The 288,358-nt window shown below is 41.7% G+C and overlaps 3 protein-coding genes, 3 long non-coding RNA genes, 1 other non-coding gene and 3 pseudogenes across 23 annotated transcripts; 5 read left to right on the top strand and 5 right to left on the bottom strand.

Moving 5' to 3' along the window:
- Positions 1–42,952: 42,952 nt before the first annotated feature.
- LOC128928825 (uncharacterized) lies at positions 42,953–65,812 on the bottom strand. 5 transcript variants are annotated; one of them, XR_013521259.1, is made up of 6 exons: positions 65,719–65,812; positions 63,618–63,718; positions 59,825–59,877; positions 49,427–49,517; positions 48,168–48,271; positions 42,953–43,818 (listed from the first exon to the last, which is right to left on the bottom strand). It is a non-coding gene; the product is annotated as an uncharacterized LOC128928825 (long non-coding RNA). The 5 variants fall into 5 exon arrangements; XR_013521258.1 differs by lacking the exon at positions 49,427–49,517; XR_008474443.2 differs by lacking the exon at positions 63,618–63,718.
- Positions 65,813–65,857: 45 nt separating this feature from the next.
- LOC100393335 (bifunctional glutamate/proline--tRNA ligase-like) lies at positions 65,858–90,008 on the top strand (annotated as a pseudogene). Its single transcript, XR_013521256.1, has 9 exons — positions 65,858–66,243; positions 74,424–74,525; positions 75,034–75,202; positions 75,670–75,867; positions 76,536–76,709; positions 82,057–82,217; positions 83,371–83,449; positions 89,482–89,546; positions 89,649–90,008. The product of XR_013521256.1 is annotated as a bifunctional glutamate/proline--tRNA ligase-like (transcript).
- Positions 90,009–113,884: 23,876 nt separating this feature from the next.
- On the bottom strand, positions 113,885–127,405 carry LOC100389691 (protein FAM177B). Its single transcript, XM_054251791.2, has 5 exons — positions 126,638–127,405; positions 122,723–122,920; positions 122,360–122,426; positions 119,326–119,423; positions 113,885–118,973 (listed from the first exon to the last, which is right to left on the bottom strand). The coding sequence occupies exons 2-5, from the start codon at positions 122,903–122,905 to the stop codon at positions 118,836–118,838; spliced, it is 486 nt and encodes a 161-aa protein (XP_054107766.1). The 5' UTR covers positions 122,906–122,920; positions 126,638–127,405; the 3' UTR covers positions 113,885–118,835.
- Positions 127,406–129,450: 2,045 nt separating this feature from the next.
- Positions 129,451–138,443, bottom strand: LOC100392963 (BRO1 domain-containing protein BROX-like; annotated as a pseudogene). Its single transcript, XR_013521251.1, has 8 exons — positions 138,303–138,443; positions 137,700–137,805; positions 137,175–137,264; positions 135,584–135,669; positions 134,703–134,784; positions 134,243–134,393; positions 132,949–133,108; positions 129,451–131,982 (listed from the first exon to the last, which is right to left on the bottom strand). The product of XR_013521251.1 is annotated as a BRO1 domain-containing protein BROX-like (transcript).
- Positions 138,444–142,885: 4,442 nt separating this feature from the next.
- LOC118145461 (U2 spliceosomal RNA) lies at positions 142,886–143,076 on the top strand. Its single transcript, XR_004730563.1, has one exon. It is a non-coding gene; the product is annotated as a U2 spliceosomal RNA (small nuclear RNA).
- Positions 143,077–159,849: 16,773 nt separating this feature from the next.
- On the bottom strand, positions 159,850–161,648 carry LOC108593509 (uncharacterized). Its single transcript, XR_008474441.2, has 2 exons — positions 160,545–161,648; positions 159,850–160,310 (listed from the first exon to the last, which is right to left on the bottom strand). It is a non-coding gene; the product is annotated as an uncharacterized LOC108593509 (long non-coding RNA).
- A 278-nt stretch (positions 161,649–161,926) lies between these two features.
- MAX (MYC associated transcriptional regulator X) lies at positions 161,927–190,700 on the top strand. 10 transcript variants are annotated; one of them, XR_004729949.3, is made up of 6 exons: positions 161,951–162,168; positions 162,898–162,924; positions 170,574–170,681; positions 187,784–187,907; positions 188,391–188,475; positions 189,162–190,700. XR_004729949.3 is itself a non-coding variant. In XM_078335120.1 (5 exons), the coding sequence occupies exons 3-5, from the start codon at positions 187,887–187,889 to the stop codon at positions 189,347–189,349; spliced, it is 294 nt and encodes a 97-aa protein (XP_078191246.1). In that variant the 5' UTR covers positions 161,927–161,959; positions 170,574–170,681; positions 187,784–187,886; the 3' UTR covers positions 189,350–190,700. The 10 variants fall into 10 exon arrangements, 5 of the variants coding, with proteins under 5 accessions (XP_078191246.1, XP_035116634.1, XP_054096004.1 ...); XR_013521252.1 differs by having other exon boundaries at positions 188,391–188,491; XR_013521254.1 differs by having other exon boundaries at positions 162,118–162,365; positions 188,391–188,491.
- A 12,444-nt stretch (positions 190,701–203,144) lies between these two features.
- On the bottom strand, positions 203,145–280,488 carry FNTB (farnesyltransferase, CAAX box, subunit beta). Its single transcript, XM_035260732.2, has 12 exons — positions 280,260–280,488; positions 261,794–261,858; positions 250,695–250,767; positions 247,121–247,212; positions 236,674–236,820; positions 236,500–236,583; positions 230,678–230,764; positions 223,026–223,155; positions 219,576–219,708; positions 211,634–211,745; positions 210,293–210,407; positions 203,145–204,597 (listed from the first exon to the last, which is right to left on the bottom strand). Exons 1-12 carry the CDS (start codon positions 280,401–280,403, stop codon positions 204,466–204,468), a joined length of 1,314 nt encoding a protein of 437 aa, XP_035116623.1. The 5' UTR covers positions 280,404–280,488; the 3' UTR covers positions 203,145–204,465.
- On the top strand, positions 230,990–233,990 carry LOC144577425 (uncharacterized). Its single transcript, XR_013521255.1, has 3 exons — positions 230,990–231,118; positions 231,226–231,280; positions 233,871–233,990. It is a non-coding gene; the product is annotated as an uncharacterized LOC144577425 (long non-coding RNA).
- On the top strand, positions 270,638–271,486 carry LOC100388727 (large ribosomal subunit protein uL11m pseudogene; annotated as a pseudogene). The gene has a single exon (XR_008474435.2). The product of XR_008474435.2 is annotated as a large ribosomal subunit protein uL11m pseudogene (transcript).
- Positions 280,489–288,358: the final 7,870 nt, after the last annotated feature.

Raw genomic sequence — 288,358 nt, 5'->3', positions numbered from 1 at the left:
TAATAAGATAGACTGGTTGTTTCCTCTTCCTCCTCCTCCTCCTCCTCCATTTCCTCCTTTTTCCTTAGGCAGCAAATCACAATTTTTTTAGCTTGAAATTTATTCTTTCAACATGATGAGTTTGACTGATACTTTTTCTTTTTTTGTTCTTCTTTTCCTTCTCCTCCTCCTCCTCCACCTTTTCCTCCACCACCTCCTCCTCCTCCTCCTCCTCCACCTCCGCCCCATCCTCCTCTGTCACTGGGCAGCTATTCAAAATTTTTAAGATTGTATTTTATGCTTCAACATAATAAGATTAACTGGTTGTTTCCGCTTTTTGCTCCTCCTTCTCCTCCTCCTCCTCCTTCTCCTCCTCCTTCTTCTCCTCCAATGAGCAGCAATTCAAATATTGTTTTGCTTGTTTTATCCTTTCAATATAATAAGATAGAATGGTCGTTTCCTCCTCCTCCTTTCCTCCTCTTCCTCCTTTTCCTTCTCCTGCTCCAATGCGCAATTCAAAATTAGTTTAGCTTGGATTTTATATTTTCACCATAAGATAGACTGGTTGTTTTTTCCTCCTCCTCCTCCTCCTCCTCCTCCTCCTCCTCCTCCTCCTCCACGTCCTCCTTCTATGTCTCCTCCTCCTCCTTCTTCTTCTCACTCAATGTGCTGCAATTCATGATTAGTTTTTCTTGGATTTTATGCTTTCAACATTATAAGATAGACTGGTTGTTTCCTCCTCCTCCTCCTCCTCCTCCTCCTCCTCCAATATGCAGCAATTCAAAATTTGTTTTACTTGGATGTTATCCTTTCAACATAATAAGATAGACTGGTTGTTTCCTCCTCCTCCTCATCCTCCTCCTTCTCCTTCTCCTTCTCCTCCTCCAATGAGCAGCAATTCAAAATTTGTTTTCCTTGGATTTTATCCTTTCAACATAATAAGATAGACTGGTTGTTTCCTCCTCCTCCTCTTCCTCCTCCTCCTCCTCCTTCTCCTCCTCCAATGTGCAGCAATTCAAAATTAGTTTTCCTTGGATTTCATTTTTTCAACATAATAAGATAGACTGGTTGCTTCCTCCTTCTCCTCCTCCTCCTCCTTCTGTTCCTTCAATGAGCAGCAATTCAAACTTTGTTTTGCTTGTTTTATCCTTTCAACATAATAAGATAGGTTACTTGTTTCCTCCTCCTCCTTCTCCTCCTCCTCCTTCTTCTCCTCCTTCAATGCACAATTCAAAATTAGTTTAGCTTGGATTTTATTTTTTCAACATAATAAGATAGACTGGTTGTTTCCTCTTCCTCCTCCTCCTCCTCCTCCATTTCCTCCTTTTTCCTTAGGCAGCAAATCACAATTTTTTTAGCTTGAAATTTATTCTTTCAACATGATGAGTTTGACTGATACTTTTTCTTTTTTTGTTCTTCTTTTCCTTCTCCTCCTCCTCCTCCACCTTTTCCTCCACCACCACCTCCTCCTCCTCCTCCTCCACCTCCGCCCCATCCTCCTCTGTCACTGGGCAGCTATTCAAAATTTTTAAGGTTGTATTTTATGCTTCAACATGATAAGATTAACTGGTTGTTTCCGCGTTTTGCTCCTCCTTCTCCTCCTCCTCCTCCTCCTCCTCCTCCTCCTCCTCCTTCTCCTCCTCCTTCTCCTCCAATGAGCAGCAATTCAAATTTTGTTTTGCTTGTTTCATCCTTTCAATATAATAAGATAGAATGGTCGTTTCCTCCTCCTCCTTTCCTCCTCTTCCTCCTTTTCCTTCTCCTGCTCCAATGCGCAATTCAAAATTAGTTTAGCTTGGATTTTATATTTTCACCATAATAAGATAGACTGGTTGTTTTTTCCTCCTCCTCCTCCTCCTCCTCCTCCACGTCCTCCTTCTATGTCTCCTCCTCCTCCTTCTTCTCCTCACTCAATGTGCTGCAATTCATGATTAGTTTTCCTTGGATTTTATGCTTTCAACATTATAAGATAGACTGGTTGTTTCCTCCACCTCCTCCTCCTCCTCCTCCTCCTCCAATGTGCAGCAATTCAAAATTTGTTTTGCTTGGATGTTATCCTTTCAACATAATAAGATAGACTGGTTGTTTCCTCCTCCTCCTCATCCTCCTCCTTCTCCTTCTCCTTCTCCTCCTCCAATGAGCAGCAATTCAAAATTTGTTTTCCTTGGATTTTATCCTTTCAACATAATAAGATAGACTGGTTGTTTCCTCCTCCTCCTCCTCTTCCTCCTCCTCCTCCTCCTCCTCCTCCTTCTCCTCCTCCAATGTGCAGCAATTCAAAATTAGTTTTCCTTGGATTTCATTTTTTCAACATAATAAGATAGACTGGTTGTTTCCTCCTTCTCCTCCTCCTCTTCGTCCTCCTCCTCCTCCTTCTCTGCCTTCAATGAGCAGCAATTCAAACTTTGTTTTGCTTGTTTTATCCTTTCAACATAATAAGATAGGTTACTTGTTTCCTCCTCCTCCTTCTCCTCCTCCTCCTCCTCCTCCTTCTCCTCCTCCTTCAATGCACAATTCAAAATTAGTTTAGCTTGGATTTTATTTTTTCAACATAAGATAGACTGGTTGTTTCATCCTTTTCCTCCTCCTCCTCCTCCTCTTCCTCGTCCTCCTCCTTCTCCTCCTCCAATGTGCAGCAATTCATAATTAGTTTTGTTTGGATTTTATTTTTTCAACATAATAAGATAGACTGGTTGTTTCCTCCTTCTCCTCCTCCTCCTCCTCCTCCTTCTCCTCCTCCTCCTCCTCCTTCTCCTCCTCCTCCTCCTCCTTCTTCTCCTCCAATGTGCAGCAATTCAAATTTGTTTTGCTTGGATTTTATCCTTTCAACATAATAAGATAGACTGGTTTTTTTCTCCTCCTCCTCCTCCTCCCTCTCGTCTTCCACTGTGCAGCAATTCATAATTAGTTTTGCTTGGATTTTATTCTTTCAACATAATAAGATAGACTGGTTGTTTCCTCCTCCCCCTCCTCCTCCTTCTCCTCCTCCTCCTTCTCCTCCTCCTCCTCCCCCTCCTCCTTCTCCTAATTCTCCTCAAATGCGCAGCAATTCAAAATTTGTTTTGCTTGGATTTTATCCTTTCAACATAGTAAGATAGACTGGTTGTTTCCTCCTCCTCCTCCTACATTTCCTCCTTTGTTTTTAGGCATCAAATAAGAATTATTTTAGCTTGAAATTTATTCTTTCAACATGATAAGATTGATTGATACTTTTATCTTTTCCTCCTTTTTTTTCTGATTTTTCTCCTCCTTTTCCTCCTCCTCCTTCTCCTCCTCCTTCTCTGCCTTCTCCTCCTCTTCATTTATCGTCCAGCAATTCAGTTTTACTCGCTTGGGTTTTATTGCTTTTACATAATACAATTTACTAATTTATTTTTAATCTTTCTTCTCTACCACCTCCTTTTTCTCCTCCTGCTCCTCCTCCTCCTCCGGGAAGCAATTCACAATTGTTCTAGCCTGGATATTATTCTTTCAACATAGTAAGTTTGATGGATTCTTTCTTTTTCCTCTTTCTCCTTTTCCTCTTCCTCCTCCTCTTTTTTTTTTTTTTTTTTTTTTTTTTTTTTTTTTTTCCTATTTTTCTGCTTCTCCTTCTCGTCCGGGCAGTAATTCACAATTTCTCTAACTTGAATTTTATTCTGAAGTATTTACACCAGGGCATAAGTAACTTACCTTGTGACTTAACTGAAGTATTTCAAATTGTTTAGAATTTACTGGGTGTAACTTACTTACCTTGTGACTTAACTGAATTATTTACAGTTGTTAAGTATTTACTGGGCTTAGCTTACTTATTTTGTGACTTAAGTATTTACAATTGTGAAGTATTTACAACTAGGCGTAACTTACTTACCTTGTGACTTACTTAAGTATTTACAATTGTTAAGTATTTACAACTGGGTGTAACTTACCTTGTGACTGACGTATTCCATTATATTTATCTAATGTAAGGAAACTTGTGATTTTTTCGCAAAACTTTCTGTTCTTCTTTATCTCATGAAAATAACTTTTGTGTTTTACGTAAGCAACTCTACTTGTAATATGTAAAAGCAGACCCTGAGTGCAATAAGGTTGTTGGTGAAGCATAGCTTCTGAACGCTGCATATGTTTTCTGTCTGTCATCTTTTATCTTCTGCACACACCCTATCCAGGTTGGGACCCTCTTGTTGGCCAAGAGCCCCCAGCTGACGTGCTACACCTCTCAAAGATTTACTGAATGTTTCCTCCTTTTCCTCCTCTTTCTAGCAATGCAAAATTTTTGTAGTCTGGATTTTATTCTTTAAACATAATAGCATTGACTGACTCTTTCCTCCTCCTCCTCCTCCTCCTCCTCCTGCTCCTTCTTCTTCTACTCCAAAGTAAAGCAATTCAAAATTTGTTTTGCTTGGATTTTATCCTTTCAACATAAGATAGACTGGTTGTTTCCTCCTCCTCCACCTCCTCCAATGTGCAGCAATTTATAATTAGTATTGCTTGGATTTTATTCTTTCAACATAATAAGATAGACTGGTTATTCCTCCTCCTGCTCCTTCTCCTCCTCCTCCTCCTCCTCCTCCTTCTCCTCCTCCTCCTCCTTCTCCTCCTGCAATGCGCAGCAATTCAAAATTTGTTTTTCTTGGATTTTATCCATTCAACATAATAAGACAGACTGGTTGTTTCCTCCTCCTCCTCCTCCTCCTCCTCCTCCATTTTCTCCTTTTTTTTAGGCATCAAATCACAATTTTTTTTACCTTGAAATTTATTCTTTCAACATGATAAGATTGACTGATAGTTTTATCTTTTTCCTCCTCCTTTTTATTTTCCTCCTCCTCCTCCTCCTCCTCCTGCTCCTTCTCTGCCTTCTCCTCCTCTTCATTTATCATTCAGCAATTCAGTTTTTCTAGCTTGGATTTTATTCTTTTAACATAATACGATTTACTGATTTATCCTTAATCTTCCTTCTCTACCACATTTTCCTTCTCCTCCTCCTCCTCTTCCTTCTCCTCCTCCAATGAGCAGCAATTCAAACATTGTTTTCCTTGTTTTATCCTTTCAGTATAAGATAGAATGGTCATTTCCTCCTCATCCTCTTCCTCCTCCTCCTCCTCCTTCTCCTCCTCCAATGCGCAATTCAAAATTAGTTTAGCTAGGATTTTATTTTTTCAACATAAGATAGACTGGTTGTTTTTTCCTCCTCCTCCTCCTTCTCCTCCTCCACTGCGCAGCAATTCAAAATTAGTTTTGCTTGCATTTTATTCTTTAAACATAATAAAATAGACTGGTTGTCTTCTCCTCCTCCTCATCCTGCTGCTCCTCCTCCTTCTCCTCCTCCAATGCGCAGCAATTCAAAATTAGTTTTGCTTGGATTTTATTCTTTAAACATAATAAGAAAGACTGGTTGTTTCCTCCTCCTCCTCCTCCTCCTCCTCCTCCTCCTCCTCCTCCTCCTCCTCCTTCTCCTCCTCCAATGCGCAGCAATTCAAAATTAGTTTTGCTTGGATTTTATTGTTTAAACATAAGATAGACTGGTTGTTTCCTCCTCCTCCCCCTCCTCCTCCTCTTCTTCCTCCTTCTCCTCCTCCAATGCGCAGCAATTCAAAATTTCTTTAACTTGGATTTTTTTCTTTCAACATAATAAGATAGAATGGTTGTTTCCTCCTCCTCTTCCTCCTCCTCCACCTCCTTCTCCTCCAATGCGCAATTCAAAATTTCTTTAACTTGGATTTTATTCTTTCAACATAATAAGATGGACTGGTTGTTTCCTCCTCCTCCTCCTCCTCCTCCTCCTCCTCCTCCTCCTTCAATGAGCAGCAATTCAAACTTTGTTTTGCTTGTTTTATCCTTTCAACATAATAAGTTAGGCTGTTTCTTTCCTCCTCCTCCACCTCCTCCTCCTTCTCCTCCTCCAATGCGCAATTCAAAATTAGTTTAGCTTGGATTTTATTTTTTCAACATAATAAGATAGACTGGTGGTTTCCTCCTCCTCCTCCGCCTCCTCCTCCTCCTTCTCCTCCTCCAATGTGCAGCAATTCAAAATTTGTTTTGCTTTGAGTTTATCCTTTCAACATAGTAAAATAGACTGGTTGTTTCCTCCTCCTCCTCCTCATTCTCCTCGTTCTCCTCCTTCAATGTGCAGCAATTCATAATTAGTTTTGCTTGGATTTTATTTTTTCAAAATAATAAGATAGACTTGTTGTTTCCTCCTCCTCCTCCTCCTCCTCCTCCTCCTCCTCCTCCTCCTTCTCCTCCTCCTCCTCCTCCTCCTTCTCCTCCAATGTGCAGCAATTCGAAATTTGTTTTGCTTGTATTTTATCCTTTCAACATAGTAAGATAGACTGGTTTTTTTCCCCTCCTCCTCCTCCTCCTCCTTCTCGTCCTCCAATGTGCAGCAATTCATTAGTTTTGCTTGGATTTTATTCTTTCAACTTAATTATACTGGTTGCTTCCTCCTCCTCCTCCTCCACCTCCTCCTCCTCCTCCTCCTCCTCCTCCTCCTTCTCTTCAAATTCGCAGCAATTCAAAATTTGTTTGGCTTGGATTTTATCTTTTCAACATAATAAGATAGACTGGTTGTTTCCTTCTCCTCCTCCTCCTCCTCCCCCTCCTCCTCCTCCTCCTCCTTCTCCTCCTTCAATGAGCAGCAATTCAAACTTTGTTTTGCTTGTTTTATCCTTTCAACATAATAAGATAGGCTGTTTGTTTTCGCCTCCTCCACCTCCTCCTCCTTCTCCTTCTCCTCCTCCAATGGGCAATTCAAAATTAGTTTAGCTTGGATTTTATTTTTTCAACATAATAAGATAGACTGGTGGTTTCCTCCTCCTCCTCCGCCTCCTCCTCCTCCTTCTCCTCCTCCAATGTGCAGCAATTCAAAATTTGTTTTGCTTTGAGTTTACCCTTTCAACATAATAAGATAGACTGGTTGTTTCCTCCTCCTCCTCCTCCTCATTCTCCTCGTTCTCCTCCTCCAATGTGCAGCAATTCATAATTAGTTTTGCTTGGATTTTATTTTTTCAACATAATAAGATAGACTGGTTGTTTCCTCCTCCTCCTCCTCCTCCTCCTCCTCCTCCTCCTCCAATGTGCAGCAATTCGAAATTTGTTTTGCTTGGATTTTATCCTTTCAACATAGTAAGATAGACTGTTTTTTTCCCCTCCTCCTCCTCCTCCTCCTCCTCCTCCTTCTCGTCCTCCAATGTGCAGCAATTCATAATTAGTTTTGCTTGGATTTTATTTTTTCAACATAATAAGATAGACTGGTTGTTTCCTCCTCCTCCTCCTCCTCCTCCTCCATTTCTTCCTTTTTTCTAGGCATCAAATAACAATTTTTTTAGCTTGAAATTTATTTTCAACATGATAAGGTTGATAGTTTTATCTTTTTTCTCCTTTTTTTGATTTTCCTCCTCCTCCTCCTCCTCCTCCTCCTCCTCCTCCTCCTCTGCCTTCTTCTCCTCTTCATTTATCGTCCAGCAATTCAGTTTTACCCGCTTGGGTTTTATTCTTTTTACATAATACTATTTACTGATTTATTTTTAATCTTTCTTCTCTACCACCTCCTTTTTCTCCTCCTGCTCCTCCTCCTCCGGGAAGCAGTTCACAATTGTTCTAGCCTGGATATTATTCTTTCAACATAGTAAGTTTGACGGATTCTTTCTTTTTCCTCTTTCTCCTTTTCCTCTTCCTACTCCTTTTTTTCTTTTCTTCCTATTTTTTCTCCTTCTCCTTCTCGTCCAGGCAGTAATTCACAATTTCTCTAGCTTGGATTTTATTCTGAAGTATTTACACCAGGGCATAAGTAACTTAGTTTGTGACTTAACTGAAGTATTTCAAATTGTTTAGAATTTACTGGGTGTAACTTACCTTGTGACTTAAGTATTTACAATCGTTAAGTATTTACTGGGATTAGCTTACTTATTTTGTGACTTAAGTATTTACAATTGTGAAGCATTTACAACTGGGCGTAACTTACTTACCTTGTGACTTACTTATTTACAATGGTTAAGTATTTACAACTGGGTGTAACTTACCTTGTGACTGACGTTTTCCATTATATTTATCTATTGTAAGGAGACTTGTGATTTTTTCGCAATTCAAACTTTCTGTTCTTTTTCTCATGAAAATAACTTTTGTGTTTTATGTAAGCAACTCTACTTGTCATATGTAAAAGCAGACCCTGAGTGCAATAAGGTTGTTGGTGAAGCATAGCTTCTGAACCCTGCAGACGTTTTCTGTCATCTTTTATGTTCCGCACACCCCCTATCCAGCTTGGGACCCTCTTGCTGGCCAAGAGCCCCCAGCTGACGTGCTACTCCTCTCAAAGATTTACTGAATGTTTCCTCCTTTTCCTCCTCTTTCTAGCAATGCAAAATTTTTGTAGTCTGGATTTTATTCTTTAAACATAATAGCACTGACTGACTCCTCCTCCTCCTCCTCCTCCTCCTCCTCCGCCTTCTCCTCCTCCAAAGCGAAGCAATTCAAAATTACTTTTGCTTGGATTTTATCCTTTCAACATAATAAGATAGACTGGTTGTTTCCTCCTCCTCCGCTTCCTCCTCCTCCTCCTTTTTCTCCTCCATTTCCTCCTTTTTCTTTAGGCAGCAAATCACAATTTTTTTAGCTTGAAATTTATTCTTTCAACATGATGAGTTTGACTGATACTTTTCTCTTTCTTTTTTTTGTTCTTCTTCTTTTCCTCCTCCTCCTCCTCCTCCACCTTTTCCTCCACCTCCTCCTTCTCCTCCTCCTCCTCCACCTCCGTCCCATCCTCCTGTTACTGGGCAGCTATTCAAAATTTTAAGGTTGTATTTTATGCTTCAACATAATAAGATTAACTGGTTGTTTCCTCGTTTTGCTCCTCCTTCTCCTCCTCCTCCTCCTCCTCCTTCTCCTCCTCCAATGAGCAGCAATTCAAACATTGTTTTGCTTGTTTTATCCTTTCAATATAAGATAGAATGGTCGTTTCCTCCTCCTCCTCTTCCTCCTCCTCCTCCTCCTTCTCCTCCTCCAATGCACAATTCAAAATTAGTTTAGCTTGGATTTTATTTTTTCAACATAAGATAGACTGGTTGTTTTTTTCTCCTCCTCCTCCTCCACTGCGCAGAAATTCAAAATTAGTTTTGCTTGCATTTTATTCTTTAGACGTAATAGACTGGTTGTTTCCTCCTCCTCCTCCTCCTCCTCCTTGTCCTTCTCCAATGCGCAGCAATTCAAAATTAGTTTTGCTTGGATTTTATTCTTTAAACATAATAGGAAAGACTGGTTGCTTCCTCCTCCTCCTCCTCCTCCTCCTCCTCCTCCTCCTCCTTCTCCTCCTCCAATGCACAGCAATTCAAAATTTGTTTAGCTTGGATTTTATTGTTTAAACATAAGATAGACTGGTTGTTTCCTCCTCCTCCCCCTCCTCCTCCTCCTCTTCCTCCTTCTCCTCCAATGTGCAGCAATTCAAAATTTATTTAACTTGGATTTTTTTCTTTCAACATAATAAGATAGAATGGTTGTTTCCTCCTCCTCCTCCTCCTCTTCCTTCTCCTCCACCTCCTTCTCCTCCAATGCGCAATTCAAAATTTCTTTAACTTGGATTTTTTTCTTTCAACATAATAAGATAGACTGGTTGTTTCCTCCTCCTCCTCCTCCTCCTCCTCCTCCTCCTCCTCCTCCTTGTCCTTTAATGAGCAGCAATTCAAACTTTGTTTTGCTTGTTTTATCCTTTCAACATAATGATAGGCTGTTTGTTTCCTCCTCCTCCACCTCCTCCTCCTTCTCCTCCTCCAATGCGCAATTCAAAATTAGTTTAGCTTGGATTTTATTTTTTCAACATAATAAGATAGACTGGTGGTTTCCTCCTCCTCCACCTCCTCCTCCTCCTCCTTCTCCTCCTCCAATGTGCAGCAATTCAAAATTTGTTTTGCTTTGATTTTATCCTTTCAACATAATAAGATAGACTGGTTGTTTCCTCCTCCTCCTCCTCCTCCTCCTCCTCCTCCTCCTCCTCCTCCTTGTCCTTTAATGAGCAGCAATTCAAACTTTGTTTTGCTTGTTTTATCCTTTCAACATAATGATAGGCTGTTTGTTTCCTCCTCCTCCACCTCCTCCTCCTTCTCCTCCTCCAATGCGCAATTCAAAATTAGTTTAGCTTGGATTTTATTTTTTCAACATAATAAGATAGACTGGTGGTTTCCTCCTCCTCCTCCACCTCCTCCTCCTCCTCCTTCTCCTCCTCCAATGTGCAGCAATTCAAAATTTGTTTTGCTTTGATTTTATCCTTTCAACATAATAAGATAGACTGGTTGTTTCCTCCTCCTTCTCCTCATTCTCCTCGTTCTCCTCCTCCAATGTGCAGCAATTCATAATTAGTTTTGCTTGGATTTTATTTTTTCAACATAATAAGATAGACTGGTTGTTTCCTCCTCCTCCTCCTCCTCCTTCTCCTCCTCCTCCTCCTCCTCCTTCTCCTCCTCCAATGTGCAGCAATTCGAAATTTGTTTTGCTTGGATTTTATCCTTTCAACATAGTAAGATAGACTGGTTTTTTCCCCTCCTTTTCCTCCTCCTCCTTCTTGTCCTCCAATGTGCAGCAATTCAGAATTAGTTTTGCTTGGATTTTATGCTTTCAACATAATTATACTGGTTGTTTCCTCCTCCTCCTCCTCCTCCTCCTCCTCCTCCTCCTCCTCCTCCTCCTCCTCCTTCTCCTCCTCAAATGCGCAGCAATTCAAAATTTGTTTTGCTTTGATTTTATCCTTTCAACATAATAAGATAGACTGGTTGTTTCCTCTTCTCCTCCTCCTCCTCCTCCTCCATTTCTTCCTTTTTTTAGGCATCTAATAACAATCTTTTTAGCTTGAAATTTGTTTTCAACATGATAAGATTGATAGTTTTATCTATTTCCTCCTTTTATTCTGATTTTCCTCCTCCTCCTCCTCCTCCTCCTCCTTCTCCTCCTCCTCCTCCTCCGCCTTCTTCTCCTCTTCATTTATCGTCCAGGAATTAAGTTTTACTCGCTTGGATTTTATTCTTTTTACATAATACGATTTACTGATTTATTTTTAATCTTTCTTCTCTACCACCTCCTTTTTCTCCTCCTGCTCCTCCTCCTCCGGGAAGCAGTTAACAATTGTTCTAGCCTGGATATTATTCTTTCAACATAGTTTGACGGATTCTTTCTTTTTCCTCTTTCTCCTTTTCCTCTTCCTTTTTTTTTTTTTCTTCCTATTTTTTCTCCTTCTCCTTCTTGTCCGGGCAGTAATCCACAATTTCTCTAGATTGGATTTTATTCTGAAGTATTTACACCAGGGCATAAGTAACTTACCTTGTGACTTAACTGAAGTATTTCAAATTGTTTAGAATTTACTGGGTGTCACTTACTTACCTTGTGACTTAAGTATTTACAATCGTTTAGTATTTACTGGGATTAGCTTACTTATTTTGTGACTTAAGTATTTACAATTGTGAAGTATTTATAACTGGGCGTAACTTACTTACCTTGTGACTTACTTATTTACAATGGTTAAGTATTTACAACTGGGTGTAACTTACCTTGTGACTGACGTTTTCCATTATATTTATCTCATGTAAGGAGACTTGTGATTTTTTCGCAATTCAAACTTTCTGTTCTTTTTCTCATGAAAATAGCTTTTGTGTTTTATGTAAACAACTCTACTTGTAATATGTAGAAGCAGACCCTGAGTGCAATAAGGTTGTTGGTGAAGCATAGCTTCTGAACCCTGCAGACGTTTTCTGTCTGTCATCTTTTATGTTCCGCACACCCGCTATCCAGCTTGGGACCCTCTTGCTGGCCAAGAGCCCCCAGCTGACGTGCTACTCCTCTCAAAGATTTACTGAATGTTTCCTCCTTTTCCTCCTCTTTCTAGCAATGCAAAATTTTTGTAGTCTGGATTTTATTCTTTAAACATAATAGCATTGACTGACTCCTCCTCCTCCTCCTCCTCCTCCTCCTCCTCCTCCTCCTCCTCCTCCTCCTTCTCCTTCTCCAAAGTGAAGCAATTCAAAATTTCTTTTGCTTGGATTTTATCCTTTCAACATAATAAGATAGACTGGTTGTTTCCTCCTCCTCCTCCTCCTCCTCCTCCTCCTCCTCCTCCTCCTTCTCCTCCATTTCCTCCTTTTTCTTTAGGCAGCAAATCACAATTTTTTTAGCTTGAAATTTATTCTTTCAACATGATAAGTTTGACTGATACTTTTCTCTTTCTTTTTTTTGTTCTTCTTCCTTTCCTCCTCCTCCTCCTCCTCCACCTTTTCCTCCACCTCCTCCTTCTCCTCCTCCACCTCCGCCCCATCCTCCTCTGTTACTGGGCAGCTATTCAAAATTTTAAGGTTGTATTTTATGCTTCAACATAATAAGATTAACTGGTTGTTTCCTCGTTTTGCTCCTGCTTTTCCTCCTCCTCCTCCTTCTCCTCCTCCAATGAGCAGCAATTCAAACATTGTTTTGCTTGTTTTATCCTTTCAATATAAGATAATATGGTCGTTTCCTCCTCCTCCTCTACCTCCTCCTCCTCCTTCTCCTCCTCCAATGCGCAATTCAAAATTAGTTTAGCTCGGATTTTATTTTTTCACCATAAGATAGACTGGTTGTTTTTTCCTCCTCCTACTCCTTCTCCTCCTCCACTGCGCAGCAATTCAAAATTAATTTTGCTTGCATTTTATTCTTTAAACATAATAAAATAGACTGGTTGTCTCCTCCTCCTCCTCCTGCTCCTCCTCCTCCTTCTCCTCCTCCAATGTGCAGCAATTCAAAATTAGTTTTGCTTGGATTTTATTCTTTAAACATAATAAGAAAGACTGGTTGTTTCCTCCTCCTCCTCCTCCTCCTCCTCCTCCTCCTCCTCCTCCTCCTCCTTCTCCTCCTCCAATGTGCAGCAATTCAAAATTAGTTTTGTTTGGATTTGATTGTTTAAACATAAGATAGACTGGTCTTTTCCTCTGCCTTTTCCTCCTCCTGCTCCTTCTCCTCCTTCAAAGAGCAGCAATTCAAACTTTGTTTTGCTTGTTTTATCCTTTCAACATAATAAGATAGACTGGTGGTTTCCTCCTCCTCTTCGGCCTCCTCCTCCTCCTCCTTCTCCTCCTCCAATGTGCAGCAATTCAAAATTTATTTTGCTTTGAGTTTATCCTTTAAACATAATAAGATAGACTGGTTGTTTCCTCCTCCTCCTCCTCATTCTCCTCGTTCTCCTCCTCCAATGTGCAGCAATTCATAATTAGTTTTGCTTGAATTTTATTTTTTCAACATAATAAGAGACTGGTTGTTTCCTCCTCCTCCTCCTCCTCCTCCTCCTCCTTCTCCTCCTCCTCCTCCTCCTTTTTCTCCTCCTCCTCCTCCTCCTTCTCCTCCTCCAATGTGCAGCAATTCGAAATTTGTTTTCTTGGATTTTATCCTTTCAACATAATAAGATAGACTGGTTTATTTCCCCTCCTCCTCCTCCTCCTTCTCGTCCTCCAATGTGCAGCAGTTCATAATTAGTTTTGCTTGGATTTTATTCTTTCAACATAATTATACTGGTTGTTTCCTCCTCCTCCTCCTCCTCCTCCTTCCCCTCCTCAAATTCGCAGCAATTCAAAATTTGTTTTGCTTGGATTTTATCCTTTCAACATAGTAAGATAGACTGGTTGTTTCCTCTTCTCCTCCTCCTCCTCCTCCATTTCTTCCTATTTTTTAGGCATCAAATAACAATTTTTTTAGCTTGAAATTTATTTTCAACATGATAAGATTGAAAGTTTTATTTTTTCCTCCTTTTTCTCTGATTTTCCTCCTCCTCCTCCTCCTCCTCCTCCTCCTGCTCCTCCTCCTCTGCCTTCTTCTCCTCTTCATTTATCGTCCAGCAATTCAGTTTTACTCGCTTGGATTTCATTCTTTTTACATAATACGATTTACTGATTTATTTTTAATCTTTCTTCTCTACCACCTCCTTTTTCTCCTCCTGCTCCTCCTCCTCCGGGAAGCAGTTCACAATTGTTCTAGCCTGGATATTATTCTTTCAACATAGTAAGTTTGACGGATTCTTTCTTTTTCCTCTTTCTCCTTTTCCTCTTCCTTTCTTTTTTTTTTTTTTCTTCCTATTTCTTCTCCTTCTCCTTCTCGTCCAGGCAGTAATTCACAATTTCTCTAGCTTGGATTTTATTCTGAAGTATTTACACCAGGGCATAAGTAACTTACCTTGTGACTTAACTGAAGTATTTGAAATTGTTTAGAATTTACTGCGTGTAACTTACTTACCTTGTGACTTAAGTATTTACAATCGTTAAGTATTTACTGGGCTTAGCTTACTTACCTTGTGACTTAAGTATTTACAATTGTGAAGTATTTACAACTGGGCGTAACTCACTTACCTTGTGACCTACTAAGTATTTACAATTGTTAAGTATTTACAACTGGGTGTAACTTACCGTGTGTCTGACGTATTCCATTATATATATTTGATGTAAGGAGACTTGTGATTTTTTCGCAACACTTTCTGTTCTTCTTTATCTCATGAAAATAACTTTTGTGTTTTATGTAAGCAACTCTACTTGTCATATGTAAAAGCAGACCCTGAGTGCAATAAGGTTGTTGGTGAAGCATAACTTCTGAACCCTGCAGACGTTTTCTGTCTGTCATCTTTTATGTTCCACACACCCCCTATCCAGCTTGGGACCCTCTTGCTGGCCAAGAGCCCCCAGCTGACGTGCTACTCCTCTCAAAGATTTACTGAATGTTTCCTCCTTTTCCTCCTCGTTCTAGCAATGCAAAATTTTTGTAGTCTGGATTTTATTCATTAAACATAATAGCAACGACTGACTCCTCCTCCTCCTCCTCCTCCTCCTCCTCCTCCTCCTCCTCCAAAGCGAAGCAATTCAAAATTTCTTTTGCTTGGATTTTATCCTTTCAACATAATAAGATAGACTGGGTGTTTCCTCCTCCTCCTCCTCCTCCTCCTCCTCCTCCTCCTCCTCCTCCTTCTCCTCCATTTCCTCCTTTTCTTTAGGCAGCAAATCACAATTTTGTTAGCTTGAAATTTATTCTTTCAACATGATAAGTTTGACTGTTACTTTTTCTTTTTTTTGTTCTTCTTCCTTTCCTCCTCCTCCTCCACCTTTTCCTCCACCTCCTCCTTCTCCTCCTCCTCCACCTCCGCCCCATCCTCCTCTGTTACTGGGCAGCTATTCAAAATTTTAATGTTGTATTTTATGCTTCAACATAATAAGATTAACTGGTTGTTTCCTCGTTTTGCTCCTCCTTCTCCTCCTCCTCCTCCTTCTCCTCCTCCAATGAGCAGCAATTCAAACATTGTTTTGCTTGTTTTATTGTTTCAGTATAAGATAGAATGGTCGTTTCCTCCTCCTCCTCTTTCTCCTCCTCCTCCTCCTCCTCCAATATGCAATTCAAAATTAGTTTAGCTTGGATTTTATTTTTTCAACATAAGATAGACTGGTTGTTTATTCCTCCTCCTCCTCCTTCTCCTTCTCCATTGCACAGCAATTCAAAATTAGTTTTGCTTGCATTTTATTCTTCAAACATAATAAAATAGACTGGTTGTCTCCTCCTCCTCCTCCTCCTCCTCCTGCTGCTCCTCCTCCTTCTCCTCCTCCAATACGAAGCAATTCAAAATTAGTTTTGCTTGGATTTTATTGTTTAAACATACTAAGATAGACTGGTTGTTTCCTCCTCCTCCTCTTCTTCCTCCTCCTCTACCTCCTTCTCCTCCTCCAATGCGCAATCAAAATTTCTTTAACATGGATTTTTTTCTTTCAACATAATAAGATAGACTGGTTGTTTCCTCCTCCTCCTCCTCCTCCTCCTCCTCTTCCTCCTCCTCCTCCTCCACCTCCTTCTCCTTCTCTAATGCGCAATTCAAAATTTCTTTAACTTGGATTTCTTTCTTTCAACATAATAAGATAGACTGGTTGTTTCCTCCTCCTCCTCTTCCTCCTCCTCCTCCTCTTCCTCCTTCTCCTCCTTCAATGAGCAGGAATTCAAACTTTGTTTTGCTTGTTTTATCCTTTCAACATAATGAGATAAGCTGTTTTTTTCCCTCCTCCTCCTCCTCCTCCTTCTCGTCCTCCAATGTGCAGCAATTCATAATTAGTTTTGCTTGGATTTTATTCTTTAAACATAATTATACTGGTTGTTTCCTCCTCCTCCTGCTCCTTCTCCTCCTCATATTTGCAGCAATTCAAAATTTGTTTTGCTTGGATTTTATCCTTTCAACATAATAAGATAGACTGGTTGTTTCCTCTTCCTCCTCCTCCTCCTCCTCCATTTCTTCCTTTTTTTTAGGCATCAAATAACAACTTTTTTAGCTTAAAATTGATTTTCAACATAAGATTGATAGTTTTATCTTTTTCCGCCTTTTTTTCTGATTTTCCTCCTCCTCCTCCTCCTCCTCTTCCTCCTCCTCCTCCTCCTTCTCCTCCTCCTCTGCCTTCTTCTCCTCTTCATTTATCGTCCAGCAATTCAGTTTTACTCGCTTGGATTTTATTCTTTTTACATAATACGATTTACTGATTTATTTTTAATCTTTCTTCTCTACCACCTCCTTTTTCTCCTCCTGCTCCTCCTCCTCCGGGAAGCAGTTCACAATTGTTCTAGCCTGGATATTATTCTTTCAAGATAGTAAGTTTGACGGATTCTTTCTTTTTCCTCTTTCTCCTCTTCCTCTTCCTCCTCCTTTTTTTCTTTTTCTTCCTATTTTTTCTCCTTCTCCTTCTCGTCCAGGCAGTAATTCACAATTTCTCTAGCTTGGATTTTATTCTGAAGTATTTACACCAGGGCATAAGTAACTTACCTTGTGACTTAACTGAAGTATTTGAAATTGTTTAGAATTTACTGGGTGTAACTTACTTGCCTTGTGACTTAAGTATTTACAATCGTTAAGTATTTACTGGGCTTAGCTTACTTACCTTGTGACTTAAGTATTTACAATTGTGAAGTATTTACAACTGGGCGTAACTCACTTACCTTGTGACTTACTAAGTATTTACAATTGTTAAGTATTTACAACTGGGTGTAACTTACCTTGTGTCTGACGTATTCCATTATATATATTTGATGTAAGGAGACTTGTGATTTTTTTCGCAACACTTTCTGTTCTTCTTTATCTCATGAAAATAACTTTTGTGTTTTATGTAAGCAACTCTACTTGTAATATGTAGAAGCAGACCCTGAGTGCAATAAGGTTGTTGGTGAAGCATAACTTCTGAACCCTGCAGACGTTTTCTGTCTGTCATCTTTTATGTTCGGCACACCCGCTATCCAGCTTGGGACCCTCTTGCTGGCCAAGAGCCCCCAGCTGACGTGCTACTCCTCTCAAAGATTTACTGAATGTTTCCTCCTTTTCCTCCTCTTTCTAGCAATGCAAAATTTTTGTAGTCTGGATTTATTCTTTAAACATAATAGCATTGACTGACTCCTCCTCCTCCTCCTTCTCCTCCAAAGCAAAGCAATTCAAAATTTTTTTTGCTTGGATTTTATCCTTTCAACATAATAAGATAGACTTGTTGTTTCCTCCTCCTCCTCCTCCTCCTCCTCCTCCTCCTCCTCCTCCTCCTCCTCCTCCTCCTCCAAAGCAAAGCAATTCAAAATTTCTTTTTCTTGGATTTTATCCTTTCAACATAATAAGATAGACTGGTTGTTTCCTCCTCCTCCTCCTCCTCCTGCTTCTCCTCCCCCTTCTCCTCCATTTCCTCCTTTTTCTTTAGGCAGCAAATCACAATTTTTTTAGCTTGAAATTTATTCTTTCAACATAAGTTTGACTGATACTTTTCTCTTTTTTTTTGTTCTTCTTTTCCTCCTCCTCCTCCTCCTCCTCCTCCTCCACCTTTTTCTCCACCTCCTCCTTCTCCTCCTCCTCCTCCACCTCCGTCCCATCCTCCTCTGTTACTGGGCAGCGATTCAAAATTTTTAAGGTTGTATTTTATGCTTCAACATAATAAGATTAACTGGTTGTTTCCTCGTTTTGCTCCTCCTTCTCCTCCTCCTCCTCCTCCTCCTCCTATGAGCAGCAATTCAAACATTGTTTAGCTTGTTTTATCCTTTCAATATAAAATAGAATGGTCGTTTCCTCCTCCTCCTCTTCCTCCTCCTCCTCCTTCTCCTCCTCCAATGCGCAATTTAAAATTAGTTTAGCTTGGATTTTATTTTTTCAACATAAGATAGACTGGTTGTTTTTTCCTCCTCCTCCTCCTTCTCCTTCTCCACTGCACAGCAATTCAAAATTAGTTTTGCTTGCATTTTATTCTTTAAACATAATAAAATAGACTGTCTCCTCCTCCTCCTCCTCCTCCTCCTCCTCCTCCTGCTGCTGCTCCTCCTCCTTCTCGTACTCCAATGTGCAGCAATTCAAAATTAGTTTTGCTTGGATTTTATTCTTTAAACATAAGACTGGTTGTTTCCTCCTCCTCCTCCTCCTCCTCCTCCTCCTCCTCCTCCTCCTCCTCAATCTCCTCCTCCAATGCACAGCAATTCAAAATTTGTTTAGCTTGGATTTGATTGCTTAAACATAAAATAGACTGGTTGTTTCCTCCTCTTCCCCCTCCTCCTACTCCTGTTCCTCCTTCTCCTCCTCCAATGCGCAGCAATTCAAAATTTCTTTAACTTGGATATTTTTCTTTCAACATAATAAGATAGAATGGTTGTTTCCTCCTCCTCCTCCTCCTCCTCTTCCTCCTCCTCCACCTCCTTCTCCTCCTCCAATGCGCAATTCAAAATTTCTTTAACTTGGATTTTCTTTCAACATAATAAGATAGACTGGTTGTTTCCTCCTCCTCCTCCTCCTCCTCCTCCTTTAATGAGCAGCAATTCAAACTTTGTTTTGCTTGTTTTATCCTTTCAACATAATGATAGGCTGTTTGTTTCCTCCTCCTCCACCTCCTCTATTTTCTCCTCCTCCAATGCACAATTCAAAATTAGTTCAGCTTTGATTTTATTTTTTCAACATAATAAGATAGACTGGTGGTTTCCTCCTCCTCCTCCGCCTCCTCCTCCTCCTCCTTCTCCTCCTCCAATGTGCAGCAATTCAAAATTTGTTTTGCTTGGTTTTATCCTTTCAACATAATAAGATAAACTGGTTGTTTCCTCCTCCTTCTCCTCATTCTCCACGTTCTACTCCTCCAATGTGCAGCAATACATAATTGGTTTTGCTTGGATTTGATTTTTTCAACATAATAAGATAGACTGGTTGTTTCCTCTTCCTCCTCCTCCTCCTCCTCCTCCTCCTCCTCCTTCTCCTCCTCCAATGTGCAGCAATTCGAAATTTGTTTTGCTTGGATTTTATCCTTTCAACATAGTAAGATAGACTGGTTTTTTTCCCCTCCTCCTCCTCCTCCTCCTCTCGTCCTCCAATGTGCAGCAATTCATAATTAGTTTTGCTTGGATTTTATTCTTTCAACATAATTATACTGGTTGTTTCCTCCTCCTCCTCCTCCTCCTCCTCCTCCTCCTCCTCCTCCTCCTCCTCAAATTCGCAGCAATTCAGTATTTGTTTTGCTAGGATTTTATCCTTTCAACATAATAAGATAGACTGGTTGTTTCCTCTTCTCCTCCTCCTCCTCCTCCTCCTCCTCCTCCATTTCTTCCTTTTTTTAGGCATCTAATAACAATATTTTTAGCTTGAAATTTATTTTCAACATGATAAGACTGATAGTTTTATCTTTTTCCTCCTTTTTTTCTGATTTTCCTCCTCCTCCTCCTCCTCCTCCTCCTCCTTCTCCTCTTCATTTATCGTCCAGCAATTCAGTTTTACTCGCTTAGATTTTATTCTTTTTACATAATACGATTTACTGATTTATTTTTAATCTTTCTTCTCTACCACCTCCTTTTTCTCCTCCTGCTCCTCGTCCTCCGGGTAGCAGTTCACAATTGTTCTAGCCTGGATATTATTCTTTCAACATAGTAAGTTTAACGGATTCTTTCTTTTTCCTCTTTCTCCTTTTCCTCTTCCTCCTCTTTTTTTACTTCCTATTTTTTCTCCTTCTCCTTCTCGTCCAGGCAGTAATTCACAATTGCTCTAGCTTGGATTTTATTCTGAAGTATTTACACCAGGGCATAAGTAACTTACCTTGTGACTTAACTGAAGTATTTCAAATTGTTTAGAATTTACTGCGTGTAACTTACTTACCTTGTGACTTAAGTATGTACAATCGTTAAGTATTTACTGGGCTTAGCTTACTTGTTTTGTGACTTCAGTATTTACAATTGTGAAGTATTTACAACTGGGCATAACTTACTTACCTTGTGACTTACTTATTTACAATGGTTAAGTATTTACAACTGGGTGTAACTTACCTTGTGACTGACGTTTTCCATTATATTTATCTCATGTCAGGAGACTTGTGATTTTTTCGCAATTCAAACTTTCTGTTCTTCATCTCATGAAAATAACTTTTGTGTTTTATGTAAACAACTCTACTTGTCATATGTAGAAGCAGACCCTGAGTGCAATAAGGTTGTTGGTGAAGCATAACTTCTGAACCCTGCAGACGTTTTCTGTCTGTCATCTTTTATGTTCCGCACACCCCCTATCCAGCTTGGGACCCTCTTGCTGGCCAAGAGCCCCCAGCTGACGTGCTACTCCTCTCAAAGATTTACTGAATGTTTCCTCCTTTTCCTCCTCTTTCTAGCAATGCAAAATTTTTGTAGTCTGGATTTTATTCTTTAAACATAATAGCATCGACTGACTCCTCCTCCTCCTCCTCCTCCTCCTCCTCCTCCTCCTCCTCCTCCTCCAAAGCGAAGCAATTCAAAATTTCTTTTGCTTGGATCTTATCCTTTCAACATAATAAGATAGACTGGTTGTTTCCTCCTCCTCCTCCTCCTCCTCCTCCTCCTCCTCCTCCTCCATTTCCTCCTTCTTCTTTAGGCAGCAAATCACAATTTTTTTAGCTTGAAATTTATGTTTTCAACATGATAAGTTTGACTGATACTTTTTCTTTTTTTTGTTCTTCTTTTCCTCCTCCTCCTCCTCCTCCTCCACCTTTTCCTCCACCTCGTCCCCATTCTCTTGTTACTGGGCAGCTATTCAAAATTTTAAGGTTGTATTTTATGCTTCAACATAATAAGATTAACTGGTTGTTTCCTCGTTTTGCTCCTCCTTCTCCTCCTCCTCCTCCTCCTCCTCCAATGAGCAGCAATTCAAACATTGTTTTGCTTGTTTTATCCTTTCAATATAATAAGATAGAATGGTCGTTTCCTCCTCCTCCTCCTTCTCCTCCTCCAATGCGCAATTCAAAATTAGTTTAGCTTGGATTTTATTTTTTCAACATAAGATAGACTGGTTGTTTTTTCCTCCTCCTCCTCCTTCTCCTTCACCACTGCGCAGCAATTCAAAATTAGTTTTGCTTGCATTTTATTCTTTAAACATAATAAAAGACTGGTTGTCTCCTCCTCCTCCTCCTCCTCCTCCTGCTGCTCCTCCTCCTTCTCCTCCTCCAATGTGCAGGAATTCAAAATTAGTTTTGCTTGGATTTTATTGTTTAAACATACTAAGATAGACTGGTTGTTTCCTCCTCCTCCTCCTCTTCCTCCTCCTCCACCTCCTTGTCCTCCTCCAATGCACAATTCAAAATTTCTTTAACTTGGGTTTTTTTCTTTCAACATAAGATAGACTGGTTGTTTCCTCCTCCTCCACCTCCTCCTCCACCTCCTTCTCCTCTAATGTGCAATTCAAAATTTCTTTAACTTGGATTTTTTTCTTTCAACATAATAAGATTGACTGGTTGTTTCCTCCTCCTCCTCTTCCTACTCCTCCTCCTCCTCCTCCTTCTCCTTCAATGAGCAGCAATTCAAACTTTGTTTTGCTTGTTTTATCCTTTCAACATAATAAGATAGGCTGTTTTTTTCCCCTGCTCCTCCTCCTTCTCGTCCTCCAATGTGCAGCAGTTCATAATTAGTTTTGCTTGGATTTTATTCTTTCAACATAATTATACTGGTTGTTTCCTCCTCCTCCTCCTCCTCCTCCACCTCCTCCTTCTCCTCCTCAAATTTGCAGCAATTCAAAATTTGTTTTGCTTGGATTTTATCCTTTCAACATAATAAGATAGACTGGTTGTTTCCTCTTCCTCCTCCTCCTCCTCCTCCATTTCTTCCTTTTTTTTAGGCATCAAATGACAATTTTTTAAGCTTGAAATTTATTTTCAACATGATAAGATTGATAGTTTTATCTTTTTCCTCCTTTTTTTCTGATTTTCCTCCCCCTCCTCCTCCTCCTCCTCCTCCTCCTTCTCTGCCTTCTTCTCCTCTTCATTTATCGTCCAGCAATCCAGTTTTACTCGCTTGGATTTTATTCTTTTTACATAATACGATTTACTGATTTATTTTTAATCTTTCTTCTCTACCACCTCCTTTTTTCTCCTCCTGCTCCTCCTCCTCCATGAAGCAGTTCACAATTGTTCTAGCCTGGATATTATTCTTTCAACATAGTAAGTTTAACGGATTCTTTCTTTTTCCTCTTTTTCCTTTTCCTCTTCCTCCTCTTTTTTTCTTCCTATTTTTCTCCTTCTCCTTCTCGTCCAGGCAGTAATTCACAATTTCTCTAGCTTGGATTTTATTCTAAAGTATTTACACCAGGGCATAAGTAAATTACCTTGTGACTTAACTGAAGCATTTCAAATTGTTTAGAATTTACTGGGTGTAACTTACTTGCCTTGTGACTTAAGTATTTACAATCGTTAAGTATTTACTGGGCTTAGCTTACTTACCTTGTGACTTAAGTATTTACAATTGTGAAGTATTTACAACTGGGCGTAACTCACTTACCTTGTGACTTACTAAGTATTTACAATTGTTAAGTATTTACAACTGGGTGTAACTTACCTTGTGTCTGACGTATTCCATTATATATATTTGATGTAAGGAGACTTGTGATTTTTTCGCAAAACTTTCTGTTCTTCTTTATCTCATGAAAATAACTTTTGTGTTTTATGTAAGCAACTCTACTTGTCATATGTAAAAGCAGACCCTGAGTGCAATAAGGTTGTTGGTGAAGCATAACTTCTGAACCCTGCAGACGTTTTCTGTCTGTCATCTTTTATGTTCCGCACACCCCCTATCCAGCTTGGGACCCTCTTGCTGGCCAAGAGCCCCCAGCTGACGTGCTACTCCTCTCAAAGATTTACTGAATGTTTCCTCCTTTTCCTCCTCGTTCTAGCAATGCAAAATTTTTGTAGTCTGGATTTTATTCATTAAACATAATAGCATTGACTGACTCCTCCTCCTCCTCCTCCTCCTCCTTCTCCTCCAAAGCGAAGCAATTCAAAATTTCTTTTGCTTGGATTTTATCCTTTCAACATAATAAGATAGACTGGTTGTTTCCTCCTCCTCCTCCTCCTCCTCCTCCTCCTTCTCCTCCATATCCTCCTTTTTCTTTAGGCAGCAAATCACAATTTTTTTAGCTTGAAATTTATTCTTTCAACATAAGTTTGACTGATACTTTTCTCTTTTTTTTGTTCTTCTTTTCCTCCTCCTCCTCCTCCTCCTCCTCCTCCTCCTCCTCCACCTTTTCCTCCACCTCCTCCGTCTCCTCCTCCTCCTCCACCTCCATCCCATCCTCCTGTTACTGGGCAGCTATTCAAAATTTTTAAGGTTGTATTTTATGCTTCAACATAATAAGATTAACTGGTTGTTTCCTCGTTTTGCTCCTCCTTCTCCTCCTCCTCCTTCTCCTTCTCCTATGAGCAGCAATTCAAACATTGTTTTGCTTGTTTTATCCTTTCAATATAAAATAGAATGGTCGTTTCCTTCTCCTCTTCTTCCTCGTCCTCCTCCTTCTCCTCCTCCAATGCGCAATTTAAAATTAGTTTAGCTTGAATTTTATTTTTTCAACATAAGATAGACTGATTGTTTTTTCCTCCTCCTCCTCCTTCTCCTTCTCCACTGCACAGCAATTCAAAATTAGTTTTGCTTGCATTTTATTCTTTAAACATAATAAAATAGACTGGTTGTCTCCTCCTCCTCCTCCTCCTCCTCCTCCTGCTGCTCCTCCTCCTTCTCCTCCTCCAATGCGCAGCAATTCAAAATTAGTTTTGCTTGGATTTTATTCTTTAACATAATAAGAAAGACTGGTTGTTTCCTCCTCCTCCTCCTCCTCCTCCTCCTCCTCCTCCTCCTCCTCCTCCTTCTCCTCCTCCAATGCACAGCAACTCAAAATTTGTTTAGCTTTGATTTGATTGTTTAAACATAAAATAGACTGGTTGTTTCCTCCTCCTCCCCCTCCTCCTCCTCCTCTTCCTCCTTCTCCTCCTCCAATGCGCAGCAATTCAAAATTTCTTTAACTTGGATTTTTTTCTTTCAACATAAGATAGAATGGTTGTTTCCTCCTCCTCCTCCTCCTCCTCTTCCTCCTCCTCCACCTCCTTCTCCTCCTCCAATGCGCAGTTCAAAATTTCTTTAACTTGGATTTTCTTTCAACATAATAAGATAGACTGGTTGTTTCCTCCTCCTCCTCCTCCTCCTCCTTCTCCTCCTCCTTTAATGAGCAGCAATTCAAACTTTGTTTTGCTTGTTTTATCCTTTCAACATAATGATACGCTGTTTGTTTCCTCCTCCTCCACCTCCTCCTCCTTCTCCTCCAATGCACAATTCAAAATTAGTTTAGCTTTGATTTTATTTTTTCAACATAATAAGATAGACTTGTTGTTTCCTCCTCCTCCTCCTCATTCTCCCTGTTCTCCTCCTCCAATGTGCAGCAATTCATAATTAGTTTTGCTTGGATTTTATTTTTTCAACATAATAAGATAGACTGGTTGTTTTCTACTCCTCCTCCTCCTCCTCCTTCTCCTCCTCCTCCTCCTCCTCGAATGTGCAGCAATTCGAAATTTGTTTTGCTTGGATTTTATCCTTTCAACATAGTAAAATAGACTGGTTTTTTCCCCCTCCTCCTCCTCCTCCTCCTTCTCGTCCTCCAATGTGCAGCAATTCATAATTAGTTTTGCTTCAATTTTATTCTTTCGACATAATTATACTGGTTGTTTCCTCCTCCTCCTCCTCCTCCTCCTCCTCCTCGTCCTCCTCCTCCTCCTCCTTCTCCTCCTCAAATTCGCAGCAATTCAAAATTTGTTTTGCTTGGATTTTATCCTTTCAACATAATAAGATAGACTGGTTGTTTCCTCTTCTCCCCCTCCTCCTCCTCCTCCATTTCTTCCTTTTTTTTAGGCATCTAATAACAATTTTTTTAGCTTGAATTTTATTTTCAACATAAGATTGTTAGTTTTACCTTTTTCCTCCTTTTTTTCTGATTTTCCTCCTCCTCCTCCTCCTTCTCCTCCTCCAATTTGCAGCAATTCGAAATTTGTTTTGCTTGGATTTTATCCTTTCAACATAGTAAGATAGACTGGTTTTTTCCCCCTCCTCCTCCTCCTCCTCCTCCTTCTCTTCCTCCAATGTGCAGCAATTCAGAATTAGTTTTGCTTGGATTTTATTCTTTCAACATAATTATACTTGTTGTTTCCTCCTCCTCCTCCTCCTCCTCCTCAAATTCGCAGCAATTCAATATTTGTTTTGCTAGGATTTTATCCTTTCAACATAATAAGATAGACTGTTTGTTTCCTCTTCTCCTCCTCCTCCTCCTCCTCCATTTCTTCCTTTTTTTAGGCATCTAATAACAATATTTTTTGCTTGAAATTTGTTTTCAACATGATAAAATTGATAGTTTTATCTTTTTCCGCCTTTTTTTCTGATTTTCCTCCTCCTCCTCCTCCTCCTCCTCCTCCTCCTCCTCCTCCTCCTCTTCATTTATCGTCCAGCAATCCAGTTTTACTCGCTTGGATTTTATTCTTTTTACATAATACGATTTACTGATTTATTTTTAATCTTTCTTCTCTACCACCTCCTTTTTCTCCTCCTGCTCCTCCTCCTCCGTGAAGCAGTTCACAATTGTTCTAGCCTGGATATTATTCTTTCAACATAGTAAGTTTAACGGATTCTTTCTTTTTCCTCTTTCTCCTTTTCCTCTTCCTCCTCTTTTTTTCTTCCTATTTTTTCTCATTCTCCTTCTCGTCCAGGCAGTAATTCACAATTTCTCTAGCTTGGATTTTATTCTAAAGTATTTACACCAGGGCATAAGTAACTTACCTTGTGACTTAACTGAAGTATTTCAAATTGTTTAGAATTTACTGGGTGTAACTTACTTGCCTTTTGACTTAAGTATTTACAATCGTTAAGTACTTACTGGGCTTAGCTTACTTACCTTGTGACTTAAGTATTTACAATTGTGAAGTATTTACAACTGGGCGTAACTCACTTACCTTGTGACTTACTAAGTATTTACAATTGTTAAGTATTTACAACTGGGTGTAACTTACCTTGTGTCTGACGTATTCCATTATATATATTTGATGTAAGGAGACTTGTGATTTTTTCGCAAAACTTTCTGTTCTTCTTTATCTCATGAAAATAACTTTTGTGTTTTATGTAAGCAACTCTACTTGTCATATGTAAAAGCAGACCCTGAGTGCAATAAGGTTGTTGGTGAAGCATAACTTCTGAACCCTGCAGACGTTTTCTGTCTGTCATCTTTTACGTTCCGCAAACCCCCTATCCAGCTTGCGACCCTCTTGCTGGCCAAGAGCCCCCAGCTGACGTGCTACTCCTCTCAAAGATTTACTGAATGTTTCCTCCTTTTCCTCCTCGTTCTAGCAATGCAAAATTTTTGTAGTCTGGATTTTATTCTTTAAACATAATAGCATTGACTGACTCCTCCTCCTCCTCCTCCTCCTCCTCCTCCTCCTCCTCCTCCTTCTCCTCCTCCAAAGCGAAGCAATTCAAAATTATTTTTGCTTGGATTTTATCCTTTCAACATAATAAGATAGACTGGTTGTTTCCTCCTCCTCCTCCTCCTCCTCCTCCTCCTCCTCCTCCTCCTCCTCCTCCTCCTCCTCCTTCTCCACCTCCAAAGCGAAGCAATTCAAAATTTCTTTTGCTTGGATTTTATCCTGTCAACATAATAAGATAGACTGGTTGTTTCCTCCTCCTCCTCCTCCTCCTCCTCCTCCTCCTGCTCCTCCTCCTCCTTCTCCTCCATTTCCTCCTTTTCCTTTAGGCAGCAAATCACAATTTTTTTAGCTTGAAATTTATTTTTTTAACATGATAAGTTTGACTGATACTTTTTCTTTTTTTTGTTCTTCTTTTCCTCCTCCTCCTCCTCCTCCACCTTTTCCTCCACCTCCTCCCCATTCTCCTGTTACTGGGCAGCTATTCAAAATTCTAAGGTTGTATTTTATGCTTCAACATAATAAGATTAACTGGTTGTTTCCTCGTGTTGCTCCTCCGTCTTCTCCTCCTCCTCCTCCTCCTTCTCCTCCTCCAATGAGCAGCAATTCAAACATTGTTTTGCTTGTTTTATCCTTTCAATATAATAAGATAGAATGGTCGTTTCCTCCTCCTCCTCTTCCTCCTCCTCCTCCTCCTTCTCCTCCTCCTTCTCCTCCTCCAATGCGCAATTCAAAATTAGTTTAGCTTGGATTTTATTTTTTCAACATAAGATAGACTGGTTGTTTTTTCCTCCTCCTCCTCCTTCTCCTTCACCACTGCGCAGCAATTCAAAATTAGTTTTGCTTGCATTTTATTCTTTAAACATAATAAAATAGACTGGTTGTTTCCTCCTCCTCCTCCTCTTCCTCCTCCTCCACCTCCTTCTCCTCCTCCAATGCGCAATTCAAAATTTCTTTAACTTGGATTTTTTTCTTTCAACATAAGATAGACTGGTTGTTTCCTCCTCCTCCTCCTCCTCCTCCTCCTCCTCCACCTCCTTCTCCTCCTCTAATGCGCAATTCAAAATTTCTTTAACTTGGATTTTTTGCTTTCAACATAATAAGATAGACTGGTTGTTTCCTCCTCCTCCTCCTCCTTCTCCTCCTTCAATGAGCAGCAATTCAAACTTTGTTTTACTTGTTTTATCCTTTCTACATAATAAGATAGGCTGTTTTTTTCCCCTCCTCCTCCTCCTCCTCTTTCTCGTCCTCCAATGTGCAGCAATTCATAATTAGTTTTGCTTGGATTTTATTCTTTCAACATAATTATACTGGTTGTTTCCTCCTCCTCCTCCTCCTCCTCCTCCTTCTCCTCCTCAAATTCGCAGCAATTCCAAATTTGTTTTGCTTGGATTTTATCCTTTCAACATAATAAGATAGACTGGTTGTTTCCTCTTCCTCCTCCTCCTCCTCCATTTCTTCCTTTTTTTTAGGCATCTAATAACAATTTTTTTAGCTTGAAATTTATTTTCAACATAAGATTGATAGTTTTATCTTTTTCCTCCTTTTTTTCTGATTTTCCTCCTTCTCCTCCTCCTCCTCCTCCTCCTCCTCCTCCTCCTCCTCCTCCTCTGCCTTCTTCACGTCTTCATTTATCGTCCAGCAATTCAGTTTTACTCGCTTGGATTTTATTCTTTTTATATAATACGATTTACTGATTTATTTTTAATCTTTCTTCTCTACCACCTCCTTTTTCTCCTCCTGCTCCTCCTCCTCCGGGAAGCAGTTCACAATTGTTCTAGCCTGGATATTTTTCTTTCAACATAGTAAGTTTGATGGATTCTTTCTTTTTCCTCTTTCTCCTCTTCCTCTTCCTCCTCCTTTTTTTCTTTTTCTTCCTATTTTTTCTCCTTCTCCTTCTCGTCCAGGCAGTAATTCACAATTTCTCTAGCTTGGATTTTATTCTGAAGTATTTACACCAGGGCATAAGTAACTTACCTTGTGACTTAACTGAAGTATTTGAAATTGTTTAGAATTTACTGGGTGTAACTTACTTGCCTTGTGACTTAAGTATTTACAATCGTTAAGTATTTACTGGGCTTAGCTTACTTACCTTGTGACTTAAGTATTTACAATTGTGAAGTATTTACAACTGGGCGTAACTCACTTACCTTGTGACTTACTAAGTATTTACAATTGTTAAGTATTTACAACTGGGTGTAACTTACCTTGTGTCTGACGTATTCCATTATATATATTTGATGTAAGGAGACTTGTGATTTTTTCGCAAAACTTTCTGTTCTTCTTTATCTCATGAAAATAACTTTTGTGTTTTATGTAAGCAACTCTACTTGTCATATGTAAAAGCAGACCCTGAGTGCAATAAGGTTGTTGGTGAAGCATAACTTCTGAACCCTGCAGACGTTTTCTGTCTGTCATCTTTTATGTTCCGCACACCCCCTATCCAGCTTGGGACCCTCTTGCTGGCCAAGAGCCCCCAGCTGACGTGCTACTCCTCTCAAAGATTTACTGAATGTTTCCTCCTTTTCCTCCTCTTTCTAGCAATGCAAAATTTTTGTAGTCTGGATTTTATTCTTTAAACATAATAGCACTGACTGACTCCTCCTCCTCCTCCTCCTCCTCCTCCTCCTCCTCCTCCTTCTCCTCCTCCAAAGCGAAGCAATTCAAAATTTCTTTTGCTTGGATTTTATCCTTTCAACATAATAAGATAGACTGGTTGTTTCCTCCTCCTCCTCCTCCTCCTCCTCCTCCTCCTCCTCCTCCTCCTCCATTTCCTCCTTTTTCTTTAGGCAGCAAATCACAATTTTGTTAGCTTGGAATTTATTCTTTCAACATGATAAGTTTGACTGATACTTTTCTTTCTTTTTTTTTGTTTTTTTCCTCCTCCTCCTCCTCCTCCTCCTCCACCTTTTCCTCCACCTCCTCCTTCTCCTCCTCCTCCACCTTTGCCCCATCCTCCTCTGTTACTGGGCAGCTATTCAAAATTTTAAGGTTGCATTTTATGCTTCAACATAATAAGATTAACTGGTTGTTTCCTCGTTTTGCTCCTCCTTCTCCTCCTCCTCCTCCTCCTCCTTCTCCTCCTCCAATGAGCAGCAATTAAAACATTGTTTTGCTTGTTTTATCCTTTCAATATAAGATAGAATGGTCGTTTCCTCCTCCTCCTCTTCCTCCTCCTCCTCCTTCTCCTCCTCCAATGCACAATTCAAAATTAGTTTAGCTCAGATTTTATTTTTTCAACATAAGATAGACTGGTTGTTTTTCCTCCTCCTACTCCTTCTCCTCCTCCACTGCGCAGCAATTCAAAATTAGTTTTGCTTGCATTTTATTCTTTAAACATAATAAAATAGACTGCTTGTCTCCTCCTCCTCCTCCTCCCCTCCTCCTGCTGCTCCTCCTCCTTCTCCTCCTCCAATGCACAGCAATTCAAAATTAGTTTTGCTTGGATTTTATTCTTTAAACATAATAAGACTGGTTGTTTCCTCCTCCTCCTCCTCCTCCTCCTCCTCCTCCTCCTCCTCCTCCTCCATCTCCTCCTCCAATGCACAGCAATTCAAAATTTGTTTAGCTTGGATTTGATTGTTTAAACATAAGATAGACTGGTTGTTTCCTCCTCCTCCCCCTCCTCCTCCTCCTCTTCCTCCTTCTCCTCCTCCAATGCGCAGCAATTCAAAATTTCTTTAACTTGGATTTTTTGCTTTCAACATAATAAGATAGAATGGTTGTTTCCTCCTCCTCCTCCTCCTTCTCCTCCTCCAATGTGCAGCAATTCAAAATTTGTTTTGCTTTGATTTTATCCTTTCAACATAATAAGATAGACTGGTTGTTTCCTCCTCCTCCTCCTCATTCTCCTCGTTCTCCTCCTCCAATGTGCAGCAATTCATAATTAGTTTTCCTTGGATTTTATTTTTTCAACATAATAAGATAGACTGGTTGTTTCCTCCTCCTCCTCCTCCTCCTTCTCCTCGTCCAATGTGCAGCAATTCGAAATTTGTTTTGCTTGGATTTTATCCTTTCAACATAGTAAGATAGACTGGTTTTTTTCCCCTCCTCCTCCTCCTCCTCCTTCTCGTCCTCCAATGTACAGCAATTCATAATTAGTTTTGCTTGGATTTTATTCTTTCAACATAATTATACTGGTTGTTTCCTCCTCCTCCTCCTCCTCCTCCTCCTCCTCCTCCTCCTCCTCCTCCTTCTCCTCCTCAAATTCGCAGCAATTCAAAATTTGTTTTGCTTGGATTTTATCCTTTTAACATAATAAGATAGACTGGTTGTTTCCTCTTCTCCTCCTCCTCCTCCATTTCTTCCTTTTTTTTAGGCATCTAATAACAATTTTTTTAGCTTGAATTTTATTTTCAACATAAGATTGTTAGTTTTACCTTTTTCCTCCTTTTTTTCTGATTTTCCTCCTCCTCCTCCTCCTCCTTCTCCTCCTCCAATTTGCAGCAATTCGAAATTTGTTTTGCTTGGATTTTATCCTTTCAACATAGTAAGATAGACTGGTTTTTTTCCCCCTCCTCCTCCTCCTCCTCCTTCTCTTCCTCCAATGTGCAGCAATTCAGAATTAGTTTTGCTTGGATTTTATTCTTTCAACATAATTATACTTGTTGTTTCCTCCTCCTCCTCCTCCTCCTCCTCAAATTCGCAGCAATTCAATATTTGTTTTGCTAGGATTTTATCCTTTCAACATAATAAGATAGACTGTTTGTTTCCTCTTCTCCTCCTCCTCCTCCTCCTCCATTTCTTCCTTTTTTTAGGCATCTAATAACAATATTTTTTGCTTGAAATTTGTTTTCAACATGATAAAATTGATAGTTTTATCTTTTTCCGCCTTTTTTTCTGATTTTCCTCCTCCTCCTCCTCCTCCTCCTCCTCCTCCTCCTCTTCATTTATCGTCCAGCAATCCAGTTTTACTCGCTTGGATTTTATTCTTTTTACATAATACGATTTACTGATTTATTTTTAATCTTTCTTCTCTACCACCTCCTTTTTCTCCTCCTGCTCCTCCTCCTCCGTGAAGCAGTTCACAATTGTTCTAGCCTGGATATTATTCTTTCAACATAGTAAGTTTAACGGATTCTTTCTTTTTCCTCTTTCTCCTTTTCCTCTTCCTCCTCTTTTTTTCTTCCTATTTTTTCTCATTCTCCTTCTCGTCCAGGCAGTAATTCACAATTTCTCTAGCTTGGATTTTATTCTAAAGTATTTACACCAGGGCATAAGTAACTTACCTTGTGACTTAACTGAAGTATTTCAAATTGTTTAGAATTTACTGGGTGTAACTTACTTGCCTTTTGACTTAAGTATTTACAATCGTTAAGTACTTACTGGGCTTAGCTTACTTACCTTGTGACTTAAGTATTTACAATTGTGAAGTATTTACAACTGGGCGTAACTCACTTACCTTGTGACTTACTAAGTATTTACAATTGTTAAGTATTTACAACTGGGTGTAACTTACCTTGTGTCTGACGTATTCCATTATATATATTTGATGTAAGGAGACTTGTGATTTTTTCGCAAAACTTTCTGTTCTTCTTTATCTCATGAAAATAACTTTTGTGTTTTATGTAAGCAACTCTACTTGTCATATGTAAAAGCAGACCCTGAGTGCAATAAGGTTGTTGGTGAAGCATAACTTCTGAACCCTGCAGACGTTTTCTGTCTGTCATCTTTTACGTTCCGCAAACCCCCTATCCAGCTTGCGACCCTCTTGCTGGCCAAGAGCCCCCAGCTGACGTGCTACTCCTCTCAAAGATTTACTGAATGTTTCCTCCTTTTCCTCCTCGTTCTAGCAATGCAAAATTTTTGTAGTCTGGATTTTATTCTTTAAACATAATAGCATTGACTGACTCCTCCTCCTCCTCCTCCTCCTCCTCCTCCTCCTCCTCCTCCTCCTCCTCCTTCTCCTCCTCCAAAGCGAAGCAATTCAAAATTATTTTTGCTTGGATTTTATCCTTTCAACATAATAAGATAGACTGGTTGTTTCCTCCTCCTCCTCCTCCTCCTCCTCCTCCTCCTCCTCCTCCTCCTCCTTCTCCACCTCCAAAGCGAAGCAATTCAAAATTTCTTTTGCTTGGATTTTATCCTGTCAACATAATAAGATAGACTGGTTGTTTCCTCCTCCTCCTCCTCCTCCTCCTCCTCCTCCTGCTCCTCCTCCTCCTTCTCCTCCATTTCCTCCTTTTCCTTTAGGCAGCAAATCACAATTTTTTTAGCTTGAAATTTATTTTTTTAACATGATAAGTTTGACTGATACTTTTTCTTTTTTTTGTTCTTCTTTTCCTCCTCCTCCTCCTCCTCCACCTTTTCCTCCACCTCCTCCCCATTCTCCTGTTACTGGGCAGCTATTCAAAATTCTAAGGTTGTATTTTATGCTTCAACATAATAAGATTAACTGGTTGTTTCCTCGTGTTGCTCCTCCGTCTTCTCCTCCTCCTCCTCCTCCTTCTCCTCCTCCAATGAGCAGCAATTCAAACATTGTTTTGCTTGTTTTATCCTTTCAATATAATAAGATAGAATGGTCGTTTCCTCCTCCTCCTCTTCCTCCTCCTCCTCCTCCTTCTCCTCCTCCTTCTCCTCCTCCAATGCGCAATTCAAAATTAGTTTAGCTTGGATTTTATTTTTTCAACATAAGATAGACTGGTTGTTTTTTCCTCCTCCTCCTCCTTCTCCTTCACCACTGCGCAGCAATTCAAAATTAGTTTTGCTTGCATTTTATTCTTTAAACATAATAAAATAGACTGGTTGTTTCCTCCTCCTCCTCCTCTTCCTCCTCCTCCACCTCCTTCTCCTCCTCCAATGCGCAATTCAAAATTTCTTTAACTTGGATTTTTTTCTTTCAACATAAGATAGACTGGTTGTTTCCTCCTCCTCCTCCTCCTCCTCCTCCTCCTCCACCTCCTTCTCCTCCTCTAATGCGCAATTCAAAATTTCTTTAACTTGGATTTTTTGCTTTCAACATAATAAGATAGACTGGTTGTTTCCTCCTCCTCCTCCTCCTTCTCCTCCTTCAATGAGCAGCAATTCAAACTTTGTTTTACTTGTTTTATCCTTTCTACATAATAAGATAGGCTGTTTTTTTCCCCTCCTCCTCCTCCTCCTCTTTCTCGTCCTCCAATGTGCAGCAATTCATAATTAGTTTTGCTTGGATTTTATTCTTTCAACATAATTATACTGGTTGTTTCCTCCTCCTCCTCCTCCTCCTCCTCCTTCTCCTCCTCAAATTCGCAGCAATTCCAAATTTGTTTTGCTTGGATTTTATCCTTTCAACATAATAAGATAGACTGGTTGTTTCCTCTTCCTCCTCCTCCTCCTCCATTTCTTCCTTTTTTTTAGGCATCTAATAACAATTTTTTTAGCTTGAAATTTATTTTCAACATAAGATTGATAGTTTTATCGTTTTCCTCCTTTTTTTCTGATTTTCCTCCTCCTCCTCCTCCTCCTCCTCCTCCTCCTCCTCCTCTGCCTTCTTCACGTCTTCATTTATCGTCCAGCAATTCAGTTTTACTCGCTTGGATTTTATTCTTTTTATATAATACGATTTACTGATTTATTTTTAATCTTTCTTCTCTACCACCTCCTTTTTCTCCTCCTGCTCCTCCTCCTCCGGGAAGCAGTTCACAATTGTTCTAGCCTGGATATTTTTCTTTCAACATAGTAAGTTTGATGGATTCTTTCTTTTTCCTCTTTCTCCTCTTCCTCTTCCTCCTCCTTTTTTTCTTTTTCTTCCTATTTTTTCTCCTTCTCCTTCTCGTCCAGGCAGTAATTCACAATTTCTCTAGCTTGGATTTTATTCTGAAGTATTTACACCAGGGCATAAGTAACTTACCTTGTGACTTAACTGAAGTATTTGAAATTGTTTAGAATTTACTGGGTGTAACTTACTTGCCTTGTGACTTAAGTATTTACAATCGTTAAGTATTTACTGGGCTTAGCTTACTTACCTTGTGACTTAAGTATTTACAATTGTGAAGTATTTACAACTGGGCGTAACTCACTTACCTTGTGACTTACTAAGTATTTACAATTGTTAAGTATTTACAACTGGGTGTAACTTACCTTGTGTCTGACGTATTCCATTATATATATTTGATGTAAGGAGACTTGTGATTTTTTCGCAAAACTTTCTGTTCTTCTTTATCTCATGAAAATAACTTTTGTGTTTTATGTAAGCAACTCTACTTGTCATATGTAAAAGCAGACCCTGAGTGCAATAAGGTTGTTGGTGAAGCATAACTTCTGAACCCTGCAGACGTTTTCTGTCTGTCATCTTTTATGTTCCGCACACCCCCTATCCAGCTTGGGACCCTCTTGCTGGCCAAGAGCCCCCAGCTGACGTGCTACTCCTCTCAAAGATTTACTGAATGTTTCCTCCTTTTCCTCCTCTTTCTAGCAATGCAAAATTTTTGTAGTCTGGATTTTATTCTTTAAACATAATAGCAACGACTGACTCCTCCTCCTCCTCCTCCTCCTCCTCCTCCTCCTCCTCCTCCTCCTCCTCCTTCTCCTCCTCCAAAGCGAAGCAATTCAAAATTTCTTTTGCTTGGATTTTATCCTTTCAACATAATAAGATAGACTGGTTGTTTCCTCCTCCTCCTCCTCCTCCTCCTCCTCCTCCTCCTCCATTTCCTCCTTTTTCTTTAGGCAGCAAATCACAATTTTGTTAGCTTGAAATTTATTCTTTCAACATGATAAGTTTGACTGATACTTTTCTTTCTTTTTTTTTGTTTTTTTCCTCCTCCTCCTCCTCCTCCTCCTCCACCTTTTCCTCCACCTCCTCCTTCTCCTCCTCCTCCACCTTCGCCCCATCCTCCTCTGTTACTGGGCAGCTATTCAAAATTTTAAGGTTGCATTTTATGCTTCAACATAATAAGATTAACTGGTTGTTTCCTCGTTTTGCTCCTCCTTCTCCTCCTCCTCCTCCTCCTCCTTCTCCTCCTCCAATGAGCAGCAATTAAAACATTGTTTTGCTTGTTTTATCCTTTCAATATAAGATAGAATGGTCGTTTCCTCCTCCTCCTCTTCCTCCTCCTCCTCCTTCTCCTCCTCCAATGCACAATTCAAAATTAGTTTAGCTCAGATTTTATTTTTTCAACATAAGATAGACTGGTTGTTTTTCCTCCTCCTACTCCTTCTCCTCCTCCACTGCGCAGCAATTCAAAATTAGTTTTGCTTGCATTTTATTCTTTAAACATAATAAAATAGACTGCTTGTCTCCTCCTCCTCCTCCTCCTCCTCCTGCTGCTCCTCCTCCTTCTCCTCCTCCAATGCGCAGCAATTCAAAATTAGTTTTGCTTGGATTTTATTCTTTAAACATAATAAGACTGGTTGTTTCCTCCTCCTCCTCCTCCTCCTCCTCCTCCTCCTCCTCCTCCTCCTCCATCTCCTCCTCCAATGCACAGCAATTCAAAATTTGTTTAGCTTGGATTTGATTGTTTAAACATAAGATAGACTGGTTGTTTCCTCCTCCTCCCCCTCCTTTTCCTCCTCTTCCTCCTTCTCCTCCTCCAATGCGCAGCAATTCAAAATTTCTTTAACTTGGATTTTTTGCTTTCAACATAATAAGATAGAATGGTTGTTTCCTCCTCCTCCTCCTCCTTCTCCTCCTCCAATGTGCAGCAATTCAAAATTTGTTTTGCTTTGATTTTATCCTTTCAACATAATAAGATAGACTGGTTGTTTCCTCCTCCTCCTCCTCATTCTCCTCGTTCTCCTCCTCCAATGTGCAGCAATTCATAATTAGTTTTCCGTGGATTTTATTTTTTCAACATAATAAGATAGACTGGTTGTTTCCTCCTCCTCCTCCTTCTCCTCGTCCAATGTGCAGCAATTCGAAATTTGTTTTGCTTGGATTTTATCCTTTCAACATAGTAAGATAGACTGGTTTTTTTCCCCTCCTCCTCCTCCTCCTCCTTCTCGTCCTCCAATGTACAGCAATTCATAATTAGTTTTGCTTGGATTTTATTCTTTCAACATAATTATACTGGTTGTTTCCTCCTCCTCCTCCTCCTCCTCCTCCTCCTCCTCCTTCTCCTCCTTCTCCTCCTCAAATTCGCAGCAATTCAAAATTTGTTTTGCTTGGATTTTATCCTTTTAACATAATAAGATAGACTGGTTGTTTCCTCTCTCCTCCTCCTCCTCCATTTCTTCCTTTTTTTTAGGCATCTAATAACAATTTTTTTTAGCTTGAATTTTATTTTCAACATGATAAGATTTATAGTTTTATCATTTTCCTCCTTTTTTCTGATTTTCCTCCTCCTCCTCCTTCTCCTCCTCCAATGTGCAGCAATTCAAAATTAGTTTGGCTTGCATTTTATTCTTTAAACATAATAAAATAGACTGGTTTTGTCCTCCTCCTCCTCCTCCTCCTCCTCCTGCTGCTCCTCCTCCTCCTCCTACTTCTCCTCCTCCTCCTCCTCCTCCTCCTCCTTCTCCTCCTCCTCCTCGTCCTCCAATGTGCAGCAATTCATATTAGTTTTGCTTGGATTTTATTCTTTTAACTTAATTATACTGGTTGCTTCCTCCTCCTCCTCCTCCTCCTCCTCCTCCTCCTCCACCTCCTCCTCCTCTTCAAATTCGCAGCAATTCAAAATTTGTTTTGCTTGGATTTTATCTTTTCAACATAATAAGATAGACTGGTTGTTTCCTTCTCCTCCTCCTCCTCCTCCTCCTCCTTCTCCTCCTTCAATGAGCAGCAATTCAAACTTGGTTTTGCTTGTTTTATCCTTTCAACATAATAAGATAGGCCGTTTGTTTCCTCCTCCTCCACCTCCTCCTTCTTCTCCTTCTCCTCCTCCAATGCGCAATTCAAATTTAGTTTAGCTTGGATTTTATTTTTTCAACATAATAAGATAGACTGGTGGTTTCCTCCTCCTCCTCTGCCTCCTCCTCCTCCTCCTTCTCCTCCTCCAATGTGCAGCAATTCAAAATTTGTTTTGCTTTGAGTTTATCCTTTCAACATAATAAGATAGACTGGTTGTTTCCTCCTCCTTCTCCTCATTCTCCTCGTTCTCCTCCTCCAATGTGCAGCAATTCATAATTAGTTTTGCTTGGATTTTATTTTTTCAACATAATAAGATAGACTGGTTGTTTCCTCCTCCTCCTCCTCCTCCTCCTTCTCCTCCTCCTTCTCCTCCTCCTCCTTCTCCTCCTCCTCCTCCTCCTCCTTCTCCTCCTCCTCCTCCTCCTCCTCCAATGTGCAGCAATTCGAAATTTTTTTGCTTTTATTTTATCCTTTCAACAGAGTAAGATAGACTGGTTTTTTTCCCCTCCTCCTCCTCCTCCTCCTTCTCGTCCTCCAATGTGCAGCAATTCATAATTAGTTTTGCTTGGATTTTATTCTTTCAACTTAATTATATTGGTTGCTTCCTCCTCCTCCTCCTCCTCCTCCTCCTCCTCCTCCTCCTCTTCTTCAAATTCGCAGCAATTCAAAATTTGTTTTGCTTGGATTTTATCTTTTCAACATAATAAGATAGACTGGTTGTTTCCTTCTCCTCCTCCTCCTCCTCCTCCTCCTCCTTCTCCTCCTTCAATGAGCAGCAATTCAAACTTTGTTTTGCTTGTTTTATCCTTTCAACATAATAAGATAGGCCGTTTGTTTCCTCCTCCTCCACCTCCTCCTTCTCCTTCTCCTCCTCCAATGCGCAATTCAAATTTAGTTTAGCTTGGATTTTATTTTTTCAACATAATAAGATAGACTGGTGGTTTCCTCCTCCTCCTCTGCCTCCTCCTCTGCCTCCTCCTCCTCCTCCTTCTCCTCCTCCAATGTGCAGCAATTCAAAATTTGTTTTGCTTTGAGTTTATCCTTTCAACATAATAAGATATACTGGTTGTTTCCTCCTCCTTCTCATTCTCCTCGTTCTCCTCCTCCAATGTGCAGCAATTCATAATTAGTTTAGCTTGGATTTTATTTTTTCAACATAAGATAGACTGGTTGTTTCCTCCTCCTCCTCCTCCTCCTCCTCCTCCTCCTCCTCCTCCTCCTCCTTCTCCTCCTCCAATGTGCAGCAATTCGAAATTTATTTTGCTTGGATTTTATCCTTTCAACATAGTAAGATAGACTGGTTTTTTTCCCCTCCTCCTCCTCCTCCTTCTCGTCCTCCAATGTGCAGCAATTCATAATTAGTTTTGCTTGGATTTTATTCTTTCAACATAATTATACTGGTTGTTTCCTCCTCCTCCTCCTCCTCCTTCTCCTCCTCAAATTCGCAGCAATTCCAAATTTGTTTTGCTTGGATTTTATCCTTTCAACATAATAAGATAGACTGGTTGTTTCCTCTTCCTCCTCCTCCTCCTCCTCCATTTCTTCCTTTTCTTTAGGCATCAAATAACAATATTTTTAGCTTGAAATTTATTTTCAACATGATAAGATTGATAGTTTTATCTTTTTCCTCCTTTTTTTCTGATTTTCCTCCTCCTCCTCCTCCTCCTCCTCCTCCTCTGCCTTCTTCTCGTCTTCATTTATCGTCCAGCAATTCAGTTTTACTCGCTTGGATTTTATTCTTTTTATATAATACGATTTACTGATTTATTTTTAATCTTTCTTCTCTACCACCTCCTTTTTCTCCTCCTGCTCCTCCTCCTCCGGGAAGCAGTTCACAATTGTTCTAGCCTGGATATTATTCTTTCAACATAGTAAGTTTGACGGATTCTTTCTTTTTCCTCTTTCTCCTTTTCCTCTTCCTCCTCCTTTTTTTCTTTTTCTTCCTATTTTTTCTCCTTCTCCTTCTCGTCCAGGCAGTAATTCACAATTTCTCTAGCTTGGAATTTATTCTGAAGTATTTACACCAGGGCATAAGTAACTTACCTTGTGACTTAACTGAAGTATTTCAAATTGTTTAGAATTTACTGCGTGTAACTTACTTACCTTGTGACTTAAGTATTTACAATCGTTAAGTATTTACTGGGCTTAGCTTACTTACCTTGTGACTTAAGTATTTACAATTGTGAAGTATTTACAACTGGGCGTAACTCACTTACCTTGTGACTTACTAAGTATTTACAATTGTTAAGTATTTACAACTGGGTGTAACTTACCTTGTGTCTGACGTATTCCATTATATATATTTGATGTAAGGAGACTTGTGATTTTTTCGCAAAACTTTCTGTTCTTCTTTATCTCATGAAAATAACTTTTGTGTTTTATGTAAGCAACTCTACTTGTCATATGTAAAAGCAGACCCTGAGTGCAATAAGGTTGTTGGTGAAGCATAACTTCTGAACCCTGCAGACGTTTTCTGTCTGTCATCTTTTATGTTCTGCAAACCCCCTATCCAGCTTGGGACCCTCTTGCTGGCCAAGAGCCCCCAGCTGACGTGCTACTCCTCTCAAAGATTTACTGAATGTTTCCTCCTTTTCCTCCTCTTTCTAGCAATGCAAAATTTTTGTAGTCTGGATTTTATTCTTTAAACATAATAGCAACGACTGACTCCTCCTCCTCCTCCTCCTCCTCCTCCTTCTCCTCCTCCAAAGCGAAGCAATTCAAAATTTCTTTTGCTTGGATTTTATCCTGTCAACATAATAAGATAGACTGGTTGTTTTCTCCTCCTCCTCCTCCTCCTCCTCCTCCTCCTTCTCCTCCATATCCTCCTTTTTCTTTAGGCAGCAAATCACAATTTTTTTAGCTTGAAATTTATTCTTTCAACATGATAAGTTTGACTGATACTTTTCTCTTTCTTTTTTTTGTTCTTTTCCTCCTCCTCCTCCTCCTCCACCTTTTCCTCCACTTCCTCCTTCTCCTCCTCCTCCACCTCCGCCCCATCCTCCTCTGTTACTGGGCAGCTATTCAAAATTTTTAAGGTTGTATTTTATGCTTCAACATAATAAGATTAACTGTTTCTTCGTTTTGCTCCTCCTTCTCCTCCTCCTCCTCCTTCTTCTCCTCCTCCAATGAGCAGCAATTCAAACATTGTTTTGCTTGTTTTATCCTTTCAATATAAGATAGAATGGTCGTTTCCTCCTCCTCCTCCTCCTCCTTCTCCTCCTCCTCCTCCTCCTCCTCCTCCTCCTTCTCCTCCTCCAATGCGCAATTCAAAATTAGTTTAGCTTGGATTTTATTTTTTCAACATAAGATAGACTGGTTGTTTTTTCCTCCTCCTCCTTCTCCTCCTCCACTGCGCAGCAATTTAAAATTAGTTTTGCTTGCATTTTATTCTTAAAACATAATAAAATAGACTGGTTGTCTCCTCCTCCTCCTTCTCCTCCTCCAATGCGCAGCAATTCAAAATTAGTTTTGCTTGGATTTTATGCTTTAAACATAATAAGAAAGACTGGTTGTTTCCTCCTCCTCCTCCTCCTCCTCCTCCTCCTTCTCCTCCTCCAATGCACAGCAATTCAAAATTAGTTTTGCTTGGATTTTATTGTTTAAACATAATAAGATAGACTGGTTGTTTCCTCCTCCTCCTCCTCCTCCTCCTCCTCCTCCTTTTCCTCCTCCTCCTCTTTCAATGCACAGCAATTCACAATTTGTCTAGCTTGGAATTTATTCTTTCAACATAATAAGATTGACTGATTGTTTTCTTTGTTTCCTCCTCCTTTATCTCACAGCAGTTCACAATTTTTTTATCTTGGATTTATGCTTTAATCAAAATAAGATTCACTTATTTATTTTTTCTTTTCCTCGTTTTTCTCCTCCTCCTCCTCATCCATCCAAGAATTCACAATATTTCAACATGGATATAATTATTTCAACATGATAAGATTGATTGTTTCCTTTTCCTCCTCTTCCTTCTCCTCCTCATCCTCTTCCTCCTCCTTCTCCTCCTTCTCCTCCTTTTTCTTTTCCTTCCCCGAGCAGCAATTCACAATTTTTCTAGTTTGGATTTTATGCTTTCAACATAATAAGATTGAGTGATTGTTTCCTCCTCCTCCTTTTTTTCCTCCTCTTCCTCCTCCTCCTCCTCCTCCTCCTCCTCCTCCAATGTGCAGCAATTTACAATTTGTCTAGCTTGGATTTTTTCTTTAAACATAATAAGATTGAATGATTGTTTCCTTTTCCTCTTCCTCCTTCTTTTCCTCCTCTTCCTTCTCCTCCTCCTCCTTTTCATCCCCCTTTACTGGGTAGCAATTCACAATTTTCATAGGTTGTATTATATGCTTCAACATAAGATTGACTGGTTGTTTCCTCTTCCTCCTCCTCCTCCTCCTTCATGCAGCAATTCACAATTTTATTAGCTTGGAATTTATTCTTCCAGCATAAGATTGACTGATAGTTTTTTCTTTCTCCTTTTCCTTCTTCTTTTTTTCCTCCTCCTTTTTCTTCTCCTCCTCCTCCTCCTCCTTCTCCTGCTCCTCCTCCTCCTCCTCTGCCTTCTCCTCCTCCTCCTCTATCGTCCAGCAATTCACAGTTTTTCTAGCTTGGATTTTATTCTTTTCACATAATAAGATTTACTGATTCTTTCTTAATCTTCCTTCTCCACCACCACCACCTCCTCCTCCTGCTCCTCCTCCTCCTCCAGGCAGCAATTCACAATTTTTCTAGCTTGGATATTATTCTTTCAACATAATAAGTTTGACGGATTCTTTCTTCCTCCTCCTTCTCCTTTTCCTCTTTTTTCTTCTCTTTTTTTTTTTTATTTTTTTAATTTTATTTTTTTTTGCTTCCTTCTACTACTCCTCCTCCTTCTCCTCCGGGCAGCAATTCACAATTTTTCTAGCTTGGATTTCATTCTGAAGTATTTACACCTGGGCATAATTAACTTACCTTGTGACTTAAATGAAGTATTTACAATTGTTTAATATTTACTGTGTGTAACTTACTTACCTTGTGACTTAAGTATTTACAATTGTTAAGTATTTACTGGGCTTAGCTTACTTACCTTGTGACTTAAGTATTTAAAATTGTTAGGTATTTACAACTGGGTGTAACTTACCTTGTGACTGACGTTTTCCATTATATTTATCTGATGTAAGGAGACGTGATTTTTTTTGCAAAACTTTCTGTTCTTCTTTATCTCATGGAAATAACTTTTGTGTTTTATGTAAGCAACTCTACTTGTAACATCTACAAGCAGACCCTTAGTGCAATAAGGTTGTTGGTGAAGCATAGCTTCTGAACCCTGCAGACGTTTTCTGTCTGTCACCTTTTATCTTCCGCACACCCCCTATCCAGGTTGGGACCCTCTTGCTGGCCAAGAGCCCCCAGCAGACGTGCTACTCTTCTCAAAGATTTACTGACTGTTTCCTCCTTTTCCTCCTCTTTCTAGCAATGCAAAATTTTTGTAATCTGGATTTTATTCTTTAAACATAATAGCATTGACTGTTTCCTCCTCCTCCTCCTCCTCCTCCTCCTCCTCCTCCTCCTCCTCCTTTTCCTCCTCCTCCTTCTCCAATGCGCAGCAATTCACAATTTGTTTTGCTTGGATTTTATCTTTTCAACATAAGATAGACTGGTTGTTTCCTCCTCCTCTTCCTCCTTTTCCTCCTCCACCTCCTCCTTTTCCTCCGGGCAGCAAATCACAATTTTTTAGCTTGGAATTTATTCTTTCAACATGATAAGATTTACTGATAGTTTTCTCTTTCTTCTTCTTGTTCTTCTTTTTTTTCTTTTCCTCCTCCTCCTCCTCCTCCTCCTCCTCCTCCTCTTTCAATGCACAGCAATTCACAATTTGTCTAGCTTGGAATTTATTCTTTCAACATAATAAGATTGACTGATTGTTTTCTTCGTTTCCTCCTTTTTTATCTCACAGCAGTTCATAATTTTTTATCTTTGATTTATGCTTTAATCAAAATAAGATTCACTTCTTGTTTTCTCTTTTTTCTTTTCCTCGTTTTTCTCCTCTTTTTCCTCATTCATCCAACAATTCACAATATTTCAACTTGGATATAATTATTTCAACATGATAAGATTGACTGATTGTTTCCTTTTCCTCCTCTTCCTCCTCCTTCTTCTCCTTCTCCTCTTCCTTCTCCTCCTTCCCCAAGCAGCAATTCACAATTTTTCTAGTTTGGATTTTATGCTTTCAACATAATAAGATTGAGTGATTGTGTCCTCCTCCTCCTCCTCCTCCTCCTCCTCCTATAATGTGCAGTAATTTACAATTTGTCTAGCTTGGATTTATTCTTTAAACATAATAAGATTGAATGATTGTTTCCTCCTCCTCTTCCTCCTTCTCCTTTTTCTCTTTTTCCTCCTCCTCCTCCTCCTTTTCAATTTTCAATGAAGCTGAAGCTGAGGTACAGAAGGCCCATGATTATAATATGTATACATATTTTTTAAGTTCACAATAACAAATCATAGTTTATATATAAAAGGAAAGAGAAAATGCAGAAACATAAAGCAAGTTGAGAGAAGTTAGAGTTGAACCATTATGATAATGAGAGTATTTTATTGCTGAATTAAAATACAAAAGTAGCTCAAGTAAGAAAACAAAATCTATTCATTTTTCTTTAGAGAAAACCTAAAACAAAATAATAGAGTCACGCATTGCTTAATGACAGAGATTCAGTCTGAGAAATCCGTCATTAGGCAATTTCATCATCATGCAAACATCATAGAGTGTCCTTACACCAGCCTAGATAGTATGGCCTACTACACACCTAGGCTGCATAGTATGGCCCCTGACTCTGAGGCTACAAACCTGTACAGCATGGTGCTGTACTGAATACTACATGTAACTAGTACAATGGTAACGATTTGTGTATCTAAATAGAAAATGTACAGTAAAAGTACAGTGTTATAATCTTATGGGACCACCATCACAAATGTCCTTCATCATGGATCAAAACATCATTGTGTGGTATGTGACTGTATATATATATATATGGTGAAAAACTCAATAAATTCCCTGAAGTAATAATTGTACCAAATATATTTTCTGACTATAACACAATAAACCTAGAAATAAATTTATGTTTAAATTACAAGAAAAAGCCAAGCCACTGGAGATTGAAAAATGAATTTCAAAGAGAATATAAAATATGCAATTAGAATATGAGAACATTATATATAAAAATATATTAAATGTAGACAATATTACACATGGAAACAAATTGTAGCCTAAACATTTTAATTAGTAAAAAGCAGTAAAGAGAGTACTGAATGCAAGAACTGTAAGAAACTCCATATTAACTGGTCATAGTACTAAAATAACACAATGTTTACAATAGCAAAAAATTTAGAGCAACTGTATCTTTAACAATAAAAAATATTTTAACAGATGGCCAAGTGCAGTGGCTCATGCCTATAATCCCAGCACTTTGTGAGTCTGAGGAGGGTGGATCACGAGGTCAAGAGATCAAGACCATCCTGGTCAACGTGGTGAAACCCCGTCTCTACTAAATAATACAAAAATTAGCTGGGCATGGTGGTGCCCGCCTGTAGTCCCAGCTACTTGGGAGGCTGAGGCAGGAGAATTGCTTGAACCAGAAGAGTGGAGGTTGCAGTGAGTCAAGGTTGCGCCACTGCACTCCAGCCTGGGTGACAGAATGAGACTCTGTCTCAAAAAATTAAAAAAAAAAAAAGAAAAAAGCTAATAGTGTTTGTTTCTGAGTCATTAAATTATAGATTTTTTTTTGTTGTTTAATTTCTTTTACATTATCCATATTTTCAGTTTTTCTACAAGGGACATGTATTATTTGTGAAACAAAGAAATCAAGGGTCTATTAAAGATGAAAGCAAAATAATTAGGAAACAAAAAATAAGTTAAAAGAAAAAATCTGAGAGCTATTTCTCTAAAAAATATAGATAAGCCTAACAATTTTGAGAACAAAAGAGAAATATTTAAACAAGTAAATATGCAAATTAAATAATGAGAAATGGACTAAAACAACTAAAATACATATTTTAATTAAAATATTGTAAATATCATCAGATCTATTTAAATGTCAATAAACTAATAATTATCTGGAAATAAAGAAAATAGACTCTAATAAATTTATGAAAACCTGAATTAAGGTTTGGAAATGTTAACGATTTACCTTTTCCCAAAGGCTCTGGGTCCAGGTAGTTTTATAAAGTATTTATTTTAAACTTCCAAAGAATAGTAACCCCCATGTCAGAAAATCTACTTAATTCATTCAATAAATATAGCAAAAACCTGACACTAGGATATGACAATTGCAATATAAGAAAGAAACTTACAGTAGTCCCTGTAATTTACAGAGCATATGTTCCAAGGCTCTTTGTGGCTGCCTGAAACTGCAGATAATAGTGAGCCCTACAGACACTACATTTCCTCCCATACATACATACCTATGATAAAGTTTGATTTATAAATTAGGCACAGTAAGAGATTAACCACAATAACAAAAACTAAAATAGAACATGTATAACAATATACTGTAATAAAGATCATACAGATGGGTGTTCTTGCTCACTCTTTCTCTTGTTCTCTCTCAAAATATATTATTATACTGTACTATGAATAACTGAAACTGCAGAAGACAAAACCATGGATAAGAGGGACCCCTGTACAACCAATCACATTTACAGAAGAGGATGTAAGTATCCTATATAAAATACGAACATAATTTAGTGAAAAATCAAAAGAACAACAATGACCTGGTTAGATGTATTCCTAAAATAAATGTTAGTTTAATATTAGTACACCTATTAATAAAATATAGCTCTATGCATATTAATATATAAAAAAGGAAAAGCATCATATATAATTATTTCAATGGATGATACAAAAGCATTTGCTAAACTCAACTTCCATTCCTGGTTTAAAAAACTTTAAGAGAGCTAGAAATAATAGAATGGCTCTGTAATATACTAAAGAATACCACTCTAAAACAAGTTGTCAGCACTGATACACCAGACTCTCTAGTGACTAGAGAGATTCCTATTAAAATCAGGAAGAAAATAAGAATTACTAGAAATACCTGTCAAATAAAAGATTCAGACCTTTCCAAAACCACATCTTCACCTGTTTGCCTCCTTGACTTTCTCCTATTCAGGGCTCAGACAAGAGTGAAGCAAGCGAGGCCCCTAAAGGACAGAACTGAAGGATATACTCACTCTTGGGGTTATGAAAGTTTAAGGTCGACAGTTGTGAGACCCTGACAGTGAGCACCTCCTTCCCTTAAAAAAATCTCTCTTATCTCACCCTAGTTCCAGCCCTGCACATAATCCTTCTCTTTTGCAAACTATACTAGCTCTTTCTCCTTACAAACTAAAGTCAGCCATTTGTAAACAGCCAGCCAGTCTTTAGAATTGTAGATGTTTCAAGAAGAAATTAAACAGCAGTCCCCTGTGGTTCATGTGTTTCTGAATTTTCCAACTTCTCTCATCAACTAAATCCTATTGAAGCCTTCCCACCTCAACTGCTCGCTTTCCAAAGAAATGAACTTAATGAATTCTCTATAGGTAATCCTCAAAGACCAGACCCCTTTATACTCACAACATATGTGTGAAAGTTAGTAGTTGGGAAGTCAGTTTTAATATATGTCTTACAATATATATTATTTTAGGATCTTAGATAAAACCTTTATTTTAATAATTTACTGTCAGTTAATTGTTCTCTTTAGTTCAAAGACTTTAAAGAGTAAAATAAGTGGCTGGGTTCAGTGGCTCATGCCTATAACCCCAGCACTTTGAGAGGCTGAGGTGGGCAGATCACCTGAGGTTAAGCATTAGAAACCAGCCTAGCCCACACGGCGAAACCCATCTCTACTAAAAATATATAAATTAGCCAGGCATAGTGGCAGATGGCTGTAATTCCAGCTACTCAGGAGGCTGAGGCCAAAGAGTTGCTTGAACCCCAGAAGCGGGAGTTGCAGTGAGCTAAGATTGTGCCACTACACTCCAGCTTGCTTGGGAGACAGGAGACTCCATCTCAAAAAAAAAAAAAAAAAAAGTAAAATAAGGTAATATATGATATATGTACAAAATGTTTTAAGAGTGAGACTATTCTCTAAATGCTAACTATTATTAATTAATATTTCTTTTTTATCAAAATGTGCTAAATGCATATGGTCATTTACATGTTATTAGAGTGGGGCCTATCAGAGGAGGAAAAAACTATTTACAAAGTAACATGAAAACATATAGAACTTGAAAAGGCTGTCTGAATAGTATTATAATGCCTTTACTTTGCATAATTCTACAGCTCCCATATCCTAAATCTATGTCCTATCTTCCTATGTGTTTAAACAGATTAAAACTGACAGTGAACAGAGGCTTTTAATGTGTTTCATGATATTTTTTCTTCTCGGAGAGGCAAGTTCTTGCTAGGGAACATATTTCTCAAATGCATCTGAAGCTTATCATATTTAATGTTGCATTTTTAGAATCGTTTTGCACATAAATTCATCTCATTATCAAATAATTTTTCTGAAACAATTTTGTATAGGACCAAGATACTACACACATAAATAAACTGCAGTGAAGAATACAAAATTTTAAAACTATAATAATAATACACTAAGGTAGATAGAATCATAAATATATATATTCAATAAATGCCTGCTTAAATATCACTGACATTTAGAAAGTATTTCTAAGTATGGCGTTGATCAACATACATTGACTCACCTTTCCAAAGTTTTCCCTAGTCAACGGATGATTGTACTACTTACCTAATTGCATCATTGGTCTCTGACACGACTCTCAGATACTCTTTGAAATAATAATAATTAAAGACGTATTTCCGAACCCTGTAGCCCCGCCATCGTCTCTGAATCTATTAAAGTAAATAAAAAGATAAAATATGTCATTAAATATTTTTATTAAAAAATGTAATAGCACTTAAAAATTAAGGTAATTATGGCTGATAACTACTATCAAATAAAGTCTTAGGCTTTTCCATTAATATAACAGTATATTAGTTATAAATATAGGTTCTGCTCATAAATTTATTATGAAATATAAAATAAACATAATTTTAGGTTATTATAATTTATTTTAAATTATTTATAATTATTTCACAGAATACTAAACGATTGAAAGATTTGTTAAAATTTGCTTTACAAATTCCTACCATTTCCACTTCCTGGGCAAACCAATTTTTTCTTTCTTTTCATAACCAACTGACTTTAAGATTGTATTTGGTCTCATTGAAAAACACTTTTAGTTTTTGTATTTGGTCTCATTAATGGGCTTCTTAAATTCAGTGGTATCAAAATATTTAAAGAAATTCTTGTATCTCAATTGTGACATTTTAATCCCTCCTTGACAATAACAACAATAGATAACATTTATTGAGTTCATATATGCCAGGCACTAATCTGAGGGTTTTTGCTTATATGTTTGTATTTAATCTTTAGAATACTCCTAACCTTATTTACAGATGTGAAAACAGTTAAAAAAGAGAGGTTACAGTTTTTCTATAAATATACAGCTATTAGGATGAATCCAGGAATTAAATTAGGGCTTCAGAGAGCCTATTCTCATAACCATTGCAATACAGAATTGGGAAAAAAGAGAACTGTGACTTTCAAAAAAGAACATTTTCATTGAAATAATCTGCTTCTTATATCTTTTACTTCAATGCTGACATTCAAATAGTTTTATTTTTAGTAGAACATACAATCAAAGTAGGGTTTTTGTATTGTTGGATGAGTGGAATGTTAGAGGTCTGAGAGACCATACCTATGTCAGATTCTAGATATGTTATACAACCGCAGTAACAATGAGAATCAGTCACTCTTCTTCAATCCTATCTTTGCTAATATAAACATTTTTGCTATATTTTCTAATACCACTATATGAAAATTCAAACAAAATAATATGATATTAATTTGACAGGAAAAAAATACCAGAAGTTATTTAAGTACAGAAAAAGGAAATAACACATATCGAAAAATATTAACGAAATCTTGTGTAAAGATTTACCAACCTTTCCTAAAACTTTTCAAAAGATTAAATATCTATATGAATGATTCTTCCTCCTCCTCATCCTCTTCTGCCTCTTCCTCTGCCTCCTCCTCCTGGCAGCAGAAAAATTCACATTTTTTTCTCTCTTGGATTTTTTTCGTAAAACATAATAAGATTCACTGATTGTTTCCTCCACCTCCTCCGGGCAGCAATTAGAAATTTTTCTAGATTGGATTTTATTCTTTAAACATAATAAAATTGACTGTTTCCTCCCCCTCCTCTTCCTCACAGCAATTCACAATTTCTCTAGCTTGCCTTTTATTTTTAAAACATAATAAGATTGACTGATTGTTTTCTCCTCCTCCTCCACCTACTCTTCCTCCTTCTGTCAGCAATTAGAAATTTTTGTAGCTTGGATTTTATTCTTTAAACATAGTAAGATTGATTTTTCCTCCTCCTCCTCCTCCTCCTCCATCCTCATCCTCGCAGAAATTCACATTTTTTAACTTGGATTTTATTCTCTTTTTTTTTGAGACGGAGTTTCGCTCTTATTACCCAGGCTAGAGTGCAATGGCGCAATCTCGGCTCATCGCAACCTCCGCCTCCTGGGTTCAGGCAATTCTCCTGCCTCAGCCTCCTGAGTAGCTGGGACTACAGGCACGTGCCACCGTGCCCAGCTAATTTTTTGTATTTTTAGTAGAGACGGGGTTTCACCATGTTGACCAGGATGGTCTCGATCTGTTGACCTTGTAATCCACCCGCCTCGGCCTCCCAAAGTGCTGGGATTACAGGCGTGAGCCACCGCTCCCGGCCAGATTTTATTCTTTAAACATAATAAGATTGACTGATTGTTTCTTCATCCTCCTCATCCTCATCCTCCTCCTCCTCATCCACCACGCCTCCTCCTTGCAGCAATTCACTATTTTTCTTCCTTAGATTTTATTTTTTCAACATAATAAGATTGACTGATTGTTTCCTCCTCTTTCAACTCCTCCTCCTCCTCCACCTCTTCCTCCTCGCAGGAATTCACAATTTTTCTAGCTTGGATTTTTATTCTTTAAACATAATAAGATTGATCATTTTGTCCTCCTCCTCCTCCTCCCCCTCCTCCTCCTCCTCCTCCTCCTCCTCCTCCTCCTCCTCCTCCTCCACCTCTTCCTCCTCGCAGGAATTCACAATTTTTCTAGCTTGGATTTTATTCTTTAAACATAATAAGATTGATCATTTTGTCCTCCTCCTCCTCCTCCTCCTCCTCCTCCTCCTCCTCCTCCTCGCAATGCACAATTTTTCTAGCTTGGATTTTATCCTTGAAACATAATAAAATTGACTGATTGTTTCCTCCTCCTCCTCCACCTCCTCCTCAACCTCGTCCTCCTCCTCTTCCTCCTCCTCATAGCAATTCCCAATTTCTCTAGTTTGGATTTTATTCTTTAAACATAATAAGATTGACTGATTGTTTCTCCTCCTCCTCCTCCTCCTCCTCCTCCTCCTCCTCTCCCTCCTCATAGTAATTCACAATTTTTCTAGTTTGGATTTTGTTCTTTAAACATAATAACATTGACTGATTTTACCTCCTCCCCCCCCTTCTTCCTCCCCGTCCCCCTCCCCCTCCTCCTCCTCCTCATCCTCTTCCTGGCAGCAACAATTCTCAATTTTTCTAACTTCATTTTATTCTTTCTTTCTTTTTTGTTTTTTTTTGAGACGGAGTCTTAAAGGAAATACATCATCAGCGATAGAAGTGAATCAAGTTACATAGGAAAGTATTACGATATCAGATAGTATTAAGGGAGTATTTTTATCTATCACATTAAAATATCATTTAATTATAAATAAAGTAAGATTAGGAGTGCCAGAAAACCCAAAAGCTGCATGTTGGCATAATGAGAGGAAGGAAGAATGATCAGGGTTTATGATTTGGTAATATCAGAGAAGTGAATATTCCCATTTCTGAGAAAGAGATGTTAAAGGAAAGAAACTGAAATTGTCTGAAAGATTTGTGTTCAAAGAAGAAGAGCTTCCTGTAATTATATTAAAAAAAAAAATCCAACAACCTGGGCTCTTTCTTCCCCAAACCCAGCAATTACTGGAAACAGCACCAACCATATCTAGAGAGACTACAACTGGTATGCTTTCAGAAGACATCCGGATGTCCTGACTCCCTACACATCTCTCCAAAGGCAGGCTAAAATTCCTCTCCAAGATAATTCCTTTTATTCAAAATTGGACATTAAAGAATGTAGTAAGTAAGCGATGGTTAAGGTAACAAATTAAAACTCATCCACACTGAAGTATAATTAATCAATCTTTAAGTGGCTTTCCCAGAGATGAGTGGTAAAAAGAGCTGGAGGAAACAGCATTTGAGTGGGTGAAGAAGCTGCCACCAGTGAAATGAAGGATCTAAAATTTATTGTGCTCCATGAATGTGCCGGGTATTATGCTAACTGCTTTTATTCTCACAATATCCTTGTGAATAGGGCATGATCTCCATGTTAAAAATGAAGAAACTGAGGTTAATTTGCTAAGGGTCACATAAGCAGTAAAACAGTAAATGGAAAGTCAGGATACAAACCCGGGTTTCTCTTACTCCAAAGCCCACACACTCTTTCTACTAAAACATCTTATATGTATACTGTAGAAAAAGAGAAAGTAGTTTCAAAGATCGTATTTTCTTATAGAGAGTCTAGTTTAGCCAATAGCTAACTGATATTGTCAAATACAATATATATGAGATTCTACTATATTTCCTATTACAGAAATGAATGACATCTTAAATTTTGCCTATTCTGTTAGTATTCCAGTACTAGTACATACACTTTAAATTTTTTAAAATGTACTTTCAAGAGGCAAGATAATTTTTGATAACATTTATTCTTAATTTCAACGTGAATGGGTTACTACTTAAAAAAAAAAGAAAAGAAAAATCACTTGTATTCATGTCCTTCAAAGTAATTAGCAACTTTCAAAAGTGATTGGTATAAAACAATTATTGTCATTGATCAGCTCCCAAGCTCCCAAACAGCACGTTGCAGGAAAAAGGAAGAGAGAGAAGAGAGAGAGAGAGAGAGAGAGAGAGAGAGAGAGAGAGAGAGAGAGAAAGAGGAAGAGCGAGAGTGTGTGTGTGCATGTGCGTGTTTTCTATTGAACACCTATTTGGAGACTGGGACTGAATTTTCTGAGTCTGAAATAAAAGATGCAGAGCTATCATCTCTTAAAAAAAAAAATGCCACTAAAAGAGAGAGAAAATGTTTCCTCTCTTAACATGAAAAATGAAGGTATGGGGCCGAGAGTAGTGGCTCATACCTGTAATTCCCGATCTTTGGGCAGTGTAGGCAGGCAGATCACAAGGTCAGGAGTTCGAGACCAGCCTGGCCAATATAGTGAAATCCATCTCTACTAAAAATACAAAAAATTAGCCAGGCATAGTGGTAGCTGCTTGTAATCCCAGCTACTTGGGAGGCTGAGGCTAGAGAATCACTTGAACCTGGGAGGTGGAGGTTGCAGTATGTTGAGACTACACCACTGCCCTCCAGCCTGGGCATGAAACAAGACTCCATGTCTCAACAACAACAAAAAAAAAAAAAAAAAAAAAGAAAGGAAAAATGAAGGCATGGAAAACAATTTCTTGTTAATAGTTCACTCAGTATTAACACTCTAAGTGTATATGAGAGCACAGACGTAGAACTCAGTTATTCACAATTATACTTTTATTAGAATGCTCAACATTCTAGAAAAGACTGTACATTGAGCACAGAAATAAAGGTTTACTAAATCTTTAAAGATTGGAATGTAAAAAGTAGTACTATAACCCAAGTTTTCATTATCGGTATCACTGCATTGTCATGCCACAACCACGTATTTATACATAATCTTATATGAAAATATAGTTTCACACATAAAGGACATACATGTAAACATCTTAACTAGATATTTTTAGCAAAGGATTCTGGATAATTATTTAATGTGCAGTTTCCTCTCTTTAATATTCTGTTTCCCCATTCTCACTGGCTTTCTCTACAAATCTATTTAATCGTTTCATAATGATATTGGTTCTAGAAGTTGAAGGATAAAGGACAAAATAAACTGCTACATGGAGATGAAACATTAAAATATCTGTTCCATCATCAGATAAAAGCTTGATGTTGTCTAGGTGGCCCCTTCTTTTCTTTCCTGGGCTGACATTTTGGGATACCCTGTTTTGTATAAATAAAACTGTGTTATTCATTCTGTATTCCCAGAATCATAAAAAAATGTCTAGGATATAAAAGACCTTCTATATCCTTTCTGAATTAATTTACCTATCTATCTCTAGCTATGTAATCTTGGTGTCATTATTCTAAACACAAATGGTTACTTCATAGTATTGTTAATATGAAAATAGTATTGTAAGTCCTTTAAGGGATGAATCTTTATATATCTGACACATATTTAATCATTTTTAAGTAAAGCTACCATATAATCTTTTCTTTCTTTTTTTTTTTTTTTGGTATTTTAGACACAAGTGGGAAACAAAAGAATATGGTTACTTGATATATCGTTAGATTAATTTTTGTAAATTAAAATGTTTATTATATATGGAGAAAGCTCTAAGGGAAATAAGCCAATAAAGTGATGTTATTTTGCAAATTTGTTGTTTTAAGTGACTTTTGTTCTACTGTTCCTCTTGTTACTATTACTTCTTTTCCCTAAATGTGAGCATTTCTATCTGAACAAAATTGTCTGGGTTGCTATAATCAAGTTAAATAATTTAAAATAATACAGAGTCCATTGAAATTCTCCAAATTCTAGTGGAATTTCACCAAGTAAGTCTACGTGATTGATCAGTAACAGGTACAAGGATTCCAGGGTAAAAGAAATTTTACTTGAAACAATTAATTACATCTGTAGTTCTTGAACACTCTGTAAGCTTTTGATTATTACCATTTTTTCATTCCTCACAGATCTTTGAAACTAAGATAAAAACATATGATGGAATTCATTTTAAAAGAGAGAGTGTTAAGATGCTGCACACCAGCATTTCTTGAAATTTGCATTCATGTGATACTGCTCCAGTTGTTGTAGGGCAGACTAGCAAATGAAGACTCAAGATGTATGAGATGACACAATGGAGGCTTTTCAAAGGCATTTCAAGGAACAAATATTTCCCATAGACTTAACCTTTGTTATGTTCCAGGGTCTGTGCAGATTATATATCCCCATTGTGTTTAGTTTGTTGAAGACTAGTATACTCTAAACATTAATTTAGAAACAGCACTTGACTATATCAGCCTAGTAACAATTTTGTGGTTGTTCCTAATGTTTTAAAAATGTTAGAGTCCTCTTTTCTTTTTCATTGATGCTTTGGGCCCAAAACTGGCATGGGAGAGGTATAAATGAAGCTAAATACAGACTTTTAAATTTCAAAATCTGTGTGATCTGCACCCAGGACTTCAAACAGAAAAGAAATGACCAATTCTCTATGTTGTCATTTGTTACATCCTACACAAAAATCCATTTACAATTGGAGCAGGAAAGAAGGGTGTTTCATCTAGGCTTATGAAAGATGACAATTCCTGCTGTTAACAATAGGAATGGGGGAGGCCACAGCCTGAATATTCTTTTAGATGGTGAGGATTTTTTTTAAAGAGTCATTTAATTCTGCCTACAAGGGGAAGCATGTGACACTGCATTGGAATGCCTCAACTTACTCCTTAACTAATTGTCACTTAGAATTCCTGCATAAAATGTACAACCAATAAGGATACTCATGAATTATCAGGCCACAAGGTCAGTTTTCCTACACCTCAGAGAATTGGTTATTATGATCACAGAGAAAAGTTAAAATATTTAAAATACTTAGAATGGTACCTGGAAAGTAGTAACTGCAATACAATTGTTACTCATTATTATTATTTACCAGTGGTTCTGACCTACCAAGATTTGGGAATAGATGACATGGCAATCTTTTTCTTGCCTAGCTTCAGAGATCCATTTTGTTTTTCAAAAATTAGCTGCCACATTAATTTACTTACAATTGAACTCTTCATAAGATACCACAAGATGATAAACATTTCATATCAAAAACTGATATCAAAAGTATGAATGGCACCACAGACAATATGAAATGGGCATAAAACAAAGTTGAAATAAACAAATTTGTCTTTTGAATCTACTAACATTAGCATAAACTTCATTAAAGAAACAATTATGTTTTGGGAGAATTGTACGGCATTCAGTTGAAAACAGTGTTATATCCCATGTAGGAAAAATTAAGTCTAATTTTTCCCGCACACTCTAACACATTGTAATCTCACTCTTGGAACATTACTAATCTACTCCCCATCCTTCTTCTCTACAAAGTTCAACGTAGCCAAATAATTGCAGCAGGAGTCAGACAAATACCTCAGCAGATAGGGGCGGGTCCCTGGTGAAACTCCACCTTCAAGCTGAAAACAGACGGAAGGCTGAAAGACCAGACTGCTGGTTCCAGATAAAACCTGTGACCCACGGAGAGAACTTCTGTTCTTGTTTGCCCAGTTTTTCCCAATTGGTTCTTTCTCAATTATGTTTTTTTTTTGTTTGTTTTTTTTGAGACGGAGTTTCGCTCTTGTTACCCAGGCTGGAGTGCAATGGCGCGATCTCGGCTCACCGCAACCTCCGCCTCCTGGGTTCAGGCAATTCTCCTGCCTCAGCCTCCTGAGTAGCGGGGATTACAGGCACGCGCCACCATGCCCAGCTAATCTTTTGTATTTTTAGTAGAGACGGGGTTTCACCATGTTGACCAGGATGGTCTCGATATCTCGACCTCGTGATCCACCCGCCTCGGCCTCCCAAAATGCTGGGATTACAGGCTTGAGCCACCGCGCCCGGCCTCTCAATTATGTTTTTTAAACAGTTGACGACTGCCTTTTCCAATATTACCTACAGCCCGCCCTTCCCCTATCCTGTGCCTATAAAAAGCCCAGAGTCAGCCACACTGGGGGAGACGACCTAATTTCAGGTGAGGGAGACCACCTTCAGGCAGCTGCTCCACATAACAGGTAGCAGTGGTGGGGCCAAGCCAGCCCCGGCGCCACAGGCCAGAGCAGGGCAACGGGCTGACCCAGCTGTTCACGTGCCACCATCCATCCAGCCGCAGATAGTGGGAATAAAATCGAATTTGCATGTTGTAATACCCCTTCTGGGGCTCCGGGGTTGTGGGCACTCCTGTCTAGCACCACTGTGTTCCCCTCGGGGCAAAATAGCTAGTCCATCTGCAAGCCTTGCATGGAGCCTGCCCCTGTGCCGGTGTTGGGAATGGCTGGCCAGACCCTGCACTCACTTTCTCACACACCCGCTCTCCCCAGGGACTGAGTATGCAATCGCTGCAGCCAGAGGCTGGAGTACAAGCCAGGCACAGCCAGGCAGGCTGAGTAGACAAGTAGACAAGGCACCTCCTGCTATATAACCTCTGCAAAGGTGACAAGAAAAATTCTGCACCACAAATCAAAGGAGCATTGACCTAGTAGAGGGTACAGATAAAATAAGAAGTCCTTAGAAAGAGGGAGAACCAAGGAAACAGAATCCACTGAAGTCTGGCTAGAGCCCAGTCTAACTTAAGTGCAGAATTTGGTGAGTTCCCTTTTTAAATCCTTGCTTTCTCGCTGGCAGTCAGTTTGATTACAGTACACTCAGGTATCCCTCACCTATATCTCTTTATTCTTAAGGAATAAGTTTCAGAATCTGGAGTCAGTCTATTGGAAAAATAGAGACTTCAGTAACAAGTTTGAGGCTGAATGTATATAGTCTTGGTCTTGGGTTATTTCCCTTTACAAATGTAAGAATTGAGTATAAGATATACATCATTTTGTATGAGAGATTTCTTCCTGGATGGGGTCAGCCAATCAGCAAAAGCCATAAGCAAGAGAAAACACTAAATATTGAAAAACATGAATCAAGGTAATGGGAAAAAGGGAAAAGAAATAGACCTTTGGATGGATAAAATAACTCCACTAAACTCTACTCATTTGCTACCTGGGGATATTTTTAAATGGGTTTTCCTCATATAAGTAATTCTTACCCTATCTTTATAATATTGTCAGGAATCAGATGCTCTTAGCTCAGCATCTGGTGGGCTAAGGTGACACCCAAGTGCTCACTACATGGAAAATGGAGGGTCAATTTTACACAAGGCTGTCAGACTATATACAATCGTACATCTAGATGGTAGAGGGAGAGAAATGGCTTGAGCAACTGAATCAGCTCATGGAGTTTGCATAAGAGACTAAAAGCTGTTCAAAGTAAGAGAACTGAAAATAAAAGTTGGGAGCCAAATTTAAATGGGATCCACAATGGAGTAGACAAGATGCTGGAGGAAAAGCAGAACTCTCATCTGGAGTAAAGTCAAATTGAAGACTAAAAAGGAAATAAAGTGTCACAGAGAAAGAGGAGGAATAGGGCCCCAGGAGCTAAGATAAAAATTTACTGAGCAATTTATTGCTATATTAATTGACTGTCACCGGCCTAGCAACAAATCAGCAAGAGGGGTTTTGTAAAGGCATACTGTGGGTTCTGACAGCAGCTTATATCATAGCAAACCTCCTTCAAATCGGTATGTGTTACGATACTTCACCAAAACCCTACATCTCATGAAGTCTTCCATTTACATGTGAACTGCACCAACTACATTGTACCTTACCAAGTCCAGTTTATCTACATCACATAGCACAGTCAGATAATCAAAAAAGCCTTAAAGATCCCCCAGCAAAGGCTTAAATAATTTCCAACAAAGGCACTTTGAAACTTAGAAAAAATGTATTCAAAGCAAAGGATGTTTTTCACTCCTTGTTTAGAAAAAACTGGGCCAGCATTCATTGATTTATTCAAGGATATTTATTTAACCACCTGCCACAAGCCAAGCATTGAAGATACAAAGATGAAGAAGACAGTATCTGGGCCTCAAGAGACTCACAGTGTGTAGGGAGGCGGGGGTGGGGTGGGGTGGAGACAGGCATGTAAATTAGTAAGGATAATAAAACATTACAGGTTCTATAACAGAAGTATGTTGATGATAAAATAGGAACATAAAAAAGGAGAGTGGTGAATTCTACAGGGGTTGGGGACTCATAAAGTCTTTAAAGAAAAGGTGACCCTTTAAAAAATAAATGCAGCAAATCAGGACATTAATATCTATTACACAAAAGAAAATCACATACATAGAATTTGTTCTTCATTACAAAAGAGTGATATCTATTTAGGGATGGACAGGCTATACGTTTGTAAAACTCCTGTCATTTCAGAAGTGCTCCACTAGCCTCTTTGACAATTGAATACATTTTGGTTGTCATGGTAACAATCAATACCCAAATATACAACTTATAATAGGCTTTGTTCACAAGGAAAATTAGGACAAAAGTTTTGTTCTTATATATTGTACATGAAGATCTTAGTCATAATTTGGGTACATATATATCTGCCCGGATATTATTGGCCATACAGATACCCTTAGAGATTTTTTTTCTGAACACTCACCATTCATGTTTATATCTCTTCTAGGGTCGTTATTTTGAAGTAAGTTACCAGGTAGCTTATGAACTAATAAAGCAGAATTGCATTTATTAGAAATAAAACTTCGGCTACTGGTATCCAGGTTAGCCTCTTTCCAAAGCAAAATACATAGTCAATACAATGTTAATTTACCCACTATGGTTTACCCCAGCACTTTCAGAAAGAATTTTACTAACTTGACTCACTCAAAATAAAATCCATCATTTGAAGAAGAACTAACAGATTAATGAAAGAGAATATAAAACAACATAGATTTTAAGGACACTAATAAAATTCACTTAAGAAATTTCTCCATTTATAATAGCTTAGCAATTACATTATTATCCTATTGTCTGAAACAAAGGAAATCATATTTTTGTTGTGTCCATTCTCAAGATGAATGCAGAAACCAAGTTCAAGCTCCATAATTGTTAAATTCAGTTTTCTATTAGGAAAATAACACATTAAAGATGAACACAGAAATGATAGAAATAAAACTTCTAAGCTGGAAACTGACTTCATTACTGTTAAATCATATTAATAATTTCTAATTGATTTGTATTGGGCAGGCATCTTATATTCCAGAACCACGTTCATCTATTTATCACAATGTATTCTATATGACATATGGAAACTAATACATTACTTCATTAATATTTAAGTCTTTCTCTAGTTATGGCTCAGAGATATTTAACATTCTAAAACATAAGCATTTATAATTACATGTTTTACATTTTACTCTAATTTTTAATACTGCCAAGATTATTTAGCATAACTAACTTTTTAACTACATACTCTTTCTCTCTTTACCATTAGCATATCAATCAAATTTGCATTATTCTGCTTTGCTCATTTTATTAAAAGCAAATTCAGGGCACAATTGACTTTTCATTTGTTTAACAAGTGAAGAAATATTTACCCTGACAGCCCTTGTTCATTGTAGAGATTCATCATCATAGTATAATGTGCTACCTGTGAATCAAGAAGAAAAGATGGCATACATTTCAGTTACACAAAGACAGTGCAGCCTATTTTTACATATAAAAGATAAGAATCTTTATACATAATACATAATAAGAGTTCTAGCCTTAGAAAAATGAAATCAAACGTTGTATTGAAGAGATAGGCTTCCTAATACATAATGCAAGCTTAACCAGAAAAATCTATGGTAGTCAAACTAGGAGCTAATGGAGATATATGATCATAAAATGCTGTCCGCTGAGTTTGATAAACAATGGTGCTCTACTGAGAATAGAATAACAAAGCAGAAATATTCACAACTGCTGGTGACATGTAGTATTGTATGATTTATTCACTGGGGTTCTTTTAGCCAAAACTCACAGAAACATAAAAGAAATTCATATTTCAAGATGTCTGGGTTTAATGAAAAATTCGAAGAAATGCTGTCTTCAGTCGAAATTGTTCAAGAATATGGATGCAGTGATGGAGCAAAATTGTGCCTTCCAACCATCTATGCAAAATGTTATGTACTTAGCTGCCTCCTGAGTAATCCCTGGGAATTTTGTTTCATTTAACATTCATTTTAACACCATAAAATCATAAATACAATGATATCATGTTACAGCAAATCCCTTGATATAGTGAAGACTTCCTGAAGTGTTGGTTTCTCTCTAGTAAAGACACTTTTATCTATTAATATACAAATTTCTGTTTCAGTAAATCAGTTGACAATGTAGCTTATTTTAATGAAAATATTACTTTAAATAAAGCTTCCCCATCTGCTCTTAATTAAAAATATAAAATTAATATAATTCATGACAGTACAATAAACAATAAAAGCAATGAGATACATATAAGATATTTTTAACTTTATTTTTATTCAATCAAAATTTATTCACTATAACTTGAGCCCAGGTAATAGGTATTATGTTTCAGTCAAAAATCAGAATAAAGTGCCTTAACTCTTTATACAGGGGCTTTCTGCCCCATGACAAACAGAAATTCATATAAAAAGGTTTCACTGTAATTAGTGTTGTTTGAATTGCCTGGTCTGATCCAAAGCAAACTGTCTGTGGAGAACAGCAGGGCTGGATTATTTATCAACAGTCTGAGCAATTTACAAATGGTTGGGCCGGGCGCGGTGGCTCACGCCTGTAATCCCAGCACTTTGGGAGGCCTAGGTGGGTGGATCACGAGGTCAACAGATCGAGACTATCCTGGTCAACATGGTGAAACCCCGTCTCTACTAAAAATACAAAAAAAAAATTAGCTGGGCATGGTGGCGCGTGCCTGTAATCCCAGCTACTCAGGAGGCTGAGGCAGGAGAATTGCCTGAACCCAGGAGGCGGAGGCTGCGTGAGCCAAGATCGCACCATTGCACTCCAGCCTGGGTAACAAGAGTGAAACTCCATCTCAAAAAAAAAAAAAAGAAACGGTTGGCCGGGCACGGTGGCTCACGCCTGTAATCCCAGCACTTTGGGAGGCCGAGACGGGTGGATCACGAGGTCAACAGATCGAGACCATCCTGGTCAACATGGTGAAACCCCATCTCTCCTAAAGATACAAAAAATTGGCTGGGCATGGTGGTGTGTGCCTGTAATCCCAGCTGCTTAGGAGGCTGAGGCAGGAGAATTGCCTGAACCCAGGAGGCAGAGGTTGCCGTGAGCTGAGATCACGCCATTGCATTCCAGCCTGGGTAACGGGAGCGAAACTCCGTCTCAAAAAAAAAAAAAAAGAAAGAAAGAAACAGTTGGTTGCAATATGTTATTTACAAATGAACACAACGGTGTTTCTTCATTTTAAATTCTTTTTCTTCATGATGGTAAGCAAGGCATAATTGGTGTTTGAGGTGATTTAAAATATTTACTTTAATATTGCACTTCTTGAAGTCATATTGAAGCAGACATTGCTATTAAGCATTTCTATAAAGAAGAAATACATTGAATATTATATATTTCCAAAAGTTTGGATTCCAAAAAAGATGTTTCTTGCCTTTATTATATCACTGTTTAGTTACCAGTAGAGTGTATGTGTGAGCTTCTGAGCCACAGACCCAAGTTCAATTCTTGACTTTGCTTTTAACAGCTGTGTGGCCTTGAACCACCTACTGAAAGTCTCTCAGTCTTCATTTCCATGCTTATGAAACAGGTCATTATATATTTCATTGAGTTGTTGTGAAGAGTTAAATGATATACAGTATCTAAGGTGCTCAGGACATAGTTGATAGTCATTATGAAAGGGATTATCAGCAGTGCTCACGTTACACATTTTGTAGTTAAAAGTATGTAATTTAACTATAAGTAAAATTCCAAAAAGTATAAAGGGCTCAATTTTATTATGAACTAACAGGAAAAAGAGATTCAGATTTTGAGCCTAAGAATTCTGAATCCTGTCGTTAAGAGGTAAGAAAGCACTTTGATTCTCACACATTATTCTTACGTGAACCACTAATTGACACCACGTTTATTCTCAACTGTCTAGCCCAGATGCTTTAGAAAGAACTGAAAGAAGCATATGCAACTAAAATAGTCATATTCATAGAGACAGAAACTAGAAAGTGGTTACAGGGGCTGGAGGGAAGGGAGAGTTATCGTTTAACATGTACAGAGTTTCAATTTGAGAAGATGAAAAAGTTCTGGAGATTAACAGTGGTGTGGTTACATAACAGCCTGAATATACTTAATGCCACTGAATAATACAAGTAAAAATGATAGAAGTGGTAAATTTTATGCTATGCATATTTTACCACAAGTTTTTAAAAAACTACGTATGTAATAAACCCGCACATTCTGCACATGTACCCCAGAACTTAAAGTATAATTAAAAACACACACACAAGAGAATATATAAATAGCTACATTACCTGATAATGAATGGAAGGCACTATGGTAAGATTACTACACAATGCAATAAAGTCTGCTGGAAATAATTAAGAGTGGAAGACCACTCTACACAGGAGTGGGAGGAAGGAAAGATTCCTTATTGTTGTATATTTGTACTGCATGTAACAAATGACAGATATTTTAGTAAGGCCCAGCGCTGTGACTCATGCCTGTAATCCCAGCACTTTTGGAGAACAAGGTGGGCGATCACCTGAGGTCGGGAATTTAAGACTAGACTGGCCAACATGGTGAAACTCCATTTCTGCTAAAAATATAAAAATTAGCTAAGTGTCGTGGCAGGCGCCTGTAATCTCAGCTACTCAGGAGGCTGAGGCAGAAGAAGTCCTTGAACCCGGGAGGCAGAGGTTGCAGTGAACTGAGATCATGCCACTGCACTCCAGCCTGGGCGACAGAGTGAGACTCTGTCTCAAAAGAAAAAAAAAGAGGCTTGAATAAAGTGTGTTCTGGCAGCATATTATTGTACTCCATGTGGGAAGGAGAATAGCTTAAAGTCCTTTCCTCCAGAGAGCATTCCCTGACTTCCCAGACTACAATTAGGCCTTTCCATGTTACAGTCTCATAGCTCTTCATAATATTTACCACAATCATATTTAAAAATTATTTAATGATGGTCTCTTCCACTAAACTTGAAAACGTCGAAGGCAATAATCTTGTCTATTTTGTCCCATACTGTATTCCCCATGGCCTCAGGAGAGATCACTGGTGTCACTCCTAACACTCAATCTTTGTCTTACCAAAGGTGCTAGCTGAGGGAGAAACATGCCTGTTGGCATATTCCATCCCAGTGAAAAGTGCCACTCACAGGCTTCCCTCACTAGATCTACTCCCAACATTGAAATCTTTCCCTACTTTAGGATGACAAATTGCTGAGGAATCCATGAGTGCCCTATCCTCTTCATAAGTTAAATCCTGGGTGATGATAGGAAAAAGACTGGCAAACATGAAAGGAGCTGTTGAGAGACATAGAAGAAAATAAATATATTTTACTAATTAAAACTTTATGTGTCAGGCACAGTACCCAACATTTTACATACCAGTAAATTAACTCATACATAATCCTTTCAATACCTCTATGAAGAAGAGAATTATTATCCCTATTTGAGAAAAAAAGATACCGCTGTGGAGAAAGTATTGTAATATACCCAAGGTCACATCTATAGTAAGTGTCGTAGCTGACATTTAATCCTTGGTAGTCCTGCTCCAGAGGTTGGGTTTTTTGCTTTTTGTTTTTTGTTTTTTGAGACGGAGTTTCGCTCTTGTTACCCAGGCTGGAGTGCAGTGGCGCGATCTCGGCTCACCGCAACCTCCGCCTCCTGGGTTCAGGCAATTCTCCTGCCTCAGCCTCCAGAGTAGCCCGGCCAGAGGTTGGGTTTTTAACCATCCCTGCTTCTAAAGGAGAAGAGAAATGAAGAGAGGAGAAGAAAGGGAAAGTAAAATGGAAGAAAAGGAAAATACAAAAAAAATTTTATGTAGGGGCCGGGCGCGGTGACTCACGCCTGTAATCCCAGCACTTTGGGAGGCCGAGGCGGGTGGATCACTAGGTCAAGAGATCAAGACTATCCTGGTCAACATGGTGAAACCCCGTCTCTACTAAAAATACAAAAAATTAGTTGGGCATGGTGGCATGTGCCTGTAGTCCCAGCTATTCGGGAGGCTGAGGCAGGAGTATTGCCTGAACCCAGGAGGCGGAGGTTGCGATGAGCCGAGATGGCGCCATTGCACTCCAGCCTGGGTAACAAGAGCGAAACTCCGTCTCAAAAAAAAAAAAAAAAAAAAAAAAAAAAAGAACCTCTTCTTATGCAAGAAGTTTGGGTGTAGGCAGAAGAAGAAAGCTGCTAGTGGTTTTCTTACCCATCGTCTATTAATATGTTGGTACTAATTATCTTTTCAGAATGGTTTACTTTTATTTTATTTAATTTATTTTTGAGACAGGATCTTGATTTGTCACCCAGGCTGGAGTGCAGTAGTGCAATCTCGGCTCACTGCAACCTCTGCCACACAGGTTGAAGCGATTCGCCTGCCTTAGCCTCCCCAGTAGCTGGGATTACAGGCATGTGCCACCAAGCTCCGTTAATTTTTATATTTTTAGTAGAAACGGGATTTCACCATGTTGGCCACGTAGGTCTCGAATTCCTGGCCTCAGGTGATTCGCCCGCCTCAGCCTCCCTGAGTGCTGGGATTACAGGCATGAGCCACCACTCCAGGATACTTTCATTTTAAAAAGGCAAATGACTGTAATCCCAGCACTTTGGGAGGCCTAGGCGGGTGGATCACGAGGTCAACAGTTCGAGACCATCCTGGTCAACATGGTGAAACCCCGTCTCTACGGAAAATACAAAAAATTAGCTGGACATGGTGGCGCGTGCCTGTAATCCCAGCTACTCAGGAGGCTGAGGCAGGAGAATTGCCTGAACCCAGGAGGCGGAGGTTGCGGTGAGCCGAGATCGCGCCATTGCACTCCAGCCTGGGTAACAAGAGCGAAACTTCGTCTCAAAAAAAAAAAAAAAAAAAGGCAAATGAGTCAAAGAACAATTGAGTTCAGTGACGTTTGTGAAATCCTGGAGGCTCAAATCCCTAGGTAGATGGGGAGCACTCGGAACTCAGTGGGCTAGTGAGCCAGGGTGAACCCGTCAGGGTATTGAATCTTGAACCCGAAGAACGTAGGTTTCATCAAATCAGAGTGGTGATATCGAAGAAAAAAAACACTTTACAATTTTATCTATGCTGAGAGTTTCTCTAAATCCTCTCACACTGAGTATCTATGGCCCCTATCTATTTAGAATTTTGTTGTGTGGTAATACAAACAAACGATTATGTTTCCAGCCCATTAAGGGGAGAATTGGGTGTTACTTAATGAATTAGGGAAATCGTTAATTGGAAACTCCCGCTGAGGAACAACTGATAGCAAGTTATGCCAGCCCTTTACGCGATCCTTCTCTTTCTGACTTACCTGTTCCTAAAGTAGTACTCATTTCCTACAGTCAACGACCTAGCTTGCAGCCGGGCTAAAGTGGCCATGGTCTCTTGGCCTTCGCTTTACAACTGGTGTGCCTACCGGTGTCCATGGTAACTGGGCTAAACCATAGCTCACTCCCGGGGTTCGATTGTTTGTTCACTCCTCTTTTCTCTGACGCTATTTCGACTTTAAGAGTACTAAAAAGACAATTAAGAAATTTCTTTGCAGCACAAAAAGTTTATTTGTCTCTGTCTCTACTGCGAGTATGAAGAGGGAATTACAGGAAGGGAAAGCAGTAAGCGAGGAGAACTAATGGTTGCTCCGGGCATCGGGTTTCGGCCTCAGTCGGCTTCCGGAAGCTCATCTCAAAATGCTGAACTGTATTTTGCAAGTCGCCGGTGCTGTAGTAGTTGGAGTGTGTTCACGGGCCTGAGCCTCGAGGCCAGGCTCTTGGGTGTCTTTAATGTTCGGGGCCGCCGGGCGCCAACCGATCGGAGCTCCAGCAGCCGGGAACAGCTGGTGAGTCTGGTGGCCCTGGGGAGGGGGAAGTCAGGGAAGGGTATGATGGCCTGAGGCCGCTCCGCTGGACCTGGAATGGAAGCGGGAGGGAGCTGTGATGGATGGTCTGAAGACATCTAGGCCTTGCTCTCACTCATTCCTGAGATGCAGTGCATCTGCAATTGAATACAAGTCAGTGGAGCTTGGCTTCCTTTCCACTTTTAACTGGGAAGGTTTATTTAATCTTTTTAAATTTACATATGTATATTTTTAAGGTGGAAATAGGTCAGATTCACAGCATTATTATTATTTTTATTATTTTTTTTTTTAAGACGAAGTCTCCCTCTGTCTGGAGTGCAGTGGCATGATCTCTGCTCACTGCAACCTCTGCCTCCTTGGTACAAGCGATTCTCTTGCCTCAGCCTCCCGAGTTGCTGGGATTACAAGCTCACAGCACCACGCCTGGCTAATTTTTGTTGAGATGGGATTTCATTAGTATCACATTTACATATCTGATTTGGAAACACAAAGTTTTAAGTAAATGATGTTGTTGAAAGCATCTGTTAATATATTCAGCAAAAGGCACTTTTCTTTCTGAAATACAACAGGCTTTTCTAATGATGGTTTAAAAAAAATGATACATTCTTTCTACATCATCTGATATACATCCTTTGCCCCATTTTTTGTTTCATCCTTTGTGTCACCATCTATGGAAGGTGGGGAAGTGAGGACAGTACTAATATATTTAAACTCAAGATGGTTTAGATTTATGATGTGATATACCAACTTAAATTTATGCATCAAAAAAGATTTATTTAAGGAGATAAATTTAAACTATAGTAAACTCTTGTGCTTGTCTGTTGAAGTCTCACTTTTTATATAATTATGATACATTCCTAAGTGAAACAGATTATTTGATTTTTATCCTAAAAATGTGTGTACATAACAATAAAGTTATTGTAGCAAAAAAATATATTTTATACTTGGAGTAAATCTTCAAAATCTTTCGTGTATTTTATACTTTGAATACATCTTAATTTAACAGCTGCATATATCTAGTGGCTGCCATATTGGATGGCCCAGCTAAAGGCTCTGACCACATAGACAATCACTGAGCTTAAGGGTAGTTTTATTTCTTTTACTTTCTCATTTCATTTGGTAAGATCACAATAGCCTGTAGTTATATAATATACAAAAGTAGGACATTTTATCAGCAGCAGATAGGTGGTGCCCTGGTTGCAGGCTTTGATAGATTCTCAATGAAAATCTGTTTGTCTAGTATTTATAAATATTTTTCAGTAAATTTTGTAAAGATTGCCTTATACGGAACATAAAGAGTAAATATCTGGGTGGTCAGAATTTAGTATTTGGCATTCACCTACAGGTGTGTTGGTCAACCCCAAGGTAATGTCTGAACATTTAAACTCTTAATGATTTTTATGTGCTAAGTGCATAGATTTACTGCTACAGTGGAAACATTTTTAAATTAAAATATATCTTTCATTCTGAATGTATTGATTTACACATCTCTGTGTCAATATTAAGTCAAGGGAAATTTCCGATAAGTTATAAAGATCTGGCAGGGCAAGTTAAATTTATTAGATTTGTTATAGGGTTTTTTTTTCTTGTCGTGTTTGGACATCTCTGCTTTTTTTTTCTTGATTAGAATTTTATTTTAAAAATACGACTAAAAATTTAATAGCACATTCCCATTGCCTCTTACTTTTTTGTGTGATTGCTCCCTTTAATGACTTGCCATTGCAAACCTTCACTTTCCGTACAGATGCCTGGCATTCTTTGCCACTGTTTTTTTAAAACAATGTATTTTTAAGTATTCTTACACTATTGTAAGATATATCATTGTTTGGATTTTATTTATGTTGAAAAACTAAGCTGTATTTCTTTGTATCCTTTGTGTGTGTGTGTTTAGGTGTGTTACACCTTTTAAAAAATCATACTGCAAAGTAAGATTACCGTAACTCACTGGAAATATTTAACAAGGGTTGAAAAGATTTAGGAATAATCCACCACAGTATCAAAGTGTACATCTAAATGAAGGATTTACATTTGATGTTATAAGTGAAAACGTTGCATATTTTCACTACCTCAAAATATCAGTTTTCAAGTCTTTGGGATGTGGGAGAGTATTGGTCATTCTATGTCCACACACTAAAAAGGTAAATACTGGTAGTCTTGATTCATCAAGTGATGCTACTCCAAGTTTATTGATGTACTCATTGGATTATGTTTTTACATAGGTATTTTAGACTAGCACCAATATGTCTGTCCTGATATGCCATTAATTCAAAGTTGACTTTAAAAGACAAAAGAGGTAGTAAGTATGCTTAATATCAAAATAAGTGGATTGTGTGAAAAGAGGGAAGTGAGAGTGCTATTCAATTAGTAAAACATAGTTTGTAAATGGGTAAAAACTTTGATATAAGAAGAGAAGGCAGAAAGTGGTACCAGAAACTTTAATCAGGTCTTAGTGAACTCATCAAGAGGTAGGCCAAGCGCAGAGGCTCATGACTGTAATCTCAGCTCTTTAGGACACCGAAGTGGGAGAATCACTTTAATCCAGGAGTTCAAGACCTGCCTGGACAACATAGTGAGACCTCTGTCTTCAAAAAGTTTAAAAAAAATTAGCTGGGCATGGTGGCATGTGCCTGTATTCCCAACTACTTAGGGAGGCTGAGGTGGGAGGATCCCTTGGGTCCAGGAGCTCTTTGAGGCTGTAGTCAGCTATGATCATGCCACTGCCCTTAAATCTGGACAATAGAGCGAGACCCTGTCTTAAAAAAAAAGTGACAGAAAGATTTCTATTCAAAACACAACAAAACTACTTTTTGTGTCTTGGTGATATTAACTTGCAGTTTAAACTGGTAAATCTCCTCCTGCCCTTAAGTCAAATCTGCCTAGTGCTTTGTGATTGCGCCCGCCCACTGCCCCCCCCAGATGAAGTAGAGTTTGCAGTAAAAATTAAAACCAGGCCGGGATAGTAGCTCCCACCTGTAATCCCAGCACTTTGGGAGGCCAAGGTGGGCAGATAACCTGAGGTCTGGAGTTCCAGACCAGCCTGGCCAACATGAAGAAACCCCATCTCTACTAAAAATATAAAATTAGCTAGGCATGGTTGCACATGCCTATAATTCCAGCTACTCAGGAGGCTGAGGCAGGAGAATCCCTTGAACCCAGGAGGCAGAGGTTATGGTGAGCCAAGATCATGCCATTGCACTCTGGCCTAGGAGACAAGAGCAAAACTCCATCTCTAAATTAATAAATAAATAAAGCAAAGCCAGATTTTATATAATACTTTAGACTTTGCTATTGATAACCAATACTTTTATGGGTTTCTTGACTTTGACCTGTTAGTACTTAAGGAATTCCATTCACCATATAATAAAAGTGAATTTTGTCTGTAGACAAAATAGCTGCCTGATTTCAATGAATGTGTAGACATAACATTTTATAATAGCTAAAGCTAATACTAATTAAATACTAAGTAAAGTTTTTACACAAGCATGCTCATTTAAACTCACACTACCATATAACATGGATACTCTCAGTTTTACAGATTGGGAAATCAAGACATAGCTTAAATAATTTCCTCAAGGTCACAAAGCTATAGCAAGTGGCAGAGGCCAGAATTGAAACTGGGTTTCCATAGAGTCAAAGATCATGTTCTTAAGTGTTAGAGTATACTGCCACCTCTCCCAGTAAAAGTGTCTGGTTTTATAATCAGTTGAGTTGTATTATTATCCTTACTTTTAAAGAAAAGATAACGTTTTTGAAATTTGATTGGGGAATTTTCTGCCTTAAAGTAGGATAAGGAATTTTGTTAAAGCCTTTTATTATCTTTCCAGTGGTCCTGTACTTATAGACAGATGCAGGTTTCTACTAAATCTTTGTTTAGCTATTCAATCTATGCCGGTATGAAATAGCACTCTTATGTGAAAATATTTGTGCACTATCCAATTAGCAAATATATTATAAATTGTATTTTTTCAGGCATGATATTAGCCATTAATCTGCTTTGCACATTCCTGTTTTAGAGTTTTTAAGAACTAGGCAGCAAAAGCAAAACAATGCTAAAAAGCCAAAATATGACCACCAGTGCTTGCGATATATTCAGTCATCTGCTTAATCCTTATCCCCTTCGCATTGTTAATACCCATCTAATTCCACTTTAACAACGGTAATTGGCTGATGGAGTAGAAGATATAGATTTGTTTTCTTGATGACTCCTTGACTTTTTTTTCCTCTGGGAATACTAATAGAATTCCAAATCCGTACTGGTGCGATCATGTCATGAGTAGGTCAACAGTCATGTCAAGGTCCTATTGGAAACCTCATAGCCAACATCTTAATTTAGACTTAGCTATCTTTTTCACTTGTATGTGCAATTGTAAGCAATTTTTTCAAGTCTCAGCTCTCCATTATAACAGAATTCATTTAGTTCAAAGGGTGATAGTTCTGCATGTGAATTATGTGGCTGAGGCTGGCTACAATGGAGTAAATAGAAGGTATAAAAATGTGGGGACCCATTTCCATAGTAATATACATGTGTTTCCTTTTTGAAGTTACATAGGTTCAACAAAAATAGGAAAACTCTTATGCATTTTCTTTTTGATATCACTATTACTTTTATGATGTTATAAACTTTGTGGTAATGAAACATGAATGGTTTCATAGTGTTAAGTTCTAGGAAAGTATACTTTCACTTTAAATAGGGTCTTAATCCCTGTGCTATTACCAGATAGCGTGTCATCACTGATTCAATTTAATTCATTACATGTGACCAGAAAAATATGTATTTATAATAGGAAAAATATATTCTTGAATTATAAAACTACTTTCATTTTTGGGGATGGGAGGTATATAATCAGGCAAAAGCATTCCAGATATTGAAGTATGGATATATAAGTGTTTGTGTACATGTGTGTGTATATATTCATCTATGTATTAATATATGCCTTTTGTTTATTTTCTTTTTCTCTGTTCATAACCTTGATTAGTATATTTCTACCAACTTGTACTATTTTTTGTATATAAAAGGACCCACTGCACTCACTGTGTTTTGGATAGTAATAGATAATAACTTGAAGCTATTAGGTTTGGATTTTTAAAAATTTAGAATTTTGGAAAAAAAAAACCAAAACACAAAAATTAAGTAGGAACAATGGGCTAAAAAATAGAAGCTATTAGCTTTTAGCTCTTACAGAAATGAACTTTTATAGGAACCTAAAGTGAAAGCAATCTGATTTTCCTTACATTTTATAATTTCTGCTAATATTCTTCTATTAAATTAAATCTAGAGCAGGTCTTCACACTGATATTTGTTTGTTTATTTGTTATCCCCGAAGTGCAGAGACTGTATACATCCAGAAGCGAGGCTTTATTATCATACTAATAGGTTTCTGGTACTGCCATATATTTGTTTGGAAGGCCAAAGCAATCAAATTGGAAGCACATAAAGAATCAGTAACAGTTTTCTCATGTCATAATGCATTGATTTTTTTACATCAGTTGTATTTTAAATCTGAGCCACTTGGAATTTTGACCAATAAATTCAAACTTTTATATTAAGTAAGCTTACCTGGTTTTGTCTTTTATCAATGCCATTTGAAACAAAATTGACCTAAACCTAGATTTCCTAAACCTTGGTTTCCTTTTTATGGTAATGGTTGAATGTGCTAATCTTTAGAAAATTTTTAACATCATTCTTATGACTGTTTCATGTTCTTATGTGATAACTAACAGTTTTCACCTTTTTCTAGGGCCAAGGAAAAACAGAATAAAATAATACTTTGTACTGGAAAAAATGGTAGATCCTGGGTCAGCTTTGAGTTCTAATCCCAGCTTTGCAGATATCTAGCATTGTGACTTTAGGCAAGACATTTGAGCATTTTGTCTTTATTCCTCATTGATATGACTGAAGCAACCTTAGGCTTTTTATTTTATTTTATTTTATTTTTTTGAGGCGGAGTTTTGCTCTTGTTACCCAGGCTGGAGTGCAATGGCGCAATCTCGGCTCACCACAACCTCCGCCTCCTGGGTTCAGGCAATTCTCCTGTCTCAGCTTCCTGAGTAGCTGGGATTACAGGCACGCACCACCAGGCCCAACTAAGTTTTTTGTATTTTTAGTAGAGACGGGGTTTCACCATGTTGACCAGGATGGTCTCGATCTCTTGAGCTCGTAATCCACCCGCCTCTGCCTCCCAAAGTGCTGGGATTACAGGCGTGAGCCACCGCGCCCGGCCTATTTTATTTTATTTTTAACCTATAATGACATTAAGTGGAAAGGTCGCCATAGGCCTCAATCATGTGTCAGTCCAAGAAAAAACATGTAAGTACCACATTTCCAACCCTGTGTATGGATTAATCAGAAATTAAAGATGAAGGCCGGGCGCTGTGGCTCAAGCCTGTAATCCCAGCACTTTGGGAGGCCGAGGCGGGTGTATCACGAGGTCAAGAGATCGAGACCATCCTGGTCAACATAGTGAAACCCCGTCTCTACTAAAAATACAGAAAGTTAGCTGGGCATGGTGGCGCATGCCTGTAATCCCAGCTACTCAGGAGGCTGAGGCAGGAGAATTGCCTGAACCCAGGAGGCGGAGGTTGTGGTGAGCCGAGATCGTGCCATTGCACTCCAGCCTGGGTAACAAGAGCGAAACTCCGTCTCAAAAAAAAAAAAAAAGAAATTAAAGATGAAAAATAATCTTTCATATTTCAGGTACCAAGCATATGAGATTGAATTTTTTGTTTCCCTTATCTCTGAATTTGATCTTAACTTTTGCCTTTTTTTTTTTTTCTAAACCAGAGTTTCGCTCTTGTTACCCAGGCTGGAGTGCAATGGCGCGATCTTGGCTCACTGCAACCTCTGCCTCCTGGGTTCAAGCAATTCTCCTGTCTCAGCCTCCCGAGTAGCTGGAAATACAGGTGTGCGCCACCATGCCCAGCTAATTTTTTCTATTTTTAGTAGAGACGGGGTTTCACCATGTTGACCAGGATGGTCTCAATCTGTTGACCTCGTGATCCACCTGCCTCGGCCTCCCAAAGTGCTGGGATTACAGGCTTGAGCCACTGCGCCCGGCCTAGCAAGAGCTTTCATACTCTGAATAGATGCATCAGATAGATGTAAATTAATTCTGCTTCTCATAACTTCTGGATTCAGCAAATTGTTTAACTTCTGTAAACTCAGCTTCCAGATCTTTAAAACTGAGATTATGATACCTACTTATGGTTTGAATATGAGAATTGAACAGGTTAATGAATGCAAAGAACTTAACATAGAATATGACCTTTATTAGTGTTTTTAAAAACAGAATGTAAAAACTGTCAAAGTACATCGTGTTATGTGAAGAATGTAAAATCTTATGTGAAGAACGTAAAATATGATTGTTTAGATTGCTATCCTTGAGTAATACACTTTATGAAATAGATAACAATACTATTATAAGCATTGGAAATATGTTTATACAAACATACATTTTACTTTTTTAATTTATTTTTTACATTTTAATTCCTATTAATTATCTTGCTGGTTTAGCTCTTACCAGCCTTAAAGGAGAAATAAAGCTGTAAATGACTGTCTCTATTTTCCCATGTCTTTCAGTAATGTATCCTGCATATGCAAAATGGGTGCAGTCACACAGAGACCTGCCCATCAGGCTCAATCAGTGGTGCAATGTGGTGGTAGGTGTACACTCCCTCTTATATTCTTTAATGATTATTCACCTTCCTTTTTAAAGCATATTTTGTTTTTATTTTCAACGGATTAGGAGTATGGAAGTATTTTTGAAGTATTTAAGATCAATCATGATTTTTGATTACCATATAAAATGGTAATAAAAATTGGAAAGTGGCTGGGTATGGTGGATTACACTTATAATCCCAGCACTTTGGGAGGTCAAGTAGACAGATCATTTGAGCCCAGGATTTTGAGACCAGCCTGGGCAACATGGCAAAAACAACATCTCTACTAAAAATTTAAAAATTAGACAGGTGTGGTGGCATGCACCTGTAGTCCAGCTACATGGGAGGCTAAGGTAGGAGGATCATTTGACCCTGGAAGGCACAGGGTTTCAGTGAGCCATGATTGCACCACCACACTCCAGCCTGGGTGACAGAGCAAGACGCTGTCTCCAAAAAAAACTGGAAAGCTCTCTGTAATGACCAAATTGTTTTCTTGCCTCTTCCAGCGTTGGGAGTTCAAGCACCCTCAGCCTTTCCTACGTACTCGTGAATTTCTTTGGCAGGAGGGGCACAGTGCTTTTGCTACCATTGAAGAAGCAGCAGAAGAGGTATAAAGTTATTTTCCGTATTAACTATGTTCCATTTCTTTGTTCGGGATCTGCTATTTTGTTATTTAAAAATGTATGTAACACCTGTTAAAAGCCAAATCAAATTAATTCAAAGCAGTTACGTGGATTTAGGTAACTGCTTATTGGAATGTTATTAATAAGGAATATATGCTCTTTTAAATTTTCAGGTGAAAATACTTCTGGGCTTTAATTTGTAGAAAATTATTTTTCAAGAAATTTTCATTTTGATCCTATATATCTTTTGTAACATTTATTTTTTTATATTCTAAACATATACATTTTTTAAAGTTATTTGACTTCTTTTTACATTGCTTCGTTGAATATCTTTCTTAATAAATTCACACTGGCTGCTTTAACCTTTTCATAAAAAGAGGTTTTTATTGTTTGAATTGCTTTTCCCACACAATTAGTCTTAAGTAGTGCAGTTTTATAGATTTTAGTGAATAAATATACCCCAAATTTGAACACATTTACATTTAAAATGCAGATACTTGACTTATATGCTCAAGTATATGAAGAACTCCTGGCAATACCTGTTGTAAAAGGAAGAAAGAAAGACGGAAAAAGGAAGAAAGACGGAAAAGGAAAAATTTGCAGGAGGAGACTATACAACTACAGTAGAAGCATTTATATCTGCTAGTGGAAGAGCTATCCAGGTATCAGACTGCCACACAGGATTCATAGGGCACTATGAGCACAGTCCATGGACAGATCCAGTAATTTATTCTGTCATCAAAGAAGTAGACTCTTAAAATATAAGTATTTCATGTACTTTCGTATAATAATTTAAAGCAAATCTATCCCATTCCTCTGTCTCCTTGGTCCATTAACTCACGGTACGTATCCTGAATTACTAAAATATGAATTACTTTTTAACCGTTGTAAGTAAAATTACTGCTATAAAAGGGGCAGTCCAGAGCAAGACACTTGTAAATAGTATTTTTTGACTAATCTGAATCTCTTGTTATAGTAATTATGCTTATATTTAAAAACCTCATTTAATGTAAGAAAGGGGAGAAAAAGAAGTCTAGTGCCATTTTAAAGCATGTGATCTTATAGTAATCATGTTCAAGGGCATAATGCGTTACTAAAATTCAAGCTTATATTTCTCTCTATATATTAGGGAGGAGCATCACATCATTTAGGGCAGAATTTTTCCAAAATGTTTGAAATCATGTTTGAAGATCCAAAGACGCCAGGAGAGAAGCAATTTGCATATCAAAACTCCTGGGGCCTGACGACTTGAACTATTGGTGTTATGACCATGATTCATGGGGACAATATGGGTTTAGTATTGCCACCCCGTGTAGCATGTGTTCAGGTAAGGAAAATATTTCTGTCTATCATTCATTTTATAAAATACAAGCCATTATTTTACTAAAGGAAATTTGAAAGGATGATTTTCTGAATATCATTCAGGCAGATATCTCTGATAATAGAAACATAGAATGTAGCCTAGACCCTAGTGTTGTGTAACTGTGTGTATCATTTACATTATTTATTGTTTCTTACTCTTTTAATTTTTAAGCTACTTATATAAACATTTTTAGAAGTCATTTTTTAAAAACTATAATAGGTTAAATGAGCTGGGCATGAAGGCTCACACCTGTAATCCCAGCACTGTGGGAGGCCAAGGCAGGGCAGATTGCTTGAGCCCAGGAGTTTGATACTAGCCTGGGCAACATGGCAAAACCCAGTCTACAAACAATTAGCCAGGTGTGGTGGCATGCACTGATAGTCTTAGCTACTAGGGAGGCTGAAAAAAATGTAAATATATATATGTACATTAAATATAGTAGGTCAGATGAAAATACATTTAGCATGGGTAAGTGATTTGCAGGTAATTAGTAGACATTACGTATAGATTAGAAGTCACACAAGCTGATTTGTGTTAATAATATAGTCACTAGTAGGTTTTGACTTCTGAGAGCTCATTGCTTCTGTATGCTGTTTCTTTGTTTAATTTTGGGACATTGTGCTGGATTCTAGGTGGTGGTTATTCCTTGTGGCATTACCAATGCACTTTCTGAAGAAGACAAAGAAGTGCTGATGGCAAAATGCAATGATTATCGAAGGCGGTTACTCAGTGTTAACATCCGAGTCAGAGCTGATTTACGGGATAACTATTCTCCAGGTTGAAAATTCAATCACTGGGAGCTCAAGGTAAATTTCTCTGTTGTATGTGTTACCCCTCAACACCTGCAAATTGAGTTTAGATTTTCCTCTGCATATGTTTTTATAAAACTTAAGGCTTTTCATTGCTTTCCTCTATTTTGATAGTTGTGAGTTTTTTTTCTTCTTCACTGAAACTGTTGAGCACTGACACAGTTCATAGCTTTGTAATAGTGATACCTAAATTTAAAGTAGTTTTTGTGGAACCTATTTTTATTATGTTAGATTAAAAATGATCTTGAAGCCCTCGTTTATGATTAACAAACATCATGTGGCTGGTATACTAAAATGTTTATGCCAGGAATTCATATAAAAATGTTATTTATATAGTATGACCACCAGAATAATGGTACGTGGACATCTCTTAGCTTTCTGTTATAGCTAATAGTGAAACATCCGAGATTAATTTTATACTTGATTTTTCACACCACATCGTTTTGTACCAGTTTGTTGATTTTTATTTTGTGTATATAAAGCAGTCTAAATTCTGCTTTATTGTTTGCTATGTAACTTTCATTTATTGCACATTGTCATTAATACATTATCCGTGCCCTTAATTCTGTTTTATAAACTTCTGGGATTTAACATTTTTACTTATGCTGAAAGAGGAAATCTTACTAGATCTAGAAATTAAGGATTGAGACTCTATAAACTCATATTATAGACGATGGGATGAGAGAATATATTGAGATTGTAACTGCAAGCTTTCAAATTACGGAAGCTCAGCAATATTGGAATTTTTAAGGATTTATATGTCTAGGATTCCCAGAGTTGCTAATATTTATCATCTTATTTGTTTCAAATGGCCCCTGATGTAAATCTCTTGCGCTGAGGAATAGTGATCACATTGATAATAATACCTCCCTTTTATGTAATATAACTGTTTCTTTACATGTTCTCCTAAACATACATTTTTTTCCCATGTCATTTCCTTTTTCATTGCACTCTCTTTTGCTTACTTATAAATTGCTATTGTGTGATACCAGCAGCAGTTTCTCTAAACTAATTTCTACTTAACTTAGGGTACAAAACATTAAAGGAGAAATGTATTGCTGGCTGCTAGCATGATTAAAAGGAAAGAAACTGTCCACACTCCTTCCTGAATTCCTCTTTTATTCATTTCCCATCCTTAGACTGACGCGGCTTTGTCTTTGCCACTCTTCTTTTAGTGCCCTGGTAAGCCTAGACTACGTTGGGGAGGTATTCTTAGTATGACTTGGGTCTGCTACAGCTTCCTTGTCTGTATTCCTCAGGAAGGAAAATAAAGCACCTGCGTTCTAAACTTGCCTCAAGTTAAAGAACATTGAGAAAGAGAGTTCACTATCTAGTGGAAGATAATAGTTATACTTTTTAATGCTACTTTAGTTCCATTTAGTCAAAGAGTCTGAGAAAATATTTTAGGAGATCTGGATTTATATTTAGTTTACAGTGACTGACTAAAGTATGTGAGCAATGTATACATGTATTTTGAAACTTACTCAGATTAATAAATGAGGTATAATATGGTTTGGTTGTAAGGCCAGAACCCAGCAACCCTATAATTCTGCTTTAGTACCCCTTCCTATATTATGAAAATATAAAGGGGAAAATAATCTGAATTAACTTTTCTTTTTACTATGTGGAAGGATTAAATTTTGTGTTGCTGTTGAAACAAAACACAAATCTTTTACAGTTAAATTTGTAGCTAATTTTAGAACAAAACTATCAACAAAATATTTGCCTATTCCATGATTTGGCTTCAGATTACCTTTCCAGCTTTCACTTTTCATTATCCCCTTTCATATGCCCTTTTCTCTCTTCTTCACAAACAGCCTGTTTTTTCCACCTCCGTGTATTTGCTTGTGGTATTCTACCTGGGTTGTAAAAGCTTTTATCATGTAACAGTCACAGACTTAAAATAAAGCAGGTTCTGTACAAATAATTAATTTTTCCTGGTTGAATTGTTTGAAAATAAGATACTAACCCGATGCTCCATCACCCTGCAAACATATTCTCCTGCATAATACAAGTTAAGTGTAGTAATGTTTGTATACTGCTATAGTCTAATTCTAGACCCCATGCAGCTTTCAAAGCTGTCTGACTAGTGTTCCTTTATAGCAGAAGAATCTAGTTCAGAATTATGTGTTGTATGTAGTTATTATGTATCTTTAGTCTCTTTTAGTCTGTAATCATTTCTCAGATTTTCTTTGATTATCATGATCTTGACACAGCACGTTTCTTATTAGCCTTTCTATTAATGAATTTCTATTTTTTGGATCCATGGTTTCCATTATTATGCACTGGGTTATAGAATCTGTTACTAACATTATTTGTTTTGATGCTTAAAGTGTCTCCGTCTTGACCAAGAGGATCCCTTAAAGCTGGGTTTTGTGTCCTCTTGGCATTCTCCATCATTCTTTAGGTACTTCCCTCCTTCTTGGCACAAGATGTTGTAGGCTTATGTTGTACTTTCTCTCCCCTGGCCCAGTTATTAGCTATGTCTCTAAGAAGTTCTGGTTCTGTTTAGTGGAGAATGGTATTTAGTGCTGGGTATGCTCCTTGCTTTTGAGCTATCCCCTCTCCCAGGCCTTCTCAGTAGATGGAGCTACTGAATATGTATATGTGTAGACACATACAGACACATGTACACTTTTACCACCATATTTCTCTATCTATTTATGTATGTTGAAAACCAAGAGTTTATAGCTATACTTTGAATTCCAATTAAAAAAAACCACATGATGGACCAAGTGCGGTGGCTCATACCTGTAATCGTAGCACCTTGGGAAGCTGAGACAAGTGGATCACCTGAGGTCAGGAGTTGGCCACCAGCCTATCCAACATGGCAAAACCCTTTATCTACTAAAAATACAAAAATTAGCTGTGCATGGTAGTGGGCACCTGTAGTTGCAGTTAGGAAGGTGAGGCAGAAGAATCACTTGAACCCGGGGGTGGGCAGAGGTTGCAGTGAGCCGAGATTGCACCATTGCACTTCTGCCTGGGCGACAAGAGTGAAACTCTCTCAAGGAGAAAACAAAAAACAACAAACACCACAGGATGCATTCTAGTTTTTTCCCCATTTTGTGCTTGTAATTCCCTTTTCTGACAATGAAAAACCTAGCTCTAATTATTCTTAGTACATGAATTTATTTGATGTCACCAGTCTCTCATTGCCATTGTCACCCACTCCCCTGTGTGAATGAGCTCCTTATCCATCATGGGTTCTGTCACTCTATGCAAGACTGTTCTCATGCTGGATGTCCTCTCGCCTGACTCAAGCTCAGACACCCTGCTGCAGACTACCAATGGCTCTCTCCTTTTTCAGTGTGGGATCCGGTCTTACTGCGTTTCGCTGTCATGTCCTTTTAGTGTTCTTCAATCAGAAGTAGATCGTCAGACTTTCATTGTCATTTATGACTTAGGCATTTTTGTAACTACAGGTCGGTTATTTTATAGAATGTTCTTTAATTCTGATGAATATTTACTTATTAATTTTTACCTTCTCCAGTAGCTTTTCTTCTCTCTTCCAGCTGAGGAATAGTCTCTCACTGCTGACTTTCTGTATTAATTTTTATTGTTTGTATTTGTGCCTTATTTATCGTACAAAGCATGAAGCTTCTTTGAGAACAAGATGTATTTCTTACTCATCTTTAAGATCTCATTGCACTTAGGACTGTATCTTTTTTTTTTTTTTTTTTTTTTGAGGCGGAGTTTCCCTCATTACTCAGGCTGGAGTGCAATGGCGCGATCTCGGCTCACCGCAACCTCCACCTCCTGGGTTCAGGCAATTCTCCTGCCTCAGCCTCCTGAGTAGCTGGGATTACAGGCACACACCACCGTGCCCAGCTAATTTTTTGTATTTTTAGTAGAGATGGGGTTTCACCATGTTGACCAGGATGGTCTCGATCTCTTGACCTCGTGATCTACCCGCCTCGGCCTCCCAAAGTGCTGGGAACACTGTATCTTACAAATGCATGTAATACATCCAGTATTCTACATTGAATGAATAAACGAAAATAATAAAATAATGTAATATTTAGCATACAACATTTTGTTCCATATTTTTTTTATCTCATTTTATAAAATAAATCTTCTCTTGGGGTAAATAAGGACTTCTAGATTAATACCTTAAATTTTTCCTATGGTATTTTTGGGTATACCACCCAACATCTAAATTGTATGTAGGAGCACCTAACTTATGAAAATCCCAAGTTAATTTTAAAGGATTATTTTTTCAAAAAAATTATTTAAAACCAACTGTTTATCAGATATGGTCCTGGGCCCTAAAAATGAGATGTTTCCCTAAACCTTAAGGATTTTAATCCTGTTATGGGATATTCATTCACAAGGATTGAACATTCACAAATCTTAAACTTGCAGTCAGTCCTTAAGTTGCTTTGAAAGATCAAAACAGCATAGGGAAGTGGTTCTTAAACTGTAGTCCTAGGACCAGCAGTGTCTGCCTCACTTGGAAACTTGTTAGAAATTAAAACTCTTGGCCAGGTATGATGGCTCACACCTGTGATCCCAGCACTTCGGGAGGTGGAGGCAGGCAGATCAGTTGAGTCCATGAGTTCAGCACCAGCCTGGTCAACATGGCAAAATCCAATGCCTACTAAAAATACAAAAATTAGCCAGGTGTGGTGGTGGGTGCCTGTAATCCCAGCTACTCGGGAGGCTGAGGCATGAGAATCAATTGATCCTTGGAGGCAGACGTTGCAGTGAGCCGAGATCATGCCACTGCACTGCAGTCTGGTCAACAGGGGAGACTGTCTTCAAAAATAAACAAACAAACAAATTCTCAGGTCACATCCCCAACCTACTATAATAAAAAACTCTGGAGGTGGGACCCTGAAATCTGCTTTCACAATCCTTCCAGGTGATCATAATGCATGCTAAATATAGAATATCCAGAATGAGGGCTTCGCAACCAGAGAACACCACTGTATCAGAAATGGGTCAAAAATGTGTCATGGTACTGATCCCCTCAGTGGCTTGTGGTAGATTTAGCCTCAAAAAGCCTTTCTGTAACCCCATTACTTTGCAGATACATTTTCTGGATGCTAGTTTGTGAGAAAAGTTGGGAATGCTGGCCTAGAAACGACTCTCTTTCTCCATGAAGAACTTCCTTTCCTTAGAATCACTAAGGCAGTAGTAGATTTTTTTCTTTAGGTTTATGCCTTCTTACTGGAATAGGTTTCTATAGTATCTCTGCAGTATTACCTTGTTTTCCTATGCCTTTATTTTCTTATTATTGTTATTTTTTGTATAATTTACTGTAGATAAAGCCATGAATTATATCTGTATATTCAGCTGGAGGCATTCATATATCATTTTAACTGCCTTTTTTGTCTTATAGGGAGTTCCCATTAGATTTGAAGTTGGGCCATGTGATATGAAGAGCTGTCAGTTTGTAGCTGTCAGACGAGATACCGGAGAAAAGCTGACAGTTGCTGAAAATGAGGCAGAGACTAAACTTCAAGCTATTTTGGAAGACATCCATGTCACCCTTTTCACAAGGTAGTTGCTCCAAATTGCTTATGTCTCTCTCCAAATCTTCTACCACCTTTATATCAAGGAATATTTGGGGTTGTCCCAATTGGAAGTGATTATTCCCTCCCTCTGAGCCCTCATGCTGCTTAATTCACCACTCTCTGGGTTTTTTACTTGTATTATGGTTATTTTTCTAAGTGCCATCTGCTTCCTACTAGCTTTGCGACAATGAAGTTTCTGTCCCCTGGATTAATTTGCATTAATTTTAGATCTAGGTTTATTTATTTATTTTTATTTTTTTAATTTTAGAAAAAATGAAAAAATTCCAAATAAATAAATAGATAGCTGCATATAGATCTAGGTTTTTATGAGATATAAATATGAGGGCTTAAGGCTGGGTACACATTGGCAGTACCTGGGAAGCTTTAGTAAATACCAGTGCCTTCCTAGACATATAATTTAATTTGTCTGGAGAGGGCCTGGCACCTATACTGTTAAAAGCTCCTTCAGGGGATTATAATATAGCCAAGGCTGAGAACCTCCCTATTGTGGTTGGGAATGAGGGATAGAGGAAGGCCTTAGGGCCACCCTCACCGATGGAGAGAGTCTTTTAGAATCACAGATCTCAGGGCAGAGGCACCAGATTAGTGGCTTAGCTTTGGCACCTTATTTTCTTTCCTGCCAACCTGGAGCAGAAAGCAGAGAGGAAGGCCCACTACCACTGAGGATAGGGGCGCAGTTTGGGAGAGGGTGGTGTCTGCATCTTATGGAAGGGCACTTACGTACTGATGTAAGATATATATAATATATATGTATCTTTTATACATATTTCCTCTGAATTTGGAAATGTTTAAGACCAGGGAGGTTTAAAAAATAACACTCCCATAGGTGATGTGTTAATGCCAGAAAAAGAATGTTGGTCATTAGAGATATAACAGCAGTAACAAAAGTTATGATGACCTGTTGTGTGTGTAACAAATTTCCCATGCATTTAAGGCTCACAGTAGTGCAATGATAAGATAACTGTAATATACGAATGGTCACTGTGAGTGACAGACTTGAGATTCAAACTGAGTCCTTCTGACTGCCAGGTTATTATGTTTTCATTAATTGTGTGTTTTATAAAACTTGGTCATATTTGTGAGAACAATTATGTATTCTTTTCTAATTTGTTTGGTAGGGCTTCTGAAGACCTTAAGACTCATATGATTGTGGCTAATACAATGGAAGACTTTCAGAAGATACTAGATTCTGGAAAGGTCAGAGACTTTCAAAAAGTTTTTAGTATAAAAATATTTCAGTAAATTGTATTTTAAGGCTCATTGCATTTATACATGATATTAATCCTTTTTTAAGTCAATCACATAAAAAGATAGTACATTACTCAACATTTTATATATATATAAATATATAGTCTCATATAGTCTTTGTTTTATATTTAAATGTATGTTTTATATATAAGTATATAATGTGTGTGTGTGTGTGTGTGTGTGTAGAGAGAGAGAGAGAGCGTCAGTGAGTGTGTGTATTTGTTTTTTACTGATTTCCCCAAAGCATTAAAACATTATACCATTTTGGAGTAATACTTTGAACTGATTATGTGAATTTTTTCCCATGTCTGATATGCTACTTTCTAAAGAACACTGATTCTGTATGCCTCCTAATTTCTTCCTTATTGAAAATCTCTGTTATTTCAGTTTCATGTAAGTTCCTAAAGTAACCATTGCTTAGCTTTAGAGCTCTCATATGCGGCTGCCTAAAACAAGGTGAAAAGTCAGTTTCTTTCCATTCCCTGACCATACATACTCAGCTCTCAACTGACTGAACTTTCTGAATAATGAGAAGAAAAGCATTGCTCATTCTAAGCCTGTTTTTCAGAATGGGGCTACCTGGCTCCTTAGAACTCCATAGGCTTTCCTAATTGGTTTTATTTATTGGGGATATGTAGCTGTTTCAAGCTGAAACTTTAAATTTTCATAAAGAAGAATTTCAGATATGTAACTTTTTAAATGGTATACATGTTTGGATATACAGCCAATCTTGTGTCTTTAGGTTACAAGTGAGAAAACCATGGGCTATTGTCTAAATGAATACCCCAAACTATACAGAATTTACATCACTCTTCTGACTAGGTGTAATGCAGTTTCCTGTGTATCTTTTTTGTTTTTTAAATTCATGCTGAGAATGAGCATGAATTTATTAAAGCTTTAATTTTTATGATCATAATGTATTAATATGTCTCATTTCTTGAGCTGGGAAAATTAATCTCTCTGGCTTTCATTTTACTATTCTGTAAAATGAGTACAAAATATCAAAATCCTCTTCAGAGCCATAATTCTTCAGTATTGAACCTTCTGTCCTTATTGGATTATTGCTTTTATAATTTTTCACCTTTCTGGGTTCTGTAATTTTTCACTTGATTCAAACTTCCTTTTTTGTGGGGGAATGTGGGGGACGGGGGACAGAGTCTTCCTTTGCTGCCCAGGCCGGAGTGCAGCAGCTCGATCTTGGCTCACTGCAACCTCTGCCTCCCGGGCTTAAGTGATTCTCCTGCCTCAGCCTCCCGAGCAGCTGGGATTGCAGGTGCCTGCCACCACACCGGGCTAATTCTTGTATTTTTAGTAGAGATGAAATTTTGCCATATTAGTCAGGCTGGTCTTGAACTCTGACCTCAGGTGATCTACCTGCCTTGGCTCCTCAAAGTGCTGGGATTACAGGCATGAGCCACTGTGTCGGGCCTCAAACTTCCTACTTTTAATAGAAGGCTAGAGAAGGGGTAGTTATCTGTAGCACTGTGTTTTTTCTTTCACTTTATTCTTTTTTGTTCCATTAACTACTGAATTTAAAATTTTCCTTTATTGTAGAAATATGGTAGTCATGTTTGCAGCAGTCTATTAAAGACATTGCATAGGAGTTAAATCAACAGAGTAACAGTTAATCCATTGCTTTCAAAGAAATAAATGCTGACAGATATTGCTGGAATCATCTCTTTTATTCTAATTTTGGATAAGTTACCATAGCAATTTCAATAACTATTCTGAAGTAGAACCTGTGGTATTTTGGTTGTATATACAAAGAACACGGGACTGACCGGAAGACAAATATCTGTTTCTTGTATTTAGTGGACCGTTCCATCCCTTGTCTCACCTTGTTTGTCAGCTTAGATGTATTGACCATCAAGCAGCCTTTGAGGTTGTTGTAAATAAAATGGTATTTACGAGGAGGGGAGAAGGAGGAAGAGATCTTTGGAACTTAAATGTAGGTGAAAGTTTGATCTTTCTACTTTTCTTATTGGTATAAATGAAAAATTATATCTGGTTTTACTAGGACTTGATTTTAGTACATTTTTCCAAGGAGGAGAATCTTAATTCAATGAAAAATAAATGCTATGTGTATATATTTAGAATATTTATCACTGCTGCCATGCATTATTCGTCTCGCGTATTTATGATTTTTGAGTGTTGCCATTTCTTGTTACTGTCATTTTCTACAAGGAATTTAAGACATTACATATTACAAAGATTGTGTCGTTTTTAAATGAGTTCATTCATTTTTTGAGATGGGGTCTCATTATGTTGCCTAGGCTGGACTCCCAACTCCTGGGCTGAAGCAATTCTTTTGTGTTAGCCTCCAGAGTAGCTAGGACTACAGGCGTGCACCATCAACTACGTTTTTTGTTGTTTTTTTAAAGCCAGGCACTGTGTGGTCCCTACTTAAAGCCACAGCTACATGGGGAAGCTGAGATGATAAGATTGCTTGAGCCCAGGAGTTTGAGTCCAACCTGGGCAACATAGTAAGACCCTCCCCTTGCCTCCTCTCCCCTCCCATTCCCTCGTTTACTCTCCCCTCCCTCCCCTCCCCCCTCCCCTTGCCTCCCCTCCCCTCGCCTTCCCTCCCCACCCCTCGCCTCCCCTTCCCTCCCTCCCCTCGCCTTCCATCCTCTTGCCTTCCTACAGAGTTTTGCTCTGTCACTCAGGCTGGAGTACCGTAGCATAACCTTAGCTCACTGTATCCTCAATTTCCCTGGGTTTGGGCAATCCCCCGCCCTCAGTCTCTTGAGTAGCTGGGACTACAGGCACATGCCACCACTCCCAGCATATTTTTAAATATTTTCTGGAAATGGGGTCTCACCATGTTGCCCAGGCTGGTCTCAAACTACTGGTCCAAGCTGTTCTCTTGCCTCAGCCTCCCAGAATGTTTTCATAATAAAGTAGTATTTTCTCCTTCTCTAAGAAAAAAATTACTGGCTGGGTGCAGTGGCGCCTGCCTGTAATCCCAGCTACTCAAGCCACTCAAGTGCAGGAGCCACTGCACCCAGCCAGTAATTTTTTTCTTAGAGAAGGAGAAAATACTACTTTATTATTAAAATTGTTAGTTATGAAAATATAAACTTTGTAAGTTAACAGAAGTTTCAAAGAAACCAGATTTAACTGTGTTACCCAAAGATATGTTTTGTAATTAGCTGCTAATACTTTATCATTGCATAACTAAAGACAGAGATTAAAGTTTTTCTCTCATTCTGTGTCTCCCCCCCGCCCTGCAGGTAGTGTCTCGCTCTGTCTCCCAGTCTGGAGTGCAGTGGTGCAGTCTTGGCTCACTGCTACCGCCACTTCCCTGGGTCAGTCGTTTCTCCAACCTCAGCCTCCCAAGTAGCTGAGACCACAGGTGCATGCCACCATGCCCAACTAATTATTTTGTATTTTTAGTAGAAACAGGGTTTCACTATATTGGCGAGGCTGGTCTCAAACTCATGACTGCAGGTGTAAGTCACCATGCCTGGCCTCATTGTCTTTTGTAATGAATTTTAAACAATACTTATTTGAATGTACTTTTCCCCATGCTTTTTGTTTGTATTTATGCAAATGATTTCCAACTTTGAATACAGGGAAGTAACTATGTTATTTCAGCTTTTCTATTTCTAAGTTTGTTTTCACTTCAGTTTTTATTGCACAGGTACTTTGTATATTAAAATGTCTCTAAACGTTTATTATTTCTATCTCTGCTACCTTCTGTCTGCCTACCCACTCCCACCTCCAGGACTTACCTAAAAATGTATCACCTCTTTATTGTCTTAACCCAGATTATCAAAAAGACAGTTCATCCACTTTGGGAATTCTCTCCACATATTAGAAATACATTTTACTGGGAGAGCATAAGAGACTTAGATAACTAATGCCGCATCACCCTGCATTAATGTTCGCCTAATGAATTCCTTGTTTTTCTGTCATTTCCTAGTCTCTATCTGTTTATCAGAGATGCCTTTTGAAACATGTTACACCAAATCCCAAGTGCAAGGAAGGGTTTGCAGAAGGAACCCGAGTGTGGACTGTGTGGCTGGGAGTGGTTGATGAGAAGCTGCTGAGGAAGCTGGAATCGTGTCGCTGTTACCGCTGATGTTTCTTGAGTCTCCACTTGGATAGATCTCCAGATATTCAGCTGCTTTTACACTGTATTTCTAATATGTGGAGATTATTCCCAACTTTGCTGTACCTTTCATTAACTCTCCAGGAATATTTTGTAGGGCTACTGCATAAAGGTTACTGCAGACAAACCTTATTTTGAGGTAGACATGCTTTAAAAATTAGCATTCACAACTAAGAAATGTTAATACTTGTTGGCCAGGTGCAGTTGCTCATGCCTGTAATCCTAGCACTTTGGGAGGCCATCAGTTTGAGACCAGCCTGGCCAACATGGCAAAACCCTGTCTCTACTAAGTAAATTACAAAAAAGTAGCTGGGTGTGGTGACTCACGTCTGTAATTCCAGCTATGCCGAGAGGCTGAGGCATGAGAATTGCTTCAACCCAAGAGGTGGAGGTTGCAATGAGCCAAGATTGTGCCACTGTACTCCATGCTGGATGACAGAGTGAGACTGTGTCAAAAAAAAAAAAAAAAAAAAATTTTTTTTTAAACTTGTCTAACATCCACATTTTGTTAAAAGAAAACCCAGAGCTAGAGATTTTCAAACAGGTGGTGAATTTCTAAATTAAAGTCCTAAGTATCTTGATTCAGCCTTTGTTTTATGTAGTCTAAGAAAGAAAAATTGAAAGGATTTTTTTCTTATACAAAATAATTTTTTGACTTTAATAATGATCCACTTGCCTAAATTACAAGTTAGGAACACTGTGGCATAAAGTGCAGTTTGCCTGAATGTTAATTGTTATTGGTAACAGCACCTGATAATACCAGGAAGATAACCATTTAGAGAGGCAGAGCAGGTGCAGTCTGGCTTTGAAATGAGGGAGACAGAACCAGAGTTCAACTTCTTTTCAGCCACTGCGTTATAGCCAGTTTATGGGGGAGATTTGAGGGTTCTGCAAAGATGTCTTTGTTGTGTCTTTGATGTGCTGTGAGTGTGGGTTTTGGATCGAGGAAAAACATTCTTTCCTATCTTTTATAAGTGAGCAGAGTTTCTAGCAGGTTTGCAAAGGTATCATGGCCTGAAAAGGGCTGGGAGACCTATCCTTTTTGCTTGCAAGTTTAATATAGAACTCAGATACTCTTTTTTTTAAATCTATATCTTATTGCATTTTAGGTTTTGGGGTACATGTGAAAAACATGCAAATTGTTGCATAGGTACATACGTGACAATGTGGTTTGCCGTCTTCCTCCCCATCACCTATATCTGGCATTTCTTCCCATGTTATCCCTCCCCAACTCTCCACCCCCCACTGTCCCTCCCCTAGTTCCCCTACATAGACCCCAGTGTGTGATGCTCCCCTCCCTGTGTCCATGTCTTCTCATTGTTCAACACCCGCCTATGAGTGAGAACATGCGGTGTTTGATTTTCTGTTCTTGTGTCAGCTTGCTGAGAATGATGATTTCCAGGTTCATCCATGTCCCTACAAAGGACACGAACTCATCATTTTTTATGGCTGCATAATATTCCATGGTGTATATGTGCCACATTTTCCCTGTCCAGTCTATCATCGATGGGCATCAGGGTTGGTTCCAGGTCTTTGCTATTGTAAACAGTGCCGCAATGTGTGCATGTGTCCATATAATAGAACGATTTATAATCTTTTGGATATATACCCAGAATGGGATTACTGGGTCAAATGGAATTTCTATTTCTAGGTCCTTGAGGAATCACCACACTGTCTTCCACAATGGTTGAACTAATTTACACTCCCACCAGCAGTGTAAAAGTGTTCCTTTTTCTCCACATCCTCTCCAGCATCTGTTGTCTCCAGATTTTTTAATGATTGCCATTCTAACTGGCGTCAGATACTCTTTCTACAGAATAGAATTGAAGGAGTTATAAAGACTGAATACTTTTCCTTTTCTTACTAGATTGTTCAGATTCCATTCTGTGGGGAAATTGACTGTGAAGACTGGATCAAAAAGACCACTGCCAGGTAAACATAATTAACTGATAAAACTTGTGAAGTATTGCAATGGAAAAGAAAAGCAATGTGCAGCATAAATGAATGAAATTCTTATTTGTTTATTAATTTCAGGGATCAAGATCTTGAACCTGGTGCTCCATCCATGGGAGCTAAAAGCCTTTGCATCCCCTTCAAACCACTCTGTGAACTGCATCCTGGAGCCAAATGCGTCTGTGGCAAGAACCCTGCCAAGTACTATACCTTATTTGGTCGCAGCTACTGAGAAATAGAAGAAACCCCCCCCTTTAACTCCTCTCACTTTTTAAAACTTACATATTAGTATCTTCTCAGATACAGACCTTTTATGATTTTCTAGAAAATAGTTCTAAAAGGAAGTCACATGACACAATTATTATGCCTAAGTTAACAGTGGATAAAGGCTTTTGTGTAAATAATCCCAGTAATAAATATGAACTCATATGGTTTTATGTATTTATTTGTTTCTGAAATACTTGCATTATGTACTACGAGGAAATTTCTACAAAGAGATGAAGACAGTTGAAAGCCAGGAATCTGTTGATCTCAGCACTCCCCATGTCTCAGACCCTGGATTGCCAGTTACACCCTGCGTTGATAGGTCTTCAAGCACTTTCTTTCCATAGCTCCTAATACTGAATCTGAGTCTCTCTGTTTAAAAAACAAAGCAAACCCACAAGTGGAAAAAGTAATAATAATAAAGATTTCCCTTGAACTGGCCCAGGGAACAAGAGATGCAAAGGAACAAAAGTACACGCTGTATGAGAACTCAGGAACTCTTCTGAACGTTGGTAGGAAATTGTCAATTGAAAGCAGACTAAATAGAGCGTGCCTTCAAGACTCATATCTTGACTATGTGTATTCCTGTACCTGTTAATGAAATTTATTTCAATTGACGGAAATATGTAGAGTCACATTTTTGTACTCAGAATCATAACTTTGTATCAATTTATGGCAGTTCAAAATGCTTTATCCTCTTAGTATTTACATAAACTGCCTAAGTTCAGTTATAAAATGGAGAAAAGTCCTAACAGCTATCTTACAGTTACCCAGCCTCACAGAGTAAGGCAATTAAAACAATGCCCAGCACATAATAAATAGCTGTTGGTGGTTATGACCATTATGCAGGGTCAACTGGAAGTTGCTTGTAATATATAACTCTGGTTATAGTAATGACTTTAGCTGCTTATTGTTTTTCTGCAAACTAACATAAATGCTTTTAGGGGAGAAGACTTTTTTTTTTAACAAGTATATGGTAAAAGCCCCAAAAGTACGTTAGAGATTATTCACATTCTTCCCTGTAGCAACTGGCCATTTTGGAGGAGGTGGCTGTATCTGGGTGCAAAGACAAATCCTCAGTCTTAAGTTTCGAAGCTTCAGATGAGTAGCACCAACCACAGAAAAGCTTGAAGTTTGCTGCTTTAAAGGAAGTCCCTCTTTAAAGAACCTCTACAATAAGTAATTTTGTTAAGCAGGTCATCCTTTACCCAAAATGCATCTCTGGCAAATTGGCTTTTTTTCATAAATTGAGGTTCAGCTAAAATATCAAAGTAATTTCTTGAGTGTCTGTGCTTTTAGAGTGCATGAACCTGAATGAAATGAACACGATTTTATTTGCAGGTGACAGCTGTAAACTAGATGTATGACGGTTTGTGATTATGCACCTCGTGTTCATTGCAGCAAAAAGAAAGCAGGTCAAGGCATATTTACTTCTGGCTTCATTCACTGGGGCAGTGTACTACATTACATCTTATCAATGTCTAGTTCATCTATGACACTGTGTTTAATACAGTTTTTCATTATGCCAATAAATTACATGAATCCTTTATGAGAATTAGTAACAGCAAGCCATTCTTTGGCTTGCCAGTGAAGAGGATTTAAACCTTGATAATAGCAGCATCAGAACATGAAGCAAGCAAGGAGGAAGGCATTTTGACTGGAGGGTGGACAGATCACCCTGTTTACATTTGTCTCTAGTTACTAATATTAGTTATCTGCCATATAACGTGTGGTGGTCAGGGGTTGCCAGTACCATCAAGAAGTTGGGGGGAGGTAGCTACCGCTACCCTGTTATTTTCAAACACAACTTTGGTCTTTGCTTGGCACTTTCACTATGTCTAGCAAGTGCTACCCATTTAACGAATTGGAGTGCACGGTGCCAGAGGATACAGTAGTGAGTAAAGCAAAACATGATTTTTCTTTTTCTCGGCTGTGTGTCCTTGCAGTAGTTCTGTTTGAGATGCAAAATTGGGCAATCGGTGGAAAGTGAGATGGGGCACTGAATGGGGCTGAATGTTGTCAGTAAGAGGCCACAGTCCAGGTGACCCTGACTAAAAAAAAAGGGTCTTAGCTAATCATGAGATTGTCCCTGTCACCAGAAGCAGCGTGCTGAGAACTTTGTAATTGAGATAATGCCTGGAAAGTTACCCTGCCACATTGTCAGGCTTAAAATAACAGGTAGAATCATATTTATTTTGTGGCTCAGTAGGCGATTCAGAACCAATGTCTGTTCAGTTTTACTGGAAAATGTATGAGTTTGGAACACCAATAGTACTGAAATGATAGAAAATATTTTCTTAATATTTAAAAAGCATCATGTAATAAGGATATTTCAAAATATATTTGAAGTATGTCACCAAAATCAAATTTTGTGATGAAACACCTGTTGATGAGGAGGTTGGAGGGATACAGAAGCTGGTGGTGGTGATAATATAGGTATTACTTTATATGTGGTGTGGGTAATTGTACCACATTTCCCTCATTCATTCTCTCACTGTTCTAGACAATTATTTCATACCTTTCTGCAAATATGAATGCCTCCTTTTTTTGACTTTTAGTTGGTCATCTTGGTTTCTCTATCACTGAGACGACAGAGGCAATAAGGATTAGAACGTCTGGGACCTCCCACCACATCCGCCCACCTACTCATGTCCATACATTTCAGCTTCTCTGCTGTTCCAGGTGAACTCTCTGTTCTCAGAGTGGATGCCAGCCCCTCCACGCATGCACTCAATCTCTTCCCCTTTGTCTTCTCAGTCGTGGCACATCAACCGTCCCCTATGTATGATCAGGTTTTCTTTCTCTCCTGATTCTTTCCATCAGCTTACAAACATGCTGTTACATTTTCAACCTAAAAATACCCGTTCTTGACTCCACATCCCTTTCACTGTATAGCAAAACTCATTGAGAGAATTGTCTGCACTTGCCATCTCCAGTTTCTCTTCTCCATTCTCTCGAACCCATGTCTCATTTGCCCTCAGCCACTCTTGTGAAGATCGCCCATAGCCTCCACAATGTGAAATCCCATCAGCATTTCTAGTCCTCAGTCCCATTGGCATTTCCAGCCCTCATTTTGCTTGCCCTCTCATCACTTGACTTAGCTGATTCTCCCTCCTCTTTGAAACACAGTTTTGTTTTGTTTTATTTGAGACAGAGTCTCGCTCTGCCGCCCAGGCTGGATTGCAGTGGCACAATCTCAACTCATTGCAACTTCCGCCTTCTGGGTTCAAGTGATTCTCCTGCCTCAGCCTCCTGAGTAGCTGCCATTACAGGCTCGAGCCACTATGCCAGGCTAAGTATTTTTTAATTTTTTAAATTTTTTAATTCTTAGTAGAGACATGGTTGCACCATGTTGGTCTTGAACTCCTGACCTCGTGATCCACCCGCCTTGGCCCCCCAAAGTGCTGGGAGCCACCATGCTCGGCCTCTTCCTTGGCCTTCAGAACACTGTATACTCTCCTATTTTCCCTTTTATGTCTCTAGTCCTCCTTCTCACCTATTCATATTTTCTTCCCTTCACATTTTCTTGGTGACCTCATCCAGTCTTGTGGCTTTTAATACTATAAATTATCAACTCCCAAGTTCACCCTCCCCTGAACTCCAGGCTCACACAACTCCCAAGTAGCATTTCAACTTGGATGTCAACTAGATACCCCAAACTTAACATCATTTCCACCCCTTGCCCCATGCTGCTCCTACAACAGCAGTCAACTTCGTCTTACCTTCATCTCAGTTGCAACATCACCCTTCCAGGTCAAAACCCTGCTACCATCTTTTTTGCTGTTGTTTTGGAGATAGAGTCTTACTCTGTTGCTGCCAGGCTGAAGTGCAGTGGTGTGATCTCGGCTCACTGCAACCTCCACCTCCCAAATTCAACCGATTCTTTTGCCTCAGCCTCCTGAGTAGCTGGGACTACAGGGGGCACAACTATGCCCGGCTAATTTTTCCATTTTTGTAGAGATAAGTGTTTCACCCTGTTTCCCAGGCTGGTCTCAAACTCCTGGGCTCAAGTGATCCATTCAACTCGACCTCCGAAGGTGATGGGATTACAGGTGTGAGCCACCGTACCCGGCTCCTAGTGCCATCTTGACTATTGCCTTTCTCTCCTACCGTACGTTTAATTACTCAGCACATGTTGTTCACTCTAACTGCAAAATCTCCTGGATGCAGGCCAGCTTCATGTGTGTGTGACCTGAGCAGCTGCACCGGGCTCTGTGCTTAGTTTAGTGCTCTGCTGTTGCTGTCTTGAAATTATTAATAATTAAAAAAAAAAATTGGAGGCCGGGCGCGGTGGCTCACGCCTGTAATCCCAGCACTTTGGGAGGCCGAGGCGGGTGGATCACGAGGTCAAGAGATTGAGACCATCCTGGTCAACATGGTGAAACGCCGTCTCTACTAAAGATACAAAAAAATTAGCTGGGCACAGTGGCGCGTGCCTGTAATCCCAGCTACTCAGGAGGCTGAGGCAGGAGAATTGCCTGAACCCAGGAGGCGGAGGTAGCGGTGAGCCGAGATCGCACCATTGCACTCCAGCCTGGGACAAGAGTGAAACTCCGTCTCAAAAAAAAAAATTGGAGTGTGCTAAAAATACATATAAAATTTACTATTGTAACATTTTTCAATTTACAGTTCAGTAATGTTAAGTATATTCACATAGTTGGGCAACCAGTCTCATCTTTTTTTATCCTTGCAAAACTGAAACTCTGTACCCATTAAACAACTGCCCCATGTCAATTTCCCATCAGCCCCTGGCAACCGTCATTCTCCCTTCTGTTTCTGTGAATTTGAACTTGACTGTAGATACCTCATATACGTGGACTCGTGCAATATTCATCTTTCTGTGACTGGTTTATTCCACTTATCCAAGGACCTCAAGATTTATCTTTTTTAGCATGTATTCGAAATTTCTTCCTTTTAAGGTGGAATAATATGTTCTTGTATGCATATAGACTTCATTTAAAAAATATTCTTGGCCGGGCGCGGTGGCTCAAGCCTGTAATCCCAGCACGTTGGGAGGCCGAGGCAGGTGGATCACGAGGTCAACAGATGGAGACCATCCTGGTCAACATGGCGAAACCCCGTCTCTACTAAAGATACAAAAAATTAGCTGGGCATGGTGGCGCTCGCCTGTAATCCCAGCTACTCAGGAGGCTGAGGCAGGAGAATTGCCAGAACCCAGGAGGCGGAGGTTGCGGTGAGCCGAGATCGCGCCATTGCACTCCAGCCTGGGTAACAAGAGCGAAACTCCGTCTCATAAATAAATAAATAAATAAAAAATATTCTTTCATTTGTCGATGGAAACTTGGATTGCTTCTGCTTTTTGGCTATTGTGAATAATGCCATGAACATGAGGTACAAATTTCTCTTCAGTACGCTGCTTTCAAATCTTTTTAACTTTTTTTTTTTTTTTGAGACGGAGTTTCGCTCTTGTTACCCAGGCTGGAGTGCAGTGGCGCGATCTTGGCTCACAGCAACCTCCGCCTCCTGGGTTCAGGCAATTCTCCTGCCTCAGCCTCCTGAGCAGCTGGGATTACAGGCACGCGCCACCGTGCCCGGCTAACTTTTTGTATTTTTAGTAGAGACGGGGTTTCACTATGTTGACCACGATGGTCTTGATCTCCTGACCTCGTGATCCACCCGCCTCGGCCTCCCAAAGTGCTGGGATTACAGGCTTGAGCCACCGCGCCGGGCCCCACTATTATTTTTCACATGTAAGAGATTTTGGATTTGTCATCCCAATATTTAAAATATTGGGATATTTTTATTATTATTATTTTTTGTTATATTTTATTTTTATTATTTTATTTGTTTTTGAGACAGAGTCTTGTTCTGTTGCCCGGGCTGGAGTGCGGTGGCATAATCTCAGCTCACTGCAACCCCCACCTCCTGGGTTCAAGCAATTCTCATGTCAGCCTTCCAAGAAGCTGGGCTGACAGGTGTGTGCCACCATGCTCGGCTAATTTTTGTATTTTTAGTAGAAACGGGGTTTTGCCATGTTGGCCAGGCTGCTCTCGAACTCCTGGCCTCAAGCAAGCCATCTGTTTTTATTCTCTGCACCACATTTCCTTCTCTATATTTTTTGCCCTGTGCTTTGAGATTCTGCTTCTATTTGAGCTTTTGGGGAACTAATTAGGTTTTCAGCAGTGACTATCTTTTCCCTTCAATTTATGTACTAAATCTTTGAATTGAAGAGGTCTTATTTTTAGTTCCAGAAAGTAATTAGCTGTAATCTTTTGTTCAGGTTCTATTTCCTAGAAGCTTCCTGTTCTGTGTATTCTGCTTGTTGTTTCTATCTGGTGCTAGTCTTCCTAAGTGCAACATTGTATAACTTTGCCTTCACATGGCTTTATTCACCCTTGGGACCCAGATCTACTTCCTTAGTGTGCTTTCAGCGGCAGCCATTCAGTGAGCTAGAAGAAGACACATAGGGCTGGGTGCAGTGACTCACACTTGTAATCTCAGCACATTGGGAGACTGAGGCAGGCGGGTCACCGGAGGTCAGGAGTTTGAGACCAGCCTGGCCAGCATGGCAAAACCCTATCTCTACTAAAAATACAAAAATTAGCCAGATGTGGCAGGCACCTGCAGTTCCATCTACTTAGGAGGCTGAGGCATGAGAATTGCTTGCACCTGGGAGGAGGAGGTTGCAGTGAGCTGAGATTGTGCCACTGCATTCCAGCCTAGGTGGTAAGAGCAAGACTCTCTCCAAAAAAACAAAAAAATTAACAAACAAAAAACACAAAACACACACATGTAACTGGGTGCAGTGGCTCATGCCTGTAATCCCAGCACTTTGGGATTCCAAGGCAGGCAAATCAGTTGAGGTCAGGAGTTCAAGACCACACTGATCAATATGGTGAAACCGCTCTCTACTTAAAAAAAAAAAAAAAATGACCCAGGTTTGGTGACGTGCGCGTGTAATCCCAGCTACTCAGGAGGTTGAGGTAGGAGAATTTCTTGAACTGGGGAGGTGGAGGTTGAAGTGAGCTGAGATAACACCACTGCACTCCAGCCTGGGTGACACAGCAAGACTCTGAATTAACAAAAAAATGAAGGAGAAGGAGAAGAAGGGGAGGAAGAGGAGGAAGAGAAGAAGGCGGAGGAGGGAGAGGAAGAGGAGGAGAGGGAGGAGGGGGAAGAGGGAGGAGGAGGAGAGTCAGGAGGGGAGGGGAGGGGGGGGAGGACACATTTGCAACTGGCAAGTTGTCAGTTCCTTGTCAATAAACCCTTTAACTTCCAGGCTCCTCAGCTATAGGGATGTGCTCTGCCAGCCTCAGGAGTAGGAAGGACCCAGCACACTTCTCCAGTTCCCTCCACACTCCCCACCTTGGGGCCAAGGAAACCAAAAGATCCCCCCAAGTACACTTACACAGGCTGTGGCTCCCCTTCCTCTCAGAAAACCCGTAATTCACACACTCCATTCTCCGGCGCAGAGCTTTGCTGCGGGTCCTCACCGTCTGGTAGGATCCAGAGGAGAGCAGAGTTCTTTCAAGGCTTCTATGCCCCTGCTGTGGCAGAGACTCAGACCTTGTCCATATCCTCCAGAATGCACCTGCCCGCTGCCCTCTCAGATAATCCATTCAGGAGAGCTGCTTGGTAGCTGCAGTGGAGCAGAAGGACAGTATCCAGGACTTACGTTCAGTCTCCGTCTTCCTGTAAAAACTATTTAAATGCTTGTTTTCTTGGTTACTGTTAAAAGTTACATTATTTTTCAACAATATAATACATGTGCTTTTTTTAATTGTAAGAGAACCAAAAAGACACAATTGACTCCTAGCTGTATACCCATATGGCAGCCACAAAGATGTGCAGATGTGCTGCTCATAACTCTTTTTTTTTTTTTGACGGAGTTTCACTCTTGTTACTCGGGCTGGAGTGCAAATGGCACGATCTCGGCTCACCGCAACCTCCGCCTCCTGGGTTCAGGCAATTCTCCTGCCTCAGTCTCCTGGGTAGCTGGGATTACAGGCACGTGCCACCGTGCCACCATTCCCAGCTAATTTTTTGTATTTTTAGTAGAGACGGGGTTTCACCATGTTGACCAGGATGGTCTCAATCTCTTGACCTCGTGATCCACCCGCCTCGGCCTCCCAAAGTGCTGGGATTACAGGCTTGAGCCACCGCGCCCGGCCTCATAACTCTTTTTAAGAGAGATGTGCCACAGTGAATGCAGCTAACTGACAGCCTTCAGCTGTGAGTGTCTCTAGGATCTGCCTCAGCTGTCTTTTTAAAATTTTTTTAGAAAGGCTTTCGCTTTGTCCCCCAGGCTAAAGTGCAGTGGTGCCATGTTGGCTCACTGCAACCTCCGCCTCCTATGTTCAAGCAATTTTCCTGTCTCAGCCTCCCAAGTAGCTGGGACTACAAGCACCGGCCACTATGTCTACCACCATGCCCGCCACCATTCCCACCACCACAAAAACTGACTATTTTATTTTTTGAGACGGAGACTTGCTCTGTTGCCCAGACTGTAGTGTAGTGGTGCGATCTCAGCTCACTGCAATCTCCACCTCCCGGGTTGAAGGGATTCTCCTGCCTCAGCCTCCTGAGTAGTTGTGATTACAGGCACCTGCCACCACACCTGGCTAATTTTTGTATTTTTAGTAGAGATGGGGTTTTCACCATGTTGGTCAGACTAGTCTGAAACTCCTGATATCAGGTGATCCACCCACCTCAGCCTCCCAATGTGCTAGGATTACAGGCGTGAGCTACCACGGCTGGCCATTTTTTTGTGTTTTTAGTAGAGACGGAGGTTTGCCATGTTGCCCAGGCTGGTTGCAAACTCTTGACCTCAAGTCGTCTGCCCACCTTAGCCTCCCAAAGTGCTGGGATTACAGGTGGAGCCATTGCACCTGGTCTGCCTTAGCTTTCAAGCCAAGGCTGTGTGCTTCCTGGGCAGTTCCCAGCCAAAAACTGGTCCAGAGAACTGTCACTTTTCATCAACAAGGGACTCCGCCATGGGCAATCTTTGTTCTAGAGCTTCTCGTTGGGCTAAGACTTTCCTAGAGCTGCACTGCAGGAATATCTAAGCCTCTTCCTACCCAACCTCTTTCCTACCCCGTCTCCTTTCACAGGTGAGCCTAGAACCACAGTCTGAAGATTCTCCCTGCCTCCCTGCTCCCTACACCCCTTCTCTTTCACATATGTTACCCCCAAGAAATCTCTTGGATTTCTAACTGTGTTAGTGGTGACTTTCTAAGACCAACTGACACCATCCAAGAGAAATTCTTACATATGAGCATCAGGGAACAGGTACAAGAATTGTTTTGGCAATACTGTTCATAACGAAAAAACTGGAAGCCACACAACTTCTCCAACCTTCATAGAAACAAAGAAGTACCATGAGCCATCCTGTATTTACTTAATTATAGACAAAGAATCTTAGAGTTGAAATGGAGCTTTAGTCCAAAGACTTCAAACTGGCAGCCTTTGGGGCCAAACCCAGCCTACAGAAATGTTTTGCTTGGCAGGCACACTGTTATTAAAAAGTTTAATGCAAATGGCTCTAACCAGGCTTAGTGTCTCTAGTTTTCCATGGTCTCTCCCACATATTGTTACACTGGCCTAATTCTCATATTTATGTTACAGACTCGGACCATGTAGACATTTGAACTAATACTCTGTTAGTCCTGGAAATTGAGGCCAAGAGGTGAAGTGACCCACCCAAGCTCATGTTCCTTGGTCCATGCATACCTTTCCTGATCTGCATATCATGAAATCCATGCCGCTTGTACAGCTATCATTTTTTAAAAGCATATTTAACAGCAGTGATATTCCCTGCAAGGAAGCAAAAATAGGTTCAGGGTTGGTGGCAGGATTCTTGCTCCTTTTTCTTTTTCTTTTTTGAGACGGAGTTTCGCTCTTGTCACCCAGGCTGGAGTGCAATGGCGCGATCTCGGCTCACGGCAACCTCCGCCTCCTGGGTTCAAGCAATTCTCCTGCCTCAGCCTCCTGAGTAGCTGGGACTACAGGCGTGCACCACCATGCCCAGCTAATTTTTGTATTTTTAGTAGAGACAGGGTTTCACCTTGTTGACCACGAGGGTCTCGATCTCTTGACTTCGTGATCCACCCGCCTCAGCCTCCCAAAGTGCTGGGATTATAGGCGTGAGCCACCGTGCCCAGCCGATTCTTGCTCTTTTTATGTGTAAAGTACATGTATACATACAGCACACATATCAAGTGTATGTACGGTATTAAAATTCCATGGTGGGGGACAATTTAGAAAAGATGCCTGAAAAGATTCCTTAGGAGACAATGATGCATAAAGATTGGGAAACACTGAACCACACACTCAATAAATGTTCATGAATGTTTTCTTTATGTAGGCATCGCAGACGCAGCATTGCACAAAGCAAAGCTGCTCCTTAATCTCAGGTGAGAGAGAGACTGAATTCACATACCTGGGTTTGAATCTTAGATCTGCCACTTCCTGGCTCTATGACACTGGACAGGTTTAATTTTTATATTCCTTGGTTGTATCATATGTAAAATGGTGGAAGGATTCTAGTAGTACTTCTTAAAGATTTGTGTGGATTAAACAATTGACATAGTTAGCATGGTGCCTGGCACATGAAAAAAGATCAATGAACATTAGCTACTAAGTAATACATGAATATATCATTTCAAATTGTTGCAACCATGCTAATTATCAATTGCCTCCATTTCCATATTCACTCTTTCTTGTCTGCTCTATGAAGATGGATCTGGACCCTTTAAGTTTTTTCCCTTTTGTCAGTTGGCAGTAACCTTTGTCAGTAAAGGGAGCTAGAGAGACATTGAATAAGGAGAATTATTATGTCCTGGTTCTGACATAATATCTCCAGAGGATCCTGCAGCACACACGTGGCTTCCCTACCACCTAGCTCCTGCAGCACAGACAGCACCCAGCTGCACCTGACGTGCCCCCAGCAGCACCCAGCAGACAGCAGTGTCGGCAACATTCCTGCCCCAGGTGGTTTTGTAACAGAATGCCTCCACTGACACACCTTCCCATGAACAGCTTTTCCCAGCACCTAAAGAGCAATTCCCCAGCAATTTCAGAGAGCAAGTTTCCAGCAAGTTCCACCAAGATTAACCAAGAGAAAATAATTTCTCTGTCATTCAGTGACCCAGGGCCTTGCCTTCTCCAAGAAGGTTTGGATCTAAGCCCAGAGATCTTTCTTTGTATGATCTATGTCAGTCCTAGGGAAATTAGTGGATGCTCCTTGTATCTGCTATTTTAATATTCTTTAGAGTTCTCTGTACTTCTTACTAGCCAATCCCATGATATAGTAATAATTCTTTATGGTAAACATTCCTTGTTCACATCACCATGTGGTTTCTCTCTTCTGTTTGGACCCAAACTGATGCAGGAGTCCTGGGACTAAAGCTCAAGAACCACTGCTTTAGAACACTAGTTCCATGGGGTATGAATAGCTGGTAATCGGTGATCAAAGAAGTTTACGACACTCTGAGTTAAGCAAAGTGAAACAGGATTTTCTACTGCAGACGTCTCCGAGGTAAAAAAAGATATTGTAAATCTGCAAGGAGGGATTGTGATATGTAGCATTTCCCAATTTTATTTGACTATTGTGCATGCGTGTGTGTGTATATGTGTGTGTATGTGTGCATGTGTGTGTATGTGTGTGTGTGTATGTTTTAATGGAGCATTTTGTGGGACTGGTATTCTAAGGATCACACCATAGGAAATGCTGAGTTAGTAGTTGTATCTACTAATTTGGGAACCAATTATTTGGCTCTTTCTTGGAAGTTGCTCACCTTTCTTTAAATCTACTTTTTTGTCCCTTTATACACTACTGTATTGTTTATTCTCTAATTTATGGCTCCCTAGTCTAAGTTCTTAAATCTTTGTTTCTACAGTGGCAAATGAAAGGTTTTCCTTTTCTTTTTCTCTTTTTCCCCATACTTTAGGGTACATTTCCAGATGTTCACCACAGGAATCAGTCTATAGCAGCTTCCAGTGAAACGGAGCGTAATATTTTTGTAGGTTGAGTCCTAGGCAAAGACAAACATTATAACATACTTTTTAAGTGGACTGGGGAGAGCAGTAATGGTCTAACCATTGAAAATGGCTTGCTCCATTAGGTTTCATATACAGATTAGGGCAATGTTTTTTCCTTTGGAGTAATATGGGCAATTTTAAGTTTCTCCCTACAGAAATATCAGCTCAGAACAATGTTTTTCTTCAGCTGTGTTGGAAACTAAGAAAGACTATGAAAAACTGCCAACTTCACATAGTAATTAAAGTCAGTTCACTAAATGTCACTACTGGATAACTTCTGAATTGTTATACCTTCAAAACTATGTGACATAGGAAAAAGTAGCTACTGATGACAAAGAATTGACTTAAGTATATTCAGAACCATGGAAAAATGTCAAAAATTTTACTTGTTCTTTAGATTAGGTAAAAAAAAATAGACCCCACCCACCTTTCACCTCTAATCTTGAACTTATCTTTTTAATTAAATTCATTGGTGTGCCTTCCATGTGCATAGGTCCTACACTAGGTGTAATGGATACTGCAAATGTACAGAACAGAATGGTCTTCCAGAGCCCGAGTGGGAGGGAAAGGGGCAGAAAGCAGATGAGACATAGCCATTTATGTATTATCTTCATATTTGCATTTTAAAGTGATAAAGCTGTCAGGAGATGTGAGAAGAGGGCAGGAGAAAGGAGAAATGAAAGGCAGGAAGGGAGAGTTGAGAAAATCCTACTTCCATTTAGAAGCCCGGGAGTAGAAATAAGCTGCCAAAAACCTGGAGCCTGGTGAATCACTTCCCAACCAAGTTCTCCTACCCTCTTTCATCCGCAGCCTAGGTACTATCTTTCATCTGGTATTAGAGCTTCTGAGGTGAAAGATACACCACAATATCATGGTGCTTTAACTCCTTTCACTTGCTGGGTAGAAATGATGTGCCCAAGCCGCTATCATGGCCCTGCTGGAGGAGGCTGTCACACCATCACCGAGATCATTTTGCTTATAAACTAAGGAGAGACCCCAGAGGGTGCTCAACAATCCTGTTGTTGGAGGCTTTTTTTTTTTTTTTTTTAATTTAAAGCCCATTTGATAGTCAGAGAATTTCATTCCTTGTGGTAGGAGATCACATCAGGGGTTCATATAAAACTTACTAGGAATGCTTTTATAGACACAAATATCCAGGCTCCCATTCCAAGCCTCTTGAAATCAAGATCTCCAAGAATGTCTCTGTGATATGTGAATTTTTAAAAACTCTTGGAGAAGATTTTTTTTTTAGATAAGTTCTTTATTCTCTTGCTCAGGTTGGAATGCTGAAGTGCAGTGGCACAATCACAGCTCACTTCAGCCTCCACCTCCTGGGCTCAAGTGATCCTCCCACCTCAGCCCACCCCCACCTTCAAGTAGCTGGGACTACAGGCGTGCACCACCGTACCCAGCTAATTAATTTTTTTTTTTTTTTTTTGGAGAGATGAGGTCTCACTATGTTGCCCAGGCTGGTTGCAAACTCCTGGGCTCAAGCTATCCTTTTTCCTTGTCCTCCCCAAGTGCTGGGATTACAGGCATGAGCCACCATATTCAGCCAGAGATTCTTATATGCACCTATTATTAGGAACTGCTGCCGAACAGGAACCCAGGCACTCTATCTTACACTAGGACTTAGAAAGATGCACAGTTTCTGGAAGAGAGCACCCAACAGGTGTAAGTTCCAGCAATTTGGGGCCATTGTGTTTTCCACCCCCAAATTTTATTATGAAATACAGCCAAGTTGGAAGAATATGATAGAGAATACCCTTATATCCATAGCATCTTGATTCTATCATTAATACCTTACTGTCTCTTGAGATCACACCACTGCACTCCAGCCTGGGCAACAGAGCGAGACTGTCTCAAAAAAAAATTTGTTTTTACTATACTTGCTTTATGGTATATCTATTCATCCTCCTGTCCATCCATGAATCCATCTTATTTTTGATGCATTTGAAAGTAAATTTCAGGCATCAAATTATTTCCTTCTAAATACTTCAGCATATAATTAACTGGAGTTCAATACCTCTTCATTTGGGGTAAAATTTATATTAAACAAAATGCACAAATCTTAAGGATGCATCGTGTAACCCAATTCGTATATCTTTGTAATCTAAACTGCTAACAAGATAGACATTACCATGACTCCAGAGAGTTCCCTCATGCCACTACCCAATCAGCCCTCTCTCCTACTTCCCACAGGAAATCACTGTTTTAATTTTTTTATCATAAATTAGTTTTGCCTATCCTAGAACATCATGTTAATGGAGTCATATAGTATGTACTTTCGTTTAAGTCTTCCTTCACTCAGTATACTCAGTATAATGTTTCTGAGATTTCGTCTTGTTAGTGTACACATATTCATAGCCCACTCCTTTTTATTGTTGGGCTGTATTCCATTTTATGAATACACCAGTTTGTCTTCTGTTTTTTCTAATTATAACATCATGTACTCTTGAGTAAATAATCATTAGCATCAGACTGTATTTGTGAGAGATACTGCTACCCTATACTGGGATCTACCTTGAATATACACAACACCCAGTTATTTTCCTCTAGGATTTTAAGTCTTGAGATATTAACGAGGCCAGCTGTGGTGGCTCACACCCCTTATCCCAGCACGTTGATAGGGTGAGGTGGGCAGATCACTTGAGTTCAGGAGTTCCAGACCAGCCTGGCCAACATGGTGAAACCCCATCGAGACTAAAATACACAAATTAGCAGGGCATGGTGGCACACACCTATAATCCCAGATACTTGGGAGGCTGAGGCAGAAGAATCACCCGAACCCAGGAAGCGGAGGTTGCAGTGAGCTGAGATTGTACCCTGCATTCCAGCCTGGGTAGCAGAGTAAGACTCTACCTCAATAAATAAATAAATAGGGAGTGATTTGTTTTCAAACTCTAGAGACAATTGAAAGAATGAATGAAATAGAATACTTCCAGTAGTGCTTTGAGTTTGTTTTTAAAGTAAACCTCTTCCTGCACCATGTGTCCTAATGTAATAATGTTTAATGATTCTAACATTGCTGTAACCATATTTTACTATAATTAACATTTTATATATTTGCCTGTCCAATTAACTGGAGGCTCCTTGATGGCAGAGACTGCCTCCTTGGTATCCCCAGCACACAGCACAGAACCTTATTTAGTATTTATACTAAATAAGTATTAATAAGTATTATATAAGTATATAAATAAGTATTTTTACTAAATACTTTTCAGGAAGTATTGAATGAATGAAAAAAGGCATTCGTTCAATGGCTTCTGTACTCAGGCTTCTGCTTCAATGCTTCTCTATGTAATTTAGGCAATTCTTTTTTATAACCACTTATTTCTGGCTGTGAAATATCAACTATTGTTTCAGTCACGTGTGCTTTGGTTTTTCACTAGACTAAAGGTTAAAGGCAGGGGCAGGGATGGGGATGTATCTTCTGTATTCCTCAACAGAGAAGTGGGGTGAAGTCAATATCACCTAAATGCTGGTTGTAAAAAAGTTTATGTTTAGAATGAAGAACTCTAACTCCCAGGAGGTGCCAAGACCATAGAGTCCTACCTCCTGGTTCTTCAAAAAAACCAGGAACACCGAGAGGACAAAAAAATGTTCTATGGGCCAGGCACGGTGGCTCACGCCTGTAATCCCAGCACTTTGGGAGGTCGAGGCGGGTGGATCACGAGGTCAAGAGATCGAGACCATCCTGATCAACATGGTGAAACCCGGTCTCTTTTACTAAAAATACAAAAAATTAGCTGGGCGTGGTGGCACGTGCCTGTAATCCCAGCTACTCAGGAGGCTGAGGCAGAATTGCCTGAACCCAGGAGGCGGAGGTTGTGGTGAGCCGAGATTGCGCCATTGCACTCCAGCCTGAGTAACAACAGCGAAACTCCATCTTAAAAAAAAAAAAAGTTCTATGTATTTGGGTCTCCAGGACCCGTACATTGCCTAGCAGTAGTTGGCATTCAATATTTAGCAGAAGAAGAGAAAGAAGGAGGGAAGGGAGGAAAGAGGGAAGAAGCTGGGAACTGAAGCTTAGAGTCATAAAATGGTTTTGCCAAAACTTACATCAGAACCCAAACCTCTGCTTTCCTAGTCCAGCTCTGCTTCTGCTAGATTGTTTGAATTTTTAGCATTACTAACATCAAAAATGGCATCTATCTTTTTTACTGATGGCAATTCAATCATGAAAGCAGTTGCTTTGCTTCACCGCAGCTCTTGCCTCCACATACCTGAAATGCCAGTCCTCCAGCTGTCTTAATTGAGAGGCCTAGTTTGCAAGAAAACAAGACAAAATACGTTGCTGCCTTAATTCCAGTGGGAATTTAATTTAATTAGCATCTGATTTACACAATGCACTTCTGACAGCTGTGTTTGTGGGGTCTCTGTGGAAGCAAGAAATTACCATCCATTGAAATCATCATCAAAGCGTATTTATCGTCCTGCCATGTCTTTCCAGCCTTCAGCGTAGGGAACTTCTGTGTGTTTATTGCACATTCATGAAGGTTACAGTAAATAATACTCAACTAAGTACACCAGGATTTGTGGAGGGTTTAGTGCAGGCTTGTTTCAGAGCCTTAATGGGATGAATCTGAAAATGAGGCTTTGGAGGTTTGATCAAAGGACAGGTGTCTTTTAATATTGAGTTTTTAAGAAACATTAAGGATCTCAAATGAGAGAACACTTACCACCTGGACAAAAAGAACACTCAGCAGTGGCCTTTGGGGCTTGCGCAGTTACTGTATGAACAGAGTAACTGTGAACTGTGAACTGGCTCAAGAAGGATGTGAGTGACTTGGGATGGACTTGCAGTGGGGCCTCTCCTGTGGGAGATGACTAGGAGCCAGACTAGGGCAACCAAGGGATGATGGTAAGGTCTTAGCCATGTTCATGGTCCCCAGTGCCGACCACATAATAAATAGTTGCTGAATGACCGATTGAATGAATGAGAGCAGATGTGATTGACCTAGCTTCAGTTTTTGTGCCCAGTCCAATCATTCACTATACCCCTGTGTTCAACAAAATTATGATCTCAAGAATGATTCGATCATTCTTTATAGAGCATCATAATGCGAGGGGGGGCATATTAGATGAGAAGGCTACTAGCCAAGTACAGAGAAGGGAGAGCGCACATCTAAAAAAGGATGCAAGGGAAGGTTGCAAAGAAGAGGTTGGCCAGGCACTGTGGCTCATGCTTGTTATCCCAGCTCTTCGGGAGGCTGAGGGGTGCAGATCACCTGAGGTCAGGAGTTCAAGACCAGCCTGGCCAACATGGTGAAACCTCGTCTCTACTAAAAAATAAAAAAAAATTAGCCAGGCATGGTAGTGGGTGTCTGTAATCCCAGCTACTCAGGAGGCTGAGGCAAGAGAATTGCTTGAACCCAGGAGATGGAGGTTGCAGTGAGCCAAGATTGCGCCACCGCACTCCAGCCTGGGCAACAGAGTGAGACTGTTTCAAAAAAGAAAAAAAAAAAAAGAGTTTGCATTATAGCTGGGTCTTGAATGATACAAATGTTTTTATTAGAGACAAGTGTTTTAATAAAAGATAAGTGGGGGAGGAATCTCAAGGACAGAAAGTTATGTGAAAAGAGATGAAAGAGCATGAAATAAAGTATCTTTAAGGAGCAGGGAGCTTGGCTTAGAGAGATAAGAAAGGAAAGTTAGGCCTAGACCATGAATGACTTTGAAGAATTTAAAATTTTGTTCTGTGACAATGTAGAATCTTTGAAAATGTTTGAGAAGAGAAATCACCTGATTTGATTCATGGTTTGGAAGAAAAACCTCTGGCATGAAGGTAAAGGATAGATGGGCAGAGAGAAGGAGACTTTTCATGTCTTTGCTAGAGAAATTTTCAATGTTTCCACCAGCAAAGCAACAATCAAAACACAGGTTCATCGGTAATGCCTGGAAACTTGACTAGTGACATAGAAATGAGTTTCAGAGACACCATAAAGGATGAATCATCAGGATTTAGCAATGGATAGATCGATGGTCGAGAGTCAAAGTGGCCTCTAAAGTTTCCAGCTTGGCTGACAGCAAGAATAGTCATGCCACTAAAAAGAGGAAAAAGTGGCCAGGCACAGTGGCTCATGCCTGTAATCCCAGCACTTTGGGAGGCCTAGGCGGGCAGATCACAAGGTCAGGAGATGGAGACCATCCTGGCCAACATGGTAGAGACAAGAAACCTTGTCTCTACTAAAACTACAAAAATTAGCTGGGTATGGTGGCCCGTGCCTGTAATCCCAGCTACTCGGGAGGTTGAGGCAGGAGAATCGCTTGAACCTGAGAGGTAGAGGTAGCAGTGAGCTGAGACTGTGCCGCTGTGCTCCAGCCTGGTAACAGAGCAAGACTCCGTCTCAAAAATAAAAGAAATATAAATAAAGAGGAGAAAGTTTAAAAAAGATGCTGGTAAAATAAAAACTATTTTCGACTCTACTCATTCATACAACTGGGAAATGTCCACTTTCTCGGCACCATCCCCAGCTTTATAGAATAAGAACATTAGAATTAAAAGGCACTTTATAGATTTTTTAGGTTAATGTTTCTCAAAGTAAGTTCCTCAGACTGCTGCTTCTGGAAATACTCCATGCACAAGTGATTTTATGACCAAATACATTGGAAACATTGTATAGTATTTTTTGTTTTTTTTTGTTTGTTTGTTTTTTGAGACAGGGCCTCCCTTTGTCGCCCAGGCTGGAATGCAGTGGCAGGAACATGGCTTACTGAAGCCTGGACCTCCAGGACTCAAGTGATCTTCCCACCTCAGCCTCCCAAGAAGCTGGGACTATCTGCCTTTTGGAGCTTAACAAGGCATATTAGTTTATTAATACCCTGGAAAAGCTCTCAGGCAATGATACTTTTGGTTTTGTTTTGCTTAACCAAATTCCTCCCAAAAATAAAGTTTATCAGATCCTAATTTTTATATAAAACTTACCTGGCTGCTGCAATGGCTCACGTCTGTAATCCAAGTACTTTGGGAGGCCAAGGCAGGTGGATCACTTGAGCCCAGGAGTTCAAGACCAGCCTGGGCAACATGGCAAAATCCCAACTCAAAAAAAAAAAAAATTCTAGGGGCATGGTGCACCTGCAGTTCCAGCTACTTGGAAGCCAAGGTGGGAGGATGGCCTGAGCCTACGAGCTGGAGGCTGCAGTGAGCCATTTTTGTGCGACCGCACTCCAGCCTTGGCAACAAAGCAAGGCCCTGTCTCAAAAAAAAAAAAAATTTATTAATATTCAGAAGAACCTACTTCAGGTAAAGCTAATTTAGTTCAAACCCCCTTCATTTCATAGATTAGAAAACCAAGCCCAGAGATAGTAAATTTTTCTGAAGTTGTATAACTTTTTAGTGGCAGAGTCAGGACTAGAATCTAATTTTCATGACTCATTATCCAGCATTCTTCCCACCTCTCTAATTTTCTAATTGCTATGAAGATGATGATAGGTGTCTCTTTCCTAAACTACTATCAGCCAAAGGGTTTAAGACTCCATTTGCCCCATCCTTCCCTCTTCCCTCACTTCTACCCCCAGCAAGAAGCTCCCTCAAACCCCTAAGGTCGGCAAAGAGCTTATTATATGGTGAAGAGTATATTATTATTTTTGAGATGGAGTTTTACACTGTCACCCGGGCTGGAGCGCAGTGACTCAATCTAGGCTCACTGCAACCTCCACCTCCCAGTTCAAGCGATTCTCCTAGCCTCAGTCTCCTGAGTAGCTGGGATTACAGGTGCCTGCCGCCATACCTGGCCAATTTTTTTTGTATTTTTAGTAGAGACAGGTTTCACTATGTTGGCCAGGCTGGTCTCGAACTCCTAACCTCGTGATCTGCCTGCCTTGGCCTCCCAAAGTTCTGGGATTACAGGCGTGTGCCACCGTGCCTGGCCTATGGTGAAGAGTATATTATTACACGTTTCCCACACAATGACATGTCTCAGTAGATAGGGACTAAATTGAACCATTTATAACTGTGTATAAACATGGGGTGGAGGGGGTGCATATAACATATTTCATTTTCCATAAAATCACATCTCCTGTGGTAATTAAAGCAGAGAAGGGCATAGGAATGATCTTTAGCACGTGTTCTCATTGTCCAGTTTTCTATTTCTAGATATTATTAACGGGGTTGATGAGACCAAAGGAGGTAAGGTAACACTGATGTCCCATTGGAATAGAGCTTAGACCAGTGCTTTCTCACATGGGAGCTCAATTAATTCTTACCTTTCTTAGGGACATTGGTTTTTTATTATCCTCACTTTGAGGGCAAGCCTGATGCTTGGCCTGTATATGGCTCTAATGACTACAGCCCCTGGAGTTAAAATCTAGGTTTCTTGGCTCTTGAATGCTCCCTATGCTTTTTTTTTAATCTCCAAGTTCCCTTCTCAGATTCCAGGCATTCACGTTCCGCCTCTGGTGGGAACTGCTGGGCCTGTCTTTTATCCACTCGCTGTCCCAAGGCCAGCTGGACAGAAAGGTTTCAGTTCTTAGTTACGCATTTCTATGTGATTGCAGTTAATTTGTAAAAAGAGTGAACACAGGCCCAGGTACCTCTTCGTAAATGTTAGGACGTTAAACGTCATTTGAAAGGTTTTTGCGTAAGAATGTAAGAGTGTAATCCCAGCTACTCAGGAGGCTGAGGCAGGAGAATTGCCTGAACCCAGGTGGCGGAGGTTGCCGTGAGCCGAGATGGTGCCATTGCACTCCAGCCTGGGTAACGAGCGAAACTCCGTCTCAAAAAATAAATAAAAATTTAAAAAAAAAAAAAAAAAAGAATGTAAGAGTGTAAACATGTTTAAATCTGGACTGTGTGAACTAAGATGAAGCAGAGAAGACAGCAGCTGCCCTGCACCCCCCATCATGGTAATATATTGGCTACTGGCCCACGTAATAGTTAATAAATAGGGTAGTGGTGACTTCCTAAATGCGTGTTGGATACCAGCTTTATCGGTTTTCTCAAGAGAAACAGAATCAAAGAGATTTATTTCAAGGGATTGGCTTACGTACTTATGGGGGCTGGCAAGTCTGAAATCCATAGGGTAGGCCAGCAGGCTGGAAACTCATATAAGACTAGAGGATGCAGGGATTTTTGTTTGTTTGTTTGTTTTTGTTTTTGTTTTTGTTGAGACAGGGTTTTATTCTATCACCCTGGCTGTAGTGCAGTGGCACCATCATGGCTCACTGCAGCCTCAATCTCCTGGGCTCCAGTGATCCTCCCATCTCAGCCTCCTGAGCAGATGGGACTACAGGTTCCTGCCACCACGCAAGGCTAGTTTCTGACTGTAGAGATGGGGTCTCGCTGTGTTGCCTAGGCTAATCTCAAACTCCTGGGCTCAACCAATCCTCCTGCCTTGGCCTCCCAAAGCACTGAGATTACAGTTGTGAGCCATCATGCCCAGCTGATGCTATAGTCTTGAGGCAGAATTTCTTTCTCTTCAGAAAACCTTGGTTTTGCTCTTAAAGGCCTTCAACTACCTGGATGGGGCCCCACCCACATTATCTAGCATCATCTCCTTTATTCAAAGTCAACTGACTGCAGATGTTAACTGTGAAATACCTCTACACCTAGATTAATGTTTCATTAAGTTACTGGGTACTAGAGCCTAGCCAAATTGACATAGGAAACTAGCCATCATATCAGCCAATGAGGAAAAGTTGACATTTTGATCAGTCCCTTAACATTGTCATTAATAATTTTATAAATAAGGTTTGAAGAACTACCTTCCTACAGTTTGAAGAGAAGTAGGTCCTCTCACTATCACCACATTCCCGGGAGCTGTCTTGCTCTTGGGGTCATCGTGCTCTGTCACTGAAACGAACGTTTTCCCCAAGACACCAAAGACCATCATAAAATGCTTATCTTAGGACACATTTTCTACAGAAATTCATTCAATTCTGAAGATAATTTTGTTTCTGCCTCTTTGTCTTGATTTATACAGCCAGTCAGCCTGAGGGCAGGCTTGAAGATGACAGATAAAGTCAATGTTCCAAGAAAATAATATCTAAGTCCTTTTGAGTAATTTGTTGGGGGCCCTTCATTTACTTTTTCCCATTTCCTCCTCAGGCAGCAAAACACACTGCCATGTGTGTACCTATGCAACCTTCTTGCATGTTCTGCACATGTACCCCCAAACCTAAAATGCAATAAAAAAAATACTTCCTCCTCACCCAATAAATTCAGACTGCTAGAGCCATGCTGCTCTCCTCTTGTTCCCAGTTTAAATGAAAACTGACAGGAATTTTCCCTAAAGAGCTTTCACCGCTTTTGCCTGAAAAGCTGACCACGGTGTTTCCCGGCTCTTGGCAAACCTATATAAGTACCTGAGAATGAAAATCGTTCAAGGTATGCTTGGCTTCATTTTGCTGTAGGTAGAGAAAATAATTACATCTTGCAGTTGACGGTGGTGCAATTTGGCAGAGGGTAGAAACATTTTAGGGATAAGTGAAGGACCACCTCACCAACAAAGATGAAAAAGATCCAAACGATTCTTGGCAGTTCTGTCCATTCAGGGAATGACATTTGAATAATTTATGTCTGAAGATAAAGGGGTGGTTGCCTGTGTGCATTTGCTAAAGAGCCTCTCTAATCACTTGAGACTCCCTGAATTTCCACTCTGAAGGTTAAGGTTTATATGACTCCATCATTAGAAAGAGAAATAATAAAATGAACTTTCATTGACCCACATTACATACAATGAAGTATGGTCATAGTAAATAACTAAAAATGTAAAGAACCAGATAATCATTCAATTTTAGTTCATTAATTCAGAGACTTTCTGCTACATAATTTGTTTAATCAGGAATATTTTTGGCTTGGCAGGAGTCTAGGGCTTTCATGTTATTGGAAGAGGAAGAGAGTTACCCCTTTCCCAATATATCACTGAATCTTGGAAGCTGCCAGATAGAACAGGACAATATCTTTTCTAGACATATTGTTTGGCATTCATAAATTTACAAGTGGCAGAGATGCTTTCTGGGAGGAATAGGACTAGGACTGCAACTCCTCTCAGGTTCAAGGGGAGAAAAATGAGTTAAGATGGGCTGAGATGACACTGACCAAGACTAGGCGGCATGAAAAGATAAAAAAGGCTCAAGAGGAAACCTACTGTAAAACAGGGGGTGGTCTGGACGCCTGGCAAGTACTGCACCAGTGTCTGGATTGTTGGTGAAGAACATTGGTTCTGATTATAGGGCATGGCCAATGGTGGAAACCCTTCTGATACAGTTGTCCCCACCCAAATCTCATGTTCTGTTGTAATCCCCAGTGTTGGAAATGGGGCCTGATGGGAGGTGATTGGATCACTGGGGAGGCTTCTGATGGTTTAGCACCATCCCCTTAGTGTTATTGTCATGATAGCATTCTTACGAGATCTGCTTGTTTGAAAGTGTGTAGCACCTTCCACCTCTCTCTTCCTCCTGCTCTGGCCAGGTGAAGTGCCAGCTTCCCCTTTGCCTTCGACCATGACTGATGTCAAGCAGATGCTGCCATGCTTTCTGTGCAGCCTGCAGAATGATGAGCCAATTAAACTTCCTTTCTTTATAAATTACTCAGTCTCAGGTATTTCTTAATAGCAGTGCAAGAATGAACTAATACATCTTCCTACTGAGTCAACTTGACATTGTGATTGTGCTTTGGGGAAAATGGTTATGGATAGCTGAGTAAAAGAGCTGATTGCTAAAAAGCTGTACTTTCTGGGAACCTAAACTTTTTTGCTTTGGGGTGCTCATGACTAATATTTCAGAGAAGTGCTTTCCCTGGGATATTGAAAACCCCTTTGGGTGAATCAGCAGGTGGCAAATATCGGAACTGGCAGTGATGGCAAATGGAATAGCCAGATTCAACTTGCAGGTGATGACGGCCTAGTTAGGCCCCAGCACAGTAGGGCAGGAAGTATATCTGATACAGCTCAGTGAGTTCCATCTAGCCTTGAGGGAGTAAGGCAAAATTCCTGTACTTCTTCCGGGTGCATTGTAGTTCTTGGATTAGTTTATCCTTAGGAATCCTTAGGAATATTTATGAATAAAAACTGCAGTAGTTATCCATTGCACTATAACAAATTACCATAAAATTTAGTAGCTTAAAACAGTAAACATTTATTTCATATTCTCAATGAGTCAGGAATCCAGAAGTGGCTTAGCTGGGAGATTCTGGCTCAGGGTCTGTCATGAGGTTGCAAGCAAGCTGTTGGCTGGAGCTGCAATCCTCTGCAGCTGGAGGAAGGCAATCTTCTGAGCATGCTCACGTGCTTGTAGGCAGGCCTCAAGTTCCTCCAAGGTTGTTCACTGGAGACAAAAGTTCCTTAGCACGAGGAACTCTTCAAGTCTTAATCAGTTCAGGCTGCTGTAACAGAATACTGTAGACTAGGTAGTTTGTAAACAACAGAAATTTCTCACAGCTCTGGAGACTGGAAGTCTGAGATAAGAATGTCAGCATCATCAGGTTCTGGAGAGGGCACATCTTCTGGGTTGCAGACTGCTGACTTCTCTTTGTATAATCACGCCGAAAGACAGCCAATTAGCTCTCTGGTCTTTCTTATGAGGGCACTAATCTCATACCTGAGGGCTGCACCCTCATGACCTAATTACCTCCCAAAGGCCCCACCTCCAAAATCATCACACTGGGATTAGGGTTTCAACATATGAATTTGCGGGGGAACATATTCAGTCTGCTGCACTGGCTCAGTGTCCTCATAACATGGCAGATGCCTTCCTTCAGAGTGAATGATCCAAGAGAAAAGTAGTGAGAAAGATTAAGACAGAAGCCATAGTATCTTTTATAACAATCTCTGGGCCTTGCATGGTGGCTTACACCTGTAATCCCAGCACTTGGGAAGCCGAGGCAGGCAGATACAAGGTCAGGACTTCAAGATCAGCCTGGCCAATATGGTGAAACCCCATCTCTACTAAAAATACAAAATTTAGCAGGATGCAGTGGCGGGCACCTGCAGTCCCAGCTACTAGGATGTCTTTTAGGCTGAGGGAGGAGAATCACTTGAGCCCGGGAGGTGGCAGTTGCAGCGAGCCAAGATCGTGCCACTGAACTCCAGCCTGGTCAACAGAGTGAGACTTTGTCTCAAGAAAAAAAAAAATCTCTGGAGTGGCATATCATTACTTCTGCCATATTCTATTGGTTATATAAATCACCCTGGTGCAGTGTGAGAAGGAACTGCTTAAGGTATGAATAGCAGGTGGTGGAGATCGTTGAGGACCATCTAAGAGGCTGGCCACATGAAGACCGAATGTCCTAATAATTTAGCTATTGGGAATTCAAGGACAACAAGCAGATAGAGATTTTTGTCTGTGTGGTTGATAATACCTATATAAAAACTAAAACAAAAAAACCCTGGTGCATAGATGTCCAGCTAATATTAAATAAATGAATTAATTTTAATATTAAAGGAAACAAATTAATATTAAAGGAACATTATTGTTATCCTGCAGGAACAGGATAAGATCTGGGTATTGGTTCCATTTGTCTTCTTTACTATATTTTGCTTAAGATTCAATTGATTTGCATGTGATCACTGACCATAAGAGAATCTTTTCTCTTAGTGGAAAATAAAATTAAATTGAGAGTTAATATTTGCTAGATAAAAATCCACTTCTTCAATTTGAATGTCACACTTTGTTTTGCCTAGCTCTTCTTCTTTTTGAGTTTAGGAGCAGAGGTTTATTTTTATTTTATTTTAAAATTTTTTAAGACAGAGTCTTGCTCCACCAGGCTGGAATGCTGTAGTGTGATCTTGGCTCACTGCAACCTCTGCCTCCCAGGTTCAAGCAATTCTCTTGCCTCAGCTTTCTGAGTAGCTGGGACTACAGGCATGTGCAACCATGGCCAGCTAATTTTTGTATTTTTAGTAGAGATGGGAGTTCACCATGTTGGCCAGGCTGGTCTCGAGCTTCTGAACTCATGATCCACCTCGGCCTCCCAAAGTGCTGGGATTACAGTTGTGAGCCACAGGAGCAGAGGTTTAAAAGGCGAAAGAAAGAGAAAGGAGAGCAGCCCTCTTTCTCTCGTGAGAGAGAGGGGTGTCTGAAAGGGAAATGCCTGCATAGTTCCTGAGAATCATCAATTAGTGGGTATTCAAGAAGTGGATAATTTTTTAGAAAAGTGGAAAAGTCAAAAACAGTGCATTACTAGTGCTATTCTAAGCAAAATAGTAAATTAGGTACAGATTTCTAGTATGATTGGACACCTGAGACTGAAGTAACCAATGCTTAACTGCTAGACTTGGTCACTTCTTCTGCAAAATGATTAAACCTTCAGATTTACTTTACCCTAAAACTCGACTAACAGAACATGTCAGATGAAGAACTAAGACTGACTCTTCAGTGGGGACAAGCCATTCAGAATCCATGGAACCAGGATTCTCATTTAATATTATACTGGTCAGGGTTCTCCAGTGAAACAGAACCAATAGGATAGATGTATAGAGACATAGGTAGATAGATAATTGGATAGATAGATACAATGAGATTTATTATGAGGAATTGAATGTATTATGATTATGGTGGATGAGAAGTCCCACAATCTGCCATTCGCCAATGGGAGACCCAGAAAAGCCAGTGATGTAAATCAGTTTGAGTTCAAAGGCCTAAGAACCAGAGAAGCCAATGTAGTAAATCCCATCCATGGGCAGGAGAAGATGAGATAAGATATCCACGCTCAAGCAGTGAGACAGAAAAAAGGAACAAATTCCTCCTCCTTTCTTGGCCTTTTGTTCTATTCAAGCCCTCAGTGGATTGAATGATGCTCAGTCTCAGTGGGAAGGCAATCCACCTACTGAACCCAACAATTCAAATGCTAAGGTCATCCAGAAACACCCCCACAGACACACCCAGAAGTAATGTTTAATCTGGGCATCCTGTGGTCCAGTCAAGTTGACACATAGAATTAACCATCATAAATAATCATAAATATTAATAATTGTAATTGATACTATGACTTAAGCACCTAATTAGAGCCACATGCTTTACATACTTTTCCTCAATTTTAACATGGAAGAGTCATGGGGTACCTACCTAGCTCACTTCAATTTCCTTTTCCTGAGAACCATCCTTACCCAGAAATAGGTCCCATAACTGTGTTGCTACTATGGGGCTCCATCTCCCTGGCCACAGCTGATTGAATTAGAGGGCGATACTTGACAAAAAGGAGCAAAGCAGATTCTATTTCCACTATACTTTGAAATGGTGCCTAAAGACTAGTGTATCAGTCACTTGAACAGAAGAGTTATGAAGAGCTATAGAGTGAGCATCTTCCTCATGTGGAAGAAGGATGAGAGATGGACCGAGTACCTGCTGGGTGCTTGCTTGTCACATTGTTCAGATCCTATTGAAACTAATCTACCTTTGGGGTCCATTTGATAACTCAGTGCACTTCCCCCAAAATTCTTTTTTTGTTGCATAAAGCTGGTTCAAATTATATTTGCTTCCTATATCAAACCTGTTTTATAGATGAGAACCATGAGAAGTTGAGTAACTTGCACAGGGCTACTGGCACAGGGCAGCAGAGCTGAGATTAAATCAATATCATATTGACTCTTGAGCTTGTTATTTATCTCCTATGCCATTAGAAGAAAGTGTTTCCTTTTCTCCGCTATCTTAGAAGGCTCAGACTCCTGTAAAATTAATTATAGCCATGTGACTTGTTTTGGTGAAAGAAACATACACAGAGGTGACATGATTCATTCATTCTTAGTGGAGATATTAATTGCCAGCACTTAACTCTCCATGCTGTTCCTTTTCCAGCACCTCCGAGAGCACATCACAGTATGGAGGAAACATAAGATCAAAGAAGCATCCAACACTGAGCTATCGCATGGAGAACACCTGTCCGGGAAGCCACCTAAACTGACAGTGGACTTCTCACGAGAAATAAAATTTGTTGTTTTGGGACACCAAGATTTTGGAGGTTTCTTTGTTTGACATTATCTACTCATCCTACTATAGTTAACTAACAACATCTTATGCTCCAGACCGACTTCTGTCTTTGATTTCATATTAAATTAATTCCAACTTCCTCTTCTCTTAGAGCATAATTTCAGTTATATATGGCTGCATAACAAACCACTCCAAAGCTGAAAACAACAATAAATTACTATTTCTCATAATTCTGTTTAACAATAACCCATGAGGAGCAAGTGAAGTCACCCATATTTTACAAAGGAGACTGGAGCTCAGAACGCTGGACACCTCAAATCACACAACTAGTAAATGGGAGAAGGGAAACTGCAGCTTGTGTCTGATTACTGCAAGGCCTGTGTTTTTTGTTTTTTAGCATTAATGTGTCACAGTTACTCTGGCCAGCACACCCTGTGTTATCTAACAATGATTTCCATGTTCAATCTTTTCAGGTTTTGAAAATTGCTCCATTCACAAATGAATAAGAAAATAATCTATTAAAATATTTTTTCTAGAGCTTAGATTATTCATCGGTTATTTTAATTTGGAGGGACGTACCTAATTCTTAGAGACCTTGATAATGAACTTGTAACAGAGCTATTAGCAATGTTTACTCATTGTAAAACGATCCCCAACTAAGCCAGGATGGTTGTTTGGAAGTACACACCTATGCAAACCCTGAACGGGGAGTTATTTAGATTTTGCAGTGCCCAGATTTTCTTCTCAGGGATAGAGCTTCTTTACTGTACCCTAGTCCCATGACAGAATTTCAGCCCAAAACTCCCAGTCCCACAGTTCCTTTAAGGTATTTATTCTACTGTGCAAATGTCAGTACTCATGAGACTTGTATCACTGGGGTGGAGTTGAGATGGGTTGGCTTGCACATTAAAATTATACTGAGAAAGTGTCCAAAATTACACTCATTATTGCTTGTAATTCCTGGATGCTTGAGACTAAGTCACATGGAGATTAGGATCAGATCTGGTTCAGAAGTGCTACCTGTGGTGCTGTTGCTATGGTAACCAATGGCCAAGGAACAGAGATCCAGGGAAACTATAGTCTTTGCTGCCATCCTGAGCTGGGCTCTGTCACCAGACCCTCCCTGGATGACATGCTTCACTGAGGAATGGCTTCTGCTGCATCCTGTTGTATGGTCCCATACTCTCGGTCCCCAGCCTCCAAATGACACTTTTCATTAGGAACCTCAGCTGCCTGGGCCTTTGATCCATTCCCTTCACTTTTGTTGTCACGTTTCTGATTTGGAGAGAAATAAGGAAATGTTTGTACAAACAAAGACCTCTGAACCCCCTTATTGTGCAGATGCCCATGTAAGAAGCTTCTACTTTAAGCAATCTCAGCCTTCATCCCCAACTACCTTCTTATACAACACAGCTCATGACACCCTAACTTCACGGGAGTGAGGCAAATATGAAGAAGTGTCCCGAGGTGAGAAGAACTAGAAAAATAAGTCAGGCTGACTATGGGAGTTTGGTGAAATTGTAGTACATGATTACCACTGGAAAAAATAATTTTCTATACTGACCTAAAGTTGGAGCAACCAATATTCCTATCTCAGGCCCCTTGTCCCCATCAGAGGGTCACATACCTTGTTTTGTATCCTGTAGTACTCATTTAACACATACTGATATTTAGGTTGAGTAAGACCGAAGAAGAGAGCAAACCTTCCACCAAGGAATTCACATGCTAAAAGAAAGAATGAGCACTTGGTTAAACGGAATTAATAACTAAAGCTGAGGGCCGAGTTTAAACTACTCTGCAAGTGATCTCTTAATATACTTAACTTGAAGCCAGATAAAAGATTTCAATTGCCTTGGCCTCTCAAAAATTCTAGGATTCAAAGGAAATTTGTCAAATCTTCTATCTTTATATGGGATTATATATAAACTATTTTTTCCAGATGTATATATCAGGAGAGATATTCAATATATTTTAACATCAGGTACAGCATGGGTCCTGAGCAACCAGAACAGGTACTGCTCATTAACATTAACCCCGTGTGTACTGGCTTACATTTCTATTAAACCCGAACTCAACCCAGTGTTACCAAGACCCACATCAGGAATTCCTCCATGCATCCAGACAGACTCCTCAGAAGTCGTTCAAGGCCTTCCTTGTCTGCCTTCGGTAGCAAGGTTGCCTGCAGGCTCAGCACTGGGATTGTCAGAGGCAGGGATAAAGGTGTAGCATGAATAATGAGTGGTTCCTGAAGATGACCCCTAGAAATGTTTTCCTTTAAAATTAGAGGATTTCTGACAGCCTTCTCTTCTGCCCCAATTATAGAACTTTCTGATTCCTTTGATTCATTCTGCCTCTTGGGATATCACTCACATAGGGCATCAAAAGGATGCTATTTTTAATATGTCTTATCTTTTCAAAAATATGCTATCTCTTTGTTCTGTATATTTGTAGTAGATAAGTTTTTAAAAAAATATTAAAATAAATCTTAGGGAGCTTTCCTGTTTATGACCTACTAGAATTTTAAATTGAAAAAATTAATTACCAGTGTCATCTGGGTTTCAACTCCATTCAAACAAAATCTCTGTGTAGAGAGACCATAGTCCTGACTGCTAGCATCTTTATGCCTCTACTGCGACCTTGAAGCTCTGGTCAGGAGCATTTTTTCACTGCAGCTCTGTTTGGAACTCACAAGAAATCCAGGCTCGCCATGCATCCTATCTCTGCAATCTCAAATCAAAACTCAACATGCAATCACTCTTCTCCATACTCTCAATCCCATATTGAGTTTTGCTTCTTTTACATGACCTAATCTTCTCTGATTCCCTCCATCTGAAACATATCCCCTTTTTTGTTTTGTTTGTTTGTTTGAGACAGAGTCTCGCTCTGTCACCAGGCTGGAGTGCAGTGGCGCAACCTCGGCTCACTGCTACCTCTGCCTCCTGGGTTCAAGCGATTCTCCTGTCTCAGCTTCCCAAGTAGCTGGGATTACAGGCACAGGCATTTTTATGTTTTTAGTAGAGATGGGGTTTCACTGTGTTGGCCAAGATGGTCTCAAACTCTTGACCTCATGATCTGTCTGCCTCGGACTCCCAAAGTGCTGGGATTACAGACATGAGCCACTGCTCCCGGCCCGAAACATATCTTTTTAAACCCTTTTGCCTTAACTGAAGTGTAGAGCTTTCTGGAAGACGGCATTTTTTTCTGTTAACATATTGCAGTCAGGGTAGGGTTAGTATTGACTGTGATTTTCAGTGTAACTTCTGAATCACTAACCCTCTGTGCTTGTGTAAATGCATTTATTGCTTGAAGGTTCATATTATCTGACTAAATCACCTGACTAAATCACCTCTTCTTTACTTTTTACTGTAATTTAAAGACTCCCTGGTCACGGTCGTGGTCCTCAAGCTAACCTTAGCCAGCCACACTGTCATAGCTCTCCGAAGGTGTCTCCTCCATATGTCAGCGTGCCTGAGTCTTCCAGGTCATAGTCCCTGTGCACTCCTACCCTGGCAATGGTGAAAACAACTTATAATTACGAGCATGTTTGCTGATCTACATGATTCACTGAATACTGAGCCCCTTGAAAGCAGAGACTGTCATTCATCTTTGTGTCCCAGGGTCCAGCACAGTGCTGAGCATATAGTAGACAGTACATATTTTTTAAATGAATGAATGAATGAAGATCACTTTCTAAGAGCTATGAATACATTTTATATTTTCTCAGATTCTTAAAATAGTTTGCCTTTCTATCGTATTCACAAGATGTGCAAGTTAGAAGGAAATTAGTAATTGGATGTTGTCAACTATGTCTTAAAGAAAATTGGTGAAAGTAAAACAAAATACGATTTAGTATTTTGTTATAAATATTCACTTAGCCCAGTCATTATGGCTCTAGGAGGGATCAATAAAGTTCATGTTTATAATAAAACGATTATGATGAGGGAAGTAGAAACTTAGAACTGTGTCATACAATATATATATATTTTTTTGAGATGGAGTCTTGCTCTGTCACCAGGCTGGAGTGCAGTGGCACAATCTTGGCTCACTGCAACTTCCGCCTCCATGGTTCAAGCGATTATTCTGCCTCAGCCTTCTGAGTAGCTGGGACTACAGGTGTGAGACACCACACCCAGCTAATTTTTGTATTTTTAGTAGAGATGGGGTTTCACCATGTTGGCCAGGATGGTCTTGATCTCTTGACCTCGTGATCCACCTGCCTCGGCCTCCCAAAGTGCTGGGATTACAGGCATGAGCCACCACACCCAGGCAATAATTATTGTTTTAAACTTGGAAGTTTATTCAGATGAAGAGTCAACTAAGGGAGGACTGATTATTATTCTCCAATATTTGAAACTCTGGGCCTATGAAAAAGGCATCTAGCCTAGTTTGGTATGGTTCTAAGAAAGAAAAGTAGGAACTTTAAAGTAGATAAAATTTGGGTCGAGATAAGAAAGAATTTCCTGATGAGAGTTGGTAAAGGATGAAGGGTCAGCCTCAGGATGTGAGGTTCTGTGCCTTTGGAAATTAAAGCCCAGCCCAGATCTCGCTTCTTCAGGATGCAATGGAGTGGCTCACACAATTGGAAGTCCACATAACTCTGAGGGCCTATCAATATTTATATCTATTGAGGACAAAAAAAAAATAACCTTAGCAATACTTACTAGAAAATGAGGTGCTTGCTATTCGTCCTGCCCAAAATCGTAGGTAGGGCCCCCAAGAAAGTTTAGACTGCAAAAAGGAGAAATCAGCATAGAGTAATTAATAAGAATGGTGACTGCAGATTTGTTTTAATGTAGAGATTTCAAAATGCTCTCTGTATGTAGTATGTTCCATTTGCTCTCTCACAGATGAAGAGACTAAGATGATTAAAATTATAAGTTGCCTACACATGGATCTAGAAAACAAAAAAGGAGACCAAGGACTTAGTTTAAAGCTGTTTTTTCTATAAACTTGATCTGGCTCAATCTCTCATTCATTTACCACCTCCCCCACCATGTTCCCTAATATTGACATACTAAGCTTACAGGGTCAAGTGTTGAATTTATGCTCTGCTCCTCTTGTTCCTCTTTTTCTTCTTCCTCCTCTTCCTCTGTGCTATATTCTTTCATGATGTCTCCGTCAACAAAATGGATAATCCTTCTAGGAGTAGTCTTTTCGGAAGGCACACTCTTCTCTAGGTCTAACTGCTGAAAACCGTCTATCTCCATAATGAAACAAAACAACTAGAAAATTAAAAACAGGGTACCTTGTAGGGCAAGTGACCCACAGCTGAGAGTTATCTAGTTATCTTCAATGGCTAGTAAAGACAGAGATTTCAAAGGTAATCACACTTGTGACCTCTTCCATTCTTCAAATCCAAGAAAGGACTGTTGTGTTCTCTACCAAAATGGAGGCAATTTGATAAGTAGTGAACATGTGAACTTTCAGTCTTCAAACAAAAGTGTCAACAGGGTTTCTTACCTTTTGTTAATTTTAAAACCCACAATTTTTAGTAGGAAGGAGTCACTGCCTTGCAGAAGTTTCTCACTTATTTCAGTAAATATTGAGAAGCAGTGTAGGAAATGGTTGCATATAGACTTCACAGAGAGGAGAAAACATGTGCAAAGTATATATTTGGTAAAAGACTTACTTTCAGAACATGTAAAGAATGATTACAGTTCACTAGGTAAAAGGTAAACAATTCAATTACAATATGGTCAAAATATTTGAGTAGAGATTTTACCAAAGATTTACAGATGACTAATCTCATTAGTCATTAGGGAAATGTAAATTAAAATCATAATGAGATATTATGACATACCCATTGTCATGGCTTAAAAAGAATTTTTTTTTTGAAATGGAGTTTAGTTCTTGTTACCAGGGCTGGAGTGCAATGGTGTGATCTTAGCTCACTGCAACCTCTGCCTCCTGGGTTCAAGTGATTCTCCTGCCTTAGCCTCCTGAGTAGCTGGGATTACAGGCACCTGCCACCATGCCTGGCTAATTTTTTGTTATTTTAGTAGAGATGGGGTTTCACCATGTTGGCCAGGCTGTTCTCAAACTCCTGATGTCAAGTAATCCACCCACCTCGGCCTCCCGAAGTGCTGGGATTACAGGTGTGAGCCACCGCGCCCAGCCTATTTTTTTGTTTTTGTTTTTGTTTGTTTGTTTTTTGAGACAGAGTCTTACTCTGTTGCTCAGGCTGGAGCGCAGTGGCACAATCTCAACTCACCACAACCTCCACCTCCTGGGTTCAAGCAATCCTCCCAGTGAGACTCTATCTCAAAAGAAAAAAAATGCAATAAATGTATGCTAAAAAATTAGTAAATAGGATGAGAAATGTCAGGAAGTATTGACTTTTAAAAACACTATTTTGGTGGGGACAGTATAAAGACAAAATAGAGTTCTAAGTATTGGATAATAAAAAAATATGAGTTGACTTCAAGTATTGTTTTGGGATAGGCTGGATAAGATAGGTTGCTAAGTATGCAGGTTAACAATTGAAAAGTAACTAGACAAATAATGGAATTAGAATGTGTAGCTTCAAAACCAGTGGAAGAAAATAAAAAAGAAAAACACTCTGATGGAAGGCAAGAAAGAAGCAACAGTAAAGAAAAATCATGATCAAAAGAAACACTGAATAAAATATTAGCAATAATTCCAAGTAAGTCAATAATCATAATAAATGCAAATGGATTATCAGCCATCCATTAAAATGAAGAGTAGCAGATCAAATTTAAAAAATATTTTATGGGCAATGCAAACATGAATGAATATATATATATATATATACACACACACACAAATAAATCACCAAATCTTATTGCTACAATGCTAAGCTTAATGCCTTTGTCAAAAGTCAGAGTTGCAAAAGACTTGCCAAAGGTTACATTTGTCATCCACAGCAAGGTGATGTGATATCTGCCCTGCTCCAGGGACTTCTGAATATTACACATGGTTTTCCCTGACTTAGTGATGGTGTATCACAGAAAAGCCTTAGTAAGAAGTAGATAGGTATTACCATTTAATTTCTGATTCCAAAGAGCAGCAAAAAAAAAAAAAAAAAAAAGCCCATTTTAATTTGGTATGTAAGACCAACAATATGTGAAGCATAATACTATTTCACAAATAAATATTATCAGTGCCCTAAGAAACAAAGCACACTCTATAACAGGCAAGAGAAAATTAAAACATTTTCAAATAGTAACTTACATAATCCCTCTGTATTTTTCTTTCATTAGCTACGTTTGGTGTTGAAAGTAGTACAAATTTTGATGTTAGGGATTATTCAATAGATGATAAAGTTAAGAGTTAAGGGTTCTGTAGGCTGAGGCCATGCAGAGCGCTTGGGTATGCTGCCGTGGAGTGTTCTCTCGCATGGCTAACAGGGTGGAACATGTTTGAGTTGTGGGAAGGTCTATATTTACACATCCAACATTAGCTAAGCCCAGTGGCTCTCAAAATTATTTTGTTATGAGAATCATCTGGGGGTCTTTTAAATAATTTCTAAGACAGGCCACACCTCAGGCCACTTAAATCACAATCTCTGTGGGTGGAACTCAGGCACTAGTTATTTTTTTGAAGCTGCCCAGGTCATCCCAGTGTTCAGGCAAGTTTGGGGACCAATGCCCTAAAGAGAGTGGGACAAGAAGAAACTTTGAAACCGAAACAGAAAAAGACTTGTGATTGAGTGATTGGGTTTATTGCAGAAAGCTTAAACATCAGGCTAGTTGCAGGACACCTTGCCTTTTTTTTTTCCAAGGGGCTTTCTTGCTTTCTACTTTCTGAACGCTTCTTCACCCTGCCCCAAGCTAAAAAGCTTAAATATCAAAAGTTTAGAAATTAGGCCTAATAGTGTCATTAGAGTCAATTTACCCCTCTTAAGACTGTCCAATTCATACATTTCCAAACCTAATGAAACATAAGCACATCTTCATCCCCTGTACACCTGGCTCACCTCCTGTATTATCTTACAGACTGATGATATCTGTTGGCTCTCTGAAGAAAAGACCAGTCTCTGTACTTCTTGATTATAGTGTTGTACATTAACAGACATACACGTGTTTAAGTTCAGAGGGCTCTCTGAGAGGCTAGAGGGGAGTGGAGAAAGCATGAACCAGCACAAGAGCGAGCACTAGCTGGCTCACCGTTGGTTTACTGAATGTTTTTCTGCCACCTAATGGGCATTTTAGAATATGCTATGCAAACTTCATGTTTATAATCAGTGCGTGTCTCACAGAGGGATCTCGATAGTGAACAGGTTGGAATCAACTTATTTACAAAAACCTTGGGAACACTGCCAGCTTCACACTTAGATGTGGATATTTTGTAAGTGATATTTTAGCTTCAGTTTCTTTTTTTTCTTTTTTTTAGACATGATCTTGCTTTTGCCCAGGATGGGGTGCACTGGGTGTGATCTGTTGACTTCAACCTTCACCTCCCATAGGCGTGTGCCACTACACCCGGCTTTTTTTTTTTTTTTTTGTAGTTTTTGTAGAGGTGGGGTTTCCCTATTTTTGTCCAGGCTGTTCTTGAACTTCTGGGGTCAAGCAATCCTCCTGCCTCAGCCCCCCAAAGTGCTGGGATTACAGGCATGAGTCACCACACCCCGCTGTTTCTTAACCCCAAATATAAAGGATAGTACCCAAGCATATAATGTAATTAACAGAACATACAATCTCTCTGACCTTTTGAATACTGTATTAGCCCAGGGCCCAGTGACTGGACCTCTTCTCTTTTCTATCTGCTTTCTTGATGATCTCCTTTGGCCCTATGGCTTTAAATACTATGCACACACAGGTGACTGCAACATTCATATTCTCCAGGTCGGACTTTTTCCCTGAATCTCACAAATCAACTACCCGCTTGACATCTCAATCCTGGTGTGTCTGTATCTTTGCTCATGCTTTCGGTGCAACTCTCACTCCATCCCCGCAACACGCACATACTCACACACTTACCTCTCCTCTTCTGGCAGCCTTCTCATCTCAATAAACGGCAACTCTATTCTTCCAGTTGCTCAGGCCAACAACATTAAAGTCATTCCTGGTTCTTCTTTAATCACTCCTCACATCACATCTGCCAGGAAATTCTCTTGGAGGTTTCTGGAATCACACTTTCATGACTCCACTGCCACCACCCTGGTCTGTCATCTCTCACCGTTGCCATCGTCTTTCACCTAGATTATTGCAGCGGCCTCCTAATTCGCCCCCTCCAGTCTACACTCGAAAAGGAGGCAGAATTGTTAAATCCTAAGTCAGATCATGTTATTTCTCTGCTTAAAACTCGCCAGTGGGTTCTCGTCTCACCTAGTGTAAAAGCTGAAGTCCTCACAATGGCCTACAAGGCTGTATATTCAACCCCTGAGCTTTATGATGCCATCTTGTACTACTCTTCGCCGACTGACCATCACTCTAACCACACCAGCCTTCTTACTGCAACTCCTTGACCACACAGGTCCTCCCTCTCTCTCTGCAGAGAGCTCTGTACTGGCTGCTCTATTAGTCTTTCTTTCCAGACTGTTCATTGCTCATTTCCAGTCTTTAACTCAAATGGAGACTACGCTGAGCTCCTCTTTCAAGGAAACCTCCCATTGCCTTCACCACGGCCCTTTGCATCTTACCTCCTGTTTCATTTCTTCTCCTTAGCACTTACCAACACTGAATACTCCATATTCCACGTCTCTGTCTTCCCTTTCCTTCCTGTCCCGCCCCTTGGCAGAGTGGGAAGGTTTTTACCTCTATGTTCACTGCTATATCTTCTGCCCGTACAATGCATTACACATAGCTGGAACTCAGTATTTGTTTAACAAATGAATCATACATTTAGTTAATGTTAATGGGTGGGAGGAGGTATATAACAGATTGGAAAAATAGCAAACTTGAATTGTCTTTATTTCCTGCTTTAGAAATGACTATCCTTCATTTAATATTTTTCTGATTACATCTATATACTAATCATTTCATTCTGATTAACTCCTTCACTGAAAAGAGTTAAAGCATTATAATCTGTACCAAGAAAATAACACATTAGTTCTACATCTTGGCATTTAACTTCAATAAGTAAATATACTATTTTAAGTATATAACACTTTAAAATTTTCTAGAATTCTTTCCATTTTCATTTATCTAGAAATGTTTTCAAATGGACTATGCTAAAATTCAGCTAAGAACTGATGTTGGGTCATTACACAGGAGCTAATTAGCGTTGCTTGCCCGGAGCTGCTGGTCCCCCTTCCTGCTTCCACCTTTCCTTCTTCCTGAGGTGGCTGAAAGGTCAAACCCCTAGTGAGAGCAGAGACCCAAGGCCCCACTGCGCACCTCAGAGGCAGAGCTTCACAGCACGGTATTCACTGACATTTCTCTAGACCCCTACACCTGAGGGAACTGACCTGCTCCCATCAGTGACCTGCTGTGTGTGTATCAGAAGGGAAGAGGAAAAATGTGAAATAACAAATCACTGTTGCTCCTTGAGAATTAAAGAGCATCATCACCTGGCAGGATTGCTGTGTCTTTATTTGCAGAATTAAACCATATACATGCACCCCAGTGCCTGCATGTCTGTCCATGCCTGTCCCACTGTGGTGTTTCCCAACTTTTTTTACATCATGGAAGATGACAGAGAAAATTCTTTGGAATTCTGGAGGCGACCAGCCTGGGAGCTCCAGCCACCGTAAGTCCTGCCCAGGAAGCCACCCAGAAAGCTTCAATCAACAGCTTGAGACAACCTACTTGTGAAGCTCTGCATTAGAGAAGCAAATTCAAGTTTGACATTTTCTCAGGGGAGTGCTCTGAGAGTGACTGTATAAGCTTCTACCGACTTCAAGCAAATCATAGGCATCAGATACATTAAATGCTGAAGTGAGAGCTCTGGCTTTTTGGATAAGCACAATCAAATATATTTTCTGTTTTATAATTCGTCAACTTCTCTTCTAGATTAACTATTTTGATCCCTTTATTATTAAAACATTCTTAAATAAAAATTTAAATTTTAAGCAAATTGTTGAAATGTCAAATAAAAAAAAATCTTTAGATACAAAGTTATGGTAACCCAAAGTGACATTCCAAGTTTATTTTATACAGTAAAATGCAGTATTTTCTAAAGCATGATTACTCTAATTCTAAAAGAATTCTGAATATGGTTTTATTTCTGCATGCATTTATACAACATTAGAAGTGTCACCTCAAGTTTGTAAGGTATAGTTTTCTACAGATTATTGCGCAGCGACAAGAAGTCTCTAGCTTAGCAAACCATAGTACAAATACTGCATCATGTTGGTTATTACCAAGCACGAGACATAAACAGGCCAATCAAAATCCTTTGAGATTAAGAAGTGATAGGTACTAATAAACATAAGCAGACACTGAACAAGTCAAGGACACTGAAGGTTTAATGAGTCCATGAAGCATAAAATAATTGATGCAAATGTATCTGTCATTTTATTTTTTTGTGTGACAGTGCCTCACTCTGTCGCCCAGGCTAAAGTGCAGTGGCATGATTGTGGTTCACTGCACATGCTACCACACCCAGCTCATTTTTTAATTTTTGCAGACACAGGATTTCCCCATGTTTTCCAGGCTGGTTTCAACTCTAGGGCTCTAGCAATCCTCTCGCCTCAGCCTCCTGAAGTGCTGGGATTATAGGCATGAGCCACCAGGCCTGGTTATCTGTCATTTTAAAACATTATCATGAAGAATGATTTTGCACTGTCTTAACTGTTACTAGCTTAGTAAGTATAAAAATATTTATCAAAAAACAAGAGATCTCAATGAAATTGTAAGTAAAATTACTTTTATTTTCATAAATAGATAACCCATTATACACTTTGAGTAGAAGTAACATGTTAGTTGTCACTGCCCAGTACGAAATGCATGTAATAGTAAACACAAGTAGTTACATCTCTCTATAACCTTCATGTAATTTCTATACATTTGATAATTTCCAACAACGTTTTAAAAAACATTATATATAATGGGATATTTTAGTCAACAAAATATTTATCTGCTCATGTCAAAGATGCCTACTGATTTAAAGTAATACCAGTACTGCTTCGTTTTACAGAAGCACTGAACATATGACATTTTCCATTTCATATACGACAGTATCATCCCCAAAAATGTCAATGTGAAAATTTAGTAAGTAGTTTAAGAAGCACAAGTATCTAAGAGAAGTAGGTCCCACAAGCCAGAGAGTAAAGAGATGGCATCAAGTACTGTTTAATGTTTTGTCAGTAAGTGGCACACAACAGACAAGTGATTCTGTAAAAAAGACAACAGAAAATGCAGGGAGATTTAATAAAGCATTTTTCCATAGATATTAAATAAAATTAAATGTCTGTTTAGTTATTACTCCACTTATTTCAGAAACTGCAGCTTCAAACATTAATATTATACTGCAAACAGTATTTAGTATTTCATATGTTAAGAAAAAACCTAATTGAATTATCTACATTTTTTTAAGGAATGTAAACTATGATATATGATTTAAGTAATCACTTATATGAATGCAATATTGATTCAGATAGGCATAATCTACTCATTTTTCATAATGAAATGTATATTCCTATTTCAACACTTTGCTTATTTCTCACAGGGCTGCTGTGGATTCAATGGCTTATCTATGTAAGTGTCCAGCACAGTGTCTGGCACAGAGTAAGCTTTTAGCGTATGCTACTTATATCATCTATACTAAGTGAATCAACCTGTCACTTACAATAGGAAAATTACCTAATGCTCCAAGAGAATAATCAGAAGTTAAGCCTACAGATGTGTGACTTCTGTTTAAGTATTATGCATCCACTATTTCCCAAATTTGCATACACACTAAACTAATTGTTTCAACTGTTACAATCTATTTTTAAGATCATATTGTATCTGTATTTGTTCTCTATGTTTTTGCTATGGCCTTTGGCCTAAAGAATTATAATTCTGACAGGACATTATTAGAAAACCACATAAAAACAAATGTACACTGAAATCAGGTAACCAAGGCATTTTACTATAACTTCTTTAATAAAGAAGTAGGGAGTTACCAGTGTAGTTCAGGACAACCTATCTCATTTTAGTTTTTTTTCTTTACATCATGCAATATTTGACTTCAAAATACATTTTCCATTCTGTCTTCTCTTATATATAAACATTAAGACTATCATAACTATTACAAAGTTCTGGCCTCTAAGTAAAAAACCCACTAGAAAAGATATTTGTAAAAATCAGTGCAGGGCTATGGATACTGAATGAATGAAGCACAGGGCTACTGGAATAGGGATAAGTTCTTAAAGGTCCCTACATACCTATAAACACTGATTTTTGAGTAAATTATTGATTCTAATACATGTAAAGGACTTGGTGTGATGGTTTTCTGATCTTCAACTATAAGTGACAATTTTTCCACCCACCAGAAAAGATAAATGACTGAGAACATAAGTCTGTGCTCTGATTAACACGATGGAAAAGTGGAAAAACTATCTCTGTTAAAAACGGATTCCTGTCATTCTTCTGATACCAAGTAAGAGGAAGGAAAATAAAATTTTTTGTGTGTAAATAGAAAAACATACCTGAGGCTGGGGCGGTGGCTCACACCTGTAATCCCAGCACTTTGGGAGGCGGGTGGATCAGCTAAGGTCAGAATACTGAAATTAGGCCAAATCTTAAAGACCAGCCTGGCCAACATGGTGAAACCCGTCTCTACTAAAAATACAAAAACTAGCTGGGCATGGTGGCATGTATCTGTAATCCCAGCTACTAAGGAGGCTGAGGCAGGAGAATCACTTGAATCCAGGAGGTGGAAGTTGCAGTAAGCCGAGATCATGCCACTACACTCCAGTCTTGGCGACAGAGGGAGACTCTGTCTCAAAAAAAAAAAAAGGAAAGAAAGGAAAAGAAAAAAGAAAAACATACCTGAAACCACAATTTGGGCCAATATTGACCTGAAACTTATTACTATCCAGAGTTTAACAAAAAGACCCAACCCCCAAATACACCCTTTAGAGGCACAATAAAATCTTCCAAATGTTGTCCTGATTGAAAAGGAGAATCTGAAAACAAAGCAAGAAACACCTCCTGTATTAAAAATCAAGAACAAGTAAGCTGAAGGCAGATGCCCTCTGAATGCAATAGTTATTCTACAAGCTTCAGAGAACTCATTTTGAGAAATAAGAGCTGAAATTTTGTGGTTTATCTTATCTACGGCTAGAGAAATTCAAAGTGCAAACTGTATTTTAGGAGATATAGCACCCAGTGTCCTTTTGAGGTTTGATATCTGGTTCTTTTACAGGTTTTCCTTCTTCTTCTGGTTTGGGTTTAGTCTAGGGAGAAAAAAAAAACAGTTTAAGTATATAAACGAAGACTGAGAAAACAAACACTAAATCTTTTCCATTTCAGACTTTTAAAAGATGCTATATTAAATTATATAACACGGATACTGACAAAGCTATTCCAGAAACTACAGACCAATTTATTTTAAGATATAATCGAAAAGCAACATTTCAGTAAAGATCAAAATCTAGTTTGGTAGGCAAAAATCAAGCTAATGGTACTCCGACTGCATATTCTTTTCTAAGTGATCTATCTATACACGTAGAACCCTAAAGGTTAGACATGACTTATGACAGTAATAGGCTATCTCTTCGGGCATTATTTCATAATTGATCAGAATATAAAGACAGTTATTTTAAGGAACAAATTTTAATATGGGAAGGAAATTATATAAACAAAACCCAATTTCAAGGAAGGAGCAATGGCTATAAAATAATTTTCATTCATTCGTCACAGATCCCTAGTCTTTTGGTAGTTAGACCTCAAAATTTCCACTTAATTTATCATTTGATTTAGAACACCATGATGTACTTAGATAGCAATAAATAAAAGTATTCTTATTTTATCCCTGGATTCATAGAATACTGTAATTAGGCCAAATCCTCAAACGCTCTGCAATTTGCTAAAACAAAAACAGAGTATTGCTATAGCAATATATAAACATGGATGATCTTTTCTCCCACACTCTTTTAAAGGAGGCACTAACAAGTTGTAAAGAGGCAAGATAATGTGTTGAAAAGAATGTCATTATTCAGAAGACATAAGGCCTAGAGGTCTTATCTCTGAGAGTGTTCTACCACAGATTATACTAAGCACTGTAACTCTCTAACTTAGCATTTAGACAAAGATATGTATCTATTTAAATAAAGAAAAATATCAAAATGCTAACTCTGAATTTTCTTTTAAACTTTTGGTAATGAAAGCAAAAAACAAAACAAGACAAAACAATCTCATACACTGTCATCCTTGGGTCTTTTGGTGAGATCAAATGCAGCCAATGTTTCTGGTGTCCACTGAGCACTTGTAGGAGGAAATTCGAAAGATACAGGCTCTACGAGACCATAATTTGCTTTGAGTTCCAGCTGTGGGGCTTCTGTTGGAATTTTTTGAAAGTAACTGCAAAAAGTAATTTAAATAGCAATTCATTCATTTGTTCATTATTTGAGAGCCTACTATGTTCAAGGTCGTGTTTGGGACAATGATAGTTTAATCATGAATAAGAAATTTTCTGCCTCATATAGATAAGTAAATGACAAAATCAAGACATTTTGTCAATTACAATACAATGTACTGGAGCTACCATGGATGTAGAGTGCTATAAGAATGCAGACAAGGGGAATTAACCCAGAACTAAGTTCAGTGACTCTTTCCAAAGGAAATCATTAAAGATGAACTAGACATGTTTAAGGAAGTGAAAAGCTCAGTATGTATAGATGAAGAATATAAAGGGAAGAATGTAAGGAGATAAAAGCAGGAATAAGATTGAGTCTACCCACCTACACAGATGGTAATCTACAGTTTGAAAAACACTGATTTAATAATGGAAAACCTCTTGAAAAACAAAACAAGAAAAACTGAGAGCTGAAACCAGCGTGAGGTGAATATGCAAAGGAGGTTGAGAAGACACATTAAAACATGGAGAAAGAATGGCAGGTGGAGTTAAGAGAAAATCAGGACACTATGTGAGTGTCCTAATGAAATAAACTCTACATTAATAACTAATGTTTTAATTTTAAAGTCTGCTTGTATATATTATCCAAAGTAGAATAAAAGGCCCTACACAACTGAACTTTATCACTAATGTAAAGAGAAAACTAATGTGAAATGTAAATACTATATATATTTGAGACAGTGTCTCATTCTTGCCCAGCTGGAGTGCAGTGGCTCAGTCATGGCTCACTGTGGCCTTGAAATCCCAGGCTCAAATGATTCTCCCACCTCGCCCCCTGAGTAGCTTAGACTACAGGCGTGTGCCACGGCCAGCTAATTTCTTTGTATTTTCTGTATAGACAGGTTTTGCCATGTTGCCCAGGCTGGTCTCAAACTCCTGGGCTCAAGGGACTCACCTGCCTTGGCCTCCCAGAATGCTGGGATTACAGTCGTGAGCTACCACACTTAGCCCATAAGTGCTATTTAACATAAAACTTTTGGAAATAGAGACTAACAGAAATGAGATTACTAAAATATTAGTATTTTAATATAATTATAAATCAATATATTATTATTAAAATAATATTAAGCTGTACTCACATAAATCCATTTTCTCTCTGACATTTTTCTAGGGTGTTCTTCACAAGGTTTCCAAGCTTCCTAAAGAACAGATGTCCTGAAGGTTTGATTGTTGGTCCAGGTCCTTTGGTTTCTCCATATTCTTTACACAGTGCTTCTGCCTTTGCATATACTACATGTGAAAGAGATATAAAGTCTTTGATTACAATTAACACTGCCTATTTATACCTACAAGGCTTTAAGTTGGAGGTAGTAAGACATTTACTGCTCTTAATATAATAGCAATGCCAATAAAAATTCTGTAAGTAGAAGGTGAGTATTTTCTATAGGTTCTAGGTTTTTGAAACATTTGTTTCTTTTCTCATTCATTCCCATTTCCCTCTCATAAACACAGCCAAAATCTCTTTAAGCACATATTCCCTTTTATGATAAAGTCATTTATTTTTTAAAAGAAAGTTAGTATTTTGGCAGGAATACTTACATTTTTCTGCTTCTTGAAGAGACCTGATTGCTTCACCACATTTATCACTAGCCAATAAAGTCTGACCATGATAACAGTAAGCCTGATGAAATAAACACATTTTTATTCATTCTCTCCCTTCAAGATGCTTTCCCCTATTATTGTTCTGTGTTGATCAGATAAATTAGTACCTTCATTCAATGAAGTATCAATGCAATCCCTTACACTTCTTTACTTGATTAAGCTCTTCCCCAACCTTTGTTCATAGAAAAAATGGAAATACACCAGGTCTTGAGCCAAAATAGCCTTCTAACCATGTACTGCGCAAAACTTATTTGCTGAAATCTGTATTTAAAATTTAGGAAATAGTAGATAAAAAAGGAAATTATTGTGCTAATGCAGAGGAAGAGGAGATGTAAGAAATATCCACTTAGACCTGAAAAAGGTTTTTGATGATCTCTCATATGATATTCTAATTAATAAAACAATTAAGTTTGGTAGGTATAACAGACTGATACTTAAATTCCAAAATGATGTTCATTGATATTCTTCACCAAGCTAGGTGATATACTGTGTGGTATGCCTTAATATTAGAATTAATAAATATGTTTCTCAATGCACAGGATGAAACAATTTAAAGAATTTCATTAAGCATGCTAAAAGTGGGTTTTCAATCAAACAATAATTCTATTGCCATAATCCACTTCTACAATGCTACATCATCTCTTTCCACCCACTCTAGTTCACAATGGTTGCACTGACTCTCAGTAAACATTTACTGAGAGTTAGCTGTCCATTATTTGTAAAATGCTAATGAAGACTCTGGTGAGACGAGAGACCTGGCACTCCAAGGGCTGGAAAGACAATAATTTACATAGTTTTTTAGCATTATGAATACTTACATAAGCTGTGTAGAAACACATCTTCAAGTGAAGATATTTTCTCCATTTAGAAGAATATGCAGGCTCCAAACTGGATAAAGTATGATCTAAAGTTACATTTTAAAAAGCAAAATATAATTTCACGCTGATTCACTAGAAGACTTTTAGTTCGCGTGTTGTGATGCTAAGAGCCGAGAGAGTGGCATTCAAGTCTAAGACTCAAGAAATTAACTTTTTTGAAAAAAACACCTTTACTTGAAGTGATTTTCCCAAATCTATACTTTAAGTTACCCAACTTAAATACTCTGGCAGCTCTTTGATTTGATGGTTAATACAACTTTAAGTTAAAGATAATGATAAAAATAGATTGTGACCAAGAACTTCAAAGTGACTATTGTTTATACTGCTATATTATCTAATTTTAAAAACTTGAATGATACAGCAAAGCTCACTCTCTTCTCCTCTCCATATCCTTCTGCCAAACCTCTCTCCTCCCCACCTCTCCTCTCCGTATCCTTCTGCCAAACCTCTCTCCTCTCCACCTCTCCTTTCCATAACCTTCTACTAAACATCTATCGATTTGTTCCCCTCTATTTGCCACTGTGCTGTATTTGTCAAGGCTTTCATCATTTCCTTCATAAACGACAAGAATTTCTTAAGTGCCAAGTCAAGTTAGCCAGCCTATTACTCCTTCATGCAGCAAACCCATCTCTAACACTGCAACTATAGGGACCTGTCTTAAATTCAAATCCTATCAAGTTAGCCTTCTAATCTTTTAACAGGTCCCAAATATCTATAGAATGAAAGGTCAAAGGCTTACAAACCAATGTTTGATCCCAACCATGCATACTTTTTCAATCTTTTCTCCTACTACTCATCCTGTGTTTCAGGTAAGAGCAACTGTCTGAAGTTTCCAGAATGCACTAAGTTATTTCTTATTTTTGTACTTACTAAAGAATTCTACACCCAAACTCGAAAGCTTCCTAGGGAACATAAGACTTTTATTTACACTTCACAATAAGGCTAAAGCATCTTCTTCTAGAGTCCTTCTCTAGGATGCCCAGCTTGTTAAGATTTCTAATTCACTGCTGTGATATCTTACTTCAGGATATAATAATGGGGTTACATGTTTGTCTCCTTCCCTAAACTGCAAATCCTTTCTACTTGCCTCTTCTTAGCAACAAAAATAGTAACCATCTCATAAAAAAAAATTTGCATGTTTCCTAAATAAGTGAATGAAGAGTTAACAGGCTTATCACAGGAGTGTGTTCTAGGCCCAGTCTCCCACTTTCTAGCAGTTAAATTATGGGTTAGTCATGTTAACTCTGTGGATTTCAGATTCTTTATAAGGTTGTTATAAAGACCAAAAGAAAATTTTAAGCCAAACACCGTATAATTTTATTAGACATCACTGGTTTTCTCTTCCATTAGAAGTTATGCAGCATATTAAATATGAACGGTTCTATTTTAAATGCGGTAAATAATATATATTACTCCAATTTTGCAAATAATGACAGAATCTGAGAAATCTTGTTTTGTCCCCATTAATTAAAGATCAAATAAATCTGAAAAACTGAAGACTAAAAATGTAACAACAGAATTAGCAGCTTACCAGCTTTTTTATAGAAATTGGCTGTTTCATACGCCGGTGCAGCAATTAGTCCAGGAGCATGTTTTAGTTCAATTGCTCAAGCAATTGTTACTGTAACCAAACATAATAAAGGGAATCTATAATTAAATTCACTCCATTCATCCTAAATTCAATTATAATAGCAAAAGACAGTCTGACAATCTCTTTGGGATTTTAATACAGTGATTGCTTGTATTAAACAATTTAATACAAGTGATCTGACCTCCCAGGTTCAAACCATCACTCCAACCTCACCCTCGTGAGAAGCTGGGACTATAGGCATGTACCACCATGCCCGGCTAATTTTTGAATTTTCTGTAGAGATGAGGTTTGCCACCTTGCCCAGGCTGGTCTTGAACTCCTGGCCTGTAGTCATCTGCCCACCTTGGCCTCTCAAAGTGCTGTGACTACATGTGTGAGCCATAGTGCCCAACTTCTGATTCTTAAAGAGGAATTAAATGCCAATATAGACTTTCATTTAAAACAATCTTACAATATTTAGGATACCTTCTTGAGCTTTGGCCTGACACTGAATAACATATGCTTCTATGAGTCGTGATTCTAAATGTCTTCCTTTTTCTGCAGGTGTAATGAGTTTTGGGATATGACTTTCCTGAGAACAACAACAAAAGACAAAAAAGCAGCCACATTTTATTTTAATCCAGTTGTTAGAGATGAAGAAAACAGAAGTTATGAGACATTCAATTTGGAAACTTAGCAGAAATTTAGGGTACAAACAAAAACTATAAAAACTAACAATGGTAAGCTTATAAAGAACAAAAGTTCCTGTATACTAAAACTCAGCTTTTGTAAGAACAAGAAATTCAAGAACAAAATTTAAGTCATGATAGATTGCTGAGATTATGCAAGCCACACTATCATTTTGAAAAATGTCAACTGAAATAGTAACCAAAATTCTTTTTGCAGGATAGCCTGAATTGTTCATTCACATTAATAATTAAAGATATAAAGAGGGCAGACACAGTGGCTCATGCCTTGTATTCCCAACACTTTGGGAGGCCGAGGCAGGTGGATCACCTGAGATCAGGAGTTCGAGACCAGCCTGACCATCATGGAGAAAACTCATCTCTACTAAAAACACACAATTACCTGGGCGTTCCCAGGGTGGTGCATTCCTGTAATCCCAGCTACTTGGGAGGCTGAGGCAAGAGAATCGCTTGAACCTGGGAGGCAGAGGTTGCAGTGAGCCGAGATCGCACCATTGCACTCCAGCCTGGGCAACAAGAGCAAAAGTTTGTCTCAAAAAAAGAAAAAAGAAAATGGCCACATGTGGCTGGTGCCTACCACACTGCATAGCATAGCTCTGTATCGTCTTCTGGCTTATTTCATCAAGTTTAGTAACTAGTCACAAACATTTCAAGTAAGTCCCAGATTTTATTAAATTATTACAGTCTGCAATTTGTAAAGGATTTGTGTGTGTGTGTGTGTGTGTGTGTGTGTGTGTGTGTGTGTGATGGAGTTTCGCTCTTGTTACCCAGGCTGGAGGGCAATGGCATGATCTCTGCTCACCGCAGCCTCCGTCTCCTGGGTTCAGGCAATTCTCCTGCCTCAGCCTCCTGAGTAGCTGGGATTACAGGCACACGCCACCATGCCCAGCTATTTTTTGTATTTTTAGTAGAGACGGGGTTTCACCACGTTGACCAGGATGGTCTCGATATCTTGACCTTGTGATCCACCCACCTTGGCCTCCCAAAGTGCTGGGATTACAGGCTTGAGCCACCGCACCCGGCCTGTAAAGGATATTTTCACCCAGATATCTTACAGACATCTGAAAAAAAATCAGTCTGGAATCAAATCCTTTGCCAACTCTGCTTCCTCTTGTCGTCCCTCCTTTGATAATGACATAACCACCCACCCATTTATCCAGCTGAAATCTAGGAATAAACAGGCAAATTTGCTTCTCGGCCAGGTGCAGTGTAATCCCAGCAATTTGGGAGGCCAAGGCTGGCAGATCACTTGAAGCCAAGAGTTTGAGACCTGCCTGACCAACATGGTAAAACCCCATCTCCACCAAAAATACAGAAAAATTAGCTGGGTGTGATGACACACACCTGTAACCCCAGCTACTTGGGAGGCCGAGGCACCAGAATTGCTCGAACCCAGGCGGTAGAGGTTGCAGTGAGCATCAATATAAATAATAATGGTTACAGATTATAATTCATTTAATATAAGGGGAATGAGTTTATACCGAAATAAATAAATAATACAAGGGAAGAGGAGAAAGCTTTTTCTTACCATAGAATGTGTAGAATAATAATGGGAATAAAACATTTGGCAAGCAAAATAATGTATGTATGTATGTATGTATGTATGTATGTATGTATGTATATATGTATTTGTTTATTGAGACAAAGTCTCACTCTGTCACCCAGTCTGGAGTGCAGTGGTGCAATCTCTGCTCACTGCAACCTCTGCCTCCCAGCTTCAAGCAATTCTCCTGTCTCAGCCTCCTGAGTAGCTGGGACTTCAGGTATATGCCACCATGCCCAGCTAATTTTTAGTAGAGACAGTGTATCACCATATTTGTCAGGCTGGTCTGGAACTCCTGACTTCAGGTGACCCACCCACCTCAGCCTCTCAAAGTGCTAGGGTTAAAGGCATGAGCCACCCAACCTAACAAGAATAGCATTTAGAAGCCAAGACCTGAGTATAAAATGTGCTCATTGCTATGAGGTGTTGCTCCTCCCAGACCCTCTCAGAGGATAGAGCTTTATTTATTTATTTATCCATATTTATTTTCATATATGAAAACCATGAGTTTATATGGTTACCTTCCATTCTTATCCAACACCACAAGATTCATTAATTCTAGTTATCTTCCTCTCCATATATAACTTCTCTCTCTGCCAGACAGACACCTGCCTTTCATTATTCTCAGTGTATTTATTTATTTGATCAGAGCCACTGTGTATTAACAGTCTTCTGTTCTGCCATCATATCGCTGCACAGATGCCCTCATCACCTCACCTACTCTGGCCTATCCTCACCCCTGTACTGCCACAGGTGTCCCCTTCCTTCCACTCAGACTGTGACAATATTATTGGGCTATCACCACCCCCATTCACAGAGGCTGCCTCACCCCACTTGGGCTCTTATACCCTGTGATATAGTTTGGGTATTTGTCCTCACCCAAATCTCATGCTGAATTGTAATCCCTAGTATTAAGGGTGGGGCTTGGTGGGAGGTGATTGGATCATGAGGGTGGACTTCTTGTGAATGTTTAATACTATTACCATGGTGCTACCCTCATGATAGTTTGTGAGTTCTGGTTGTTTAAAAGCGTATAGCACCTCCCTGCTCTCTCCTTTGCCCCTGCTCTGGTCATGTGATATGCCTGCTCCCCCTTTGCCTTCCACCATGATTGTAAGCTTCCTGAGGCACCTCCAGAAGCCCAGCAGATGCCAGCATGATGCTTCCTGTACAGCTTGCAGAAACGTGAGCCAATTAAGCCTCAAGTTTTTGTTTTGTTTTGTTTTGTTTTGAGACAGAGTCTCACTGTGTTGCCCAAGTTGGAGTGCAGTGGCTATCTCAATCTTGGCTCACTGCAACCTCCACCTCCCAGGTTCAAGTGATTCTCATGCCTCAGCCTTTCAAGTAGCTGGGAGGCACCCACAACACCCAGCTAATTTTTGTATTTTCAGTAGAGATAGAGTTTCACCGTATTGGCTAGACTAGTCTGAACTCCTGATCTCAAGCAATCCACATGCCTCAGCCTCCCAAAGTGCTGGGATCACAGGCATGAGCCACCACACCTGGCTACCTCAGGTATTTTTTTTTTTTGAAAGGAAAGGAAAAGAAGGAGAAAAAAGAAGTGAAGGAGAGAATGAAAGGAAGACAAAGAGGGAGAGAAAACAGAAATATTGCTTTATTCTAAAAATGGGTATTAATAATGGCAGATCAATATATTGTGTATTTAAAGTGGAGAATGTATATTTTGTGTATTTAAAATGGAGAACCCTATAAATATTTATAAAGTTTACTTGTTCCGGATCTGAGTTCAAGTCCTGGTTGTCCTCATCAATTTTCTGTCTCATTAAGTCTAAATCTCTATGGGTCTTATTTATCTGGGTGTTAGGGTCGTTAGCTCTTATGGTCACATATGTCTTTTTACCACTATGTCTTTGTTGCTTTAAAATCTATTTTATCAGATGCGAGAATTGCAACTCCTGCTTTTTATTTATTTATTAATTTTTGCTCTCCATTTGGTTGGTAAGTCTTTCTCCTTCCTTTTGTTTTGAGTCTTTGTGTATCTTTGGATGTGAAATGGGTCTGGATGCAGCACACCGTTAGGTTTTGGCTGTATCTTTTGATTGGGGGATTTGGTCGACTTAAATTTAGGGTTAATGCCATTTGATGTTAACTGGCTATTTTATCCATTTGTTGATATAAATTCTTCTTTATGTTGATGCTCTTTACTTTTTGGTATATTTTTAGAAGGCTAATACTGGTTGTTCCTTTCTATGTGTAATGCTTCTTTCAGAAGCTTTTGCAAAGCAGGCCTGGTGGTAATAAAATCTCTGAGTACTTGCTTGTTCATAAAAGATTTTATTTTTCCTTCAATTGTGAAGCTTAGTTTGGCAGGATATGAAATTCTGGGCTGAATGTTCTGTTCTTTAAGGATGTCGAATATTGGTCCCCACTCTCTTCTGGCTTACAGGGTTTCTGCTGAGAGATCTGCTGTAAGTCTGATAGGCTTCCCTTTGTAGATAACCTGACCTTTCTCTCTGGCTGCCCTTAGTATTTTCTCCTTCATTTCAACCCTGGTGAATCTAATGATTATGTGCCTTGGGGATTGCTCTTCTTGAGGAATATCTTTGTGGTGTTCTCTGTATTACCTGGGGTTGAGTATTGTCCTGCTTTGCTAGGTTGGGAAAGTTTTCCTGAATAATATCCTGAAGAGTATTTTCCAGCTTGGATTCATTATCTCCGTTGCATTCAGGTACACCTATGAAACGTAAATTAGGTCTTTTCACATAGTCCCATATTTCTTGGAGACTTTGCTCATTCCTTTTTATCCTTTTCTCTCTATTCTTGTCTTCTCGTTTTATTTCATTAAGTTGGTCTTCGACCTCTGATATCGTTTCTTCTACTTGAACAATTCGAGTGTTGAAACCTGTGCATACTTCTCGGAGTTCCCATATTGTATTCTTCAGTTCCATTAATTCACTTATATTCCTCTCTAAATTGTCTATTCTCATTAGGATTTTGTCAAACCTTTTTTCAAAGTTCTTAGTTTCCTTACATTGGGCTACAACATGTTTCTGGTGTGTGTGTGTGTGTGTGTGTGTGTGTGTGTGTGTGTGTGTTTTCAAGTTTTGCTCTTGTTGCCCAGACTGGAGTGCAATGGTGCAATCTTGGCTCACTGCAACCTCCACCTCCCAGGCTCAAGCAATTGTCCTGCCTCAGTCTACCAAGTAGCTGGGATTACAGGCGCTTGCCACCATGCCCAGCTAAGTTTTTGTACTTTTAGTAGAGACAGGGTTTCACCATGTTGGCCAGGCTGGTCTCAAACTCCTGACCTCAGGCAATCCACCTACCTCAGCCTCCCAAAGTGCTGGGATTACAGGAGTGAGCCACTGGGCCTGCCCTCCCTGATTATTTTTTAATTAAAAAATTAATGCAAAAGCAAACAATAAAGAAAGACTAGAAACTCTCTTAGAAGGAGACTAAGAATCGCTTCTTGGCCTTTTGGCTAAGATCGAGTATAGTTTCTGTTTTTATCAGCTTAATATCTGATATGTCCCCTATTCAAAGACAATATATTAAATGGATTTTCAGAAATAGGAGATGGAATAGGAGCTTGCTCCATCCACTCCACACCTTGACCTGGTATTGCAGTACTTCCAGGAACAGTGCATCTAACCTCTGAAAAAAACATTTTTTTTTTTTTTTTGAGATGGAGTCTCACTCTGTTGCCAGCCTGGAGTGTAGTGGCATGATCTCAGCTCACTGCAACATCCAACTCCCTGGTTCAAGCAATTCTACTCCCTCAGCCTCCTGAGTAGCTGGGATTACAGGTGTGCTCCACCACATCCAGGTAATTTTTTTATTTTTAGTAGAGACGGAGTTTCACCATGTTGGCCATGGTCTCGATTTCCTGACCTCATGATCTGCCTACCTTGGCCTCCCAAAGTGCTGGGATTACAGGTGTGAGCCACAGTGCCCAGCCAAAAAAACTTTTTTAGCAAAAAAAAAAAAAAAAAAAAAGGAACAAGAAGTAGACTAAGGAGACAGGACCACTAAATGCAATGTGGAATCCTGAGCCAGAAAAGAACATTATTGAAAAAAGGATGAAACTGGAATAAGGCCTAATACTAAATAATGCTACTACTAATGTTATTAGTTAATAATGTCAATGTTAATTTTATGAGTTTGATAATTGTACTATGATTATGTAAGATGTTAATATTAAGGGAATCTAGGTGAAAGGTTCATAGGAGGTCTTGATAGGATTTTTGTAAATTTTCTGTAACTACAACACTATTTCAAAGTAGCATTTTTTTTTAAGTATTGCATTTTGGGTACATTTCCCAGGATCTCCTTAGGGCTGTGTCATGGGCTAAAAAATTTTTTTTAATGTTTTTTAATACTACATTTTATTTAGAAAAAATTCAAATAAGACAGACACACTCAAACTAAAAAAATGAAGAATAAATAAGGAATAAATTGTGCTGATTTTATACAAACTCTCCAAAAATAACAGGAGAGAGAACACTTCTCCCTTTGTTATTCTGATACCAAAATCAGAAAAGACACTAAAAGAGGAAACAAAACAAAAGAAAAAAAATGGGTCAATATTCTTATGAATCTAAACAGGAGAATTCTTATCAAATCAAGGGCTGGGCATGGTGGCTCACTCGTAATCCCAACACTTTGGGAAAGTGAAGTGAGTGGATCACCTGAGGTCAACAGTTTGAGATCACCCTGGCCAACATGGTGAAACCCTGTCTCTACAAAAATACAAAATTTAGCTGGGCATGATGGCATGTACCCATAATCCTAGCTACTCGGGAGGCTGAGGCAGGAGAAACACTTGAACCCAGGAGGCAGAGGTTGCAGTGAGCTGAAATCTCACTGTTGCACTCCAGCCTGGAGGACAGAGTGAGACTTGGTCTCAAAACAAATAAAAAGAAAAGAAAATCTAGTAGTACATAAAAAGGATAGGCCAGGCGTGGTGGCTCACACCTCAGCACTTTGGGAGGCTGAGGCAGGCAGATCATGAGGTCAGGAGATTGAGACCATCCTGGCTAACATGGTGAAACCCTGTCTCTACTAAAAATACAAAAAATTAGCCAGGTATGGTGGCACACACTATACCTAAAGGGCTGGGAGTACAGGCATGAGCCACTGTGCCCAGAACCATAGACTTTTAATAGGGTGATTCTTCTATATGCACTTCAATGAAGCTAACTTTAAAAAAAATAGTATAAATACAAAAAGAAATATTTTGGGGGTGGGAGAAGTAATGCATTATCTTTAGAAAAAACTTGAAGAATATAAAATCATACAAAATTTTAAAAAATCTGTTTGCCATTTCCATCCTAGCTCTAGTAAGCTTGTAACTATTATTCCAGATGTTTTTATATACTCATTTATGTTTGTAAAAATATGTAAATATGATGCCACAGTATATGTTATTTTGCAATCTGCCTCCTTCATATGACTTTTCATTCTGGACATCTTTTCCTCTTTTATCAGTAGATTAAAATCTCTCTGATTTCCCACATCAGTACATCTCACTGTCAAGGACGGAATGGGCTTTCCATTATATTGACCATTTCCACTTGCCATGGGTCAGCTGGCCAGAGAGGGCCAGCCTCACCGACCAGAAGAACAGACATCTTCCAGCAGCTGCCAGTATCCAGAGGACACTGTGTTCCTTGGACCTCTTACCAACCAGCCAGGTCAGTTTCTCCTCCTATTTCAAAGCAAATTTCCTCTCATCTTCTTGAATTGCCACAGCATTTGGCCTGTAATTTCACTACAGGATCTGGGGAGAAAGGGAGGATTGTGTCCTAGAATAAACTGTTTCTATAAATACGGAGTAACTGTTCACATAGTAAAATAATAATTCCTAATATTTTACTCAATATACTTCAAACTTAAACAGTTCTACTGATGCTCGAGAGACCTTTTTAAAGTTACACAAGCGACTGGCAGTGATCAGAAGGAGGGTAAGATGTATACAGCCAAGATAGGCTGCACCAGGGGCTGCTATCGCTACCAATCCAAAGTGGAATGCCAGGGGCATGAAGCTCAGCATTGGCAGTTGGAAGTGACAACCGGATTGTGGCAACTTACATGACAATGTGGGTGGGGTCAGCCCACTCACCCCGAGAAAGAACACCTGAGTGCTCTAGAAACCCAGATGTCTCCTTCACAGACCGCTGCCCTTCTCTCCCCTGACATCCTGGAACACCCATCTCAGTAAAGTACATAGCAGCTTCAGACTGTGCTCATCACGTAACGGTCTCGATCCAAATGAGAAATTCACAAGCTGGGGTTCTCCAGATCACTGTTCTACAAACTGCAGTGGGGGAGGAGCTCATGGAACTGGAGAGATCGCAGCCACTATGCTGTGGTTGATCAAAAGGTGTGTTTTGGGGATTTCTCAGGGCCCTTCACGTTATTTTTCTTTCTTTTTTTTTCTTTTGTCACTAGTTTGTTATCAAAGAGAGACATGAAAATTATACATGATGAAAGATTTTGGAACTTCAGTGGGATGGGCAGGTTCATGTTGATGCTATTTCAATATGATTTATTTCAGTCTACATACTTTGCAAGAATGTCACCATGTCTAAATAAGAAATAATCCTTGTCATCTGAAACTACTTTGGTAGGGCCATTCACATTCTAAAATTCTTTACCACGTTTCTTTCTTCTTTCTTTCTTTCTTTCTTTCTTTCTTTCTTTCTTTCTTTCTTTCTTTCTCTCTCTCTCTCTCTCTCTCTCTCTCTCTCTCTCTCTCTCTCTCTCTCTCTCTCTCTCTCTCTCTCTCTCTCTCTCTCTCTCTCTCTCTCTCTCTCTCTCTCTCTCTCTCTCTCTCTCTCTTTTTTGAGACAGTCTGTCTCTGTCACCAGGCTAGGGTGCAGGGGTGAGAACTCAGCTCACTGAAACCTCTACCTCCTGGCTTCAAGTGATTATCCTGCCTCAGCCTCCCGAGTAGTTGGGACTACAGGTGCGCACCACCATGCCCAGCTAATGTTTTTGTATTTTTAGTAGAGATGGGGTTTCGCCAAGTTGGCCGGGATGATCTCAATCTCTTGACCTGTGATCTGCCCGTCTCAGCCACCCAAAGTGCTGGGATTACAGGTGTGAGCCACCATGCCCAGCCTCTTTACCATGTTTCTAATCCAAGGTGGCAGTGTCATGGTTAAGAGCACACACATTTCAGCGTCAGAAACTTGGGTTCAGGTCCTGGTTCTGCCACTTCCTTGCCAAGTGTTGTTGGGCAAGTTACTTGACTTTGCCCAACCTGTTTCTTCATCTTTCCTGGGCTGCTGGGAGGCTTCTGTGGTATGATGCAGGACACAGCACAGCACTTGGGACTGGAAGATGCTTAGTACTATAGCTATCATTGTTACTATTAAGAAACTTATTGAGGCTGGGTATGATAGCTCACACCTGTAATCCCCGCACTTTGGGAGGATCACTAGAGCCCAGAAATTCAATACCAGCCTGGGCAATATAGTGAGACCCCCCCCACCATCTCTAAATATAAAAGTTTAAAAAAAAAATAGGCCGGACGCAGTGACCCATGCCTGTAATCCCAGCACTTTGGGAGGCCGAGGCAGGTGGATCACTTGAGGTCAGGAGTTCAAGACCAGTCTGACCAACATGGTGAAACCCCATCTCTACTAAAAATACAAATAGCTGGGTGTGGTGGGGCACACCTATAATCCCAGATACTTGGGAGCCTGAGGCAGGAGAATGGCTTGAATCTGGGAGGCGGAGGTTGCAGTGAGCCAAGATCATGCCATTGCACTTCAGCCTGGGAAACAAGAGTGAAACTCCATCTCAAAAAAAAAATAAAATTAAAATTAAAAATTTAGAAATTAGCAGGGCATGGTAGCACATATGTGTAGTCCTAGCTACTTGGAAGGCTGAGGCAGGAGAATCGCTTGAGCTCAGGTTGAGCTGTGATGCCTCACAACACTGCACCTCCAGCAGCCTGGGAGACAGAGTGAGGCCCTGTCTCCAAAAAATAAAAAGAAAAAAATAAGTTTCTCTTTCTGGAAAAACACACTGAATGTTTTTCTAGATACAATGAGCCTTCATTCTAAAACTGTTACTGAGTAGAATAAATGAGGATGTCACATTCTGAAGAGAGGACTGGTCAGATAATTTTTTTAAATTTAAAACATCAGTGTGATATTCATAAGGAATAGTTCTGAAAGATAATTATTGAAGAAAAGTGAGGGCTTATTGAAGACAACTGGGAGGGGAAGTGAAGGAATGACACAAAATCACAAAGCTTATGAATTTGCCAATCTGTTCTCAACCTCAAATTTCTTCTGTGTCCCAGTTAAGCCTCTGGTTCAAGACACCATGCTGCCTACCCCTAACTACGCTCTGAGAAGTGTTGCTGTTAGAAGCAAGTCATTTAATGCCAGGTGTGGTGGCTCACACCTGTAATCCCAGCACTTTGGGAGGCCAAGGTGGGAGGATCACTTGAGGTCAGGAGTTTGAGACCAGCCCAACCAACATGGTGAAACCCTGTCTCTACTAAAAGTACAAAAAATTAGCCAGGCATGGTGGTACATGCCTGTAATTCCAGCTACTCTGGAGGCAAAGGCAGGAGAATCACTTGAACCTGGGAGTTGGAGGTTGCAGTGAGCCGAGATTGCACCACTGCGCTCCAGCCTGGGCAAAAGAGTGAGACAGTCACAAAAAAACAAGAAGTAAGTCACTTAACATCCCTGGGTTAGGTCAGCTGCAGTGACTCACGCCTATAATCCCAGCACTTTGGGAGGCTGAGGCAGGTGGATGGCTTGAGTCCAGGAGTTTGAAACCAGTCTGGGAAACATGGCAAAACCCTATCTCTACAAAAAATACAAAAATTAGCTTGGTGCGCTTGTGCATACCTCTAGTCCCAGCTATATGGGAGGCTGAGATGGGAGGATCTCTTGAGCCTGGCAGGCAGAGGTTGCAGTGAGCTGAGATCATGCTGCTGCATTCCAGCCTGGGCAGCAGAGCAAGACTCTGTTTCAAAAAAAAATTTTTTTTAACTCTGGGTTGGCTGGGCATGGTGGCTCTTGCCTATGATCCCAGCACTTTGGGAGGCGAAGGCAGGAGGATCACGAGGTCCGCAGTTCGAGACCATCCTGACCAATATGGTGAAATCCTGTCTCTACAAAAAAAAAAAAAACTCTGGGTTGTATTAATGTTAAGCTATTGTTTATTGAGCCCTTACTATTTGCTGGCACTGTGCACTCATCATCATTTATCCAATCCTTAAAACACCCCATGTGCAAATGTTCTGCAGTCAGCAGGTCTCTGCAAACCTATCCCCAAAGACTGAGTAAGCTGAAAGGTCAAAGAAAGAGCCTGACAAATCCCGTTTCTCAGAAATAAACAGTAGAGAGTTATGAACAGAAGCCAAGTCTTGGTATGGTGATACCCCTCAAGGTTATCCCCAGATCCAGGGCTTATATACCATAGGGAATTTGCCTAAGGGTATAGTATGGTTTGAATTTATGTCATGGCCCAAATCTCCTATCAAATGGTAATCCCCAATGCTGGAAGAGGGGCCTAACAGGAGGTGATTGGATCATGAAGACAGACTTCTCTCTTGCCGTTCTGGTGATAGTCGGTGAGTTCTCATGAGATCTGCTTGTTTTTAGCAGTGAACTGCTTAAAGAAAAAAAAAAGAGCTCTGGTTGTTTAAAAATGTGTGGCACCTCCCTCTTCTCTCTCTTCCTCCTTCTTCCACCATGTTAAACATGCTTGCTTCCCCTTTGCCTTCCGCAGTGATTGTAAGTTTCCTGAGGCCTGCCCAGCACGCTTCCTGTACAGCCTTCAAAACCATGAGTTAATCAAACCTCTTTTCTTTATAAATTACCCTGTCTCAGATAGTTCTTTATAGCAATGTGAGAATGGACTAATACAGGGCAGGATGTATGGTAAGTTGTGTTTATGCCTAAGGACAGGATTTTTTTTGGGTGAAGAGGCGGTGCAGAGTCTTGCTCTGTTGCCCAGGCTGGAGTACAATGGCACAATCTTGGCTCACTGCAGCCTCTGCCTCCCGGGTTCAAGCAATTCTCCTGCCTCAGCCTCTTGAGTAGCTGGGTTTACAGGCACCTGCCACCATGCCTGGCTAATCTGTGTATTTTTAGTAGAGATGGGGTTTCGCCATGTTGGCCAGGCTGGTCTCAAACTCCCAACCTCAGGTGATCTGCCTGCCTTGGCATCCCAAAGTGCTGGGATTACAGGCGTGAGCTACTGTGCCCAAACAAGGACAGGATTTATAGTTAGTATATGAAAGTAGAAATCTTAGAGGCATTCCCAGAACTAACCCTAATTCAGATAGGTTAATCAGATGGCAGATTAGCATCCACAATGGAGTTACTTTAGCCTCCACAGTAAGTATCACTTATGCACAGAGAAACATAGGCACAGAGAGTGAATCACCTTGTCCAAGGTCATATAGCCCATGGTGGAGTCAGAACTACTTCAGTGATCCATTTTAGTGGATACAAGGGATGAGACTATAAAGTCTTCAGGGTCCCTGTCAGTGACAAGCAATGGCTCCGTGGATGTTACGGTCCCAAGGTTCTCTGAAGCACTCAACATTATCTCCCTAAACTGTGCTTCCATGTGAAGGTGGGAATAGACCCACATCCATGCAAAAAAGTGGTGAGGGAGTCTGTATCTTGGCACAAGACTCTCAGTCCGACCTTCTCAAACTGGAAAAAGATGGTCATTCCACCCAACTTTCTCACAGTTAGATTGACAAGAGGCTTTCTTCCCAGAATATCTCTGAAGGTATGATGTGTGATTAATGGCATGGTTCCGAGGAAGCCATTAAGGCCAAGAGCCCAGAATTGTACCTGGAAGGGAAGCCCTGTGAGAGAGCACTAGCAGAAGGGCTCAGGGCTGCCTAGAAGAAACCCTTAGTTCTGCCCAGTGTTCTTGTCCCAGTTCTTGTGTACAAGGAAAAGCAGCAGGTGTAATCTGAAGTGTTAACAACTAGTAAACTATCAGTAGCTAAAGGCCAGTAGGCAAAGGGGACATGTTACAAGGGCCCGTTGTCTGGATTCCAACATACCTAGATTTTAGGGGTTGATGAAACTGTTCTGTATCTTCATTGTGGTGCTAGTTTGCACAACTGTATTTATTTGTTGAAACTGGCAGAACTGCACCCTAATGCCCCAATTAAAAGAAAACTAAAACAAAATCCTGCCACATATCTGATCTCATTTTATCCCCATATCTCTATCACCTAGAATAGATTATCTGCTTTGTGCAGGGGGAGGGTAAGGCTGGTGGAGGGGAATAGAACTCCAGTGGCTTTGGGACCCTGGCCCCTTGCCTGAAGCTATTTCCATTCTGACTTGGTGAAGCCTCCAAGACTTTAGCCCCTGCAGTCACTTCTCTCTCCCACCCTTTCTTTCCCATGAATGTCCAATATTTTAAGTCATCAGTCTCAATAACAGCAATAATTGATAAATTAACTTGTTAACTAAAAGTTTGGGCTGGGTGCTATATGGCTCACACCTGTAATCCCAGCACTTTGGGAGGCTGAAGTGGGTGGATCCCTTGAGCCCAGAAGTTCAAGAGACCAACCTGGGCAACATACCAAAACCCCACCTCTATAAGAAATTTAAAAATTAGCTGGGCATGGTGGCACATGCCTGTAGTCCCAGCTACTCAAGAGGCTGAGGTGGGAGATCGCTTGAGCTCAGGAGGTGGAGGTTGCAGTGAGCCGATATCATGCCACTGCAGCCTGGGCAACAGAGTGAGATCCTGTCCCCCACCCCCCTCAAAAAAAATGTTTGGCTTTGGGTGTCTGACTTCTGCAAAGCTTCAGAGAGCCACCTCCTTTCCAAGTCCCAAGTTTTGTCACAGGGAGGAAACAAGGAACATCTCTTTGGAGGAACCAATGGACCAAGAATATTCCCCCAAAATAAAAGGAACTTGGAGTTTATAGGCAAAATATTCTTGCTTTTATAAGCAAGAAGCAGGATTAAAGCTGGGCAATCTGTCACACTTCCCAGCAGTGACTTCTGACAAAGATTCTTTGCTTGGCCATACATTTTTCAGGCTTCTGAATTTTCTGCTAGGCCCATCTGTGCACTTCTTTGTAAAATCTGGTTTTAACAAAGAACCCTAAGTCCATTTATCAAGAAAGTTCTATCTTCAATATCATCTTCAGTATCAGATCAGGTTCTTCATCCACTATCATCCTCAGACAATGTTTAATCACCCTGGCCTGTCTTCAGCAAGAATCCTATTAGGTATGTTTGGCCAGAATCCCCCTTATCCCTGATGCTTCCTCTTGGTAATTTCTACCCACTGATTCCCATAGTGCTCCTTGGCTACAAATTCCCATTGAGCCCAGTCTCTCTGCCCCTCTGCAAAACCTGCTGCAGTGATCCCTATACCTGGTGGTCCTGAATAAAGTGTTCCTTAGCATGCTTTAACAAGTGTTATTAAATAATTTTTTCTGTAAACACTTCTAAACTGTCTCTTGAACTACATTTTACCTTTTGAGGAGCATCAGAATGAAGACCCTGATCGAACTCTACATATATACAAATGTATTTTTTTTTTTTCAAGACTGAGTCTGGCTCTGTTGCCCAGGCTGGAGTGCAGTGGCGGCATCTTGGGTACCTCCGCCTCCCAGGTTCAAGTGATTCTCTTGCCTCAGCCTCCAGAGTAGCTGGGACTACAGGTGCCTGCCACCACGCCCAGCTAATTTTTGTATTTTTAGTAGAGACGGGGTTTCACCATATTGGCCAGGCTGATCTCGAACTCCTGACCTTGTGATCCACCCACCTTGGCCTCCCAAAGTGTTGGGATTACAGGCGTGAGCCACTGCACCCGGCTGATCGAATTATATTTTAAATAGAAGTTATTTTTCCATTCAACCTCAAACATCTCCTTTAAAGATCTGTAAATTTTTGTTTGTTTCTTCTTTGTAAGTTGGGCTTTGACTATATAATGGGACATATTATAATAGGTGCAATATTATTCTATTATATTAAAATTTTCCCTGTATCAGATAAAATGTATTGTATATTATTAACAGTAGCCAAAGTGATCCATCAATCAACTTCCATCAACAAACTGACAATGCATTTTAGGCAACTAACCCTGGTGTTAACAAAACATCATCTGCTGGCTTTTTCTTACAAAAGTGATGAACGAATGCCTTTGGTTTTCTTACAAAGGAGTTAAATTAATTCAAGGACTTCAAGTAAGGTATAAACTAAGCACAGATCAGCCCTTGACATTAATCTCCTCCTCTCCACCATGACCCCTAAGTCCTCAGGATTGTCTAAACACATTTGGAGAATAATTCAGAGCTGGGCCTTATTAGCAGGGACTGCCCTGCCAAGCATACTGTGTGGAACCGGACCTGAATCAACAGCTTCTTTTTTAATCCATCAGCTCCAGGATCGGTTGCTCTTCTCTCCAGGTAGGGAAGCTCTTCCTAGCTCCCTGGCAAAGGTGAAACAATCTTCATTATATGTTTACAGGTACTTCTAGGTGTGAATAATATTTATCTCTGCAGTCTGCAAAATATGATGGAATTAAAATAAACATTGTGAGGTTCAGTCTCCCAGTATTTATTGTTTTAGAACATTCAGGCTGCTATATGACAAAATGCCATAAACTAGGTGGCATATAAACAACATTTATTTCTCACAGCTCTGGAGGCTGAGAAGTCTAAGATCAAGGTACCAGCAGATTCAGTATCTGGTGACAACCCAGTCCTCGTGGACAACACCTTCTCACTGCCTCCTCACATAGTGGAAAGCGCAGAGAGCTTCCTTGTGCCTTTTTTATTATTCTTTTTTATTTTATTTTTTTATGGAGACAGGGTCTTGCTCTGCCACCCAAGCTGGTCTCAAACTCCTGGGCTCAAGCAATCTTCCCATTTTAGCCTCACAAAGTACTGGGATTACAGACATGAGCCACCACACCCGGCCCCTTGTGCCTCTTTTGTAAGGGCACCTATCCCATCTATGAGAACTCTGTCCTCCTGACCTAATTATCTCCCATGCACCATTGCTTGGGGGGATAGGATTTCAACATCTGCACTTTGGGAAAACACAAACATTTAGACTATAGAATATTGTATGCCCATGTGCCAGGTACCATTTGCCAGGTACCATGCCAGGTGCCCAGGATATGACTAGGACCAAAATGGACAAGGTCTCTAGCCTCATAAAGCTCATCATGGTCTGATGGGGCAGCAGAAAATAAATAAACACCAAATAAAAATCGATGGCAATAAATGCAGCCCACCTGACAAGGTCAGGCATCTCGAAGCAGCTAAAAGTGAGCAGGCCAATCCAAAGCCAAGGTGACAAGCATCCAGTCAGGGGGAGCTATAAACACAAAGACCCTGACTGGAAGGAGGTGGGTGAACGGGGGCCAGGAGAGACATGGGGGTAATGACCAGGGCAGTCTGTAAAATATGATGGAATTTTTGTTTGTTTCTTCTTTGTAAGTTTGGCTTTGACTATACGATGGGACATATTATAATGGGTGCAATATTATTCCATTGCTGGGGAATGACAGCTAAGGTCAGAGGTGACAGCTGGGGGTGACAACTGAGGTCAGAGTAGTAGGCAGGGGCCAGATCACACAGGGCCTCAAGACTGGTAAGAAGGTTATGTCAAGATCATTGAAGGTTAAGCAGAGTGACATAATCTGATTTCCTTTGTAAACAATCATGCTGTCTGTCTGAGTGGAGAACAGATAAAAATGGGGGAAAGTACAGAAGCAAGAAATCAACTTTTCATTAATTTAAAAACTTTTTATTAAATACCTACTACATGCTAGGCTCCTTGACTAATATGAGATGGTGGAAAAGGAAGAAAATGAATAAAATGAATGGATTCTGTTCTGGAGGTAAAGCCAACAGGCCCTGCTCATGGTGAGGATGCAAGGACCCTGCAGAGAGAAAAGCAGAATTTAATTCCCAGGTTTCTGGTTTTGGGAACTGAAAGGATGGTGGCACCATCCTGGGAAAGAGGTGGAAGACCAGGTTGAGGAGGGGTGGGAGGACTCAAGAGTTGTTTGAGGGTCAGGCGCAGTGGCCCATGCCTGTAATTCCAGCACTTTGTGAGGCTGAAGTGGGAGGATTGCCTAAGCTCAGGAGAAGAGACCAGCCTGGGGCACATGGGCAAGACCCCGTCTCTTAAAAAAAAAAAAAAAAAAAGTTGTTTTGAAGAGGTAAGTCTGAAGTGCTTAGTTGACACCTAGCAGGAGATATCAGTGCTGTGGATGAATGGAGGGCTTCAAGGAAGGTCTGAGCTAGCTGACCATCAACATATACATGAAAGTGGACATGAACATCTAGAGGAAAGAACTGAGCCCCAAATATCTCCAGCAAGCAATCAGGTAGAAGAGTCAGCAAACCTGGCAGTGAGATGTGAGTGCAAAGCCTTGTATACCTGAAGAAAGGCACCCCAGGATACAGAGGGAACTATTTTTGAGGAGCTTACAGTCAATCTAGTGGAGGATAGAGACATGCAAACAGGAAGTCACGAAACAAAAATTGTTAAGTCCTATGAGAGGAACCCACCAGGTGCTATGGGAACAATAGATGGGCACCGAATTCAGCCTTGGAGAATTCAGAAGGACTTCCAGGAAAAGGTGATGGAAAAGCCCCAAAGATGTGAAGAAAATGAAGATGAGTGGGAGGAGAGATAACACTCGGGGTAGAGAGCACAGCAGGTAGAAATTCCTGAAAGCAAAAGAAAATATGGTCCTTTGTGGGAAAGGCAAGAAATTCTGCATGGCTGGAGTATGAAGGATGAGAGAGCAGGACCTGAAAAATGAGGCTGGCACAGGAGCCAAATCATGGAAGGCCTTAAGTGCCAGACTATGGAGGTTAGGTTGATCCTGAGGTCACTGGGAGGGAGTGAAAACTTTTATCGACTCAGTGAAGATACCTCACTCTGCACAGATCACTCTGGCTGCCAGTGGAGAATGGCAGGTGGCATGGAGACTCAGCAGGGGGCTGTGGCCCAGAAGAAATGGCAGAGGCCTGAATGAGGTAGGACCTGCAGTGGAAACGAGGGGAGTGAAAGGCCTGGACATAGCAGGATTGCTAAATGACTAGAGGAGGGATTGGTAGGTGAGAGAGGAATGTTGAGGTTGAGAGGACCAAGAAATATCATTCAGGTCTCCTACCCTGAATTTGGAACCAGTTCAGACAGACACAAGTCAGACAGATGGAGACAAAAGTAGGAGATTCATTATTGATGAGCCTTAAATGGAGAACAAGGTTCAACCTGTGTAGCTTCCCTGACATTTCTTTCTTTTTTTCCTAACCTTCTTTTTTGTTTATTTTTGTCTTTCTTTTGAGGCAGGGTCTCACTGTGTTGCCCAGGCTGGCCTTGAACTCCTAGGCTTAAACCATCCTCCTGTCTCAGTCAAGTAGCTGAAACTACAGTTGTGTATCACCAGGCCCAGCCTCCTTGATATTTCTTGAATTAACTTTACCCACACAGTCATAGCAAAACTGGGCAAACATAAGCCTCCTCCCAAAGGACAGCCCCATAAATCTCAAGGAGAGAGAGCTGAGCCACATGGGACCAGTTTTTCCTTGCAGCTCACCAAGCTGATGATTCAGTCACTCACCCACCAATGGGAAATGAAGGAGAGGCAGAGAGGCCAGAAGTATTCCTCCCATATTTTCCCTTTCCTGCAGAGTAGATTGGAAGTTCTCAGCCCTCTCTAAAAATGTGAGAAGAGGAGGAAAGGGTCCCTCCCTGTGCTTAGAGATCTTCCACTGGGCCTTCTAGATCCAGCCACTCTGGGCCCCAGTCTAAGCTCTTGTTTTCTTGGGCTCTCTGCACACACACAGTCCCCCAAACCCCAGTTCTGGTCACTACTCTGTCCCCTCTCCCCTGTAGGCCTGCGGGTAAGCACAGACTCCCAGTGGTACCATGCAATCCCTTGCAGTATTTTTATAGCCTGCCCACATATTTGCAAACAACCTCTTTATTAAAAACTCCTCAAGTGCTCCTAATTTGAGTATGTCAGCTGGTTCCTATGGGGAACCCTGGTAGTCACACCCCTTCCCCCAAATAAGGGGAAAACAAGCACAACTGTCATGGGAAATGATTAGGACTGTCTTCCTAAGGGTTGTGGCTTGAGAAGTTTGCTGCTCAAGAAAAGATAGTGGGCTTACTGAGATAGCGGTTGTCTTTTAATAGCGCTATTATTTTGCTGAGAATGATGCTACTCAGTTAAAAAAAAAATCATTGAAAATCCTACCTTTCAGAAATAAACATTATTGAAATATTTTTTCTTTTTCTTTCTTTCTTCTTTTTTTTTTTTGGTGGAGATGAAGGTCTCACTATGTTGCCCAGGCTGACTTCTAAGTCCTGGCCTCAAGCAATCCTCCCACCCCGGCTACCAAAGTGCTCAGATTATAGGAGTGAGCTACTATGCCCAACCAGCTATTAAAGTTGTTGATTAGTACTATTCTACATATTTCCCTACATGTATATGCTCCTACAGATACACTCAATTTTACATGAATGGCTCATACTCTAAATGCTGTATCAAAACCTGCTTTTGGCGCACATGTTCTCAGGATCTCCTGAGGGTTGTATCAAAGGAAATAAAAAAGAAAGAAAAGAAAAACTTGATTTCTGTCACTCATCCACAAGCCTTGTGTTTTGAGTTTCCTGTGGAATAATTCAAGTAGATGTGTCCAGAAATAGATCGCATATAACAATCTAGAACTAAAAACAGAGATATAGGCCGGGCATGGTGGTTCATGCCTGTAATCCCAGCACTTGGGGAGGCTGAGGTGGGAGGATCACAAGGTCAAGACATCGAGACCATCCTGGCCAATATGGTGAAACCCCATCTCTACTAAAAATACAAAAATTAGCTGGGCGTGTTAGGGTGGGGGGAAGCTGAGGCAAGGTAATCACTTGAACCTGGGAGGCAGAGGTTGCTGTGACCCAAGATCATGCCACTGCACTCCAGCCTGGTGACAGAGCTGGAGCTCCATCTCAAAAAAAGAAAAAAAGAGAGATGGTTTTGGGGTCACCATCAGAGAGCTGGTCACCAAATCCTCGGGAGACAGAGGATCCTAACAGGCAGAGGGTGGAAGACAGAGAGATAAGTGCCAACCACAGAGTCCCTGGAATGCAAACAGTGATGGTGGGAAGAACAAAAGCACAGGGATTCTTGGCCTTCAAGAGAAGAGTGGTCAACAGCATAGACGGCCACCATCAGGTCAAATAAGATAAGGGCTTTGGATGTGGCAATAAAGTGGTAGCTAGTGGCCTGAAAAAGAGTGATTTTAGTCAAGTGGTAGTATGGGAGCCAAACTGTAAAGGAGTTAAAGAGATCATGGAAGGCTGGGTGTGGTGGCTCACGCCTGTAATCCCAGCACTTTGGGAGGCTGAGGCGGGCAGATCACAAGGTCAGGCGTTCGAGACCAGCCTGGCCAACAGGGTGAAATCCCTTCTCCACTAAAAATACAAAAATTAGCTCGGCATGATGGTGCACGCCTGTAATCCCAGATACTCAGGAGGCTGAGACAGGAGAATTGCTTGAATCTGGGAGATGGAGGTTGTGGTAAGCTGAGTTCACACCACTGCACTCCAGCTTGGATGACAGAGCGAGACTCCATCTCAAAAAAAAAAAAAAAGAGATAATGGAAGTAGTCTGCCTGCTTACACAATTGCTACTCCACTCCCCCTTCCTCACAGCGCTGAAACTCCAATGTGCATATGAATTACCTGGGCATAATGTTATCATGCAGATCTGATTTAGTAGGTCTGAGGGGGGCCTGAGCTGTGTTTGCAGCTCAGCCCTAATAAGCTCCCCTGGGGTGTTACCAAAGATACTCAGGTGTAGATGAAAATGAGTTCTTGGGGTCTTAGATTCACATCAGAAAAACACTGCAAAGAAACGCTAAAGAAAACTTCTCATCTGTCTCGTTCTTTCCTGCATATATGTGTCATTTAAAAGTTTACTTTTTTTTTTTTTTGAGATGGAGTCTTGCTGTATTGCCCAGGCTCACTGCAGCCTCCATCTCCCAGGTTCAAGAGATTCTCCTGCCTCAGCCTCCCGAGTAGCTGGGATTACAGGAGCCCACCACCATGCCCAGCTAATTTTTGTGTTTTTCATAGAGATAGGATTTCACCATGTTGACCAAGATGGTCTTGAACTCCTGAGCTCAAGTGATCCTCCTGCGTTGGCTTCTCAAAGTGCTAGGATTACAGGAGTGAGCCACTGTCCCTAGCCTAAAAGTTTCTTAAATCTCAAATATATGAGACTTTTCTAGTTAACTTTTTGTTATTTTTCTACTTTAATTGCAATAGGTCCAAGAATACACTAACGTTAAAGTCCTTTAAAAAACTTGTTGAGTGTTGCCTGTGGCTAAGAACGTGGTCAGTTTTTGTAAATGTTCCATGAGTGATTGAAGATAACATATTCTACAACTGTTGGGTGCAGTGTTTTGTCTATTAGGTCAGATCTGTTAATCAGGTTGACAGGTCTTCATATTCTATTGATTACTAAAAGGAGATGTGTAAAAATCTCCAGTCTCCCTACCAGAAAAGGCTTTCCTCCTCACCTCAGTCCACCTTATTCATGATAAGCAAAATATTTGCAGACCCAGCCCTTACCCTAATGGAACTGACAACCTAAGAAGACTTTCCAGGCTGGGTGTGGTGGCTCGCACCTGTAATCCCAGTACTTTGGGAAGCTAAGGCAGGCAGATCACAAGGTCAGGAGTTTGAGACCAGCCTGGCCAACATAATGAAACCCCATCTCTACTAAAATACAAAAATTAGCTGAGCATGGTGGTGCGTGCCTGTAGTCCTAGCTACTCGGGAGGCTGAGGCAGGAGAATTGCTTGAACCCAGGAGGCGGAGGTTGCAATGAGTGAAAATCACGCCACTGTACTCCAGCTTGGGCAACAGAGTGGGACTTCATCTCAAAAAATAAAAATAAGGCCACTTGTGGTGGCTCACACCTGTAATCCCAGCACTTTGGGAGGCCGAGGCAGGTGGATCACAAGGTCAAGAGATCGAGACCAGCCTGGTCAACACGGTGAAACCCTGCCTCTACTAAAAATACAAAAATTAGCTGGGCATGGTGGCACTCACCTGTAGTCCCAGCTACTCCGGAGGCTGAGGCAGAATCGCTTGAACATGGGAGGTGAAGGTTGCAGTGAGCCAGGATGGCACCACTGCACTCCAGCCTGGCAACAGAGCGAGAATCCATCTCTAAATAAATAAATAAGACTTTCCTGATCACCAAGACATCCCCAACCCTACCTCATACCTGGCACTCCTTCTCCTTCCTCAGTTCTTACAGCATTCACTGCATGTACAAACAATTTGACACTTACATAATCTGTCTTTATCACAATTATTTGAGTTGATAATTTACTCCTGTAAGATTTTAAATTCCATGTGGGTGAAGCTTATCTTATTCTTTTATAAGTTTTATTGAAATATAATTATTGACATACCATAAAATTCACTCTTTGGAAGCATACAATTCAGTGAGAGACTATCTTATTTATTCTGGCATCATCTATAGCTGTGATTCCGGTCTTGGGTACACATTGGAATTACTAGAAGAGCTTTGAAAAATCCTTCAGTCTGGCCAGGTGCGGTGGCTCACACCTGTAATCCCAGCACTTTGGGAGGCCAAGGCAGGTGGATTACCTGAGGTCAGACATTCAAGACCAGCCTAACATGGTGAAACCCTGTCTCTACTAAAAATACAAAACTTAGCCAGGTGTAATGGCAGGCACCTGTAATCCCAGCTACTCGGGAGACCGAGGCAGCAGAATCGCTTGAACCCAGGAGACGGAGGTTGCAGAGAGCTGAGATGGAGCCACTGCACTCCAGCCTGGGCGACAGAGCATGACTTTGCCCCCTGCAAAAAGAAAAAAAAAAAAAAAAATCCTTTAGTCTGGATCTCACCTCCAGAGGTTCTGGCTTAAATGGTTTGGGGTGTGGCCTGGGAATGGGAATTTTTTAAAGCCCCTAGGGTGATTTTAACTTGGAGCCGGGATTGTCCTAGAATGCTCTGTACATAGCAGGCACTCAACAACGGTTTCTTGTAATAATCAATTAGCTTTAACTTCTAGTATCCAGTTAATTAACTCACTCAAGAGTGGCCGTCTGTCATCAGCCCTTATCACATAATGGTCTGCTTATGTCTGTCTCCCCAACTCAGCAGGAAAGGAACACGTAGAAAAGGTAAGTTCAAAAGGAATGTATGTCCCAAGAATTGTGTGCGACATATCCCCAAATTTCCACATTCAAAAGTCAGGGATAATATAATTTTCATCCGGGAATCAGTAACTCATGGAAAAGCTCAAAATGTCATTCATTTTGGAGATCAGATGTAAAGGAGTAGTACGGGTACTTTGTCTCAGGGTGGAAAGTGTCTTTTTTTTTTTTTCTTCCCATGGGACTTGTTGCACTCCTAAAATGGCGGCAGGGCAGTCAGGTTTGCTTGCATAGCTGTGAACCACACTAAGGCAGGGATCGTTCTGGTCTTATCCGTTATGGCATCCCCTTGTGGCACATGTTAGGTGTTCAATAAATATTGGTGGAATGGATGTGACTACATTTTACTCCACAGTATGTAAATATGATTTTAACTGGACAGGGAGCTGCACAAGTTTCCCATATTGATCCTTTTTGCAATCTTAATTATGGTACTTGAGCTGGGATATTGCCTAAACTGCCTGGGCTACACAACAAACTCTGAAGGGGTTTTACTTCCAAGTCCACGGTGGTTGAGGGTTCGGGTTCTGTGAATGCTGGAAGCTCACGTGAGTAGCGGAGTGTCGAGGATGGTCACTCTCGGATAAATGAATACAGGATTCTTGCGGCTATGAGCGGTCGCCCGGCGAGGTCGGTCATCCTGCCTGTCCGGTAACTCCACGAAACACCTGCCACTGACACCTCCTCACCAGCTCCCGAGGGTTCGCGCGGGTATCCGGAGCCGTGCCCCCTGGTCCGCCGCAGCCGGATTCCCTCCTGGGCGGGTTACGCCCCAAGACGCAAAGCGAAACCACTCCACATCAAGACTGCAAAGTAAAACCGGTCGCACCAAAGACAGGCAGCGTTATTTAGACAGTCAGCTACTCCCCTAGAGCTTCCACCCAGTCCCCTGGGCCCGGCGCCCAGCGCGCAGACGGTGGCCGGCTCCAGGAGCTCCAGCTCCCTCCACGTGTCCTGTCTTCCCAGCAGCCTCCTCTGCAACCTCGGGAGGAAAACCTCCTGACAACTCGCGGTCTGCGGACTACGACTCCCAGGAGGCACCGCGCCGCGGCTCTCTCCGCCCCGCCCTCTCCCGGATACGCAGGCGCCTTGGGCTCCGTCAACAAGCGGGGCTGGCGTCGCCTGGATTTAGTTTCTTCTGGGATTTGTAGTTTTTCTGGAGCTACCCGGGCCGACCGTCAGAGGGACAAGAACTACAAGTCTCGGCGGCCCCAGCGCTACGAGCCCGATCACGTGGTGAGGGCCGACCGGGCGTGCGTGCCGCCGTTGATCCGGTGCTGCAGTGAGGAGGTGGTTCTCGCCCGTGTTGTGTGTGTGTGTGTGTGAGTGAGAGAGCGAGTGAGTGAGTGAGTGAGTGTGTGTGTGGGGGGGACTCAGCTTGTTGTTGTCGGTGACTTCCCCCTCCCCTCCACCCCTTCCCCTCCCCGCCGCCGCTGCAGTGGCCGCTTCCTGGGCCGTAGGAAATGAGCGATAACGATGACATCGAGGTGGAGAGCGACGTGAGTCCTGGGGCTTCTTCCTTCCAGTGCGGGTTGTCAGGCGGGGACAGCGGCCGGGGCTCTCAGCGGGGCGACGGCGGGAGGGGACCGGGCCGCCGCCGCATCCTTCCCCTTCCCCTTGGGGCCAGGACTGTCTGCGTCGCGTTCCCGGTTCGCTCCGCTCCGGCTCCTGGCTGGAGCGGCCTCCTGGGACTGAGGTGGGGGAAAGACACGCGGCCTCTGGGACCCCTCCCTTCTCCGGCGAGGGAGGGTGCTGCGGCCTCCCCCTCCCATTTTCCCCCGGTCAGGATTCGGGGGACAAAGATGGGGGGCGCCTGGGATCCCATTGTCCGGATCCAGGCGAAGGGGACTGTGCTCAGGAACTGCCCCTTCGGATCGCGATTCTCTCCTCCCATGACCCGCGGATCCTGGGGGGCGAGGAAGGGCGGAGAGGGGTTGAGGGTGCCTAGATGCCCGAGCTGGGTCTGCAGGGAAGAGACAGTGCTCGGGACCCCTCTGGCCCCGGTCGGATCCCGGAAGGAGGGGCGGCGCTCGGGACCCCTCTACCTTGCTACCGGATCCCGCTGAGGGTGGAAGGGTGGGGGCAAGGGGTGGGGAGGGAGGAAGGGGTGTCGGGCTGACTCCCCACCCGCCGCTTCCTCTGCCGCCGGCATTTTCTTTCTTATTACTGAATGTTAAGTGTAAAAATAACTTCTATATTTTCTATTTTTTTTTTCTCTCTTATTCCAGGAAGAGCAACCGAGGTTTCAATCTGCGGTACGTCTCCTACTCTCCATTTCATTTTTATTTCCGTTCAGTTCTATTCTTTTTGGGGTCAGAGAGAAAAAGAGATCGTTCTATTACTTTTAATATGGTAGTAAACCCTAATGTTAACCATTAAGGTGAGGCGGGGCCTGGTTCTGGAGGGCGGGGGTGTTGCAGATCCCATAATTCTAGATGCTCAGGTGATAAGTTCAGTGACTCTAGGTGACTGAGAGGAGCTGTATGCAAAGAATTGAATTGTTCTGTAGTTTTCAGATAGGGGATTCAGCTGCCACTATATAAGTGGAAATGAGAAATGCAGCATTTTGAAGTCGTTGGTAGTATTACTTAAGGGCAAAGTGGTTAGAAGATTTACTTAGGACCAGGTAGGTTTTAAACCATATCTGCATAATTGTGTGAAGCTGAAGCCACATGTAATAATCGCCTTTAACCAAGTCATGTGACTGCTGTAGACCCGTAGAATCTAGCACAACATGGTATTTTAGTGCAAAAATTGGAAATGTAGAAGAGCCAAAGGTTGCATCATGAGAGTGTCACATACGGTTGTTATGGTCTGACTCTGTATTTGAAGAAGAGGTATAAAGAAAACTAAAAAATAGTTGAAGAAAAGTGGCACTGCAGAGACAGCTTTGCTGAAAGGTGATGAAACCATGCAATTTTATCAATAATTTCTTAGGGTTTTGATATTAATGTTCTCAGTAGATGGTTCTGTGGATTTAGATAAGACTAATTTCATGTCTTTGGAGTCTGAGACAGTAATAAGGGTGTTTCATGAATAGATTAGAGGGAAAAAATAATACACATAGAATAAATCAGAATCAGAGAGGGGAAGAGAAGTGTATCAGAGTGTCTAAAATTTGACAGTTGGGAACAGTAAGAAGTGTATAGAATAGGGGTTAAAAAATTCTAATGCTCATGGGGGGCTGTCAAGAGTAAAGAAGAGGGAAGAGGTGAAGACTTGGGGTACTGGAGGGCAATGCCTCCTCTAAAAAGTCAGCCACTACTAAATTCCAGTGGTTTGTTATGTAGGAGTGCAGGATCAGTATTGCCAGATCTTCCTGTTTTTAAGAAAGATGGCCAGGCATGGTGGCTCACACCTGTAATCCCAGCGCTTTGGGAGGCAAAGGTGGGAGGATCACCTGAAGTCAGGAGTCCAAGACCATCCTGGTGAACATGGTGAAACCCCTGTCTCTACTAAAAATACAAAAAATTAGCCAGGCATGGTGGCAGGTGCCTGTAATCTCAGCTACTCTGGATGCTGAGGCAGGAGAGTTGCTTGAACCCAGGAGGCAAAGGTGACAATGAGCCATTACACTCTAGCCTGGGAGACAGAGCAAGACCCCATCTCAAAAAAAAAAAAGAAATCCAAACTTTATATGTTCATTTTTCTGATTTTTAATATGTGTGGAACAACTCTTTGGGGGCTTGTTAGAATTTGCAGGATCTTACTTTGATGCCTCTGGTATAAGAACTTAATAACCACACGATAAAGGCAGGCCATCTCGGTTGTACCTGCTCTTCATTAGAGCAAGCAAAGATTGTACAGTTTGTCTAAGCAGATGGGTATTAAGAAAACTTATTTATTGAGAGCTGATATTTCCATAAGATCCGAGGATGTAGTTGTTCCAGAAGTCTTAAAAATTATCCCTGGATAATAGTCATTAAGAATAATTTGTTTTGTTTTATTTATCTTTGAAGTATTCTCATATACATATATTTGAAAATCGAATTCCTTTTTTTAATTTACTTTTACTCTTCATGTTTGGGGCCTAGTCTTTTTAAAACTTTTTTTTTTTTTTCCCCTGCAAGTCTCCAGTTGTAAAATCTGCCAGGGCTTAATCAGGGTTGGAGGGTAAGGATCGTTTAGGCCTCCTTTGCAGAATTATCCTTTGAATTGAAATTATATTGACTTCCCAGTAAGAGAAAAGGGTTCTTTTTTTGGTGACATTTTGGTTCACAGTTCTTGAAAGCTTCTGCTTTTCAAAATATTTGTCCACATGAGTGTTGATGTAAATTTGTTTATGAAATTATTGCTGTGTTTCGGCTTTCCTGGAATGCTAATCTCATTGTTTTGTCTAGATATTTTTAGTTTGCTATTAAGGTGCCTAGAATTTTTCCTTTTGATTTTGAGGGTAGGCAAGGGAAGTTGGTTTGACACTTTGTTTTTAATTTAACACATCTATTTATTGAGAGTTCTAAGTATTATCCCGCATAGTATAACTATAACAGCATGGAGAGAAAAAGCATATGTGTTAGACAGATTTTTTAGTATATCAAACAACTATTGTGAATGTGTAGGGTAAAAAGGATTCCATTTTTCCCCCTCTGTGAATGCATCTGCTTACTTCTCAAGATTTAATATAGATAATAAATAGATATATTTTTTAATTTGGGAGAAAACCATTCTTAAGTTTAGCCTTAGAAAAAAGGTTTAAAAAAAATGTGGACTGTGAACAACCAAATGCTTAGGTATTTAGGACTACAGAAGAAATTGAAAAAAGTTATTTGAAAAAGGTTCTGTGGATCCTAATAGAAAAACATTCATGTGTGTTTTCTAATGTTGCTATGATATCTAGGCCTTACTGCATGAGAAATGGAAGATACTGAGAACAGAGTTAGGAAGTTAGGCTAACTCTAACAGAAAGTGAAACCGATTTGGCAAATATTTTTTTATGTTGCAGTACAAATGGAAAACAGCTTCTCCAATGACCCAAGGAAGTAATCCCAAAGAGTATTCTTATTGCTAAATTCGACACATCACAGAATCCCACTGATGTTATCTTATTTTTATTATATTTTGGAGGGAAATAGTTGTATTTTAAAGATAAATTTCTGGGGCAGATATATTATATGCAAGGACTTCCTTTTGCTTTATTTCCGTTTGGGAAATTTCTTTAGGAAAGAGTGAAAATATACAAGAAATGTATGGGTTAATGTGTTGGTCAGGAAATGCAAGTTTTTTTTTTTCCAATCGCCGCCGTCCTTCATGGCATCTGAATGAGTTGCAGTTGCAGTATACCTATTAGGGGTTTGAAAACAGATCTATGCAATTTCACTTCTGGACTTTATTGGTATGAAATATGTTTAACTTTGTAGAGCTCTTTGCTTCTTTAGGAATTCAGGAGAGAACAAGCTTGGTCTGCTTTGAGATTGGAATTCACTCAGGAACCTTCAGTCTGTTTTACCTGCAGTCAGTTGCATGGCAGAAGGGCTGCACGATGCATGTACTTTTTCTCTGCTTAGAGTGTTGACAGTGAAAACAGAAATGCCAAAGTTAGTTCCTAAACGTGCCTATGTTAGAGTAAAACTTGGTCTTATGTCTAAAAGAATTTTTTCAAGATGCCAGTAATGGTGAAATAGTTGGTCAAAGAATTCAACTTGGTTTTTAATTAAAATTTCCTAACCAAGGCATCCTTCTCTGAAATGGCTGTAGTATGAGGCCCTGTTTGGATAAGAGCATTCCACAGTTCTTTTAGGCACCAAATGAAAAAAGTTTTGAAAACAAATACATATATTAGATAATGTTGGAAATATATACCAGGTAATCAGCTACAAGCAGGACAGGTATTGGAAAATTAAAATTGATGTCTTTCTGTTAGGGAGCTTGGTGAGTTTATCCCATTCTGGCTGCCCATTCTTTTATAATTTTGGGGTTGATTCAAATGAATATTTTAAGTTGCTTAGAAATCAAACTTTATCCTATCTGATCCTTATCTAACAGAAGTAAGAAATAGATCTTTTCTGATGAGAATTTTGGGCCTGTGTATTCTCAGTTATCCTTAATCTCTAATGAGAATAGCTTGATAGGAATCAAGAGCAACACTAGCTTCCCTCTATAATACAACCTTCACATTTTGTAAAGATAGTAAATATTTCATGAGCAACTAATTCTCTATATGCTGAGAATTTTCCGTATTAGAATTGAGATGATTCCCCTTATAGGTAGGGTTAGCTGTCAGGTAGCCTGCAAGACATAGCATTGTTCTGGAGAACCTTGTGCATCCTGGAATAATGAGCCATTTGTTTCCCCATGCTGTTTGCCTAGAACTTGGAGGAAATAAGTTTACTGACTGATGTGATGCCTTGAACAAAGATGCAGTCTCTGTGCAGGAAGTTGGAAGGAAATAATTTTAAGAGATTTCCCTCAATTTTGAATAGACCTCCTTAGTTTAGATGACTTCTTGGCTAGTGTAACAACTTCTTGGCTAACAAAATAATGTTTGCCTTCAACATCTAACAACATTTAAGATACATGTGCTTGGTAGTGTCAAAGGTGGACAAATTGTAGGTGGAGATTTTTATTCTGGCTACCAGTGTGGAAAGTTGGGTAGAAATGTAAAGGAGAGGCTGAATAAAAACCTTGGCAGAGATGTCAAAGCTGGAAGTGATTTGGTGTGGGAGTGTCTGTTGAGCATCTGTGGATCACTGTATAGCCCCTTAGTGTTTCTGTTAGGGATGCCCTGGAGGAAGGGTTTTCTGGCAGAAGTCGATATATACAAATCCAGTATACTTGAAGAGCAGGCAGCGTGGAGCCACTGTTCCCATAGGATGTGTAGGGGAGTCTGCTGTATAGTCCAGGAATACCTCTGTTGTCTCCTAGAATAGGGCCTAATTAAGTCCACAAAGGGGCTTTTCGTACCATTCGTTTTTATTATTAAACATCATTCTCAGTACAGGCTCATCTGAGTAGAGTTTTTTTTTGTTCAAGACGATTGTTTGGCCCCGTTTTTTAAAACCAGTATTGTGGGAGGATACTAGATGCCTTACACTGGGAGTCTTCACCCAGTTTTTCTTCTTCAACTCTGAAATCTTGGCCCTCTCAAAAAGGGTTGCCAGCAAGTGAAGACAGTTAACAAGGCAATGATAAAGCCTGCAAGCCAGCCCTCCAGTGGGGGTGAGGGTGAGGGTGAGGGTGAGGTGCAGGCAGTGTTATCCGGCTGGGTGGATCTGTGGTTTGGAAATGTTTTCCAAAGAGCATTCTCAGCCTTGTGTAAAGGTTTTTCGGTTTTTTATGTGCTCTTTCAAAACACCAGTGATATCATTTAATTCAGATTTGCCTGGAATTAGGCTTGTCAGTTATGCATGTTTTTAACTTGCTCTTTTAAATCAGGTTTGGGGAAGAGAAAATATATCCTCGCCATTGTCTCTGAGAGGTTTAAAATTGACTCCAGTAGTAGCTCAGGGATGGACACGGCAGCAGGGATTGGTCAAAGATTCTACTTTTCTACTAGTTAAATTGGGCCTGGAACCACTACAGAAATTCCATCCACTACTTTGAGAACAACAGTCCCCAGCCCAGGCTTTCTACCAGGCAGTGGACTGCTGCCTTTCCTTGTTGAGCCAACTTCTCAAACTTGGCTGGCTCCTCAGATGAGAAGCCAAGATTTCTGCTCATGGTCTACAGCCAAGTTCATTTACAATCCTCTAACCGAGAGACTTGTCCATTTGAGTCCTTTCAGAGTTCAGTGAATGGGAGGTGGGTAGTGCACTGTGGGGATGATTTTAGTGTTAAATTATACTTAGCTCCACCCCTCTAGTGCAGGTCCATGTGAAACCAAGTGCAACCTCATTCTAGCTACTTGAGATTTGCAGGGCTCTCCCAGAAAGAAAACAGACAATTAGAATTTTATTTGTATCAACAAGAGGGATTATGGGTAATTCCGGTGCACAGCTCTTAGCTGGGAGGAGGGCCAAGAATCAGGGTGATTTAGACAGGAGTATATTGGGCTGCTCTGGAGACCAAAGATGGGTGATTAATTTGCATGTAAATAAACCACCTTAGGTAGTATATAGCAAACAGGAGTGGCAGACACATGCCAAATACTCTCTTGGCCTTTAAGCTCCTTAGGTGTAGTCCCAGCCCAACTTATCTTTATGTAAATGATCAGAGGGAACAACAGTAAGTTCAAAAGGACTAGATACTTAAATATGTTTAATTTTGTCAAGCTATTGCACACTACTGTTAGAAGGCATCTACAATTTTGCTGTAAAATTGTATGATACAGAGTACTTACCTCTAGTCTTACCTGGTGTTCCAAGCTTGACTGTCCTCTCAGTTTCTCCGTAATATTCCATATGTCACTATAGTTCAGTAAACATTCCTTTTACAGTGAATCCAGACTTAACAAGATTAGGACAGTTTTAGAAGTGCTCCAGGCATATGCCCCAAAAAGAGAAATCTGCTACAGAGAACCATGGTTGTCATGGGAACCACATGTCCAGTTCAGCAGAGCTGTAGGTGAGGTGTTATGCTTAAGAGATCAGGAAGTAACTCAGATGACCTCAGGAGCTCCCAGCCTCCTCTTCCTCTGTAATGACTAGGACTTTCAAGATGAAATAATAGGAGAATTTCAAATCCTTTCATTCTCACAACTCTTGATAGTAGATTTTTGTCTGTACATCTTTGTCTAGTACAAGGATTCATATGAAGCAGCATTATTCTTGTGCTAAGACAAGTTATTTACTCTTGTTCCATTTTTTAAATTTCTGGCCCTCTGTCTGTGTAGATTTAAACTACCTGAACTTCTCATATACAGACTTGCTCTCTAGGTTAGCTCAGTGGAGTCTTGTGTGTTCAAGGTGAATGTTCAGAGTATAATTTCCATAATTCCCAGAGTGTAGGTGTGATGAAGTTCTTGCTTCGGGTTGCTTGTGTTCCATTTGGAGGGGATACCGCTCTGATGGGACCTGCTGAAGTGCTCTTACCATTCTTTCCAGCACTGTCTCTTCTGCTTGAAGCCAAAGCATTTTGCCATTCCTGATTTCGTGCTGGCAGTTTTGCTGCCATTTCCAGCTAACTCTTCTTTGTGATTCCAAGCAAACTAAGACTTTGACTTGGATATTTAGATCCCAGCAAATTAGCCTGACCTGCCACAGATGCCTGAGGGAATTTATTCTGAGCTTGTGGGTGTCAGAAGGTGTGCCCTCTAAAAACTGCCTGTCTGGCACTGCCTGTTTGTGGGGAATCCCTCGGCAGGATAGCACCTTGGATCTACTTTAAAAAAATAGGAACTCAGAATGCAATTGTCATCTCTATCAGCTCTGTCATAATGAACTCAAGATTCATGCGTCTAGGTTTTACAGAGGTTTTAGTTTCTATTTTATGATTTGATGAGAAGGTCTTAAACTAGTGCCTTTTAGTGTGCTCGGGACTCACGGTGATGGTTTCACATGAAGGAAGCATCAGTGACTTAACTCTTCCTTCCCCTGGACACCCATCTGGCAAATCTCTTACAGTGGGGGTGGGGATGATCACATCTTAAGAAGGTGCCCACTGGAGCTTTCCCTAGTCACTTCCTAACCACAGACTGGTGGCTGTTCTGTCACATAAGCAAGTTGGGGGGACCACTGATGTTACAAGAGAGTCACACTTTGTCCCCTTGAATAACTTTTATTTTACTTATGCATGAGCTGGATGCATCGAGCTACTTTGGATGTTCCTGTCGCAAGCCTTGCTCACCCCTTTCTCCCCCTTTAGCAGAGCCTAATTCTGGAGACTCCTAACTGCCCACCTCGAGAAATCCTTCCCAGTCCACTCGCCAGGGACAGTGCTGACAGCGTGTACCTCCAGGCTGTACCCTACCCACCTTGTACCAAGCAAAAGGAGTGATATTCCTAATGTGTTCTTTTTCCCATTCTTCTAGGCTGACAAACGGGCTCATCATAATGCACTGGAACGAAAACGTAGGGACCACATCAAAGACAGCTTTCACAGTTTGCGGGACTCAGTCCCATCACTCCAAGGAGAGAAGGTGAGTTTCTTGAGAAAGCTGAGTCGCTGGCCACTATTAGCTTGGAGCTTGTTGTGGAGCTTAGCAGAGCACTCATCTATTGGGAAGGAAATGTGGTCAGAGATATTCAGGTAGTGTGGTTCCCTTATTTTTTGACTGTTTAGAGGATCGCCGCATGCCTTACCTCCTCCAGTTTATCCTTAAAAAAATATGCCAGATATAATGGAGTTATTTGTAAGATATTGGTAGGAGTCATCTTTCAGAATTTGTATTGTTTGTAATGAATTCAAGAAATTATACACTATAGTATAAAGGGTGGCTCAGCGTTCATTCGAGATAACAGTAAAGATTCCAGAGGTCACTAATACCCTAGACCTCCATGAGAATTTCTTTCCTATGGTTCAGAGTTAATACTTATTGTAAATGAGCATTTATAGTAAGTAGCATCCAGGAAGGTATGTAATGTATGTGAAAAACAGCCTGGGCACCGTTGATTTTCTGGCCCCAGTAATTGTTATTTCCATGGCGTAAAAAGAGCATTTTAAGCTGTGGGACAAAAACCTTGAGTGAATAGACATGTTCATGTGAAATAGAAAAAATAACCACTCTTCCCCCCTCCCTTCTGGAAACTAGCATTTTCCCTGGAGGGCTAGGCACCAGCTGTTTCTGCATTTGAAAAACAAAATTAGAAGCTTTGAGTAAAAGCCTATGGGTTAGGGTCACTCCCTGGAATTTGGAGAAAACATCTGCACAGTTCCATTCTTGACAGAGAGTGTAGTTGTCTGCAGCAATTCAGTGGAGTAACTGGCAAGCTGGGAAGAGGACCTATGTTTTTGCTTTAGTGATCCAGTGTTTTATAAAGAAGAACTATTCTGTTAAGAATGGTCTGCTTTTGGGTGCGCTTTGATTTAGTGCTCTGGTGGGGGTCCTGGATTTGTTTAGTTATCCAAGATCAAATTTGGAACCCTTATGCTTTCATTTTTCATATTGTCACTGTGATAAGTCATATGCTTTATACTTTATCTAAGGTGTGGCTTTCCATGTGGTGGAAACATGGAGAAGGTCTGACCTTTATAAAGAACAAGACAGGCCGTGTGCATACTTGGTATTGCAAAACCAGAATTTGCCATGGGTTAAGCCTACTTAGTGTGGACTTGATTTACTGACCTTAAACCAAGGCACTTACCTGGAATAACAACCTTCCTGGGTACAGCACTAAGTAACACAGAAATCTTTATGACTACAGACAGAGACTCACCCTCTTAGTCAAAGTAAACACATGCAGAAGATTATCTCTTATGCCTGTTTTACCTGTTGACAGTTGGTGCTTATTCCTGTACCATAGTTTCAGTTAAAATTGCTTTGGTAAACTGTATGGACAAGAGCTACCTTCTTCTAAGTCTCACATCCAACCAGGAGTGCCACTGGGCAGTGTTTCTCAAGGGGGTGAGTTGCGGACCTCCCACAGCAGATTCACTACTGAATCAGCCTTTCTGGAGGGAAGCCTGGGAATCTGTATTTATAACAAGCAATCAGATGATTCTTAGGCATTCTTAAGTTTGAATACATTGGGAGAGGTGGGTCGGAGGATCACAACTATGCCTTTTCCTCATCTAGCCTATTTTACATTGCCATAACTTTTTCCCTTAAGTCCTTATAATTACATTATTCTAAATCCTGTTTTCTCCTTTCTTTCTTCAAGGAAGTTGAATGTTTGAATTTGGTAGTCTTACAAGTGAAATAGTTTGTCATTTGTTTTGGCTTACTCATTTATTTACTTGTTCATGCCATTCAACACATAATTACTGAGGGTCTACTACATGCCAGGCACTATTCTAGATACTGGGAATACAGCAGTAAACAAAACAGACAATAACAGGAGCTCTTGCTCTTATGAGGTAATGATTAAAGAAAAATGAAGTAAGAATTAAAAATATGGCCGGGTGTGGTGGCTCACACCTATAACCCCAGTACTTTGGGAGGCTGGGGTGAGGAAATGACCTGAGGTCAGGAGTTTGAGACCAGCCTGACCAACATGGAGAAACCCTGTCTCTGCTAAAAATACAAAAGATTAGCTGGGCGTGGTCGCACATACCTGTAATCTCAGCTACTCCAGGAGGCAGAGGTTGCAGTGAGCTGAGATTGTACCATTGCACTCCAGCCTGGGCAACAAGAGCAAAACTCTGTCTAAAAATGTGTGTGTGTGTGTGTGTATATATGTGTGTGTGTGTGTGTGTGTGTGTGTGTGTGTGTGTGTGTATAGTATAAATGTATTATGTCAGTTAAATAATGTGGAAAAAACAGGCAAGAAGAGTTGCAGTTTTAATTATGGCAGACAAAAAGTGTTGCAGGCAAGGTGACATTTTAGCAAAGCTTTGAACAAAGTGAAGCCAAGAACAGTGCATATATCTGGTAATGAGTATTCCAGGCAGAGGGAAAGCAAGTGTGGTAGCAGTGAGATAGGAACCTGTATGCATTCCTGGGCCCAGCAAGGAAAACAAGGAGGCCAGAATGGCTGGAGGGGAATGAGTGAAGGGGTGGTGGCAGGAGATCACTGCAGAAAAGTAGCAGGACTAGGGAGAGAGGAGTGGTCTGGGGGAACCAGATACAGATAAAGCCAATCAACAAAGCCCCAGTTTGAGAATTTACTAGGTACCATTCTAATTTCAGAACCTTCCTGTCCCGTGTTATAATCCAAATATGTTCTACTGAGAGTGAATGAAGGAAAGGTCTATAAGGTCTCAACCTCTTTCTCTTTAAAAAGCGAGCTGCCAGCACTGTTTCACAGGTGCTGTAAGTCTAACAATACTTGGGTCTCTCAGACTTAAGAGTTCTCACTAAACGTGGTGTTTTTTTTTTTAATGTGGTATTTGGACCAAAGGAAATTGGCTCATTCTTAGATTGTGATAATTAAGGTTATGACATTATGTAAATAATCATGAGATCATTATTTCACTATGTGAGTTTTGGGGAACTTAGATGCTTAAAGGGAAAGCTTTGGTTTGGATCTCTCTATGTTCCGGTCTCCTTTGACTTAAGCATCTCTATGTTCCAGCTGACTTCTCCCTTAGCATTTGGATTATGTGTCATATGTGTCCGAAACCTTTTGTTTTTTTTTTTTTTTAAGAAAAAGCAATATATTCATTGAATTGGATCCTAACCAAGAATAGGGGATACTTGTGTAAAAAAGAAAGAAAGAAAGCTTTAAATGTGGGACCCAAACTCTATTTACCCTTTGTTTTCTGTATTTCTGCTATAAAATAAACATTTTTAAAAATGGTTCATCAGGCGTGATGGCTGATGCCTGTAATACCAGCACTTTGGGAGACTGAGGCAGGTGGATTGCTTGAGCCTAGGAGTTTGAGACCAGCCTAGGCAACATGGCCAAACCACGTCTCTACAGAAAATACAAAAAATTAGTATGCATGGTGGCGCTAACTTGTAGTCCCAGCTACTTGCGAGGCTGTGGTGGGAGGATCTCTTGAGTCTGGGAGGTCCAGGCTGCAGTGAGCCATGATGGCACCACTCCAGCCTGGGAAAGAGCGTGAGACCCTGTCTCAAAAAAAAGAAAAGATTTATTACCTCTTGCTTGAGGAAAAACATCAGTAATAATTGACATAGTATTGCAATGTAAAATTAAATCCACACAGCAGTTGTATAAGGTATGGTACTGTTTATTGGACAGTTATTACTGCTGTTGCTCCTGTCATTGTTATTCACAGGCTCAAGATCACTATCTCATCTTAGCAGGACAGGGGCTAGAACTCAGGATTGCCAATTGCCAAGTTCCATCTTTTCCCTGTACCACATGGGTAAACAATTTAAGGATATTTTAAATAAATCTTGCTTAAATACTTGTATCTTGTCATTGTCCTAGGAGCTTCCCCTGGATAGGCCTATTAATCTTGACAGTGTGTCAAACCAGGGCTACTGCAAAAATACTCCCCTCTAAGTTGGCATATATAGGTAACAGTGAAATGCAGGGTATTAAGGATCATTTAAAGTCTATAATTTCTTTCTGAGTTCACATCATTGCTCTGAGCCCAAGAAAAGAGACCGTTACAGTTGGTGGTTCATTTGGGTTTTGCCATACATCCAGGTTGGCAAGTAAACCCTTGATCTCTGTTGTTTGAGTCTTGTGTTCCTTGCAGTTTCTCAGCTGTACATGGAGCCCACTGGGAAAATAGGATGGAATTAGAACCATCAGCCAGCCAACCAGAGTAATGAAGTGAGGGCATGATCAACTGTGGCCCCATTTTTTTCTTTCCCAGAGATATTACTTTTCTTTAACAGAAAATATTAGTTAAGTGTCCTTGCTTGGGTACTAGGGAGTGTTACACAACTGTTCACTGGCACTAAGCTCACTGTGTTGATGCTGGGGGGCAAGACCTGATAGCCAGCCCATCATTTTGCCTTTACATGGGGATATAATTCCGTCCTCCATCTCATAAGTTAGCCCCAATACCTGAGCCAGAATGATTATAACCATTCACACTGTCTCTTTATCATGGATGACTTTAGCAGTAGAAGGCTATTTTCAACATTGCCATTTGTAACTCTACAGTGGTTTATAGTAATTTCTCATCTTTTAAGTCTCTCCCTCAGTGCCTGTTTATCAAACTCATTGCTCTCTCAGGCAGTTGAGCTCTCATTTGTCCCTTATGGGGAGAGCTGTGTTGAAGAGAGAGAATATCACTTCAAATGAAAATAAAGAAAAACAAAATTTTTTTATTTTGAGGTGAGAATTTGAGGGCACTGCCTCTGTCCGTTCCTATCACAGATTCTGTAAATTGTGGTGAAGAGAGCAAGCCAGAGGACACAGCAGACTTGCTCAGCCCTTAAAGAAAACAGCAACAGTCAATATTATGTGCTTAACTATATAAGTGAGACCTTGCAAGTGCTGTAGTGGTTAAAAGATGTAATAGACGGTGTCTACCATTGAGGGTCTTGCTCTCTTGTTGGGAAAGAGGATTATATCTAACAATTAACAATAATGAAATGACATGCTGAGCATCAAATAAGAGCTTTACATTGAGTTAATGTCAGTTTCATTTCCATTAAAGTCTGGTTTTCTTAACAGGTAGATGTTGAAACCAAATATTAATAGTTTCCGTATGGCAGGGAACGTGATTCTTAAGGATAAAGGCTCTCATAGCACTTAATCTTTTATGTACACACATATATATATTACACTTAATATATGTGGTTTTACATATATTTGTGTGATTATTCAATGCCTGTCTGCTGGCACTACACTATAGTGTACTTATGGTACACTATAAGTACCATGAAGGGAGGGAAAATGTCTCCTTTTGGTTATATTTCTTCCCTCAGTGCCTGCAAATAGTAGGAAATATAGGGAATATTTATTAGCTGATGGGAGGAATCCCTCGTCTACCTGGCCACATTATTTTGGGAGATGGCTCATTCCTGTTGATGCTTTTAAGGCTGACAGTTCATTCAGTAGCCTGTGTCTATAGCATATTTGGGCTGCTAGAGGGATTGTCTTTTAAATGAAATGTAAACCACAGCCCTATCCACTTGTCCTCATTACTCATTAAGGTTATTAGCTGGCCATATTCCAACTTGGACAATTACCTTTTTAAAGTTTCTGCATCTTAAATTGTTGCCCGTAGTTGCCCAAGTCTCCCTTAGGCTCCAGCCTCAGCAATTGTAAATGGATTTAATTTCTTATAAATTATTTGTGTGCTGCTGAACACCTCCAAGGGCTTTTCATTGCCCATTTAGGTAAGGACTGGTATTCCATGTTCTGTAAATAAGGTACCCAGCTTGCCCACCTGTTTTTTCTCCTCTTTCCCAACATTAACCTTCCAGTTACTGTATACCTTTGAATTAGTCTGTTTTCACGCTGCTGATAAAGACATACCTGGGACTGAGCAATTAAAGAAGGAGGTTTAATGGACTTACAGTTCCATGTGGCTGGAAGGAAGCCTCACAATCATAGCAGAAGGCAAGAAGGAGCAAGTCTTGTCTGGATGGCAGCAGGCAAAGAGAGCTTGTGCAGAGAAACTCCTGTTTTTAAAACCATTCAAATCTTGCAAGACTTATTCACTATAACAAGAACAGCATGGGAAAGACCTGCTCCCATGATTCAGTTTCCTCCGACCAAATTCCTTCCATGACACATGGAAATTGTGGGAGTTACAATTCAAGGTGAGATTTGGGTGGAGACACAGCCAAACCATATTATTCCACCCTGGCCCCTCCCAGATCTCACGTTTCAAAACCAATGGTGCCTTCACAATAGTTCCTCAAAGTCTTAACTCATTTCAGCATTAACTTAAAAGTCCACAGTGCAGAGTCTCATCTGGGACAAGGCAAGTCCTTTCTGCCTATGAGCCTATAAAATTAAAAGCAAGTTAGTTACTTCCTAGATACAATGGGGGTACAGGCAGTGGTTAAATACAGCCATTCCAAATGAGAGAAATTGCGAAAAAAAAAAAAAGGAGCTACAGGCCCCATGGAAGTCTAGAATCCAGTGGGGCAGTCAAATCTTAAGCTCTGTAATGATCTCCTGACTCAATGTCTCACGTAGAGGTCACGGTGATGCAAGAGGTGGGTTCCCATTGTCTTGGGTAACTTCACCCCTTTGGCTTTGCAAGGTACAGCCTCCTTCCTGGATGCTTTCACAGGCTGGCATTGAGTGTCTGTGGCTTTTCCGGGTATACGGTGCAAGCTGTCAGTGGATCTCCCATTCTGGGGTTTGCAGATAGTGGCCCTCTTCTCACAGCTCCATTAGCCAGTGCCCCAGTAGGGACTCTGTGTATGGGCTCTGACCCCACATAGAGTGCACAGGAGTTTCCCTGCACAAGCTCTCTCTCTTTGCTTGCTGCCATCCCTATAAAACGTGACTTGTTCTTCCTTGCCTTCTGCCACAATTGTGAGGCCTCCGCATCCATATGAAACTGAAAGTCAGTAAACCTCTTTCTTTTACACTGCCCTAGCAGAGGTTTTCCATGAGGGCCCTGTCCCTGCAGCAAATTTTTTCCTAGACATCCAGGCATTTCCATACTCCATCCTTTGAAATCTAGGCAGAGGTTCCCAAACACCAGTTCTTGACTTCTGTGCACTCACAGGCTCAACACCATGTGGAAGCTGCCAAGTCTTAGGGCTTGCACCCTCTGAAGCCACATCCTGAACTCTGCATTGGCCCCTTTCAGTGATGGCTAGCATGGCTGGGACACAGGACACCAAGTCCCTAGACTAGACTGCACAGAATGTGGTGATCCTGGGCCCAGCCCAGAAAACTGTTTTCCTCCTAGGCCTCCAGGCCTGTGATGGGAGCAGCTGCCTTGAAAATCTGATATGCCCTGGAGACATTTTCCCCATTGTTTTGGAGATTAAGGTTTAGTTCCTCATTACTTACGCAGATCTCTGCAGCCAGCTTGAATTTCTTAAAAAATGGGATTTTCTTTTCTATCACATTTTCAGGCTACAAATTTTCCAACTTTTATGCTCTGATTCCCTTATACTGAATGCCTTTTACAGCACCCAAGTCACCTCTTGAATGCTTTGCTGCTTAGAAATTTCTTCCTCTAGGCCAGGCATGGTGGCTCACACCTGTAATCCCAACATTTTGGGAGGCCAAGGTGGGTGGATCACCTGAAGTTGGGAGTTCAAGACCAGCCTGACCAACATGGAGAAACCTGTCTCTGCTAAATATACAGAATTAGCTGGGCGTGGTGGCACATACCTGTAATCTCAATTACTCAGGAGGCAGAGGCAGGAGAATCGCTTGAACCTGGGAGGCAGAGGTTGCAGTGAGCCGAGATCATGCCATTGCACTCCAGCCTGGGCAACAAGAGCAAAACTCTGTCTCAAAAAAAAAAAAAAAAAGAAATTTGTTCTTCTAGATACCCTAAATCATCTCTCTGAAGTTCAAAGTTCCACATATCTCTAGGGCAGGGGCAAAATGCCACCAGTCTCTTTGCTAAAACATAACAAGAGTCACCTTTGCTCCAGTTCCCCATAAGTTCCTCATTTCCATCTGAGACCTCCTCAGTCTGGACTTTATTGTCTATGTTATTATCAGAATTTTGGGCAAAGCCATTCAACAAGTCTCTAGGAAGTCTGAAATTTTCCCACATTTTTCTGTCTTCTTCTGAGCCCTCCAAACTGTTCCAACCTCTGCCTGTTGTTACCCAGTTTAAAAGTTGCCTCCACATTTTCGGATATCTTTTTAGCAGCGCCCCACTCTACTGGTACCAATTTACTATATTTAGTCTGTTTTCACGCTGCTGATAAAAGCATACCTGAGACTGGGCAATTTACAAAAGAAAGAAGTTTACTGACTTTCAGTTTCATGTTGGTAGGGAGGCCTCACAATCGTGGCAGAAGGCAAGGAACAGCAGGTCACGTTTTACAGGGATGGCAGCAAGTAAAGAGAGAGAGCTTGTGCAGGGAAACTCCCGTTTTTAAAATCATCAGATCTCACGAAACTTATTCACTATCCCGAGAACAGTGTGGGAAAGACCAACCCCCATGATTCAGTTACCGCTCACCAGGTTCCTCCCACTACTGGGAATTGTGGGAGTTACAATTTAAAATGAGATTTGGGTGGGGACACAGCCAAACCATATCAACCCCTCTTCTCTTTGCCCAGGAATTTCATTCTCAGCTTATCTGAGTTCTTCACTTTTCTCAAGGTCCAACCCCAGCCACACTGCCCAGATGACTTGCGTGTTCCATATTGAAGAGCCCAGCTCACAAGGCCTACTTGCATTCTGTCAGCTCTTATTTCCTGTCCGAGTTCCCGGCTTCCCTCAATCTCTAGCTCCCTGCCTTAGAGGTCCATATCAAATACTACCCCACCCTTAGAACCCCCACTGAACCTCTGTGGCCTTTTGTGGAACCTCTCTGTCTCCCTAATTTCTGTGATTATCTTATCACCTAACTAAATGGTATGTTCCTGCAGGGCAGAAATCTAATTATACCTTCTGGGAGACTGTCACACAGAATGGGAGAGGTTTTACTACCCCAAGAGTACTAGAGAGTTCCTCACCTAACATTTTTCACATCTTGAGATTTGGAAGGATAAGGATTGATTACTAGGCCTTGCCTTTAGTATTTTTTTCTCCAACAAAATTGCAAAAACTTTAGAAAAATGGGAAGAAGAAACAGGAGTTCCCCCTTCCTTTAACACAACTGCAGCCTTCCCATTGATCCTATGACAAATGCTGCCCAACAGAAATTTAGTGTGAGTCAAAATGCATTTTAAATATAACTTAAATATGATTAATTTTTTGAGTGGACCCAATTAAAAAGTTAAACAGGTGGAATTAATTTGAATAATATCTTTTATTTAGCCTAATACTAAAAAATAGGTATGTAATCAACATGTGATCAATGTTTTTAAAATTATTCTTTCACTAAGTCTTAAAAATTCAACTTCCCAGCACATCTCAATTCAGAGTACTCAACATTTCAAGTGTTTATTAGCCACATGTGGCTAGTGACTATCAGATCAGTACAATCGAAAGATAGACTGTCTGTACCCCTCTGCCTCGTTTAATGTGACCGAAATTGGACATCATCTTAAAGTGGATGTGAAAAGAAACCTGCCTCCTTTTTTTCTCCCCAAAAGCTGCTATTGTTCAATCCATGGATTTATGGATGGAGTCTAAGAAGCAAGGAAATAGTGTTATCAGTTTGTGTATTCCTTTCTGGTCTCTTCATCTGCATGCTTCCCTCAGGGAAAGTGCTATTTATAGCTTGCTGCTTTTACATAATATCATATTTTTCCCCAGGTCGTACAGTGTGTTCATGTTTAGTCATTAGGTATGTTTCTCTTGGGCAACTGGGGTTGCATTCAGTTTTTTAAATTTATAATTAATATAGTGATGGATATCTTATTCATATGTAGCCATTTCCGTAGAATCCAAGAAGCTGGATTTCTGTGTTGAAGGGTATGAGCATCAGACTTTTTTCCTTGTGTTGCCAAAATGCTTTCCAAGAGGATTGTTTTCAAGTCCTCTTTCTTCTATTTCCTTCTTTTTTCAAGCAAAGTCTAAAGAGTAGTCTTTTAGTCAAGTTTTGAGAGTACCAGCTTCATTATCATTGGAATTTTTTTTAAGAGAGTGACTAATTCAGTAAACAAAAGTTAGTAATTTTATATTCTGTTTATTGTGAAATTAATTGCTTTTCCACATGTTTATTTACTAGCTCTATTTCCTCTTTTGGAAATTGTGTACTCCTGTCCTTCATGGTCAGAATTTGATGCAAAAATGCCACACCTTCATTTCAAGCTACCAAGGGCACATGAGAAAAGAATGCAAGATTTTTAAAATGATTGTTTTGACCCCTTAAACAAATGTCTGACTCCTGGCTTTGATTAAGCTGCTTGCAGGGCTGATAGTTCTGCCTTTCCCTGGTAATGGTCCTGTGGCTGGGGAGGTCCTGGCAGCAGGAAGCCTTCAAATAGCCACAGGTCTTCGCTGACTCTGACCTTCCAGCCTCCCTTGCTGGCATTGATGGGGTTCTGTTTTTTAATGAACTAGTTTAATGTCGATCCAAATTTATTGAGCATATTCTTTCATTTTGGTTTTCAAAGATGGCTTATTCACATGGAAATTATACCAGTTTTGCCCTACGTTCTCCCTTTACCTTCATATGTGTAAAAGCTTACACAGGGTTTTAAAAAATAAATGGTGTCATTTTCTCTAAAATAACTAGTACAGAATATAACTGTGAGTTGGTGAGTCCACCAGTACCTCTTTTTCATCCCTTCAGATAGGTCATTTTGGTTCTTTTTTTTTATCTTTTGGAGACTGAGTCTTGCTATTGTCGGCCAAGGATGGAGTGCAGTGGCATGATCTCAGCTCACTGCAACCTCCACCTCCCAGGTTCCAGCAGTTCTCTTGCCTCAGCCTCCTGAGTAAGTGGGATTATAGGTGCCCGCCACCACACCTGGCTAATTTTTGTATTTTTAGTGGAGAAGGATTTCACCATGTTGGCCAGGTTGATCTCAAACACCTGACCTCAGGTAATCCACCCGCCTCGGCCTCCCAAAGTGCTGGGATTACAGGTGTGAGCCACCGCGCCCGGCAGACATTTTGGTTCTTAGGGAAACAAGACAGCTGTAACATCAGCCCAGTGGCAGCTGTTTTTGGCACTGAAGAGGAAAAGTGTTCAACAGAGTTAAGATTATTGTTGCTGATGTCAGCATCAGGACCATAGGGAGGGGTAGTGGTGTTCCTAATTTTAACAATCTCATGCTACTGTTCTTTTCCTCACCTCTCCCCACCCACTTTCTAAAACTACTTGAATTTTTATAGAAATCCAAGTTACTGTGATAAGATTCATAACTCCAGAAATGTTTGGAACTTTTGCCTTACATTGAAAATTTTTTAGAACTATTGACTTAAATGAAATTTAATAACCTTGGACTTCATCTGAAGCATCAGTGCTAACAAATTCAGGAGTCATTTGGGGCCTTAAACGGTTCTAATTAGAATCCAACTCTTTTGGGTTTGGGACCTTTTGTGACATACGTAGTCCATTCTTGCCGTGATGTGTGTGGTGGGTGGACACTGTTCAAAAGCAGTGGTCTCACAATGAGTGCCTCTGGTTGAGGGGGTTGGCCTTCCCTCTGTCTGCTTGTTGCCTTGGGAGGTAATGCAAATGGACACACAGCTGCAGCATAAACAGTAGGAGTGACAGGAACCTGCTAGACCCTCTGCCACACCCTGGGTCTTCTACATTGTTCATTTTGCTTTGATCTTTCTGGGCTGCCAAGAGGTGATGAAGCCAGCAGTACTGTGGGAAGCTTACATCCCCACCTAACATTCCACTTCTGCCGACCAGGCCAGGTGGTTAGGTCAGTTTTCTCAAGCTAACTTGCATCTTCAGTCTTTTCCTGTCAATATGTTTCTGCTAGAAGCCTGTTTAGTTCTCACCTGTTCTTAAAATAAAAATGAAAGAAAAATAATCTTCTTTCAGTGCTGCTCTTACAAGCTACCATTTTTCACTTTTTTTTTTGGATGCAGGGTCTCACTCTGTTGTTCAGGCTGGAGTGTGTTGGCACAAGCATGACTCACTGCAGCTTCAGCCCCCTGGGCTCAAGAGATCCTCCCACCTCTGCCTCCTAAGTAGCTGGGACCACATACGTGCACCACCATGCCCAGCTAATCTTTTGGAATGCAATGGCACGATCTTGGCTCACTGCAACCTCCACCTCCCGGGTTTTTTGTAGAGCCCATGTGTTTTGCTGTTTTCTAGGCTGGTCCCCAACACCTGAACCCAAGTGATCCTCCCACTCAGCCTCCCAGGGTGCTGAGATTACAGGCATGAGCCACTGCACCTTGCCCATTTCTTACTTTTCTTTTCTTTGTTTTTTTTTTTTTTGAGACAGAGTTTCGCTCTTGTTACCCAGGCTGGAGTGCAATGGCACGATCTCGGCTCACCGCAACCTCCGCCTCCTGGGTTCAGGCAATTCTCCTGCCTCAGCCTCCTGAGTAGCTGGGATTACAGGCACGCACCACCATGCCCAGCTAATTTTTTGTATTTTTAGTAGAGACAGCGTTTCACCATGTCGACCAGGATGGTCTCGATCTGTTGACCTCGTGATCCACCCGCCTCGGCCTCCCAAAGTGCTGGGATTACAGGCTTAAGCCACCGCGCCCAGCCCATTTCTTACTTTTCAACCAAATTCTGAAGACTAGTCTTCATCATTGCTTTGCTGTCAACTCAACTCCTACACCTGTTACCTGTGCAGAGACAATTTACCATTGGGCTTCAGCTGTCACTCCTCCAGTAAACCACCTTCATGAGGGTCTTCTATTGATAGCTTCCCCTGTGTTCCCAAAATATAAGTGTCCTGGAGGCTTGGATTCAAATCCTGACTCAACTTCCTATTAGTTTACATAACATTGGGTAAATTACAGCTCTGTGCCTCAGTTTCCTCATTTATAAAATAGGGAAAATAATACATCAGAAGGTTGTGGATGCCTGGCACTTACTAAGTTCTCAGTAAGTGTTAGCTACTGCCATTGTTACCACCCCCATCATTGTCATTTGTGTTGCTGTTTGCATCCACGACTTTGGAGCAAGATCTGGCAAGGCTGCCCAGCATCCTTTTGTGTGACTCCCAGAGGTGTGGAGAGGGGGTGGAGGATGAGGGAGGCCAGCCTGCTGAGCCCTTTGCATTCACTCACATGGCTGCATGGGACGCCTGACTACTTCGTCAGTCCCTGCTGCCACCATCCATCCTGTCTCAGGGCTCCATCCAAACCATCTAAAGAGGCATTTCTGTTCACAAAGGCAGAATCAAAATTAGAATTCTCATTATCTGAGTACCCAAGGCAGCACTTGCTCTGTGGACACGTTGACTTACCAAGTTCTGTCTGATCAGTCACACTCACGTGAAGGTGGGCAGTTGACTCAGCTGAGTTAGGGCAATTTTCAGAAAACAGAAACCAAAAGCCCAGGGTCATTCCATAGTCCATGCCATAAATCCTAGGGTTTCTTGCTGGCTTCATGTTTACTGGTCACGTATTATAAACTCATAAAGACAAGGAAGGGCCTGCCCTCACCTTCATGCTGTGACTGGCCACATGATCTTCTATGGAATGGAAAGATGGGAGGGGAGGATTGCAGGTGAGTCTAGCATTTTTTAGCTTCAGCCTTTTGCTTTTTCTTCTGTGGACTAAATGCACACGTAAATTTGGAGTATTTCTATATTTCATGCTTTAAATTTTTTTCTTGTTGGATTTTAATTCTTGTTGGGTACCCTGCGAAGAATAAAATAAACTCTGAACCATTATTTTGGACTTGCTGAGGGATCAGGGCACCCCAAGTGACCTGAGGCACTTTTGCTTTCAGCAGAGGATGGAGGAAGGGCTGTGCTTAGCATTCTGAAAGCCTCCTTCTGGGTTTAAACCAATCCAGCCTTCTTTGGACTCCTCTTGTTCCCGAGACACTATGTTCTGAACATCTATGAATTTTATCTTCATCCAAAAATTACCCTGAAATGGAAACTGCTGTCTCTCACAGGATCTTTTTCCCTCTTCTGGCTTGTTTTGCTGTTTTTACCACTCATTTTTCACTTCTTGATCCTAATTCCCTGGTTTCATATATAAATATTTGAAGGAGAAACTGCTAGCACAAAGGCTGCTACTCAGTTTGGTCATTCATTAAAAGTTATCACTGAACGTTTGCAAGTGCTCTCTGCTTTCAGAGATTGTGCATTTTTTCCTTGTCCCAGATGCACATGGGTAGTTAAGAGCTAATGTTGCCTTCTGGGAACTGTTTGTTGAAAAAATCGCTTTTACACAGGCAGCTTTAAAGAGAGGGATGTAAATATGCATAGCAATTATATCAGTGATGGAAAGGGTAGAGTGTGGAGGGCTAGGTGGGTCTTAGAGAATTTCTAGTCAGATGAGGAATAGGCAAGGTGAAAAATGTATCTGCAGTCACAGAACTCATTAATGACAAGTGTGTAGAGCACACCTCTTACCTCGAATTCCCAAATTCTTCCTCACCACTTTACCACCTCATCAATACTAATCATTTTTCATTCCATCTCCAGTATCCAGAGAGGAAGATACTTTAATTAGTCCCTTCTAATTATGTGTTCCTTTTTTCCACCCCATTTTGTCACCTAGTAATTAAACCCTAATAAGACCCCTTTGCAGAAATGGGAAACAGTGCCTGAAGTATCCATTGCTAGGCTAGGAATCGCATTCCTTCTACATAAGCTGACTGACTCAACTAAAGAATCACATCTCACTTTTTCCCCACCCCATGCCCTTGCCTGTGCTAGTCTCCCTATTCAGAGTGACCTTTTCCCACAGACACCACCTTGGTCTAATGCAGGGTTTGCCATTTCAGATAGGAGTGCATTGTGTGCACACACACACATGCAGCAACACCAAGGCCAGTCCTGGCACACAGTAGGTAATCACCCCAGTCAGAAGCCGTCTGTCCTATGGCCTCTGTAATCTCTGCTAGTCAGGTTACACTTGTCAGCACTGCCCTGTGATTTGTCTGTGTATAGACATATTTATCTCCTCAACTAGATAGTAAGTAAGCTTCGGGGCAAAGAAGTCATGACTAATACATTTTGTTTCCCCACAATATCTGCCCAGTACCTTGTACGTAATTTGTACCTGATAAAAATGGTTGATTATGAACAATGTCCTCAAGGAAATTTCCTTAAGGGTGCTATAAGAGGAAAGCCTGGAAATTCTAGTACTTGTGAAGACTTGCAAATAAACACAGGCCTTCCAAACCTCTCTGAAACTCAGCCCAAACTGAGGCCTATAAATTGAGATTGTTAGGACTTAATATGAGTAGATCTGGTTTTGCTAGCCACGGTATACGTGTTTCCTTTGTCTTTCTCCCGCTGTTGTGTTCTAGTTGTTTAGGACCCAGTGGGCTTGTAATATGGAATTGTCAAGCACTCCCTACCCTGGGTAAGAAGTTTTCCAGCTGCTAAGAAGCCTCTGGCTAGAAGGCCATACTTAAGCTACTAGGGTACCCCACCTTGGGCTTCTCTTGGCTTTGTTCTATTCTACTAGTATAGCTGTCTGCCTGGCCATAAGTAACTCTATAGCCTGGAGGGAATCTCCCAGACAAGTTCGATGTCTAGGGGCCCAGTAACACAACATCCATGTTACTGACCGACGAACTTGTTCCTCTAACAAGGCAGTACCCAGGCTACCCACAGCCGTTATAGAGGTGTGGTTGTTTCCTGAAATGGCCCAATCTCATGCTCTTCCTGTGTTGACATCAAGCACTGACAGCTTTTATGAAAGTCTCTTTAGCCAGGAAGGCTGAAATAGTGACACAGCAGCATCGTTCAGTTGGGAATAGTTAACAATGGTTTGAGAGTTTGACTGCCATCTTGGGTGTTGAGGAAACACATTGTACCCATTGCCATCTCAAGCCAGCTCCAGCTGAAGTCTTGCTCTGGTCTTTCTGGACCAGCTCTCTGTAGCTGGGCCCTAGCAGAGTTAATGGCCTAAAGCTTTCATTGAAGTAGTATTTTAACGTTTCCAGACATAGCCAAGCTAAAGACTTTAAAGCAACCTGAAGAACCAAAGGGGATGGGAGTACAATTTAAGAGTCAGATGTCTCTTGAGTTTAAATCCAGGCTCCATCACTGTCTAGCTGGTGATTTTGAAAAATCAAGTTTACTTCTCTGATTCTTGGGTTCCTGGTAGAGCTACCTCTGAAACAGTTTGTGAGGTAAGCTCTATAAAGTACTTGGCACTTTATGTGTCACAAAGAAGGCCTTCACGGATGCAGTGGCTCACAGCTGTAATCCCAGCACTTTGGGAGGCCAAGGCGGGTGAATCACAAGGTCAAGAGATCGAGACCATCCTGGTCAACATGGTGAAACCCCGTCTCTACTAAAAATACAAAAAATTAGCTGGGCATGGTGGCACGTGCCTGTAATCCCAGCTACTCAGGAGGCTGAGGCAGGAGAATTGCCTGAACCCAGGAGGCGGAGGTTGCGGTGAGCCGAGATCGCGCCATTGCACTCCAGCCTGGGTAACAAGTGAAACTCCGTCTCAAAAAAAAAAAAAAAAAAATTAGCCAGGCTAATTTTTGCATGCATGTGGTATGCACCTGTTATCCCAGCTACTCAGGAGGCTGAGGCAGGAGAATCGCTTGAACCGGGGAGGCGGAAGTTGCAGTGAGTTGAGATCACACTATTGCACTCCAGCCTGGGCAACAGGCTGCCCAAGGTGGGTGGATCACCTGAGGTCAGGAGTTTGAGACCAGCCTGGCTAACATAATGAAACCCGTTTCTACTATAAATACAAAAAATTAGCCAGGCACGGTGACGCATGCCTATAATCTCAGCTACTTGAGAGGCTGAGGCAGGAGAATTGCTTGAACCCAGGAGGTGGAGGTTGCAGTGAGCCGAGATCATACCATTGCACTCCAGCCTGGACAACAAGAGTGAAATTTCACTCTGTCTCAAAACAAAACAAAATCAAAGAAGGTGTTCAATAGCCATTACTGTATTTCTTCAGCCTTTTCCTATCTTATCCTCTTGTTTCAGCCACCAAAGCAGTTGCTGCAGAAAGACCAGGTTCCCTCACTGCCTGGATTCGGTCTTTATTTTGTCCCCTGTGCTTTTTCTCATATTGCCACAGGCATCCCGGGCCCAAATCCTAGACAAAGCCACAGAGTATATCCAGTATATGCGAAGGAAAAACCACACACACCAGCAAGATATTGACGACCTCAAGCGGCAGAATGCTCTTCTGGAGCAGCAAGGTGAGCACCCGAGCTTGTGGGGCAGCTGGCCCTGCTGTGCTCCGTCCAGGTCAGGCTTTGGCACCTGGACCTGCAGAGTCAGAGCCAGTCATGGAGTATGTGCGGAGAAACAGGCTTGGCCCTGCTTCCTGGGGCCTGAGTAGCTGAATGTTAGAGCCGTCCTGAGGAAGGACCTGAGGCGCCAGTGAGGAGACAGTGGAAGCTAGGAAGTTGGACATCTGGAAACTTGTATCTTTTCTGACCTGATCTGTCCCCTTCTTGGGGCTCAGGTGCTCTGCCTGCAGTAGAGATCACACCTGGCATCAGGTGTCTAAAAAGAGCTTTGAGGTCCTCGGAGTGGAATGTGCTGTGTAAGTACCAGAGATCCAGGTGTTCAGGGACAGTGAGCCCTCTCCATGGTCAATGGTAGTCCAATCAGGGCAGCCTATGGGCTAGGCCCATGCTATTCTCAATGCTCACACCCGCCTTTTCCTACAACCACAGGGGAAAGCGAGAGCTGATCAAGTTCTTTGTTCCTGGGGAATTCACTTCTCTTCCTCCCTCATGGAAGATGCAAGTAAAAGGAAATGCAAGTAACCACCTGGGTTAGAAAACCTCAAATAAAATAAAATGAATAAAATACAATAAAGGGTTGACCTTCTAGGCTCAAGCTGAGCTGAACCAAGGGATGGGCAGTGGGTGGTGTCAGTGGGTTGGTTATTGGGCCACCAAGCAGCCTGCATGTAAGGGCTGTTTGAAAAGCCCAGGTACTTTACGTTTATCGGTGACTTGCTTCCAAGTGTCCAGCTTGTCATTCCAAATGGATCTTGTACACGAGAACAAAGCCAAAAGTGTTCTTTGGCTGATACATCTTATGTCATCCTTTCCTGCTGTTGTGTGGCTTTCACACCTTGTGGAGCCTCATGCTACTGGGCCAGCTTCTCCTCAGTTATTGCACTGCTGAATCCCACAGGAAGCTCACGCTCCAGTCTCTGCGCTGGGCTTCTGTGGCCACACGGTGACATCACAAGCCTTCTCTTCAGGGTTGGGTGGGATTGCAGAGTGTCTGCTGGTTCCCAGGTCCAGCTGGGAAAGGCGGGAGGGAAATGAAGTGTGTGAGTGAACAGCCACCCGAAGGGAGCTACTTCTGAGCACCTTGAGCCTCGGGGCCAGCAAGCAAGCCCTTAGGAAGAACAGGCTGGACCCTGAGTCTGAGACTCGGTTACTCCCCAGGTCTCCAGAAGGCAGTAACACACTTCCTTGGTTGCCTTTTAGTCCGTGCACTGGAGAAGGCGAGGTCAAGTGCCCAACTGCAGACCAACTACCCCTCCTCAGACAACAGCCTCTACACCAACGCCAAGGGCAGCACCATCTCTGCCTTCGATGGGGGCTCAGACTCCAGCTCGGAGTCTGAGCCTGAAGAGCCCCAAAGCAGGAAGAAGCTCCGGATGGAGGCCAGCTAAGCCACTTGGGACAGGCCAGCAATAAAAACTGTCTCCATCGTCTCACCCTCCTTTCAGTTCATCTGTAGAACCCTCAGAACCATTTAAGAGACTCTATTTTTCTCTTTCTCCCTTTTTTTTTAAATTTTTATTTTTACGTAGAAGCTCTTGGACAACAGCTCTTGTTCTCCTTCCCCATTTCCACTGTGTATTTTTTTTTTAATGTATTCCCTTCAGGGATTCCCTGTCCCCACCAGGAATTTTTAAACCAAAACACCCCAACTTGGCAGCTTTTTCTGTGGAGGACAGACGGCCGGCCAGACCTCTGAGCCCATAGTATCCTGCCCACCCTACCAGCTCCTCCAGCCCTGCTGGGCACATGCCCGGAGGATGCCAGGCCTGCCCAGGTGGCCTCCTGGTCCGCCCTCACCTCTGTTGGATAGACTTTGTGAATCTGTGAACTGCTCTACTTTGAGAAGATGACCAGTTTGGAGTAATCAGAATCAACCCTCCTCCTTTTTAAGGTTGTTTTTTTTTTCCTTTTTCTAAAAAGCTATGTATTGCTCCTATTGAAAGACCAGATCCTTAAAGAAGTTTGTGGTATGAAAAGAAAGTGAGGACAGATTTGCAGCCCAGAGTCTTCGGCATGTTTCACTCCTGCCTCTCTCAGCCAGCTGTTTAAGTCTGCGGTGCCAGCCTCACAGAGGGCTGCGTGGATTCTTGTGGTGTGCGTGGGAGATGGCAGCAGTGACGCAGCAGCCACCGGGGAGTGGCCATTTGGGGTTGGGACAGGGAGGATGTTTTGGGTGGCATAGAGGTTTTGTATTGAGGGCCAGTGATGATGATTTGATATTTATTTCCTGCTACTTAAATTTGAATCTGAGTGAATTGTTCCTATTTCTGATGATGTCGGTCTTGCAAAGCGACAGATTCATAAAGTAATGATGAAATCTTCCTTTCTTCCCGTGTGTATTTCTAAGAAATAGAGCCAACTGATTTTGTATGTAAATACCAAGAGCAATTTACCTGGTACTAAACCCGCACCCCAGTGCGGACCCTTCCCTGCCCTCACCCCAGTTCCTTTCCTGCTGTCCTGAAACCTGTCTCCTTTGTGTGATCCGGCCCTGGTTCTGGCTGTGGTCAACAGATCCCAGTGAAGGGTTTTGTGTGTTTAGGCCTCATTTCTTTGTCTTTTTCCTACATCGTTCCTGGCATTTGCTGATTTCTAGTGTATACTCTGTAGTCTCAGTTCGTGTTTGATTCCATTCCATGGAAATAAAAAGTATGTTGTACATACTGCCGAAGAATTGTCTTGCAAGTTAAGGCTTCCCCCTTTACTATAAGACTATAAATAAAAACTTATTTTATCCTTCTTGGTGGTGGTGTCTTCTTGCCCTTGTTGTGGCCAAGATGGTTCATGAGAGACCCCTCTGGAAGCTGTTAGGGCCTCTATAGAAGCCTGAGTGAGAAGTGGAGGTGGTTTACCTGATCTTGCAGAACCAGGAGCAGCCATAAGCCAGAGTTTTTCCTTTCTTCGGAGGGCTCTGCTCAGCCGGAGAGAGTAAATAAGTGGTGACGGCTTTATTCATTGGATAAGGCTTTTGAGGTTCAACAGGGATTTGGGGTTAGCTGTGGCAACATTTCTAGATCTAGTTTATGCTAAACAAGTGACCTTTGGGGGAATAGCTTGCCCAGAGCTGTAGTTCAGGTTCTCCTGGTAATGAGTGCCCAGTTCAGAGGTTGCTGTTCTCCAGGACCTTTCAGTTTCTAGACAGTTCCAGGACTGGCCGTCAAGAAGGCTCCAATGGCATCAAGTTAGCTGTATTCAGACTGGGGACCCAACACCAGCCTGAACTTATTTAACCTTGGAAGAAAAAGGAATTATGGCCAGGACGCAGCTCAGCCTTGGTTTTCCTGTCTGGCTGACAGGAAATACTGCTGTTCCTAGACCCAGAGAGGACATCAAGTCAAATCAGTTCTTGGATTTTTCACGATCTTTAGAATAGTGAAGAGTACTGTGGCTCCTATCAATTGTATGGTAAATCCATAATATCTTTTTTTTGTTTCATGGGAGCTGGCAGATGGATTATGTATAAGAGGCAATTTGAAACATGATCAAGCCTCCAAAGGCCATGATTACATTAAGGAAAAGGAAGATGCTGGGAAAGCAAGATCCCATCTATTAAAGGCACTTCTTTTCAAGGTAGAGGAGAGAGACTGCAATAGGAAGAACTGGGAATAAGAATCAGGTCCTTGCAGAAAGCCCTCAAGGTTAACATGCTTTTCTCCTCCTTTTCCTTGACCTTAACTATATCTCTTTGTATATCTGGGCTTAAATATAAAGTTGGTTTGCTTAGTATTGGTGTTAGCACCAAGCTGTGGGTGAGGCCGTGTTGATACAAAGATGGAAGGCATGTGAAGCTGGCACCCAGTAGGCAGGTAGCAAATAGGAAGGGGCAGTTGAGCCAGTGTGGGGACAAGTGGTGTCCCTGAGAGCCAGTCCCTGGCTCTGGTATATTGGCTGGACAAGGGGTTGAGTTTAGGCTTCTCTAGATTTCAGTAAACCAGCTAGAAGACAAGGGGCACAGTGGCTAGCTGGCTGGTTCACCTGGAAAAATCCAAACCACCCAATTGGCATGCTGAGCGGACTTTTGCACGGGGTGGAGGTACCACGGAAGCAGCTTCCTGGATGGGAACACGGGAGCTCTGCCTGGAGACTGTGCTCAGCTGAAAGGGACAAATCAAAGTCACAGCCAAGTCCCTTCTGGTATGTGTGTCTAGGAAGCGAGTATGAGTATCCCTTCAGGATATCAGTCTGACCATAGCTTACTCTCTCACCGTGATGGTAATCTTTGGTTTATTTTGACATTACTCTGGACACTGACTAACACAAAGCCAGATAAGCTGTAGATCTGCGTGGTCACTGTGGCAGGTGGCTTCACTGAGGGGCCTGTTAGCTTTCTTTATATTTCCCTACCTTTCCAGTTGCCCCAAGTGCAAGGGTATTTAAAATGGCCCAGTTTTTAAAGTTCTTGGTATGTTAACCCCATTGTAAAACTTCTACAATTTCTTAGGTAAAGACTACCTAAGCTCACAGAGCTGTCATCTTGGCTGGGACAGGTTTAAAAAACAAGACTGAGTAGACAATAGGAGCCCAAGCCCTAAACTGGGACTGAAGCAAGCAGAATTCTGTTTCTGATAACATGTGTGTTTTACGCTTGGCCTCTGAAATCAGACTGGCCGGGTTCACAATCCGGTCTCTGCCACTTGGCGGCTGTGGTACTTCTCCCAGCCTCAGCATCTTTATCTATAAAATGAGGATAATAATAGCACTAGCCTCATAAGGTGGTTATGAGGATTAAATGAGATAATGCTTATAATGTGCTTAACCTCAGGACCAAGTGAGCACTGAGGTGCCTGCTGCCGTTATCTATAAAAAGCATGTGACCAGGACTGATTCAGCCAGGGTGAAAAGGCCAGCTCCCGATACCTTCCCTAAAGTGGTTCCCTAAAGGGTTGACTTCTTGGTGTGTCACAAATGCTTCCCACTCCTCAGAGATGTGCCCCATCCTTACCAGGCACAGTGACCAAAGAGAGCAAGGTGACACCAAGACTGGACTCACGAACTCTTCAAGACTGAAGCGACCCTGTGGGTGGGTACATTAGATCTGGTGTCAACCTGAGCGAGGCTCTGCCCATTCCCTCCCACCACAATTCAATGGCGTCTCTCAGCTTTGGACACTATTGGAGGTCCAGGCAGAACTGCTCCGAAGCCTCATGTGGTGTTACTCAAAGTGGGATCCTTGGATCATGCCCAGGGCCGCTTGTTAAAAGGATTCCTGGGCTCCAACTCCTCTAATCTAAAGTGTGCCGTGGCCCATGAGTCAGTTTAACAAGCTCTTTCAGGTGCTCCTCGTGTCACTCAGGTTTGACTTCCAAAAGTAATATAACCTGGGGAACCAAAAGGACACCGTTGGGGAAGTTAGGCACAGCTGAGCTGAATTAGCAAAGTGGCTCTGAGGTCAGGATGAAGATGTGGGAAGCGGGCTTGTTAAATAGTTCAGTCCTTAGGATTGGCTTGATGAGTTTTCGTGCTCCTGGTGGGGCTCTGATACTTTTGGGAGCTGGCTGAGCTACCAAGTTTTTAAACTTGAGAAGGAAGAGAGCTGAGGCTGAGGGCTGCCTCCACCACCCGCTTTTGAAGCCCCAAGTAGGGGTAATGACATGGGGCAGCACTCATTTCTATAGCATGCACTGGCTGGCCTCTGGTCCCCATGCAGGTTTTATAATCCAGCCAAAGTAAGGCTCTCTCTCAGGCCTGGCCACCAGACTGCATTCTCAAAAGCCTCTGGGAACATGAGAGCATTCTGTTCAAAACTGTTTCTGTTTCCTGAAGAGGAAGCCTCAGGTAGGGAGAAAGAATTCGCCAATGTCTACACTGCTAGATAGCTAATAGAGAATTTCCTTCGGTGTCTGGGGTTCACTAAGGCAGCAGCTAACTCATAACATCCCCAGAGTTTCCTTGGAAAGGGAATAAACAAAAATATTTTCTAGTTACTTTCTCAGGGAGAAACCAATTGGCCAAAGACTCCATTTTTGAACAGTTTGGCTAAGCTGGGCTTAACTGTAGGTAGGACTGTGTGCATACCAGGGAGGCCCATGCGTGGGTTTTGGAGGCTCTCCTGGTGAACCCTCATCGCCCTGCTGGTAAGTGTTGTTGTTGCTCGGTGTTTCATTTGGGTCGGTGTGTGAAAGGAGCCGAAGGAGCTTCTGAATGATTGCCAGAGTGGGTAGGGCCATGGCCCCTGAGCCCGCCTGTCTGGACTGCCATGCCAGCTACAGCCCTTACCTCCGGGGTGACGTTGCTCTGGCTTTCTGAGCCATAACGTGAGGACAGTAATAGTACCAAGTGCCATTGTGAGGCTTAAAGGAGTAAGTGTGAAAAGCCCATGAATTGTTCCTGGCATTTAGTACTCAATAAATGTTGGCAATTCTTAGATCTGTCTGCCATCATATGTCCTGGATAGTGCAGCCATTTTTTAGTTTTGTTAAAATGTGGAGTGAGACCGGATGTGGAGCACTTTGGGAGGCCAAGGCGGGCAGATCACTTGAGGTCAGGAGTTCGAGACCAGCCTGGTCAAGGTGGTAAAACTCTGTCTCTACTAAAAATACAAAAAAATTAGCCGAGCATGGTAGCTCACGCCTATGGTCCCAGCTGTTTGAGAGACAGGCAGGAGAATCGCTTGAACCCAGGAGGCGGAGGTTGCAGTGAGCCAAGATTATGCCACTGCACACCAGCCTGGGCGACACAGCAAGACTCTGTCCCAAAGGAAAAAAAAGTGGAGTGAATAAACTCCCCTTTTCTCTGATGTAATAAGAGTTAACTGTATTAAAATCCTTAAAAGAAAGGGGAGGTAAATGTATGTTGAATGCTAAAAGGCAGTAACAAATCTGCATGTTTTCTGAAAGATTTGAGCAAGACCACAAATCTGTTACCTTTTGGAGAAAAATATAGAGTTGGGGAATGAAATATACCCTTGCAAACTGGCTCAGAGCAATTAACCATTAACATACTGGTGACTTTACCCCGTTCTTCGTCCCAGTTTCAGTTTGTGTTTCTGCAGTGCCGGGTGACAGACACTGTGCCAGGCGCAGATCCTGCAAGCGTGTCGTGTGCCTACCCGGTGTTTCTTGCCCAGGGCTGGTTATGATAGTGGTCAAACCATCATTTTCCAGCCTTTCAGGAGTCCCTTGAGCAGAGTCTGCCTGGTGGGTGAGGTGGGGCAGACGAGCCTCATGACTGGGCCACGGACCCGCGTGCTCTAGCTCACTCTGGCTCCACGTGCACATTCACACAGAACACCCAGCAGGATGGGCGTGTCTAAAAGAATGCCAAGCAGGTGGCCTTGGACAATCCACAACCAGCTGAGCAGGTCCCCTCCTGCGCCCTGTGCTAGATGCCAGCTGCCCCAGCAGGCCTGTTGTGACTGCCAGGCCCCATTTAGGATTGTTTTCCTCTGATGTCCTTTGCAGGGTGGGGCTCTTGTATACCCTCAGCCTGCTCTGGGCAAAATTATGTAGCGTGGTCTGTGCTATTAATTTTTTCCAGTAAAGTAAGGGTTAGAGAAGAAGAAGAAAAAGAATCAAGGGTCCAATATTAAGAAAGCTGAGCCTGAACCTTCTACTCTAGTGCTGAACTAGGTGAGGGATGAAGTCTCCTACCAAGAAAAACAAGCCTGACAGCCTGTAGGCCAATAGAGAGGGGTGTGCCTTCTCTCTAAAAGCCTACTCCTGCAGGGACCCAGGAGTATGGAATGAGCCATGCAAAGTCTGATTCAAAAAATAACCCAATGGGCATGCTGAGTCCACATGCCCAGTCACTCATCCCGTGTCCAGCTGGCAGCCTGGCTGCCCGTGGCACCCATGCACAGTGCTTGAGAGCTTCATTGTTTATCTCCCAGTGCCATCAATAGCTCTGGGGTGGCAGGGGCAGATCTTGGGTTAAAGGACAGTGGCCAACGGCTTTGGGCCAAAAGGCCACAGCAAGGCCAGCCAGCTGAGAGGACTGTCATGTCCACAGAGAATACCTACTGCAGCAAGGCTGGAGGAGACTTTGGAGAGGAGGGACCCGGTTTCCAACAAGTTGGCCATGTTTCCCACCCAGGACCCTTCTGTGTAGAGTGGTGGTGAGCAGGTATTTCCAACTGGGAGCCCCCACAGGACCAGCGGCTGCTCTGTGTGCTTGCTACTGGGCCCCTAACACTGTGCCTGGCTTGTGGTGGGTACTCTTCAAATGTTGTATGCAGATGGCACGTGTACCAGTAGACTCCAGCCTCGAGATGTACCTTTATCTCTGTGCCCTCGATAGGGCAGTTCCAGGGTTGCCTCTGCATGAGTTCAACCCTCAGGCATTTGAGCAGCACCTAGCCTCTGCCCACCACAGTTCTGGCTACTGGGGCAATCTAGGCAGCTTATAAAGCCTGGGCCTTGCCTTCAAGAAGCTTAGAGTAGTTAGAAAAGAGGCTTAGGCATTTAGCACAAGTGTGCACGTCTGTTCTCTGAATGCCAGAGGAATTCAGGAGATGGGGCCCTCAGTGAGAAATGTTTGACGCTATGGGAGGGGCAGTGCCACCAGGTCATCGCTTCTCAAGCTCTTGATGGGCTCTCCGTCCTGCCCACAAAAGCCCAGCCTTGGGCTCCCCATCTAGCCATTCAGAGAGGCTGGGGGAGGCTGGGGGTGAAGGGAGGGTAGGTCAGAGCCTCCCGCTCTGCACAGCTTGGGTCATCATTCCTATTCCACCACATTCACTGGTCCCTTGGTATCCAGGCTCATGGCAACCACTGCTCCGGAGAGGGAGGGGAGGGACGGAGGGGATGGAGCCTAGCAAGGAGCATGGACACCCCACTTGTGTCATATCATCACCATCTGCCTCACAGGGCTACCTCACCATTCAGCACACCTGAGGGCAGTCCCCTTGCAGCCCTTCCCCCTTGAGAGAGCTGTGACACTGAGCCCTGCCCTGGTCTGGTAGCTGAATGCCTAGGCTCCCCTTGCCTTCTTTGTCCCATCATCCCAGGCCATCATGGGTACAGAAGGTGGCAATGAAGTCTTACACTCAGGGTAACCAACATGCAATGCTTATGGAGAGAGTGTAGTGTGATCAAGGGTTGAGAGAACAGTGTACTGAACCCAAATGTACCCATTACACAGTGTGAATGATTATCAACATGCAGTACTTGTTGAAAGAAAAGGGATGCTAAAAATCCACTACCGTTGAAAGTAGGAAAGTGTGGGGTATGTTAGAGAGACATAGGAGCCAACTGAGAAAGCTCCCAAAGGTCACAACTGCAACAATTTAAGCAACAAAATAAACAGCATTGGAACATAATAGGAAGTATAAAATAAATATTTGAGACCATAGTGATAAATGATTGAATACATAAATTGAGAATAAACTTCTCCCATGTAGAATTCCAGAGATCATTTATGTAGGTGCTCTGCCTTCAAGGATGGGAGCATAACTCCCCACTTCTTTTGGGTTTTTTTTGAGACAGAGTCTCAATCTGTCACCCAGGCTGGAGTGCAGTGATGTGATCTCGGCTCACTGTAACCTCCGCCTCCCAGGTTTAAGTGATTCTTTTGCCTCAGCTTCTTGAGTGGCTGAGATTACAGGTGTGTGCCACCACGTCTGGCTTATTTTTGTACTTTTGGTAGCGATGGGGTTTCATCATGTTGGCCAGGCTAGTCTCAAACTCCTGACCTCAAGTGATCCACCCACCTTGGCCTCCCAAAGTGCTGGGATTACAGGTGTGAGCCAGCTCCCTACTTCTTAAGTGTGAACTGCATATAGTAACTACCTTCTAAAGGATACATTCAGGAAAGGGAGAAAAGGTAACCTTATGGAGGAACCTGACAAACCCCCCTCTGCCAGATGATGAAGGGTAACACCAGCTAACACCAACATAAACATGATGAAGCATGTTGATGGTATGTACCCTTGATGTGATGAGAGTGGTACTTTACCTCTGTGGCCTTCCTAAAAAACTGTAGTGCATGGCCTGGGCACAGTGGCTCATGCCTGTAATCATAGCACTTTGGGAGGCCAAGATAGGAGGATCACTTAAGCCTAGCAGTTCAAGACCAGCCTGGGCAACATAGCAAGAGCCTGCCTCTACAAAAAAAAAAAAAAAAATTAATTAATTGATTAATTAGCTGCACATGGTGGTGTGTGCCTGTGGTTCCAGCTACTCGGGAAGCTGACTAGGAGGACCGCTTGAGCCCAGGAGGTTGAGGCTGCAGTGAGCTGTGATCCACTGTACTGTAGACTGGGCGACAGAGCAGGACAATGTCTCTTGAAAGAACAACAAAAAATAACCCCTCATCTAGTCATGAGGATAACATCAAACAAATCCCACCTGAGGGATGTTCTACAAAATACCTGGCCGTACTCTTCAAAACTGTCAAAGTGATCAAAAACAAGAAAAGAATGAGAAACTGTCACAACCAAGAAGAGTCTAAGGAGACATGAGACATGACAACTCAGTGTAACGTAGTGTCCTGGATGGGATCCTTGGACAGAAAAAGGCCATTAGGTAAAACCTAGGGGAATTCAAATAAGGTATGGACTTTCGTTAGTAATGTAACAAAATTGGTTCATTCATTATGACAAATTCCTGTTAGTGGAAGATGTTAATAATAGGGAAAACTGACTAATGGGTCTGTGGGAACTCTGTGTACTATCTTGGCAATTTTTCTGTTAATCTCAAACTATTCTGAAACATTTATTTTTTAAAATGCTTTAAAAAAAAAAAATTTAAAGATGGGGTCTTGCTCTGTCACCCAGGCTGGAGTGCAGTGGCACAATCATAGCTCACTGCAGCCTTGACCTCCCAGACTCAACGTGACCCCCATCTCAGCCTCCCAAATAGCTGTAACCACAGGTGTGTACCACCACACCCAACTAATTTTTTTTTTTTTTTTTTTAATTTTTGTAGAGATAGAGTCTGGCTATGTCCCTCAGGCTGGTCTCAAACCCCTGAATTCAAGTGATCTTCCATCCCCAGCCTCCCAAAGTGTTGGGATTACAGGCATGAACCATCACACCTGACCTAAAAATGCATTATTCTTGTTTTTATTTTGAGAGTGCTGTATTTCTTCATGGGCTGGGCTAGTGATGAGTACCCTGTCCCTGCCCTGCCTGGTTTCATTCTTGGATGTGTCAGAGAAGTAGGAGGGAGGTATGTGAGGCCACCTGGCTCCAGATCCGCAGCAGGTGGTAAGCAGAGGCAAGGCAGGTTACTGCAGAGAAGTAAGAGGATGTGCAGGAACCGATTAGATGTGCCTCGGCCAGGTTGGAGAAAGCTGGCTGCTGTCTGGCTCTGGTCAGCTCCCAGGAAGATGGACTCATCACGGCCTCACTGAGCCACACCGCATCACACTCTGCTCTGGTGTGGCATGCACCTGGTGCAGCAAGTGTCACTATGCCACACACTTGGCAGCAAGTGGAGACCTCATCAGAATGGTGAGGGGCCTGCCCTATTTGCTGTCACCATCCTCGACCTAGTGACAGATGGGAGCTGGCATTCAGGGCCTCCGTCATCCAGCCTGGAGGTAAACCAAGCATGTTTCACCACTGCCTACCATTCCCAGAGACCTCTCACCTTCCTTCAGAGGCCTGAGGTGATGGAACAGCATGGGCTTTGGAGGCAGCAGATCTGGGCTCAGGCTCAGGCCCCACCACTTGACAGCTGGGAAACCTTGGGTGATTCACTTAAGCTCTCCAACCTGTTTCTCCAGTTGTAAAAGATAATACACCTGTTTCACTCACAAGGTGAGTCAGGGATCAAATGAGAGGCAGCAGACCAGAAGGGGCTGTCTTAAGGGTTATTGTTTGGGTAGATGAGGCAAGAGTGGTCAGCACTTTTAAAGCAGCAGGTAAGGCCTTGGACTTGGGTTAATTGGTGGTAGAGTTTTGTATATATTCAGGCCACATAATGTTTTGGTCAACAACAGACTACATGTGCAACAGTGGTCCCATGAGATCTACTGTACCTTTTCCACGTTAGATTCACAAATACCACTGTGTTCCAGTTGCCTACAGTATATAGTACAGTGACAAGCTGCACAGGTTTTTAGCCTAGGAGCTACTGGCTACCCCATATGGCCTGGGCGTGCGGTAGGCTCTGCCGTCTGGGTCTGTGTAAGTGCTCTCCATGATGTTCACACTACGACAAGGTCACCTGACAATGCTTTTCTCAGGACATGTCCTCATCATTAAGTAACATGACTGTATTAGGTTGCTTTCCGTTGCAGGTAATAGTAAGTCCAACTCACAATGGCTTATATAACTGAAAACCCAGAGGCCACATAGGCCTCGGGAGCCATGTGATCAGGGCCATGTTTCTCAGTCTCTCAGAGTGTCTTTGTGTGCTGGCTTCCTTCTAGGTAGAAAAATGGTTATAGGAGGCCCAGGCTACACATTCTACCATACCCTAATAGGAACGAGCTGCTTTTCTCCCTGTCATACAGCATGGATGACATCTTTCTTTAGGTCACATGCTTTTGCTCTGAATTGATCACCGGGGCAAGGATGCTGACTGGCTTAGGCCTGAGTTACTCCCAACCTGAACAAATTACTGGGGCAAAGACAGAAATTAGAATGATTGGCTTAGGCTGGGTAGGATGGCTCACGCCTGTAATCCCAGCACTTTGGAAGGCTGCAGTGGGCAGATCACGAGGTCAAGAGATCCAGACCATCCTGGCCAACATGATGAAACCCCATCTCTACTAAAAAAAAAAAAAAAAAAAAAAAAAAAAAAAAATTAGCTGGGGGTTGTGGCACACACCTGTAATCCCAGCTACTTGGGAGGGTGAGGCAGGAGAATCACTTGAACCTGGGAGGTGGAGGCTGCAGTGAGCCGAGATTGCACTGCTGCACTCCAGCCTGGTGGCAGAGCAAGACCCATCTCTAGATAGGCAGGCAGGCAGGCAGGCAGGCAGGCAGGCAGGCAGGCAGACAGACAGATAGTAGATAGACAGACAGACAGATTGGCTTAGCCAATCAGGGCCTGGGCCTGGAGGTAGGAGGGCATCAAGCCCAGGCAAACCTTTTGGCTGCCATAGGTAGGGAAGAGGCACATGGATGCTAACAATGTCTCTACCGGCTTCTGTCCCAGTAATAACCCACTGTTTGCCAGTAATGGCTGTTTGCCTCTCTAGTATCCATTTACCCCTTTGGCAACAATCCTAATTTGCATTTGGGGCTTCATTCCTTCTCAAAAACGACATGCTTCTGATGAAGCCTCATTTCCCTCTCATGGGAGAGGCATGTGACCAAGACTTCAGCCAACTGGTGTACTGTATTCTCCAGGCTACCAGACTGCTTCTTGGAAAGGCACTTGGTTTGATTAAAGCCAGTGAAACACAATGACACTTGCTGGGAAGGAAGGCTGGGGCAGCACCAGGTGTGCTTGTCTGCTGAACTTCACCCCAAGAGGATGTAGGGTCTGGAGTTATTGGTACTCTACCCCATAGAGAGCCTGAGATTGAAGCTAATGTAGAGATGGAGGGAGGGTAAGGAACCGAATAGCCAGCCAAATTCCTGGACTTTGCAGTTCAGAGTCAACAGATAGTCTCTTTGCTTTAAAAGCCAATTTGGGCCAAGTTTTCTACCAGTTGCAATGGTATCGTATATTATACTTTCCTTCCTGTTCAAAGGCAGTAAATACCACCAAGCAGTGCACATGGGTGACTAGAATGGTTGGTCCAAGCCTTACTGACAAAGAATATATTTGTCACTTGACACTATTATTACATGAAAAGTATCCCAGTCATGAAAGATATGGAAGAATGCTTAGTAATACCAAGAAGGGAGAGCAGTTTAGAACTATTGGTTATTGGTATTGTTATCTCATGGGTGTTTCCCCTGTTTATCCATGAGCTCTTTATGCTCTGCTCCCTGTAGGGTCTGGCAGGCTTCCCAACTTATCTGGTATTCAAGGTGGGTCTGAGATGGAGTCTACGGGTGAAATTGGGGCCCATCTGGATACAGAGCTCTGTATTAGTTTTGTGTTTATTGATGGCATAAAGTCTTTATTTGGAGTAAGCCACCTTGAATTTTGCATAAATGTCTTCTACTCAAGAATTCACATACTCTCTGAAGGCATGGTGGCTCACACCTGTAATCTCAGCACTTTCGGAGGCTGAGGTGGGAGGATCACTTGAGCCCAGGAGTTTCAATACCAGCTTGGGCAACATGGTAAAACCCTATTCTACAAAAAAGACAAGAATTAGCTAGCTGTGTGGTGTGTAACTGTGGTCCTAGCTACTTGGGAGGCTAAGGCAGGAGGATCTTCTGAGCTCAGGGCTGCAGTGAGTCATACTTATGCCACTGCACTCCAGGCTGGGTGCATCTGAGCAAGATCCTGTCTCAGATGAATAGGACTCACCCTGAAGGCTATCAGGAAACCCTCTTGAAAAGGATGTCTCATTGCCAGTGTAAACTCTCCTGAAATAACCCTCTCTCTTCTCTACCCAGACTAACTTACCTACCCTTCGGGGCCCAGCTCAGATCCCTCCTTCTTGGTAAAAAGCCAGTTGAGAGTGAAGCAGTCCCTTCTGTTAACCACACTAATTATTATTACACAAGGTATTAATCGCACAATACCTTGAGGCTTCTGGTGCTGAGAGGATTTTGCCTTGTTATAGTGATGGAATATGTTGCCTTGCAGCGCAAACCTTTGTTAACAGGGCAAAAATAGCACAGGGGGCAGGAATTACATTCCTGGATGTGCATTTTGCTTATTTACATGGATTTGGGCATCTTCTAAGGACACTATCTTCTGGAGGATCAGGACACAGGACATCCATATTCTTGGCCTCCCATGGGAAAGGGTCTCTTGCCAGAGGAAGGGAAAGCCAAGTGACCAGAGTTACAGCCTGTCCCTGTGACAGCCCCTGCCTCTGGCCAGGACATCCACCCACCCTTGCTGAATCAGCTTGCTCTCGGACTACTGGGCACAGTCCTTACTGTCTGCTGGAGACAGACCATAAAATGCAGTGTGTGAAGGGCTGGGACAAAGCACACTGAATTACCCCAGGGAGCTTGGAAAACAACTCTTCCCACTCTGTTAGGCCCGTGGCTTCCTCTACTGGAGGAGACAGCATGTGAGGATGGAACTTGGCTCGTTGTTCTTTGTTACCATTGATATGAACAGTCTGGAACCCCGCACATAGGAGACTGACCATCCCATGAACAACCCAATAGCTCCTACCATTGGGCATTTTCTTGGTACAGACCACAAATAAGAGAAGTCATAGAAAATGTTATTATTTTATTATTTCATGGAGGTAATAGCCCAATAGGTAAAAGCAAAAGGGAATTAGAGGCAGCACATGGCCAGGCTTTTCTAAGAGGCTCATTGCTCCTGTCTGCCCACAGCTGCTTACATGAAGGCCAGATGACCCAACTCGACACCCCACTGATTGAGAAGGGGCTCATGTGCAGCACAGCAGAGGCACAGCCAGCACTCAGCACGCTGGGCGGCACCCCCTGCTGCCACCATCAGCTCCCAAGGCTAGTGCCTTAGTGGCAACCAGCCTGTCTAGCACTTGATTTTATTCCTGTGAGCCTAGAGTGAGTAGGACATGAATAAATCCTGAGTCATAAATTAAGGTGAAAGACTTAGTAGTGTTAATACTCTGGGTGAGAAAAGACAACACTATCTTGGAGAAGAGTGGGCTTGGAGTCTGGTGGAAGAAAGACAGAAACCCACAGAATGATCTCAGCTGCAGGTACTGCCTTGGGGCCAGCAGAGGGGGTTTCACGGTACGTGATGGGGAGGGGTGAGGTGGGTGGGCACTGGAGGGCTGCTTCCTATGGCACGTTGAACTCAAGGTTCCTTTTCTACTCAAAATTATTTCTCAAGTTTAAGTCGCCACACCTGGGGCTGAAGCAAGTCTTGCCTGTGCACCAAGCATGGACCTGGACCCTGGAGAGATGCAAGGCTCAGTTCTCCAGTGTTGAAGGGGAGGGACTCCCAACCGAAGGAGACCTTTCTCCCCCCACCTCCAGCTCCTTTCCCTTGCAAATGAGCAGGGTGGGAGTCAAGATGCAGAGGCACCTCCTGGTGCAACCCCACCACAGTCTTCCAGAGAACTCATCTTGGTGGGACCCAAAGCCCAGCCTTGGCATGGAGCAGACTTATTTCACCCATGGGAGGGCACCCAGTCTGGTGACTGAATGGTGGCGTGCAAGTGGGAGTCAGCAGAGGCGCTGGATGCCATAATACTCAGATGCCATTCATCTCTGTGTGATCATCCTGGCTGGAGAGCTGGTAGGGAGGGGCTGCTTCCTCCCAGCGTGCACTGTTCACCCACAGCACATGGGCTGACAGATTTTTGGTTTGACAGGTGTGGAAAGAATTTTTAAAACCAGCCACTGTGTTGTCCAAACCCAGAGCCACTGGTTTTTGTTTTGTTTTGTTTGTTTTGTTTGTTTGACAAGAAATGACAAAGAGAACCACAGCTCCAATGTGGCTAAGGCTTGTGTAGCACAGAACGCGTTATGTATCGAAACGTATAAACCTTGTCTGACTGGGGAGATGAGTGAGCACAGAGCTGCAGGGACCCAGGTCGTCTAGTCACTTGCAGGCTCTGCTGAGGTCTCATCCTTAAGCTCCTCAAAACCTGGGACTGGCTTCTGCAGGAAGTATGTAGTGGCCTGGATCACCTTGTCTGGTCCAATGTTGTACACTGGGTGAGTGGGCTGCTGCAAAGAGAAGAACAGGTGCCAGTGAATCACCCTGGTGGTCCTTGAAAACATACACATCCGTTGCCCCATGAAAGGCACTTCTAAGAATTTAGTATAAGGAATCAGATACACACAAAGATTTATCACACAAAGACCAAAGGTTCAAAAATGGCCTATTTGCTAAAATGATCTAGTACATGAGGCACAGGGTAATATACAGCCATTATTAACATACATTTAAATATTTAATGATATAGGCAAATGCTTATAACCTATTATGTGAGAAAATAGTATGTACAATACTATTTCAAACTTTTTATATTTTTTGAGATGGAGTCTTGCTCTGTTGCCCAGGCTGGAGTGCAATGGCATGATCTGGGCTCACTGCAATCTCTGCCTCCTGAGCTCAAGCAATTCTCCTGCCTCAGCCTCCCCAGTAGCTGGGATTACAGGTGTGAGCCACCATGCCTGGCTAATTTTTGTATTTTTAGTAGAGACAAGCTTTCAACATGTTGACCAGGCTGTTCTCAAACTCGTGACCTCAGGTGATCCACCTGCCTCGGCCTCCCAAAGTGCTAGGATTATAGGCGTGACCCACCGCACCTGTTTTCAAACTTTTTAAAAAGCGTATTTATACCTGTGATGTATATATAGGCAAAAATCGTACCCATACCAAAATATTAATAGTGATGTTTTAATTTTCTTATATTTTATGTATCCCAATTATGAAAATAATAAACATATATTTACAAATATAATCAAGAAAAAAGGGGCCAGGCACAGTGGCTCATGCTTGTAATCGTGGCAGTTTGGGAGGCCAAGGCTGGCAGATGGATCAGCCTGGCCAACATGGTGAAACTATAAAATACAAAATTTAGCCAGGCATGATGGGGGGGTGCCTGTAATCCCAGCTACTCAGGAGGTTGAGGCAGGAGAATTGCTTGAACCTGGGAAGTAGAAGTTGCAGTGAGCCAAAAAAAAAAAAAAAAAAAAAAAGGACCACAACCCTATTATGTAGTAAGGCTGTCAGGTCATATTTAAATTCTATGAGGTCATTCTAGTACATCACAGAAACCCAAAAGAAATTTCAGATTTGACACAGGGCATAATCCTAGGCCAATATTCAGGATTCTCCCACTGTGGGAGAATGAAGAAGGGGATATGACTGCAGAAGAGATGAAAAACATTTTGAGAGAATACTATGAGCAACTTCATGCTAAAACATACCAAACTTCAGATGAACAATTTTTTCTTTACCCCCGTGGGATGTTGATGAATTTTTTCTTTCTTTTTTTTTTTTTTAAGATAAACGATTTTTAAAAACTACAAAAATTGTCCAAATTGACTTAAGGAATTTTTAAAGGCCTATATGAAGAAATGAATAACAATTGCACTCTGCCTCCCCCACATCTCCCAAAAGATACCAGACCTAGATGGTTTCTCAAGCTAGTAGTATCAAATCTATAAAGAAACAGATAATCTCTGACCCATACAAACTTTTTAAGAGACTGAAAAAAAAAGGAGGGGGGACAGGTGCAATGACTCATGCCTATAATCCCAGCACCTTGGGTGGCTGAGGTAGGAGGATAGCTTGAGGCTAAGAGTTCAAGACCAGCCTAGGTAACAGCAAAACCCTGTCTCTACAAAAAATTTAAAAATTAGCAGGTTCTGGTGGCGTGCACCTGTAGTCCCTGCTACTTGGGAGGCTAAGGCAGGGGACAGCTTGAGCCAGGAGTTCCAAGCTGCAGTGAGCTATGATCACACCACTGCACTCCGGCAGAGTGAGAGACAGAGTAAGACCCTGTCTCTAAAAAAGAAAAAGAAAAAAAAAAGGTCAGCAGGGCAGGTAGCTACCCATCTCACTTTATGAGGCTATGGTATTATCCCGAAACACTGTAAAAGGACAATACAGTAAAATTTTAGATCAATCTTTCTTATGAACACACATCCAAACAAATCCTAAATAAGAGGACTAGGCAAACATACTGGCAAACTGAATCCAGCAGTGTACTGAACGAACACACACACACAGACACAGACATATTCTCTGCTATGACCAAGAAGGGCTCAATCTGGGAATATAACCTTATATTAATATTCTATTAATTAACCTTATATTCTAAAGAATAAACAGATTGTTCTTTAATATATGTTTTATTAATATTCTATTAAGCTTATATAAGGTTAATAGAATATTAATAAAACATGAATAATAATCAGATGTGGAAAAAGCATTCAATAAAATTTAACACTACCTTGTTGACTGAAACAAAAACAACCTGGCAAATCAGGAATAGAAGTGAATATCATTAACTTGAAATAAAGTAATTATCACAACCCTATAGTAAATGTCATACTTAATAGTCAGATTATTAAAAGCCCTCCCATTACAATCAGGAGCAAGACAGGAATGCCCTCTATTATTACCTTTAGTCAGCATTATGTGGCGATCTTAGCCAATAATACAAGGCAAGAAAAATAAAACAAAATCCAACAGATTCTACAGACAAACTAGTAAGAGTGCAGCAAGGTGAGTGGATGCAAGATTTACAAATATCATTAGCATTTCTATACACTAGTAAGTTACAAAATAGAAAAAAAAAGATTCCAGTCACAAGAGACATAAAAACTGTAAATTACTTGGGCATAACTCTAACCAAAAAAAAAAAAAAAAAAAAACTAGTCCTTTATGGAAAAAATTATAAAAGACCATTGAAAGATATTAAAGAAAAATTAAGCTCATAACTGGAAGCCTAAATATTGAAAAGAAGTCAGTTCTCTTTCTATTCCTGGGAAGACAGGAAGGAAAATAAAGTCAGTTCTCTCCTATTAACCTAAAATGTAGTGCAATTCCAACAAAAATCCTATTAGAACTTGATCCTACAATTCACAGGAAAAAGCAAAAGGCAAAGAATAGCCAAGACAATTTTGAAGAAAAATAACAAGGCAGACAGGACTTGCCTGTTTTCAGACTTGCTTAAAAGAGTGCAGACAGGCAAACAGACCAAAGGAACAGAATAGAGTCCAGAAACAGGGCCCCTTCCTGTATGGAAACTTGAGGGTATGGTACACATCAGACACACATCGGCAGGAAAGATGGAAGACTTCAGCAAATGGTGCCCAACAACTGGTCATCCATATGGAAAAAAGATAGCATTATATCGAACCCTCACCACACATATAAACCAAATCCAGGAGAGTTAAAAATCTGGACCAAAAAAGCAAGCTTTAGACTATGTAGAAATTACACGTAATGACTTACTGCAGTGCCTCGTTTGTTACCTTTATAGCACACGTCACAATTTGTAACTTGTTTAATGTGTGCCTCCTTTTGTCTGCTTCCCTCAAAAAATGGCAGAGATTTCTTAAGTAAATTATCTACCCTCCCCTCAAAACAAACCCCTCAACCACAGAAAAGACAAATAGATTTGACTACTCCAAAATCAACATACTAAAATATTTTTGTCGGGGCGGGGGGCTGGGGGCAGGGTCTCACTCCATCTCTGAGACAGGAGTGCCGTGATGCAAACAGAGCTTACTGCAGCCTTGACCACCTGTGCTCAAGCAATTCTCCCACCTCAGCCTCCCAAAGTGCTAGGTTTATGGTTTGAACCACATCTGGCCTAAAATCTTCTCTTTAATCAAAAAACACTAAAAACAAAATGCTATGGTTTAGATGTGGTTTAGCCCCACCAAAATTAATGTTGAAATCTGATCCCCAGGGTGGCGATGTTGGGAGGTGGGGCTGTGGAAGGTGTATGGGTTCGAGGGGTGGATCCCTCAGGAGTACCTTCGTGCTGTTCTTGCAGTAGTGAGTGAACTCCCACTCTTGCTCTGGGAGTCTGGATTACTCCTCGAGAGAATGGATTAGTTCCTGCAAGGGTAAGCTGTTGTAGGGCCAGGATGCCCTCGGGCTCTCCTCTCTTCGCATGGGTTGGCTTCCCCTTTGACTTCCACCACTTTGTGATACAGCACAGCCCTTGCCAGAAGCCACAGCCATGCCCTTGAACTTCTCAGCCTACAGAACCATGAGCTAAATAAATCTCCTTTCTTTATATATTACCTAGTCTCGGGTATTCTTTTATAACAACACAAAACAGTCACAAAATGGAAGACAAGTCACAAGCTGGAAGATATTCACTATACACATGTAACTGACAAAAGATTGGTAACAAGAATATACAGAGAACTACAAATACTTAAGGGAAAACAAGTTATCCATCAGTAAGAAAATGAGCACAGGATATGAACTGGCAGACAATTCACAGAAGACAACATAAATGGCCAACAAACCTTTGAAAAGATTCTCAACCTTACTAGTAATAAGGAAAACGTAAAACCAAACAAATACCATTTCACATCCATCAAACTGGCAAAAAAGAAAAAGTATGACTGTGTTCATCTTAACGATGTTGTCAGCATAAAATAACACAACCACACTGGGGAGCAGTTGAGAGCTATCAAAGATGACAATGTGGCCTGGTGCGGTGGCTCCTGCCTGTAATCCCAGCACTTTGGGAGGCCAAGGCGGGTGGATCACGAGGTCAGGATGAAACCGTTGTGGCTAACACAGTGAAACCTGGTGTCTACTAAAAATTAGCTGAGCATGGTGGCACGTGCCTGTAGTCCCAGCTACTCAGGAGAGTGAGGCAGGAGAATCACTTGAACTTAGTGGGCAGAGGTTGCAGTGAGCCAAGGTCATGCCACTGCACTCCACCCTGGGTGACTGAGTGAGACTTTGTCTCTAAATAATTTTTAAAAAGAAACAAAAAGGAAGGTTAAAGGACACAGATTAGAAAATAAGGCAGTGACCTAAGTGGCAGCAGCAGGCCATGTTTACACTGGTGGAAGTAGGGCTTAGTAAGAGTGGGGAACTGCACACACACATTCACAGCAGTCTGCATGGGCCCTGTGATTTGATCACTGGGGACAGCCTCCATTGGATTCACGTCTCAGGCTCAGGTCTAGGCTCAGAGCGCCTCCTGCCAGGTTGTCCTCAGCTGGCTGCAGTGGTGAGCATCCTGCCCTCACAAGGCTATTGTTTTTTGAGGAAAGCAGACAAATACACATTAGACAACACATCTCAATATCCTGACCTTGTGATCCACCTGCCTTGGCCTCCCAAAGTGCTGGGATTACAGGCAGGAGCCACCGTACCAGGCCACATTGTCATCTTTGATAGCTCTCAACTGCTCCCCAGTGTGGTTGTGTTATTTTCTGCTGACAACATAGCAACTGAGCAAAGTGATACAAAGAGTATGAACAAGGCCCTAAGCAAAGTATTCTGGGGATGTCATTCTCTGAAGAGATGGCATCTAAGCTGAACCTTTGGGGGAGACGCAGCAGGTTGTATAGCCAGTGCCATGCAGCTGCAGTGCCATGAGCCTGCCGGGACCCACAGCCTCAGAGTGATGCGTAACTGCAGCCTCCTTGAGAAGAAGCTAATACCAGTGGTACGCTAGGTCCTCAGCCCTGGGATAAAGGCACAACAGCTCTGTGACAGATCAGACTGCTCATCTGGAACCTGAGCTTGCCCAAAGGTACATCTGCTCTATGGCCACATCCTCACTGACGGCTGCACAGCTCCAAGAGTGGGGACCACAAGCTTTTGCCTGTCTACACAGAAAATGCAGAGCCAGTTCTGCTCACTTGGAAAGGCTTTGTCCACGAGGTCCCTGTGGAGAAGGGGTGTGAAGCCCTGCACCCGCCTTACCAGAGCATTTTCGGGCACACCCAGGACCACATCATGTAACATGGCTCCGCTGCCGAAGTGCTGGGCTATGGACAGGCCGCTCAGGCAGTAGCAGGTGTGGTAGAAATCACGTGACCTGTAAGGACAGGCAGCTCTGAGCAGGCACTCCTCTGCCCCGCACACATCTACGCATGCAGCCACACTAATCAGAGACTGCTGGTGCAATCACATGTCCCCCCTTGTCCTCCATGTGGCTAGAGGAGACAAGGTTTTCTCCGCAGTGACATTTAAAACCTCATAGTCTGGGCACAGTGACTTACACCCATAATTGCAGGACACAGGAGGCTGAGGCAAGAGAATAGTTTGAGGCCAGGAGTTCAAAACCAGCCAGGTCAACATAAGGAGACCCTGTCTCCACAAAAAAAAATTAAAAATTAGCTAGACGTGGTGGCACATGCCTGTTGTTCCAGCTACTTGGGAGGCTGAAGCAGGAGGGTCACCTGAGCCCAAGAGGTGAAGGCTGCAGTGAGCCACGATTATGCCAGTGCACTCCAGCCTGGGTGACAGAATGAGTCCCTGTCTCAAAAAATAAGACACAATAAAATAGAATTCCCATCCTCTGGCCCCGCCCAGCAGCAGCAACTTCGATTTTTTTCATTTCTTCTTTTTTTACCTAAAACTATTAATGGGTAAAGGGAAATGTAATTTTACTGTCAGTCTCTCCAGCTGTCTTCTGGAACAGGCTCTCCAGGGGCAGTACTAGTGATAAATCAGTCCAATTCTCTAGAAAAATACCTAAATATCTAGAAATAGGCCACATTCTTCCTGATAAATTGTGGGACCAGGCCTTCCCCTGGATGCCAAGGGCAGCAGGATGTGTGTTGGGGCGGGGGAGACAGAGGATGGGTAACAAAGGTTGGAGGACTTACTTGATTTCCCGTTTTCTTTTATGGCACATAAGGCACCTCAGATTTGAGCTTAATCATTTAATTCACTCTATAATAGCTGTCATGATTACAGCCTCTAACAACACTCAGGGGTTTTAAAACACTGTATCCTATTCTATTTAGACCAATTTAAAAAAAAAGAGGAAGGTTATCTACCAAGCAATCTGTTTCCCTGTCCGGTTGGGGCGGGGAGTGCATGCAAGCTGAGGGACAAGACAGGCAGCTGGAGATGCCAGGATCAATGGCCTCAAGGAGTGCTCCCCATCGGGGTGCTTTTTGCCATACAACCTCGCACTGTGCAGGCACTAAGAGTGACACCTCTGCTCTCAAGGTCTGGCTCTGAGTAGGCTTGAGGTACACACCCCTCTGCTCTCTCCTCCCCTCTCCCTTCCCTCCCCAGAGAGAAAGCACTCACTTGCCAGGTTTATCCAGAAGCCCCCCAGCAGGGCACTGGCAGCACATCAGGATGTACTCCTGCAGGGCCTGCTGATGGAACATCCAGTGGCTCATGCTAAGGGCAGGGTCACCTGTTGAATGGCAAAGGGTCAGTAAGGACCTGGAAGATCCAGCCAAGTATCAATGACCTAGTTTCGCTTTCTTACCTGGGGAAACAGTCAAAGTTTCCCTCTCTTCTTCCATTCATTCTTGGTACAACTGCTATCTTCCTCACATCCTACGCACAGCATGTCTCTTCTCCTGAACTTTGACGTGTCAAAGAGCAGCAGTTCAGAGTGGCCCTTTCACTTTCTCGAAATGCATCCACGTGAAATATACGTGGATGGTGATCCTCAACCACATCTCTGGCAGGCGGTGAACCAGCTTGGCTGTTTAGCTTACCTTCCCAGACTGACCTCGGTAGCTATTCCTAACTTGGTCCATGACTCTACCCTGGCCTTCAAAAGACATTCCCTCTAGCACATCTCTATTAACCAGACTGACTAGCTCAGAGAATTCTTAACAGGAGTAATGAAGTCTGTTTCTTCTACTTTTCAAAGCCTGAATTTAATTGATTTCCAAAGAGAATTCTCTAACTTGCCTCTTGGCTCAAATATTTTCCAGTGAAGCATTACTAGTAACTGCCCTCCTGCATCATATGATACCCAAGCAAAAACTGGGTATTCTGGTAATACTACTAAGGCACTGACAAGCAACTGGACTTCTTCACTCTGAAGTTCAATCAGTATGGTCAAACAATTCTGTGGGCCACACAATTATCAAGTGGGAAGTGGGGACAATCATGGGCAGGTGTGCAGAAACATCTGCATAGAAATCGATTAAAAAAATACATACATAGGATGTGCATTAAATCCTTGGTCATTTTTATAGTTTGATACCTGGGCTAAAACATGCCCAACAATAAATCATTAAAAAAAAAAAAGCCCAACAATTGGTAAATGGCACCTGAAAGCTAATTTTTCTTTCTTCCAATCTTTTTGTTTCTATCTATTTTTCTACCTAGTTATTGTAACTGTGTATCATGTGTTTTTTACTTACCACTATAGGCATAAACTTTGGATTCTACATAATCTGCATAGCCATCACTGTGAATAGCCACACCGTATTTCATTAAGTGGACATATAAGGTAACCGTATCATAAAAAGAACTGGGCCAAAAGCCTTATATATATCTGTGAGTATATAAATTTCTATGGTGAAAATTATAAAAGCTTATGGTATCAATAACCTTTTATGTTTTGGAGAAAATAGCAAAAAGGGAAAATATTTCTAAAAATAAACATGAAAAGTTTATGATACAGTCCATAAAGAGATTTAAGCAAAATATTAAACTGTTGAATATTTACTTTTTTTTTTTTTGAGATGGAGTCTCACTCTGTTGCCCAGGCTGGAGGCAATGGCATGATTTTGGCTCACTGCAACCTCCACCCCCTGGATTCAAGGGATTCTCCTGCCTCAGCTTCCTGAGTAGCTGGGATTACAAGCATGTGCCACCATGCCCAGCTAATTTTTGTATTTTTAGTAGAGACAGGGTTTCACTATGTTGGTCAGGCTGGTCTCGAACTCGTGACCTCAGGTGATCCACCCTCTTTGGCCTCCCAAAGTGCTGGGATTATAGGCATGAGCCACTGCGCCTAGCCCAAATTGTTGAAGATTTCAAACAGAAAATAATAATTTATTATATTTCTTTAAAAAACAGACACAGAGAAAAAGATGGGGGAAGGGTTTTCAAGGTTGAGCACTAGATGAGGGACAGTGGCCAGCTGACATTTGAAGGCCAGGAACAAAAGCCTCTCATCTTCAACCCTGAGTCACACTCACCCAGAAACACCCATTAAGAGACACAGGAAACTGAGCCCGACCTAAGGAGACGCATCCAGTCTACCATCTCAGGCTGGCTGCAGGCCACATGCTTTGATACACTCACAATATTTTAATCCCCTTCCTTTCTTTTCCTCACCTGTAAGCACAGTGGACTGTATAGAAGATACATACACACATGATGGGACTTCACTCTACCTTCTTTTACTTATTTCCAAGGTTGTTTCCAGTTCCTTGCCATTGTCAGTAATGCTGCACTAAATCTTTGTGAATATTATCTATGCTTAGAATTATTTTCTTCAAATAGATTGACCATAGTGGAATTATTTGGTTAAAGGGAATAAACATTTTTAAAGCTATTAATAGATATGGATAAACTGCTTTAAGAATTTATAGACTATTCTTAGCACTAAGAGTAGTCTATAGGGCTACTCTTGCCTGTGGAGTAGCCCTGCTCTGTAGAAACAGTCAAAAATAAATATATAAATGAACTAAAACTAAAAATAAAGACTTTATAGCTGCCAGCAAAATTTACAATTTTACTCTGCCACCTCCAGCATTAGCAACTTTTTGTTGCTGTTGAGAGGCCATCTCGCTCTGTCACCCAGGCTGGAGTGCTGTGGTGCGATCTCGGCTCACTGCAACCTCCACCTCCCGAGTTCAAGTGATTCTCCTGCCTCAGCCTCCTGAGTAGCTGGGATTACAGGCAGGAGACACCACGCCCGGCTAATTTTTTGTATTTTTAGTAGAGAAGGGTTTTACCATGTTGGTCAAGCTGGTCTCAAACTCCTGACCTCAGGTGATCTACCCACCTTGGCCTCCCAAGTGCTGGGATTACAGGCGTGAGCTACTGTGCCTGGCCAGCTTTAGTCACTTTTTAAAAGTTCTTAGCAACTAAAATGGTAAAAAGAAATTGTACCTGATAGTTTATTCTGATTTGCACGCCTCTGATTACTAACTGGGGGGAAATTTTTCCATAACTTGTGTTTAATTTTTGCATTTCCTTATGATGATATCTGTTTGGACTATATCTTCTGAGACCTAACAGCCAATTTTTTAATCTAGCTTTGTCCTGTATTTGCCCTCTGTCTACATCATATGTGGCACCTATTTTCTCCTTTTTGCTCTTCTGTTTTGGTTACGTGAGTTTAAAACTTTTTAAAATTAATTTTAAAATTTAATATAAAACACGTTTTATACTTAACATAATCAGACTAATTTTTCCTTTGTGATTTCCTTTTTAAAAAAATATTTAAATTTTTTTGAAACAATATTTAATGTGTATGGGGATTTTTGGGGGGATGAGTGATGAAAATGTTCTAAAATTGTTTTCATGATGGTTCACAACTGAATAGATAAGTTGTATGGTATATTATACCTTAACAAAGCTGTTACTTAAAAAGCATATTTATTAAACTTTAGAAACTGCATTACACATGTGTACAAAATATACATCTATGTCATATCCTATAACAAATAAAAGACTGATTATAAGGTAAATGATAACATGTGGCTAAAATTAGAATCTGAAAAGAAAACGCTATGTTTATTATTTAAAAGATTATAGACTGTTCCAGTGACTTCCTATATTATTGAAGCTTAGAAGCTCGAAGTTCAAAATCTCTACAACGAGCTTCCAGAAATCCTGAATTTGGACACCAGTACACATAATCACAACAAGATGAAAGCAGATATGATTACAGGGTGGTAACTGTGCACTGGAACCGGCCTTTTAAATCCTTTCTACCTCTTCCTGAAATTATAGGTCCGCATGCTAATATCAAAGGTTCCTTTTATCTAAAAAAATCAAAAGTCGTTCCAAAACATAACTGATAGGTGCAGCCATCTGTAGCTCAATTTCACAGGTGGGCAATAAAAGTCCAGGGTATGTACCAAAGAACATACAAGAAGCCAGTAACTACCAAGCCAAACAGAAACTCACAGGCCTGCTCCTTTCTTTTGCTCCACAAAACAAAAAACAAAATAACTTACTGATTTAGTCAGCACTTGATATTTTTAAGCCTTTTTTTTCTTTGTTGAGACAAGAGTCTTGCCTCTGTCACCCAGGCTGGAGTGTAGTGGCGTGATCTCAGCTTACTGCAAGCCTCTGCCTCTCAGACTCAAGGGATCCTTCCACCTCAGCCTCCCGAGTAGCTAGGAGGACTACAGGCACATGCCATCATGTCTGGTTAACTGTTTTTAATTTTTTTTGTAGAGACAAGCTCTCACTATATTGCCCAGGCTGGTCTTGATCTCCTGTGCTCAAGAGGTCCTCCTACCTTGGCCTCCCAAAGTGCTGGGAATACAAGTGTGAACCATTATGCCCAGCGCTTTAAGCTATTAATAATACTTCCTTCTTCTACTCAAATACTGTCATCTACACATGGAAGGTAGTCATTGGCATGGAGCCACTGATGGGTCACTTGTCAGGTCAGAGCATGGCCTAGACCCACATGCTGCACTATGTAGAGCCTTCTGTTTGCTTTTGAGTTAGCAATATGATCAATGCCTTTTAAAAAATGTATTTGTGCATTTACCAAAATAAAATTAGTAATGCACATGGTTTCTTAAAAAGGGCACAGTATAATACAGAAGGACACAAAATCTAAAAAGTTGGCTGGGCACAGTGGCTCATGCCTGTAATCCCAGCACGTAGTCTGGCCAAGGCAAGTGGATCACTTGAGGCCAGGAGTTCAAGACCAGCCTGGCCAACATGGTGAAACGCTATCTCTACTAAAAATAGAAAAGATTAACTAGGTGTGGTGGCGCATGCCTGTAATCCCAGCTACTCAGGAGGTTGAGGCATGAGAATTGATTGAACCCAGGAGGCGGAAGTTGCACTGAGCCGAGATCATGCCACTGCACTCCAGCCTGGGGGACAGAGTGAAACTCCATCTCAAAAAAAAAAATCTAAAAAGTTAAGTGTCCCTCCCTCTGTCTCCTACTCATCTCCCAAAGGCACCCATTGTTAAAGGGGTTTTGGGTAGGCTTCTAGGAAAAGCTGTGTACATCCCAGCCTGTGTGCCCAGGGGCTCTTCCAGGCCCCCCCTCCTTATGCTTCATGTTGTATCTCGGAGAGCTTTCCATACCAGCCTATGGTATGCAGCTACTGTCTGGAGAGATTTTTATAATTTAACCTTTAACCTTTTGATGGGCATTTAGGCTGCTATTAAAACTCCAATTCGATATACATCCTTTGCTAATATCTCTGCAGGTAAATTCCTGACAGCGCACTCACTGTGTTCAAAGGGTAAGCACCCTTATAATTTAAACAGATGTCTCCAAACTGCCCTCCAAAAAAATGATTTACCTTTTTACATTCCCCACTAACAGTAACAAAGGACCTATTTTCTCACTCTTCCTCACCATAGGGTATCAAGTATTTTAATCTCTGCCAATCCGGTAAGAAAAACAAATGGTGCCACTCTTTTGATTAGCATTTCTTTAACTACAAGTGAGCTGAGCAACTTTTCATTGGATTAATGGCCACCTTCTGTAGTTATGAGCAGGGCAGCATTCTCCTGCCAGCTAGTCTGGATTCACACAACCACATACTAACCTCTGGGAGTGCCAATCAGGTATTATAAAGCAGGTCACTTAGCCTCATTGCACTTTGTTTCCTCATCTGTAAATAATGGAACCTATTTCATAGGGTTGTTTTGAGAATCAAATGAAAAAATACAGGTCAAAAGCTCAGTACAGCCCCTGGCATACAGTGAGCACTTGAGATATCTCCGCTACCAGTAATAGCAGCAGTTGTAGTAGAAAAAGTAAGAACATTTCTTTCTCGGGGACTTCTTTCTTCAGATCCTTTGCCTGTTTTTCACTTGGGTTGTCCATCCATTCGTTACTGATTTGTATGATTTTTTTCGAATTAAAAAACTAGCCATTCATCACTTGTCACAGATATTTCCCCCACCCTGCTGTTGTTTGTAGAATTTCCCTGTTTTTATAAAGTAACTTTTGTTGCCTTTATGCAAGAAATACATACTTTTTCTAATCTTTCTAGATTAGAAAATACAAACAAGAGAAGACACAAACACCACCTGTAATTTCACATCCTAGATACTTTCTATGAATTTTTTGGAGTCAACTCTTCACTAAAAACGGGATTACACACATACTGCTTTGATATGACCAGTATATATTGTGACTATCTTTCTACACTGCATCCCCTTTTGACTCCCAAGGTCAGTATTTTGCCCTCCTCTCAATACACTTCCCTTCTTTCCAGACGCCTTTCCAAGTTCAAGAGATGCCCTGTGTCTGAGGAGGAGGAGAACCTCAGACAACACAGGCCTTCTCCCAGACAATGAAAAAAGCTGGAAACACCAAGACTCACGGGCAGTCTTTTCCGCAGACAAAGCATGGAATGCCATCAAGCCCTCTAGAACATGTACTACAATAAACAAAATGTTAACCAGCAGCCCCCCTGGAAGACTCTGGCAGCTGGTACTCCTGTTAGAGCTCTCTCCAGATTTCCCTGGGATTGCAGAATTACTGCAGCTTATCCATGCCAGGGACAGGTTTGTAAAAGACTGGCAGTTTTACCAGGGGTTGACCTCACCAGTTTTCACCGTGAGATCACCGTGACCCCAAGTTTTTTCTAACTTAGAAATACTGGGCTTGGGGAATTCCCGACTTCCCTACTAATGGTCAAGGCAGAGACTATGCAGCCTCCAGAGTTACCGCACTTGCTGACAGAGCACTTGAGTGCCTTATACACCTTAATACTAACACTTAAAGCCCAGTGGGCCCAGGCCGGGAAAATGGGGCGGGGACTCTGTTACCTTAATCCAGTGTCAGAAATGGTCACAACTCAACAACTCAAAGGAAATTAAGAAGCTCAAGAATGGGGCTCAGGGCTCGGGGTGGTGGCTTACGCCTATAATCCCAGCACTTTGGGAGGCCGAAGTGGGCAGATCACCTGAGGTCAGGAGTTTGAGACCAGCCTGGCCAACATGGTGAAACCCTGTCTCTAATAAAAATACAAAAATTAGCCAGGCGTGGTGGAGCATGCCTGTAGTCCCAGCTACTGAGGAGGCTGAGGCAGGAGAATTGCTTGAACTTGGGAGGCAGAGGTTATGGTGAGTTGAAATCACATCACTGCACTCCAGCCTGGGCAACAGAGCAAGACTCCATCTTGGGGAAAAAAAAAAAAAGTGGGGCTCAGAAACAGTTAAACAAGGAGAAAAAGTGTGAGGAGGGACAGAAAAGAATCTCATCTTTTATATTTGGACAGTTACATTATCCAACTAAGCCCAAAGAACAGCTTCTCTCTGGACTCAGGGATCTTACTCCAAAAACAGATCAGCAACCAGCAGGGCCCCAAGACGCCCCCTCTCCCACTGGTCTACTCAGAGACACCTGCTCTCACATCAAGTAAATGAGAAAGATGGTGCAGGAGTTAGCAGGCAGACTGAGGTTTCAAGAGAAAAGGAGAAAATGTTCCTGAGTTTTTGCTTGCTAACTACTTTGGTTTTGCATTCCCATTTGAGACCCCACAGAAATGAATGTGGATTTTTCTACTCCAATGGTGCAGGTGGAACAAACTCACATTAGGCTTGTTCAATGAATGTAACATAAAACATTTCTAACGGTGACAACTCTGCAGCCAGACACGGTGAGTTTTTTCTCCATGGGTTCTGGTTCTTTACCCCTTTAGGCAATTGCCTTTCCTGTTGCCGTTGCGACAGTGACTGTTGCAACACCGTGGGTTTTCAGCTCTGCCTTGAACTCAGAGGAGATGGCAGTCACCAAAGAGCCCAGGACAGGAGTGGGCTGCTCCTTCCAGATAACACAGAAGCAGCACCCACTTCCTCCCTGCTCCCCGTAGCAATTTCAAGGGAGCTCATTCTGTCATAGCCAATTTGAAGAAGCAAAGAATGACACTAAACCAATGAAACCAAATTGTACTCTGCATTCGCATGCCCCGTGGCATGAGGTTCCACACAGGGCACTCAAAATCCAGGAGAGACAGAGCTCATTTCAACACCTCTAAAAAAGCATGCTGGGCTTCCAGACCTTGTGAGTAGTGGAAGGCAATCATCTAGCCCCAGCAAACCGCTCCCCGGGCTCACCTTGGGCGTGCAGTGCACGGTGGAGCAGGGGCAGGAGCCCTGCCTGCCAGAAGGAATAGCAGCCATCCACCAGCTTGTTGCAGCGGCCCTGAAATCCTCCTTCAAATCGCATCTGCCGGCTTGTCACCCATTGCTGAGGAGACACAGATGGGAAAGGCAGTTGTAGCCTAAAAGAGACAAAATCCAGCCCAACAGGATCTCCAGTAATCAATCTGTGGATGGAGGGTTTCCCATCTCGTGGCTGCTTGGCACTCCAGTTTCCTTCCTTTTCCTCCCCTCACTGCCACAGACAGAGAGTGAAGCATTTAAGCCAATCCTGGAGGCATCCAGCCCTGATCTCTGCTCAATGTCTAGCAGACAACTACCTTTTCCTGGGTTCCAAAGCAGTGCCAGTGCTGAGAGGATAAAGAGGCCAAGCTGGTTTGTAAGGAGATCTTCAAAGTCTCTGAATAAACATGGCTTAAGTTGGAAATTTGAGGCAAGACTACCAGTGACTCATTTCTTATTACTTCCCTCCTCAGGGAAGTTTATTAAAAGCAGATAAATGAAATTTTGTGCTACATGTCATCATATGATCTCAAGGGGCTTCTCACTTTTACTTGGCACCTGGGGAAATTGACCCAAGGTCTCTTAGCAAGTCACCAGCAGGCCTAAAAGCAGACACCATCCATTCTGATTACCAAATGACAACTCTGTCCATCTGTGGCTGATATAAGAAAATCCTTTACTGTGAAGATGTAAAATACGTCTTGATGTCACTCAGTGGTCACACACGATACCACCATTCCTTGCTTATCTACAAGTTTTCTAAACACACTCTACTAGATCAAGATAGTCATGGGCTTGGTCCCTGGGAATAAGCAGAACCAACTGGCTGAGCAGATACGACATTTCCATTTCCCTCCCTAGCCCACCTAGACCATTCCAGCCACAGACTTACAGAGCTGCCTCACTGAGCTGAAAGGGCACAGGGTAGGGCATTCCCTGTATCTAGAGTCTTACTAGGTAAAGTTCCGGAAAGAAGCCACTGGGACCCTTGATGGAAGTGGGGGCCAGCCCTCCCCTAAAAGCTGTAGTTTAGATTATATCCGTGTTCAAGGCAACACCTGCCCATAGAGAGTCACAGTCACAAATTCTTAAAAGAGACATAAAACACTGCACTGCAGATTCAGGTACTTAAGATATCCTTGGTTGGTCTTAAATGAAGCAGTGCTTCCAGCAGGTAATGGAAGTGGACTAAACATTAGTCAGGTAAAGAGAAAGCAGGCGCTGCAGCAGGAAGTCCATTCTTCATTTCTACTTAACGCAGGGCTGAAATGTTTTTAAGCAGACTAGTTTATTTTTTCCAGGGCCCAAGCCCATGGATTTGTTCTGTTTCCTTGGGCTATAAGAATTCATACTTCAGATACGGGTCCTACTTCTCCCAAAGCGAATGGAAGTAGTTTGGGGTCCCTAACCCCCAGGCCACACCAGGCTGTACAGCAGAAGGTGAGTGGTAGGTGAGCCAAAGAAACTTCATCTGCATTTACAGCTGCTCCTCACTGCTCACATTACTGCCTGAGCTCCACCTCCTGACAGATCAGCGGTAGCATTAGATTCTCAGAGGAACGCAAACCCTATTGTGAACTGTGTGCCAGGCATCTGGGGTGCATGTTCTATATGAGTCTAATGCCTGACGATCTGTCACTGTCTCCCATCACCCCCAAATGGGATCGTCTAGTTGAAGGAAAACAAGCTCAGGGCTCCCACTGATTCTACATTATAGTGAGTTGTAAAATTACTTCATTATATATTACAATGTAATAATAATAAAAATAAAGTACACAATAAATGTAGTGTACTTGAATCATCTCAAAACCATCAGCCCCATTCCATCCCCCAACCCCAGGTCCACGGAAAAAGTGTCTCCCACAAAAACTGTCTCCCTTGTGCCAAAAAGATTATTACTCTGGATTAGAGGGACACTAACATTTATTAAGCACCTACTATGTGCCAGGCTGTTTATAAATGTTCTTTCCTTTAACCTTCAAAAAATAAGGATTGAAGGCTGGGCACGGTGGCTCACGCCTGTAATCCCAGCACTTTGGGAGGCCACAGTGGGTGGATCACGAGGTCAAGAGATCGAGACCATCCTGGTCAACATGGTGAAACCCCGTCTCTAATAAAAATACAAAAAATTAGCTGGGCATGGTGGTGCATGCCTGTAGTCCCAGCTACTCAGGAGGCTGAGGCAGGAGAATTGCCTGAACCCAGGAGGTGGAGGTTGCAGTGAGCTGATATGGCGCCATTGCACTCCAGCCTGGGTAACAAGAGCGAAACTCTGTTTCAAAAAAAAAAAAAAAGGATTGTTGTCCCTACCTTATAAAATAAAAAAATATCAAGCTAAAAGAGATTAGACAATTTGGCCAAGGTCCCACATCTCAGAAGCAGTAGGGACAGGGTTCAAATCTAGAACACTGGCATCATAACTGACGACTCCCTAATCACATTCCTGATTTCTGCCTGGGATATATATGGCACTTTTTCATTTCATCTCTTACTGGTGATCAGATTTTAAAACATCTGAGAAACTCTCAAGTTCAGCACACAAAGTTGGCCGTTTCAGCATAAGCCTTCAAGCTTTCATGAATCTTTAAAAAGACTATGCTGGGGGAGGCTTTCTGAAGGTGGAGGCAAGACACTGCGGCTTACATCTCTACAGAGTACAACAGAAACTCTCCAGGAAGCTCACGATGAGCCGCACAACAGAAGCCTGGCATCTGAACTCAGGGAGAGGCGCTGCATGTCACTTGCAGCTGGTTTGCTTTGAAATCATGGTCAGGGAGTACATGCTCCCCAAATGACATGACAGGGAATGCCTTCTCCTTGGTGGCTGTGGAGGTGTGTCTGTGCACCCACTCATCATTTAACTATAATCTAGTGACTCCCTGAAGCTGACTGCTTTCTGAGCTTCTGAATATTGGCCAGGAGCTTGGGGTCCAGATATAAATGCTTGAGCTGCCTTCTCAATGCAATTAGCCAGCTCTGCCTAGACAACTCATTAAATTTCAGTACTAAATGTTTATATAGTGCAGCAGGCAATAAAAGTTTGGTTTCAAAATGCTGCAAAGCTCTTCTTATAACTTTTCCTCTTAGGAGATTCTTTCTATAACGTACAATAACCTCTAATTCTACAAAACTGAAGTATAAGGAAGGTACTCTGCTCACACCAGATGTCTGCAGGACACAGTCTATGTAGTCTACACACTATTAAAAGTTCTAAGCAGGAAGACAGAAAGGCAGAAAGGGGAGCCAAGACAGAGCAGCTGTTCACTCCTTCCTCTGTATTGGAACAGAGCTAACTCTGTTAGCCCTTCCCATAGCCAAGCTCTCCTGAAGCCTGCGTGTCTGAGTACAATCACATCACAATGACCTGGGGCCTAGGGGGAGGATGGCTCAAAAGACACTTACTAATAAGCTCTTCAAGTTCAAGGAACGTTCCTTCTTGAGGATTACCAGCGCAGCCAGGCCACAGAAGGTATAGCCACCGTGCGCTTCCATCCCTGGTACCCCACCAATGCCGCCTTCCCAGTTCTGACACCTAAGAAGAGATTGAGAAAAGCAGATTGAGTGGCGGGTGAGTGGACATACACAAGTCCAGGACCATCCTAGGTGGCAGAGAAAGAGTTCACTCAGATTAAGGTGTGAGCCATCACAACTATGAATGAAAAAAAAAAGATGCCAACTAATTAACTTTTGGAAATGTCTTCTCAAAAAAAAAAAAAAAGAAGTTGGGCCTGGCGGCTCCCATGTGTAATCCCAGCTGCTCAGGAGACTAAGGCAAGAAGATCACTTGAGGTCAGGAGTCCACGGCTGCAGTGAGCTATGATCACGCCATTGTGCTCCAGCCTGGGTGAACAAGCGAGACTAGGTCTCTAAAAAAATAAGTACAATAAAAACTATAAAATGTTAAAAACCCAGACACTCAGAAACAGCCTACTTGTGTAAGAAACAGTAATTCAAAGTATTACTCTTTGGGAAAAAGTTATAAAATCATATATATACAGGGTGATAACCATCAAGTTAAAATAAAATTGAAAAGTGATTGCTAATTCTGTTGATCTTTTATTTTTTAAACAGGGTCTAAACTCAGTTACCCAGGCTGACTACAGATCACGGCTCACTGCAGCCTCAACTGATTTCCTGAACTCAGGTAATCCTCTCACATCAGCCTCCCAAGTAGCTGGAAGTATGGGTGCGTGCCACCATACCCAGCCAAGTTTTTGTATTTTTTGTAGAGATGGAGCTTTGCCATGTTACCCAGACTGGTCTTGAACTTTGGTCTCAAGAAATCCTCCCACCTCAGTGTCCCAGAATGCTGGGATTACAGGCATGAGCCACTGCACCTGGCCTCTGGTGATCTTTGAGAACAAGTCTACTGGCAATCAATATTTTTCCTTTTTGTTCTACTTTTTCTTCAAAAAGTTTTTATAATGAATCTTTATACTATTCAAAAATAATTTTTTAAAAATTATAATTAGGCCAGGTGGCGATGGCAGAACCATGAGCCAAATAAATCTCTATTCTTTATAAGTTACCCAGCCTCAGGTATTCCTTTACAGTGATACAAAATGGACTAACACAAGAAGGGTAAGAAATAACTGACTTAGCAGAATAGAGAAACCTTCCCTAGCCAAACGGTAGGTGTGAGAGAGGGGCAGCAAAAAGCAAGGTGATCGGCCAGGCACGGTGGCTCAAGCCTATAATCCCAGCACTTTGGGAGGCAGAGGCGGGTGGATCAAGAGGTCAAGAGATCGAGTCCATCCTGGTCAACATGGTGAAACCCCGTCTCTACTAAAAATACAAAAAATTAGCTGGGCATGGTGGCCTGTGCCTGTAATCCCAGCTACTCAGGAGGCTGAGGCAGGAGAATTGCCTGAACCCAGGAGGTGGAGGTTGCAGTGAGCCGAGATCACGCCATTGCACTCCAGCCTGGGTAACAAGAGCGAAATTCCATCTCAAAAAAAAAAAAGCAAGGTGATCTGCTCTAATAAAAGGTTCCAAGATTAAAGAGACAGGGTACCTCTGCAAAGTGAAATGCATCTGAACCAAGTTGGTTGGTTGCAAACCTATATAAGAATCAGACCTTTAAGTCCCCTATTCAAAGCCAGCAGAAGATGGGAAGTTTCTGAGGTTTAATCAAAAGGATCTGAATTACAGATTCTCCAACAAGCTAAGAGGAGGAAGGAGGACTGTAGCAAATGGGATTGAGAGTCAGCAATCTCAATATGATACCCCTAGCCGCATTCCCTTTGTGTATTCCACACAAGGCTGCCAGTTTCATACTCCAAGCCGGAATAGAGAAGATTCCTCTCTGAGGGAACTGATAAGCCCAAGGGAAAGAGCCTACAGATACTGCTTTGTGAATTCCCCAACGAATGGCTTGATCCTGATGACCCTCACACAGAGCTCCCAAGCAGCTTTTCACTGCTGGTCCCTTAAACATGAACAGACAGCTGTAGAGTACCAGACATTTGACAACAGTCTCTCCTATGAAAGAGAAGGAGACCAAAACAAAAATAAATGGAAGAAAATAAGACAGAAAACAGAAGAAAACCTTTTAAAGTTGTATCTTGCATAAAATATTATATGAAGTAAGACTCCTGAAAGGATAAAATATCTCCAGAAAAGAACAAGTATATAAAAAAGCAGTCAGGGAGTAAAACTGAGCTCTGGAAAACCAAAAATAGGATTACACCAATAAAAACAAGAGGATTAGAAGTGAAATAGTAAGAGCATCTCTCAAAATACAAGAAGAAGGATTAAGAGATGGAAACCAGGCAACAAATTATTTTTAAAAGTCAGTCAATCAAATGTGCTAATGGGATGTCATATTCTGGCTAGGTGCTGTGGCTCATGCCTGTAATCCCAGCACTTTGGGAGGTCAAGGCAGGAGGATCATTTGAGGTCAGGAGTTTGAGACTAGCCTGATCAACATGGTGAAACCCCGTCTCTACTAGCAAGGCTCCGTCCCAATCAATCCTAAGAGGCTGGGCATCGTGGCTCACACCTGTAATCCCAGGACTTCAGGAAGCCACAGCGGGAGGATTGAGCCCAGGAGTTTGAGACCAACCTGGGCAACATGGTAAGGCCTTGTCTCTACCAAAGAGAGTTTATAGCCCAGGAGTTTGAGACCAACCTGGGCAATGTGGTAAGGCCTTGTCTCTACAAAAGTTTATAAAATTAGCTGGGCATGGTGGTAGATGTCTATAGTCACAACTACTCAGGAGGCTGAGGTGGGATGATCATTTGAGCCTGGAAGGTCAAGGCTGCAGTGAGCCATGATAGCATGAATGCACTGCAACCTGGGAGACACAGTGAGACCCTGTCCCAAAAGAAAAAAAAAAATGGATGCATGAGTGGTGGCTCATGCCTGTAATCCCAGCACTTTGGGAGGCTGAGGTAGGCAGATCACCTGGGGTCTGAGGTCAGGAGTTCAAGACCAGCCTAGCCAACATGGTGAAACCCCATCTCTACTATGAATACAAAAATTAGCCAGGCATGGTGGTGGGAGCTTGTAATCTCAGCTACTCAGGAGGCTGAGGCAGGAGAATTGCTGGAACCTGGGAGGCAGAGGTTGCAGTGAGCCAGGATTGTGCCACTGCACTCCAGCTCGGGCAACAACAGCAAGACTAAAAAAAAAAAAAAAAACAAAAAAAAAACCAACCAAACAAAAAAGCAAACACAGAAAATGCAAGAGAATTACAAAGAAATACTATAATGAAGTTTCTTGGTACTAAAGCATATGTACTTCCAAATTGAGTGCCCAGCACAATGAATGAAAAATAATCCACATCAAGATTCATCATCAAGTTTCCAAACAAGGACAAAGATTCCAGGCTGGGCACAGTGGCTCATGTCTGTAAAACCGAGTACTTTGGGAAGCAGAGGAGGGCAGATCACTTGAGGTCAGGAATTTGAGACCAGCCTGACCAACACAGTGAAACCCCATCTCTAGTAAAAATACAAAAAATAGCTGGGCATGGTGGCAGGCACCTGAGGTTGCAGTGAGCTGAGATTATGCCAGTGCACTCCAGGCTGGGTGACAGAGCAAGACTCCCTCTCAAAAATTAAAAAAAAAAAAAAAAAAAAAAAGAGTAAGCCTTAAAGGAGGGCAGGATGGGGATAGAGAAAGAGACAGATGAAAAAAAACATAAAGAGAATTAGGAATCTCAATGGCACTGGCAGGCAGTACAGCACAATGGAATCCACTTGATTTCTTTGTATTTCAGCTTAATATAAAATTTAAAAGCTAGGTGTGGTGGCTTACATCTATAATCCCAGCACTTTGGGAGGATTGCTTGAGCTCAGGGGTTTAAGACCAGCCTGGGCAACATGGAGAAACCTCGTCTTTACTAAAAACACAAAAATTAGCCAGGTGCAGTGGCATGCGTCTGTAGTCCTGGCTACTTGGAAAGCTGAGGCAAGAGGATTGTTTGAACCCAGGAGGTCAAGGCTGCAGTAAGCCAAGATCATACCACTGCACCCCAGCCTGGGTGACAAAGTGAGACCCTGTTTCAAAAAACAAATAAATTAAATTAATAAAATTCAGTATCCCACCACTTGACACATAAGGAAACTATGACACAGAGCAGTGCAATAACTTGCCCAAGCACGAGTTAATTAGAAATGGCAGGCTGGCCATGGTGGCTCACACCTGTGATTCCAGCACTTTGGGAGACTGAGGCAGGAAGACTGCTTGAAACCAGGAGTTTAAGACCAGCCCTGGCAACACAGTTTGACTCTGTCTTTATAAGAAATGTTAATTAGCTAGGTGTCATGGTGTACACCTGTGGTCTCTGCTACTCAGGAGGCTGAGGTGGGAAGACTGCTTGAGCCCAGGAGGTCAAGGCTGCAGTGAGCCATGATCGTATCACTGTAATCCAGCCTGGGCAACAGAGCAAGACCCTGTCTCAAAAAAAAAAAGAAAAAAAAGGCAGGCGCAGTGGCTGATGCCTGTAATTCTTGCACTTTGGGAGGTCAAGGTGGGTGGATGGCCTGTGCCCAGGAATTCAAGCCCCACCTGGGCAACACAGACAGATCCCATCTCTACAAAAAATTTTTCTAAACATTAATCAGTTATGGTGGCATGCGCCTGTTGTCCCAGCTACTTGGAAAGCTGAGATGGGAGGACTGCCTGTGCCCGGGACGTGGTGGCTGTATCGAGCTGTGATCACACCACTACACTACAGCCTGTGCAAAAGAGTAAGACTCTGTCTCAAAAAAGAGAGAAAGAGGAAGAAAGAAAGGAGAAGAAGAGAGAAGAGCAGAGCAAGGGCAAAAGTGGGCTTCAAAGCCAGGCTGTCAGAGTTCCGTGTCTAGTCAGTGCCTAACCAATCAACTCTCCTGCAAATGACAGCTGTACACTAAACAAAATACAAAAAACAGCTTCCAGGGCTCAGCTGACTGAAAAAGGGCAGGCAGATTTTGGGGGAGTTTGAAACTTGGAACAGAGAACAACACACAGTTAGTCCCTCCCTTCCCCCACAACTTTTTCTGTCTGGTTTGCCCTCAGGATGGCAGCTGTAGCCCAGGGTGGCAGCAGCAGGCCAGGGGTCAGGGGTCTGGGGCAGGCAGCCAACCCTCTAATGGGAAGCCAACCATCCTTCTGGCAGGAAGACGAAGGCTGCCAGAAACTGCAGAGGAATCCAGAAACAGAAAAGTCAAAGAAGAAAAATCCCAAATTCTGCGTTTAAACTCAGTTCAAGTTTCCACACACGTGCTGGGGAAACAAAGCAACTTCTAAGCAAGAACTGAGCTCTGAGTCACTGCAGGAGGGGCTGTTTGCAGCTTGAGTCTGGCCAAGCTGATTGCCTGCTAAACTGAAAACACCAACACCATTCAGAGCAACCCAACAGAATCCATACTGTTCTGTTATATGACACCTCCACCATCATTTCACAATGTCACTCGGCACAGGAATGCTCATGGAGCTGACATGCCAACTCAGGACACACAGATGTGGAAATTCCCAGACAAGCAATTTAAAGCAGACATTATAATTACATACTTACCACAGCAAAGTGAAGAAAAATACACTCATAAAGAATAAAAAGATGGAAAATCTCAGTTGAGAAACACAAAATATAAATGAGAACCAAACACAGGCAGTGCCTACTCTCCAGCTGTCAACTATAGCTACCTGACGAGAGGGTAACAGTCCTCAATAAACACTGGTTACTATTATTATCAGCCTTATTAACAATGACATTGGAACCTATAAGATAACAAAGCAATGCTTACAAAACTCAGAAAGAATACAGTTTATAACATTTCCAATTTAAAAATCTCTAACCAAATAATCAAGCGTGAGACTAGAACACAGATAACACAAAAGATCTTAAAAATGCATCTCCAAGGTACCCTTTTTTGGGATCTGTTGAAGTACACGCTTCATGAAAATAAGAAAACCAAGAAAAGAGGACAGCGACTTCAACAAAGAGAGAAGTGAAGTGAATTTCATGCTGAAAGGAAGCTTCGGGATGCCTGCCGTGCAGCAAGCTGAGAGCAATCTGTCCAGACCGAAGCAGGAGGGCAGAGGGCTCCAGGAGGGCGACTCAAAACGCACGCACACACAGAGACAGGTTACCCGAAGGGTTTGACTGTGTTTAGAGTAATTTTTTATAGCTCTGACAGAGAATTTGGGAAGGAATTCATGATAAGTATATTCATGATATCCATTAACTCCAGGGCATTGAAAGTTACACAAAAAAGCAAATATGATTTCAACATATCATCTGAGATCACTGTAAATTATATTTACATGGTAATACATAACTATTTTGATAAAAATAAAATTTTTTTAACTAAAACAGTATCTCAGCTTGGTTATCATTCCATCATAATATGTTTCTCATATACCTTTTACTTTTTAAAATTATGAAATATTTAATCCAGGAAAGTATAGCAAATAAAATATAGAACATACATGTATCTAATACCTAGCTTAGAATTAATCATATACACTTCAGGTCTTCATTAACTATTACAGCTGAAGTCTCTTGTGTAGACTTATCTCATTTCCTTTGCTCTCCCCACAGCAGGAATCACCATGCTAAATTTGGTGTTTCATCTTTCCTATGTATGTTTCTATATTATTACCACATGATTCTTCTCAGAAACAATACAGAATTTTCTTGCATGTTTCAAATTTTAAGTAAATGTGCAATCTGTATGGTTTTGGGGTTTTCTTTGTATCTTCTTTTCATTCTTTTAACTCAACATAGAGATTTTCCCATATTGATCCACGTAACTCTAGTTCATTCATTTTGACTGCTACATTACACGCTGATGCAACTATACCACACTTACACATCTCGTGCTTATAAGCACTGAATCTGTTTCTAGCTTTTTGCTTTCTTTTTTTTCTTTCTTTCTTTTTTTTTTTTTTTTGAGATGGAGTTTCACTCTTGATGCCCAGGCTGGAATGCAATTCACGATCTTGGCTTAGCACAACCTCTGCCTCCTGAGTTGAAGCAATTCTCCTGCCTCAGCCTCCTGAGTAGCTGGGATTACAGGCATGCACCACATGCCTGGCTAATTTTTGTATTTTTAGTAGAGATGGGGTTTCTCCATGTTGGTCAGGCTGGTCTTGAACTCCAGATCTCAGGTGATCCACCTGCCTCGGCCTTCCAAGGTGCTGGGATTACAGGCGTGAGTCACCTCGCGCAGCACTTTTTGCTCGTATAAACAAGTCCTGTGCTCTTGTCTCCTGTGTGTGTGTGAGTTTCTGTAGGAGTGGAATGACTGGGTCCTACGAAAGGGCACCTTTGATATATTGTCAAATTGCTCTAAAAACTGGTTAAATCAATTTACTCTCACCAATATTGTTTACCAAGGTTTTTTTTTTTATCTTTGTCAGTCTAAAATATAATATAGCATTAAAGAAACTGGAAAAAGGAAGACATTTTAAGTACTTAAAAAAAATCATTAGATAAACCTAATGTATCTCCTGTGATTTTTGTATTCCCTTCCAAGTCCCTTTTCATTTTCTTTATTTTTCTGAAGTAGAGTCGTGACCGTCTGCTCTCTAAGAGGCCAGGAGAAATCCTGGCTTCTCTCACCTTGCTATCCATTCCGCAGTGCCCTCGAAGAGGTCTGGAGTGATGATGTTGGTCAGAGAGGCTACGGAGGCGGCACAGTATGCGCTTCTGGAAAGACATAAATGGGAATCACATTAAGCTCTACAGAAGAGCTAATGAGGCTCAGTGAACTCCGAGGGCAAACTGCTCGCCTTGCCTAGTAAGCTGTAATCACCTCCTGTCCTCACTCCTGGCACACAGTCAGTCCTCCCGGGTCTCCAACTGAGAGGTGTGACATTCTATTTGGATAGAGTTGCTCACGGCATGGCTTCAGTGAAAGAACATGACATTCTATTCTCCCTACCTCCACATGGGCCAATCTACATCAGAGGAAATAACAGCCAGATCAATTCATGTCAAAAGTGGATTCAGCTCTTCTTTCAAAGGTCTATAAGGTTGCTACAAATCGATGGTATCATTCAGGTACTCTTGATATGCTCATTCATTCAGATGTTAGTACTGTTTCATATCCAGGATTTCTGTTTACAGCCAGGACACACTAAAGATTCACTATGCTTTTTCTGTAACAGATAAACTGCAAAACAGGCCACCGAACTGTAATAGACCAAACAAGGATAGGAATAGGTGAGTCCACTCCAATATACTCCTTAAACCTCTACAGGGAGAAAACAGCCTTGATTTCAAACCCCTCCCCAGTACACACTCAGACACACAAGTTAAATGAAAAAGGTACACGTCTATTTGTTTTGTTTTTTGTTTTTGTTTTTGAGACAGGGTCTCGCTTTGTCGCCCAGGCTGGAGTGCAGTGGCACGATCTAGGCTCACTGCAACCTCCACCTCCTGGGCTCAAGTGATTCTCCCGCCTCCAAGTGATTCTCCTGCCTCAGCCTCCCGAGTAGCTAGGATTACAGGCCCACGCCACCATGCCTGGCTGATTTTTGCATTTTTAGTGGAGATGGGGTTTCGCCATGCTGGCCAGGCTGGTTGCGAACTCCTGGCCTCAAGCAATCCACCCACCTCGGCCTCCCAAAGTGCTGGGATTATAGGTGTGAACCACCGCACCCAGCCTATTTTTTTTTTCAAAAATCATTATACTTGATTTGGAATCATTCTTGCCATTCCATCCTCCCAGCCCTAATTCTTCTTGGAGCACATTTTATTTCAGCTTCTCCCTCTATCATGGAATACATATACAGACTGCCTTCCCTTCCCCTCTATGGTTTTTTCAAATATCCAGCATGGGGAAGACAAAATCACTGGTTTAATTTCTGCTCAAAAATCCTTCTCCTGGCCAGGGGCACACCTGTAATCCGAGTACTTTGGGAGGCTGAGACAGGTGGATCATTTGAGGTCAAGAGTTCGAGGCCGGGCGCGGTGGCTCAAGCCTGTAATCCCAGCACTTTGGGAGGCCGAGGCGGGTGGATCGCGAGGTCAGGAGATCGAGACCATCCTGGTCAACATGGTGAAACCCCATCTCTACTAAAGATACAAAAAATTAGCTGGGCGTGGTGGCGCGTGCCTGTAATCCCAGCTACTCGGGAGGCTGAGGCAGGAGAATTGCCTGAACTCAGGAGGCGGAGGTTGCGGTGAGCCGAGATCGCGCCATTGCACTCCAGCCTGGGAAACAAGAGCGAAACTCTGTCTCAAAAAAAAAAAAAAAAAAAAAAAAAAAAAAAAAAGAGTTCGAGACCAGCCTGGCCAACATGGTGAGACCTTGCCCCTACTAAAAATACAAAAATGAGCTGGGCCTCATGGGTTCAAGCAATTCTTCTGCCTCAGCCTCCCAAGTAGTTGGGACTATAGGCATGTGCCACCACGCCCAGCTAATTTTTGTATTTTTAGTAGAGACCGGGTTTCACCATATTGGCCAGGCTTGTTTCAAACTCCTGACCTGGTGATCTGCCCATCTAGCCTCCCAAAGTGCTAGAATTACAGGCCTAAGCCACTGTGCCCAGCCCATCTTTTTTTTTTTTAAGATAGGATCTCACTTTGTTTACCCAGGCTAGAGTGCAATGGTGCTATCATGGCTCATTGCAAACTCGAACTCCTGGGCTCAGCTGATCTTGCCTCAGCCTCCCAAGCAGCTGGGGCTACAGGTGTAGGCTACCACATCTGGCTAATGTTTTTATTTAATTTTGTAGAGACACAGGGTCTTGCTATGCTGCCCAGGTTGGTCTTGAACTCCTGGCCTCAAGTGATTCTCTCATCTCAGCCTCCCATAGAGATTACAGACATGAGCCACCACGCTCGGCCCTCGTTTCCACCTTGTTCAGTATAGACATAACATGAAGCCAAACTTACTGAGGTATTCCAAAGAAGTCTCTGCAGAAGCTGCGTGCATTATGATCCTACCAGCATTTTTATCAGCCAAAGGCACAGTGGAGGTTTAGTTCCACCAGCAGGCATTGGGAGCACATAAGAGTCACATGTGCCAATGCCAAATGTGATCATCTACCATTAGCTAACTTTGAAGACCTGATCTAATTTCCTTGCAGTAGAGAGCCTCTTAAAGAGGCTCCAATGCATTTGCTCTTAAATCCTATTGTGACTTCTGAAGTAGGAGGTGACCTATAATACAGTTTGCCTCTCACAAGTGGGAGAACTAAGAAGTGATGACAGAAGACAGGAGTCCCAGGGTGGAAACAGGATACAATCTTTTCATATATCTCTAGCCCTTTCCCTCCACCCAGTCATTGCAGCTCTCAAATTTGTCCACTAACTTTCCATCTTTGCTGCCATCACCCAAATTCAAGCCTTCTTCAGCCTGGAGTCTTCCTGGTCTCTCTCCCTCCAGCCCTGAAATCAGAGGGCTTTAATTGGTATACTACAATCCATCACTGCACTTGGAGAACTTCTAAGAAAATACAGATCAGATCTTACTGCTCCCTTAAAACTCCTCAGAATAAACTCCAGACTCCATAGGAGATCTCAGGGCCTCTCTGGCCTGTTCCCAGCCTGTCCCTCCAGCTCCACTGCTCCCCTGCCCAACAGGCCATCTATACTTCAACACTGAACTTGTCCTTTCTTGAACAACACCTGCTCTCACATCAAACTTTTTCAATGCTAGATCCCCGCCTCTACCTTATTACCCTCACAGAATGTTTCAGATTATATAACCTAGATTAGGAGGTCAGGAATAATGACTCCTTCCTTTCTTAAGACTTGAGAAAAAATGGTGCTTGCTATGAATTCACTGTGGTTTGATTTTTTGCAGCACACTGGAGTTACAAACCCTTGAGTAGGCTCATCTCTGAAACTATCAGCAGTATAGCAGGGCAGAAAGATCATCCAGAGACTGCTGTCTACACCAGAAGGGCAGTGAGCTGGTTTCCAGATGTCAAACTCTCCCCGATCACTGCTGCTTCTCTCCAAGTCAAATTCACCCAAACAAGCACTCCTGAGGATTGGCTGATGCTTCCAAGCAAAGGACAATTAAAGAAGTGCCAAGTGAAAAATGATGGAATCGGGGTACTAGAAACCAGGCAAAGCAAGGAAAACAGATGCAATCTACTAGCTTTTCTCCATCATTCATATATTTAGTCCTTTACATAAATAGAAAGCATAGGCATGAATGGCAGAGCATCACCCAAAGAGCAAAGGTTGGAGAAGACTATGGCTACGGTGCTCTGCGGGGGAACCAATCTGTCTTACTGGAGAAGTTTCTTAGCATTTGTCTAGCACATATAAATAAAGAACATAGAAAAAAATTGGTTCTGGAATAAGGTAGCAAATAATCAGAGCTGAAAAAGGCCTGATAAAATACCAAGATCCTGCTAGGATTTGTCTGCTTTTGCCTAATAATCTTAGTAAGTTTTTTAAAGCTAAGTTTCAAGACTGTGCATATTTAAGGGGAAGAGCTACACGACAGGAAGGAAAATGTAGTGGCTACAAGGGGAATAAACTCTTTTAACGTTTTCCTTAAGAAGAATCAATACATAATGCTTTATCTCACTAGTCCCACTGGCTTCACTGGTATATACAGATCCAAATCTAATTTTTTGTTTGGATCAGGCAAGTTAGAAATAGAAGAATATCTTAACTAAGGGCCTTTGCAGGCTGATTAGCCGCTATTATCTGTAATATATTTTATGCTCTACAACATTCGTGTTTTTTTTTTCTCCCCTATACTTTCAAACCAGTGGTTAAGCCCGATGCTTAAGCCAGAATATTAACTTGTGTAGAAGCAAACCCAATTACACATAGGCAGAAAGATGGCTTTGCTATGGAAACCTCACAAAATGTATTTCTCAACTAAATAAGAAAACGGCATAAAATCTCAATGAGCCACTGTCTTAGAGAAATGGCTTATTCAATGAATTCCTTGTATGCCTCATAAGCAATCTGCCAGGTGAGGAAGCAACTTGCTTGGAACATCAGACACTTATGGAGGAAAGTAGTAACTTCAAGCCAACTGGCACTTATCAGTTAACGCGGTTTAATTGCACTGCACTCTCTTGGCCCACAAGGCTCTCTGCACCTCCCAGAAAAACTCCCATGTGCCTCAGGAGGACATCAGGTGTGAGACATTCTCATGATTCATCAAATGCTCGCAGAAGGCATTTACTGAGGCCCTGCTGGGCTTTCTCCTCCTTATCCCAGAGGGGTGAAGGAATACATTACGCCATACAGTTACTTATATTGTGGTATATCATTTTATACCAAACATATGTATTTTTAATTTCTAAAACAAAAGCATTTGTTTCTGTCTTACGTTTTGACATTTACATAAAATAAGCCAAGTGATAATGACACCCCAGGACATCTGTATTGTTGAGGGGGAGATGCCATAAGTGCTCAGGCAGGAGTCAGAAGCCTTAGGCTGTTCCCATATAAATAATGAAGAAAATAACTAGAGATATAACCATAGTAGTTATTCACAGGTGATCTTAGTTATTCATAGGTAATCATTAAGATATACACACTCAGCATAATCTTTTCCTAATGCCTCTCAGGTCTTAAAGTATGAACCTAAGGTGACATTGTGAAAGAAGTGACCCTAAGGCAAGACGCTTTATGCCCTCTGTCACACCCATGTAAGGGCTGCTGGAGGGCACACCAGTGCTGAAAAAGCATCTGCTGTTTAGCATGCTATGGAAGGAGACCTCGGAGGTGTCTCCTTCCTCGGAGGAGCTAGGAGAAAACTCCGCTCCCCCAAGCTCTTGCGGTGGGCCTGACACAGGTAGGCCTGCAGACGTCAGGGGACTTAACTGTCTCTGTGTGATGCTGTGCTTCAGTGGTCACGTTCCATGTCCACTTTCATGTTCTGCTTCTGCACCTGGTTCCTTTCTTAGATGATATAATCAGTAAAAGCAACAAAAATCTTAATGTCTTTGTTCTTTCTTGTCAAGTATGGAAAAAGTGCTGACGCATTATGCTCCTTACCTCATCTTGGCTGCTTGAAAGTTCTGGGCCCCCATCCCTATGACACGTGATGCACTTGACCCTATCACTGACCACCAATGCCTCGCCATACCTACCCTGCCCCCAGCTTTGTATTCAATAAAAGTTAGAGTGTGTGGACACTCGGGGCCACTGCCGGACTCGGTGCTTTGGTTGGTAGTGGACCCTGGGCCCAAACTCTTTTTCTCTCGATCTCTGTCTTGTGTCTTATTTCCAGTTTCTCATCTCCACACCAGTAGAGAGGGGCTCACAGGACCCTGTAGGGCTGGACCCTACACTGTATCACATCTGAATGATTCTGACATGTCACTGACATGTCATCCTATGTGTCATTCTAAGACAATGCAGCAGCTTCCCCAGGATGTTCCTTAGGCTTGGCGTCTCTAATGGCAGATGAACTCTAGAGTCAACTGATGTGGCAGCCTGTGCCAAACCCCACTCACCTCACGTCCACCTCACCTCCAACATGCATGAGAAAGGAGCCATCAGGTTGCTTCAGGGAGTACAAATACTGAAGAAGCTTCTCTCTGAGAAAGAGGCAGGAGAGGCAACAGTCAGTGCGTGTCAGCAGGCGGAGAACTCCTCAGGGTTTCTGTCACTGATGGCTTTCCCTGTACCTGTTAATGACGTCATAGGCCTCCTCGGTGCCAATGATGCACAAAGCATTGACTGCTGCATATGTGGGTGCAAGGTGTGGATACTGACCAGGGCCGCCTCCAAAGCCACCTTCTGGGCTCTGACATAGCTCCAGGAACTGACACACACTAGGTACACAGCCAAAGGGCAAAAACAATGTCAGAGAGCATTAATGTCAAAACACCAAATTCCCACCAGATTCCATGCCTTTCCAATGATCCCCCCTTCCCCAAAAGCGGGGAAACCCCTCCTCCCACCTGCTGAATATAACCCCTCCTCAAAAGGGCTTTATTCTCTCCCCAGCTATCATTGTTGCCTCCTCCTCTTTCATTCTTAAGCACTTGTCTAGTCATGAAGGAAGGAACACAAGGCTGGGAAAAAACAGGCTTTCGTGGATATGGGGTAAGAGTCTCCCATGCTTCCTAAACAAACCTTTCCCATAGTTTCCACTCAACTCACTGCCCTGGACCTGTGGTACCAGCCTCCTCCTCCTTGCCTTTGGGAACCTCCCAGCCTTTGAATTTTGCCAAAACATGGTGTTCAACTGCTTGTTTCCACACTAACTATCCTAGTCAGGGTCCATCACCGAGGCCTACCACGAACACGTCAAGAGAGGTCTTCTCACTCCCACTGCCGCCTGAGCCCCTGTGGGCCACTGATTTCTATTCCTTCCACCAGTAAGAAGCAAGCTTTATTTTTTCGTGGGGGATGGGGTTTCTTTCCCTCTGTCACCCAGGCTAGAGTCCATCTCAGTTCACTGCAGCATCCGCCTTCTAGGTTCAAGCAATTCTTTTGCCTCACCCTCCCAAGTAGCTGGGATTACAGGTGTGTGCCATCACTCCCAGCCACTTTCTGTATTTTTAGTAGAGATGAGGGTTCACCATATTGGCCAGGCTGGTCTCAAACTTCTGACCTCAAGAGATCTGCCTGCCGCAGCCTCCGAAAGTGCTGGGATTACAGGCGTGAGCCACCACACTCGGCCAAGAAACATGTTTTTAATGGGGCCTGCCTCCATGGCTGGAAGAATAGAAGAGAGGCAGGCTGCTCTCATGCTCACCTTAATTGCAGTAAACCTAAGAGAAGCTGCGCTGACTCACCGTGAGAATGCCTCCCAGCCTGTGGGTTTTTGGAGAATTCTCCACACTAATGCAAACAGGCTCCCACTCCTTCACTGAGGGGAGCTGTTTTCTGAGGGTTTGTTTCCAAGCCTGGCATCAGGCTGTGCAGAAGTTACAGCCTTGCTTTAGGTGAAATCAAGAGAGTCCTATTATCAGTCCAGGGTCCTCTGAAGAGCAGCAGAAAGGGTGCCCCAGGAAAGCCCCTTAGCAAGCTGTTTCTCCACAGCTCAGCTGGGTCACAGCCTTCCAGTCAGGAGAAACCTCCACTTAGAACAAGCAAACTGTCTTTGCAGTGTTCACGGGGCCTTCGTTCCTGGGTGCTTTCACCTCATTATTTCCTTGCTACTGCTGCCCCAGAAAGACCACATAGCCTAGTTACTCTCCATGAAGACACAAGTTTATGACTGTTTGCCAATGACATTAATTACTTTTGATTTCAGACTCCATTACCTGGGCAGGGAAAGCAAAAGCAAATGCTGCTGCCTTGCTCTGTGAGTCCTGAAACGTCACAGGTTGAAACAACACACACTTCTTTTTGCACCTAAAATTTTACTGTGAGAAACACAAGGACTGAAACTGAAGTTGAAGACAATTATGTGGCACTATAGTGTTGTTGTGGAGTTTTTTTTTTTTGAGAGAGGGTCTTACTCTGTCTGCCAGGCTGCAGGGCAGCGGCACAATCACAGCTCACTACAGCCTCCACCTCCCCTGACTCAAGCTATCCTCACACCTCAGCCTCCCAAGTAGTTGGAACTACAGGCATACACCACCACACCTGGCTAATTTTTGTATATTTTATAAAGACAGGATTTCAGCACATTGCCCAGGCTGATCTTGAACTCCTGGGCTCAAGCAATCCTCCCACCTCAGACTCCCAAAGTGTTGGGATCACAGGCACGAGCCACCATGCCCAGCATGTGACACATTTTTAACAGCAGTTAATTTTTTGTAGAGGACCTGAATTTGTTCCTTCTTCCAAATCATCATCAATTCTTATGACATTTCCAATAAATAAATAGCTAATAAACTCATGCCCTAACAAAGGCTGGCTGCACTAGCATACCAAAAGCTTTCTGTACCACAAAGATAAAAGCTTTTAGCGGATACAAAACTTAACAGCACATTTTTTAAAAGAAAAAGTCACCTAGTTATCCACTCCTTCCCCAGCTCCTAAGATAGAATCATGCCAAATGCAACACTACTGACCCTGTCACCTAAAGACTGGAATTAGTTAGGATCTGAATGTACCAGACACCTTGATATCATCACTCCATGCCAACCTCCCTCATCTGACTGGGGCTGTGGTAGTAGCTGGAGGTTGGGCTTCTCTTGATCTCAGACACTTCCGTATTACAGAACATTCTGATCCCAAAAGCTTTCCAATTTGGACCTTAAGGAACTGGCAAGTTGACCATGAACTACCAGCTGTCATTAGCAGACTTCTTCGCAATTCTGAAAACCAAAATGTTAATGATACTTCTATCTATAAAAGAAAAAAAAAAAAAAGGTTGCACGCACCTGTAGTCCCAGCTACTCAGGAGGCTGAGGCAGGAGAATTGCTTGAACCCGGGAGGGGGAGGTTGCAGTGAGCCGAGATCGCCACTGCACTCCAGCCTGGCGCCTGACAACAGAGCAAGACTCTGCCTCAAAAAAAAAAAAAAAAAAGCCAGGCATTGCCGCTCATGCCTGTAATTCCAGCACTTTGGGAGGCCAAGGCAGGAGGATCACTTGAAGCCAGGAGTTTGAGACCAGCCTGGCCACCATAGTGAGACTCTACTTCTACAAAAAAATTTTTTTTTCCACAAAGGTAGAGGGAGAAAAACTTATCATAGAGACAAGACATTCACCAACAAACAATTACAAGCGAAAACAGTATACAAACACCAAGTGGCACATTTTGTGAAAAACAAGTATTCACGAAATCATTCATGTAGAAATATAACTGAAAGGTGTAACAGATCAATTTTCTTCAACGTCGGCAAGGCGTTTCATTCTAGCTTACATGCCAATTACCACCAAAGTGGGAAACTATCTTCTACATCACGGATTTTCAGGCCCAAAGTGTGTGCACCTGAATCTGCAGAAAGCTAATAAAGAATACAGAGACCGAGGCTTGCTGAGGCAGAAAGGATCCTGGGCCTCTGTATTTTTAAACAAATTCCTAGGTGATTCAGATACGCGAAAAGTTTGAGCCATAGCGAGTCCTTGCTGCCCAACTAAAGTTACCTGGGGATGTTCTTAAAAATCCCAACACCCAGGCTACACCTAACTCCAATTAAACCAGAATCACTATGGTGGGACCCAGATGGCAGATTTTTTTTTAAAACTCCCCATGTGACTCCAATGTTCAGCCGGTTATCAGTGCTTCTCAAACTTAAATGGCACAGAAATCACCTGTGGACACTGTGAAGCTGCAGCTCTTATTCAGTAGAACTAGATGGGCCTGAGAGTCCTCATTTCTAGTAAGTTCCCAGGTGATGGCAATGCTCCTGTTCTGGGGACCACATTTTGAGTAGCAATGAGATACATCTGTGCTGTCCAATGGGCCACCACTAGCCATATGAGGCAATTTAAATTTTCAATTATTTAAAATGGGAAATTCAGCTCTTCAGTCACACAAGCCACATTTCAAGTGCTCAACAGCTACCTGTGGCTAGTGGCGAATATAGAACATTTATAGAAATTTATAGATATCTATGGACATTTACAGAATATAGAACATTTCCATTATCACAGCAAGTTCTACTGGACACCACCACTCTATCATTCCATCATTAGAGAGTACGTAAATCCCGTGAGACGGTCAAGTTCAAAGCAGGGCTCTCAGTGACTGCCTCTCAGCCTTATAAGGAGTTTACTGGGACTCTTAGGTGATGGCTGAGGACTGATCTAAAGCGGTTGATTCTGGCCAGGCGTGGTGGTTCACGCCTATAATCCCAGCACTTTGGCTGAGGCAGGAGGATCTCGCTTGAGCTCAGGAGTTTGAGGCCACCCTGGACAACATGGCAAAACCCAGTCTCTACAAAAAATACAAAAATTAGCCAGGCATGGTGGCACATACCTGTAGCCCCAGCTACTCGGGAGGCTTAGGTGTGAGGTCCAGGGTGCAGTGAGCTGTGATTGTGCCCACTGCACTCTGGTCTGGGCAACAGAGTGAGAGACCCTGTCTCAATCAATCAATTAATCAATGTTGATTCTAAACACTGTCATCAATTTGGATGGATTCAAAAGCAGGTACAGTAAGTAAGCATATAATACAAAATGAACAGCAAAACAAATCAGAAGCCAATAAGAATAAAAGAAATGAAATAGGTACAAATAGCAAGAATTATGCTTAGAGATGGCAGGGGTGGGGGATGGGTAAGGCACATAAATAGAAGATGAGAAATGACTAGGAACATTGCAGGAAAAGACCAGCAATGAGGGTCCATGAGTTGTGAAGAGCAACAACAAAAATGCTTGTGAAAAGCATCACAAACATAGTATATTAGTCAGAACTGTATCTGGCTCTAGCTTCCATTTTCCACCTCAAAGGGAATCCACATTAGAGTAGTAAAAAGGGCTAGATTTATAAAGTATTTGGCTGAGTGTGGTGGCTGGTGCCTGTAATCCCTAGACTTTGGACTTTGGGAGGCCAAGGCAGGAGATCACTTAGGGGCAAGAGTTTGGGACCAGCTTAGGCAACATAGCAAGAACTTATCTCTATTTTTAAAATAAAATCAATTCAGATAAAAGGCTTAATTTTTTTTGTGTGTGTGAAGGAGTCTCACTCTATTGCCAGGCTGGAATGCAGTGGTGCGATCTCAGCTCACTGCAACCTCTGCTTCCCAGGTTCAAGGGATTCCCTGGCCTCAGCCTCCTGACTACCTGGGACTACAGGTGCACACCACCATGCCCGGCTAATTTTTTGTATTTTAGTAGAGATGGGTTTCACCACATTGGCCAGGATGGTCTCAATCTCCGACTTCGTGATCTGCCCACCTCAGCCTCCCAAAGTGCTAGGTTTACAGGCGTGAGCCACCACACCCAGCCTAAAAGCCTTAATATTACAGACAATCACAATGAGGAAGCTACCCAGCAAAATACCTTAAGTATATGAAGGATAATTACATAAACAATCTAGTAGGTAAAAACTGAGGCTAATCTGTAACAAGAAGTATTTAGGTTACATAAAAAACTTCAGCACTAGAGTATACTATCATGGACAGACTTAAGGCCTAAGATAAGTTATAAAGATTATAGCTGTGTTCTTCACAATTGGACAGGTTTAAAAAAGAAAGATTATAGCTTTGGAAATAGGAACAGTGATTCATGGACAGAACAGCTTAGGAAGAGATGCAAATGCAAGATGCATGAGCTGGTATGACATCAGGCTTGTTCTCACACTAACTGTAAACAGCTTCAGCTTCAGCTTGATACAGTGAAAAGGAAATCTTCCCTAGGTAGCATACGACAATCAACAGGTGAAGACGGGCAGCATCTCTTGTTGATTCTGGGTGGCCTGTGGCATTCACAGAGTCAGACATATTATTTGACCATTCATCAAGCTCTGGCAAGTCTCTACATGGTTGTTTTGGAAGAATGGTCAAGTCAGAAGTTGGCTACTTTAGGCCGGGTGCGGTGGCTCATGCCTGTAATCCCAGCACTTTGAGAGGCTGACGTGGGCGGATCACTTGAGGCCAGGAGTTCAAGACCAGCCTGATCAACATGGCGAAACCCAATCTCTACAAAAAATACAAAAATTAGCCAGGCATGGTGGCACGTGCCTGTAGTCCCAGCTTCTTGGGAGGCTGAAGCAGGAGATCACTTGAACCCAGAAGGTGGAGGTTCCAGTGAGTTGAGATTGCACCAGTGCACTCCAGTCTGGGCAACAAAGCAAGCCAGACTTCCCAAAAAATAAAAAAGTACAACAAAACAAAGAGGCAAGCTAAAGTTCTACCTACCTATAGACTGGACATGGTGGCTCACATCTGTAATCCCAGTGTTTGGGGAGGCTAAGGCAGGAGGATCACTTGAGCCCAGGAGGTCAAGACCAGTGCAGGCAAAATAGCAAGGCACTGTCTCTACCAAAAATAAAGAAAACATTCCCAGCTATGAATACGTTATTCTTGAAACCTCTGATACCAGCAATAACAATTTAGCCTTGCTGGCTTTGGTCAGCAGTCATAGCAGCTAACAAAAGTGGTTTTGTCCACTAGAGGGAACCCAGCTTATCATATTGTTCCCTAAACAAACAGAGGCAGAGCAGTGAACAAAATAGGAAAGACAAACCTTTGCATAAGTGTAGGGGGCGTGTGTGTTGCATGCATGGGAAAGAAGGCAGGAAAATAATACAACTGTAGAGCTCGCCTTTCTGCCCTAGGTCACCTTAATATATTTGTATGAAGAAAGAAAACTGAATGCATTTCAAAGCATTGCATTTCCCTGTGCCAGATAGATAAAAAGGCAATATTCTATTTCAGCTAGTCTAAAAAAGTCTTCTATTTGTATAGAAGTCCTTAAGATTGCTCCGTATCTTACTAAAAATAGTTTATTTCCTTATGGGTCAGAGTTACTAGGCTTTGTTCGTAACAAGTGTTATCTGCACCTAGAAGTAACTACCTCCTGGGCACAAAGCAAAATGCATTAATGGAAAGTCTAAGAAATATTTAAAATTCATTAAATCAATGCTCAGAAGAACCACAGGTAAAGCTTTTAAGGCACCTATGAAGCAGAAACTCTCATTAACCTGTCAAGTGGTTTGTGAAACGAGGACAAATTAGCTTTTATTTCTAAGCCATTTCTTTAATTATGAAACAGTGAAGGATCTATTGTAGAAATTTCAAAAAACCCAAATAAGCTTAGGAAAAAAATTTGGGGGTTTTTGTTTGTTTTTTGAGACACTCTGTTGCCCACACTGTAGTGCAGTGGTATGATCTCGGTTCACTGCAACCTCTGCCTCCTGGATTCAAGCGATTCTCCTGCCTCAGTCTCCCAAGTAGCTGGGATTACAGGTGCCAGCCACCATACTCAGCTATTTTTCTGTATTTTTAGTAGAGATGGGGTTTCACCATGTTGACCAGGCTGGTCTCAAACTCCTGACCTCCAGAGATCTGCCTGCCTCCGCCTCTCAAAGTCCTGGGATTACAGGTATGAGCCACTACACCCAGCTAGAAAGTTTTGCTGTTTTTTTTTTTTAAAACAGAGCCTCACTCTGTCACCTAGGTTGGAGTGCAGTGGCATGATCTCGGCTCATCGTAACCTCCACCTTCAGGATTCAAGTGAGTCTCCTGCCCCAGTCTCTTGAGTAGCTTGGATTACAGGCATGCACCACCACTCCTGGCTAATTTTTGTAATTTTAGTAGAAATGAGATTTCCCCAAGTTGGCCAGGCTGGTCTTGAACTCTTGACCTCTGGTGATCCGCCAGCCTTGGCCTCCCAAAATGCTAGGATTGCAGGTATGAGACACCGCACCCGACCCAGAAAGTTTATAAAATCATTTTTAACCCCATCATCCAGAAGTAAGTACTATGTGTGTATGTATCTTTCTGGTTTTCTCTATGCATATAATCATCTACATGTTTAATATATGTAAATTAAATCTTCTAAACTATTTTCATTTCACATCTCTGTATATAAATACATGCATTTTAACATAAATATACACATTTATGTATTTATTGAGACAGGGTCTTGCTCTGTTGCCCAGGCTGGAATGCAGTGGTGCCATCATGGCTCACTGCACTCTTAAACTCCGGCCTCGGCCTCCTGAGTAGCTAGAACTAGAGGTGTGTACCACCACACTCAGCTATTTTTATTTTTCATTTTTTGTTGCCCAAGCTAGTCTTGAATTCCTAGGCATCAGTGATCCTCTGGTCTTGGCCTCCCAAAGTGCTGGGATTACAGGTGTGATCAGGCCTGACCACATTTATAAATTTTTTAATGGTTGTATAGAATTTCACTGAATGTACTGCACCGTAACTGACTTACGTTTTATTTTTAAAATTTATTTTTTTTGAGATGGACTGTCGCTCCATCGCCCAGGCTGGAATGGCATGATTTTGGCTCACTGCAACCTCCACCTACCTCCCGGGTTCAAGTGATTCTCCTGTCTCAGTCTCCTGAGTAGCTGGGATTACAGGCATGTGCCACCATGGCCAGCTAAATTTTGTATTTTCGTAGAGACTGGATTTCACCATGCTGGCCAGGCTGGTCTCAAATTTCTTACCTCAAGTAATCCACCTGCCTCGGCTTCCCAAACTGCTGAGATTACAGGAGTGACCTACGACACTCAGCTTTACATTTAAAAATGTTTATGAGCATTCCCTATTGTTGATATTTAATTTAGGTTGCTTCCAGTGAAAGGCCCTTTAAGGGCTACTCTCTTCCTATGTGACATTGTCCCAAAAGCAGCGCTGACACTTCCTCAGAAAAGCCTTCACTATAAAACACCAAGTACAGAGCCTAGCAAACACTCAGTCAATTTCGGCTTGAGTTCTTCTACCTCAGGCACCCACTGTGATTCTCTTCCAGTCTCTCACAGGTCTGTAGCCTCCTCCATCCAGCATTTGAACTCAGACTCACAAAAATCCCCCATTTCTTCTTTCTTCTCTCACAGCTGACTTTCCCATTGTATAAGAGTGAAGGGAAAACTTTCCAAATATCCTGATTGTGTAGGAGTGAAGGAAAAAATTCCCAAACAATCCCCAGGCCCCCAGCTGTCATTTCAAAAACACACGAGGCTGGATGTGGTAGCTCATGCCTGTAATCCCAGCACTTTGGGAGGCTGAGGTGGGTGGATCACCTGAGGTCAGGAGATCCACACCAGCCTGACCAACAAGGTAAAATCCCGCCTCTACTGAAAATACAAACATTAGCCAGGCATGGTGGTGGGTACCTGTAATCCCAGCTACTCAGGAGGCTAAGGCAGGAGAATCAATCGCTTGAACCTGGGATGCAGAGGCTGCAGTGAGCTGAGATCGTGCCACTACACCCCAGCCTGGGTGACAGAGTGAAACTCTGCCTCAAAAAAAGAAAAAAAAGAAAAGAAAAGGAAGGAAGGAAAGAAAGAGAAAGAGAAAGAAAGAAAGAAAGAAAGAAAGAAAGAAAGAAAGAAAGAAAGAAAGAAAAGAAAGGAGACAATACATAGGCCTTTATTTTAACAATTAAATTCCTGTTACTGCAGAAACTGTGTCCAACTCTCCTTCAAGTGCTGGAAGCAGCCAGGCTTGCAGTGGCATCCCGATGATCAAAACAATGCACTTGCCCCTCCCTCAGAAAGCATCCTACACACCACAAGGGTTAATGGGCTAATTCTTTATTATCTTTCCCATCCACATTCATCACAAGACACCCTGCCCAGGAAGGCAAGAATGAGATGTTATTGTTAAGACAGAATGAATGAGACAATGTGCAGTTCTGTTCTTCTGACCTGACAATGTGACCGAGGCAGGGGCTCTGTGACCAGAGAGGGGCCCTAGCTAGCCTCTGTGTGTCCCAGCACAGCTGCCTCCTTGTGCTGTGCAGAAACGAACCTGGCTCAGAAGTCTCTCATCCCAGATGCCTCGCCTTCAGGAGCATCAGAGGAAGCTGAGAAATTCGACATGCTGCCCAGAGCCCATGCTGCCTCTCAGCAGATCTCTTGGATCTAATTCCTGGCTGCCCTTTCCTAGCCCAGGTATCCCTAGGGCTGGAGTCATGATCAGTCTTTTCTTCTTTAATATATAAACAGTGATGAGAGTTTGGGAATGATGTGCCATCTGTACAAGGAGCTTGGGAAGAAGCTCAGTTGCTTGGATCTCTAATCATCAATCAGGTTTAGGAAAACTGAGGGTCATGGCATTTTTATACCATGCCAGTAACACATCCAGTCCCATCAAGAGCTGCATGGTCCCTCCAGGCACCGGGGAGGAGGTACTTCTGTAGAGGTATGTAGGAAAGGCAAAGGCATTTTTGTTCACTGGACTGCCACATGCTTCCCCACAGAAACTCTTCAAATGCATACTGTACTTTCTGGCAAAATCATGTCTCTCAGAGTTGATGATAAAGACTTTTCTCAAAGACCAGAGTCAGGAGCCAAAAGAAAAGGCCACAGAAGAAACCAGAATTCTTCTCTTGGAAGTTCAAAGTCTTGTTCTACCCACCAGCTTACATTAGGTTTCTAAAGCAAAGGAGTCTCAGGAAGTTGCTGGAGGTCATGAGAAGGGCAAGGATTTGTTTGTGGTACTTTTTTTTTTTTCCATTCCAAACAAGTAAAACAGAAGAAAAACAAAATCCAGAACTCAAAATACAATTTCAGAGAACACCCCAGATTTCCCAAAGCCAGACTCACTCTGTAGCCACTATCTGGGGGATGGGTTCATCTAGCAGTTCCAAGCTGTGCAGAATCCAATAGCAGAGCCATGGGCGGCTGGCATCCAGACACTGGGAGAGACAGGAGAGAAAACAGCCCTTATTCACAATCACTCCAAGGCACTGCTGCCAAGGCCATATCTGTCGCACTCCCAGCAGCCTGGCAAAGGGGAGGAGGGCACCCTTGCTCAAACAACAATCAGTGAATAAAGGATACTTCACTTTGTGGCCTTAGCCAGGAGCTGAAATGACCATCTGTTACAAAAAAAAAGACAACAGGGCCAGGCACGGTGGCTCACACCTGTAATCCCAGCACTTTGGGAAGCTGAAGCGGGTGGATCATTTAAAGTCAGGAGTTCAAGACCAGCCTGGCCAACATGGCAAAACCCTGTCTCTATTAAAAATACAAAAATTAGCCAGGTGTGGTGATGTGCGCCTGTATTCCCAGCTATTTGGGAGGCCAAGGCAGGAGAATCACTTGAACCGGGGAGGCAGAGGTTGCAGTGAGTCAAGATCACACCACTGCATTCCAGCCTGGGTGACAGAGCAAGACTCTATCTCAAAAAAAAAAGAAAAGAAAAGAAAAAGACAACAGGATTAAAAAATGTGACCCTGAACCCAAAGGATCCCTCCCTGGCAGGCGTCTAAGGAAGGCTGAGCGGAGGACTTCTTTATAGGCCAGGAGGTTAGGGGCTGCTATTTTCTCAATGGAGAACCAAGGCAATATAAACGCTCTGAAGAGATTTCCTGGGTTAACTCAATCATTGTTTCAATAAATACCTGATACCATCTACTTGTGCCAAGCACTGTATTAGACACTGTGGGCATGATGATAAAATTTGGTTTCTACTCTTTATTTTTTCTGAGACAGGGTCTTGCTCTGTCACCCAGGCTAGAGTACAGTGGTATGATCTCAGCTCACTGCAGCCTCAACCTATTGGGCTCAAGCAATCGTCCCACCTCACCCTCCTAAGTAGCCTAAGTAGCTGTGGACTAGGGGCCCACACCACCATGCCTGGCTAATTTTTTAAGTTTTTATAGTGACAGGGTACCACTATCTTGCCCAGGCTGATCCTGAACTCCTGGGCTGAAGCAATTCAGCTGCCTCTGCCTCCCAAAGTGCTGAGATTACAGGTGTGAGCCATCATGACTGGCCTGGTTTCTGTTCTTGAGATGCTTGGGATATAGAACGCGTGTGGTTATCTATAGAGGAAGAGAGCACTGGACAGACATATAGGTTACCTTGTGTCTTTCTGGAGCAACACGTGTACATATACCTGGAGAAATGCTGTAATGGGCAGAAACAGAGTTTTGAGGGAGCACATGGAAGAGACTAATTCTCCCTTTCCTGGGGGAGCTAGGAAAGGCTTCCAAAGGTGATGGGCAGATACTTTTGATCCTAATTAAACCGCAAATAATTATTGAGCATTCAAGGCTAGGCAGGGTAGGTAGGAGTACTGCCCCAGTTTTATTAATTAAAATATATAAATGAGGTCCAGAGATTTAACTTTTTTCAGATTATAAAAATAGTAAATGTCAGAGCAGAGACAGGAACCTAGGCTTTTAGACTCAATCCAGTATTCTTTCTGTTGGTCCAAGCTGCTCTCTTCAAAACTGTGCTGACATCCCAAGCTGTGCCTAACTCGCCACCTGGAAGGCAGGCTGGTGGTCTACTGAAGACACTGCTGGGGATGCGGCCTAAGTTTGAATCCCAGCTCCTCATCTTACTAGCTATGTGCTTTTAAGCAAATGACTTAATCTTGCTTAATCTGTTTTATTATTTGCAAAAAACAAAAGATTGATCTACCTCATATAGTTACGAGAATTAAATAAGAGAATGCAGCCTGGCACAGTGGCTCATGCCTATAATCCCAGAACCTTGGGAGGCTGAGGCGGATGGATTGCTTGACGTCGGGAGTTTGAGACCAGTCTGGCCAACATGGTGAAACCCTGTCTCTACTAAAAATACAAAAATTAGCCAGGCTTGGTGGTGAACACCTGTAATCCTGGCCACTCAGGAGGCTGAGGCAGTAGAACTGCTTGAACCTGGGAGGTGGAGGTTGCAGTAAGCCAAGATCATGCCACTGCACTCCAGCCTGGGCAATAAAGCTTTTAGCACACCGTTCAATAAACTGTTAGCTAATATGGTACCAACTGTATCATAACCATTGAGGACTTGAGACAATGACAAAGCCCCACAGGGCAAATCTAGCCCATGGATGTGTACTGTTTAATTGGAAGTGGCTGTAACATTGTCAGGAGAGTCACATGAAAATATGGGTTTCCAGCTTCATTTGGAAGAAAAAAAAAAATGATCTGGCAACCCTGGATCTGCATTCCTAGATGGCAGCAACAGGTGTGAACAAGGTAAGGGCATGGGGTCTCCAGTTAGCCTCAGTCTCCAAGCAGCCCACTTCACTGATTTATGCTGCCTGCCTGGGCCCTACAGGCACTTGAGTTGGTAAATCACTGCCACAAATAATCAAATGTGGAACCCAAACAAAAGCAGATTAAAAACAGAGATGCTGCTCTGTGTTAAGCAGGGCAGATAGACTGGAGCCTTCCTGTTCACATTCACCCTTTGCCTGCCACTCAACCCCTTCCAACATCTGTCCCTCTCCACCGCCACCCAGCCCTGAGGTTGCTCTGGGAAATACTTAAGATCTACTCTGAAATAGTAGTGTTAAACTGCAAGGAGCACCCTCTACACTGATCCTCTAATCAGGAGAGAAATTAGATCTTCTTATTACAAGTAAGGGGTTTTTGTCTCTTTAATGAAGATATGAAAATTAATGCTGCACTAGAAGGAGTGCTGAAGTTGGAAAATTTTTCATCATTATAATACATATTTAACAGGTTTGGGCAATAGTCCTGAAGAAATGTTAAAGCCAGAGAGCAAGAAATTAGATCAGCTTATAGGGCAAAGGGTTAAGGGTGAACAGATAACTGGCTTTTAGCTAGCTGTCAAGGGGGTCTAGATAAAGCATGTGATCTCCTCAACCAGGATCTAATAACAGAGAAAGCCCCATCCTATCTAAGGTGCTCCACTTGCTCTAGAAGAGACTGGGTTGTGCCCTTTCAGGGCTGAAGTCCCAGCTCTGTGACAACACCCTGCCTCCTGCCAAAACCACAGAGAAGAGTGACTCTGCAACAGGTCAGCCCCAACAGTCTTTAACGTTTAAATAGAAAAAAGGAGAAAGGGCACAGTGGCTCACACCTGTAATCCCAGTACTTTGAGAGGCCAAGGTGGGTGGATCACTTGAGGTCAAGAGTTCGAGACCAGCCTGACCAACACTGTGAAACCCCATCTCTACTACAAATGCAAAAATTAGCTGGGCATGGTGGTACACGCCTGTAATCCCAGCTACTCAGGAGGCTGAGGCAAAAGAATCGCTGGGACCCAAAAGGCGGAGGTTGTAGTAAACCGAGATTGCACCACTGCACTCCAGCCTGGCTGACAGAGTGAGACTCCATCTCAAAAAAAAAAAGGAAAAGGAAAAGAGGACGATTTGGCAGATAATTTGACAGCAAGCATTCTCGGGCAATATGTTTACCTCATAGGCATCTGTCAGTTGTCGAAGGCCTCTTTTCAGATAATGGAAGTGCTTCTCTCTCTGCAAGATAAGCCTGGAAAGACAAACAGCTTATAAGCCCATTCCAATAGCTTATGCTTCCACCATACACATATACACACGTACACACACACAGGTACACACTCAGCTTCAGGACATTCCCCTACAGTCACTAAATGTTTAACCAGCAACTTCTTTGGTTCCAAAGAGCAACTAAACCAGAGAAAAGCATCTGAAAACTAGGTCAGCTGACATTTTGCATGAAATTGTCTCCTAAAGGCAGTGACTCTGGGCTAACGGAAAGCCGCAAGGAGCATATGCAGCCAGGCAATGAGAATCCACCCAGAAACTTCCTCCAGCCTCTAAAAACAGATATCTTTGTGGCTCCCCATCCTGTAAGCAATTTAATCTGAGCCTCGCCACTTCCCTGTCTTGGTTAGTCGCTGTCATTTCAGTCACCTCGTCTGGGACCACTTCTCCAAGGTCTGTAGTTTGTACTCTGCCCACCTCTGGGTTACCATCTATTATTCCCTCCCTGAAATTCCACCTCCCACGTGTGACCCACAGCCCTGGCCGGAAGACCGTATTCTGCAGCCAGTCACTGTCCTTGGCTCTGAAGTCAACAATACTGGCTTTAAGACGGAATGTGCCACCCATGTCCACCTGCACAGGCCCGGCAAAGCACAGAGGCTGCAATTCTTTCTTGGTCTGGCAGAAGCAGCCTGTGTGACTACAGAAGGAAGGAAAAAGCACAGATTATCAAGATGTTCCCTGCGCTTCCAGATTACAGAAACAAAGGAAAGAGAACCATTCCCTTTTCTAGGTATTCAATTCCACAATTGTTTATCAAACTCCCTCTGTACTAGGCTCAGAAGAAGATCCTTCATGTAGTCTTTTTTTTTCTTGCTCTGTTGCCCTGGCTGGAGTGCAATGGTACGATTTCAACTCACTGCAACCTCTGCCTCCCAGGTTCAAGCAGTTCTCCTGCCTCAGCCTCTGGAGTAGCTGGGATTACAGGCACAGGCCACCATGCCCAGCTAATTTTTGTATTTTTAGTAGAGAAGGGGTTTCACCATGTTGGCCAGGCTGGTCTCGAACTCCTGACCTCAGGTGATTCGCCCATTTCGACTTCCCAAAGAGCTGGGATTACAGGCGTGAGCCATCGCGCCCAGCCCTTCATGTATGTAGTCTTTACCTCAAAAACTCTTCCAGTTCAGAAATGAGTTAAGTATATAAATGGCTACAAAGAAAGAATGGGTAGGTTTTGTAAAGGAAAAACATAAAATACTACTGAGGCTCAAAAGGGAGGGGACATCTCATGAAGGAATGATCAGGAACGTTTGTGCGAAAAAGGAGGACTGTGAAATGAATGGCCCTGGTGGAGGAGAATATTTTAATTAAAGTTTAAATAGCTGCAGGTAGCTAATGGCTACTCTATTATGCGGCACAGGAAGAAAGTGTGCAAGAGGAGTGACAGGTGGGATAATCTGGTCTCAACACAGGGATGAAGAGGAATGGTAGAAAGGGAGCTGGGATCCTTTTGTTTATTTTTAACAAGGATCTGGGATGCTGGCTGAGGCATTTCTACTCAATTTACTAGGCAAAGGAAAATCCTGAAGGTTTCTAAGATAAGGAAAGAAATGATCAGAACTGTGCTTTAGGAAAACAGTAGGTACTCAGTATGTGTTTACAAATGGAAGTAACTGAAAGCACTGCAGTGGGCAGACAGATGGGGTGGGGAGACAGGTTAGAAGCTCTAAGGAGCTGACCCAGTGGGGGCTACTTAGGGCCCAAACTAGTGGGTGACCCATGATCAGCTGACTTTTGTACGTGCGGGTTTTAGGATGCTAGAAGTGCATTCAGGTGAGGATGCCAATCAGGCTGCTGGACGCACACGTGAGGCTCAGGAGAGGAATCCAGGTTACACACACAGACTGGAAGCATTTATCTGCACGCAAGTGACAAGTGAAGCCACAGAAGGTGAGAGGGCAGAGAGAGAAGTCTGAAAACAAAACTGTGGGAAGACCCATCTCTAAGGGCCTGGAGGAGGACGAGGAGCCAGTGAAGGAGAGAAACAGGAGAGTTTACATACGCTGGGGAAGAGCAAAGTAAGAGTCATGTCACAGGCCATCAGGGAGGAGAGAATTTCAGGGAGGTGTTTAACAGTGGCAGATGCTGCAGCAAGACTGAGGGAAAAGATGACAAACCACAGAAAGGCTGGAGACCTTGGAGAGCAATCAGAGCAGAGGTGAAGGCAAATTGTAAACAAGAGGAGAAGGTCAGATGAAGTTTCTCTTTCAGGAAAGTCCACTCGGGACACAGGGAACACCCATCTGTGTGGGCAGAGTGTCCAGCACTGGGGTAGAGGTTGCTCTGTCCCCTAGAGCAACAGTCCAGAGGTGGACACAGAAGTGAAAATGACAAGTAGAGCCCTGTCCAATAAATGCTGTGATCAGCCACAGGAAGACATGGAGGGTCAGGAAACTCTTCCCAAAGGGAACAGCATTGAGGCTAAGGCTGGAAGGACAAGAGTAAGGCAGGCAAAATGAAGAAACCATCATGACACATTTGAGTTAGTTTAGTTCAGCTGGAGCAAAAGTATAAGGCAGTAAGCAGAGAAATTCTACACTAAAAATGCAAGAACCCAGAGGAAATCCATCAGGGAAGGTCAGTAAAGAGGACAGAGGAGGGCTGCAATGAGGGTATAGCAGAGAGATGACCCTGGAATAAGGAAGGAGTCTACATTTTCAGAGCAAGAAATGATGCATACAAAGCTAGCAAAATATAGGAATATGATGTGGGAAGGAGGAAACAGCAAACTCAGGTGGGTCAGCCTTGATTTTCTCAGGAACCAGGAGTCAGGATGGTGGGAGAGGGCGGGGCGTGATGGCTCACACCTGTAATCCCAGCACTTTGGGAGGCTGACAGGCGGTTCACCTGAGGTCAGGAGTTCAAGACCAGCCTGACCAACACGAAGAAACCTTGTCTTTACTAAAAATACAAAATCAGCTGGGTAGGGTGGCATGCGCCTGTAATCCCAGCTACAAAAAAAAAAAGGTGGGAGAGCTGTGGTCACGGTGGTGGATATGTTAGGGAATCTACATCAGATGAATAAAAGGATTAGAAGGCAGTTAGTGAGGGGCCAGTGAGATTAAGAAGTATAACATGTTGGTGAAGCCAGCCTGCAGCCTCAGGAGAAACCAAACCTGCGGACACATTGGTCTTACTTCTGGCATCCAGAACTGTAAGAAAATAAGTCTCTGTGGTTGAATGCACCCCATCTGTGATACTGTGTTACAGCAGCCCAAGCTGACTAATCCCCTCACAGGCTCTTCATTCTTAACTCACCTCTATCCAAAAATCTTTTCTGTGTAGGAGGTTAAGAAAAGCTGAAGGTATTCTCCTTTTTACCTGAACAATTCAGCCCCAAAGCCACTCAATTACCTGGAGCAGAACAAGACCAGCTTCGTGCAGGGGTTGAGGGAGTGCAGGGTGGGATGCACAGGGTCAGCTCAAGTGGATAAGGAGGGCCCTGTGTCACTGTGCAGAGGGGGACAGGAGAGCAAGTGGGTAAATCTACTAAGGCTATGGGAAGTCAGGTTTCCACAGTCTGAGAAGGAATTTGCACACCTGTGTGTACTGGGTAATGATGTAAATAGTACTTCTTATGAGGGGTGAGCCTACTGGGCTTCAGGCTCTTCGAAGTGCGCCTCCACCCACAGTGCTCTCCAACCCCATCTCTGGCCTCACCAAGCTCCGCTCCTTTTGGTCTCCTGGCTTTAGCACATGCTGTTCCCTCTGACTGGAACACTCTCCACATCCCTTAAGTTAGCCACTCCATTCCACCTACAGATTCAGCTTAAATGTCACTTTCTCTAAGAAGCCTTCCCTAACTTCCCAACCAAAATTAGATTCTCCCTGTGATTCTCTCTCTCAAACTATCCCATTGGTAACTGCATATTTGTGTTCATTTGTTTAATGTCCACCTCCCCAACTAGACCAAGAGCCCAGCGGGGGCAGGCCCAGGGCTAGCCTTGCTCACATCGGCTTCCCTGAGCCCAGTAGAGTGTCCTGTCCTTTGAAGACCCTCTGGATACTTGCTGAATGAGTGGATCACATGAAGGTAGCAGAATGGAATGAGAGCAAACCCACTTCCTCCCCAAAAACCAGGGCCATCCCAAGAATCATGCATTTGATTGTGACAGATGAGAGGACAGGAGATTCAGTCTACTGTTGGTTCCTGGGGACTTTCTAAACCCACTAAAGCCAGGGCCTCTCTACTCAGAAAATAAGCACCTGGCATGTAAGTAATAAACGAATCGAGGAAAGGTGAACTTATTTATAAGACCTTGGAAAGAACAACAGTAAGGAGAACAATCCAAGATGGCTGATCACTAACATTTTGGGATTGCAGCTCCCAGTGAAAGCGCAGAGAACGAGAGGATGCCACACTTTCAGACAAATTTTTGTCGCTCATGGACTAGAAGATTCCCAGTGGAGGAGCCCCACGGGTCGCCAGCGCGACTCTTGTGGCTGGCGCAGCGGTTTTGCCGGCACCTCGGTGCAGCAGCTCTTGGTGCAGAGTAAACGGAACTGGTTCCCCTTCTGACCAACGTTTGGAGCTCCGGGAAGGCAGAGTTGCCTATTACGGACTCAAGAAGGAAGCCAGACTGGAGATTCCCAGGCAGAAAAGCACCATCAGTCTTAACGCCGCTGTTTTGGCCGGCGCAGTGGGTTGCTCAGATTTCGGCCCTGGGAATTAGCAACTTGGATGTCCACTCAGAGACCTAATTTGAAAGTTGGTAATTACAAAGACGACAAGTGGATAAATTTACAATGATGGGAAGAAACCAGCGTAAAAAGGCTGAGAATACTCAAAATCAGAATGCCTCTCCCTCTAAAGAGGATCACAGTTCCTCATCAACAAGGGAACAAGGCTTGATGGAGAACGAGTGCATTCCATTAACAGAATCAGACTTCAGAAGGTGGATAATAAGAAACTTCTGTGAGTTAAAAGAACATGTTGTAGCCCAATGTAAAGAAACTAAGAACTTTGAAAAAAAGGTTTGACAAAATCCTAATGAGACAATTAGAGACAATCTAAATAGACAATTTGGAGAGGAATATAAGTGAATTAATGGAACTGAAGAATACAGTACGGGAACTCCGAGAAGTATACACAGGTTTCAACACTCGAATTGATCAAGCAGAAGAAAGGATATCAGAGGTCGAAGACCAACTTAATGAAATAAAACGAGAAGACAAGAATAGGGAAAAAAAGATAAAAAGGAATGAGCAAAGTCTCCAAGAAATATGGGACTATGTGAAAAGACCTAATTTACGTTTGATAGTTGTACTAAATGCAACGGAGATAATGAATCCAAGCTGGAAAATACTCTTCAGGATATTATTCAGGAAAACTTTCCCAACCTAGCAAAGCAAGAAAATATTCAACCCCAGGTAATACAGAGAACACCACAAAGATATTCCTTAAGAAGAGCAACCCAAGGCACATAATCGTTAGATTCACCAGGGTTGAAACGAAGGAGAAAATACTAAGGGCAGCCAGAGAGAAAGGTCAGGTTATCCACAAAGGGAAGCCTATCAGACTTACAGCAGATCTCTCAGCAGAAACCCTACAAGCCAGAAGAGAGTGGGGGCCAGTATTCAACATCCTTAAAGAACAGAACTTTCAGCCCAGAATTTCATATCCTGCCAAACTAAGCTTCACAATTGAAGGAAAAATAAAATCTTTTGTGAACAAGCAAGTACTCAGAGATTTTATTACCACCAGGCCTGCTTTACAAGAGCTTCTGAAAGAAGCATTACACATAGAAAGAAACAACCTGTATTAGCCTTTCTAAAAATATACCAAAAAGTAAAGAGCATCAACATAAAGAAGAATTTACATTCTTTTATCCAAGAATGGATAAAACAGCCAGTTAACATCAAATGGCAGTAGTCCAAAATTTAAATAGACTAAATCCCCCAATCAAAAGATACAACCAAAACCCAACTGTATGCTACATCCAGACCCATTTCACATGCAAAGATACACAAAGACTCAAAACAAAGGAATGGAGAAAGATTTACCAACCAAATGGAGAACAAAAATAAATAAATAAATAAAAAGCAGGAGTTGCAATTCTCGCATCTGATAAAATAGATTTTAAAGCAACAAAGACTTAGTGGTAAAAGGATCAATGCAACAATAAGAGCTAACGATCCTAATACCCAGATACATAAGACCTATAAAGAGACTTAGACTCAACGAGACAGAAAATTAATAAGGATATCCAGGACTTGAACTCAGATCCCGAACAAGTAAACTTAATAAATATTTATAGAGCTCTCCGCTTTAAATATACGTTCTTGTTAATACCACATCACACCTACTCATAGGTTTAAATGAAATATTGATCGGCCATTATTAATACCCATTTTTAGAATAAAGCAACATTTCTGTTCTCTCTCCCTCTTTTTCTTCCTCTTTCTTCCTCTCCTTCACTCCTTTTTTCTTTCCTTCTCTCCTTAAAAAAAATACATAAATAATAAAATAAAATAAAAAATGGTTATATAAACCAGAATTGAAGAGCCAAGCCTTTACAGCAAAAAGAAAACAAAGATCAGAAAGAAATCTAACAATATAGCCTCCACCTACTTCCTCGTGTATAAAAAAGATGAGTCTGTACTAAATAATTCTAAAACTGCCTTTTGTCTCAAATCTCTGAAAATAGTCTTTTTAGAAAACGAACAAGAGGGGGGAATAATTTTGTGTGAATTAATCTCCACTACTGACTTTTCTGTCATTTTCTTTGTCAAAAAAGCTTTGAGAACAATTCTTTTTTTCTTTCTTTCTTTTCTTTTTTTTTTTTTAGATGGGTTTTGCTGTTTTCCAAAAAAAAAGAACAACAGTAAGAAGGGAATATATCATCTACCTGCTCAGGATCTGGGAAATTCTAACACTGCATCACATACAGGAATGGCAGAAAACATGGGAGCTAAGCTGGTGCCTGTGACAGACCTGCTTTGAGAACGTTGACTCAAGAGTATTGTAGCTTCAGTGCCATTGTCAGCACTTACCCTCCAGGGCTCTATTAGCACAGGGACATTATCAATATTTCTCATTTCTGAAGAGCACCAGGCTCCTTTTGCCCAAGAGAAAACAAATTTAAAATTACATGTGAGAGAGGTATGTGTGTAGTTTATGCATTTCAAGTTTCTTATTAAAGCCAAGGTGATAAATACAAAAGGGTACATTGAAAAGGATGTGAAACCATGAAAATAGCCATGGGGAAGAAAAAATGAGTTTTCATGGGAAAGCAGTACACTAATAAACAAAACCATGAAAAGCAAGGTCAAAAAGCTCTTTGGAACTGACTGCCTCACTCCAGGTAGACAGTCACAACCTTACAGAGGAAAATCATTTCTGGGAAGGGGATCAATTGTAGAATGTACTGCCATTCAGCTCCAGCCTTGATTTCAGCCCAGTCTGCTATTAGCTTTGGCCCTGGAATGCTGAATAGGCAAATGCCAACTTCAGCATCATCACAGACAGCCCTGAACCTGTGCATGGTCTGTGGTCCTGGGCGTGTGTGTGATTCTGTCCCATTTGATCAGCATCATGACCTCAGACACACAAACAAGCCCTGCCATCTAGATTTCCTGCTAACAGCTGACCATGGACTTTAGCTAACAGTGAAGGTCACTTCCTGCATTAAAGTGTTAGACTTTTAAATTTTTTTTTTGAGACAGACTCTTGCTCTGTCACCCAGCTGGACTGCAGTGGCATGATCTTGGCTCACTGCAACCTCCGCTGCCTGGGTTCAAGTGATTCCCCTGCCTCAGCCTCCTGAGTAGCTGGGACTACAGGCGCCTGCCACCACGCTTGGCTAATTTTTTGTATTTTAGTAGGGACTGGGTTTCACCATGTTGGCCAGGATGGTCTCGATCTCCTGACCTCGTAATCCTCCTGCCTTGGCCTCCCAAAGTGCTGGGATTACAGATGTGAGCCACCATGCCCAGCCCAGACTTTTAAGTTTTGACTATTAAAATGTTAAATATTGAGATTGTGATAATAATTTAAAATTCTGATAAATTTTCTAATTTATTCTTATATCCTAGGAGCTCATCCTATGATGGTGATGTCTGGCTTCAGGCCTGTAGTAACATGTTGAATTATATACTCAGCCATTCAGCCAAAATGTACAACATCTGTAATATTAATTAGCATCCTTTAAAACACTCAATTTCATAAGCAACAATAATAAAATGGGTAACTGTGAAATTCCAGAAGCTAACCCAGACCCTGATATAATCTATTTCCACAAGGATCCAAGCCCAGGAGAAACAATTTTTTTATCCACCCATACCTGACCTATGATTTGTGAATCGGGGGATTTCACTCCTTTAATGTCCTCTACTGCCACTCCCAAAAAGCAACTGCTTCCTCCCAGACTAGAACTTCCCATTTTCCCTCATAGCTCAGTGTGAATAAAAGAGTCTTTCTTCAGCTCATGAGCTAAGGAAAAACAAATTTTAAAAAATGGATGAAAGAGTCCAAGGGTTCTCTCCTGATGGTAGATGAAAAAGGAACGTCAAATAATCAAAGGTTCGTGTGGGAAACAGAGACTGTGTCCCCAGAGTCCAGGCAGTAGACAGTGACTCAGCCCAATCAGGTGAGTCATCGGGGTAGAGCCACAACAACAAAGCCCCTCCGAAAGCAATCACCCATACCGTCACCGTCATGAAGTCTTGTCCCCTCTGGGGAAGCTAAGCTTGTACTGGCTTGTGCCTAGGGGCAGCAAACTGCCATCCATGGATACCCTTCTCCCAAGCTGTTTAAATGGTGTCATTTGCTAATCTCTAATTGTGTCTCATGACAAGAAGAAAAATTCATTTTATTGAGGTCAGAGCGTTGGGTTAATGCAGAGATTTGGTTTAGCAGTGAAGGGAAACACTGTACTAGTAAGCTGATACTTTTCTCCTTTCCTTCCCAAGGGAATGAAGATGAAGTAAACCTTCCGACCTGTCTTTCCCTATGAACACGCATTTTCAAACTGTTTTCTGCCATGTCTAATCAGAAAAGGTTTCTTAAGAAATGGTAGCCAAAAAAAAAAAAAAAAAAAAGAGAGAGAGACACAAAGGTAACAAAGCTGGAGACATTTATAATGTTCCAGTCAGCAGAAGTACCCAGAGGCTGACCTGCCAGGATTTAGTCTGTTAGGACATCTCAAGGAGTCAAGAGACAAGACAAAGGAGGAAAGGCTGAACTTCAGGCCTGCAGCTTCCCAACCAGTCAATCAGCCAGTGGCCTAACCACACTTTCTTCAGAGATGTCAAGGAAAAGTGTTCTACCAGCCAGGTGCGGTGGCTCACAGCTGTAATCTCAGCACTTTGGGAGGTCTGCTTGAGGTCAGGAGTTCAAGACGAGCCTGACCAACGCAGTGAGACCCCATCTCTGCCAAAAAATAAAAATAAGCTAGGTGATACACTCCTATAGTCCCAGCTATTGGGGAAGCCACACTGAAAGGATCTGCAGGAGTTCGAGGCTGCTGTGAGCTCTGATCAGGGCACTGCACTCCAGCCTAGGCAACAGAGCAAGACCCTGTCTCAAAGAAAAGAAAGAAAGAAGAAAGTTCCATCAAGATAAAATAGGCCGGGCGCAGTGGCTCAAGCCTATAATCCCAGCACTTTGGGAGGCCGAGGCGGGTGGATCACGAGGTCAAGAGATCGAGACCATCCTGGTCAACATGGTGAAACCCCGTCTCTACTAAAAATATAAAAAATTAGCTGGGCATGGTGGTGCGTGCCTGTAATCCCAGCTACTCAGGAGGCTGAGGCAGGAGAATTGCCTGAACCCAGGAGGTGGAGGTTGCAGTGAGCCGAGATCACACCATTGCACTCCAGCCTGGGTAACAAGAGCGAAACTCCGTCTCAAAAAAAAAAAAAAAAAAAAAGATAAAATAATGACCACACAGTTTTAGACTATTGATGAATTCTGATGGCTGGAAATATAACACATAATGGTTTCAAAGAAACAATTTATGATTGCCTGAGAAGTACTAATATGAGAATGAAATAACCTTATGAAATTCTAGTGTGACATACTACAAAATACGGGAAGAGAAAATAAAGGTTCAAATTAAATACCAAGTTTCTTCCTATAATTCCCTTTTCGAAATACCTGATCTCACAGGACTCAGAAGACTTCAATTTGCTAAGCTTCAAGGAAAACAAAAGGCGTTCTATGTCTTGTTTGAAATTTCATCCTTGGATATGCTACACAATTACCAACAGGGAGCAGGCGTGGAGAAACTCAAACCTCTCGTGTTTTTCCTGCCAAATAATAATCTACATCAAAGGAATCCATCCCTGGCCATCTCCCTGGACTCTAAATGTGTCTCAAAGTGCAATATGAAAAAGAAAAATCTGGGCCAGGCACAGTGGCTCACACCTGTAATCCCAGCACTTCAGGAGGCTGAGGCGGTGGATCACCTGAGGTCAGGAGTTCGAGACCACCCTGGCCAAAATGGTGAAACCCCATCTCTACTAAAAATACGAAAATTAGTCAGGCATGGTGGCGGGCGCCTGTAATCCCAGATTCTTGAGAGGCTGAGGCAGGAGAATCACTTCAACCTGGGAGGTGGAGGTTGCAGTGAGTTGAGACCACGCCACCAGTGAGTTGCAGTGAGTTGAGACCAGCCTGGGCAATAAGAGTGAAAATCTGTCTCAAAAACAGAAGAAAAAGAAAAATCTGAGAGTTCTCATCTGAAGACCAGAGCAGTAGGCCACCACTAAATAAAAACCTGAAATTCTTCACTCCACCTTCAGACTTCAGAATTCAGGCACTGAGTGGAATCCTCATGTAACACCTGTCAGCTCAGCTTGCGTGGAGAATCACCTCTCAACAGTACTCTACCAGAGGGAAGAGTGAGGGTCAGAGCATATCCAGGTAGCCACAAGGACAAGAAACAGTAGTCTTGCAGTGGATGCTCCCCTGTGGTTAGACTTGCTCAAGGAGGAAAGAAAGGCTTTGGCATGGTGGTGCTCATCCCCTCAAACTCCTAACCACAGCTTACCTTGGTACAAGGTGGTTGAACTTGTAAGAACTGAAGACCTCCTGGATCTTTTCTTCTACTTTTGCCTGGTAAGGATGCAGGAGATGGGAGAGAAAAAACAAATGCAGATGAGACCTCCATCAGCTTTTTCTTCCTTTTGCCACAAATGCCTATTGGCTAGGGTTGGTTGGTATGGTTTTGAACTTCACAGTGCTGTAAGACAGGGGTTCTATAGGATGACAGGATTAGGACAAGGCGAGAAGGAATCCCCTGTACCATGTTGGCATCACAATGGACTGTTCCAGAAACTGAATCCATAATATCTGAACTAATGGCAGTTTTGATGTTTGGTTCCCTGGCACCAGTTATTCAGGGAGCTGATGAAGACAGCAGATGTCTCTTGCTTGTGTAGGAGACCATCTGCCACCCCAAAATATGCCTCAATGGCATAAGGATTATTTTGAGAAACTGCAGATACAGGAGAAGCTCTGAAAACAGAGTATACCAGTTTGAGTGAAATGTACATCTATAAAGGAACTCTCCATTTGTAAGGCTGTTTCCCTCTCTGTACCAAAAGAGGATGACTAAATCAGAAGAAACTATTATCAATGGAGAAGGCCTACTGAAATCTGCATCACAAACCTTACTCTTATTTATCATACTTTATCATACTTGTCCTGTTCACCTCCCCATCACTGGCTTCCCCCACAACCTTCTCTGTTTTTAGTTGAAAATGCTCTATAAGTCAGAGTTCTAGATCACCTCTTTCAGAATGACTCATTTTCTCCTGGGTATCTACTATGTATACATGAAGTATACATGTTAACAAACTTCTGCTTGTTTTTCTTTTGTTATCCTGTTGTTTTGTTATAGAGGTTTCAGCCCAGAAATTAGAAGAGTAGAGGGAAAATGACATTTTCCTCCCCTCCACTTGAAATATGTATTCTTCCTGCTCTATACAGTTGTTTGGATGGTCATTAACTGACCACTCTCAAACACATAACTGGTTTCTGCCAACAGTTGTGCTTCTTACTGTAAGATTGAACAGTTAAAATATTAAAATCATCTGGGGGATTTATAACAACAGCAATTATTGAAACACCAAAACAAATAGCAGATTCTGGTCCTATGTCACACACAGGACTCCACGGTCCCATAAAATGAAGGATCTCAGAAAGTCAGATCACAAAAGCAATCAGATCTTTCTCCTCTGAACACCACACCATAAGGCTGAAACTGCCCCACATGGTTGACAAAAATTGCATGCTGGGTTCCGGACAGATATAATTAAGCATGAATCAGGCTGGGCTTCAGCCCACTTCCTGGTTGCTAAAAAATCTGACCATTTACATCCCATTGTTCATACAGATCCAGGATCTCTGACATTACAATCATAAGACTTTTGTTTAAGGACCATCTAAGATGTTTTTCAGACTCTGAATTCCAGCCATCAGTTTCAAAACCCCCGCAGAGGAGTAGGATCTGCCTGAGAATACAGCTTCCTCACCTCCCTGACCATAACTTCACCCTACATTTTTCAGCCAATCAAGAAACTCCACATTCCACACTTCAGCCCACTCCAAAGCCCTTAAAAATCCTAACCCCAAATTTTTCAAGGAGGAATTTGAGGATTCTTCCCATCTCCTCATCAAGTGACCTTATGACTAAACCTCCTTCTCTGCTGCAACCCCATCTTGGTGTAATGACTTGCTGAGCGCACCCAGCAACAACTGTGGTCACAATGTGGTCTCATGGGAGAGCTCCTGTAAAGACAAGGTACAGTAATGAGGGAGGGTCTGGTTAACAGGATTAGGGTTCACCTTCCTTGGCATCCCTAATCTTTGTAATGAGACATGTTTTTGTTGAGATTTCAAGATACATAAAAATCTCCCTGAGAAACTTCAAAAATGTGTCATTTATTTCTGAAACACCCATTGAAGCAGAGCTCCTAGTCCCTTTGAGAAGCATGCAAGAAATATCTGTGATGATGAGGGGAGCAGTGATATGAATCATCTAAAATGACAGCTAATCTAAAATTAATTTACATCTGGTTTTAGAATATGCTTTGATATTTGCTTTCGAACATGAATTTGAAGGATGACCTGTTTAAAAGGCTGCAATACTTCACAAAACAGACTGACGTCACCATGAGAATCTGATTTGGGAGGAATTAGAAAGTCGTCCCAGTGTCATAATTCTCTTTCCATTCCCGACATTCACGTGGCTAAAATAAAGCACTAGCCTAAATGAAGCACAGAATTCATTTCTCAGTCATGCCTATAAGCTGAATGGGATAGAAAAATAGGTAAGAAATCAGTAAGATCATTATATCAAGATTTGCCTGTGCTATACCGTCATCTCTCAGTATCCATGGGGGATTGGTTCAAGGATCTCCCAGGATACTGAAATCCGTGGATGCTTGAGTCCTTGATATAAAATGGTGGCATATTTGCACAAAACCTGTACAATCCTTCCATATAATCATGAATAGCTTAACTACAGGGATACGTTCTGTGAGATGCCTTCTTAGGTGATTTCATCCTTGTGTGAGCATCACAAAGTGTACTTACACCGACCTGGACCTGGGTGGTATAGCCTACCACACATGGGCTATATAGTGTAGCCTGTTGCTTCTGGGCTACAGACCTGTACAGCATGTTACTGAATACTGTAGCAAATGTAATGTAATAGTAAGCCTTTGTAGATCTAAAAATATCTAAACATAAAAAAATTTAGTGAAAATACACTACTATAATCTTTCAAGACCACTGTGGTACATTCAGTCTGTTGATTGCTATATGGTGCACGCCTGTATTTTAAATCATCTCTAGATTACTTATAACAGCTCCCAGTACAATATAACTGCAATTGAGATAAGAAAAATAGCTCAGAGCAGTCTTGAGTTATGTGAGGTATACAAAATTTATCAGGCCCAGGGAGATCAAGTATAGGACTTCAGTTATGCTCCCAACAACCATGTCCGGGGGCAGCTGTTTAAAGGCATTTCATTCCTCCCTCGCTGCATCATCCATTATATTCATGTTCCTAGAATTTGTGATACAAAGAATAAGGCGTATCTTATGTAATTTTAATGTAAAGTCTTGGTGAACAATTTAGAAACTGCCTCTTCTTTTCCTTTATTTATTTTTCTTTTAGTCAGCTTTTTGGGTAACTATTCTTGTCCTTTAAAAACCTACTTGTAACTGCTGCTAATTAGAGTGTACATTCAGGGCAACCTGAATCTATGCTCTTAGGCTGCAATCTTCAAGCATGGCCCCAATAAACTCGCTACTTACATTAACTTCGCCTCAGCTTCTTCCTTTTAGGTTGACATAATAACAAGGAAATAAGTCTGTACTTATTCAGTGCAGACACAATTTTTTTTTCCAAATATTTTCAATCTGTGTTTGGCTGAATCCACAGACGCAGAACCTAAGGATATGGAGGACCAACTGCACTGTTTTATCTAAGTGAGTTAATGAGTTTTGAATGACACAAAACCAACTGGGAAGAAAATTCACTTCCTTTATTCTAATATAAGCCATTTGAATCCATATGACTTAATAATATTCAAAGGCTAACGCATGAACGCATCTTCCCCTTAACATTCTGGCACTTAGCTGCCTAGGGATAAAAGCTCCCAGCCAGGAACTCCTTAATCAGAAGTCCCATCTTAAGCTCTCTTGCAGGAAAGCAGCCAAGCACTACACAAGAAAAATGGAGTTTTATTTCTGAGCTAAGACACCTGACAAAAACATGGAAATATTTTATACTGCACAGTGGAAAATGCTTAACATTTTCCCAATGTAGTGTCCTTCTCTTTGGAGTTCCTAATCATTTCTTCAGAATTAACAAGTGATTTTCCAATGCAGTTATCTGAAAAGTCAAGTTATGAATTCTGATGAATATCTGTGTATTACAGGTCAGCTGTTCATAATAATGAATAATTTTCTCTTAAGAACTGATATATTTTTCTATTTTTTTTTCTTTTTGTAACAGGTCCCATGGAGAATTAAGAACTGGTATAGTTTTTTAACAGCTTTATTGAGATATAATTCACATACCATTCCATTCATTCATTTAAAGAGCAGAAATCAATGACTTCTAGCATATTCATAGAGTTGTGTATCCATCACAATCACTTTTAGAACATTTCACTCCCCCAAAAAGTAACCCCACAGTTCTCAGTTATCAAATCCAACTTATCATTCTCCCCACGGCCAACCACGAATTTACTTTTTTTTTTTTCTTTTCTTTTTTTTGAGATGGAGTCTCACTCTGCTGCCCAGGCTGGAGTGCAGTGGTGAGATCTCAGCTTATTGCCACTGACACCTCCCAGGTTCAGGCAATTCTCCTGCCTCAGCCTCCTGAGTAGTTGGGATTACAGGAACCCACCACCAGGCCCGGCTAACTTTTTGCATTTTTAGTAAAGATGGGGTTTCACCATGTTGGCCAGGTTGGTCTTGAAGTCCTGACTTCAAGTGATCCACCCACCTTGGTCTCCCAAAGTACTGGGATTACAGGCTTGAGCCACCATGCCTGGCCCTCTAATTTACTTTCTTTCTACCTCTATAAATGTACCTGTTTGGCATTGCATATAAATGGAATCATACAAGCTGTGGTCCTTTGTGGCTGGCTTCTTTCACAAGCATAATGTTTTCTAAGCTCATCTATGCTGTAGCATGTACCATTACTCCATTTATATTTCACCAAATAATATTCCATTGTATAGATACATCACATTTTGTTTACCAGTTTATCAGTTGGTGAATATTTTTTGGCAATTATGAATAATGCTGCTATGAGTCACAGAAACCATTCCCCTTACTCAAGAAACAGGTTCTCCAGGAGCTAAGCTAAACTTGTTTGATATGTAAATTCTCAGGTATTCTCAGTATAGATCTATAGATTCACTTAGGGGGTGGGGTCCACCCAACTTCTTTTAATAAGTCCTCCAGGGGATTCTGATGGATGCAACGCTAATCCTCAAAATCAAAATGGAGTTACTTGTGTTTGAAAGTTCTGACAACGCCAGAGACAACTACGCAGAGAGGGTTCTCATGCATCAACGCTTGATAACAAAAACTATCCCAAATGACTCTGCAAAAACCACAACCCTGCACAAAGGTCATCAGAACCTTACACGAAAAATAATTCCACAAGGACATCTGTCCAGAAACTACCTGTCCACAATCTCAGACTGGTCATATTTGTCACTGATCCTTGTAGCTAATAATAGTTATCTTAAAAGAACTATATAATCCTCATTATTCCCTTAAAAATCTTTGTCTTATGGGCTGGGCATGGTAGTTCACGCCTGTAATCCCAGCACTTTGGGAAGCCAAGGTAGACAGATCACCTGAGGTCGGGAGTTCGAGACCAGCCTGACCAAAATGGAGAAACCCTATCTCTACTAAAAATACAAAATTAGGCAGGCGTGGTAACATATGCCTGTAATTCCAGCTACTCGGGAGGCTGAGGCAGGAGAATTGCTTGAACCTGGGAGGTGGAGGTTACAGTGAACTGAGATCGCACCACTGCACTCTCCAGTCTGGTAACAAAAGCAAAACTCCACCTCCAAAAAAAAAAAGAAAAAACCTTTGTCTTTCTTTAACTCCTTGAATATGCACATAGTTTACTGTGGCACAAATATTCCCACTGCAATACTCTATTCCCAAATACGTGTCATGTTCTTTTAGAGAGACTCTCTGTTAATTTAGGTTGAAAGTTTGATCAAGCAAGGTTTTTGTAGTGGCAATAGTCACTACATTTCAGCTCAGGGGTTGATGCATAAAGTTTTACCTCAAATAGTACTTTCTTCATTCATAATTAATTTAAAAACGGTAACATACTTTTCTTCTCAACTAGTAGAGGATAAACAAAAATAACAAACCTTTTTAAATGTTTAACAAAAATTCCTCTAAATAAATAACCTAACATTTGAATGTGCAGGAGACCAGAATATACCACCTCAAAACATGACTGCAGGAGACCAGAATATGTCTTTCCACGACAGGCCTCTTTGGCATAAGAATTATTTTGAGATGATTATTTTGAGAAACAGCAAACAAAAGAGAAGCTCTAAAAACAGAGCAGAAGTTACCCCATTTGTAAGGGAAAATTACATCTATAAAGGAAATCTCCCTTTGCCTCTCTTTCTGTACCAGGAAGAGAAGGATGACTCTAAGCCACTAGGAACTCTTAACCAATGGAGAAGGCACCTACCTAAACCTGCTTGACAAAGCTTACCCTTGATTTCTCTGCTTTTCCTGGTCACCTCCCCTTTCTTGGCCTCTCCAAACCCTTCTTTCTTTGTTTCAGCTGAACATGGTAGTTAAGCCTGAAGTCTATGCCACCTCTTTGAGATTTACCCATTTGTAATCGCCCAACGGGTTTTTCCTGCTTGCTGCAGACAAAACCAATTCACTGAGACCACAGCCTTGCAATAATGAAACAGTTTAACTGAATGCAGCTGGCCACACCATGCTGGAGACAGAATTATAACTCAAATCACTTTTTCCGAAGGCTTGGAGGTTTTTCAAGGATAGTTTGGTGGGCAGGGGGGTTAGGGAATGGGAATGCTGATTGGTTGGGATTAAATCATAGGGGTGTGGAAGGAAGACGGTCCTCCTGCACTGAGTCACAGTGGCCCCTGCCCTCTGGGTGGGGCCACAGGAGCCATCTGTGTGGAGTCGGCCAATCAGAAATGCAAAAGTCTGAAAAGACATCTCAATAGGCCAATCTTAGGTTCTGCAATTGGGATGTCATCTACAGGGGTAATTGGGAAAGTTCTAAATCTTGTGACCTCTGGAATAAATTGCTGGTTATCCTTTACACCTACATCTTGACAGAATTCAGGACCCTCTCACAATCCTAAAGGGAGATTTCCTTTGCCAAATTATGACCATAAGAGAAATCTGACAAGACTCCAACCAGTCAAGCAAGACTGCATTTCTATTTTTTTAATGTGAAATAAAAAAAGGCAAAATGACAATGTGACAATTATGTGAATTCTTAAAAACATGCACAAATCCAGTTGCTTATGAATGCATAAAAGGATTAAAAGTGAAATGTAAGAATGCACACACAACTCATGATAAGGGCTGGTTCTGGGAAGGGTGGGAGGCACACTGAACCGTGGACAGGGTTAAAGGAGGCTCTGGCTATATTTCTAATTGCTTTAAACAAAAAATCAGAAGCAAAAAAGAAAGATGTTAGCAACTGTTAATTCTCAGTTACAGAAGAATAGCTGTTACATTATCATATTTTTATTAACCATAAATTTCTTAGAAAAATAAAGGAAAAGGATTTCAAAGTGCTTAGTTTTGTGATGCCTCATCCCTTATACCTACATAGACAGGCAGGCCACATACGTAGAAGCTGTGTTCTCAAAGTTCACTGGTAACTCAGTTGAGTTTTTAGACCTTATTCATTCTCCCATCAATACATTGTATCTAACTGTTAGGTTCCAAGGTCAGCTGTCCCATTATTTAATGTATAACCTAGGAAATGTTAAGCCTAACAGTACCTCTCTTACCTTCTGTAGTCATGAGGCAACTGATCACTCAGGATATGGCTAAGAGAGAAGACAAGAGTTTACCCCTGCTTCTGACAGGGCACAGGCTAGATATTTCTTTCCTTTTTTTTTTTTTGAGATGGAGTCTCAAGCTGGAGTGCAGTGGCATGATCTCAGCTTACTGCAACTTCTGCCTCCCATATTGAAGCAATTCTCTGCCTCAGACCCCTGAGTAGCTGGGATTACAGGCGTCCACCAACACACCCAGCTAATTTTTGTATATTTAGTACAGATGGGGCTTCATCATCTTGGCCAGGCTGGTCTTGAACTCCTGACTTTGTGATCTACCTGCCACGGCCTCCAAAAGTGCTGGGATTACAGGCATCAGCCACCATGCCTGGCCCTTTTCCTTTCTTTTTCACTTTCTCTCTCCTCTCTCCCTCTGCATGTTTCTTTCTTTTCCTTTCTTTCTCTTTCTCTTTTTCTTATAATAGAGATGGGGCCTCACCATGTTGCACAGGCTGGTCTCAAACACCTGGCCTCAAACAGTCCTCCTGCCTCACCCTTTCAAAGTACTAAGATTACAGGCATGAGCCACTGTACCTAGCCCAGTCTAGGTTGTTTTTTTCTTTATTTTGAAACAGAGTTTTGCTTTTGTCACCCGGGCTGGAGTGCAATGACACAATCTCGGCTTACTGCAACCTCCACCTCCCGGGTTCAAGCCATTCTCCTGCCTCGGCCCCCCTAGGTGGGACTATGGGCATCCGCCACCAAGCCTGGCTAATTTTTGTATTTTTAGTAGAGATGGGGTTTCACCATGTTGGTCAGGCTGGTCTTGAACTTCTAACCTCAGGTGATCCACCCACCTTGGCCTCCCAAAATGTGGGGATTACAGGCATGAGCCACCGCACCCAGCCCCAGACTAGATGTTTCTATGTACAAAATGTCTTCAAGTGTCATGCTTTATACATATATACATACATACATATATACACATATATGCACACATATTATGTATATACAATATACATACATAATATACATACATGTATAAAATACACATATATCTTTAAGTATATAATATTAACTAATAAGTATGTATCAACTCATAAACTATACACATATATATGATATAAACTAATATAGTCATGCGCCACATAAGGACCTTTCAGTCAACAACATACTATGTATTCCACGGTAGTCCCGTAAGACTATGATGGAGCTGAAAATTGCCAATGGCCTAGTAACACAGCCTTCGTAATGTTGTAGCACAAAGCATTACTCATATTCCTGTGGTGACGCTGGTGTAAACAAACCTGCTGTACTGCTAGTGTTATAAAGTATAACACGGCTCTTGCTGCTGCCCTGAGGTGAACTAAAGCTGGCAGCCCCACATCATGTCGAAGGTCAGCCTGGCCACCCGGGCCCTCAGGAAGCCCGAGGTCGGCAGTGTGATCTGGACCATCATTCGGGCAGGCCAGGCCATGCCCGGGCCCCCACTAGGTCCAGTGTTGGGTCAGCAAGGTGTTTCCATCAACCGGTTTTGCAAGGAGTTCAATGAGAGGACAAAGGACATCAAGGAAGGCATTCCTCTGCCTACCAAGATTTTTGTGAAGCCTGACAGAACATTTGACATGAAGATTGGACAGCCCACTATTTCCTACTTCCTGAAGGCAGCAGCTGGGATTGAGAAGGGGGCCCAGCAGACAGGGAAAGAGGTGGCAGGCCTGGTGACCTTGAAGCATGTGTATGAGATTGCCCTTGTCAAAGCTCAGGATTAGGTATTCGTCCTGCAGGACGTACCCCTGTCCTCTGTTGTCCGCTCCATCATTGGGTCTGCCCATTCCATGGGCATTCGTGTGGTGAAGGACCTGGGTTCAGAAGAGCTTGCAGCTTTCCTGAAGGAACGAGCCATCTTCCTGGCTGCTCAGAAGGAGGCAGATTTGGCTGCCCAGGAAGAAGCTGCCAAGAAGTGACCCTTGCCCCCCAACTCCCATATTTCAAAGGAAGCAGCTGGGAAGGGGGCCAGTTGCAAAGGCTGTGCCCAAGGGGAGGAAGGGAGGTCACACAAATATGGTGATTGTTTTTGTGACTTTGAATGATATATTTTTGTACATCTGGCTTTATCAGGGCATCAGGCCTAAATAAACATCCTTTCTTGCCCCCCCCAAAAAAATAATAAAAATAAAAAAATAAAAGTATAACACACACAGGCCGGGCACAGTGGCTCACGCCTGTAATCCCAGCACTTTGGGAGGCCATTGTGTTCCAGTTGTCTGCAGTATTTACTACAGTAACATGCTGTACAGGTTTGTAGCCTAGGAGCAACAGGCTATACCATATAGCCTAGATGTGTTATGCCATCTACATTTCTGTTAAGTACAGTCTATGATGTTCACACAACAAGGAAATTTCCTGTTGACAATGTATTTCTACAGTCATTAAGTGATGCATAAGTATATGTCCATTAGTTTGTATTGTTCAATGATGGAGAGGTTGTGTTAGACTCCAGGGGACTGGAATCAAGTAACCGCACTAAAGTCCCCAAGACTTAGGTGCCACGGCAATAAATAAAGGAAGAACTAACCAAACGTCTGCATTCTCAACAGCTCTGTTTAAAAGATACCTCATGGAGTTTTTCATTTAATCAATAGAAATCCAATCAATAGGCCAGGCATGGTAGCTCTCACCTGTAATCTCAGCACTTTGGGAGATGGAAGCGGGTGGATCACCTGAGGTAGTTCCAGACCAGCCTGGCCAACATGGCGAAACCCTGTCTCAACTAAAATACAAAAATTAGCCGGGTGTGGTGGTGGGTGCCGGTAATCTCGGCTACTCGGGAGCCTGAGGCAGAAGAATCACTTGAACCTGGGAAGTGGAGGTTGCGGTGAGCGGAGATCGCACCACTGCACTCCAGCCTGGGCAACAAGACCAAAACTCTGTCTCAAAAAAAAAAAAATCCAATCAATAAAAGCAGAGAATTTCCATTCACCGGTAAGTGGTAAACAACAACTAATGCATGTGGTACTTTCTCTTTCACAGTTTCCATCTAAAGTCAATCTTATTAGGCACCAAATTTCATACCAGGTACATCACTTCTCTTCTTTCTGTATCTCCCCTGCTCTCCCAGGGACAGAGTGTTTCAGAAAGTAGATTTGCTGCCTAAGATTCATGTCATTGCTGAAGCTGTAGTAAAAGAATCATTAATATATGAATATAAGCCAATACTTAAAAAAAATTATCCTCAGAAAATACAAGTCACTTTATAGTCAAATGCTTATAAAGTACCTCTTGCTGTAGGAAGTTTTTCAGTTTCTTTATTTTGAATACAAAGTACCAGCTGGGGATAACAAAATAGTCCAAAACAATTTCAGTCAAGGTGTGGTTTGGGCTGCTTTGGCTAATGGTGATCAGTGAAACAAGATAAATTGAACACAAATTTCATAATTATTCCTGGGGATATAAACTCACGCTTTCATGTATAATCTGCCATTGTAAGGTCAGCCTCTTGTTTATTCACTTTTACTTTTGTAGAGATGGAGTCTCACCCTGTTGTCCAGGCTGGTCTACTCCTGGCCTCAAGCTATCCACCCACCTTGGCCTTCCAAAGTGCCAGGATTACAGGCATCAGACATCATGCCCAACCAGTAATCCAAAGTTTTAAAGATCACTTTAGCTGGGCGTGGTGGCTCATGCCTGTAATCCCAGTACCGTGGGAGCCCAAGACGGGAGGATAGCTTGAGCCCAGGAGTTTGGGACCAGCCTGGGCAACACAGTCAAAAGTTGTCTCTACAAAAAAATACAAGAAGTAGCCGAACATGGTAGCGCACACCAGTAGTTTCAGCTACTTGGGAGGCTGAGGTGGGAGGATCACTTGAGCCTGGGAAGTTCCTGCCACAAGCCATGATCTCTGCCACTGCACTCTAGCCTGGGCAACAGAGTGAGACCCTGTCTTAAAAAAAAGATCATTTAAAAATGAAGTAATAAAGTGGTTAAGCTGCAGTTACTACAAATATATACCAGCTGGACACACAGCAAAAAAAAAATTCTAGGCTCACATCTGTAATCCCAACACTCTGGGAGGCTAAGGCAAGCCTATGAAGTTAAGGCTTCAGTGAGCAGTGATTGCATCACCCACACTCCAGCCGGGGCGACAGAGTGAGACCCTGTCTTTAAAAAAAAAAAGTGTAATGTTATGCAAGTGGATACTTGTAACTTGGAATAAACTATTCAAGGGTAACACCTCATTCATATTCAAAAAGGATGTATCTCAAGAACTGAACATGTGGTGCGGAAAACCATATTGGCGGACTCAAAAAGTGGCTCCAGTGATGACAAAAATACTGAAGTCAAAGATGCATGTGAAGAGTTTGAAAAAAAACATTTTATAAATAAGAAGAGGAGGGAAACCAGCATTTCTAAATTAGTGTTACTTTATAAAGTAGGTGATTTTAAGTAGGTATGTAGACCCAAATTTAAATGTAAATTTTATAAGCAGGTATTTTTCACTTACATACCTAAAAGTACATGCATTTTCAACTTGACCAAAAACAACCTTTTGGACCTTTTTTTTTTGAGACAGAGTCCTGCTCTGTCACCCAGCCTGGAGTATAGTGGTGCAAACTCGGCTCACTGCAACCTCCGCTTCTGGAGTTCAAGCGACTCTCCTGCCTTTGCCTCCCAAGTAGCTGGGACTACAGGCGACTTCACCATGTCTGGCTAATTTTTTGTATTTTTAGTAGAGATGGGGTTTCACCATATTGGCCAGGCTGATCTCTTAACTCCTGACCTCGTGATCCACCCACCTCAGCCTTCCAAACTGCTGGGAATACAGGCATGAGCCACCGCACCTGGCCCTTTTGGACTTTTTAATGTGGAGATTTTGATATGCAGGATTACTTTATAGTTGGGCAATATGGTATATGCTGAATTTCAAAAAAATAAAATGCATGCACAAAGCTAGCCTACTGACCATTTAACCAAGTAGAGCTCTGGTTCCTTCTATCAGAGACATAAAAAACTGGGAAGTTTTATCATATTTAGCAATTTGTTCTACCTCCATTTACTAATATTTTGGATGCTATAAGCTGAAACAAGTCAACAGCAGAAGGTCAGCATTCTGTCCCAGAACCCCTCTGGTCCCGCCTTAGGATATGTGATGGCCCACTGCCCAAACCTGAAGCAAGCATATCACCTGCCTCTCAACACCCTGACAGAAGCCCACCTGCCCAACTCACCTCATTTCCTACCACATCCAACCTGCACCCTCCATTCCTAGTAAGCCATCTTACTGCCCCCAGTTAAGCCTGAGTCTTCCCTCACAACGGCTCCGCCTCCTAGAATGGTTGCCCCCAACTCTATTTTTTACAGCCCTGCCCAGTTCCACGTTCTCCATGAAGTCATCCTGACCACCTCAGCCCACAAAGATGGCTTTTCAACTCCCCAAAATCCTTGTGAGCAGTCACAATTTAGCACTCTGTGACTGCCTATAGCATATTCTTTCTATTTTTTTCTTTCCTGAGATGGAGTCTTGCTCTGTCACCCAGGCTGGAGTGCAACGGCACAATCTTGGCTCACTGCAACCTCCACCTCCCCAGTTCAAGAGATTCTCCTGCCTTAGTGTCCCGAGTAGCTGGGATTACAGGTATGCACCACCACGCCTGGCTAATTTTTGTATTTTTTTCATAGAGACAGAGTTTCACCATGTTGGCCAGGCTGGTCTCGAACTCCTGACCTCAGTTGATCTGCCCATCTTGGCTTCCCAAAGTACTGGGATTACAGGCATGAGCCACCACACCCGGCCAGCATATTCATTTTTATCTCTCTATGAGAAAAGAATTTTGAGGCCAGTGACCAAAGACTAGTAATTTTCTTACATTCCCCTCGGATTTCAAGTCACTTGACTGACAATGAACCATGCCAATGGTTCAATAACACCATGCCATTTCAAGTGGAGGATGCTTTTGCCTCTGTTCAAAGGCAAACTAAAAGCACATTATTATCTTTTGTAAACACCTGTTTTTGGCAAGGCTGCTATCTTTGAGACTGTCAGTATTAACCCACTGGCCTGAATCAGAGTGTTTGCACATGGGATGATTTCAGACGGCACAATAAGGAAGGCAGGTACCTACAATACAACCACATCCTGTTCTCTAGCGTGATGACAGGCTCTCCCTGCATCAAATGCATTAACATAACAGCTTAGCAAGGTAGAGACCTTCATAAAAATATCCAGAGCTGACCATTTCTCATTACCTCCTCTACTATCACTGTGAGCTAAACCACTGTCACCTCTCTCCCAGGATATTACAATAGCCTTCTAACTGGTGTCCCTGTATCCACCCTCACCTCCCTACCATCTACTCTTGACAGTAACCTAAATGAGCCTGCTAACATGCTAGTCAGATTGTGTCACTCCCCTGCTCAAAACCCTCTGATCATGGATCAGTCTAAGTCCTGGCAGGAAACAGATGGCACGAAGTGGGTGATTTGAGGAGAGTTTATACAGGAACTATTTACAAAGATGTGGGCAGGGGGTAGGGAAACCACAAGAGAAAATGCAGTATCTGGAACTGGTAAATCAGCGGTACCTGATCCCTTCCTAGCCCTGAAGGTGTGAAGAATGGAGGGCGACAAAGAGCTTTGCAGAGAAGGCATGAGACAGGAAATGTGACCTTAAGTCTAAAGAAACCCCAGCCCACACAAGCCTGCAGGAAGGAAGAGATATACCGGTCTCATTCTTCTCCTTCTCAGTCACCACCAGCAATACTTCCCATGGCCCGCAGCCATAAAGCAAGGAAACCTGTTAGTGCCGAGCCCCCGCTAGGGCATATCTACAGAGCAGACTATAAAAGGGCCAAGTGAATCCGGGGCAGTAAGTGGCAGCTATCCAGCCAAGTGGTTCCCCATCTCAATCAGGGTATTTTAAAGTACTTCCAAGGGCCATTGAGGCCCTACATGATAGACTCATCACCTGTTTACTGGTTTGCTAAGCCCTCTGCTCATCAGGCATTTGCTGGCCTCAGGTCCTTTGTGCTTGCTGCTTTCTCTGCCCAGAATATTCTTCCACCAGATCCATGCACAGCTTCCTCCTTCATTGACATCAGGTCTCAGATCAAATGCGTTATCATCAAATGCATCTTACCACCTTATGTGAAGACCTCTCCTGCTCCCACCCTACCCATTCCTGGCACACCCAATCCCCTTTATCCCAAGGTATTACTCTCCACAGCACTTCTAATTAACATTTTATATAAAGATAGCTGTAGATATTATCTCTTTTAATCGACTGCCTGACTGGCCTAGAAACAGTTTCATAAAGGCATCAACTTGGCCTCTTTTGTTCAGTGACTTATGTCAAGTGCCTAGAACAATGCCTGGCACGTAAAAGGCACTCAAATATTTGCTGAATGAATGAAAATCAATGAATGGAACAGAGGACTCATAGCTAAGGACTCCTCCCACTATTTATAGGTTTAGCTCCTATTACCAAATTATTGTTTAACAAATAAACTGAGTCTTCTGATAATCAGATAGGAAGCAGGTAACAAGCATTTATTTTGTGTGTGTGTTTTTTAATTTAAAAAGTTTTTGTGTTAAATAGACACACGGTCTTGATATGTTGCCCATGCCAGTACCAAAATCAATAGTCATTTTTTGTTTTGTTTTAAGATACAGGGTCTTACTCTGTTGCCCAGGCTAGAGTAGAGTGGCTCAGTCACGGCTCATCTGTGAACTCCTAGGCCCAAGCAATCCTCACACCTCAACTTCCTAAGTAGTTGGGACTACAGGTGCATGCCACCATGCTCAGCTATTTTTTTTTTTTGAGACAGTCTCATTCTGTCGTGCAGGCTGGAGTGCAGTGGTGTGATCTCAGCTCAGTGCAACCTCCGCCTCCCAGGTTCAAACAATTCTGCCTCAGTCTCCCGAGTAGCTGAGACTACAGGTGCATGCTGCCAAGCCTGGCTAATTTTTTGTATTTTTAGTAGAGACAGGGCTTCACTGTGTTAGCCAGGATGGTGTCAATCTTCTGACCTCATGATCCACCCACCTCGGCCTCCCAAAGTGCTGGGATTACAGGCTTGAGTCACTGCACCAGGCCCCCCTCTTTTTTTTTTTTTTTTTTTTTTTTGCAGAGACAGGGTCTCGCTATGTTGCCCAAGTTGGTCTCCGGGGCTCAAGCGATCTCCCGCCTCGATCTCCCAAAGTGCTGGGATTACAGGTGTCAGCCATCACTCCTGGCCCAAGCATTTGTTTTTACTGGCACAAAACTGAGCTTTCAATAAATGGAAACTTTAGTCAAAACGTAAAGAATAATAGTATACCCTCTGTTAACAACTCCTTCTAACAAGGTTATTTTTGGTGAATGTACCATCATTAACCTACCAATGTGGCAGGTCTCTAAGCCTTAATCTTCTCATCCATTAAATGTGTAAGGATTGAATGATACAATGTATGGAGAGCATTAAGCACTGTGCTGAGACTCAATAAATGCTCACTAAGATGATTATTAAAACAGTGAGGCAGCTATGGAAATGAGATACATTATCTTCCCACTACCTGGAACTGTTCATCCTAGACTCTTAAAATGTGTGCTGGAGGTTGGGCATGGTGGCTTATGCCTGTAATCCTAGCACTTTGGGAGGCCAAGGCGGGCAGATCATGAGGTCAAGAGATCAAGACCATCCTGGCCAACAGAGAGAAACCTGTCTCTACTAAAAATAAAAATTAAAAAATTAGCTGGGCATGGTGACGTGCGCCTGTAGTCCCAGCTACTCAAGAAGCTGATGTAGGAGAATCGCTTGAACCCAGGAGGCAGAGGTTGCAGTGAACCAAGATCACACCATTGCACTACTCCAGCCAACAAGAGTAGAATTCTGGGCCGGGCGCAGTGGCTCAAACCTGTAATCCCAGCACTTTGGGAGGCTGAGGTGGGTGGATCACGAGGTCAAGAGATCAAGACCATCCTGGTCAACATGGTGAAACCCCGTCTCTACTAAAAATGAAAAAAATTAGCTGGGCATGGTGGCACGTGCCTGTAATCCCAGCTACTCAGGAGGCTGAGGCAGGAGAATTGCCTGAACCCAGGAGGCAGAGGTTGCGGTGAGCTGAGATTGCACCATTGCACTCCAGCCTGGGTAACAAAAGTGAAACTCTGTCTCAAAAGAAAAAAAAAAAAAAAGTGAAATTCTGTCTCAACAAAAAAAAAAAAAAAAATGAGTGCAGTGGCTCACGCCTGCAATCCCAGCACTTTGGGAGGCCAAGGTGGGCATATCCCATGAGGTCAGGAGTTCAAGATCAGCCGGCCACATAGTGAAACCTGTCTCTACTAAAATACAAAAGTTAACTGGGCATGGTGGCTGCACACCTGTCATCCCAGCAACTCTGGAGGCTGAGGCCTGAGAATCACCTGAACCTGGGAGGCAAAGGTTGCAAGGTTGCAGTGAGCCGAGATTGCACTACTGCACTTCAGCCTAGGCCACAGAGTGCAAGACTCTGTCTTAAAAAAAAAAAAAAAGATGCTCTCTAATACCAATGTTCCACTATCCACTCCAGGTCCTGGCCTTGTCTTATACTTCTTCAGACAAAAACTTTTTTTTTTTTTTGAGACCAAGTCTCACTCTGCCACCCATGGTCTATGGTCAGATAATAAGTAAAAGACTTGACCTGAATCAACCTAACAATCCATCATTTAGGAATTCTGCAAAGATCCCATAGGTTTTTCATCAATGGGAGATTTCTCTACAATCTTTTGCAGTCAGCCTTCCCTAGGACACACTAGTAGGCAAACCAACCTGGAGAGCTAGCTAGATTCAAGAGGTGAGAATTTCCTTTGCTACCCTAAATTCCATGAAGTTTCAATCTCCAGTTAAAATATCTCTCTGCTACTTTGTGAATCACCATGTATCAAGCCCTTGTTTCTGTTATAAATTTATAATTAGATTTAGTCATAACTGTACAATATAACAATTATTGTTACTAATTTTGCCAGCATACAGGCCTCCAACTTCAAGTATGAAATACAAAGCAGATCTCTCCAAGGTGTATCCTGGAGACTGACCTCACTAAGAGATCTTATTTCAGAAGTAGCAGGATGTTCATTTATTAGTGTTAAGAATCATCCTAACCACCTCTCCTAGCAACAGATGGATAAACAGTTTCACATAACAACCTTGGGAACAATTCCAATTAGGGAAAGAGAAGCAAAACAAAACTACGGTTTTGAGCATATGAATATACACTTATTCCCCAAACACTTTTCAAAATGATAGGTTCGATCCTACTGCTAGGCCTTAGGGAATGATTAGTAGTGCAAAATCTATACTTTCTATTAGAGCACCTTCCAAACTCTGTTTTCCTGTCTGTTCCTAACCAGGTTCCTGGTCAGAGGCTGTTTTATTTCCTTGTACTTCCATCGTTTAATATTGTGTCTGACTACGTAGCTGGTGCTCAAATGGCTGAATGACTACCAAAATGCCCATCCACGAGGCAGGCCCCCAAACCTGGCACTGTAGGTCAAAAATTAAACATATCGTGAAATGGCATGATGCAGCCTGGTCCTTCTCTCCTCTCCGCCTCCAGAAGCTGCTAGCAGGTTGGGAAAAGTGCACTAAGCAACCCAGAACCTCCCGAAGTCCTGGCAGAACGGAGTGGGCTGTTGGACCTGCCCAGGCTGCCTCTGTCCTCCAGGAATAGAACACGATTCTCCTCATTCTCTAGGGCAGAGGGGACCCGGCTACTGCCCTCTCCTCCAAGCCCAACCTTGAAACGACCCTTCCCCAAGCTGGCCGCACAAATGCTCCACGACGAAGCCCAAGCCTGGGCGCCCGGAGCTTCCCAGATGGGAGGCGCCGCGGTGCGCTGTGGGAGTCGTAGTACCCCGGTGAGTTCCTTACCCGGGAGGCCCTGCTGATGGGACTCCCGCTCCCAGAAGACCCCGCGCGGGCGCCTCGCCCAGTCCTGCCACCTTACCTGTTCTATGGATGTGACTGTTTCTACCGAGTCGTCCTGCAACCGCTCTCGCGCGTGCTCCGGCCTCAGACTGTACAGCGGTTCTGACCAGAGAGGGGAGGAAGATGGAGGGCAATAGTAGGTGAAAGAACTCGGAGAAGCCATGATCAGGAGAGCAGCGGACGGTGTGTAGCACTCAGCTTCGTTAAGCAACAACGCGCATTGAAACTCGAGCGGGCTAAGGCGCTACGGCGAGTGGATAGAGGCAAAAAGATTTTGAACGCGAATCTCTCCTCCCACCTACTTGTCTTTGGAGTTACTGAGATACTGCCGCCCCCCGTTGGGCAGAGGCGCTGCTGCAAGAGCGCAGTGCCCTTAAGCGCAAGGGTGTCTATATCCGAATTTCATTTCAGAGAGATGGCGTGAGACGCCCTGGTTTGTTATACAAATTGTTAAAAAGAACTTTAACAGTCTGCTAATTCTCAATTGTAATGCAATCGTTTGCAGTTTCAGGTGCGCGAGAACCAATGAATGTAAGTTTGAAAGCATTTGTGACAGCTCTACTGATTGTAGAGCTATTACTAGTAATAGAATTATTGGCCAGGCTCGGTGGCTCACGCCTGTAAATACCAGCACTTTGGGAAGCCGAGGCGGATGGATCACCTGAGGTCAGGAGTTCGAGACCAGCCTGACCAACATGGGGAAACCCCGTCTTTACTAAAAATACACACACACACACACACACAAAATTACCCGGGCATGGTGGCAAGTGCCTGTAATCCCAGCTACTCGGGTGGCTGAAGCAGAATTATTGTACACCTTGGGGTACTTGGCAGCCTCCCAGGAGAAGGCAGCAGCTGCTCAAATGTGCAAGGCTGCTGTCTCAGTAACTCAGTGACAGAGGGAGGGAGCAATATAATTTTCTCCTACTTCTTGGAGGTTACAGCGCAGTAGCAAGAACTGAAATGCAGTAGCAGGACCAAGGATAAGTGAAACAAATAGTTCACAGATATTTATGGAACACCAGCTGTGTGTCAGGCATTGTGCTAGGTCTTAGGATTGCAAAAGTGTACAAAACAAAATCACTGCCCTTGGGAACCTTACATTCTAAGAAAATCGACAGAATTGAATGTATCCAATGCAATAAATATATGAAGACTTGTGATAAATGATATGAAGGAAAATAACAGGGTCTAAGAAAGCGACTAAAGAGGTAGGTAACTAACTGAATTGTGTGGTCAGACCAAGCCTCTCTGAGTAAGTGACCTTTCATTTGAGACCTGAAGGATGATAAGGAGTCATCCAGAAAAACAGTATGGGAAAGAACTAAGAAGGAAGAAACAGCAACTTTTAGAAGACATGTGCTGGGCATGGTGGCTCATGCCTGTAATCCCAGCACTTGGGGAGGCTGAGGCAGGAGGATCACTTGAAGAGTTAGAACATCCTGGGCAACATAGCAAGACCTTGTCTCTACTAAAAAAAAAAAAAAAAAAAAAAAAAAATAGCTGGGTGTGGTAGTGCATGTCTGTAGTTCCAGCTAATTGGCAGGCTCAGGTGGGAGGATCTCTTGAACCCAGGCATTCGAGGCTGCAGTGAGTTATAATTGTGCCACTGCATTCCAGCATGGGTGGCAGAGTGAGACCCTGTCTCAAAAAAAAAAAAAAAAAAAAAACCCATAGCATCAAGTGACCCTCCTGCCTCAGCCTCCTGAGTCTCTAGAACTACAGGTGTACACCACCATGCCCATCTACAATAAAAGTAGAGTAGATTTCTTCTTCACACTTGCCTCCATAACAACCAAGTTTAAAGTTGTGATTTTTAGGAAAACCCTGCTATCTTTGGACAAGCAAAAGAAGAGAATTTCTTTTAGGGCATGCATCAAAAGTACTACACCAAAAAGTATAATACCAGGAGATTAAACTGGGGAAGTTGTATGTAGGAGGTTATAGAAGCTATGATAATAACAGACATTCTGGGTACACATGGAGATAAGCTTGACTCCTGCTCATTCCATGTCACATGTCTAGGATCCAATAATCATAGGCCAGCGTGACATTCAACAACCAGCCATTCCCCTGTTATCTGGTAGTAAATAGAGGCACTCAGAAAAATTTCAAAGATGAGGCTGGGCTGGCCTAAAGACCTCAGGTGAATGAACACTACCACCATGTCCATTTTAATGGTACTGTTGCTGAATTAAGACCTATAGGCATCAGAATGTTACCAAATCTGGGAATAAGGGGACTGTATGGATTAGGACCATGGACATGGCTGCACAATGTGAAATTGTCTTATTATATTGCCCCCTGTATTGGCATCTTACTGTCTTTCCCTTAGTTCTATTTTGGAAAAAAATAATTGTCTGATAAGGTCAGGGTCATATCTAAGGATTCAGCCTTTGTCACAAAGAGTTTCTTACCGCTTCAATTCTGAAGATTGTGCTATTGAAAGAATAGTTGGGACAGTTCTGTAACAAATTGTGGCATCTGTCACAGATACACCTAAAGCAATTCCAAATTGTATTCTAGAAATAAAAATTCATTTCTGAAACTCAGTCTCCTCTGCAGTGGGATCCAAAAGATGTGAATAGGAACATGGGCAAGAGTCTCCTGCAAGATAATGTGTTCTCATTCAATACATGTTTTTGAGTATGGGGTAAGTGTTGGGCACTGATCTAAGTGCTAAGGAGACAGCAGTGAACAAGCCAGACACGGTCTCTGCCATTATGGGTCTCATGATTTACCAGGAAAAAAAAACACACACATTAAACAATAATTACAGAATTGACTATTTTATGGCAGTTGGGAGAAATGGGATGAGGCAGAAAGAAGCACAGAGGATTGTGAGCTTGCATGACAGGGGGACCCTAAAGTAGTGTGGAAAAACTCCCATGAGGAAGTGAGTTAACTAACCCAGGGTATGGGAACAGCCCAGACAGAGGAAACCCAGTAACAACCCCAAATCAAGTGAAACCAGTAATGAAGAATATGTGGAGGTTGTGCTCCATGTAAGCAATGAGAAGACTTGGATTAAATAGTCCACTAGTTGTCCCTCCTCTTCGTTTAATAAACACTCATTCAAGAAACAGAATGAACATAAATATTAATGGTACTATAGAGAATGATAAAGTTAGAAAGGAAAGTCTTAGTAATGACAATATCAACTCCAGTTTGGACTGCAGATGGTTTATGTTTATTTTACTCAAATGTCTGATACTCTTTTCTAAATTAAACTGTGATCATGTTTCTTTAAAAACAATATTGAAGGTTGACAGTGCTATTTTGTACTTTAAAGACCAAGAAAAAGAAAAAAACGTATTGGTCTAAATGAACCACTAGAGGTCGCTTCGGAGTTGAAAGTGGACTTACCGAGTAAGCTTTAAAACTGCTCTCACTGCATTACTCATACAAGCCGTATGTCGGAATGAATTGTTTCCTTTAATATCTTGTGAAATGAAACTGTGTAATAATACATATTGGAACATTTGGAAAATGGAAATAACTCACCTATTATCCTGCTAGGTAATTAACTTCCTCCCCAAATTTACTGCCCACCATCATCTGTGCCCTCCTACTCTGCGGTCCCGTCCCTCCTGTTCCCCTAGATGGAATGACTGCCTCATGTCCTACCTAGTGCCAGGTCATCTCTCTCCCCTCATGCACCCCCCGCCCCGCCAAAGACATGACTATCACGATTTCTCTTTCCTAAAACTCCAAATTTTTCTTCTACTTGATCTTGCAGATCTCCTTCTTGGCGGCGCGGGGCGGGGCGGGGCGGCGGTATTTCTAACCCTCTTAATTCCACTCCTACTGTTTCCTCCCCATGACTCATTAGCAGAGACCCTTGAAAGAGTTGCTGCTATAATGTCTCCGGGTCCTCTCTTCCAACTCTCTCAAGCCCATTCTAATCTAGCTTTCCAATCAGTTCTTGTCGACTCTCCATTAAACTCCCTGACACCAAATCCAAGGGCCAGGTCTCAGTCCCGATCTCGTCTTCCTTCTTGACTTCCCAGTAATATTTGCACAGTTGATCATTTCCTTCTTGAAACACATTGTTCTTGTGGTGCCTCGCACTGGTTTTCCTCCTTCCTTGTCTTGCTGTTTCTTCTTTTGTCAGATACCTTAGCTCGGTGTGCCCCAGGATTCGGTCCTCAGACCTCTCATCTGTCTGCCCTCACTTGCCTGTGAGCTCAGGCAGTCTCAGTGTTTTAAATAACGCCTGTAGGTTGAAAACTCCCTAATTTGTATCTCCAACCTGGAACTCTCTTGAACTCCAGAGTTCATGTCTAATGTCAATTTGCACTTCCACTTAGATCTCCAATAGGCATCTCAAACTTAACATATCCACAACAGAGCTGCTGGTGTTCCCTTCCAAACCTATGCACTCTCCCCCATCTCCGTTATGATAACTCCATCCTTCCAGTTACTCCAGATGCCTTGGAATCATTCTTGCTGTCTCGCTTTTTCTCACTCCTTATAAGTTCTGTTCTAAATATATCCAGCATCTGATCACTGCTTACCAATCCCACTGCCAGTGTCCTGGTCCAAGCCACCACCATCCGTTACTTGGATTCTTACACTAATCTCTTAACTGTTCTGTGTTCGCTCTTGTCCCCCTGTACCCTAATACAAACCTGCTATAGACCGTTTAGGTCCCCCCAATATTCATATGTTGAAACCTAATCCCCAATGTGAAGGTATTTGAAGGTGGAGCCTTTGGTAGCTGTTTGGGTCATAAGGGCAGAGCTGTGATGAATGAGATTCATGTCCTTATAAAAGAGACCCCAGAGAGCTCCCTCACTCCCTCTGCCATATAAGGACACATAGAGAAGGCATCACCTATGAACCAGGAAGCAGGCCCTCACCAGATACCAAATCTGCAGGGCCTTGATGTTGGACTTTATTTCTGTTGTTTACAAGGCACCCAGTGTATGGGATTCTGTTCTAGCAGCCTCAAAGGGTCTAAGACAAAATACAAAAGCCAGTCTGAACTTTTTAAAATGTAAGCAAAGCCACCTTTTCACTCAAAGCCCTCTTCTCATCTCATTCGAAGTCAAGGTGGCCTAGAGGATCCCAGTCACCTCTCTGGCCCCTTCTCTTTGCACTCTCTACCTTACTCACTGCCTCAGCACTGGCCTCCCTGCTGTTCGGTGTATTCCTGGCCTGCTGCAGCCTTGGAGCATTGATGCTTGTGCTGCCTCTCCCTGCAGTGCTCTACCCCAGACATAGACATGACCTGCCTTTGCTTCTTAGAGTTTTTACTCAAATTCTTTTCTTCTTTTTCTTTTTTTATGATTCTTTTTTCTAAACATTTTTGTAGTGATGGGTCTTCCTGTATTCCCTGGGCTGGTCTCTAACTGCTGGACTCAAGCAATCCTCCCATATCGCCCTCCCAAAGTGCTGGGATTACAGTCGTGAGCCACCACACCTGGCCCAGATTCTTTCGTCTAACCCAAATTCCCTTTTCTTGAGGTCCTTCCTGGCCTTCCCGTGTAAAATGGAAGTGCCACCCACTTTGGTAATAGCTTAATCCCACTCCCTGCTTTATTTTTCTCCATGACACTCATCACCAGATCAAAGCTTTATATTTTGTGTATTTGTTTACTACCTGTCTTACACCAAAATACAAGCTCTACAAGACAGGGGTCTTTTTTTTTTTCTTGGTCTCTTTTATTCATTGCTGTACTCCCTGACATAATAGATATTAAATAAGTGAAATGACTTGAATGATTTCCAGTCGTTGTAATGAACATTTGAGTGCTTGTTTGTGTAACATAATTGTAGATGATAATGACAATGAACATAATACTAGCCTTACCCTTCAAGAGCTCACTATCTAATAAATACAGGGCCGGGCATGGTGGCTCATGCCTGTAATCCCAGCACCTTGGGAGGCCGAAGCGGGCAGATCATGAGGTCAAAAGATCGAGGCCAGCCTGGCCAACATGGTGAAATCCCATCTCTACTAAAATACAAAAATTAGCCAGGTGTGGTGGCGGGCACCTGTAGTCCCAGCTACTCAGGAGGCTGAGGCAGGAGAATCATTTGAACCCGGGAGGCAGAGGTTGCAGTGAGCCGAGATCACACCACTGCACTCCAGCCTGGGCAACAGAGCAAGACTTTGTCTCAAAAAAATAAATAAATTTTAAAAGTAAATAAATAAATAAAAAGACCATATAAATATAAATGAGTATAAAATAAATGTATAAGTATAAATAAATCTATTAAGTAGATAAGATTTAAAATTAAAATTATATGTAAATGATAAAAACATAAAATGAGACATAATACATACCCAAAATACATTCCCCAAGAAGGTTCTCTTACAGTGGGAATGTAGCTGAAGGAGTAATTCTAATCTATTTAATGAAGATGGCCTTTTAATGTATAATATTTGTGTTTAGTAACATTTGTAACAGAGTAGTCTGAACTAATCATTTTTAATAATTATATTGAAATTTATAAATTGTGAAATACGTTTAAAAAATGTTTTGTATCACCACCATGGCATGTGAGTACCTATGCAGCAATCCTGCAGGATGTGCACATGTACCCAGGAGCTTAAAGTACAATAAAAAAAAATTAATAAATAAAAGTAAATAAAATATTTATGAAAAGAAAAAAAATTGTATCACATGAAAGGAAATATAAAATGCTTCCAATCATCAAAGCCAAAAAGAATAGCTTTCTAAATGCAGTACAATTATTTTCTGGCACAAAGAACAATTGTGAGCTTCTCAGAAATCAATAAATCATCACTACTACATGCCTGCATTATTTTCTTGTGTATTGATATGAAATAAATTACATTATATATTATTAATCATTACACATATTCTATTACTGAAAACCTGTTCAAAAGTATCGACTGTCAGTCCTATTTTGGATTTATCATGGTGAATACTTTACCAGCAGATAAAAAATGGAAGCCAACTAAACAACATTGTTCACTTTGAAAACTCTAAGAAATGATTTTTTAAACTGTTGAGATGCAATGCCAGAAGTGTACATGAAAGGGCCTACCAGTGACTCTTAAGCCTGGCTGTGCACTAACATTACTGGTGGAGCCTTTGAAAATCCAGATTCTCCCAGGCACCAGCAAACCCAAGTAAATCAGGATCTGTCAGGCTGGGGCCCAGGCACATGCATTTTGTCAAAATTCCACAAGTGATGCTGCCTCACAGCTAGGGTTGGAGTCACCTTGAAGCTTCTTTATATGTGGTACAAACATGAGCTGTCCATCAAAGACTGGCTCCCCTTCCACAGGGAGAGTTGCAGCTGGGAAGTGACTGCTTAGCAGTCCCCTTTGCACTTAGGCAGAGCCATGTGAATGGGTGTTGGCCAATAAAAAGTGGAAGACATGCTATCCACCGTATCTAGACCTGACCTTCTAAAACCTTTCATGTGAGCCTCGATTTCCTCTCTTCTTCTCTCTGCCAGCTGAAAGTCAATGCCTGGGGTAGCCCTCCATAATCCAAAGAACGTCATGCCACAGGCTCTAGAAGTTAAAAACCTCAATTAACAAAGAGGTCTCTTTCAGTGTTTCACTCCAATGGACAAATGGTATCCCTTTGTAGATTCAAAATTATTTTCCGGACAGATTTTGTGATGTCTTTCCAGTGTATATTATTACCACTCCTTTCAAATAATGTTTTTGAAGTCTGCTAATTTAGAACTACAGGGTCAACTCTCCCCTCTCCTGTTGACAGAGCCCTCTTCCCCTGCTGTCTACAAGGCAATCTTAGGGGAGGGCCTGTAAATCCTGATGTATGCGAGACCTGGGGTATGGGGTCTCCTTGCCTTTGGCTGACCCGAACACTCTCTGATCCTTCCTGCAAGGCACATCTTAGACAGAACAACGCTTGCTTTTAAAAGGAGTCCTACAATGCAAGTCCCTTGTTGAAAATAGCAGAGTTTCTGCCACCCTGGGTGCCTAAATGACTATGGAACAAAGCTACCCTTACTCCCTACTCCTTGCTGCTCATTAGACTTTACATGAGAAGGAAATAAATCTTTATAGCGTGAACCCCTGAGATTTAGGGATTCATCTGTTACAGCAATGAGCATTACCTTAACTAACACATGCAATGACTTTTTCCTACATAGATTCCTAACTGCAGT

The sequence above is a fragment of the Callithrix jacchus genome, chromosome 8, assembly GCF_049354715.1.
Source record: "Callithrix jacchus isolate 240 chromosome 8, calJac240_pri, whole genome shotgun sequence".
In the NCBI taxonomy this organism is placed as follows: Eukaryota; Metazoa; Chordata; class Mammalia; order Primates; family Cebidae; genus Callithrix; species Callithrix jacchus.
The sequence above is the reverse complement of the archived record's forward strand: the minus strand, read 5'-3'. Positions and strand labels throughout refer to the sequence as shown.

Bases quoted from the DNA above. Each gene is read 5' to 3' on its own strand.
- FNTB (XM_035260732.2), bottom strand. From the start codon at position 280,403: ATGGCTTCTCCGAGTTCTTTCACCTACTATTGCCCTCCATCTTCCTCC. The intron at 261,859-280,259 runs GTAAGGTGGCAG...CATCCTTACCAG, and splicing joins CAGTCACATCCATAGAACAG to GCAAAAGTAGAAGAAAAGAT. The intron at 223,156-230,677 runs GTGAGAGAAGCC...ATCTCTTCTTAG, and splicing joins ACTGCGGAATGGATAGCAAG to GTGTCAGAACTGGGAAGGCG.
- MAX (XM_035260743.3), top strand. From the start codon at position 162,133: ATGAGCGATAACGATGACATCGAGGTGGAGAGCGAC. The intron at 162,169-162,897 runs GTGAGTCCTGGG...CTCTTATTCCAG, and splicing joins ACATCGAGGTGGAGAGCGAC to GAAGAGCAACCGAGGTTTCA. The intron at 162,925-170,573 runs GTACGTCTCCTA...CCATTCTTCTAG, and splicing joins AACCGAGGTTTCAATCTGCG to GCTGACAAACGGGCTCATCA.
- LOC100389691 (XM_054251791.2), bottom strand. From the start codon at position 122,905: ATGGAGATAGACGGTTTTCAGCAGTTAGACCTAGAGAAGAGTGTGCCT. The intron at 122,427-122,722 runs GTAAGCTTAGTA...TCCTTTTTGCAG, and splicing joins TAAATTCAACACTTGACCCT to TCTAAACTTTCTTGGGGGCC. The intron at 118,974-119,325 runs GTATGTGACCCT...TCTCCAAATCAG, and splicing joins ACTACAGGATACAAAACAAG to AAACGTGACAACAAAAGTGA.